General features: G+C 39.8%; 8 protein-coding genes and 2 long non-coding RNA genes across 19 annotated transcripts; 5 read left to right on the top strand and 5 right to left on the bottom strand.

Annotated features, from left to right (window-relative positions):
- Positions 1-60,530: 60,530 nt before the first annotated feature.
- LOC132071877 (uncharacterized) lies at positions 60,531-75,074 on the bottom strand. The gene is made up of 3 exons (XR_009418227.1): positions 75,034-75,074; positions 60,985-61,038; positions 60,531-60,767 (listed from the first exon to the last, which is right to left on the bottom strand). It is a non-coding gene; the product is annotated as an uncharacterized LOC132071877 (long non-coding RNA).
- Positions 75,075-89,694: 14,620 nt separating this feature from the next.
- Positions 89,695-92,191, top strand: LOC132071219 (uncharacterized). Its single transcript, XR_009418081.1, has 4 exons — positions 89,695-89,884; positions 91,459-91,503; positions 91,763-91,846; positions 91,947-92,191. It is a non-coding gene; the product is annotated as an uncharacterized LOC132071219 (long non-coding RNA).
- Positions 91,381-106,087, bottom strand: CEBPZ (CCAAT enhancer binding protein zeta). Its single transcript, XM_059468661.1, has 16 exons — positions 105,933-106,087; positions 104,048-105,570; positions 102,734-102,965; positions 102,243-102,417; positions 101,809-101,897; positions 101,304-101,357; positions 100,523-100,625; positions 99,578-99,646; positions 98,369-98,435; positions 96,993-97,093; positions 95,712-95,769; positions 94,529-94,728; positions 93,469-93,552; positions 92,935-92,996; positions 92,765-92,846; positions 91,381-92,047 (listed from the first exon to the last, which is right to left on the bottom strand). The coding sequence occupies exons 1-16, from the start codon at positions 106,083-106,085 to the stop codon at positions 91,908-91,910; spliced, it is 3,192 nt and encodes a 1,063-aa protein (XP_059324644.1). The 5' UTR covers positions 106,086-106,087; the 3' UTR covers positions 91,381-91,907.
- Positions 106,088-106,149: 62 nt separating this feature from the next.
- NDUFAF7 (NADH:ubiquinone oxidoreductase complex assembly factor 7) lies at positions 106,150-113,108 on the top strand. Of its 2 annotated transcripts, XM_059467713.1 has the most exons (10): positions 106,150-106,259; positions 106,344-106,504; positions 106,587-106,667; positions 107,998-108,108; positions 109,032-109,242; positions 109,733-109,791; positions 110,521-110,634; positions 111,428-111,571; positions 111,879-112,052; positions 112,427-113,108. In XM_059467713.1, exons 1-10 carry the CDS (start codon positions 106,184-106,186, stop codon positions 112,637-112,639), a joined length of 1,344 nt encoding a protein of 447 aa, XP_059323696.1. In that variant the 5' UTR covers positions 106,150-106,183; the 3' UTR covers positions 112,640-113,108. The 2 variants fall into 2 exon arrangements, with proteins under 2 accessions (XP_059323696.1, XP_059323697.1); XM_059467714.1 differs by lacking the exon at positions 106,587-106,667 and having other exon boundaries at positions 112,427-112,935.
- PRKD3 (protein kinase D3) lies at positions 113,102-157,059 on the bottom strand. 2 transcript variants are annotated; one of them, XM_059467711.1, is made up of 19 exons: positions 157,018-157,059; positions 152,791-153,815; positions 143,069-143,207; positions 141,301-141,432; positions 140,459-140,616; positions 138,141-138,330; positions 135,338-135,415; positions 133,208-133,391; positions 131,541-131,664; positions 128,642-128,719; positions 126,739-127,015; positions 123,490-123,542; positions 123,042-123,114; positions 119,963-120,069; positions 119,240-119,401; positions 118,683-118,781; positions 117,606-117,873; positions 116,648-116,733; positions 113,102-116,007 (listed from the first exon to the last, which is right to left on the bottom strand). In XM_059467711.1, exons 2-19 carry the CDS (start codon positions 153,079-153,081, stop codon positions 115,834-115,836), a joined length of 2,673 nt encoding a protein of 890 aa, XP_059323694.1. In that variant the 5' UTR covers positions 153,082-153,815; positions 157,018-157,059; the 3' UTR covers positions 113,102-115,833. The 2 variants fall into 2 exon arrangements, with proteins under 2 accessions (XP_059323694.1, XP_059323695.1); XM_059467712.1 differs by lacking the exon at positions 157,018-157,059 and adding an exon at positions 156,518-156,666.
- Positions 157,060-163,110: 6,051 nt separating this feature from the next.
- Positions 163,111-175,371, top strand: QPCT (glutaminyl-peptide cyclotransferase). Of its 2 annotated transcripts, none has more exons than XM_059468252.1 (7): positions 163,111-163,291; positions 167,036-167,182; positions 169,560-169,841; positions 172,374-172,550; positions 173,396-173,495; positions 173,959-174,075; positions 174,965-175,371. In XM_059468252.1, exons 1-7 carry the CDS (start codon positions 163,190-163,192, stop codon positions 175,108-175,110), a joined length of 1,071 nt encoding a protein of 356 aa, XP_059324235.1. In that variant the 5' UTR covers positions 163,111-163,189; the 3' UTR covers positions 175,111-175,371. The 2 variants fall into 2 exon arrangements, with proteins under 2 accessions (XP_059324235.1, XP_059324234.1); XM_059468251.1 differs by having other exon boundaries at positions 172,371-172,550.
- Positions 175,372-180,462: 5,091 nt separating this feature from the next.
- Positions 180,463-195,865, bottom strand: SLC30A6 (solute carrier family 30 member 6). Of its 2 annotated transcripts, none has more exons than XM_059469323.1 (14): positions 195,823-195,865; positions 193,312-193,398; positions 192,628-192,712; positions 191,541-191,583; positions 189,487-189,552; positions 189,005-189,085; positions 187,734-187,769; positions 186,834-186,928; positions 186,020-186,068; positions 184,071-184,190; positions 183,668-183,770; positions 183,315-183,362; positions 182,680-182,748; positions 180,463-181,669 (listed from the first exon to the last, which is right to left on the bottom strand). In XM_059469323.1, exons 1-14 carry the CDS (start codon positions 195,823-195,825, stop codon positions 181,172-181,174), a joined length of 1,383 nt encoding a protein of 460 aa, XP_059325306.1. In that variant the 5' UTR covers positions 195,826-195,865; the 3' UTR covers positions 180,463-181,171. The 2 variants fall into 2 exon arrangements, with proteins under 2 accessions (XP_059325306.1, XP_059325307.1); XM_059469324.1 differs by lacking the exon at positions 195,823-195,865 and adding an exon at positions 195,454-195,667.
- A 3,586-nt stretch (positions 195,866-199,451) lies between these two features.
- On the bottom strand, positions 199,452-238,105 carry SPAST (spastin). 4 transcript variants are annotated; one of them, XM_059467811.1, is made up of 17 exons: positions 237,638-238,105; positions 233,610-233,696; positions 232,291-232,374; positions 226,734-226,829; positions 220,643-220,827; positions 219,543-219,676; positions 219,150-219,243; positions 215,811-215,885; positions 214,515-214,586; positions 213,924-213,999; positions 213,293-213,384; positions 211,428-211,507; positions 210,583-210,625; positions 209,900-209,979; positions 208,232-208,302; positions 206,367-206,407; positions 199,452-205,116 (listed from the first exon to the last, which is right to left on the bottom strand). In XM_059467811.1, exons 1-17 carry the CDS (start codon positions 238,041-238,043, stop codon positions 204,994-204,996), a joined length of 1,839 nt encoding a protein of 612 aa, XP_059323794.1. In that variant the 5' UTR covers positions 238,044-238,105; the 3' UTR covers positions 199,452-204,993. The 4 variants fall into 4 exon arrangements, with proteins under 4 accessions (XP_059323794.1, XP_059323795.1, XP_059323796.1 ...); XM_059467812.1 differs by having other exon boundaries at positions 233,610-233,693; XM_059467813.1 differs by lacking the exon at positions 226,734-226,829.
- A 3,428-nt stretch (positions 238,106-241,533) lies between these two features.
- DPY30 (dpy-30 histone methyltransferase complex regulatory subunit) lies at positions 241,534-247,156 on the top strand. 2 transcript variants are annotated; one of them, XM_059469580.1, is made up of 5 exons: positions 241,534-241,674; positions 242,111-242,184; positions 242,269-242,316; positions 243,491-243,633; positions 246,864-247,156. In XM_059469580.1, exons 2-5 carry the CDS (start codon positions 242,149-242,151, stop codon positions 246,934-246,936), a joined length of 300 nt encoding a protein of 99 aa, XP_059325563.1. In that variant the 5' UTR covers positions 241,534-241,674; positions 242,111-242,148; the 3' UTR covers positions 246,937-247,156. The 2 variants fall into 2 exon arrangements, with proteins under 2 accessions (XP_059325563.1, XP_059325564.1); XM_059469581.1 differs by lacking the exon at positions 241,534-241,674 and adding an exon at positions 241,826-242,019.
- Positions 247,157-253,550: 6,394 nt separating this feature from the next.
- MEMO1 (mediator of cell motility 1) lies at positions 253,551-281,125 on the top strand. 2 transcript variants are annotated; one of them, XM_059468539.1, is made up of 9 exons: positions 253,551-253,743; positions 265,761-265,842; positions 267,912-267,980; positions 269,860-269,972; positions 271,264-271,375; positions 272,296-272,438; positions 273,577-273,653; positions 279,008-279,112; positions 280,418-281,125. In XM_059468539.1, exons 1-9 carry the CDS (start codon positions 253,683-253,685, stop codon positions 280,547-280,549), a joined length of 894 nt encoding a protein of 297 aa, XP_059324522.1. In that variant the 5' UTR covers positions 253,551-253,682; the 3' UTR covers positions 280,550-281,125. The 2 variants fall into 2 exon arrangements, with proteins under 2 accessions (XP_059324522.1, XP_059324523.1); XM_059468540.1 differs by lacking the exons at positions 253,551-253,743; positions 265,761-265,842; positions 272,296-272,438 and having other exon boundaries at positions 267,914-267,980.
- Positions 281,126-288,358: the final 7,233 nt, after the last annotated feature.

The raw sequence follows: 288,358 nt of genomic DNA, 5'->3' as shown, positions 1-288,358 counted from the left end.
GAAAAAAGTTGCATGAAATACTGACAAAATATTGGCTTGAGTAGTTTCAGAAATGTCTGGGAAACCATATAAATTGTACTTCTCTAACAATTTTTTCCTTTCAGAATACCTACATTGCACTACCATCTTTTCCCCCTATTTTTGGTAGTCACAGCTACATGGAAAGCAACAGCAAAAGATTACTAAACTAACCAAAGGTAAACTCTCATATTTGAATTTAGAAACTAAGAAGACAATGTTTCCCCACATTGTTCCTCTAGAGCACACGCTTCAGCACAAACTACTGGTTTTGTAGTTGTTCACCTCATGAACCCATTGATTCATCTATTCTGTTTGCATTTCAGTGCTACAACGTTGAGATTGGTCTCCTTGGAGAAAATCCTAGCAAAAGGAAACCCCTAACAACTGTAGTAGAGAAGAGTTTATTTCTCGTTGTAGAGAAGTGTCAACTTCTCTATAATGACAGATTCCATTTTCATGCAACACATTTTTCCAGCTTTGCAATTTATTAACAACTAAGTACTCGAATTCCCATTTCTCCAACTAACAGCCAAGTTAGAGATCACAGATACATTTCATTAATATGGCACCATATTTAATAAAAAAATATTTTCACATCAATATTTATGCTTACTTTGCATGGATGTTCTTATATCTTTTCTAGCACAGGATTATATTAAATTTGGAGGTGCAGAGTGAGGAAGGACTTATGTAATGGTGTTCAATGAAAAATAATAAATATCTATGAAATTAATCCCCTACTTTATATGCATATTTAGAAACAACTGTTTAAAACTCTAGTTAGATTGTCATTACTCTTAATGGCCTTTGTTTATGCTTATTATCTCCTGCATATTAGTCCCCACAGTTTGTCATTATCAATACACCATTTTACTATATTAATAAGGGACGTGAAATTCCCCTTCCTCATAACACAGAGCTCTATTTTCCCCTTCGTGTATCAGTTAACTAAACACTCTGTAAACCAGCTGCTAATCTCCTGTGAGAGCGTGGCAGCGTCCCACGAGCTGGGTAGGTGTGCATACAGTATGGCTAATTACACCGCAGCGCTAATGTGATGGAGGGACAGCAAGCAGACTTCAGGGGCTGAGCCCCTCTGAGGCTGATGTGCTATGATTCCTGGAGCCCTGCTGAACACCAAGTACACAGGGCATCAGGCAGACAGACATCAGGCAATCTCCTCGGCCATACAGACACTTATATGAATTCATGATGGGGAAATTGTGATTGCTGCAGTCAGAGCTGCAGCAGTCACACACAGAAATTGCAGACAGCTACAGTGATTTGCATATTGTCAAAGATCATCTTTGAAACTCTCTGGATAGCTTTCCTAGGTCAAGAGTTTCATTACAAAGGACAACTGTGCCAGTCCTCAGTGGCACTGCCTCTGAATGAGCATAGATAAATGCTCTCGGGAAAAGGGCGAGTTGTTTATAATCTCCCATTATTCATGGGTGCTTTACCAGCTGGCAGCAATGGATTAACATGTATGCACTGCAAACCCAGATCTTTAGTATGCACTGAGGTGAAAACAAAGGAATCAGCCATGGATTTCTGACTCCCTGCATCTAAAAGTTAAATATATTAAATAGCAGCTGTGCTAACATACTGAGAGCAGCCACAGCTTCCCTCACTGCACATGATCATGACCAGTCCTTCAGATGCAATAACCGAGAGGTTTAATCGTTAAGAGCAATGGCTAACAAAGGGCTTTAGGTTGTGGCTTGGTTTATCTGTACAACAGATAAAGGTTAAAGCACATGGGAGAAGTAACAAGTAGATCTCTGTATTTTCATACTAAAATCTATTGTTAGAAATGACAGCCACTCTCTACCAGCCCTGACACAGGCCCTGAAACACTGGAAGGAGAGCTACATTTCTTCTTAAACTCTGCCTTGGGCTCAGTGGAGGGGGAAAAAAAAATCCATCACAATCCATCTACACATGCCATTACAGAAAATCAATATTCAAATCCCCATAGGACAGATTCAGACTCAACACAGTCCAGTCACATCCAGGGTGGGGGGCACTCTAATTACTGGGGAAAAATCTAACCAAAAAAGACACAGATTTGATAAAGCAGATCTTTTTGCAACACTTGCAACACTTGACAGAAAAAAAAAAACAGCAAAAGAATCAATCTTTACATGGTACATAAATTAGCCTGTTTTCAAGAAAGAATACAGTAAGCTTTATTCTTCAATTATGTTCTTTGACAAGGCCAATCTCCAAGGGACATTTAGGCAAGGATCTCTGGTTGAAAGACATCATACTGTAGGGGAAGTAAATTAATTAGGATTTCGTTGCTCAATTGCTAATTGACACAGGATAAGAATGGGAGTTGTAATATACTTGACCATAAAGCAGTCTTGCAAAACAACCTCAATGTTTTTAATTGCTAGTTAATTTAGAATAGGGTTTTAAAAATTTACAATAAAGGAAAGTACTACTTTATGCTATTCACATATGAGAGCCTGACCACTAACCCACAGAAAATGGAACTACATCAAAAATCACAGCATAAACAAAGAAAATGTCAGGCACTCACAAAATTGTAAGTAGACCCCAAAATAACAACTACATTAGATTCAAACTCCTGAGACTTTTCACCCTGCCCAACTTGGGATATTTTCCATGGTGTGATGACACAGAGGGACTTTGAAGTTGAGTTTTTAAGTTTTCACTATGAGAAATACTGTTGATGAAAGAAGCCTCAGATCCCCAGCCTTCACCATTAGTTTTTTGCATTGCCCTCATGGGACAAGACTCTGACCTTGCAGTTACATTTGAGCTCCTGTAAGGATGATCAAATTTGCATCCCCAGTGGCCATTTCACTGGCTTCTATTTTGACACTTTCAAAGAACTGACCAGGCAGAGGACTGCCAAGTGCCATTAACCCTGCTGGGCTTCATCAGCAGTCACAGAGCTCTGTGAGCACTTACCCAGCACAGCCCCAGGCATTGCTCCTGCAGTTGGTCACAGCTCTGCCATGAGCTACAGTGACAGCAGAGTCCTGCTCCTACCTCCCAGCTTCTCAGCAGAATCCTTCTTTCCACAGGCAAAATGCAGACATTCATGCTCAGCAGCCTTCATCCCTATCTGAGGCCCTCCAGAGGTACCTCAGCAAGGCCAAAGCTTCAGCTCTCTGCAGTCCATGGATCTGCTGAGGAGCACAATCTCCTAGCCCCCAGGAGCCTCCACTTAGGCTCCAGCACTGGCAAGGTCATTTCAATCCTTTTTCAAAGGCAGCCTTGTTGAAGCTGAATGCAGGGAAACGAGGAACAACAGGGCACTTGTTATCACTGACACCTGTTTTACCTAATGCTCAACCAGGCTCAGCTGACAGAAACACCTGGAGAAGGCAGGTTGACTTGCCACTGAGCCCCTTTGCTAACAGCACTTCAACATAAATGCAATAAAACAAGCCAATGAATGCAGAAAATTCCTAAAATGATACATGGACCACCTACTTTGTCCTCATTTGCTATATATCATCATCTATGGAAAAAATAAGCACTGAGTAAGTGCATGGAAGATTGAAGCACAACAGGGAGCACTGAGCAGCGGAGGGAATGAAAACACTTTCATCTCATGTCAAAGAATTTTTTAACAAAACAGAATATGAAGATCAGTATTCCACAGTTCATAAGAGTACCCTTAACAAAATCTTCATAAATAATAGCATTAACATAATTGCAAACTATTGACAAGAAGAAATTAAGGATTGATCTGGAATGGATAAGGAAGTGCTTCTAATATTCACAGTTTGTAATTCCATTAGGCCACGCTCCCTAAAATATTAATTGGAACATATGATATAAAGGACAAAAGAATATTTCTCCTCCTCTCTACTGTCCATGCAAAATTACTTTCCACATCATATTCTCTGTGGTTTTAAATTAATCTGGCAGTGGTGCCCAGAGCTTCCCAGCCTTCACTGATAAAAAGAAAAATAAAGGAAGAGGACTTAAATTTGCCTTTGTTCAATTTCATCTCCTAGTATCAGCCTTTCCATATCTATAAGTTATCAAGAAGACAGAGCCAAGACTCCTTCCAGAGATGTATTGCAGGAGGATGGCAGGCCAAGGACATATAGTGAAAGAAAAAATGGCCAAAGTACAGATAAGGCTGTGTACTCTGCATCCTTGGAGACAGCTGAACACCCTGGTCTGACTCAGCCTTGAGTGGGGTGACGGGGACTGGAGACCTTCCTCAGTTTCCTCCCCACGTAAATTATCCTATGGTCTCATTACATCTTTTTCCATTTATGGACAGTCTGAACAAGTTCTGTCTACATTCTTTTCTCTTGCATTTGTTAAGTATCCTGTAGGCAGTGGCAGGGTAGTGACAGGGAGAGAGATCTGCATAAATTGGCAAAATTCAGATGGGAGAACCCATCTGAATGACCCATTCCATTTGTCCACCAGCCTGGTTTCTAGTTTCCCCACAGACAGCTTTGCAGCAAGGCTGACTGCTCATCCTGGTAGTCCTCTGTGGCTGAAATGAGTCCTTGTCAGGAATGAATAAGACATGTTCACTGTTCCCAACTCTCACAGCATATTTGAAGCCTGAGCCCCTAAAGGCACTGGAAATTCTTAATGTCTATTCTTTTTTTCCACAGAGCACATATGTAAGCCCACAAAGCTCTAACTTGTTCCAGATATAAAATATCAGCTCAGACCCCTTAACACACATTCAGCATACACTGGATTCATTTGGCATCTTAGGACTTTGGTACCTGGCTCATAAATACCTAGAGTTTGCAGTAATGACATTTGCCATACATTTTGGGCTAGGAGACCCACCTAGCATAATATTTACAGGTAGAAATGTGAAGGGGAACAGACAGAAGGGAAAGAAACCCAGGCAATAAGAACTATGCTTAACTACAGATAGACAAGGGAGGTATAATTCATATGCAAAATGTAACATTATAGCAACTTAATTTGGCTTTGAGTTTATAAGGTAATAAACAAGTCCTAAAAAACTCTTCTGAGAAGCATCACCACTCCCTTGGGGTGAGGTCCTGCCATTTATTTGCCACAGGACTTTATTGTGTCATAAAGCAAAAGCCCAGTGAAGCACAAGCAAAGTATTTCTTGCTCTGTAAAACGGTAATATCACACACAGTTATTTACCGCATAGTAGCCCCATTATTTTTTGTGTCCTCCCAGTGTTAGATGTTGGCATTTGAGGAAAAGAGCGTTGCTGTCCCAATTAAAGAGAAACTGTCCCTTTTCCTTTACAAAAACAAATTATCCATTAGGAGCCTCTGACTGCTGCAGAATTTTAACATTTGGCCACCCCATTTAGGTGCTTCCTGAGTGGGGAATAGAGAAGAAAACATTGCCAGTTTTCAAACTTTGATATTATTAGAAAACAAGCACATTTAATACAATAGATTAATTCAACAGCATGATCAAGTTCAGGAACTGAAGTGCTCTATCTGGGTAGAGAAACCATTTATTAAGTCAAAATCACAGTCTCAGGCAAAGATACTAGGTTATGAAGATTACATAATCAGAACAAAATTTAATTGACTGACTATAGGGCAGGACATGCTTGGCACATAAGCCAAGGATTTGGGGTTTTTTACAAGAGCACCACTGGGTTCATATTTTTATTAGTGTATTAGTACTGGTGTATTAATAAACGCTTTTTATATTCTAGAATCCATAACATGAGATCCATCAGCATTGGCAGATAAGAGGGCTGTCTTTTAGCTTTAATAATGAACATTTTCCCAAGTAAGGAACTATGATTTTAGTTCCACCTTCCTTTCATGCTGTGCTTGTGTGTATGCACACCTTAGAGGGAGGGACAGATAACTGTTCTGTCAACATGCAGTACAAGTTTTCATTTCAAGATAATCTCAGATTTTGGAGGCCATACTATGGAAATAATCAATGTGAAATTAAAGCAGAAACACAGCAAATAAGAGAAATCTGAAGGAGGAATGACTGAAAGAACACAGAAGATAAAGAGTGTGTCAAAGGAACAAACACCATCACTAGGGAAGCCTGTGTTCCAGGCAACAGGCCTTGCAGGAGCCATGAATGACATTTCTGTTCCAAAACAGTTCAACTGAAGCAGCCTGCTGGACCTTTGTTCCCATAACAACAGCAATTCACTTCCCTAAATTCTATGGGCTTGGCACTGTGATGAGAAATACTCTATTCTTTCATTAAAATACTGGGTGAAGCACAGTAAGATACTAAAAACCATCCGATCAATTTACTGTACTTCAGAAATAGCCACTTTCATTTTTCTTTGAGAAATAAAGAGCCTGTCTTGATCAATACCAGTGAATTCTCCTTGGTGCCATTATAAACTCACACAAACAAATCTGCGTAACATGGACTGTAGAAGTTCATTCTTACTAATAGACTCTGGAAGGAGATACTAACAAATAAAGGAAAGAAGGCAGTGTTGTTATCCCCATTTCACAGACAGAAAGCCTCTCCTGAGAGAAGAGTTTCCAAGTTTTCAGTTGTGAGCCCTGAGTTATCTCCCCTGAAAAGTTTGCATTTGGCTTGAGCATTTCAGCTTCCACAGCCATCCTAAATGCAGAATATTAATTTTGAAACTCCAGCTTAACATCTGGTCCTAGCTATACAAATCTTTTCCCTTGCAGTATCCCTGTGCCAGCAGTCTCTCAATAATTTATTCCTTTAGCTCATATCCCATCAACAAAGCCTCTGGCATATTAACTGAGAAACTGTACACCTTTTTTCAATAGGTACATAAATAACCCTTTCATGTGCAGCCATAGCAAAAAGTACATACCCTGTGCTTTATGAGCACAGAACAACTGTAAAATAAAATGGAGAAAATCTTAGTCTCATTGATGCCAGTGCCAAAAGTTCTTACTGACTTCAATATGGCCAGGATTTGATCTAGGTTCTCAAATTTTCACAGGAGAATGCTTGCAGATGAGGGCTTCCAGGCTGTGGTCCCTAACCCACAGAGCCAGGTCTGTGGAGAGGACATGAAGGGAATGTTCTTATTTTGAAAAACTGCTTGAAATTCTTCCACTTTCCTTTTGTGTTCTTCTTTCAGAAACAGAATGAATGACCTTCCTGTCTATACAATGCCATTTACCTTCCTGGGCAGCCAATGCCAGCAACTCTAAAGGAGCAACTTGTCTCAAGAAAGCACAGATTTCATGACTCTTCACAAATGAGATTTTTGCTCTGCAAGTTTTGAGAATAAATAGATCTGCATCTATGTTTCTCTAGTTTTTCCCCAAAAACACTACAAGTTATCAGATTAACCTTTACTTGTGTCAGCAATTTGCATTTTAAGGAGTCAGGGCGTTCTGTGTTTTTGCACTTTGGTATTCAGGACTAGAGAGGGAAGGAGAGAAAAGGACAAAATTAAAAATAAAATAATTCTAGATTTTAACAAGACCTAAAATATGTGAGAATAACTTTTGTCTGCAAACATGGATTTTGAAATAACATTTCATTATAGTAAGTCAAAACAGTTGGAGTAGTTATAATGTCAGGTAAATGGGACCAGATTAGATTCCTCCCCCTTTTCCTCCCAGCAGTTGCTTATGAACATGAGCAAAGAATTAGGCAAAGAGACTTTCCTGTATGAGGCTGCGGAGAGTATTAAAAAATCTTAATCTAAAAAGAGAAAATGCAGAGTAACCTGCTTCTTGAGGTAGCAAGTATGGAATGATTCACACAGAGGATGATTAAGTTCTCACAGAAATACAACACTCAAAAGGACCTCCAGAGTTTCTGAGCCTTTTTTCCTACCATTGTAGATCTTCTACTTGTGAATTTATTAAGATCCATCACAAAGTGTTTTCCATTTTTGCTCCACCACACAGTAGGAAACTCACCATTTGGAAGGTTTGAAATCATTCTCTCTTTCTTTTAGCACCAACAGGGTCTTTGAGGTTAAACCAGGGCAGAGGGAGAACTGTAATATCTGCTAATGTAGTAATGAATTGTTACCACACCACCTCACAGCTTGCATTTTCTGGGCAAGCCAAGATCTTGCAGCCCCTGTTTATAAAACTATACTCCACTTCTCCACCCCTTTCAAGATCTGTCCATACAGTTGGATATGGATGGCCAGCTCCCCAGAAATGTGAAAACATCACTGGTGCCTAAAATCTATTGCAAATCTGGTGCAAACCTATTGCAGCTCCTCCTGAGCTGAGTATACCAGAAATGTGTCCCAGCCTCCCTATTAGGAACTAGATTGTTGTCTCATCAAACAAAAAGATGAGTGAGAAGACAGAAAATCCAGCCCTGAATTTGAACACTGTAAAGAAGCTGAATACATAACAGGCTCACAATACTTGATAGTACCTTTTAACATTTGTATTATGAAAGATTCAAGTGATGCCTCCCAACATCACTGCACTTTTACTAAGAGTTAGTCACAGAAATCTTTGGTAAAACAAACACATTTACTGGTGTCCAGGCAGATAGACACTGAGCTAGATCGTGCACATAAAAAGAAATTCCACATCACAGTTTTAACCAACAAGGAAGGAAAAAAGTCACTTGGAGTCTTGATAACAGTGCATAAATAAGTAGGACACACTACAAAAGCAAAGCACATTTTCATTACTAAAATCTCTTGCAAGACTGATTTGTGTAGTTACGGCAGTAGAAGTACATAAGCAAGGCTAATGCAGAACAGAGGTTGCATCTTCTTTAGACAACTAATACAGTGAAAATTAATAAACCATCAGGTGCCCTTTTTGGGGTCTGAAAACACAATTTACTAAGTAAATAAAAGCCATATAACTTTTATAAGTGGGAAAAAATATGTAAAGACAATCAGACCTACCAATCTTGGTACTACCTCTTCAAAAGTGCAAGTAGTATCAGAAAGCAAATTCCAAACAAGCATCTGTTTGCTATGCAATCTTCTGTAAAGGTTTTCCTCAACAGATCCATGGTGACCATGGAATTCAAAAAGAAATATAGGGACCTGGCAGGCAGCCAAATTTATTTTGTTTCTGGAACAAGGGAAAAAAAGAATAGAAAACAAACACCCTTAGATTTGAACTAGATATAACGAAGTATTATAATCTTATTGCAGGGGTTCCATACTGTTGTCTCCTTATCACAAAAGTTCCATGCCTTCCTTGGTGCTTCTCATGAGCAGCTCCTCAGAGCACTGACTCTTTCTTCACAAAGCAGCCAACTGACTCCAGTCCCTTCTCACGCAGCCACCCCACTCTTTTGTAACACCCCTCTTCTCACTGGTCACAGCTGTGCCCTGGTAAAGTCAGGCCTGTTCCTAATCTTTGATAATTGGCCCAGCTGCAACTCCTTAGGGGTAAGATTGCTCTCTACACTATCTATATTTCTTATACTCTATCCCCATACGAAGAAGTTTTTACAATGATACTGGTGAAACACTGGAACAAGTTGCCCAGAGAAGTCATGGATGCCCCATGCTTGACAAGTTTTCAGAGTCTGGATGGGACTCTGAGCCACCTCACCTACTCTAAGATGTCCCTGCTCATTGCAGGAGAAGTTGGGATATGTAACTTTAAAAGTCCCTTCCAAATCAAAATATTCTGTGAATTTCTCTCTTTTTTTCATCTCAACACCAGTAGGGAAAGGCTCTGGCCTTGGTCTCAATCGTACCTGACGCTGCAGGAAGCAAAGCACAAAATATTTTTTCATGTTATTGCATGAGCTCTACAGCAGCAAGAGGGAGAAGGGATCTTGCAGGAGGCAGTTGATATCTTAAGATTACTTTAACCACACTGTACTGCTTTCTATTCCTGGAAGGCTTTTCCCACCACTGGAAGACAAGTTTCACCATCTCTAGCTCAGGATTTGACTTCAGGTGATAGATTATATTTCTGCCATATTTAAATATATATGTTAACTTTGTACATTTCTCCTTTGCTTATCTGTATGCCTTAACAAACTGCACTTTCTTAGAGAAAAGTACTACATATTAAATCCTAACTTCATAGTTCTATTGCAGACACATTTAGTGAGATCAAGATTCCTATATTCTTGTACATTCCTCTCTATATTCAGAACCATTATCATTTGAACAATGTCCACAGACATACTTTTTTTACTTTTCATTTTATTGCAATTTGGCACCTGATTGTGACACCTGAGATCTATTCAAACTTTTGGTATTATTTTAACCTGAATAAACAACTACCTTAATAGTGCTGGCATCAAAAGCATATTCATCCCATTATACTACACACAGATATAATACAAGCACATCACAAACTACCCTGGGAGAGAAAGAAACAAAGCAGAATAAAACATGGCTGAGTTGATGGATGGATTTTGGACTGGAGTGTGTATCAGTGATAAGAATTATGATTTTACTGCTGTATAAATATTGCAATATGCACTATCAATTAACAATTTCCAATATTTTCTCAGAGAGCTGATAAAAATTATTAAGCTTCAGGCTCATTTCAGCAATGTTTAAATGAAGGTGGAAACCTACAGCATGAATCAATCTACTGGCAGAGTCACCTAGGACTTAGGAATATAACTCAAGTAATTTTTTTCTTATCTTACAGAGACCACTGTAGAAGGTATTTCAATTTATTGTGGATTACAATCTATCAAAATAAACCTGCTCAGGACATACCCTGAATACAAATGAGGCAGCAAGAAAATATAAGGGAAACATGAATTTTTAATTAACCCTGTGACGGCTCACACACTTTGAAGCTCTCAATCTAAAGACAAAGATCTTCTAAAGTTTTTATTCAATTTTTGTGCTTCTATAACATAAAATGTAAGACCTATTAAAACACACCATATGCTGTTTGTAGATTAGGAAAGCACAGAGATGAAACTGTACTGGTATTGTGGAGAGCAACAAATTCCTAGATCAATAACACCAGTTTGGACCAGGTATTGCATCCCTCAAGTCACCAGTCAAGGTACAACTCCAGCTGCCTCTCTACACATCAGGTTTAAATATCCCACTCTGAACATAATATCCTGTCATGAAGCAGCTTGGTTTGTGGCCACTGGAAGTGCTTTGCTTTCAGATCCACAATTCATCTGCTAAAGTGAGACCACCAGCTCTCATAACCTAGAGTGGCAGAGACAGCCTTTCCATATTGCAGCCATCAGTCTTCACATGCAAAATGCTGAAGCCTACAACCAGAGGTCAAGGAAATCAAGAATTTCTCCGTGTCTGTGCTCTGATGAAAGATTTCTGTGAGCCAACCAAATGGATTTATAAAAGCAGGACGGGGGCTTAAGGTTCAAGCAGAAGGCACAAGAAAGGCTGCCAGAAAGTAACTCCCTGCAGAGGGGTACCCTACAGAGCCTTAGAACTACAGGTACAGCCATCATGAATGCACTGCCTCTGTTCTTTACTTCCAAACAGAAACACCTTGGGAAGAGCGCTGAGATCATTTTCCTTCTGGAGGCTTGGCTGCCTGTGCTCAGGGCCAGCCTGGAGACTGCCCCTTCCTCCTGCTGCCTCTGGAGGGGCTCCAGGGAGTGCTGCAGGAAGATGTCATTCCTTCAGGAGCTGGTTTAATTGTGCCTGCCGTGGGCACCATGGGGCCAGACAGGGATCCTGAGCTGTAGCTCAGTGAAAATAACAGTGTTATGCTAGTGTAATAACAACCCTTGGAAGAAAATTTTTCAGAAGTCTTGGTCTGAGGCCACAATCTTCACATCCATGCTGGGCCTGAGCCCAGCAGCACTGCCAGGCAGGTGTCCTGAATCCCTGACTGCCCTGCTCCTGCCGGGACCATGGTACAGTGATGACTTGGCTGCCCAGCCTGGCCCTGACACAGCCCCCAGAGCATCTGGTGCCCCAGCACCCAATCCAGGGAGATACCAACCCTACAGGATCCTGACACTGAGTATTTTGCAAAGACTGGCAGAGAAAGCTGTTCAGAAAACACCAGGTATTTTGCTCTTTTTGTGTGCATTAGCAACAGTAATCCCCTGAAGAATGAAAGGCTTTTAAACAGTAAATTAATTAGCTGGTAAATAGGTGGTTACAAACTATTATTTCTCACTGAAATTAATGTAGCAGTAGTATTTTGATAAATTCTAAGAGGAAAACCATGGAAGCTTCTTCATGGTATTAAATATAAGGAAAATTAAAGGTCTGGCATTTTTATGGGGCTCTAATTAATGAGAATCTAAAGTGGAATTCTCATACAAATACAGCACGTATTGTGTGAAAACCCTATTAATAACAGAGAAGCTAATTATGATAAGTGCTATTACACTGAGTACTAAATGAATTAGCAATAATGAGGCACTCCTAATACTATCATCACATTTGTGCATACATTTTAATGGATAGGTTTCACCCTGATTAGAGGTGATAAGTTATTAGCAGCAAACAAAATTATCTCTTCCATTTATCACTTTTTCTTTGCTCTGTATTCAGAAATCAAAGCTCATTTCTGAGAAGGAAGTGTTGCTCACGAATATCCAATGTTTTTCCAGCCTTTATCAAACTGTTCTCACAATGGTTCATCAAAAGAAACTTCAATCATATGGCACTATTTCTAGTCCTAAACATTCTAACCAGGGAAAGTCAACTTCTTTGAGCTTCTTTACTAGGGTGCCAGGTATCTGCAGCCTTCCTGTAAGTCACTGGGCAAAAGATAAATACATTGCCATCACTTAGGAACCTGAATTGGGAAAAGTAAACCCAAACTTCCTGGAAAACTTGAAAGATGAAAGGGTCAGCTTCAGACACAGTGATGAGCAAGCAAGTCCCAGATTAAGAAGTCACCACAGCAGTCAGAACAGACCGTGGCTGGACCTGAACACTTCAGTCTCCAGTCCCCAGCCAGAAGTGGGTACACACATAATGCAGGCTCTGAGCACAGCAAACCCAACACTGCCAGGGCATTTCTAGTACAGAACATGTCCTCTTTTTGTGCAATAAATCTAATGTGTGAGAAGGGAAAGGGGAGGTGAACAGAAGCAGGATTTCCTGTGCAGGTACAAGCACCCGGGCAGCAGGTACATGGCAAGTGCAGTGCTTCCTGCACATCCTCAGCACACCAACCCGTCTGTGCACAATCCTGTGAGCTCTGAGTGGCTGCTCTGAACAACACACACACTCCGGTCACTTCTGTAAACTCAGCACGTACCAGGAGCAGTACCAGGCTTGGCATTCTCAAGTCTTATACCAGTATAAAATGTCCTCACAATCCACTTGTGCACCACTTCAACTAGAAGATGAGATGCACCCAGGAAAGCCCTGTCAATTGCTATCCTTTGATGAATGAGTTGACTGATGCCATTTCTCACTTTGTCTCAGTTGATTCCTCTACTGATGCCAACTGATGCAGTTCCCCCTTCTAAGAACTGCTTCTGATGCGGATGCACACAAAAAAATAGTAAGGAAAAAAATTACTTTTAGACAAGTAGGAAGGGCTGGTGGGGAAAAAAATCAGGGAACTGTCAGAAGTAGAAGTCTGTACACAAAAGAAAAATAAATCTGAGCATGAGTGGACTGTTTTTATAATGGCAGTTGGATGAAAAGCACTTCCTAGAGAGGACAGCTTTTGTGTAACTTATGTTATGGTACTTCCTGATGTTCATCTCTACTTATTTGTAATTATTTATATTATCCCTGCTTGCAATATGTTGTTTCAATTGCTACCACAAAGCCGGCTAATTTCATGTGATCATGGGATATCCTGTGGATTCTCTCACTTCTGTACTGCTCTCAGAAACTCAATAGCTGGAGTACAACTAAGTGCTTCCTTAAAATCAGTTCACAATCAATATAACCAAGTCTTTTGTGAAAATTTAGTGCATTCGTTTAAGGAAGAAAAAAAAATTGTTTCTTGTGGTGAGCATTTGAAATCTATCCCCTAATGCTCTGGAGCTATAATGCCTCTTTGAGAAGAAGTTCTCTGTCTTCCAAATGCTTTTACAGCATGGCAGTTAGAAAAGCAGTACTTACATAGCAGTACCCAATACATATAAGTTCAGAAAAATTCATGCAGAGTAGTTTTGTTGGGTTTTGGTGTGGGTTTGGTTTTGGGTTTTATTTATACAGAAGGGTTGGGTAGTTTTCTTTCACTGTTTATGTTTCTGATTTATATTGACAAAGGTTATCAGGACACAGAGTTTGCTGTTCACTATGAAATACTGCCCTTGCTGACTTCCATTTTCAGGCATATTCATGCCTTACAAGATAGTGGAATAGAATCTAATTAAAACTTGCAGTGTTTTCATTTGGGAAGGTGTTAAAGGCAATAAATTTTAAAGTGTAATCGGGAAGTAGCAGAGCTGGTTTTCACCTCACTTTTACTGGTAGCTCAGTGAAAATAATAGTGTTATGCTAGTGTAATAACAAGCCTTGGAAGAAAACCTAATTTTTCAGAAGACTTGGTCTGAGGTCACAGTCTTAAATAGTGCCTTTCTTCTTGAATAAACCTGAGCATTTCACTGGCCTTCCCAGTAAAAAAAAAAAAAAAAAAAAAAAAAAACAAAAAAAAAAAAAAAAAACAAAAAAAAAAAAAAAAGAAGCAAAAAAAAAAAAAACCCACAACCAACCACCAAATAAAAACCCACCAAAAAACTCTTTAAAACCTATGTTCTGCATTTAACATGTACCAACCTCTTTCACCATAATGCCCACTTTTAACAGACAGCCAGTTCTGGTTTGAAACACTGGCAAATCATTAAAGAAAGCAGTAAGAATTTGTTCAATAGCTCAACAGTTCATGTTGCAGTTATGGTCACTAATTTAGCATCAAACCTAGCAGCATAGGTTCAGGTAAAACTTAGGGTGTTTCTTGCCTGGGTTCATGACATACTCAGCAACCAGACACATCTTAAGATTAATGCATGATTTTAAAGACAGTAGCCAACAGAAGAAATAAATGTAGAATGTCTGTTTGCAGCACACTTTCACAGGGGAAGAAGAACTGTTACCCTGGAACAAATCCACAGATTTCTGTTTGTCTACAACAGCACCTAACATTAAATACTTGTGAAAACCCTTCCCCAGCACACCCAGCTACTTAAATACCTGTTAGTGCACAATTCCTGTCAGGGATTGATCTGCTTCTCTGCAGGCTGATGTCTGAGGTTCAGCCTTTCTTAAACACTCCTGACACTGTTTCTAGTCTTTTTTCTTCACCTTGTTTCCTGCTAAGTTAAACAGCAATTTGCAAGTACCTCCTACAGTTATTCATTGCTCCTGAATACTTTCCAAATGGAAATACCTTTGATAAAGAAAGGCAGAAGCACAGGTAGCTAGAGGTGTGGGAGAAGCTAAGTAACTTGGGTGCACAGCTTTTAAAAAGTGTTGATATTTTTTTTACTAATCACCAGAAAGATTTAATGTTTCTGCATGGAGAATTCCAGCAACAAAAGATATTATCAATTGATAAGGTCAAGATATTATCATTGACCAATAAAAAGGCACACAGACCACAGAGAAAAAAAATCATGTGCCGTTCAGTCTCTTAAGATGTCTGATTCTTAAGCCTAACCATTTATTAAGTCAATTACAGCATTACTCTTGCTGGTTCAAACAAGTCCATAACGTTGAGGCATTTTGTTCAGTCTGGATTTCCAATTTCGAAGGGAGAGGTTGAAAAAAAGTTTCAGACTCTGGCAAGACACAAAAGAATTATTCAAAGACTGAAAAATCTTGTTTGAAAAGTGAACAATTGGCAGAAATTTTGAATGTTTCATTTTTCTCTAAGAAATTTAGAAGCATGATGAGATCAGAGTCTTGGGTGAAGATACAATATTTGCATAGAGAGAAGTTTAGAGCTGTTAAGAAGAGGGCTTGCTTGAATGTTTTACAAAAAGGCATTGCAGAATGTAGACAGAGGTAACAAATTATTTTAACAGACTGTTAACAAAGCAATCTGACTTATTTTATAGGTCATTTCAATCCTGTGTATCAAGATTCAATGCCTTTCCAAAATATGCTGTTGACAATAGGGATGAAACAACATGCTCTGCTCTATACAGGAAATACATTTCCCAAAGGTTCCTTCCAACGTTCAAAACTAATAGTAAAGTTAATGATTCAGTGGAAACAAGAAAGGCCTCCTTATAATGAAAAATATTATAAAGTCCCAATCCAGCACATCAAATAAATATGCACTTATACAGCAGAATTTCAATTATCTCAGTCAAAATACCACCAAGATGTTCCTCCAGCAGCTCAGTATCTACACACTGGACAATCATATTGTAAGAAAGCAAGAGTTTAGAATTGAAGGAGAGGGGAAAAAAACAGAAAAAGCATTGGAGAAATGAAGCATAAACCCATGTCACACAGCAGGGGGCCCAGAGGGACATGGAAGTCAGAGAGGGACCATGCAGGAAACTGATAAAGAGCTGGTGGTGAAACAGAGCTCCTAAGACATTCCTATTCCTATCACAGTCTCTTTTCCCATTGCACACCTGGTAACTACTGGAGAGAATCCTTAGTGCACACACTGGCAGGGTGGTAATACCCTTGGAGGGAAGAGATTAGTTTAAGCAACACACCTCTCCAAGGATGTTTTATATTCTGAACTTCTTTTGAGAGGGCAAACATTATGAAGGAGAGGAAAAAAAAACTACTGGAGTCATCACAGGGAGTTCCTGTTTCTTATTCAAAATTCACTGATAGTAGTTTGTGCTGGAGACTAACAGTTAGAAGAGGTTTGTTTCACCTAAAAAGAGAAGACAAATTAAAACATAACAATTTGCATGTGGAAGGTGATAGAGTCACCTTTTCTGAAGAACAGAGTGCACAGTACTCATCCAAATCTTTTAGATAAAACTCTCTAGCTAGTGGGCTCCAGTTCTGAGTAATAAGTACAGAGTATTTGAGCAGACAGCAATATAATATCCCCTTCTCCAGTCACATACAGAATATAATCTAACACACCCATAAAGGCCTTTCTGAGTCCTTTGTTCTGCAAGAGGTTCCTTTACATGTACACCTGGTACCAGACACAATACACAACTTTAACTGCACATCACCCAAGCTTCAGCTCACGTTTAGATCATGCTAAGTTTTATTACAACAGACTGTTTCCTACAATGATGATGTCTTATACCACAGTAATAAGATTAATTTTCATCACAGAGTCAATCTAAGTTAGTATTGCCTTCCAGCTCTGCATTTATAAATGTGTGAATCTCAAAACAATGTTGAGGTACCTATTAGACTATACCATTAAGTGGCAGCTGCTAGAAAAGCATATTTAGATTTATTTAGCCTACAGAAATTTTCAGCATGTCATAATTTTACTGCATATAAAATGTGTATTAAGACATTAGGACTCATGGGGGAAAAAAACCAAACCTAATGGCCAGTTGTATGTACACTGGTTCATCTGTAAAGACAGCACAAGTGCTTGCAGTTAGTTCAGTCCTTGTTCAGGCACTTCTTACAAACAGATTGACTTGCAGATTCCCTGCACACCTTTGCTTCCCAAGGAAAGCAGGATGGTTGGTGTCATGCCAAGTGCTACACAGTTCAAGCTGTACGAACCTTTCCTGTTTCCCGAGATGACCAACATAAGCACACAGACACCAAGAGTATATTGACTATTCAATACAGAACTTTCATCTTATACAGTCTTAGAGATGTAAATGTCCAAGAATATTCTTTTCTTAAGGACCAATAGACCATCAGTACTCTTCCCAAGTTTATGGATGCTTTCCAAAACTGACGCTCATGATGGGACAACTTTTCAATTTGTTCACCAGCCTTAACTGACAGATATTAACATGTCTCTCACCATATTCTGCCCAAGCTGCGTATAAGACATTGTTCAGGAAATATCATAACAATTCTCCAGCACTCCAGTGCCCTCAGTTTTAAGATACTTCTTATCCAGGAACTTTTCCTGTGGCAATAAGGAGACACCGTGCAGCTGATTTTCTAGCTGAAGATTTAAGTCCCCTCCTTCATTAAGAGGTAAACACTTCTAGTAGGCTTTAATGGTAGATCAGATTGCCATTCTACTAAAGCTGTGGATAAATCCCAGTGCTGACATAAGTCCTGTAAGGCATCTATCAATTCTTTTTCTCCTAATATATCTGAAGTATTTTATTTGCAAATATATCAGGACATTGATAAAGATTTTTAATGGAAAAAAAAAACTTGCTGGAGACTATAAAAATTAATTATTTTTGTACATTAAAATGCATTAGATTTTATAATAATTGATCTATATTTAAAGATAATTTATTATTTTTCCCATAGCATGTATTAATATCTTGGTAAAAACATTTATTCACTGTTGTGCCTTTCTGGAATGAGTTGGAGTTTCTGCAGCAGCATCAGTATAATCTCATCCCCATCTTTAAAATCAAAGTTCAGGCAATTTCCCTTTTAGCCTTTCAATGACTTATGATATCACATCTGTCTCTGTTGATAATGAGACTCCTTTTAACATATGAAATACAATATGTGTGCAATCCGTTGTTCTGCATTTAAAATCAAGCACATGAAGGTAATTCTGTCTTATTTCAACTTCTGACTTTTATAAAGAACTAGTTCTTTACAAACTCTTAAATTCATTAAAATTTTACCATTAGAAAGCCAATACCAAAATTCATTAGAAGAGTTTCTCATTTTATCCTAATACTATTCATCCAGATTTCTAATTTCATTTTAATAACTCCTCTTTTAAAGACTGTAAGAGCTATGTCGTACATATCTATTACATTAACATTTAAAAAAAACTGAAATGAAAGAGGGTTAGGGGTTTTTCTTATTCTATAAATACACTGGAAGAAAAATACTCTCCTTTTAGTTTAATAAATTCTCCACACTAAACAAGGAATTTTTCTTCCAAACACTTGTTCATCAGTCAGTCTTAGATTGAGATAACTAAAAAGAATCAGAATGTATTATTTGCCTGCACTGCATATACACTTCAAAATGTATAATTTGGGAAATTAAAACTTCCTTTCTTTACAGAGAAGAAAAAAAGGAAAGATAGAACATTGTTGCACATCTTTTTTTGCAGGTATTTAATGAAAAACAAGCAATGACTTTGGAAACACCACTTTAGTGAAGCAACATAGTTATAACTGACTATTTCAAAAGTGCTGTGCCCTTTAAACATATGTCAATTAAAAATTAAATCCACAATTTCTCTTCACAAAAAAGCTATTTTAACCCACTGTCTTTTGTTTTGTTGCTTTGTTTTGTTCTATCACAATACTGTCATCACAAGCACACAAAATCTTTGCAGATATAGTTAGAACTACATTATACTGCAACTTTTCCATGCCAATCCTGAAATCAAGTGATTCTTCCAAGTGTCTGGGAACACATCTCGCTGAACAATGTCAAGCAGTGCCAGTTGTTAGAGAATTGTTTCTTGGAAAGTGTAAATTACACCAAACAACAAAATACTGCATTGCTATGGAAGATGCAGCACTTCACACGGCAAAATTCCCTTGCATAACCACCCCTGAGTGAGAAGTAAAGGACCAGTGAATAAAACTTTAGCTGGACCAGGATCTTGTGATCCTACTGAATTGTTCCAATGATAAGACAGGCTCAGCTCACAGACAACACCACATACACCATGACACACATTATTAAACTGCAGAAACAGATCTTTCCTGTCAGAGACTCAGAATCAGGGTTTTTTTTTTAATTAGGTTTGTTGCAATTGCTGGACTATGATGCATGATATGTTACATAAGATTTGAAAAAATTATACATGAATAAGGAAATATTTTAAACTGTAATATTAACAGACCAGCAGCATGCTTCTTGTTTCTATCACAACTTTATGGTTATAACACTATAGATTCCTATAAATCATTAATGAAAGCTATGATTATTATTTTTCATTTTCTAGTAGCACTACCATGTGGGCAATAATATTACACATTGCTAGCTGCATTTTCCACCTCAGAATTGCTTACCTGGTTTTAGTGGAATATGATAAAGCAATGGACACGGCTGTGTTTGAGTAAGTGCATTTGAAACAAAAAAGTGACTGGACCTCTCAAGTTAAAAAGCAAGCTAACTGACTTGATACATTAAAAACAAAGAGTTCCACTATTTTTTATTTGCAGACTGTTGAAGAAGCATTTTTTACTGCAGTTCAGCTTTAAGCATTTTTGATTTTATTTTATAGAACACAGATTTCTAAAATTGAGTTTGAAGCACAACATGGCCTCAATAGTAGATGACTTTTTTCAGTTGTGCATTGTAAAATCATAGCAAAGAAATGGTAGGATAGCACAGATACACGTATGAGAATTACGTGGTAATGGATTTATAAGCTTCAGCACTGTTTAATGGCTTAGTTCTGCTCAAGGACAGAGTAAAATGAAGTAGCTGGGGGAATAGATAGATCCATCTTCTAACAGAAGTTGGATAATTACTAGAAAAAGACTGTGACAATACAGTATCTCCCATGAAAACATGAAAACTGAGAAAACATTGCAAATTCTCAGACTTCAACTATTCTGCAGCTGATGTTGAGTAACAGATTCAGATGGTCCCTCTGAACACTGTACACCCTCATCAAAACCACTCTCTCTAAAAGGACAAATTAAGCACCAATCAGAGGGAGTAACATAATCTTTCCAGATTACTTCTGCCAATAAATGCTCTGCAGATTCTTCCATCCTTATGTTTAATGCATCCATTACTACAAAAATATGGTAAGAAAGCCCATAGTGAAATGTGCTCTGGGGTCTGCAGTCACAGAAGACCAAAACTCTAGTGGCAGCAGATCTGAGTAAGAAAGTGCTTGCTGTCACAATATCCCAAATTCAACTCAGAGGAAATTGCTCCTTAGAAAATGTTCCTTATCTCTCTGAGACCAACTACTGCTGAGCACATTTTTTGAACCCATTGACTTATTAAAAAAAAAAATTAACCATCTTTGTTTGGTGGGTTTTCTTCAATCATCTTAATAAACCAGTATCTAGAGGTTTTTTGGTCATAATTAGTCTTCAGATTTAAACATCACTGCAGTTCATTTTATTATGCTTTCCGTTTTTTTAATATTACAATATTGTTCTTCAAAGCAATGCAAAAATTTCCTGGAGATAATTTCCATCTGAAGTGCTGAGGAAGGGTAATGTGGTAATGAAGAAGTAGTAAAAAATAAATCTAATCAATTCTTACCATTTCATCTACTAAATTTGACAGTTTGCTCTCTCTGATCACAGTATTTTCTCTTGAGTCCTTGCATATACATGAAAACATCAGAAATGGTTCAAAGGAGAATCACTTGTCAGGTAACTCTAAATGGTCAGAGTTCCATCAATTCTGTGACAGCCAATATCAGTTTAACGATAAATCTTTTGCATTAGGCACTCAGGTCACATAAGCCAGGGTTAACCCCATCACATTCCTCAGGCACTTTATACAAATTAAATTGCTGTTAATTGAGCAAGGGGTGCTCCTGATTTGGCTATTATCATTTAATTGGTTTCAGCAGAGTGAGCACTGTTATTTTCAAAGATACAAATAAGATCAGAACAAAACCTTACTGATTACATAACTTCCCTACCTTGCTTTATTAAGGCATTCCAAATTAATTGTTAGTTAATGAGATTCTAAAATAAACTATTAATGGTAATTGTTTCCACTTTTCTCAAACACTTTTCCAGATTAACCACATTTAGCATTTCTGCTGCTTTTTTATAATCCACTCATCTACTTTTCACAGCTTTTTGGCAAAACTCTGCTATCAATTAACATAAATACTAAGCTTTTTCAGTGTTGACTTGACAAATTAGTGAAAGAGAGAGAGAGAGAAAATCTGTTTTCAATGAAGTCACTACAAAAAGCTTCATAGATTTCAACTGGAGTAGGAACAGTTCCTCCAAAGATGAGATCTTCTGGCCTGAAATTGTTGGATAGGTATTTAGCTGGTTAACAAAGGGAGGCTTGAGCTCTTCACTACAAATTCTGCACAGGTCTCACTGAGCAGTTGTGACTGAATTTTTTTCAGTCCTGGTATTCCAAAGTATTGCACTGCTGTAGCACAAGAGCTTTCTTTTTTGATAAGGCTTATTTATGAAAAGGAAACCAATTTCACCAAGGTCAGATACTCACCTGACGTATGCACTGAGAAAGGACTCAGTAACCATTGCTCTGGCATTTCTAACTGGAAATCAGCCTGTCCACACTGACATTCAGGACATTGCCCCTTTCTCTTCTGTCTCCAGCCCCTTACCTGCTTCTGAACAAGTCTTCATGGTAGGAAGCATTGATTTCATTCGTGCTCTGTATACTACAGGCAGAAATGGTAATTTCCTTCCTTAATTATTTTTAGGACTTTTTCTGCTTGCACTGAAAAATGGATTATGGGCAGCAGGATTCATGAGATAGGTACTTTTGACTGAGAATGCATGACTTCAGTCTGCATTATTGGAAAATAGGAACTGACTTTGTATTAGCTGAGGTAGAAAATATAAAGCCATGATGACCAGATTTATAGGCAGAAAAATTGTTCAAAATTATGAGATTTTTATTTGTTCTTTACCTGAGGTTAAATTGTAATGGTAACAATGTAACCATGATAAAGCATTTACTGCAGATGTGATATAAAGTGAGTCAAAGTTTAATCCACAGAATAGCTTACCCAATGCAATATGAAACAAGCCACTAGGTATGGTTTATAAGAATGTGTAAACTGTATGGCTTGCTTTAAAAAATGGCATGGTCAGTGGAGCTGCTTTCTAAGTTTTTTCTACATGCATTGTCCTATTCAGGTATAAAAAGGAGGTCAAATTTGTCAAAGATACCAAATTGCTGATAGACCTTGCTTGTTTAAGGTGTTTATTTTGATGTTGGGAACAAGTGTGCAGCAGTGTTTTGTTTGGCCTCTGGTCAGGATCCCCAAACACACAGGCACTGGAACAAGGCTGATCCATCCCTACCTTTCTAGGATATCTGGTCTTACAGCCAGTTTGGAGTTGTCAGGTTTAAACACTGTGGGACAAAGATTTCAACCAGATCAAAAATATCATGGTGTGGTGGCTTGACCTGGGCTGGATACCAGGTGCCCACTGCAGCTGCTCCATCACTGCCCTCCTCAGCAGGTCAGGGGAGAAAAAACATAACAACTCACAAGATGAGATAAGGGCAGGGAGAGATCACTCACCAATTTCCCTCACAGACAAAACATAATTGACTTTAGAGAAATTAGTTGAATTTGTTACCAATCAAAATCAGAGCAGACTAATGAGCCATAAAACAAATCTTAAAAACTCATTCGCCACACCCTTTTCTTCTATAGATTAAAAGCATAAAGAATTGTGATCAGTACAGTTCCTCAACCCAGCAAATTTGTTTTCTTTCAGAATGGATTTATAGCATCCTTTTGTCTTCAAATCTTAGTATATTAACAGTGATTATAAGAAGACATGTTCATGTGAAACATACATTAGAATCTCCCTTAGCATATACTCTGTAAGATGAAGGTAGCCTTCATCTCCATGAAATGGAGATGGCTGCTCACAAAACTGTGCTGGACTCATTAATGCATTTGTGAAACCTTTTAGATGCAAGTTGACAAGTATCTTTGATAAACTAACTTTGGAAGTGTTTTTTCCAAAACTAAAAGCCTATTGATCATGTAGAAATCATATTAATTTTAATATGAACATATCTATTTGCATTGGTTTCTTCTGTCCCCCTCACTCTGATTTTAGAGATCAGTGTAAAATGTTGTCAGTGTGGTTTATTTCCAACAGTGAACTTTCAGTCTAATTTTGTCTTGAAGCAGGGACAAGCAATTTCAGAACAGTACTATAGGTAATTCCAATTATTATGGGATACTTCAGACCTGGTGAAGCATTAAGACATAGTGCTCAGATGTGAGAAAGGATTCAGAAATTGAGTTTCGTAGGCTCTTTGTGTGGGGCTCTGGACTACCTGGCTTTTCTCTGTCCATCCACTTCTCTGGATCATTTCTGCAAATTCAGAGAACCTGCAATTTCACTCTACTCTCAGAGCTGGAATCTTGAAAAGCAATGTAATTGAAATAAATGGCTGTCATCTTTCTGAGGAAGTAAAACACTCTCTAACATGCTTTAAACTCTTGAACTTTTGAAGCCAAAGCTCAGTACATGCTGTGCATATTTCCTCCTGCTGATGATGCATACACACAACATGCATGCACATGATACCTACATTACATTTAAGGACATTTCATTTGCAGGGCAAATATTATAGCTGGGTACAATGAGTTACATCAGCAAAGGAATAAAGTAAATTCCTTTGCTGATGTATAAATAAAATAAAGTGAGTAAATTAGCAAAACTAGGTTGTTGCATTGCTAACATCACTTTCACATACAAGCTTGAAAGCATGGAAGATTAAATGCATCAAAATCTAGCTTCAAATTACAAATTGTATTGAAAACTGCTTAGTCATGGCAGTCTAAAATCATTGGTGTCAGATTGAGTAAGCAATAGCAAAAGAGTGATAAGTTAGGGGATGTGGGGCATTGCTCAAACTAGGCAGCCAGACAGGAGATGGGGTAAAGAACTCTATGGAAAATTAAAACAGTGCAAAAATCAAACTATGGGTTCTGCAAACTGCAGCATTGCAAAGAAAATCAGTTTGCTGCTCTAGTCTGCACAGCACATTGGATATGACCCTGGAGATAAAGCAAAGAAATTTGGATATAAACGCAGCAGAAAAATTGAACATTTTGCTGAGTATGGTATGCTGTTTCCTGTAAAAACAGCTAAATAATGTTACTGCTCCTGTGAAGTTGATGCACAAATATTCCAATGTACATTGTGTTGGGAACTTGTAGTTATGCTACATCAGAAGTACAGATACAAGTGATTAATTAATGTGAAACAGCAGTTCTATGGTCTCTGCATCATCTGAATTCACTTACTTGCAAGGCTTTTCAAGGTTTGTCCCTTGCTGACCCTCCATTATATGCAGTGAGTGTCCTGGGGAACCAATTGCTATGCTTGGTTGGCATAAGCATATGATTTTTTCCCAGATAGTGCACTTGCTGTATTTCATATTATGCATAGTTATGGGAAACATGGAAATATCTACTTGCTGTAATATTCTAGCAGCACTTTATGCTACTGTAACAGGCTAATATCAGTGACTGTACTAGAGAAAACATTGCCATGTAAAAGGTTTGTTCACAGAAACAAAATGCAATCTTCTCTGTGATTCATACAATAGAAACATTTATATTTTAAAGAAAAATCAGAAGTCATATTTGCAAACTGCACAAAAACGTCATTTAGCCTGGAATACCGTGTACTGCTACATACTGTGGTGCAAGAACAGACAATTCTACACAGGAGTTAGCTCACTTGGTAGATTTCTCCACTTTAAATGGTATGCTACAGATTTAATTCCATGCCCAAAGCTTTTTAAAGAATGACAGCTATGTTTCCCAATAAGCAGTCTAAAGTCTGACATCAATATAATGGTGTTTAATTGGAAAGATTTCTTAATCTCTGTAGTACAACCTTACCTTTACCTTTGTGCTGCAGTACAGCACCTTCACATGGTGAGGGGGAAACTGTGCTTTGTCACAGTTGGCAGAATTCTCTGGTTTTGTGTTTATTGTCTCCAATAAGAGTAAAATTCAGAATGAACAAATACAATTACATAAGTTTTATCCCCACCACAATCACAAATATGTTCTGGCTTAAATTGTACAACGTGGTGTGTTTTTCCTTAACTGCGCATCTGCTGCACAATTGTTTAGAGCAAAACTTTGTGGAACTGCAAAGACTCGAGGTAGTGAAATGCTGATTTGCAAACAGCAGGTATTTATATTACTGCACATTATTGTGACTGCCACTGCCTCCATCTATGAATGTGGGCTCCTGCAAAACTTGCAAAAATCTACAGGACACTGAAAACACCATTGCATTTAAACCCAGACCACTTGAAGAAACTGAGAAGAGCATTCCCTTTTGGACAGAGAAAAGTACATACTTTAGGATTACAGATTTATGGCTTAGTGCTGTAATTTACAGAGCCATTGAGTATTCCTAGTTTAATAAGGCCACTCCTACAAAAATGACACAGCATCTTGCCCACAAGATCTGTTAGTTCCAAGCCCCCTCATCCACCTCTACCTAGCTACTGTTCCAGCTATTCTGTTACCCTTCCCCACAGAGAGCTATGGTTCAAGTTGTTCAATGATCTGTTATTCTAGAGAATTTACAAATATACAGTGATAATTTCTCCATCTGGATTACAATTCATGTCCAGCGATTCTCAGAACAAAAGAGCAACTCCAGGACCCCTATCATCAGTCTCCTGGCAAAGCAGCAGAGCCCTGGCATCACCAGTGCAGCCTGTCCCTTCACGTGATTCATTGTGGGGAAGGTTTGCTACTGATATCAAAGACCTGTTTGTTCATGCACCATTGACTTCTGCTTTGCCATCATGCTGAGAGATTGCTTCAATAAATGGCCAGAAACAGCATTTGCGTCACAAGGAACACTTGCTACTGTAATTACTTTCCTGTCCACCCTTTCCCGCGGAGTGGAGCCCAGAAGAATTAGTATCCAATAATGGATCACAATTCACACTCATAGAGGCTGAAACTTTTCTGGGGAGGCAAAGCTTCATACACAGAAGATCAAATACTTTAATTAAACTTTGGAAGAAAGGTGTACTGATTGCTGGGCAGAAGACTTCCTACAAACTTACACAGCATGTACTTTCAAAAGTGTAACACAGAAGATGTTTCCCAAATGACTAAATATGAAAGAAGTGAAAAGCTAAATGCTACTGTATTATAGATAAGCTACTCTGAAACAGAAGCATAACTGGATATAAAATAAAACAGCCCAATAGATGAAGTAAAAGCACAAAACAGACTGAAATGATCCTCATGGTGCTAAGAATCTGCAAGCATCTTGCTTGTGAGAATATAAAATCTTTGACTCTTAAGTAGGAGAATCAAAGTCCATGTTGCCTCTCAAGACCATCAGAAAGGAAAAAGAAAAAAAACTTGCACCTCTGAACTACCCAACAAGACAAGTCAAAATGCCCCCTTGACTAACACAGGAAACACAGCTTATCTGCAGACAACAGGGCATACATAACAGTTTCTGAGCAAAAAACACAGAAGGAAAGGAAGATTATTTAACACTCTGCCAAATCCTGATTAACCACCTCCAGGCACTGCAGACCATTAGCTAAATAAGCATAAAAGCTTAGCTTTTAATTTTAATAACCTTGTCACAAATCAGTTTGCCTATTTGCTCCCTGATCATATGACTCCCTTGTAAACGGCTATGTGGCTGCTGAGACAGTAGATAATAAAGGCACTATTTCATTACTATGTGCATGCAACACCTCTCACAACAGGCACACATAGTCTTGCAGTAGAGGCTTGGGAGGTGCTGCTTACAAGTTTGGCAGGCTGCCCTCTCTCTGCAGATGCCCAAAACCGAAAACTTTCTGGCTTGATGCTGCCACTGCTGTGACCCATCAAAATATACATCCTTTTACTGAGGAAAAAACAGACAAACCACTAATAAAGAAATAAAAACTAAGATAAACATTTACATTACTCTCCATGAAAGAAAAGATACAGAAAGAGAGACATGGGGTGAGACATCACAAGAATGCAGTCTTGGATGTCTGGTTTCCAAGAATTTTAGACATTTGTTAGATTTTTGACTAGTGTCTTCCCCCTGATATTTTTCAAGTATGTTTGAGATCAACAAAAACATATCAAAGATTTATAAACTCTTGCAAATCTATGAAAACTGGTAAGTGGGTATAGAAGGGACTGAATGTTCAGGAGGAAAAGAAATGGGTAATTAGGTAGCATTTTTAAATTATGCTCCAACAAATCAACACATGAGAAATCCCATATATGACTCTTCAAATTGAGCTTATAATCAGTTGAAAGGTTCCAATCCAGAGAAATTCCAGTTTCAGCTTCTTATAACACATTATTACTGAAAAGAAGAAAAGTATTGCAAAGAGTACATGGCACACTTCTCAAGTATTGCAGTCATCTCTGAAAAGTCAGTGTTCCAGGAGGATTTGAAAACCTGCATTTGTCACTTTAAAAAAGGAACAGGCAATGCTTTGATAGCCTTACCCCCATGGAGCTGTGAACAAACGCTGATATTAATGGTCTGAGCACAGCTGTTAATATTGCTATCAGAAAACCACAGCCACTCTGTTGGCTACAATGCATTGCCTTCTGCCATTCCTCATTATCTATCATTCAAACTGGCATTAAAACATCAGAAAGCAGAGGTGAGTAATGCTATAATATCCTGGCTAGCAGCAATCATTTTTTGTTATGATGTTCAGTTTATTTTGTCCAACTATGTTAGCAATCACTGATTTGAAATATCCATTAGGCTTAGAGGGGACACACATCTACAAAGAGATAAAGACAACAATTTTGTGCCAGGCATTGATAAGCTATTTACTGCGCCACAAATCAAAGGAAATATTTTCACTGAATAACAGATATACCATTACAGCAATCACCAAACATCTGCCTCATTAAGATCAGAGAGGCATGCAGACACTCAAATGACTTGAATGATCAAGTGTCTGAGCACAAAGTACAAGTTTTAAGAAAAAAAAAACTACTGTGTCAACTACTGTGTTCTTCTGGGATAAGAACTTTCAAAACATAGATTACTTCACCATACTTTCAGTGGCTCATCTGAAATTAAGCAGAAATTGTAGCCTGTTCAGTTCATACAGATCTCATCTCCCACCTCTTTTGGTTGGAAACCATGTTTATAAATACAGAGGGGGTGGGTGAGAAAAGGAGGAGGAGAAGAGTTGTGTTGGAAATCAGGCTTTGGTCATCATTTTTTGACCCAAATCATAGCCTGTCTGACTTTTCATCCTCTTAGGACTTGATTGCCCATCCATTTCTGAGGGTTGCAGTCCTAAAATATTAATTTCATTCTTCACATTGACAAGACATGCCACAGCACTGTGAACAAATACCAAAGTGAACACTTATCAATATAAATTACACTTCAGTCATATTTACAAGGACATATTTCTTTCACAAGTTTTCATTTTGAGTCTTTGCTGGTTTATCCACTTGACCAAAATGACTCTTTACAGAATCAAGCAAAATACTCCATAGTTTCTCTAAATCTGAAATTCCTGCAGAAGTGATGTAATTAGTAAAAAGGTACCCCTGGGAGGAACTGTCTCAGCTGAGGATATTTCTGATAGTGATGGGCCTCTAAGGAGATGGGGTTTTTCCCCTCCTCCTCCTACAGAGGCACACCACTGCGGAGAGCCATAAAAAATTTCCATCTATTTAGATTATTGTGTCCTGTCCTTTATTTGAGCACAGTTACTGTTTGCCATAAATGTCAAATCTCATCCAGCAATGCACTAAATTCTATCTTGTGAGAACAGGTGTTTCTTAGTGTCAAGGAGAAGCTTTCCCCACAGTTTTTAACCTTTCAGCCTGTGCAACAGAAGCTGTGCTAGCATTCTGAAGGTTAAGGTTACATGCTGTGAGATTCAGACATCTTTTCTTAAAATATATTACAGCAGCTTTAATATCACCTCTTTCTCTTGCACAGCATGACAGGGATTTTAACTATCAGCTTAATTAACTGTTAATTAAAACTAAAAAGCTAGATTTTGAAGTACAATTCTTCCACGCTTTCAGGTTTTACGACTTAAGTTTTGATTTAAGCCTGCCCATTTATTGAATACTGTCAACGTTCCCTTCATTTCAGTGTTGGCAGAAACTGCCTTTATCTTAATTATATGGAAAAGGGGGGAAAAAAAATGAGCCTTGGCTTTCTTTCCTTTGCTTTTGTACTGGGCACTTTTGACAGCTTTCTTTAAAAATAAAATTGCAGTTTCTTAAACATTGGTTGAGGTATGGTTTTATGTCATTAAAATAACGGGTCTGCTTCCTCACTGGGAGATTAGCATTTTACCAGCCAGTCAAGTGAGTCTGCCTTCCTTTTTTTTTTTTTTTTTAATGTTGTGATATATAGGGCTGTAAAGCACAGAATACAAATTTCCCTGTCCCTGGCCATGCACACTTTCTTGTAATACATCTGCAATTTAGTTATAAGTTAGAAAGGGAATTAATTGTGGTATCTCCAAGCACAGCTTTTCTTCTCTGGCAGACTGGCAGCTGGTCCTTTTATAGAGTCTCTCATAGGTGCCATTGAGAGGGGAGGCCCAGAAGTCCCTTATGCATGTTTCTGGTTTTATTGCAGTAGCAAAGTTCAGACATCTGTCAGGTATTACCAGTGAAGAGATGTTCAGTGGTCTGTTCAACACAAGTGAATCAGGGACACACAGTTCTTAAATGCACTAAGCAGTAAAACACATGGAGAACCATTTATCGGGAGTACAGTCTGGACACAGCCCTCAGTCATGGATCAGGGACAGACTCCAGGAGATTTCTTTCCTGCAAGGTCTCTCCCATTCAACAGGGCCCACCAGCATTGTGGTCTGCTAGGCTACACCTCAACTCACTTTCAAAAACAAGCTAGAAAATTTCTGCCCTCCCAAAATAGTTGCACTACATCACAATTTTTCCTCATTATTGCCAAATGCCCCATCAAAAAGAAAGATCTCAAGCAAGGAAAAAAATGTCCCCATCATTTTATGCATCATCATGAGACAAATGAGGAGAAATGCCCCCAAGCAATATGCTCAGTCAATATCCCATTCATCTAGTGAGGCTGAAGCATTTCTCAGAGCTGTAAGAAGCAGAGGCTGTAACCAGAAGTGTTTGTGATTATGATACAAAAATCAGCACTGCAGCCCTTCTCTCTCTCTGCCTCTCAGAAGGAGAAGGAAACGGTGATAAGCTGGATCTAAACACACCCTCATGGGCATTTTTGTTGCCTGTTCAGCTTGAAGCTCTTTATCCCTCCCAGCTGGCCTGACTCTCAGCTCTTCTCTGTTCAAGTTTTCTCCCCTCAGCCAGTTCCGAGTCCTCTACATAAACCCTCACGGGGTTCTCAAACTCTCTCTTTGCTCACTTGTCCTGCCTGTTCTCAAGAGATCCAGGACCACTGACTGTATTTTCCAAAACTACTCCAGCAAGCCTTTTATCTATCATTTCATGTAAGAAGCCAAGCAGGTTTAATCATCAAGTTCCTTAAATCATCTATAGCACCTACATTTTGGTCAATATTTTCTCAAGTGTCCTCTGAGATGAACCACCAGAAATTAGAAAATTGTGAAAATTAATCTCACATTAACACAGGAGCATAAGGGAGAAAAAAACACGGTACCAGAGCTCAAAAAGGGCAGTGAGCTTAATTGCCATCTAACCAGCCTAATGTGATCCAACAGAAAGACTTTAGAACTAGGAATCTTAATATGTGCTGAAAGATAACTGAGCAAAATTCCATTTGACATGACTGGAAATAATTAGGGCTTCAGTCCTAGGAAAGGAAATCTCACTGGTTCCTGAGAAAGGTATTTTTTTTTATTACATCCAAAGACAGTAAAAAAGCATCACAAGACCACTGTTAGCTAGAAAATAGGAAGCTCAACCCTGTAAAATTGAAATTACAAATTTATCGCCTAAGCATAGTAAAATAGATATTTTAAGCTAACAAGTAAAGTAAGAACAGTTTCTAAGAGGCATTAAGTGGCTTTTATAGGCATTAATTCACACATTTTGCTATACACCCCTAGTAAACTTCAGTATTGTACCAGTGGGAACTGATGGCTTGACAGGGTGATCACAGTCATTCCTGTGGGCCTCCACAAGTACCAGTACCTAGCACATCAGGAAAGGATTTTGTCCCACATTTGTGCAGGAGCAAGAGCAGAAAATTTTGCCCTTCTGTTTAATGACATAATTTTTTTTCCACTTTCCATCAGGGGAAAAAGAATTGTTCAGATTTCAGAAAAACCGTACTCTAAAGTCAAGAAACCCCATACTTTCAATACCATTGAAAGAAAATTTAAAAGAAAAAAAAAGGGTTCACCCAAGCAGTCGTGTTTACATTTCCATTAAATTTTTATCTTCTGAATTTCCACTCAGGTACCTCCCAATATCATGCCCTTAAACTAGTCCTTATGTAACAAATAATTCCTTGACACTTGTGGCACAGATGGATTATAAACAATTTGTACTTGAAACAGAGGCACTAATACCATCAACAAACCCATTTGGGGGTTTTTTTGCCTTTCCACTACTTCTGAAAAGCACTTACAACAAAACACCTTGTTGTCAATTCTGACCTCTGAGAAATGCAGTGATGGAGTGCTGGGATCATTTAATTGAAAAAGCAGCATCAATATATCTAAAAATGCAGTGACTCTTATATGGAGGCAAGGTACCAAGTCACTTAGCAGAAAATAACAATGCAAAACAAACCAGTCTCTTTCTAAAGAGGATGTTTTAATGGTGGCTCTGTGACTTGGCTTGTTCTAAAAGACCTTCTGATTTTTTCCAGAGGGATGAAAAATACTGTGGCTTGGAATATCAGCGATAGTAGGACTAATTTCCCATACTGTTAATACAGTTTTGTTTATCTGAGACTGCAAAATCAGGACAGGTTGACCTATAAAACCCAAGTACTGATCCCAGTATGATCTGCATGAGCTGATTCATCTCTCCTAACTTGTTTATTTAACAAAACAAAGCTCTAACCCTCACAGGTGTTAAAAATCAGCAATAACTATGAGACTGCCAATAAAATGCAATCCAATTCTTAATTATCTAATATGTAATGAACACTAGCTGCTTTTCAGTTTGGAATCTGAAATGTAACAGCCTATCCCAAGCAGAACTCCAAAGCTCCATATTTCATCATTACCTTTTACCAGAAGAATACAACTCTGGACTTAAAAGTTGGGATGCCAATGCCTCACCATAATCCCAGGACTGACATTCAAATATTTGTTACTGTTTGTACCACTCCAGTGATAAAAGGCAGGCTAATATATTTGCACTGCTCAGTTTCTTTACTGCAGATAGCATCAGTTCTGATCAGTGAATTATCCCATTTATTTTCATAGTCAACAAATCCCTCATTCTCTATATGCAAAGAACAATTAATGCCTGTAGTCATTCTTTACTTATAAAATATAAAGGAATCACGATTTTGTTTCTGACAACTTTTTTAAGATTATTAACCAGGTGACTTCCAAGAGGTTTCTCTGTGCCATTCAGTCTCCCTCTCTTGTTTTTCACTTCTGCTCCTGTCTGACAGCTTTACAGAACAGCAATTATCAGCAGATCCACAGTAGCAGCATTGTGACTATTAAAAATGCTACAGTTCAGAGCAACATTTTTAATTAGTCACCAGAGCAAGGCTTAAACTGGGCATACTACTCAGGTATTCTTACCAACATTTCATTTCAAATGTTTAAATAGATCTTCTAGTCACAGTTCCTACATATTTTGCATCTTGAAATAAAAGGCATTTTCTTTCCACATCCTCTATGTGCTGACTAGTTATTCAAATCTAAACAGTCCTAATCTGTATTCTCTGTTTATAATACTCAGTAGTATCTGCAGTTGCTCCTTGCATTCATCAGAGCACATGAGTACGTGAAATCTATCTCTTAATGGCTACTAAAATCTTTCTTTCTGGAGGGGTTGCACCACTGGCTAATGTGATTCTCTACAAAGTAGCTCCTTCCCATATATTCATGACTACAGATCATCTTGGGTTTGGACAAAAAAACAAATTAAACATTAAATACTAGGACTGTGTTGACCATTTGGAAACTTTGACCAAACTCCCACTAATCTCAAGCTAAAACATGGCAATTCAAAAATTTGTAATTAACACTAACTCACTGAGCACAGTTGGGCGTGTTTTCAAGTCTAAGATCAATGACTAACATCTAAAACCTGCAAAGCTCTAAACCTTTTTTATGTACATTTCTCTATCTGAAGTGGAAGTCCAGCTCTATTTTGAGACAAAGGCTGGGCTAGTTAAAAGTAGCAGTACAATACTAACTGAATCTAATAAGAAACTTTTTGTTTTAGCAGTGAGCTAAAGATATATAACTTTCTTCATGTTTATAACTGTGTCTCTTGGGCACTTTGAGCATGCATTTCAAATGTTCCAGTGGTGAGGGCGGATGAGCAGGAATGATGGATGGTCGACTATCTGATAGATAATGCCGCTCTTTTCCATCTCAAAAACTGAATCCAACATAATTAAAGTTTCTTTTCAATATTCCTTTTTTTCCTCTCTGATGCCCACTGCCTTCCATTTCCCTCACTCTCAAGATTTTTCCTAATATACAATGGGCACTATTTATCAAAAATGACATTCTTAGACAAAAGCGTCTCTGGAAGGTAAGTGCATAGCTTACAGCCTGTAGAGATCACTTCTACTGCCTTGGCCAGGATTTCTGTATAAACAGTGGTTCCCAGTCACTTTTTGAGTCTTTTCCACTGTTGTGTTTCTGTTGCTGAAAATTGATTACCATGAAATATTAAACAAATTCAGCTTTGTCCTGAGAGTTTGTGAACCAGTTAATGGAAAGGGAATAGGATAGAAATTTTCAGCTCCACATTTGGTTACTTTTATCCTTTCTTTGTTTTCTTTATCTTACCCATTTGTCTGTATAAAATATATCACTCAAATGTATGAGGGCTTTTTCCCCAGAATGGTGGGGGGAATAGTCCCATAGAGGCATTTTACCTATGGCTCTATGGGATTATTATTTCAGAATAGAATAGGATTGACTGAGAAGCAAATAAAATTATGATGAGCAATGCTCCCATTAAATGAAGTGTTTTCCTTGCAGTCAACTCAGCTTTTTATATTTCTCACCCTCATTAAGTATTGAGTATAAGAGAACTGAATACTTGATGGTGCACGAAGGGGAAGGGGTAAGCATCCTGTATCACACATACACACATTTTACTTATGAAAGATGTAATAGATATTCCCTTAAAACACGTGTGATCCCCTGGCACCACAAATAGCTCTAAATCTAGCAGTTGGCTCTCAGATGCCTTCCCACATTCTCCAAATAACTACACAGTGATGCCCTCAAGCATATTAAGGGTAATTCTGATGAATAAATATGCAGCAATCACAACTCTTAGCAGTGATGCCTGTAAATAACCTCAGGATTTTCAAATTTTACGCAGTGGTCTTAATTTTCTGAATGCAATTCTTGAAAATTTCTGAAATCTAGACTTCTTAAAGGGGAATGCAAGTGATTCAATGTCCATTTTATGCATCTAGTATCCAACCCTGTAAAATATTGATAACACTGAGATGACCTCACAATTTCCAACTCTCAAAGCCACTTCAAAACCTTGAGAGATTATGCCTTTGGAAAACAGACATCCTGATAAAATGATGGCAGTGTGACAACCTAGAAGAAAATATTGGCTCTTAACAAAACCTTTCTGGAATGTAGGGAGAAAATAGCCTCCTCAAGAGTCATTTTAGAAACTCCTAATCATTCATTATCCTTCTTACAGGCTTACTTTGCCATCTTGTTCAAACATTCAGACAAACTACTTTGCATGACTCTTGTCTGTCTTTTGAGTTCATCTCACTGTAGGTTAGTTAGGATGATAATTGCACATTCACAAAGGGGAGAATCCTCAGTTGCTAAGTGTAGGTGGTGAGTTATTATCACTGCCTTAGACTGCTCTCCATTTGATTAAATATACAAGACCTTCAGTTTTCTAGCTAGAAGGGAGTTATTTCTATAACTCTGCAATTGGGATAAAGCACAAACTTCAACAAGTAGGAACTGCTATAAGCAAACATAATGAGGAGCCATGGGAAGAGTTCAGACACAAAAAAAGTGGAAACTTCAAGATAAAAAACAAAACAAAAAGGTCTAGAATTGTCTGGTCTTTTCCAGCCTAGATGATTTTATGATTCTATAACATGACAGGATTTTTTTAAAGCAGCACGGTTTTCCATCAATACATTTGTTTTGGTTAGACAAGTACTAGGCTGAATCTATAAGAATTTGCACCTGATGAGACCTGGGCCCAAGACTTCAGAAAACACGAACACATCATCATCAGCTAAAGCCGATAGCTTCCTCCTATGAAGGAAATGGAGGCTGAAGTATGTGCTCAATTTGAACAGGCAGAAACTTTGCCCAGAAAATGCCTTTCAACACTGAAACTTCAACAACAAAAAGGGCAGAAAACATTATTTCCAGTAAACTCCTCCAAGCAGAAGCTCAATTTATTATCAAAAATCAAAACTACTTTTTTTTCCCCAGCAAAAATTTGCAGAACCTAATCACTTTGCCTCAGGCCACCTGAGAGGATGAATGAGAAGTGGGTCTCAAAATTAGAACAGTGAGGATTTTGTTATTTCTGATGGAAAGCACTTCAGACAGAACTGTCCTTTAAATGTAAATTAGACCATTCGATATAAACCCAATCTTGTTTTAAGAAGGTATTTTCTTCTTTTATCAGCCAAGCTAGTGCTATAGCAGATACAAGTGTCATACTGTGGACAAGAAGATTATTTCCTGCCTTGCTAGTTTTAAAGCAGCTTTTAGATGCACAGCATGAAAATATCTTCATTAGATTATCTAGAGAAGAAATACAAGCCTATTCACCTGAGTTTTCTACAGACCTCTCTCCACTTTTCAGAAATTTCAGGGCTCTTAAATCCAAGCCCACCAATGACACTTATTGGCTTGTTCTCTTGTCTAAACTATAAAAATTAATAAATTTTAGAGGGCAGGCCTTTTTGGCATAGCTTCCTGTAGTTTTCTACTATACTGACTCCTGGTGGCTAGAGAAGGAACAATTCCTAAAATGTTCCTAAACACATGCATGCCAAAACATGCCTCAAACATAAGTCAAGCAGTGACATTCCAGCAACTAGGAAAGCAGAGCAGACAGCTAAGAGGGTGAAGATTTGCTCCTCAGACAATTAGATATGTAAGAAGCAGCCAGTAGCCACAGCTGGAAAATAAAATTAAAAAAAAAAAAAGCCAAATATGATGCCTCCACATTCAAGAACCTCAGTTTATTCACATACAAATGGGGGCAAGAAGGGAGAGTGGGGGAGTTGCATTAAAATTTCTTTTCCTGCTTTTCTTGTGCAGTGTGGGTTGCTTATTCCAACTGTAAATTATAAAGGACAGGTATCCTGGCTGAACTACAGCATCAGTCCCCACACTCTTTTCTGTTCTCATAATCTTTTTTTAATCATGTTTCTGTGTGTTTGCAATACTTTCCATTCCTTCTCTACCAGTCCTCATTTCTCTTTTCCATCCAAGTCCTGACATTTCTGCCTGCTTATTGTGGAGCCTCTGCAACTTTTTCTTAACAGTCTGTTTCAGCCATCCATTCTTACACAGTCAATTTCTCTGGGGATTACTGCATGTTCAGACCAAAGAAAACCAAATATGATCATAGGATTGGCTGCACAAACAGATTCTGAAAATTTGCAGTTTCTACTAGATTCAATAAGAAGCCTGTTCAATGACACAGGGTTTCAGTTCATCATTACTGTAAAAATTATCCTTATCAGCAGAATCCTTCATGCATACCTAGCAGAGTGTGATCTTTTAAAATCTGAGTATTCTCAGATTAGATATAATTCTTAATATGAAAACAACATCAACAAAAAGGTAGTAGTTTTTTAAAAGCCAATAATCTGAGAATGCTATGTTAAAATTCATCACCTACACTGGTTTCTTTTTTGTGATTCGTAAGGCATGCACATCTCCAGGTGCTGTTTCTGTTTACTGTGCCTCACTTCATTGTTTATCAAGTGCTTACACATCAGATGCTTACACCTGGTGAATTTGTTGTAACCCTGTGCTATTGACTATCTAAACTGTGCTCTCTGCTTCCACAGATTTTCAAGTATTCTTTTCTTCAAATATAAAAATTTTGATCATAAAAAAAGTCTCAATAGTGTGTTTTTAAGATGGAATGTTTACTTTTATATCAATTAAGCAAGGGCAAACTGGCAGCTGCTTGGAAGAAATGGAAATCACACACTGGACCTTTCTAAATGGGAAGTCCTTCCTTCTGCAAAACAGAAATAGCCAGAAGAAAACTGCAGGGCAGCTTCCCTGAGGGAAAAGCACAGAAGAATTTACTTAAGTGTGAGACAGTCCCACAGTTTTCAAAGGTCAAAAATTACTGCATTCCTGCATGATTTTTCCTATATATAGAGAGAGACTGAAAATATTTTAAGAATAACAGCAGTGGGACCAGTGTCCTGGCTTTGTAAGTACCCTTGTCCCTGTTTCTTACCTACTCTTACAAGTTTATCTCGTCATAGTTTCAAATGCTTTCCACAAAAGGAGAGGTAAAGCATATTTTCATTTCATTTCAAATATCCAGCAGGGTCCTGAGGTTTTAAGCTAATTTATCATGCTTACCATTCATCCATCTTCTATCCACTGTGTTTGTTTGAAAAGTAAAAATCATTAGAGCAGAACCCAGCTGCTTCTTGTGTTCATAAAAAGAAAGTTTCTCTGTTTGGTAATGAGATCAAAACTCCAACGAGGACAGAAGAATGCATATGTACAAAATATATTTCAGTATGTCTGACCATCCTTTAAACTCTCTTTTTACTATCCTAAAATTATACATTTACATTCTATTTCAATCAGCCCTGGACCTGCAAAATTTTTGTGTATGCTTATTTTTAAGCACTGTTAGTAGCTTCAGGATTACTGAAATAAGTCAGTCTGCAGTTTTATCAACAAGTAAAACTTCACCGAACCTGGGCCTAAACCTTGAATAATACATGGTTTCCTTCCTTAATGCTTTTATTCTTCCAAATTGTTCTTTAATTCCTCTGTTTTTCCTCTCTCATCAGTATCCTCAGATGACCAGTACAGGGCTGATTAGCACATGAAGAAACATCATTAAAGTCTAGCTTTATGTTCTGCATCTAATCTAAATTCTGCATCTTATAAACCTATGTGTAACTTTTCATCAGATCAATTGTTCTCATTTTAGAGTTCAACAGTTTTATCCCTCCAGAACTAAAAGCAGGAAATATTATCTCTACAAAGCAAATAATAGGTGTGTGCAGGGTCACTATTGTACCTCTTGGCACTTTTGGGGAATTTAACAGTTCTGCTGCGTGCAGATATATACTTTGCACTTAAATTCCTTCTTTGCTGTGAAGTGGGCATTAGACATTGCATTCATGCATACTGCTACTTTGTGCAGGGTAATTGTGGGCTGTTTAATAGCCACAGTGTTTCATTTTGGAGGTGGCTGCACTTCGGGTATGCCACAGTGCATGTCTGTACGTTGTGCTTTGCTGTTTTGCACGAGAAAAGAGATTACAAATGTTACACAGCAATGTATTTGAAGAGAATTATAAATACAATGTAATAATTTTTATCTCAAATGGATTTGCAAGATTAAAAGCTAGTTAGAGAGATAAGATCATGAGCTAAGATACAATCATAGGCTAAAGCGGGAAGAAAGGAGGTGAGAGAGAAAAGATTGAGATGAGGTGGAAACAGATGAGCTAGACTTATGGAAAGACAGCACTGAGTAGATGAAGTTCCAAATAAGAGACAAATTCTTGTTGCTGCACCACTGAAATCATGTGATAATGACACAGTGTGTTGAAGTGCAGAGGAATCCAGAGTCATTTGTACTGACAACGTGTGCAACAAAAGGAAAGCAACATAACCAACCAATACCTTCGAAGGTGAAATCATGAGCACAGAAAGTACCATCAATAAAAAAACAAGTATGTAGAACACCAGATAGGAATCAGAAAAATTACAGGCTCTCCAGAACAGGAACAGGAGATAACAGGAGAGTCAAGACATGCAGGAATTTAGAAAAAAAACATTTAAAAGTGAAAAGCACGATTATTGGAAGCTTTTTTTTTTAAGTAAACTAGAGGAAAAATCAAAATCAGAGAAACTGGAAAGGAATCTTGAAGACATCAGAGGAAAGAGATGTATAGCAGAGGCTCAGAGATGAATGGCACATAGGCAGCAGTTCCGTACATACAACACTACACTTTATGTATATGTATGTAACATTTCTGGGTAGGTAATGTTGCCTTCCTAACACAGTCAGAGGGTGGTCCAGCAGGCAAGCAGATCACGATGTACAGACAACAAGGAAGACTCTGCAGGTAAAAGAAATTAGTCTGTAGAGAAATTAATTAGAGAATTATGACAGTGGTAGGAAAAGTCACAGCTGAAGGGCTTTTTTGATGCAATAAACCAATACTTATCCAAGGGGAATATAGGTAACAGATTTAGGAATGCTGAGAAATTTAGATTTTTATCAAAAGAAGAGAGGCATTCTTCTCTATTCATATTTACATGAATAAAAGGGATCTGGGAATAAGCATCCTAAGAAAAAAATTATGTTTGTGTCTCACACTCTACAAAGAAGTAAATGAATTCTAGAACATACAGAAAAGAAAACCAGACAATGAGGCAGAGCTGGGACAAGAAACACAGAAAAGAAAACCAGACAACGAGGTAGAGCTGGGACAAGAAACATGCAGCAACTAAACCCAGTAGTTAAGTGAAAGCACATGAATGCTTTGCTAAACATCAGTCAGGAAGAATATTCAGACAGATAAATTACTCTAATGTGTTGACAGAAATTCTCATCTGTAATTACAGAAGTTACACCAAGCAGGAATACATGCTGGGAGGAAACTATGCCAGCAAGAGGATTGTTTTTAGTATAGCTAGTTAAATGTTTATATGTCTGAGAGAAGCCAGTTGTGATTCTGCTTTAATCAGCATCTGCTCTATCAGATCAGTCTGAGTTTTAGAAGGTATCTATTGCCTTTCAACCTCATAAAAATGATATATTATTTTATTCACCCATAATATTTTTTGCCTGGGCACTAAGTAGCCCCATATCTAATCCTTACCAATGGTTTGCGCTTCCCAGTGACAAGTGGAGCAACCATCTCTGAAGCTCAATTCTTTTTCTGTACATTATCTGGAGTTTGGCTGAAAATACATTTCCTCCTGATCCATGTTTCTGACTCCTCATTATGGAAATTTGGGGAGTTTTTTCTCTGCAATACTTTATGGTCATGTTCATATCACTGACCATTTGCTAGGCTTCTGTGTTATTCCCATTAACCATTTTTTCTGGTTTTAATGAGTTACCAGAGATAGATTGCTGTAATTTTCCATACTATCACCACAAAGTTAGTGAAGATAAAGCATCCCAAAAACATGACAACAGCTTTTCCATGCCAACATGCCTTCAGATGAGAGAGGTCAAGCTCAGACATAATTTATAGGTTTGGAGAGATATTTCTTCTCACTTTCAGGTGCAAGCTTCAAACTGTCCTGTCTTTCAGGGGAAAAAAAGGCAGAGCATTTCAGGAGTGCTAGGCAGGTGTATCCAGCCAACAAAGGGCTGATCCAGGGAATGAAACATTGTTTACACTGACACTTTGTGAGAGTAACCACACAGGCACGTACACCAAAAGGAAAGTACCCCAATGTGCCCAGCCTGGTTTCTTACCCTGCAGGATGTGCCACATTGACTGCTGAGTCAGTATGGTGTTGATGTCACCTCCTGTCTCCTCCTCCTCAAAATGGGGCAAAAACCCAGGCATGACTTCTCCTTTGTACTTTCCTCTTCCCCTAAACCAATTCCTCCACTTCACACTGTAGTGCCATCTCTCTTCCTCCAAGTGCCAAAAGGAGGCCCAGTTGCCATTTTTATGGAAGGAAGCTTAAATATCACCTAGGTTGGAAGGAAGCTTAAAGATCACCTTGTTCCAGCTGCCCTGCCATGAGCAGGGACACCTTTCACTACATCAGGTTGCACAGAACCCCATGCTGCCTGACCTTGAACACTTTCATGCATGGGGCATCCACAGCTTCCCTGGGCAGCCTGCTCTAGTGCCTCACCACCCTCACAGAGAAGAACTTCTTCCTAAAACTTTTCTCTTCCCTTCACATAAAAGAAGCCTCAAGTTAAACTTTGTACAGAACTTCAGGCTGTGTGTTTTGAAGGCTCATCTCCACAAACACAAACAAGAACAGCAGAACAATGCCAAGCATGGGAACACCAATAACTCGATAAGAGAAAAAGGGAAACCCCTGCCCCCTCTCAAGAGGAGTGATCAGTGCTGCTGCCCAGGTGTTAAACCATCACTTGGAGTCAACAGGTGCAGCTCCTAGTTGAAAAACTGATGGGGTGGGAGTTACTGCCTAAAGGGGTATGGGATTCCTTATGGGACACAGGGAAATAGTACTGGAGGGACAAACCAGTCCAAGCAAATTACTGAAGAGAAAAAGAGCTCTGGACTCAACTGAGACACTCATTTGCATGCTAATCCATATAAAAAGCCTACTATTTTGATATCAAGCATAAAAGTTGTTTAAGGTTCTCCCTTGTATTGTTCATTTCTTGTATTTACTGAAGAACTTGTAAGGTCAAAAATCAAATGTGGATCCTGGGTATGTGCTTTCCGGTCATTTTTTCCAGCAGGTTTAAGAGGTGATTTGAAGACTTGTCATGCAAACTGAGATTAATGGTTTCTAGTGAAAACGGTTTAGCCACAACTCCATTTCATTTCCCATTTTCCAGCTTCAGCAAAATTTCTTCACTCCAAATCTCTCTATGTATCTAAAATTTAGAAAACTTGCTGGCCATTATCCTTTACACTTCCATATGCCCACATTGTGATCCGAACCAGAAAATAAAAGAAACTTTTTTCAAAAGAAGGGCCATTGCAGAAGAGCTCACAATGGTGTGTGATATTGTTTGAAGTTGCCTGCTGAACTCACACATTTCCAGTGCTTCAGACACAGGGGTTAGGCAGGCTTTAAAAAAAAACAAAGAAACACTACTGTTCAGAAGCTTTCTTTAGCTATGATGACAATTCCTCTGCAATTGCTTATTTTTCAGATCAGTGGAGAGTGATACAGAAGGTCTTGGATCATTACAGAACATGAAGATCCTTACACATCTGAGCATATTGCAAGTGACAGCAGAACATAGAGTGAGCCCCCAACAACACTGTCAGCAGCCAGAGTTAAGAAAATAACATTCACTGAAATTTCCCTTACTTAGAGATGTTTTCTGACTTTTTCATTGACCCAACACTGTTGTATGTTTAAAGCAGTCAGAGATGTGTGTTACATCAGCTCAAGTGCCTGGTGCAGAAACACTGGGAAAAGATCATCCAAGGAACCTCACTGATGACCAGGTCAGCAAATCAAGTTGCCTACAAATGCATATGCCACCCATTTTAACAGCAGCACCTTTCCAATCCCTTCATCCAGGAGAAGCCTTCTGAAGGTGTCTGTAGACAAGGAAAAGATGGGAAACAGAAAGAAAGTGTACATTGCAGTCCTCCCACAGAAAAAGGATTGGTTCAAGCTCAAGGCTGCAAGCAGAGCCACACTGTAAGGAGAAAGCTGCCATGCTGGAGCCAGCTCAGAGGCACTGCTCCCACAGGTTTGCTGCTCCCATGCTCCACAGGATGGCTGAGCAGCAGCAAATTCACCTGCTAAAGATCCACCACAGCCAGCACAATGATCCTCATGCTATTCATCTCTCCTTTTTAAACCCAGGTTCTGACATCCACAGGCTTACATGTGAATGATTTGCTCTTCTTTTATTCAAAGTTTCTGAAAATTACCACCAAAAATTCCAAAATTTAAGCTATCAAAGGGATAAGAAATTTTAATTTTTTCTCTTAAAGGCAGTGCGTTAAATATAATATCTTCATTTTTGTGACATTTAGCACATGATTTCTGACTGCAGAATTCATGTGCCACTGAAGTTTCCATGCTAAGCAGATTTGTAGGGTGCCTGCCCAAAATGCTTTTCCTGTGTGAGGAAGTGAACTGCCTCACTGGCAGGCAGTGACCTCAGGACACCAATTAGCAGAGGAGCTGCTCTTCTGTCACTAACACTGACCCACTGCACACCCAAGCAAGTGAAGGCATGTTGCTGTAGTCACATCATCCGCTCCAGAGTGCAAGTCCACTTATTGTACCTTCCCAAATCTTTAGGCAGAAGTTTGCTGTTTCACCCTTGAAATGTCAAGGTGACAAGCTCACCATAGGCTACATGTAAAATAAGGCTACCCATAGCACACAGCACTGTTTCTCCCCCAGTGTGTCCTCTGAGCAGAGCACAGAGCCTGCAGAAGGGCAGACAGGTGTCACATCTGTGCCTCCTTAATTTGTGCAAGCACCTTGAAAACTCTGACCCTCAGCAGGCAGCTGTGACCTGTGAGCAGAGGGGACCCCGTACCTGAATGACACGAAACTGCAGTGAGGATGCTGCAGAGCAGTATAAAACCAGAGGGTGAAAGGCATGGAGTTACTCAGGATACCTTAGTTATGTGTATCAACAGAGCCATTCCTGGCAATATGAACACATTTGGGTGCAATAAAAGAATTTCATTGAATTATTATTGTGATCATCATCTGACCTGACCTCAAGGTGTCGTCTTATATTTTGGTTTAACAGCACCCTCCCACTTTGCTTCTTTCCCTCTAATGACTTGGTTTCAACTTGAGTTAAACTCACAGGTTACAGAATGGGCCATTTACACACCATTATCCTTCCAATTTATTCAAATAACTGGGAAGATTTTAGTAAAGTCTAGACCACACTTTAGCCTCTGGTTTCTCTTTTCCAGAAAAAAGATGGTTGCTGACCCATTTAATCCGCCTTTAACAAAGGGGAGGGACATTTGGGGTTGTTCTCTTTATACTTGTAATCTTTCCCTCCTCAAATTGCTTTCTGGGAAGATGATCAACAGACAAGAGAGAACTGTGTCACCTTGTGATGGATTACAGCTTTTCTCCATGTCACTCTCCTCATCTATTTCATATGACATTTACAAAAGCCAGCATGATGTTATATTCATTAGTTTCTAGAGAAAGAAAATGTCTAGCAATAAGAGATCCATTTGTTTCATCACAAATAATTCTATTTCTTCTCTATCTTGGGAAACATAATGAATACTTTAAAACACTTTCCAAAATATTTCTCAGACATATTTCTTATATCATGTAAGAAATATTTAGTTCTGCTTAGCTATCATCTAGTACTGTTTCTGAGCTTTTATGTCTGTTTTTTCCAAAATCTCTCTTTAACTGACTCCACAGACACCTGCATAGTGCACATACACATTTCCATTTACTGCACAAAGCCACAGAAAAGCGGACCAAAACAACAGTTTATATTTAGGGCTGTGTTGCATCCTTAACAAAAGGGAGTGCAGTTCTGAGCTGCTCCAGAGGCACCACAGGAGGGAATTGCACTGCAGGCTGCTGGTTATTTACTGTAAGCATAGAGGTAAGCTAGCAGTAAATAACCACTCTGCTGCTCAAGTCCAGCAAGCATCAATTGTTCTGGCTCCTACTCCAGCAGAAAACACAAAGTTAAAGAATTATGCTGTAGCTGGCTTCTCCCATCCCTGCCTTGCACTCCTGCAGGGAAAGAAAGAGTGAGCACATGCTCATTTAACTTCTCCAGTGTCCTGGGAAAGCACAGAAGGAAGCACTTAGCAGGAAGCCCCTGCCTTGGAATGAAGCCTTCCTTTGTGTCCAGCTCCTGGAGAGTACTTGGGGCTTCAAAGAACCAGGCATGGCCAGTGCCTGTACCGAAGCCAGGCACAACAACCTGCCCAAAAGCCCCACCTATACCCTCATACACCATCTCAGAACCATTGTAGAACGATAAACATTAGCAGTAAAATATCCTCTCTGCTCTTGCTCTGATCTGTGAATCAGAAAGAGCAATAAAGCATTAATACAAATAGCAAGCATGCATTTGAGTGTCCTTCAGTGCATAGACAGACATTGGCTTTTTGTCTGTAAATTACTGTCCTAGTTATCATAAAAACAGTCTCTACATTCTACAACAGACCAACAGCCCAGTTCATTAATTTGGTCTCATGTCCCTCCCAAAGATCACACAAAAATATGGTGTAGGAATGGCCATTGTGCCTAGTACAGAGCCCCTTTAACTCACCAGGAAAGGTCCTTATTCATTTAATTCTCCTTATTGCCAGTACAAAGATTTAAAAAACTGTTCATTAACAGAGGAACCCAGTAATATTTAGTTCCTATTAAACATTTCAACAAAATGGGCTCTGTTGTGTCAAAGCACACTGTTTCAGCTCAGTGTCTGAAAGGAATACTCACTCTTAAGAACATGAACTGGCAAGCACAAGGCAGGGCCATACCTGGCAGCAGCATGTACCAGTAACAAGCAAACTGGCTAATATCAAGGGCTTGAGAGGCAGATGTGTTTTGCTTGCTTTCCATTGCAAAGTGCTATCTAATTAACATTTCAGTCCTCTCTGAAAGAATGAACAGAGGGGCTGTACAAACTCCCAGTCCCCTCTTTACCCAGAGCCTCCCACGAGGGCAGGAAAATCCTGCAGATCCCAGATAGACCAGTCCAGATACAAAGGTATGCTGGGTGGCAGATGAAAAACATCCACTCTTCAGCTGAAACCATGGGAAATATACAGCCATAAGAAGAAGAGATGAAGTCCAAAGAGAAGACATTCAAAAATGGATGCCTGCTCCTGGCCTTTATTATCCATCTTGCAAGTAACTTCATACACACATGTGATTTCCAGCCAAACCTTATTACTTTCCCTCTTCCTGCTATAATTGTTTTATTTGCCAATTTACCCACTTTGGGGGTGCCCTCACTTATGCCCTCTATTTCCATGTTGGTAACATGGAATGCTTTCCAAGGCCTTTTTTTGTTTTCATTGGCAAGTATCCCTTTTTCCACTAGGTACCTTCCTCTCAGCTTCCCTGCAGTCAGTCACACCTGCAGCTCTGCTCAAGAGCAGGAATACAGACACAGCTTTGTTATGAGGGCTGCCAGCATCTGCTTCTGAATGAATGATACACAGGCTAGCTCACAGCAGCTGCACCTCACAGATCCAGGTTTTCCAGGATGAAGGACTGACTGTCAGGCTGGTAAGAGAAGATTCAAGCACAAACACAGCTCTGAGGAGCCTCTCACAGCAGCTGGGCTCCAGCAGCCTCCTACACAAAGTGCAGACATCAGCCATGACCAAGCAGACTAACTGCAGCAGTTCTGCTGGGGGTCAGAGCACCAACATTGGAGGGACAGTGAGAGCGGGTCAGTCAAGCATATTTCAGGGGGAAAAAAATCCAACTAAAAGATAGAAAAGTATGTGTGTGTTCCTGGCACCTTGCAGCTCACAAAAATCAGTCCCTATCACCCACACTGCAGTGCTAGCCCAGTGCTGCAAGCTTAGAAAAAGCTGTCATTCTGACAGATCCATGCCAGGCACAGAGACTAGGCACACAGGCATCCCTGCTGAGCACGTGAACAGCCCCCAGCCATGCTGTAGCACCTGCTGGGCAAATATGGGTCAGCACAAAACAGAGCAAACACAGTAAAACTGACTGGCCACAGGCTGCAGACACATGAGCACGATGGTTCACATGTGCACAGCAGCAGGCTGGCCTCAGCGAGCCATGACTTGCAGGTATCAGATGTTACCCAAGTGCATCTGAATGATGTTAAAACATGGGACCTCGCCTTGATGTCCTCTTTCAGGATGCCATTTTTACCCAAGATTTTAGAAGCTAAACACAAAATTCTGATACTCACTCTGTGACAACTCAGCAGAGATTCAAATCCAGGTTGAGCATTCCACAAACATCTGCATCTCACTTTAATAGAAATTAGTTTTAAAAAAGCATGCTGCCATTTAATTTCCAATAGTCACAAGCTCTGTATTTTTCTTTTTGTACAAGGGGAAAAGAATAGATGAACATACACTTTGCTCTGTTCTTTTCCTGGATCCATGCCCAGAAATCAGCAATACACACCAGTTTGAATGATTTACAGGGAAAATATAAATTCACATTTTCCAACTGCACAGCTCCCTGTGTCTCCAACACACTCAGCTATCAAACCTTTCAGGTGCAGGCTGTGGCAAATTGGTGCTCCCAGACTGCATCCCTGGAGTTAACAGAAAGCAGAGTACAGCACAGCACACTGCTGGACTGACTCCAAAGCTGGGGGAGGTCAAGGAAAAGATTGTCCCTGACTTTGGTGAGATTCAAAGAGGCTCTGGAAGGTTGTGTGTGAAAATAAATGGTAACGCAAAAAACAAGCTAAGCCTCAGCAACAGAGAAAGAGAAAGAAACCTTGCAAAAGCATTATGCAGCACACTGAACACTCTTACTCTGACTGGAGAGCAAGTTGCAGGCAACACCCAGATTGCAATATACTCAGCAGAGAGCACCAGTCTCAAAAATCCCCAGTCAAATCCACATAAGCTGTTTTTTCAGTAGTTAGCCGACGCATCACCCTGAACATCTGGGAAAAGCACTGGAAAAACTTGCTGCTAACAATTGGTACCCATCCTGCACTGGAGTGAAAGGCCAGCAAAGTGCCTGGGCTCTACAAAACCTGCTCATCTTTTGCACTTTGTACAGTGGCCACCAGAGCTGCTGCAGCTCCCTGCTACCATGAGCAGTCATGGTGCTGCTCAGAGCAGAGACCCTCATCTGCTGTGGCCCAGAGAGGGGCTGTATGACACCCAACTAGAACATCAGCACTGCCTGGCATAACTTGTATTCAGCAGGAGCCATAGTTAGAGAAAATCAGGGACCAAATAAGCATGGCATTCTTAATTTTGCTCCAATCTCCTGTTGGTTTAGCTCAGGGATATGAGCTGCTGTATTTTCTGTGTAGTTAGCAGCCTCCAACACCAACTTTCTCTTATCTAATTTCCATAAAACTAACAAAGTGTTCACAACACCCTTAACAAAAAGTTCCATGCCCAATACCCTCTGCGTGAAGACGCAATTTTTTTTAAAGCTTTTTTCCTATTAACTTTATTTGATGCTCAGCAGTTCTTGAATTGGAACACACAGAGAATATTCAACCCTTCATGTGTCCCTTTATCAGAGACTACTCAGCTGTCTCTTTCCAAACTGAGTCCCAGTTCAGTAACAGCCTCCTACAAAAGACTTCTTGTGCCTTTGATCACCCTTTCTGTCCTTCTCCAAACCTTTCCAGTTATATTGCATCATTTTTAAATACAGAGATCAAAGTTTCACACATTATTCAGAGGCACGAAAACCACATATTTACACACAATGTCATGTTTTGTTCTGTATTCCTTTCCCTATAAACATGAACATTTGATTTGCATTTTTAACCACAAGTGAGTAAATGGACATTTTCACAGACTTATCCACTAAAGCCCCAGGTTCTCACTCCAGATACCCCAATTCTCAGTGTGAGCTCAGCTCACTACTCATCTTTATGCAAACCGGATTGTTTGTTCCCCACATGGATCAATTTATCACCACCTAAACTGAATTTTATCTAACATGTTCTTAGCCAGTCAGTCTTATGAGGTCCTCCAGACAGACTTCACATTTGCCACCCCTGCTATGATGGCATGGTATCTCCAGAAGTTTCTCTCCAAGCCCTGTGTGAGCAGAGCCAAGAGCACACAGAGCACACACATTCCTGTGTGATCTCCTCAGTCCAAGGACTGACCACTGACCTTGTCTTCCAAATTTTGGCCAAATTATCTATCCACACCAGAACTGTTCTTTGGATGTCATAACTGCTTAGGTTTCCTAAAATCCTCTACCAAGGAAGCTGGTTTTCACTAAGGTCTCTGACAAAAGTGACCATACTACACATCATGGTTATCAACAAGCTTGTTGACTCCTACAGAGAACAGCAACACATCTGCAAGGCAGATGCACAACTTGACTCTTACCAAGTATGCAATACTTATCCAGACATCCTCTAATTCTTCATTTTGTTACAGTTTCTACACTGTATCAAGTACTTTTGTCAAACTTCCTGATCATATGTATCACCTCCTGCTGCAAAGGCATCTCCAAGCCAGCAGATACACAGTGCTGCAAAACTGCAGCTCCTCTGAGGATTTTGGATGAGCACAGTCTTGTTGTGGTGATTTGTTACTGTTCATTTTGACTATTTCTTCTACAACTTTTTACAGTCACTGCAGTTTTAGAAAGACTTTCTCAATGGGACCCCACAGAAAGGTTTGTGGCATGGGAAATTTCCCCAGATTATTCCATAGAAAACAATTTACAGAATTAACGAAATTTCCTTTCATTTACCTTAACCAAGTTGGAGTATTCCTGTTACACCTTGATCTCCTATTACTCCTACACATATCCAAGCAGGTTTCATGCTCCTGATGCATTTAAAGAAATATATGATAGTTACTATAAAAGTTTGGATCCCTTTCGGCAGTTGATAGGTAAAACTGAAAAATTTGAGTACATTTCTGGGCTTTATATATAACATACAAGAGTAGGATTTTTTTTTTCCTCTCTTTCTTCAAACATCATTTCAGCTTCTTGGCAGATTCTTCTTACTTCTGATAATCTCTGTTTTGGGCAAAAGAAATCATCATGACTTCCTGCAAATTCTTCTAATAGGTGCAGGGTCCTTAAATAGTCTTCATGACAGCTTATTAATAACACTTCTTCAATTTTACACAATTACCCTTCTCCCCACTGGGGACAGCTGTGATGATTTTTTTGTTTCCCATGTTCTAACAAGAACACTTAACCAAAGTATATTAATAGTCCTTGTAACAGAGTTTGTAGGATTCAGGTCCTACACATCACTTGGCACAAAGCCACCCACCCCCTTGCAGGCCTGCTGATCAACTGCTCCATGAACCAGACACCACCAAGTTCATCAACACTTGGTTTCTTCATCACATCTTATCCCCTTCAACAAGAAGGAAATCAGAGATTGCCATTACTCTTGTTTTCCTTGTCCCTCACAGGCTTTATATTTTCCAAATGCACTGTGCTGGCTGCTATGTCCTTCACTAAAGTTTTTACCCCAGATAAAACTTTTTCCTTGGAGCATTAGCAGCCACAGTGCATTTCTTCTTAGAAGCTGACTGGTTCCCTAGACAATTTATTGTGCTACTGTATGTCATGATGGACAATGTAATGATGGACATCTATTCACACTGTAAACAGAAACAAAGGTAATGGCACACTATGGTAACAGTGAAAAGGCTGTTAACCAAAATTAAGGCTTTGGAGTGGGAGACATGACTATAATACCAGCCAAAGTGGATAAAATTAGTAAAGAGGACGTGGAAAAAGAATAAAGTGGGTGAAATTAATCTAGGACCAGATTTGTCCTATTATCCTACTGCTTCATATAGTCTGCCTGTGCTCACAATTCCAGTCAGTGGAGGGATGATAATAGCATTAGGCAGAAAAACCCAGGAATTCATATGCATAGTTCTGAACAAAGGTCAGAGAGAAACCACTCCCTACAGTCTATTTTGCTGTACAGAACAACAACAAAAAACCCCACAGAGGCTTATTTATAGGAAAAGACCACACACCACAAAGATCTGATGCAATGGGACACCAGCAAGTTTCAGCCCAGCAGGGTTGCTCTCCCTCTCTCTTAAGACCTTCCTAGCTTTTTCTTTTGAAGGACCAGAGCTATAGAGAAGGCTCCATTAGGACATTACCATACCAGGAAAAATAGACCTGCCTGGAATATATAAAGAAGATACTGTAAGGTTGTTTCATGTGCTGCCTAATCTGCATATCATTTCTGGTTTGTGTGCTTCCAGGCTGTTTGAACCCCCTGCTTGTTCTTCCACAGCTGTAGTAGTGCAACATCACTTCTCAAATGGAGCAAAATTCAGCTTCAAGTCACCAGGAATAGGATTGTCTCCAATATTCATAATTTTTAGCAAGATCACTCAAAAATACCAAGTTGTTGTATTGAATAATACAATGCAACAAAGTTCTAATTCTTTTTCCTGATGCACTGGAAAGTGTTGTATAAAAGTACTGCTTTTTGTACCTTGAAAGCAAGAACTATTTTCAAGTAGTTTATCTACATTTAGGATGAATTGAAGGAATAAACACATCTGACGACTCCTCTCATTCAACCATGCTGTACAAATTCTTCCAGGGAAGGGTATAAGCTTCACAGGAGGCAAATACGAGACAAGGAATGCCTTGCACTTTTAAAGTCATAAAAGCAAACTATGTCACCCAGTTCTCTATGATATGCTTCAAATTTTTTTCCCATTAGAGAAGTAGTTTTCATCAACATAAATCAGTTCAGAAAGGTTATGAGTTAATACAGCTGTACATGCATTCATTTACTCTGTAAAGATTTCTAAAAATTCTTTTTTGACTTATTTATTAATGTGTTTCTTGACAGTTCTTCATCTACAGTCTATGGCAAGAGGGCTGCAGAAAAAGTGAATTTGCTTTTATGTAAGTCCCTATTGAAGACAAGTTTTGATGTATTTGCTTTGTTTTACTGCTTTCTGAGCCCTGTTGAACAGTTCACCCTCCATGCATCCAAGAAGTATAACATCCCTAACAGACACACTACAATAACTTTACATATGGCCAGAGAAAAACACAAGGAAAGGAAAACTATCTCTGCAGGTAATCTTTAAATAATATTCCTTAGATGCCCTATCACTTGATAATGCAAAACTTCCTCTAGAAGAGGAAAAAACACCTGACTGCCAAGTGACCAAGACTAAGGCGTGCTGCATTTCCCCACCATCTTCACAAGAATACATGGCAGTTTTTCCAGCTCAGTCTAAAACAGCCTTCATTGTATTCCAACAACATTCTCACTAGAACAGACATGAATAAAAGACTGATATTACCCTATAAAATGCCTGTCTCCAAGTCAAAGCACATACACTGCTTCAGAACATGTTTCTTTTATTACCCAAAAGAATTGTTAGTACCCAACAGGTCTTGAGTTAGACCAGCTTGGCTGACCAGGTTTAAGTCACTTTACAGCAGAAAATGCAGCATAAACAAAAACATATCCCCAACAATTACAATACCAATTTCAGGGCCATTTTGCAGTTTCCATTTATCTCTTTTAGACTGCACTGTCCAATTTTACTTACAAAAAAAATTAGGTTAGACTTAGAGAGATCAAAGAGAACCTTGTGTCTGGACAGATGTAGGCTAATTGGCAATGCCTTGACCCTCACAGGGGTCTGCAGTCAGTGCAGTACATAAAGAGCTATTACAGTTAATGGGTTAGTTCTAATTGCACTTTCTTTCCCTGAACACCACACTAAAAATGTACCCCACAGAGACAGAATGTGCTGCTTGGTCATTCAGACAAGACTCAGGAAAACTTACAGAGTGCTTACAGTAGGGACTAAAGCACACAACTGTGACATGATTTGTTAAAATTGAGAGATAGAAAACATAGCAAAGTAAGTACACTACAAAGGAGCTGACTTAGCTTCTTCTTATAAAGTTTAGACTTCACAGGTGCCACAGATTTCTGGATGAAATGTGCCTCCATAGACAGTTACTTTCCTGTCCTCTCTTTACTATGTTTACTAATGTTCCTATAGAATATTAATTTATAGAAACACTGTATTAACAAAGTCACCAATTCACAGGAAGATTTGAAATACCAACATCCCCACTTACCGAAGTCAATCAAAACCCAGAGGATTAATTAACCACTAACCACATGGGACACAAAAACCAGTGCCCTCCCCATAACAGCAGCCACCACTCTAAGTAGCTCAAAACTTTCTCTGGATCATAAAACACTGATCAGTAGCAGAAACTGGATTTCATGGGATGAACCACTAGATTCCTCTTGATTCCTTTACTCCTTATAAATGGAGATGAAGCACCCCAAGAGTGGAATGGAGAGTCCAGATTTCACCCTAATGCAGCATGAAAGTTATAATGCCACATCTCACACAATTTTCAGCCTGATCAGAGTACCGATCTCCTTGCAGATTGCAGAGAAGGCTTATTTCTGCTGTGACTTTTTCTTGTGCAACTTTATTTTGAACTAGCAAGATCACTGACCACATTTCTGCCATTTCTAAACTAAGACTCAGAAACCAGAGGGTAGAATGTTGTCAAACAATAGGGAATGATCAATTTCGAGTTAGGAACAAGATTTAACCTTAAAAATGAAAATTTTAAGGTTATTGGTGAGATAGAAAAGCACTTTGCACAGATTGCAAGTGCTGTGTTTTCTATGGCAATAAAGCAAGATAAGCACATTTTTTAAAAATGAAAATATCTAGAAACACAAAAAAATTTCCCTCTACCAAGTGCATATTTTCACCTTTAGAGGATGCATACAAACTACTCAATTAGCAGAGCTGAGCGGGAGGTATTGAGATTCAAACAGATTAGCTTCTCCAGTTTGCACTAAAATACACAGGATAGAGTAGAAAGGCTTGGAGCTTGCTTCTAATCTGCTGAAGACAAAACACCACAGAACACAGATTCCCCTGAAAATCTGTTGACCTTCAGTCTGTACTAAAAGTTCTGATGTTTGGATACCCAGCAACTGGATTTTTCCATTGACTTGCTTAAGCAATGAAAAGAACACATCTACTTCTCTTACACTTTCAGGAGCAAAAACATCATATTTCCCTACAACCACAATTTTGAACTTCAAGCTAAAACCTGTTGTAAACAGCTCAAACCCAGAGGCAAAAATTCATACTAAACTTGGAATCTCATAGCTAAGCTCTTGCCATGGGCCCATCCATCTTTCATGATCAAGAGATATTTTCTACCAATTTTCTGTGGGTGTCTCTGAGACAGTATAAGACAGGGACAAAACACACTATTTTTTTTTTTTCCTCAGGCTTATTTCTGTCATGATTTCAAAAGTGAAAAACAATCAACCTGCAGGACTCTTCTTTAGAGGAAAGCTGACATTTATGTCACATTGCAAATGTTACAGGGCTTTCCATACCATCTATGATGAAAATAAGAAGAATCCCTTGAAATTCTGTAATCTGACTTTAGAACTTTTTCTCCCCATAGCAATTTTAAATCACTAGATTGCCTTTAATGAAAGAAAGGAATGATTTATACACATGTTCCTCTGCAGTTTAACACCTACAGGCACACTGCATACCATGGGAAGGCCAGGTTCAAAATTCAGGGCTGTTGAGTGTCTGGGAACAAAAGTAACAACAAACTGATGCTTAAAGAGGCTACCTAGAACAGAGACTAGACAGTGTTAAAGGAATTAAAGTAGGTATTTATTAAAAATATATTCAAACAATACACCTTGGGCAGTACAAGAATCTAGCTGTGGCTATACAAAAGATGGACTTCTGTTCAAGAGTTTTCACACTTTTGTAAGTTTTGGTCCATTTACGTATTTGGGTTATTTGTCTAATTACAGCTGCAGTTTATGAAGTCCCATCCTCCCAGACTGCTCTCCTCAATTCATTGTTGTTTACACTTTTTGGGCCTGAAGCTGCAACGGTGTCCTTGGTTCTCAGGCTGGAAAAGGATTGCTTTGTCTGACAAAAGTGTGAAGAGAACTTGCTAACACTTTATATGAAGTTCAGAGTTATATACTAATGCAGTACAGAATCTGGAAAATAAGAAAGCTAAAACTTAGGGCACCAAAACCATTCAGGGAAGTCCCTTTGAATTTAGATGCTGTTTGCTCTCTAAGAATCATCCCTTGTTACAGTGACACCACAGCCCCAGGACTCCCAGAAAACCAAGTTAATAACCTAAACAGTGACAACCCCCATGGTGTTTCTCCAGTACTTCTGGGAGAGCCAGGACTAATTCCAAAAACCAAGCACAACTCTTGTGCACTGCACATACAAATGTTTCACTAGTACCAGGCTGTCTGTGGAAAGGCAGGTCACTTCCTTCAGCATTTCAATAAATTAAGGTTTAAAAAAATGAGCAGTCCTCTCTAACTTTGTAACTCCAGAACCAGCTTAAGACATAGGAAATATTTTATATTAAAAAAAGGTCATGCATTTAGCCTGACAACCTGGATATTAAGCTTCATCACTGTGGGATTTCAAATGACTGAATATAAATCTCCCAAATTAGGCAACATAGAAGCTGATGTGCCCCATCACTGACAAGCATTAGTAGCTCCAATCCTTGCTGGAGAATAAGGGCACTGAAAGATGGCATGTTTATTGAACAATCTATTTTCTTACTCAGCATGCAAGGCTCTTCTTAACAGGTAAAAAATGAAGCAGAAAGAACTTAATCAGCACAGCATCTGGTCTTCTAAAATATGTGAAATTATAATAGCACTTGTGGCAAATCCTCATGCAAAGCCATTAATTGAACTTTGGTCCTAGGCAGCCTTGCCAACTGATCTGTTTAATACAAACTGCACTTCTTTTCAAGAATGTTCTATTTTGTTTACATATTTAAATCATTAATCAGACAAAGAGTGACTGAAGTGAGGGTGTCTCAGTAGAAAACATTTTGGCATCTTGCTCCAGTTTCTCTCCCATCTGCCTCCTTAGAATAAAAAAATCTCCTGAAAGTAACATTTGTTTTTCTTATATATCAACTGTAATTAGTCAAGAGGATGTTCAGGGAGCTTGACATAAGAAAGCCAAAAAAGTTACCACTTTTTATTTATTTTCTGCTTGTGATTCCTGGTTAAGAGCCATGCAAAACAAACATATGAACTGCTGACCTCCTGGATGGATTTTACCAACATGAAATATCCAGGGTTTTAAATTATTTTCTGGTGCCAAACCATCCTTACAGCTGAGCACATTTAGTGAATGCGTATTGCCTATTTAGATAAGACTACATGCAAAAAAAAAAAAAAAAAAAAACATATACAGATAATACAGACACACAGGATCATGCTAACTGGGAACAAAATTCCAGAATAGTAACATCAATGCTAAATTTAGCCTAAGAGCCTTCACATGCAGTGCTGAATCTTTCTTTCACAAGTAGCTCATTCAAATATTACAAAATTTACCCTTACTGCTGGTATTCAGGGTTCTAAAATCAGTCCTGAATAAGTCTTGTGGGTGGGATAAGTGATCAATAGAAGCAAAAAATTGATCTTGTCTTCAGAGCTACTTTTAGGGGGAATAGGTTGTTGCTGGCCATGCAGGTATTTCACTGAACTGAAGAAATCCTCTGTGTCTGACTTAACAACCTTTTTCACCTTGCAGTTTCAAAGGAACTAATTTGGCACACCATAAAATGTTAATTTTCCAGGTGTTTCCTTAGAGGAAAGACATGACTTCTCTTCATTAAAGAAAAAAAAAATCTCAGGCTCCAAATTGTAACCTTTCTTTTTTTAATTTAAAAGCAAGCTGGGGAAGTGGGGTGTCTCTTACAATTAGGTAGCAAAGCCAAAGTCACAGGTGGGTGACCTTCATTACACCAAAACCCTAACTCTCACACTAAGCAATAAATGATAGGGGCCTTATGAACTCAGGACAGGGAAATCAAACTGAAATACAAAACCACTTTTATCTCAAAGCACCAAGGGTTACAGCACTTCCTTCCAAGCACACAGCAGCTGCAGGTTGGCAGGGGTGAGCTGGCTATAGGACAGCCTGACCCTAGCCCCCTGTCCCCTCTCCCTTCCCAAATGGAAAAAAAAGCACATCTTCCAAAATTCCTTTGAAATAAACACAGAGGTTTCAAACAAACCTCTCCCAAGTGTACTTCAGTTGCCAAAATCTCACATCCCACTAACATGCTTCATGTCAAATGCCCCCCAAGGCAGAAGCAGCCTGTACCCTCAAAAACTGGAGCTGGGACTTGGAGCAGTGTGTCCTTGGCACGTGTAATTCAGTAAGGTTCCCTTGGGTCTGCACCATTTGCCTCAGTAAACAATAAGTTAGGTCCAATTTCTACTGTCAGTCCTTCTCTCTAAAGAAATAATCCCCCCTCGAAAAGCTGGTCTTTAGACTTCAAGGCTGACAGGGCAGGAAGATGCATGCAAGAAAATTAAGTTGGAGAAAAGACAGAGAAATATGCAGGAGGGAGAGAAGACAAGTGAAAAAACATAAGAATCACTACTTGATTATGCCTCTAGAGAAACTGCCCTAGTAAGCACAACAACTCAATGTTACCTATTTGTATCTTATCACATCCATGTCAGCACTGCCTAATTTATTGTATACTTTAATAGCCATATTTGTATTAGTTTCTGCTCCACACTGTCAACATTGCTTGCAAAACGCAGACAACAGCATTTCCCCCGTACATCAGCACCACCACTAGCCAGAAAACAGAAAACAAATTCTGGGTTTGGAGCATACAGTAGTGCTAACAATTTATATACAAAGGCAGCTGGAGCTCATTTTTATTACCTCTCAAGACAAAACTGCAGATCTGGCTTTGTTATTCTTGTGGACAAGATGGCAGGGACGCCACTAAGGAAACATGACAAGAACGCTGCAAGGTGCTATCTCAGCCTGTTGAGTTTTTCCAGAGGGAAACAAAATGAAACGTACTTGCAAAGAGCACAAGCACTTGAAATTGCTAAAAAAGTCTCAGATCCAGAGGAGCTGGTCCCCTGATCTCTGTGCTCATGTCTGGCAGGTGCTACACATGCTATGGCAAAGCAGAATTAAGCCTTAAAATAATCTTAGCACTGGTGAGAGACCAGGGGAAGGGGCAGTGAAGAAGGAAGTTAAACTCATTGCCACATTAGGCATTCAGGTATTAAAGCACAGCATAAATGCTATGCCATCATCACTGCTCAGCTGGTTGCACACCACAGAAGAGAATGGGGGGATCCTTGCTCTCACAAGGTCACAGTGCCCCAGCAGAAACCTCCACAACAGAAACTCCTTATTCATCCTTAAAAGAGCTAGAGTAGCCCCTGAGTAATTTCTTTTCTGTTTCATTTATTTACCAAACAGGGATCTCTGAATCGCTAATTCAGTGTTTAATCTTAGTGGTTCATTTTAAATGCTTCAATTATTGATGTCAACCATTCCCTCAGTTTCTGCACAGGAACAGTGTCTGGTTTTATACAGCACTGTCAGAACGAGGATCCAGGATGCACTTAACAAATACCAGCATGGCTTTTGTGACAGGAAAGGTTGCAAGTGGAGACCTGTTTCAGCAGGTTTTGATCAACTTGAGAGAGAATTAAATTTTGTAACCTTTAGCAAGGCTGTGCTAAGAGGAAACAGGAATGTCCTTTTCTGTAAATTTGAGAAACACAAAGTAGGCTACTTCCTCACTCAGAGGCCAGCCATTTCTGTAAACTTTTGATGCAAAAATAAGTCTCCTTCCTTCCTTCCTCTCAAAGCCATACAGATGTTCCTGCACTCTGTTCTTGGGCTTCCAAGCACTGTTCTCTTCTGGGTGTGCAAAGGTGGAGAGCCTTCCAACCCAGCTCTGCATTTCTTAGACACTCAAAGGTCTCCATAACCCTGAGCCACCAGCTCCCAAGTCCAATCTCTCTTGAAGAACAGGAAGGGATGTGTTTTTTTTCTACTAAACTGAAAAATCTGTTTAGAATAATCCCCCTCCAGAGGCTCACTTGCTGGTGGTCATTATCAGCTTTTAACATCGAGCCTCCTGATGTCCCCAGGCAGCTGCAGAGGCACATTAGCTTAATTCTGTGGATACAGAGCAGAGGCAAAGATGCTTAGCCTAACACAAGCAGGGAGTCCAGCTGAAACAGCCAAGCCACAACACAAATCTCTTGGCACATAGCCTCACACTGCTCCTTTCCATGACCACAACCTAATCCCTCTTCATCACAGAGCCATGGAGGAAACAAAATGTCACAATATATTTGAGCCTCCATAGAGGTAAAGGACAAAGACCCATGTGGCTCACATTGCAATATCAATCAGTGCCATTGTCCACAGTCCACTTGCAAGAAAATACTTCTGCAACTAATGTAATGCCTCAAATTTGCCTCTGCATTTAATCAATCACAGAAGCCCCAGATCATGCTGGGACCATCAGAGAATGTTATCAATTTCACTGCTAATGAGCATGGAGGAGCAGAACAGTTTTCAGGGAGTACAAATGAAAGTGTTAGGTGCTGTTTGCACTCAACAGAGAACAGTTGCATCAGTTGCAGAGAATTTCCCTCAGAGGCAGATACCTGTGCCCAGAAATGACAACAGGTATCGGCAGGTCTTCTGAATGTTATGATTTCTTGGAGCTAGTTCAGCTGTCCCTCTAAACCAGGAGAAGTACCACTGTTAGCAGGGAAGGCACACATAGACAAGATCAAAATGTGGTACTAGAGCTGCCCCAGAATAAAAATTCTGTAAGGTGAGATGAAAATTAGGTTTGTAAGTGAAGTCAACTACCTTGGGGCATTTGATTCAGCAATGTGCAACAGCAAGATAAAAGTAAGAATTTAAGAACACGTTGGTATCCTGCTTTTGAAGTGTATTTGTGCATTCAGCTAGCAAAGGTATTGGTAGGTGATTTTAGAAGGTTGCACTTAAATTCCTACTCACGTTTCAAAGGCAATTCATTATATTAAAAAAAAAAAAAAAATTTAACATGCTCTAAATGCTTATTCCTAGTCCTGTTGAAGTCTGGGGAGATTTTGCTAACTGTGCCACAAGAATAGACAAACCGGAGAGGAGAAGGTACGAAGTTAGATGTCTGAAATCCTGCCACCTTCCCGTGCATTACTGCCCAAGGAAGCACACATGGCAACAGGACAGAGTGCCACAATATTCCCCTCACTAGGAAGGGGGCTGCATCCATCAGCCAGCAGCAGAGAGCCCCAAAGCCATCACTGATCTCTTTCACTAGTAGTTTTGTGGCTATAAACTAAAGATAATCCCCAACTAGAAAATTGAAAAAAGGTTAAAACGTCCTGGAAAATCATCTTAGACAGCCTCTAAGTAACCACACCCTCTCATGTGAGATAGTATCTGAGACCTTACCAGAGAAAGGAATCATCAACAGGAAGCAAGGAGAGCTGTGCTCCTTCTAGAGAGACCTTGACAGGCTTGAGAAGTGGACCAGTGAAAACCTCATGAAGTTCACCAAGAGCAAGTGCATGGTCCTGCACCTGGGTCAAGGTAATCCAAGCACAAATCCAGGCTGGGTGGTGAAGGTGTTGAGTGCAGCTCTGAGGAGAAGGACAAGAAGCTTGACATGAGCCACTGCAGCCCAGAAAGCCAATGGAATCCTGGGCTGCAGCCAAAGCAGTGTGGCCAGCAGGTCCAGGGATTCTGCCCTTCTGCTCCACTCTGGTGTGCTTCTCATGGAGTAATGCATCCAGTTCTGGGGTCAAAGGGCTGGAACACCTCTCCTGAAGACAAGCTGAGAGAGTTGGGGCTGTTCACCTTGGAGAAGGCTCTGGGAAGACCTTACAGCATCTTCCAGTTCCTAAAGGGACCCTACAAGAAAACCGGTGATGGAAATTTTACAAGGGCATGTAGTGATAGAACAAGGGGGAATTGCTTTAAAGTGAAAGAGGGCAGGTTTAGATTAGGTATTAGGGAAAAAGTCTTTACTATGAGTGTGGTGAGGGACTGGAACAGGATACCTAGAGGAGTGGACACCCAATCCCTGGAAGTGTTCATGGCCACGTTGGATGGGGCTTTAAGCAACCTGAACTAATGGAAGGTGTTCCTGCCCATGGCAGCAAGGTTGGACCTAGACAATCTTTAAGATCCTTTCCAACCCAAACCATTCTGTGATTCTCCCAAAAGAAAACAAAGATACAGAGATTAAAAAATCCATCCAATCATACAGCAAGACTATAGAAGATTGCAAAGCTGAAAACACATTTATTTTGCTCCTCCTAATACCTTAACTTAAAAGAAGCTGAGTGGCAGTTTTCAGGAAGGAAGGGATAAAGAGAAAAAAACAGACCTGATGTCCCTATTAATGCCCATTACTCTTGTTTCTGAAGCTACCAGAAGGAAGATCCTGCTTGTAAGAACCTATACTGTCCCCATCCTTCCCAGTGTAAAAGGCTATGTGCTTTCTTGCTCTAAATATGAAAATTTTCCTCTATCCTTGTATGATCCCACAGACTGAAGGGAAATGCACCATTTGATGTAAATCATCAGAAGGAAACAAATGGTCCCTGTGGAGAGATAACCCCTTCTTCTATCTGCATCTGTCAAGTTCGGCTCATGACAGAATTATGACCCCAAAATAACATTTTAATAAGTGTTTACATGCTACCACTCCCCAAAGACTACGCTGATAAAATTCTGCCTCAGAACTAATTATGCTTCAAGACAAGGCTACCCTCAGTGGATGCGGCAATAAAAAACGGGACAGGAACAGGTCTGTCCTTGGCAAGCTCCGGGCTCCTCCTTGTGGATGCCTTTGAAAACTGCGTGCTGTGCACACATTCCTGTGAAAGGAAGGAAGAAAGCAGCTCCGTTTGTGCTTCAACATGTCTGGAATTTCCAGTGCCTTTGTTAGTTACATTAAAAATATGTGAATATATATAGGCATGTGTCCCCTTCTCCTTCCACCCTCCATCCCGATGGGACAAGGAGGGACAGATCAGCTGGCTGTTCACCTTGGAATCTCTCCTTGATGTTGTGTTCAGGATCAGAGCACTGGAAAGGTAACACCACAGCAGCATTTGACAGACCCCTTCCAGCCCTACCAATTCTGTGATTCTGTGATTATCACCTTGTGCTACACAGATTGTGAAGTGGACAAGACCAGACATGACCACTGCAGGTGTACGGGTGAGAAAACACCCAGCAACGCACACCTGAAGACCTGAGGGAGATATGACATCTTGGTGTTCCACATTCCCTCCCATACATTTCAGATCAGTTTCCGTCTGCCCTAGACCATGGGAGCAGCGAGGAAACAGAACAAAAGTGAATGAGGATTTTAACATCTTCCCTTTTTCATCTTAATGCCCAGAAGAAAAAAAAAAAAAAAGGAGGCTTCTACTGCTAACAAAAGATCTTCTGCTCAGCAGAGGTAAAAGGACAAATTAAGTCCATTCCAATACCAGCAGAGGAGCAGATCAGCTTTTGAAATCCCTATATCAAGACTCAGACTGCTGGTACAAGTAAATATTCCCACAGTAGCCCTGTAAACAGGCAGGGCTTAGAGGCACAGTATAGTCCACTGCTGCATGATTATTCACTGGGGCATCAAACATTTCAGTGATGTGTGTGTTCAAGGAATGAAAAGAGCTGAGAAGATGAGTCCTCCCACAGTCAACCAAGACACATAATTCATCAAGAAAAGCATCAGTTGGGTTTCTCTTACCCACATTAGACATCCCTGTTCTGATGGCAAGGCATATTTTCCATCTAGAACAGATAGCTTATGTACATCCACTTGCTATTTTGCTACAATGATCCTTTTGCTTTTTCCTCCCCTTCTCCCCTTGTATTGTCACCCCCAAACAGCTTCTCAACCTTCACTTTGCTTCAAACAAGAAAAAAAGTTGAAGTCTCTTCTTGAACTTTATGGCTGAAGAGACCTGGGGCTGGGGGGGTCTATTCACCTATCCTACTCCAAGTTTATTTTTCTTGAACATAATGCGACCAGAACTATCAGATATATAATATCTGATAGTTATATATATATATATACATATAAAAGAGAGAGAGAGGGGGAGAAGATACAGAGCTATCTCAGGATCAGAGATTAACTTCTCCAGAGCACCAATTCTGCCCTGACTTCAGTGGGAATACCTTAACAGAAACATCCTATGCTTATTTTTGATACTAGGATGCTATGGCTACACACATGCTGACATATACATGTAGTCTTTCCCCAGACTGCAATCTCCAATAGGAAAAAGAAATTCTTGCATGAAATGGTGAATCTAGAGTCTCTGTCCTCAAGAAAGCTATTTTAGAATATTCACCTGCTACTGTATCAGCAGAAAGTTGTTTCTCTTCTGCTGTGAAGTTTGTTATTCTGATTAACCTTCAATGTTCATATTGTATTTAAAGAAATATATTTCCTTAATCCACAAGTGATTAATACCATTTTTATCTGTTTTAATTAAAAAATAGTATTTCCTGACTTCTCTAAGGATTTCTGAACTCCATCTCTCTAATAGTGTATCTGTGCACTCCAGAGATATTCTATATCTGCATCTCTGGAAACAGCTTTGGTAGGAGCTGAAGAAATGTTAGGGACAGACTTTTGGCCCTTTTTGTACAGCCCATGATGTGCACCAGTACCTCTGACCAAAAGCACCCAGAACTTCACCACAAAGAGATGCCAGTGCATACCTGGCCTCCCACCTCCCCATCTCACAACTTTCAGGAAAGCCTTTGCCTTGCCTGCTCTAGCACAAGCCCTGTGTTGTGAGATGTTTACTCATTCTGGCACACACACTGTGTCACATTATCAGGTCAGAGTTTCAGTATCAGCCTGAGGTGCATGCTGCTCATGCTTTATTTTTTTTATTATTTTTTTTTTACCTGTACAGAACCTAGACCACACTTGGCTCTAAAACAGTCACACGAAAAACCACCCATCAACCACAGAACAGACAAAACTGCAGCAGTGCAAAAGGTCAAATCCTTCCGTTTGGGCTTTTCTTTTTTAAAGATCTTTATCCAAAATTTGAGCCACAACACTAAGGAACAGTAAGTATAGAGATGGATTAACAAGAGCTCTAAAAATTGTTATTTATTTTCTGAGATGGCCATGCAATGATAACTTATTTCCTCGTCCTACAGGCTCACGAGACCCTCTACCTTGGCTATGTAATCTGAACGAAAAAGACAGTTTCATCCAGTGATTACAAGAAATAAATTAAAAGCTCGCTACAGGCATACGGGAGGGCCCTTGGGCTGTGTCACGTTGCCATCTAGTGATCGTCTCCAGATGTTACACACGAGCCATCCCACCCGGCTGTGCCTAAATCGCCTGGCCTTACCCCAAATCACCAGGGAATCTCATATCAGCCACTCCATCCTGGCCAGAAAAAGTCAGTTAAACTGATTTGTAACAATTTTGTAGAGCCACCTTTTCTATATTTATTATAAAATAATATAATAGCTTGGATTGGAAAGACCATTAAAGGCCATTAGGTCCAACGCCCCTGCAATGAGCAAGAGTATCTTCAACTAGATGACATTGCTCAGACCCCACGTAACTTGACCTTGAATGTTTCCAGGCATGGACGAGACATTTACCAGCTCTCTGGGAAACCTGTTCCAATGTTTCACTACCCTACCCATCATAAAAAATTACCTTAATCTAAATCAACCTTCTTTTAATTCAAAACCATTGCACCTTCTCCTATTTCAAGAGACCCTGCAAAAACTTTGTCCCCATATATATATATATACACACATACGTCTTCAGGGTAAATAGATACAAACCAAATGTTGCCTCCTAATTCACTGACCAAAACATTTTGTTTACCCTACTTAAGGCTCTAATTTAATGGTGATCTATAAAGAGAGGGGTAATAGAAGAAATTGCCTGGAAGTCAACAGTGAGGCTAACTACTGGAAATGAGCAAACTTGCACCAATGCTTATTCCATATTCAGATTTGAAAATTCACTATTGATTAACCTTGGCTAGGGAGCAGTTTTCCCACAACAGGAATAATACAGATACCCAAGACTTTAAAAAGGGGGATAGGGGAGAGCAGTAGCCAACAATAAAAAAACATCAATTGAAGAAATACAACCCAGAAAAAACCTTTAAGGATGAAAGCACACCCAAATCCATTCAACATGGAGAGCTGTGGCAGTGTCTGCAGCAGGCAGTCTGAGACGCAATATTTGTGTGTACTGGCTGTGCACCAGCATCACAGGATATTTAAAAAAGGTAGATTCTCACAATGATTTTTACCCTCAGGTCTTCCTATGTCTGGCTCAGGTGGTGGCCAATGGGAAAGATCAATGGAGTTAAAGAGGCTCAAGACAGGCCACTCAAAAAATTTACTGTCAATCTACAACTCTTCTGTGCCTGTGCAAACAGCAGATCTGAATAGCTTCACATGGAGAAAACAAAAGGAATCACCAACTTGCCACCCTCAGGCACTGCCCAATGCCAAACCCTGAGTTACTGGCACCATTGCATTCTCCTTCAATAAAAATACTAATAATAAAAATCAGGGGGAAAAATAAAGTGAAGTGAAATAAAGCAGCAAGGTTTTACTTCTTTTCTTAAGACATGGTTCAAAATATGCTGGAAGGAGTCAGAATTAGAAAGGTCAGATTCTCAAAAAAAAAACCCAACCAAATTAGTTGCAAGTCCAAACCATCAAAATAAAAATTACTCAAGACAGAAAGTCATTAAGTGTACACAACAGTACAATGATATAGAGCAAACAATGAAAAGCTGTTCACCTGATGTCTCGTTCTTCTTGACTATTTGACAAGGCAATTACTGTCACATTTAGCACCTTTCTGTGTATTTCAGGAGACAAGGTCTAATTCTTGATCCTTTTGAGGAAGTCTCACACCAAAATGTCATGTATAACTAATGAGCTTTTTGTAAACACTCAGCAGAAAATCCATTTATAGGGTCAATTGTGTGTGCATACAGGTCCTTTTATGAGGCTCCTAATTCACCATCCTCCCCCCTCTCATAATTTGAGCACTTACAGTGAGAGCACAAGTATTCTTAAGAAATAAATCAATACAATTCAAGAGCAAAACAAACTGTGCTCAAAAAAAAACATTGTTTATCTGCCTTTTTAACAAAGATGTACTGAAGAGATCTGTAATTATCACCTGAGAAAACGCACACTGCCCAAGTACTGCCAAGTACTCTGAAGAAGACAGCACAGCAACAGGGGCAGATATTTATGGGTTTTTCTCTCCATTTTCAGTACATATTTGCCATGAAAAATTTTATCCAAACATGGATAATGAGCTGATGATTGTCCACTTCCTTGAGCTGCAGAAATACTTTTATTTAGTAGACTTAATGAATTCACCTCCCTTCACACATTTTTATGCTTCTCTGATTGAATACTGTTCTGTTGATAGGATTTTTAGTTCAACTTTGATGCAGTAAGACAAAGACTCAGAAAACTAATAAGTGCCATCGGCTAAGGGACTAATTCATACACCAGAGATTGACTACAATGTTTCTTACAGTTCTCTGCTCCTGAACGCAGAACGTAGTAGAACTGTTCCTCAATTGCTGTTTTTCATCTGCATTTTAATCATTATTTACTCCCGTCTTTATTCTTACAGCTGAGTGAGCTCTTTCAAGCTGATTTTTCAGACAAACCAAGTCCATATTTTGGATTCAACACTCACCAAAACACAACCAGGAAATAAAGACCAGAACTGAAGCCTGCCTCCTCCCAGCTACACATCTTAACCACCAAACCACAAGCACAGACACTCCAGGCAGAACTTTAAAGCTTGCATACCACATTAAGCAGCAAAATTACCCCTTCTCTATGTGTAATTAAAAAGAAATCAGTCACACAAAACTCTGTTTTGTAAGGTATCTCCTACCATAGACCAATTCCATGAGCACTTGCAGAATCAAGCAGTCAACAAGCCAGAGGCAGAAAAGGACTTTCATTCCTGTGCCTGCAGAGTTCAGACTATGCCAAGAAAATGATAATTCCTAACACGTGCAGAGTGAAGACACTCTGGGAACTTGAGTCAACCAAAGATGCCCTTGCATAAGTTAGAAACCTCTAGGGTCTAAATACTATCTAAACAAAATTCTTTGGGTCATAATTTACAAATCAAGGACCTGAATTTATCCTAAATCCAATGCCAAGCATATAAATTCCAACTTGCAATTGGTCTTGCTCCTACCATCTTTCCATGCAATGAGCCTTGAGCTGCAAGGGAGGCTCCTATACTCTGTGGGACCACTAACATAGTAACCACGGTCAGAAGTTTCAGAAGGAACACACATGGAGAGATGAAACTGGGACAGCCCTGTAGAACAAAAATAAAACCATTCACATGCATCAGGTATTAATCTACAGCCACATCTGCAAAGATGCATGCCTCAAAATTGCTTCTCTTGCACTAACAAGCCTGCTATGGAGATAAACTGACAGAAAACTTGAAAGCCATCTTATTCTGTGTCTGTTGCTGTGCTTGGCACGTTTTATGGCCGTACAACTCTTTTCTTTCTGTAATTGGCTGTGCTCAATACTTCACAACCATTTTTATTCTCTCTCTGGAAAGTTAAAAGGATTTAGACTTTCACTCAGGAGAGAAATTAAACCTCTAATTAGACCAGGTGTGCTTAGAACTGCATTCCCCAGGAAACCTAAACAATTCTGCATTCATTTTGCAAATTCATAAATCATTAGAATGCAAAACGTGTAAACAGGAATTAGTCAGGAGCTTAAAACTGCACTGAAACACCAGGAATAGTGTATGCTTCCCACGCTAAAAACACCCCATGAAGCATTAAATTCCTGCTCCAAAGCTCACTGGAATTAGTGAAAAGAGACCCATAGGGGTTTGGATCAAACCTGAACTCTGCAGGTTTACAGTGCTTAACCAGCTGGAGCTGCCCTGGCTTGACAGAAACAGCTCAGGAACTGCAGGTTAGCTCACCCAATGAGTTACATGAGCTTCCAAAGGCCCGTGTAGAGGCTTTCCATGAAGGATGAAAGCATGAGTAAAGCTGGACCTGTGGTGCCAAGTGCCTCAGAACAAGAAACAATCTGCCTGTGGCTCAGAGAAAATTAAAGTGCAAAAGAAGAAACAATTTGCTTAAGGCCACATAGGAGAATCAGAATGTCCCTACATGTCATCTGAATCCCATTCTTGTACCTCATTCCTCACTCTGAGCTCTGCTTGCTGCATTGGAAGGCTGCACTGGATATCCAGCCTCCCTGGAAAACACTATTGGTGTTGGGAAAAGCAGGTCTTCCTGAGTTAAACAGACATCAAACTCACCCTCTGCAAGGAAGAAAAGGTTACGCTGATAGCTCTGAGCAGACAGATCTGTGGAAGAAAAGGTTATCCTGATAGCTCTCCTGAGCAAATGGATCTGTGGAGAAAGGTTACCCACACATGTACCAAAAAGTGCTCAAAGGGCAGGGCCACTCACATCTCAATGGGAATTTCTTTGCTATTTATTGGACTGCTTGACTGTCCAAGAAAAAAAAAGTGTGGAAACCAAATAAATGACATCCATGTGAATCTAAAAGGATGAACTCAGATTGGTCAGTTAAGCATCCACTAATTTTCTCAATTATGGAACAAGTGCTGGCACATCGGTAATTAAAAAAACCAAAAACAAACAAACAAAAAAACACCAAAAAACTTGCACAAAAACACCTAAATTTGTCTTCCAAAAGGAAGCTAACTTTTCTAGCATTGGTTCTGAGCATATACTATTTTCCTTAAGACCTCTCTCTCCTCAACTCATTTGTAAATCTTCCCCATGGAAAATGAGACATGACAGCTACCAGGCATGGCAAAATGCCAAAGCAAAAAAAAGAAAAAAAATTTTTTTTAAAAAAGGTGACTTCAAGAATCACATGACAACTAAACTAAGGTCAAAACAAGTATGACTTAAAACAACCAAGGAAATACAGTTGATTAAAATTACACTTGGATCCTAGTATTTTGGACAGACTTTGACACATAGAAGAAAGAAAATACTGTTAAAAACAGTTTTCAAAATCGTCCATATTTTACTATTAATTCAAACAAACAGGAAAACAAATCTCTCATTGAAAACAGATTCCATATTTCAAGTCTGCAGCAGCCCTTAGCTCTTCTTCTTGCAGTAATGATACCACATTTGCTCATTTACCCTGTTTTTATTAAATGGCGCTCAGCACAGGGTCCAAGGCTGGAGCCATGACACAATTCTAAAATTTCTTTGTTAGAAAAGTGTAATGACTGGAAAGAGATGAAGGGTTGTTTTTCCAGTTCAATTTTAAAAACAACTCAAAGCAGATATTTTCCTTACTATCCATCATGTTTTGTATTAGCCACTGAGATTAGTGCAGATGAAGTATAGCCTCTAGCCTATCTTTCTAGCTTATTAATCACAGGAGTGATCCTATCTATGTGGAAAATAATGAATTTTTAAACTCTTCATAAAATAAGAGACTGGTCGAGTTGTATCTAATGATTTTTCACTCTCCAAATTACAAGATAAGATTCTGCAATTCAATTCTATCAAGCAGATGGTGCAGAAGTATTCTATAACACCACACAAGTCTTTGTATGATCCTGATTTTCATGTGTAAAAGATTTCACAGAGAGGGGGTTTCAAGATACTTTTTAAAAATACATTGATACATGCATATATGTATGAAGATTTTGCTTTCTAGCAAGAACATGGTTAGAATGTTCCACTGCAATTACAGATACACACATTTGGAAAGTTGAGATAAGCCTTGGGCTGCCTGGCCCCCTGAGCAAAAGGACCATGAGTGTGGGAACTGTGACTTTCCATTTGTGGAGGCTGAAACTGTAAGGGACCAGCTGTATCAGCTGAATGTTCTCAGGTCCTTGGGGCCTGATGGAATTCACCCCAGAGTGCTGAGGAGCTCGTGCAGCTATGGCAGGACCTCTCTTGATCACGTACCAAAGGTCTTGGCAGTCTGGGGAGGTCCCTGCTGACTGAAGCAGGCCAGTGTTATTCCACATCCTCCTACAAAGAACAAGGTGAGGGAAGACCCAATGAACTACAGACTTGTTTGTCAAACCTCAGCACCTGCAACCATTCTGGAGTACCAGAGTCTGCTGGGTACTGCTGAAAGGCATTGAAGAATAATGCACTCATCAGGTACAGTTAACAAGGGAAAGTCTTGTTTAACCCTTTTGACACCCTCCTATGATAAAGTCACCTGCCCAGTGGAGGAAGGGAAAATGATGGATGCAATTTTTCTGGATTCTAGGAAGGCTTTTGATACTTCCCCTCACAGCATCTTTCTGGAAAAGCTGTCCAGCTGTGGGATGAGCAGGTTCAGGGTGCACTGCGTGGAGAACTGGCTGAAGGGCAGAGCTCACAGGGCTGATTTGGGCTACACCTGGCTGGCCACTGCTCACCTGGGGCTGCTGCTGGCAGCAGCTCAGTGTGAGCCAGCAGGGTGTGCCCTGGCAGCCAGGAGGGCAAACTGCACCCTGGGGTGCCTCAAACAGCACCATCAGCTGGGCAAGAAAGCTGATTGTCCACTGAGTTCAGCGTTGGTGCAGCCTCACCTTAAACACCTGGGCAGTTCTGGGCCCCACAATTTAATAAGGATGTGAAAGTCCTTGAGTGCATCCAGAGGACAGCAACAAAACCAGTGAAAGGACCAGAAGGAATGTCCCATGAGGAGCAACTGAGGGCTTTGGGCTTGTCTTGTTTGGAGCAAAGGAGGCTGAGGAGTGACCTCACTGCTCTCCACAGCTTCCTGAGGAGGGGAAGGGGGGAGGGAGGTGCTGAGCTCTTCTCCCTGGTATCCTATGACAGGATGTGTGCGACTGTTTCAAAGCCATGCCAGGAGAGGTCCAGACTAGATATTAGAAAGCATTTCTTTACCAAGAGGGTAGTCAAACTCTGGAAAAGGCTTCCCAGAGAGATGGTCAATGCCACAAGTCTGTCAGTGTTTACAAGGCATTTGGAAAATGCCCTTTATAACATGCTTTAGCTTGGCCAACCCTGAATTGCTCAGGCACCTGGACTAGATAATCACTGCAGGTACCCAGTACCTAGTCTATTCTAAGATGGCTGCAACACAGACATATTATTTTTATTTACAAAATCTATTGATTAGGATCTCTGTGCAAGCCTGATGTTGCCTGAGGTTATGTGGTGTAGGGCTATGGAACTGGCCCTCTATGTGCTGAGCTACATCCCCGCGGCCTCCTGAAGTTCCAGTGCTGGAAATTATCACCAAAAACCTGGTGTGATCTCAACTGAAAGCGTTTCCAATACTAGTGTTACTAAAGGTTTCTAAACAAAATCATGTAGCTATAGAAAGAAATAGATAAAGGGAAAGGAGAGAAGGTCTGTACTGCTTTTTTCTGTTGAAGGCATCTTACAGTGTTATTACTGAAGCCCAGACCCATTTGAAGGTTTCCATAAACACTTCAGACAACAATCGCATTCCATAACCGGCAGCTTCAAAGCCACAATAAAACTGTGCTGGCACAAAGAAAACTCGTTCAAGAACTGACTGGGCATGACTTACAGCTACTCATGCAGTACATGTGCTGTGCTTGCACACCACACAAAGCCTTTGATGAGTGCTGCAAACACAGCACAGCAGGGAAATGCCCAGAGGCTGCCTGGCTGTGCAACTCTTCAGTGCTAGCCAAGAATGTTTTGTTTCAGCACGAAACACGCTGCCTATTTCCTCTGCTGTGACCCATAAGCAGTGATGCACTCTTGCTTGGAGAAGTCCCATGGCACAGATGTAAGCACAACTGAGAAGGGCAGTCCCTGGTTTTAGACCTCTGGCAGCATCCAGTAAGGTGGCTTGTTCACAGAGGGCTGCCAGAAAGTAAACATATCCTCAAGATATGTTCAAGAAAACAGACAGGAAAAAGTGCCGCCAATTACTTGGATCAGGAACACAGCTTAACAAAGTCACAGGGCCTACAAGTTTACAAGGGCCCACTGTGGGTTCTGTGACCCTTCATCTCAGGGCAAGTTTCAAAAACCTTAAAAAGTGTCATTGTGAACTACCTGGAAATGTTAGACTTTAATACGAATCCCTAAAGCCTGACTATCATTTAAGAAGAAAAACAGTCCAAATTTGACCTCCTACACCATTTCACTGTACCATAAATAAAGGTGTTACTCATTTTTGTTGAGTCAGACATCTCTGAGAGCTCAGTCACATAATGCACTGATATAGAAGATACACCACCTACTGCATCTTGCTCAGCTTTGTACACACAGAGAAACAATTCTGAAAGCCCTTCATTGTCTTCAAATTACAGTCCACACTAGAGATAAACAGAGAGGAAAAAGTCAAGGACTGACCCTGCAATCAAAATTAAGCTTGCAGCCTGGCATTAGCACTGAGAGTTCATCATAACCCACAGAATCCATTTAAATGTATATTCATAGGTTTCCCATTTTTAAATGCATAATCAAAACACCTTCTAGTACTCAATACTTCACCTCATGCCAGAAGGCAGGAGTACTTCACAAAGCAATTTGTGGCATTTTGGAAGGGTTTTTTGTGCAGATCAATAAACCCTGGAGTTCAGTTACACATAATTTCAAAAGGTCAGCAAGCCTTTTATATTTTTTCAGAAAATCAACTGTTCTTAGGATCTTTATCTTGTTCAAAAAAAATGTACCTCACTCCATGCCTGTGACAAAACACGTTTTTAGTAATCCTTGACATTTGGCAGTACACATGAGAGCTATGTCAAAACTACATTTGAACCCCAAGAAGCAGCCGAGCCTTTTAACCACAGGAACAGCAAATACTTTTACAAACTTAAAAACCAATTGCATAAGCAATCTGAAGGGAAGAACCACCCATCCTTGACTCAAGGAAGAATAACTGGAATTATATCAACTATAGAAAGAAATATAATTATATCAGAATTTTTTCAGTACCATATATCTGATCTTTAGCTCAATAAACTGTTAGGGGTAAGGCTGAAACTTTTATCAGAATGAATGTTCTCCCATAAGTCTTGTAAATTCCCCAAAACCTGGAGTAACCTGATGCCAGGTGTAACCATATGGGGCAATTCCCCTAGTTCCAAAAGACAGTAAAAAATATCTTCTGAAGATAAACCATGGAAATAGAAGTTTCTGCCACCATAAACATTAAGTCCCATATATTATTAGAGTACAAGGAACAGAAAGAAAATTTTAAGTAGTTTTAAAAAGCTATGCAAGGTCTTCAGTAAAAAAGATCAGTAGAAGGCAAACTTATTTGATGAGTAGCTAATGCAAGGATGACTGAACGTAGGGCATACATTTTTGCTTTCTACTGTGGATATGCATGTATGAAAAACCTCACAGAATGTGAAGAATTTTTACACAGTAAACTGAAGGAAAATGTTTTAGAATAATCCATTTGAGGAAGGAGAAGAGAATGAACCCTTTCCTCCTTTTTAGTAACATTTTAGTTTCACCTAAAGGTCTGAGAAGAAGCCCATGGCTGCTGTGCCAAGCACTCTGCCATTGTGGATTTGCCTCACCCTGTGGAACTGGGTTCTATACCCTCCATTCACCCTCATTAACATCCTGCAATGCTTCACATGAAGGATGCCTGCACTAAAATATGTATTATTTTATTAAATGTCTTCATGTTTATCAGGTAAGAGAAGTCCTCAGCACTGGTACAGCAGCTCTCAATCAACTGATGCCTGAATCTGTATCCTAACTACAAACGCGCTTTTTTTTTTAATGTTAGCATGGTTTAAACTCTGCATCTGCATTTCTCAACTGGTCATATCATTGAAAATAGGACAACCCCGGATATAAGGGTATATAAAGCACTCAGCATTTGTACATTTCCTAATTAAGGATGTGGAGGATTATATTTCAGGTAACATGTAGTGGTCAGTTCCATCCTGAACCTATCTGAACAGCCACAGCCCAAAATGACAAAAGAGCCCAGAGCAAAGGTGAGAAGGAGAAAAGGCAGTCTCAAGCTTCCAAGGGGCAGTCTGTACAACAATCTCCTGAAGGACTTTGGGGCTCACCCACCTTAGAACAGTCATTTGTCTGGAGGGAATATTTCACCACCATTTGAGATAGAGGAGGTTGGTGGATGAAGGATGAGGGGGCCACAACAAATGGACCTAACCCAAACAACGTCATAATAGAAACATTCTTATGCTGCAGGAAGAACACCCATCAGGCCTACAGAGGAGCTGCAACTAAGCCTGTTCTCACATGTTTTTCAGAATAGGGATTGATTTAAACAAGTGTTTTCCTTAAAGCAGGAGCTTAGGCAGTAGAAAAATCAATAGAAGCATTTATCAGGAAAAGACAAAAATCAGTTACTTTTGATTCAAAATGAACACCGTGGGGAAAACTAGGTTCAGAGTACATCCTTCTGTCCAAGCAGAACTAGAATTTTTAGTGGAAAGTCATGTAACATAATTGGCTAACTTTTAGCATGTCTTTCAACATCAACCTAAAATCTCCCTACAAGTAAAATGCTATCAAATTTTATTAGCAGCTACACACAACAACAACAACAAAAAATTAGTAAACTCTGTACTGGAGATAAATGGTATTTAGCTGATCAATAAACAGTAACTACTGCAGTTTCAGCTTTGCTTGGAGATTAATACAACTGATAATGAGAAGTCTACAAGACTGCAAGAATTGCTTTTTAATATATGCTTATATAAAAATAATAGTAACTATATTAGTACATTATTAACCTTGAATGCACATACAGCCTTGGAACAACATGCAACTTACAGTGAGAAGAAATCTTCTGTAGTGTGAACAGACCAGTGAAAAATGCAGATAACCCCAACTTTTTTTTACTACATTTTTAACTTACTGATAAGTCTCATTTCTTTTATCTTGCCTGCTGTCTCCTTTTCCTCATCTCCAGCCTGCTAATCCCTTCAGTTATCTGTCCTGAAGTAACTGGCCTGAGGTGATTAACAAATCTTCAACACCTGCAGGTAACAGGTGTTGAAGATTTGTTAATCACCTCAGGCCAGTTGGGCTCACCTGTTCAGCAAGCCTTCCCAAGAGGATCACAGGTGAGCAGGGTTTGTGCTGTTGAATAGATTCTCTGGGGAAAAAGAAAAAAAAAAAAAAAAGAAAAAAAGTGAGAAAAAAAATGACACTTCAGAAACTTAGAAATTACAGATGTTCCCAGATTCCTATGTAATGCTGGCAAATCTTGGAGTACTTTTATCTCTTCTGTCCTGAAGAGATGTAGAGATAGCACTGACTAGAGATGACACTGCAAACTAGAGAATAACCCACCCATTCTCCATCTGGGCACCAGTGGCAAAGTGCCATCAAAAGCAAACAAACCACTTCTTGTCCACAACACAGGAAGGACATTGACCTGTTAGATGAGTCCAGAGGAGAGCCACCAAGTTCAGATCAGAGGACAGAGCACTTTCCCTGTGAGGAAAGGCTGAGAGAATTGGGATTGGTTATCCTGGAGTAGAGAAGGCCTCAGAGTAACCTAACTGCAGCTTTCCAATCCCTGAAGGGAACTTCCAGGAAAGATGGAGCATGACTATTTACAAGAGCATAAACTGACAGGACAAGGAGGAATGGGTCCAAATTGAAAGAAAGTAGGTTTAGATTAGATATTAGGGGGAAAATTATTTACAGTGCGGGTAATGAGGCACTGGAACAAGTTGCCCAATGAAGTTGTGGATGCACCATCCCTGGAACCATTCAAGGTCAGATTGGATGGGGCTATGAACAGCCTGCTCTTGATGGAAATGTCCCCTGCCCATGGCAGGGGGTTTGGAACTAAATGATCTTCAAGGTCCCTTCCAGCCCAAACATTCCACAATTCTATGATTCCATGATTTTCCTATATTCTCTGTGCTGCTTTGGGTGTGTCCACACTGCCACAGGCGCAGAGAGCAGGTGGCACAAGGCAGTCATAAAAGCCATGCTGGGCTTTCTTGCACATACCAGAATGGATGTTGTCAGACATGGATTAGGATACAACAGAGGTTAAAAGCTACAGGACAGTTGGACAAAGAGGTCCTACCAGAACTGTACAACTGGATTGTATAGATTTTTTTAGCAATCCTCAGAAACCTTTTACCACCATTCATCTGTCAGAAATTGCTTTTTTTTCAAATTTCTCCAGCCTCCTTCTTTACATTTATTTCCCAGCAGTCCTGTTCCTTTTACCCAGCAAGTGTAAGACAAACAGGCAAAGGAGTCTGCCCGGATGAATGTTACTCTGTGAGCAGAAATTTCCACTTGACCTGAGAATCATATTGTTTTCATGCCTACATGTCCATATATTTTCATTTCCCATGCCAGAATAAGCAGAAGGACATTTCCCACTCTCCCTGAGGACCTCTGACCTCACATGCCTGCCTGACATGCACCTGTAGGATTGCTGTCCACACCAGGTACAGCAGCAGCAGCCCCTTCCACTCGAGAAATACAGCACAGTGCAGAGTTCAGTGATTAATGAATGCACTGCTGCAGAGTGCCAGGGACCAGCAAGCTCCTTCCCTCCTCCTCAGGCGCAGTCCCTCAGCTCCCATCTCCCAGCAGCCTGTATGTTGGTCCAGCCAGCCACAGTCACTCTGTCTTGCCTGACTAATTCTTATTGTGCAACAGTTTCCACAGGAGACGGAAATATACCACAGGAGATGGAAATATACCACAGGAGTGGTATATTCCTCTTTATACCACAGGAGTCTACAACTTCTGTCTTACTCTGTCTTGGGAGACACAGGTTTGATTCGTCCCTCTGCAGAAGGAATTAAAGTTAGGAGTAAGATCTCACTATAAGGTCATTCCATAAACACAAGAAGGGGACACTGGACTCATCACTTTGGTTAAACAAAGAGAGAGGACCAGTCCCTGCTAATTTTTTATTTTGTGGGGTGGGGAAGAGCAAAAAAGGGGATGCATCAGTGTCTGACCTCAGGGCATTGAGACGCTGAAATCCCCTGGGGATCTACCTGAAGGAACCTGAGTTTGTATTTTAAGGAAAGCAGTGTAAAGAACAAAACAAAAAGTCCAGTACATTCCTTATATCCTGTAACCACTACCAGTACCTAGATGCTGTGGTTTCATTCTCAGGACCGTTGCCTTGAAAGTATAAGTAATGAATTTACATCCAACTAGAGAGACTTTCCTGTCCCTCAGGATTTTCTCCATAATTCAACATCTCTCTCCTGTAATGCTGCAAAAACACAATGGGCTTTTTTATCTGCACAGAGAAATGGGCTGTCACAATACAAACAGAAATCTGACATTTGCAGGGCAGGATCATGCCATGTTTTGCTGAATGGCATTTTCATGGGTCTTTTCATGTACTACTCTTGACCGAACCTGATAATCAAACAGAGGGAATAAAATGAGCACTTACTGACTAAACCAGTGCTGGCCTTCAGCAACCCAACTGTGTTTGCATGGCACAAAAAAACAGCACAACATTACCTCCCTCCTGTTCCCCTCAACAGAAAGAGGAGCATTTTCCAGCATACAGGGGAGAGCACTTAAGAGGTCAAACTCATCCCCAACAGACTGATGCCAGTACCACAGCAGCAGCTGATTCTAAGGAGAGTATTTACCTGAGAACAGAATGTGGCACTGTTCTCTTCTTCTATTTAATTTCAGGTAACATTTATGGTCCACAGAAAGAAAAATTAAGGGTTTTTTTTTTTGCTGTAACAATCCCCAACATCCAGCTATGTTTTCCAAAGATAAACATAGGTTCAAACTTCCTCCCCCACTTCAAATCAGTTCCTAAATAGAGCATTAATTGTATGCCACAATTGTATAATGCAAAAATAAGGAAAAAATAGCCCCAAAGATACCAAGCACACATCCCTGTAAGAAGGTTCACTCATATTTAAGGGGCCAAAACCAAAAACCAATTTTACTGACTACATGGACAATTATTCACAGCATCAGAATTAACATAATTAATATTATAATGGATTTCTTCAAAAGGGAACTTAGTATAATAATTATACAAGGCGTTCTAAATGGGAAACAAAGCAAACTACAAATTTCAGAGGTTATTTTATGCAAATACTGTAGCTGCAGCATTCTGAGAATTCCATTGTAAGCTGAATTGTACACTTCTGATACTATGAGAAATTGCCTACCCATTTATTTCTAATAACCTATTATTTATGTGCAATTTCTTTTATCCTTTTAAATGCTATGAACCCATTTAGAGAAACCACCTACATGACAACTTACCAATTATCCTTATAAAATGTTGCATTACTTTGGATTAGCTACGCATATAATTAAATGCCAGCTAACTGTTGTGTTGTGTTCATGTAAGTTAGCAGAAGTCCATGAACCCTAGCAATATAACATTGCATTTAATTCTAAACAACTATTTCTAAAATAAGGTAATTTATATTTAATCACCCCAGAACATAACAAAATTGCACTCAGTTTGGCATTAAAAAGATTAGTGAATGCAGGTATCAATATTTAACATGCAAATAACAAGTGCCATTTTCCACACCATCCCCAAACAAATTCATTCACTGCTCCACTCTTCCAGTGCATCAATATTGCAGCCACTCTCCTATGCACACCCATGAGCAGCTCCATGTGCCATGCATTTACTCACCCTGCTCACCTCAGCTGACACTGACATTTTACAAATTGGCTTAGAGTGGGCAAATTGTTGGATTACTCACACTGATTGCATCCATGCTGTGAGACTCTGCTTTCCTCTGGGTCACACTGCTGAGCACCAGTGTTGCTCAGAGGGGCTGGCCCTTGCTGATGTGGGCCCTCAGAACTGCACTTAATCATGACTCCCAGAATGGAGCTGACTCCTGCCTGCTCATGTCCATGTGCAAACTACCCAGCAAACACTCAGTGTGTTTCTTTTCAAGCTCCTTTTGTCTCTTTGAGCTCACTGTAAAACTGCTGTAGCATTCCACCAGCTCCTGCAGCTCCTGTGCCCGAGACACTGTGCCTGGCACTGCCTTGGGGACAGCAGGGCAGCTGTGGGGTGCAGAGGGACCTGCCAGAGGAGGAATATGCTGCCACAAGTGGGGTACACAGGGAGCAAGCAGGATTCAGCCCTGGAAACCTCCACACCTTCTGAAAGCTGTACCTCAGCTATAGATTGTCTTTTCCTCCAATCCTCAATGATTTCATGCTGGACTTGGAACAGTTTTCCTTCTGAAGCAAACTCAGGCTAATTCTGTTATCATTTTTCTGGAGGGTCTGCCATGTCAGCAAACAGTTTTATATCTACAACATTTAATAATGATATTAATTCTACTCATTACATAGTCTTCTTTCTATATTCATGCATTTTTCTTCTCTTTCTGTGTCCTTGGGCTTCCAGCAAACAGTTCATTTGTGGACAAAGCACTTGTATGGCCCTCAAATCATAAACCATTCAAAACATGGACAATGAAAAAGGCAACTGAGGCAAGAGAGACCTGGAGGGCCAGAAACTATGAAATCGCCCATGTATAAAATACACTGTCTGTCTCTTGTGCTTCAGATTGCTGAGTTAAAATGGCAAGTCAAGGCACGGGGGCTGGAGAGGCATAGACTGGCCTGCAAAAGCAATTAAGTGCCACAGAGACATTTGGACTTGATAAGAACAGAAGATTGTTTACAGCTCTGTTTACTGCTGACCATGAATACTGTGCTTTGTGTACAACAAGGACCTGAGCAAGCCCAGCACTCTGACACATTTGCTGCTCTGCTGAGACTCTGGAGGGCACAGACACCTCCCGCTGGCACCATTGTGCAGGTGGCTTTCCCGAGGCTTTCTGCTCCAAATTACGATCTCCAGCCATATGGGGAACACACTCATCAAACACACACAGCCTTCAAAGCCCATCTCCCTCTGAGCCCTCTTGTTTTTATGTGGTCCTGCTCCCCCACATGCCCCCACGCTATGTTTTTTCTCTCTCTGGCAAGAACACAGTCAGGCTTTACTGCTAGAAAAACCCTTAGGAGTCTGGGATTCAGACAGAATGGGGAACCTATTGAGATTTCACCACCAAGAGAGCATTGGTCACCCCAGGTAGGCTGGCACCCTCAGTCACCAGGAGGGGAACAGACTCCCAGCTGTGCTTGCCCCAGCTCCAAGAGTTAAGCTGCATCTTTCCAACATGGAGAACAACTTCTCTCACCTTTAAAAGCCAGGCATGTAGCACCAGACAGCCCAAGAGAGAGGGCTCCTGCAGCAGGAGAGCCCCCCAAGGCAGTGGGCTGTGGCAGCCATGGAGTGTTCCCACTGCTCCCAAGGCAAGGGGAGAGGGGGTTTCCCACTGCAGCCCCCTCTCAGCGTGGCGAGGGCCCTGGGTTCACACCTGGCATGACACTGCCCACCTGGTGCTGCGGGGATGGAGGTGCACGGAAACCCAGCCTCCACGAGGTCTCACCACATCTGCAGAAGTTGTTCCAAGAGCTGTCTGTGAGAAATAAATGACAAAGAAGATTATAAGTGTTCTATTTTTGGTTGCTTGCTGTTTTGGTTTTTTTTTAACATTTATTGGGATGTATGTCTAATGCCTAAGATTAGTATTTCCTTTTTTCCCCTGAATATAAATACATTGCCAATGGATATATCAGAAATACACAATAATGCAACTATGAGTTATTTTCCTGCTGGGGCAATGCTAATGAATATTCTAGCAATGAAAATGGCTTTGCTGGCTTGTAAAATATAAAACAGCAGGGAACTCACTAGAGACCCCACAAGCATATGACAATAAACTTAAATTATTCACAAGTACACAAGCCTCTCAAGAAACCACCTTCCCAGCCCCCTCTCATTTCCTGACTGCTCCTGACTGCCTCACATTTTGAGCAAAGTCAAAGACTAATTTTCTGTCTTCCTCAAGCCCATCAATTTTTTTTGCAGAAGCCAAAAAATCATGTGAAAAACATTTAGTTCAGATACAAACTAAATATTTTATTGGCTAATACTTCATATATCCATTTGACATGCATTGCAAAGTGCTATAGCAATACAGGACAATTGTACAGACCATAAATACCTGGACATAAATGACATTTTACAGAGTGCTCTAGCAATGAGTTCAGACACAGCACTGATACAGTGTGGTCTCATTCAGAACATTGCTGTTCTTTGTTTCTCTCCTCTGCATCAATCCTGACAATATTAACATCTGTAGCAGTCACTAACCACTCTCATTGTGATACAGTGTCAAAGTTCCAAGCTCTGCAGGGTGTTACAAGTAAAACAGAAGGTTCTAATCCCCACCAAAAGTCCTTTAGCCAAAATTCAAATCAATGTTTGGACTTCAACACAACAACCAACAACTAAAAACCAACACATTAGAATATAAGTCCAGGCATCTGATGTCATAAAATGATTGTGATTGTTGTATTTTATCCCTTTTCATTATAAATCCATTTGGCACACTTTATAACAGCCTAGCCTCAGAAATAATTATTTGATGTTGCTGTAGATGTCATATGTGCCCTGTGTTTTTACAGCACTTCTATTGTAATTCAACATTAATTATCTTTCCAATTTATGTACTGCATAAAGCTGCAATATGAAATGCTAACATTTTACAAATGAGAAAATTGAGCTCAGCTCTGTCTGCTTTAATCCCATTTTACTTTTATTATAATTCAATACCAGAATCCTTCTCCTTCTTCACTGAGTTATTGACACTCTGAACACACACAAGGGAACTATCTTCTGCATAGAAAAGATACATTTATTATTTTCTTTTCCAAGAGAAGACCTCCAATTTCTTTTTCAATACCATTTAGATATACTTTCCTGCATTATGATCACTACTGAATAGCTCATAAGGAAAAGTGAGGTGACAGAAATACTAATATAACAGCATTTACCAGTTACCATAAATATCTACAACTGATGGAAAATGGTACATGTGAAGCAGATTAGAAAGTGATACCAAAACTGTGGTCAAAGAATGGAAAATACCCTCTTATTCAGAAGCTGAGTGATCCAACATATTCCTTAAATGTTGTGTGTCAAAAATACCATTCAAAGCTTTACTGCTGAGTACCATAATAAAAAACCATAAAAGCTAAAATATATAGAGAGCATAATGTATAGAAATGGAAAATACATATACAAATTGCTTCCTGCATTTATGATGGAAAGAATATATAGTGAGTTTCCCCAATAAGGAACTTTATTTTATTGCTTGTTTGGTTTAGCTGCTGTCAACAGCTGCAATCTTTGTGAGCTACTGGATTTGACCTGGTGGAAAATGCCACCATCTCAAAGCACCTCACAGTTCTTTTTGATCCTCAATGTGCTAAAGTGCTTGAGGAAGGTACAAATTCTCCCTTTCTCCAGCGACATTAGGTCCAGCTTTCTTCCTTGGTACCCCAGCACATAATTTTTAACAGAATCAAACCTGTGACGCACAGAAAGCTGCAGAAAACAAATCAGCTGACCCTCACACTCATGATTCTTATATTCATTCTTTAATGCCCATCACCAGCTAGGAAATACTGAGTATGTGACTCTGTCCTGGGAAGAATGTGCAGATGAGACAGAAGGAATTTTAGAACATCACCTATAAAATATTCCCTCAGATAGCTAAACAGCCTCATTCTAAATAACATTGCTGGTGTATTTTTCAGAACATGCTTAAGAGCAGCCTATTTAGCATCTTCAGATAGGATTTCCTCTTGACCTGTTTTGGAATACTCCACTGAACTTAAAGTGCACAGGCTGGCTGTTACTGATCTATTAGTAATTCAGACAACAGGAAGTAGTGCTCCTGCTTCAACACCATCCCTGACCAAAGCCTTTTGAACTGTGTGGCTTTTAACTGCAATAGCTTTGTTTGTTGCAATCAGACACTGCTCTAAGCTGCAGTTTATCTTTCATCTAGACTTTGGAGAGCTCACAAGTAGGGATTGTCTGAGGTTCTAGCCTGATCCATGGCTAAAAACCACAGATCAATCTGTGGAGCATCTGGATTCTGTGAGTTGACTGTGGTCCATAGGCAATCCCAAGAAGAAAGATCTGTGGAGGCACTCAGTCTACTGGCCATCCCCAGTAGTCACAGAAGCCAAGATAAATAAAACTCTTCTTTGTTTTAGTTGGTGCTTAGTGCATACCACGATGGAGGTATAGTACTGGTCCTTGGGGTGAAATCAGCCGAGATTCCTGAAGCACAACTGGTGTTTCTTAAACAACACCCAGCCTTGAAAATTACACATAAATATTAACCACCTATTGATCCAAATTCCTGTCTGCCCAAGACAAAGAGCTACTATTCACCATTCTGGCAAAATACAAACAGATTAACCTTCATGGAAAAGAATCAAGTCAACAGCACCATAAGTCTCCTGAGCTTTAACACTCTCTGGCTGGAAAGTGTGCCTTCCTGCAATGGCCTGGATCTGCTCAGCTGTTGGTGAGAATCCAAAGAATGCAGCTATCTGCTTTACACTGGCACTCAGGTTCTGAAAGCAGTACAGTGAAAGCAAGATATGCAATATGCTTCCTCTAAAAAAGGAGTCACCCACTTGGGATGTGCATTGCCATCATCTACTCATTTCATTCATTGTTTTCTGTGTTGCATTTCTGTTTTCTGGAGCTTTGCTTCTGTATAGCCAGACTGAACTTGTCACTAAAATCAACTCGATTTTGCTTTTTCAGAAACCTGTGCAATTTCCTCTTAATTTCAGCAGATTTCAAGGAACGGGCTCAGATGTGTTTTGGCTGTCAGTAAATAGCATCTGCTGCACCCCTTTCAGGTCTTCATATATCATGACCATAATATTCTTATCTTCAACGTGTTTGTTCCAGGTGACTTCAGGTTCAAAACAGGATCCCCAGCTGACTGTAAAGAAGAGAAAAAAAACATTGGTGTGATCTTTCTTTCTAACTGGGTGCGCTTTTTCTGTTCAACTGAAGAACTGCCTTCTGTTGCCTGTTAGTTACATCAATGCAGACAAAAAGAACAGCCTGTCCTTTCCGTGGTACTGTCTGTACAGGAGAAGGACAGAAGCTTCCTCTGAAGGTAAACAGTTTGCACACAAAAACATTAATCTCACCATGTCCTTCTCTTCTGTGACTATACTGTCCTGTAAACATCTTTTAACAGACAAAGCCTGACATCTAAAATATGGGTTGCTAATGATGTATTTGGTCTAATGTGGAGAAACACTAAAGAAACAAACTGCCATTTTATTAACACTTTGAACCTGCAGCATTTCCTCCAATACTAAGTAGCAGAATGTTCACCCAATGCCATTGTCCAGCTGCCATGCAATTCCCTCACCCTTTGCTGGAAGAACACATACCCAGAAGCAAAGCATCTTTTGGACATTTTCCCCTTCTGGCATTCTACGGCTCCCTTACTGTGACATATGGCCATCAGGAAATTAATTATGGCACAGCTGTTTTCCCACTGGCCCCATTCAGTTGTTTTAAAAATACTTTTTCTGTTGCTTTTTCAGATACAATCAGTATCTGTGAAAATACAGATCTGTCATGAATCCTGAGAAGAACTCATCCCTGGAGCTGTAACTGGGGACACTTTGTGTTCCATTGTTATGGAAATGGAGAACTGAAACAGCTGTATCTTAAGGGTTTTGAAACAACACCATTATGTGGAGTGGGAGAAAGAGGACACAATTTTAGATCACTCATCTACCCTGGAAACCACTGTGAGAGAATAACCAAACATTTTGCAAACAATAACATAGTGGGAGTACAAAATATTTTATTAATAAAGGCATGTAGAACAAAATTATAACATAATCATAATAAAGATCTTATCACCACTTCTAAGATTTGTTTATGTCATGAAGCAACTGTACAAAGATGTAACTGAGAGACTGTAATATTGTCATTGAATACTATCCCATAACTACTTGGGAAATATTAAAGAACCATTTGTCAACCTCCTGTCAGGAAAATCTCCTTTATAAAACCACAGCTGTTACAATCATCTCCCATTTTTCAATAATTTTCTTGAAATCCTTAAGAGACTGTAATCCTCAGAGAAGCATAAACATTGCTGAAAACACACTATACACATTAAACATTTTTGCCAAATACATTTTATTTTTTCCTGCCTCATGAAGGAAAAAATTACAATAATACATGGAAAAAATCTCTATCCCTTAACTAATTATTTGTTTCCTCTATGGTGCATCTTGGACGTGCTAAGTATCTGCCACTGCTCAGTGACCAAGTACCAGAAACACTCAAGTTTTAACCTCATGAGTCTTTGCAAGGGGACAGCCAATGTCCCAGAGACACTGCTGCCACATTCATTCCCATCATGACTGTGAACAGTCAACAGAGTTGCATAAAAAAAGAAATCCTGACACTCCAGCAATTTCAGAGCACTGCAACAGCTCTACCTATGTCCCTGCTTATGTCAACTCCAGCACCCCTGAGGCCACTGTAAATTGTAGGGGGTGCTAAGAGAGCCCAAGTTTCATGAGACTCCCACTGTCTCCAAGTTGTTTTCCCTCAGGGCCACCTGCTTGGGTGCAAAAAAAGGATATGGCCTCAGAATTAGTCTTGCACACTGATACTGTCAGAGAGATGAGGCTTGTTCTTGGAAAAATAAAAAACCCACTATAAGTTTGTCCTTGAAAATAGACTTGGGGAGGTGATTATAATTCGGACGTGTTATCAAAATCCTTAGAAATGGCATCTATTTTATCCTCTTCAGAATTAAACAGAAACAGAAGAGAAAACATGTTTTTTACACAGGTGCAGCAATGATTTGTGAGAGTTTCCTGTGTGAAAGATCAAAAGGCATTAGTCATCCAAATTATCTTCTTTCCTATTTTAGGAGAAATAGCCTTACTTACTGCATGACTTCATTTTAACAACTTTTGTGCAGGAGTGCAGGAGAGAGAAAAAAACAGTTTTAAATGGAAAATTTATTTTCATTAAGATTATATTTACCTGGATCTTCACATTTAATACAATCAGTTCTGTGCTTACATGTATTCTCTGGACAGTTGTAAATATCAAATAATTTAGATAAGCCATTTCATACCTGCACTAAGAAACCCAGAGAACAAAATAAAACATGTCTGAGGTTTAAATAAGATGTCAGAGCCTTCTCATTACAAAGCTTAATTCAGTATAACAATCATCAAATGACAACACCAAAGCACTCAAATGTTTATAAACAAAGTAATGTTTTCCATTAATGAGATCCTCAACAGCTTTGTAACTGTGACCTTCCTGAATCACTTCTGGAGGCAAAACTGATTCAACAATGCATTTACTATTTTTTTAATATATTCATAACATAGGCAGTGGTGAAAATGATGAGAGCTTTTCTGCCTTTTACAGAGAGACACATTCTGGGTAGGAGAAGGAAGGAATTAGCAAGAAACTCCACTCATTCTGCTGGGGGAAGTGTCTGCCTCTCTCCACTGCCCTGGGTGAAGGGCAAAGCAGAGTCACCTGTTCACTGCCACTGCCAGTGCATGTCCCCAGCTGTGCCTGTAGCTGTGTCCGTGAAGAACGTGCCAGAACAAGTGCTAGAAGAGCTGTTCCCCCAGACACCTGCGTCCCTCCCCATCCCTGGCCCTCTGGAAGGCATCTTGCAGCAAAGCCTCTCCCATGCTACATGCTCTCCCATGCTGCATCCCATTCCAGCATGAACCTGTGGCCTGTTCCTGGAGCTGCACCTCCGAGCCAGCTTCCCCAAGGCTTCCGTGACTCCCCCTTGCCCAAATGCTGCTCTGCCGACTGCTGGCAGGACAGGGCAAGGGCACAGGGTGTTCCCCTTGACCCACAGCTGTTACAGGGCTTGCAAGGGTCTTCAGGGTGAAGAGAGAGGTGAGAATCTTGACTTCATGTTCAGAAGGCTTGATTTCTTAGTTTATTATATATATACTACATTATAACTATATTAATAAGAATAAAGTTCTCAGAATACTAGCTAAGCTAAGAATAGAAAAAAATTAATAACAAAGCTCTGTGTCCAGGCAGAAAGCAAGAACAGCTCTGCTGTGAGCGGTCAGTAAATCTAAACATCTACCCAAGACCAATCACAAATCCACCTGTTGCATCCTACAGCAGCAGATAACCATTGCTTACATTTTGTTGCTGAAGCCGCAGCTTCTCAGAAAGAAGAAAAATCCTAAAGAAAAGATTTTTATGAAAAGATGTCAGTGACACACAGCCCCCTCCCCGTGTCCTGGTCGGGAAGCGCCCCCCGCAATGGAGTTGTGGAGCTGACACTTCTATTTCTGCCTGGTGGCACTATGGCTTGGCGGGTCCGAGTGTCACATCATGGGGCTAGAGGGAGCCCAGCAATTTCTAGTTTCAGACTGGGGCAGGTAATCTTTCCTTTTCATTCTTTTTCCTCTAGTCTTGCCTTTTTTCACCCGGCATACAGGCTTTCCCACCAGAGTGCCTACCGGGTAACAAGGTGCTGCATTCCTCAGCACACCATGGGGAGCTGTGTGCCTGCTTTCCTACTGAACAACTGGCAGTGGTCTTTAGCAAAACATTCTCCTGCTGAGCTACCACAAACTGCCCAACTTAACAGTGTGAGATCCCTTTTTTTCCTTTATCTACTTATCCTTTGGCCTGAGCAGGAGAGGTTTACTGAGTTACTAAATGTCAGAGACAACCCGTATCATTCTCCACACCTGAACTCTTCCAAACTCTGTGAGAAATAAAAGCTAGTGCCAAGATAGGATAAACAACCTCTGAGTAGGGTCCAGCAGGAGTCTGGACCCAAACCCAAAGGGATTGTGGGCTCCTTAAAACAAAAATGCATATTTTACATTTTGTGCCTGCTTCTGTTTATTTGGCCTCTTACAGTTCAGTGCTCTCACAGCTGCTATAAATTCACCCCAAACACTACAGGCATACTTTTTAAGCCCCTAAATACACTACAGTTTCTTTCCACATCAGAACTTGCAAAACAATGCAAATTCTATATGATAAATGAGACCCTGACCCAGGATCCTCTCTGGTTAGAGCCACAACTGCTACAATGATAATGCAGTGAATTCCTTCCTCGGATCCATGTTTTCTCCAACAACCCTAAGCTTCTGCTGCTTGGGTTCATCCTGTTCACTTAAAACCCTCAGAGCAGGAATTACTTTACTAAGAAATCCCACTGAGTACAAGCAATACTTGCAAACTCAGCCACCAGGGCAAAGAGAATTGGAAAATTAATCACCCTGTAAGAATGAGCAGCAAAAATATTATATCTAATCTTACAAAACACTAGCAGAGGTGGGAGAAAAGCATCTTACATAGAAAATTAAGGCCCTATTAAGGAAAATCTGAAGAGCTTTTATTTTGGCAATAAAGTCAGTCCCATAATATGAGTTAATAGCAATATGAATAACAGAAGACAATGAAAATGCAAGGAATAAGATGACTGTATCTTTACAAACAGACCATGTGAACCTGCTTGTATACGGGGCTAAGAACTTATAGATAGCAACAGAAAAAACTTATAGAAGCAACAGATGAAACTCCTAGTTCTAAAAGATGTTACTATCAACACAGACTTTGCTCAGCCAAGGCCAGGTTAAATTCCTGATCCTAGAGAAAAAGAACAAAGACTTAATAGAATTATGAATAGGTTTTTCTTTCTTTTATATAATGAAAGGGGGGTGCATACTGGAGGGGAGCATAGAGCGGGCGATTCAGGAAGTCTGTGCCTTTCAGGTACCTCAGCCAGTGGGGAAAAGGAAGAGGGAGATGCAGTCAGAAACTTAGGGTAAAAAACGGGGCTGTATCCCCCAACAATCTGAGCGACCTCATGGGAAATGCCCATGGCCTTTATTCGAACGAAGTTACAGAGCTCCTCTGTCTCCTTTTTGGACATAAACCTCTGGCATAATTTATTAATTTTCCTGACACTTGGGAGACACACTGATTATTTATTTCAGAGTTGCACAAACTCAAGTGCTCCAAGGTATTCCACAAACCAAGCACGCCAACTATCAGAAGTTCTTACTATTTATACAATTTAGCAAACTAAGGAATTAGTGTTCATTGGCTGCAAATGACATAGTTCCCTTATTAATTAGTCTTCTATCTTCTGTTAGATAATGATTGGCTCACTTCTCATGCTCATCAGTCAACATGCTTTCTCTTCCTGTGGGTCGGTGGTTCTCTTGGGTCCGTGGCCATGAGTTGGTGGTCACAATCTGCCCCTGACAGAAATTACCTTTTACCCAGTCAAGCTGAGTTTGCTTTGTCAGTTTTTTCCTAATCATGGGGGTTCTGCTGTATGTCTTTGTGCCCACTATCAGTAGTCCATTCTTCTCGCCTGGCTTTATTAAACTCTCCCTACATCTGAGATTACTGAAGCATATGGCGCCCAAGACCTTAACAAGGCAATTCTACCGACAAGTCACTTGTATTTCTAACTCGTGGCCATCACTTAGCGCTCGCCTGTTACGCGCTACCTGCCGCACGGATTAATGTCTTTTCTCGCTGATTAGGCCGGATGTACAACAAAGCCCGCCCTTTCCTAAAAAGATTTTTACACAGCCCACATTTTACACCACTTGCCTCCGGGCGGCCCGAGCGGGGCCGCGGCCATGACGGGCCCGTGAGGCGGCGGACCGGCGGCGCCTGCGCAGCGCTGCGGGCGGCGGAAGGCGCCGAGCCCCGGCCATGGCGCGGCGCGTCCTGAAGGGGCTGCTGCTGCTGGAGGCGGCGGGGCTGCTCGGCGCCCTCCTGCTCTACCGCGCCATGGACCGCAGCCAAGGTGCGGCGGGGCGGGCGGGGGCCGCGCCCCGGCGGGGACGGGGGGCGGGCAGGGGAGGCTCCTCCGCGCGGGGGCCGCCGGCGGTGCCCGCGGAGCACCACGCACAGCCTGGGCTGTGTAAGGAAATGCCGCCGTGTGGGGTCAGGAGCTGGGCTGGCGTGAGTGCAGGCGCACAGGGCTGGCTCGCTGGCACTAGGATTTACCTCTGAAGAACGAGCTGCTGGTGTAGCTTTACAAACCCAAGCCCGCGAGCAAGCAGTCCTTCGGGCGCCAGCACGTCACCACACCCGGAACAAAAAGGAATCCTGCCCGGTGTTATAGTAGCAGCACAGGGCCGGATGAGTATTTGAAAGGAAGACAGGCTGCCCGCAAATGAGGCAGGAATTGATCAGTCCTATTCCAGGCACCTGGCGTTGAGCCCCTGAAGGGATGCCCTGGCTGTGTCTGGGTCTCGTAGCCTTTGCAATTTGACATTTCCCAGGCTGCGGACAGAGCCGGCTGGCAGGAGGCGGCCCCCATTGTCTCCCAGATTGTTTAATTTCAGTCTCTTAGACTCAGGATTCCGTGCCCAGGTAACACAGAATAAGCAAAGCCCCAGTTTGGTTACTACGAGGGGGCTTGCTCTGCAGAGCAGCAGCCTTACTTTGCATGCAGGGCTCTGCAGGGTGCAGCACTGGTTAGATAGACCTGTGTCCCTTTGGAAAAGGAGCTGTCCTGCCTGCAGGGTCACGGTGAGCCAAAAGGCAGCTGCTGCTTTGGCTGGGAGGGCAAAAATCCACCCATTTCAGCAGCGGTGTGGTCTTCATGCTGAGTGCAAGCTGAGCTTTACCTTGGCATCAGTTTGCTTTTGTTTTCCAGGACCCAGATGGTGTCAGGCAGGCTCTTAAATTTCAGCCATCTTTGCATTTTTATTAGAAAATACATGTAACAAAAATATGGAGAACAGATGTTTTCAGCCTACTGTAACTTGATGCTAGGCATTCATATTTGAGATTTTTTTCTCCTCTTTTGCAATTGTTATATCCATTTGCATATTCTCTATAATTGCAGTTCCATAAGGTGCAGTGGGCTAATCTAACAGCTCAGTGAACTCAGAGGCTTTTACTGCTTTTTTTGTGTTAGTACTAGAATGGGTAACATCCTTTTACAAGCTGCTGTAAATAATTAAAATGGCATAAACCTGTTGTGATTTTCTACTGGGTTGTCAAGAGCGGCCCGCGGAATGATTCAGTGAACATCTAAATCTGCACAAGGAAACAAAATTTCCCTGGTTTTATGTGCATGTCAGTCTACGAGAGACATGCAGCTTCCTGTGAGCTGTAGGACTTGGCTATCACAATTGTGAGGAAGCTCAGAAAACACTGCAATGATAGGGCTGCATGTATGAGTAACCTGAATAAAGTCTCTGAAATTATTTTTTAAAAATAAATTCCTATCACATTGTTTAATGGTGGCTGTAACTAGCCAAATTTAAACAAATTTTGATGAAACAACTCTGGTTAGAAAAATAGTGCATTTAATTATTCATCTTAATATACGCTGGGAAAGTAACTGTGATTTATCTTTCTTGTCAGATTTCAGATACACAATGCAGAAGAGGTTTCCATCAATTCTGGAAGGTGAGTTTGTAGTCGCTGGCTTCAGGATGGCTGAAGCTTCTGTTGCATCTCAATATATAGAACAGTATCTTAGGATGGCTTAAAATTTTCCCCAGGAGACACTGCAGAAGTTTTTATTGTTAAGGCATGGCTGGAGTGTCAGACTGTTGGACAGAGACCTCAGAGCTGGAGGGTTATACACTAAATAAAATCAGCCACAAAGGGGCTGCTCATTACATATGTCTAACTTAGAGCTGACATGGATTTTCCTATTTTTCAGTTTATTACAAATCCAATGAGCGGTCTGGAATTCATGGCATAAGGGAGAATGACCAGATGACATGGTTAAGCAGCAAGAACTGAAGTAAGAAAGATTAAATAAAAAACTATTTAAGAATAATTATTTTTAAATGTCCACATCAAGTTCATCGTCTTGATTTCTTGCCTTTGAACTTGTTTTTCAGCCCTCTGTGCCTGAACTGTTTCTTCCTTTTGATGATGCTTTTCACATCCCTGTTGTGAAGCCACTTGTCTCGCTCTATTTCCCACTGGATCTGTTTGACATCTGGAGAAGGAAAGATGAGAATTTAGGAGCCGATGGATACCTCTGACCATGATGTGGCATGCAGATCAATCATGTCCAAGTTAAAACTTGACTACTGTATTTATAAAAGTTAATAAAGTGCAAACTGCCTTTTTTTCTGAGAAAGCTGCGGGTTTTTTTGTTTCACAAAACAAACCTACCATCTCAGAGTTTTAGACACTGCTTTGTATTTTACTAATGCTAGACACGTTTGCATTAGGAGCAGTGTTTATTCAAGCAGCATATACACATATAATTCATTAGAATTACTTTGGGAAAACTGCTTTCTGCTTCACTGACACTGCAAGAAGACAGTCCAGTAGGTAAGTAAAGACAGCAGTACCTTATGCTTTCCCTTCCCAAGGAATCACAGACACTTTACCTTGCAGAATTCACACAAATGCTTGACAAAGAGCATCCTGCCTGTCCCTGTTCAGAGTGAAAGGGCCAAGGACAGCCTCTCCCTCTTTTCTGAAGCCTTATTACTCCACTACTCCCACTTAATATTTAGCACTGGGCATGTCTTGTCACCAGAGAAAACTGTGACATTTTCCTGATGCTGAGCTACTGTCCCTGCTGTGTGTGGTTTCTGACCCTGTATTCCAGTTAAAGGTGGTTCATCTATTCATGTACAGAACCTGAAGGGAAAGAAGTGAATTTCAGCATTACAGCTGCCTGCTACTTGCAGTGTGTACTTACTCGCGTTATCTCTGTTGGCCATGGCGTTCATTCCGATATTGTCGAACTTAGAGCCAGCATTTTCATCCAGCAGATAGCCAAACTTTAAAGAGAGAAAATTCAGTATTCTGTTACAAAGCAACAGGTGAAATGCTTGAAAGTGCTTTTTGTTCAGCACTGATCAAACTCACCTCTTCTGCAGATGCCAGTATACCAGCATCTTGGAGTTTTCTCTTCTTTCCTCGCCTGGATCCTTCAAACAAAGAGTATTGCTCTTATGAGACACAACTTCAAGTTCCCAAAGACACTAAAACAAGTTTTACCATGTTTTAAATGTTTAGAACTTTTTATTAATGAGATTGTCTGCATTAGCTATGCTGTAAATCTTTGTTCCTCACCCCCTCTAAAAAAAGTTTCCAACCAAGAATTAAATAGCACAAATCTGTGCATCAGGTGTAACAGATGCACAGAGCACCAGTACAACTTCATCCTTCTTCAAAATTCGTCCTTCAATTCTCATCTCTTCAACAGCAGACTGTTACTGTGAATTATGCTGGCTGGGGATAACCTCCTTTTCATTTATGGTTTATTCAAATCTGAACCTCGATCCAAAATGTTATAATCTGCTGTAGTAAATCCCTCTATTTGCTGTAGTAAATCCTTCTACTCCAAAGGTTTTTGAACTATTTTATTTCTATTAAGCTTTCATGTCAGTGTTTTCTTACCTTCCAGTGATCCCGCAAAATTCATATCTTTCTTTTTCTTGCCCTTTTTGCTGACAGATTTCAGTTGCTTGTCATTGTTTGAGTCTGATAGGAAAAAAACCCAAATACATCAGTCTCCAATTTTCACACCATGTACATGTATTTAAAGTGCAGCAGAGACTAAAATTCATTTCTAGGCATACTTGTCAAAATGGTCCAAGTCTTTAAAAGGCAGTGCACACAAGCAAATCTAGTATTTCCTCAAGCTGGACCATTAAGAATTGGTCTTTGGTGTGCTGTTCTCTATGTTGTTTCCACAGCACCAGAAGGGAACGATACTATGATACATAGAATACAAAAGCTAAAAGCAGGCATTAGGTAAACCTTGAATGTCTGCATGGCAAGTTTGGTGAAATAATCTCATGAAAGATTGTGTTAACAACTGTATGAGCAGTTTGCCTCCTCTACCCTCAGTCATCTTCCTGTGACATTTAGTTATTAATTGAATACTCCATTAATCTCTGCTTTTCCAGCCACATGCACTGTATTCTGTGTAAACTGTGCTTTTCAGGTGAAAAAATAAAACCATGCAGATACAAGAATCAGTTACTACTACTCCAGTGGTAATAAAAAATTGAGTGCATAGCTCTATTACAAGAGTAAGATGTTAATTGTGAGACAGCCATTTCAATAAAAGTAACTTCATCTAAAAAAACCCAGCATTAACTGTGTCTGAAGAAACACAAAAATTATCAATTACCAGATTTTTTTTCCCCCTTGAGCTCTTTTAATATTTCTGCCTACTGAAGCCAGTTATTCATGTATAAATTTTCAGAATGAAAGAAACATGTCTCATTTGGAAGTTTTTGATGCCTAATTCCCACCCTCATCTAGGAGCTTGTGCCTGGAAATGCTTCTCTTAAAAATTTCATTGTACAGAGAAAGGCTTGTCATTTCTTTGGTTAAAAGCCAAACTTCCCACCTAGATAACTAAAATGGAATTTGCATATGTAATTACATATTATATAACCTATTTTTAAAGCTTTTTCTTCTTGCTTTTCAGTAACAAATGGCACTTTACCTAGGTCATCATCATCTTCAGACACATCCATAAATACACCTCCTTCTTCATCCATATCCTCTTCAAAGTCTTCATCCATACTTCCTAAGGAGACTTCCTCATCGTCCAGATCGCTGAAGTCATCTTCATCATCAGAATCCTCCCAGTCAGCACCAGATCCCTCACCTTTCTTGTGGCCCTTGGGATTTTTTTTTATATTACTAAAAGAAGATGAAACAAGCTTAGCACTTCATCTGGAAAAATGCTGTTTGCATCTAGGTGACTGGCAAAGACTATGTTAGGAAAGTTCAACATCATTGCAAAGTACTGCAAATGTAGGCTGAGACCTAAAATATACATATTATACACTCAGGTATGTTTTCAACATTGGTATAGGCAGTTGTGTTATAAAAGTAAACTATTTTAAGAAGTTCTGGAGAGAATCCTACTCTGAAATTAGCAGAAATGACAGCTTGAGTATTTTATCTCCTCTGGGTGTTTGCTCCTTTTCAGAAAGTCTTTTCTGTAAAACACAAACTGCTCTATTAAACACCAGTCAAGATCACAAAAATGTTTCAAGTTTCACTAGGAGTTTAGACTTTAGTTCTGCTGTTGACTTAAGTGAAAAAGTCTCTGTGCAAATTCAAATGCTGCATTATAGATACTTTGAGTAAAATAGAAGCTGCTTAATCATTTACAATTGGACTCAATGAACCTAAAGGTCCTTTCCCACCTAAATGATGATTAATGGAAATGCTGACTGCAGGAGAACTGAGCTCTGTGACTCTGGATCTCACAAAGCTTGTTAACTGTGTTAGGTCCAGTTACAGCCAGTACTTATGGCAGCAATGCCATTATGCCTCATTCTACTTCCTTTTGTACTTGGTAATTCTCAAACACAAACCCGAGACAATGAAAAACAAGATTTTACACTGCTTACTGGGTCACTCTATTGTATAAAATAAACAATTAATTAATTAATTAAGATAATCCAATACTACAAGTCTCATTTAAGGACTATAAGCATCCCAAAGTCACCACTATGGGACATGCAGAAAACCTGCATTACTCAATGTAAATCTGATATTGCCTTTTTTGCAAGGTGGTATTCTAAATCGTTCTGAAAAAAGTCTATCTCCTTCCACAGAGGAAACTCTATACATGTACTAAGACAAGAGGAGTAAGAACTAATCTGAAGTCTTACCCAGCAAAATCAAGGTCATCCTGGTCAACAACGGCATTATCAGCAGCTTCAAAAGAATCTAGGGAGAAAGAAAAATGTTATTACAACAAAGAAATATGCAAGTCATTGCATCCAGCAGGTACCTTCCAGTACCTAAAGGATGCCACAAGAGAGATGGAGAGGGACTTTTTCCAAGGGCATGTAGTGACAGGATGAGGGGGAATGGCTACACAATGAAAAGAGTTTAGATTAGGTATTAAGAAAAAATTCTTTACTGTGAGGGTAGTAAGGCACTAGAACAGGCTGCCCAGAGAAGCTGTGGATGCCCCATCCCTGAAAGTGTTCAAGGCCAGGCTGGATGGAGCTCTGAGCAACCTGTCTTGTGGAAGCTGTCCCTGCCCATGGCAGGAGGGACGGTATGAGGTGATTTTTAAGGTCCCTTCCAACCCAAGCTATTCTAGGATTCTAGCATTGCAAAATATCTGATTTTCAGATATAGGGCCATTATTTGAAGCTTCTGAATTTATGAAGCAAATTCTCATGGGAGATACTACTAATAAAAGACAAATGCAATTAGTAACAAATTCTTGTTGTAATAAGACCACGTTAATTGAGTCACTAAGAACCTGACAAAAGAATGCAGAATTCTCTGAAAATACTGTACAAAACACTTATGGAGATTTAACTGGATTTTTTTTTAATACATATAAGTAAAATCTGAAATAATAAAATAATGGACATTTTCTGGTACACTAACAAATTTAAATTCTGGAACAAATCACACAGCAATTCCAAAGCAAAGTACATGCTACAGGAAGAGCTAAGGCTACTGCAGAAGTTTGCCAATGACCATCCTGAACTCATAATCTCATGAAAGATGTTAGAAACTATGAGAGAAACTGTAAGCAAGACTGAAAAAGGCTAGGCAGTAAAGAAAAAATAGAGGCAAATGTTACATGCTGTTAGAACAGGTTACTCAGACTTAGGAAGAGAACAAAAGGGCATGCCACTCATGAGTGTAGGTTCAAAATCAGACAATTCCCAGCCACTCAAACAAGCAGACTACTGCAGTGGAGGGAGCAAGGCCCCTTTTCCAAACAGCCACCCAGGCAGCTCACACAGCACATAGCAGGAGCTGCTGTCAGCAGTAGCACAAAGAACACTGGAAAGCCAGTTTTCTCCCACTGCCATATTCCTCTATCTGGCTCCTTTACACAATATGAACTATAAAAAGGATAAATTAGTAATTTGAAAAATCTGGGAATACTGGGATAGTTACTGCAAGGAAGAACACAGCCTTACCCAATGCTCTTTCAAATTCGTCATCATCCACATCTTCCACACTTTCTTCATCATCCAGACGCTTTTGTTTCTCTCTCTTCTTATCAAACTTAGAATAAAATCTGAAACAACAGACACAAAATTACAGGGGATGATGTTTGACTCTTTTATTAAAGAATCTGCAAATTGTTTCCCATGTATGTTGCCAGTGGAAAACTCTAAGTGATGGTTTCAAACACATCAAAAATCAAGAGACTTGTACTTCCTTTGTTTATCAAAAAATCAGCCACAACTGTAATACTTAAAACAATGAAATTTCACTGGCCAAAGGTGGCAGAAGTTATTTTCAATGTAATGAATTTATAAAAAACCACAACAAAGATGTAAAAATCTGCCTTAGATTGAGAAGGAAGAAAGGATCAAAATCAACTTGAATATAATTGGGAAAAAATAAAGAAGACATTCACACATCAAGTTTTATTACATTTTCTCACACAACCCTCTTCTTTTGGGTCTTAGTTTTATCTTCTGTCAGCCATTTTCACCTTCATTTCATGTTAAAGAACCACCAAACACAGAAGGCAATTTTGACCATATACAAAAGAGTACTTTGTACAGAAGACTTCAAATGTGTAATCTCAGTTTTAGCCATCCCCAATGTAACAATAATGTTAACTTTTCACATGGGGGCACATTTTTAAGATGCTTTTCTTTAATCTTGAAACTAACACCGCTATTTTATTTATTTAGTAGTAGTATATTCCTCAATACTACAGTATCAATTAATTTATAATAAATGAAGTTAATTCAAATAATAATTTGCTAAGGAGACACAAGTAATCCGTATTTTGATCCAACAAAAACAAATCTTTGCCAAATGCGTATCACTTCAATTTTAGTACTACAACTGCATTTTTATATTATAATCTCAAAGGAAATTCAAAGAAACAGAAACAACTATGAGTAATAAAAATCTAAATACTCTGAAAGGTAGCTCCTCTTTTTTTTTGCCTTGTTCCATTCTAAAAAGCTTTGATGTTAATAACATAAACAAGCTATATTCCAGCTGTTATTATATATACCTCTAATGTGTAAGAATTACAACCCACAAGATATTCACCATTACCCACTACTTAAGGCTTCTCTATTATAATGTCAGCTAACTTAATTTACTTCAGCTACAAGCCCCAATTGCCTTTGTTCATAGGTGATATTCTTTCCTAAGCACTTTTGACAAATGTAAAAATTGTGTCCAAGAAAAGCACTAAGTCATTCAAATGAATCAAAATTTGCAAAACCTTGAAATACCAGAGAGTACTTACAAAATGCAGTGGGTTTTAATGGCACTGCATTAAAAAAACAACACTTAAAATGAACATTCGCAAGTGTTCCTTTACCTGTGAAAGAACACTTCATCCACTGGGATTTTGCTTTCATCTTTGGCCCGGAATTCCTTACTGTTGACTGCAAAAAGAAAAAATGAACTGATTCAATCCAAGTTGAAATGCTGGTTATTCTTTCCAGAGGTTAAGCAGCACACACAGATAGAAGCAGACACACGGTGTCATCCATTCAATAATGGGGAGCTTATCTGAAAACCTCTTCAGACCAACACAGAAAGCAATTCTGACCATATACAAAAGCGTAATTTTTACAGAAGACTTCAAATGTGTAATCTCACTTTCAGCCATCTCCAATGTAACAATACTGTAAACTTTTCAGACAGGGGCAGGTTTTTAAGATGCTTTTCTTTAATCTTGAAACTAACATCACTATTTTATTTATTTATTAGTAGTATATTCCTCAGGACAGAATTGCTCCTAAATTGCTCCTTAAACTCAGAATAAACTAAAAAATGTGACAAAGTGTATAGGCTAAAATTTCTGTTTTCAGCTTTAAGAGCTGTAAAACCAGCCATAAAAGTACATCAGTACATAACTAAAACCTCTGCAACACAACAGACTCAAAGCTGGTGGAAAAGCACATCCCTGGGAATGCTACAGAGACACTGTACCTCTTCTGTCCTCAAGTGGCATGTTTTACTGATAGTTTGCTCTGGTTTTTTAACTGCTGGTTTTTAAACTACATCCTACTCTTGACTGTTAGAAAGTGGGACTGGACAAAAGGCAGCTTATTTCTGGAGGCAGGAAGACTCTAAGCAAAATAACAGTGCCAAAGAAAAGATACCTTACACTCATCCTTAAGCTGCAGCTGTGGCATTGTATGGAGCAATCCATATAATTTAATGAAAGAACTTAATGTCATTTAAATAATTATATAGATCCTTTTTTTCTGGTATTTAAGCCATTTTTTCAATAATAATAAACAGAATAAAAATGGCTATAGAATAACTGACTTTCTCTACATAATTTTTTCTTGAAATGATTCAACACATCCAAAGTTCCATCTGTGAAGATTCCATACATCCTTACAAGAAGATGAGGTCTGATCCTGAACAGGAGGCATGACCATTGCACTCCTGATGGATGGCACTTTCTTTTATTGCTAAAACAAACAGTATAGACAGTGCAGATAACACATCAACATCAACCAACCAAGGATTTTTTAGTCATCATAATCTTAACTGATTTAAGGGGCAGACTTACCTGCAAGATTCTGCATATCCTTCATAAACTGCTTCTTCTTTGGCTGCATTACCACACTGCTGGTGTTTTCTGTATCAGAATATAAATCAGAGAGAATTTTTATTTTATGACTATTGATACAGAACTGTTAGGAGCAGCTGTCAGACAGTGGGTTGTGCTGCCATCCAAAATGACCTCAAGAGGCTGGAGAAATGGGCTGACAGAAACCTCCCGCAGTTTAACAAGGGGAAGAGCAATGTCCTGCACTGAAGGAGGAACAACCCCAGGTACCAGTACACACTGGGGGCTGCCCAGCTGGAAAGCAGCTTGGCTAAGAACACCCTGGTAGTCCTGGTGGACACCCAGTTGGCTGTGAGCCAACACTGTGTCCCTGCAGCATAGAGGGCTGATGGTTTTCCTGGCATTTGTCAGACCACACTTGGAGCCCCGTGCCCAGGTCTGGGCTCTCCAGTGTAAGGCAGACATGGGCATACTGCAGAAATCAAGGGATGGGTCGTTAAACTGATGAAGGAGACTCCACCTGAACACCTGGAAACACTTTTTCACTGTGAGCACAACTGTGCACTGGCACAGATTGCAGAGAGGCAGTGGAGTCTCCACTCTTGGAAACATTCAAAAGCCATCTGGAGAGTCTGCTCTAGGTGTCTCTGCTTGAGCCCACAACCTCACAGGTCCCTTCTAGCCTCAACCATTCTGTAGTGTTCACATCTCTCCATCCCTTGCTGATTCCTGCAAAGGGAGCAGTTCTGCACTGCAGGTGTGAGGGCCAGCAGGATGTGGCTGTCAGCTGGCTCTGGGTTGCAGACATCTCTCCACAGCCCTGAAGACTGATCCCACTCCTCTGTTCCACCACTTGCACCCCAAATACTCAACAAGGCCAATCTGAGAGAATGACAATTCAGAGAGCACCTACAACCAGGATCACAGGTACAGAGAGGTGCCTACCTTTGCCTTTGCTGAGCTTCGGATTTCTGTACACAAAGCGATCCAAGAACCTCATTAAGGTGAAATCCTGCAAAGGGTCACCGGAGTACTGAATGTGATTTCCCTGAAAGAAGGAAAAAGACAAAAAACATTAAGGTGTCCATTTTAGAAAGACACCATCTAAACACAGAGGACTCAATCAGTTCAAGAACAACATTAAAACATACTTTAAAAAGAGAAAGATTTGGGGATACAATACCACATAACCCTGATCAGATCCTTCTTTTTGCAATTTCACTATTTGCTTAACTAAACCACAACTCCTTTGCTTTGTTTCAGTGATAAACTGCCTGGCAATGTACTGTGCTAACAGCATGTTAATACTCAACATCATTTCACCATATATTCAAATGAAAAACAAATATTTTAAATACATATCTGTGAAAGTTGGAGTGGTTTTTGCATACAACAGTATTTTTAAAATTATTTGTTACTGTAGTAGGGTTTCCCATATTTAAAAAAAAAATTAAATGAAAGGATATTAAAAAACCTCTAATAAAGCTTTAAGCATTATATAATACCTACATTTCTACAAAACTAAAACTTTTGTAAGCAATATCCTTTACATATAACATTGTCATTCCATGAAAAGCTTGGCATTTTAGAGTATGATAAGAGCTCTGCAGAGCTGCTAGTTACCCACAAATTGTAAGGAGACTTGATAATGTATTTTTTCAAATGGCAAAAGATACCGGACATAAAATATCAAACCTCAAAGCAACAAGCTAGCAAAAGCACTTACTTCTAGAATCGTTTTTGCAAACAGGGCCACAGACGGATGAAAATGTTCAGAAAGCTGAAAAACATGAGTCATTAATTTATTTCTAATTAAAAAATACATTGTAAGACCACTCTGTGACTTACTAAATAACAGACATACACATAGCCATGCAAGGCTGATGGAAACACTTTAACAACTGAAGAACTTCAAGTTCTAATCTTTTATTTGCATTAAATACATTTTTATTTACAATTTTATTTAAGTCAACACTAAAAAGCTTTAATGATCAAAGCTAAGATCCAATAGTCAAAAAATATTATTATTGTCCAAATCCCCACTTTAAAAATTTCTATTCCCCACTCAAGAATATCAATATTGTATGGAACATATACAAGCTTAAAGTTAAACAACGTGTCAGCTTTAACCTCTCTCTTCAGCTACTTCAAGAATAACCAAGTTCTTTTCCCTCTCTTCATACAAGGGCCTCACTTTTAAACTCAACAACAACAATTCAAGAATGTCCTACCTTTTTCAGTTCCCAAAGGCTTGTACTTTCAGCACCACAGTACAAAGGACTTCTGTGCAGAGGATCATAGGAAGCTTCACCCTTCCTGCCTGTGGGGTGGAGGGGAGCAAAACAAATTTTCTCAGGTAACTTTACCAGAGTATTATTCTTATTTCCCCCTAACAGTAATGCTGCCCATCACTCCCAGCTGGACAGGCCAGGGTTCATCTGGCAGCAGGACAAGGCTGTATTCAGCTGCCCTTGAAATACACTAGTCAAGAGTCTCATCACTGCTGAGGTAACAGATAAATTGCTCTGAGTGGTTGCTTTCAACCAAACTGCAATTTAAAAACTAAAATAATGTTTTAATCACTGAATCTTACAACAACTCTTAACCAGCATGTCCCTGTTGTGGACTCTTAGCTGTTAAATTATCTATTTTCTTGCCAATTTACCTCCCATATTCAGATGATGAACCCACGAGGCTGATGAATTTGAATTGTTTGTTTTAGCAGAATTTTCCATTGTGCTTTTCTTTTCATCTCCTACTTCTTTGTCAGCATCCACAAATTTTTCCTCATCCTCTTCAGCCTCTTCTTGATCCTTAAAGCACTCCTCATCATCTGACCCCTAAAAAACAAAAACCATTAGCAAACAGCTTTTCCTATCCATATTTACTCTGATTTTTTAGAAAAACATACGTAAATTTCTTGAGCTACTTATAAAAATTCAAACAAATTATGGCTGATGTTTGAAAAATACGGATTTTTGTCCTTGATATAGTACTTAAAATAGAACTTTACTGCTTAGAGCACACAATTATAATGGTCCCTCCCCATCTCAAGAAACATGTTAGCAAATGGTTACTAAAAGACAGGTTAGGAAAATGTGCTTATGAAAACAGCTCTTATTGAAAAAGGAGTGAGATAAAGAAACCATCTTATACCATGTGATCCTGTAACTGGGCCCTTAACTCTGGTTTTACTTTCAGAAGCTCAGACAGAAGGTACAGGGTTCCACAAATGAAGGGAGGCATTTGTCCACAAGTGACTTGGAGCAGCCTCTTCACAAAGGCCTTCACACGCCGCAAAACGACATCTGCCTTCAGAGACTTGTAGACAAGATTTAGAAACATGGATGGTTTGGAGCACGTTGCTAAAGCAGGATCCAGAAGCTTCCTGTAGGACACACAGGAGAAATTTTGCTGATTGTCACAATGCACACAGGAGAACAACTGCTGTTAACAACAATTACCTACATTTTTCAGAGGGCGATCTAAAAACAGTTTGCTCCTCAGTATTCCATACCATTAATTTCAATCCTGAACTGTCAGGAGCTGTGTAATATTTCTGGATATATATGAGACACTGAAGATTAATACAAAAAAAACCAAACTGCCTTGGTAAACAAAATATTGCAAGAAAATAAAAAGAAACTGAGTTCAACTGAAAACAGTTTCAAGATCTGAGTTATTCAGTGTTAAGAAACTAATCTGATTTGTTCATTTTAAAAAAGAAAGCAAATGGTTAAAAATCAGCACACTCCACAATCAGATCAGACACTTGTACTGAACAGACAAGTTCATTTTCTGTTCCAATTTTTTTCCAGGCTGCCAAGCACAGTAAGACCCTTAAATACACTCCACATTCTCAGGGAACTTGAAATTCTTTTTTTTTAAAAATCAATAACTTCCCCTTAGTCGTCTAAACAGAAGGCTGTAAGGATCCTATAAAGAATCTAAACAATCAGCTGGCACAAGAAAAAAAAGCAGTATTTTTATAACACAAGGCTTTCCAGCTACACAAATTAAATAATCTAAAAAAATTAAGATAATATTCCTCCTCCTCAAAATAAGGAAAAAAAAAGAAACTATTTTAGGCTATTTACAGGCCAAACTTATAGGCCTAATTACTTTACAGGCTAGTACCTGTAAACATGATGTCAGAAGGAACAGTTATCAATTAGTTTCAAATAAGATCTGGAAGTAAAGCAAGCCACCAGAAAAGTGGCAAAGGATAAAATGCACATGTGCTCTCAGGACTTATCACTGTCTTTTGTTTTTATCCTTATGTTAAATCAAAGAAATCATCAGCAGCTTCCAGCTTCTACAAAACATCAGGAATTTTAGCCAAAGAAACACGAAACTAGGAAGATCTTAAAAGCAAAGTGTTTCTACAAACTTTAAATTAATGGTGACTACCATAAAAATGAAATTTAAATTAAAATGAAATGAATATAAAAATGCAAACCTGCCACTTACTTGTACAGCGCTGTATAGTACCTGTCCGACACAGTCTGCTGAGAGTCCATCACTTGGAACAGCAGCATCAGGGCCTGGACACTGGTACTGAAGTTCACAAGATGCAGAACTTTGAACAAGGTGTTCATTTGCTCTTTCACTTTCTCATCACCAGTCTCAGCGTAAGGGTAAGCTCTGTTTACCCCACAAAGAAGAGCACTGAGCATTTTGGATTCAACGTCCTTTTTCTTTATGCAGTTCCGGAAAAAGGAGAAGTACAGAGTTATCAGCCTGTTAGCCAGTGCACTTTCCTCATGACTGAGGACTATCTGATTCAGAAAGCAGATAGCATAATATTGAGTTTTCACGTTGATGTTTGAGCGGTACAGCAGCCTCTCCACCTCACTGCACACCACTCCCTTCATGTTTGGATGCTTGTGAAGCAACGTCTCCAAGAGATAGGAGGCTTTGGTGGCGATCTTGTTCTGAGGGTCACCCAGTTTGTTCACCAGCAGAACCAGCAGAGCTTTCTCCTGCTCGGGCTTGTTACAGAGCAGCTCGTGGGACACTGCCAGCGCCCGGGATTTCGTGGCTGTCAGGCAATCATGGCTCAGTGTTTCCAAGGCCTGCACGAACTCTGCTATGTGCAGCTTCAGGTGATGCTCAAAGTACCAGAGGATCAACCTCCTGTCTCTTGAGTCCTTGTTGCCACTCGACATCTGCACTATGCTGTTAAGGGGTCGCTGGGAGAACGACCGCAGTTTCCGATTGTCTGGTAAGATATCTGTAATAAGAAGCTCCTTGAAAGTATCCAAAGCCATAAGGCTCTGCTGCCTGCTGCCCTTTTTCTTTATGAGGTTTATCAAGTTCTCAATGAACTGGAGACTGTGGACAGCACTGTCCTGGATGAGAAGGGTCATTGCTGCCATCCTGTCAGCCAAGGTACCCGAGGACACAACAGTTTTAATCCATGCAGCAGAGGCCCCCTTCTGATACTCTGTCTTATTCTTAAACAGGTCTGTCTCGTGTTCATACAGCTTCTGAGCCAGGGCCTTGTACTTGGACAAAAGTGTGTGATTCTGTGGTTCTGGAGAGAACTCGTTGGTGTATTCCATATCATACCACTTACCTCCTGGTTTGATCAGGATTGCTTGCCTAGCATGAAATTCAAAATCTTCTTCCAGCCTTTCTTTCTTTGCGGAAGGCTGCTGGCCCTGATCACCACCAGCCTGCTTTTTCTTGCTGTCTTTCACACTGCTTGCCTTTTCCTTTCCTTTTTTTTCTTTTTTCCCCTCTAGTGAAGGACGATTTGTTTCCTTTTTGCTTTTCTCTTTCTTTGGAGGCTTCTCTTTCTCCTTGCTGCCGCCATCATCATCATCCTCATCCCCCTCCACCACCAGGCAACTGTTTGCATACTTGTTGAGCCCCAGGGAGCTGACGAACGCCTCCAGCTCCCCTTCCTTCAGGTCATCGATCGTGTCCTTCTTGCCGCCGTCCACCATCTCGCTCTCCTCATCCACAGCACATAGCATGAGGTAATCTTGCTGCAGAGACAGGGCACATCTGTCACTGGCAAGGTTTGCCAAGACTCCCAAGGCTTCCCCACAGAATCCATGAATGGTTTGGGTTAGGAGGGATTTTAAAACCATAAAGTTCCAACCCGCCTGCCATGGGCAGGGACACCTTCTCCTAGGCCAGGATGCTCAGAGTCCCACGCAGCCTGGCCTTGGGCACCTCCAGGGATGGGGCACCCACAAGTTCTCTGTCCCGGTGCCTCACCATCCCCTGAGCACAGAACTTGTTCCCAACACCTGCGTGTGCCCCGCAGACCCCGCGCCCCGCAAGGGCCCGTCCGGGATGGGGGTCCCGGCCGCCACGTGCTCCCGCTCCTCCCGCGCTCCCTCACCTTGGTGCCGCCGAGGCGCAACACCTCTTCCAGCGTGAACTCTCCCGCATCCCCGTCTCCTGCTTCTTCGTCACCATCGTCGTCCTCCTCGCCGCTGTCGCCGCCCGCCTTCCTCCGCTCCCCCAGGCCGAAGTCCCAGAGCGCGGCCGCCATCGCTGCCCGCCGGAAGCGCTGCCGCGCACACGCCTGACGCGCCTCCGGCAGGGACCGGGCGGGGAGGAGGAGGAGGAGGAGGAGCGGGAGCCGCTGCCATGGTGCTGCCGCTCGCTCGCCGCGCTTTCCTGGCGGGCCGCCGGCGGCTGCCCCGTCCCGCCGCCTCTCCCCGCGGTGAGCGCCGCCTGTCCCCGCTTTCCCTCCCAGCCCTTGCGGGGCCGCCCCACTGAGCCCTCCTTTCCCCTTCTCTCCCCACAGCTCCGGCGGCGGCGGCGCGCCTCTCCTCGGGCGCGGAGGGCGAGGCGGCGGCGGCCGGCGGGCCCGGGGCGATGCTGCGGCACCTGACGCGCAAGCTGCGGGCCAGCGGGCCGGTCACGGTGGCCGAGTACATGCGGGAGGTGCTCACCAACCCCGGGCAGGTGCGGCGGGGCCGGGCCGGGCAGGGGGGGCCGTGCCTCGGCCTACGCTCACCGCGGCCCCTGGGCCGCTTCCCCCTCGCAGGGTTACTACACGCGGCGCGGCGGCGTCGGCGAGAGCGGGGACTTCATCACCTCGCCCGAAATAAGCCAGGTGTTCGGAGAGGTAACGCTGCTCCTCGCGTCCTTAGTTACTTGTTGTACTTTAACCACGCGGGCCTGGCTGGAATCCTGGTGGACAACAAGCCATCCATGAGCCAGCAGTGAGCCCTTGTGGCCAAGAAGGCCAATGGAATCCTGGGGTGCATTAGGAAGGGCACTGCCAGCAGGTCAAGGGAGCTGATCCTGCCCCTCTGCCCAGCCCTGGTGAGGCACATCTGCAGTGCTGAGTCCAGTCCTGGCTCCTCAGGACAGGAGAGACATGGAGCCCCCGGAGTGGCTCCGGTGAGGGTAACAAAGATGATTGAGGCTCTGGAGCATCTCTCTAATGAGGAAAGGCTGAGGGAGCTGGGCCTGTTCAGCCTGGAGAAGAGGCCCTGAGAGGGGACCTCATCAATGTCTGTGAGCATCTGAAGGGAGGTGCCAGCAGGATGGAGCCAGGCTCTGCTCCGTGGTGCCAAGCAATAGCACAGGAGGCAATGGGCAGGAACTGATGCACAGGAAGCTCCACCTGAACATGAGGAAGAACTTTACTGTGCACTGGCTCTCAGATTGCCCAGAGAGGTTGTGGAGTTTCCTTCACTGGAGACATTCAGGAACCATCAGCACACAATCCTGTGCCATGTGCTCTAGGATGACTTACTTGAACAGGTCCAGGTGGCCCAATGTGGTCTCTTCCAGTTTCCATTCCAACTGATTTCCAAGCCAGTGTTCAGATACCTTATCAATGTCAAAATACTGGAGTAGCAATGATAAGGTTCAAGTTACTTCCCAAGAGAAAAATTGGTTTTGAGGGAGGAAAGGGGGTTTTGTTTTTCTGAAAGTCCTTTGTCTGAAACACCATCTGTGCTTAGTAACACTTTACTGTAATACAGAACTTGCTTATAAATAAAAAGAGTTATGGTGCTTTTCCAGTGTGAAAACTCTCCTCAAAAATTATCTCCAGAGTTTGATCTGGCTCACTCCGGTGTGATCTGGTTTCACTCTGGTCTCATTTCCAGAAGTGAAGATTGGCTAAATCCTGTTCTCAGTGATGCTTTGGTAAATGCATTGTCAGGAAGAACATTTGTCCAAAGGTACATGGGCAGTGCATTTAGGTGAAAGTTCTTGCTCCAGCCAGAACAGACTCCTCACATTTACTGATGGAGAGTTTCTTCTGCTGGGCTGACAGCAATCAACAACCAATGTTAATACTCAAAGGCATAATTCTTCTTAACTTTGAAATACTGAGACAGAATGTTGCCATGTTATTTAAGTTATGGGACAAAAGGCAGGCATGATTTTCCCCAAGTGCTGAAGTTGTTACTGTAACCCTGTGTGCTGTTTCTCACTGGCAGCTAATAGGAGTATGGTACATCAGTGAATGGATGGCCATGGGCAAACCGAGCACCCTGCAGCTGGTGGAGCTGGGCCCAGGGCGGGGCACCCTCACCGAGGACATCCTGCGGGTAGGTGAGAACATTCCTGTTCTCTGCTTCTGCCTGTATTCCACAGCTACAGTCAAATCTGAAGGGAGGATGTTTTGCTGCCAGGGTTTACCCTTCCCTGGTAGCCAGATCACCTGAGTCAGGGTGGCAGCTCAGGCTCTGATTAGAATGGAGGAGTTTCTGGGCCCAGGGCTCTCAGGGGGAAGGAGACTGGGGCCAGCGTGTGCACACTGCACAGACACATCTGTGACCTTCCAAACACCACTGGATAGAACGGCAGGGCAGGAATACTCCACTGTAAATTATTTCTGTGTAGGGAAACATTATCCAAACTGAGAACCATCTAGGAAGTTGTTGCTGTGTGCAATTGAGATGGAGACCTTAGTGTAAGGAACAGAACAGGGGAGTACAATAACAGAGAATGAAACTGTGTTAATTCCTTTGGGCATTTCAGGGCCATATTTCTTTTTGAGTTAATGCTTTGTGTTCAGCCATGCCTGCATGGCTGTCTTAATTAAAATGCTGCAGATTCATAAACAGATTGCTAATGGGACTTAGCATGACATAAGAACTTTTATTCTATTTACCTATGTTAATAAAAATAGTGAAATGTGGGATATCAAACACTTCTTCAAGGTGGAAGGGAAACTGAACCATTTCTTTTCTAATGGTAGACCTTCTACAGGTCTTAGAGGAGCTCCTACTAGTCTTCCAAATTAGCTTTTCTTGTTGTTATCCTTTATTAAGATTTATGCAGAAACTCACACTTCCTACTGGAGGAGCAAAATGCAGTCTCTCTCACTGAGATTGTTAGTGAAAGCCAACGAAAACCTTCACCTTGAATAGTTAATAGTGAATAGTAAATAGTGAGAAGGAAGGTTAATACTTACCTTTGATGTACACAGCACAAGACTGCACCTAATAGAATTCATCTGCCTTTATAGGTCTTCAAGCAGCTCTCCTCTGTCCTTAGTAAATGTGATGTCTCTGTTCACCTGGTAGAAGTGAGCCCTAAACTCAGTGAGATCCAAGCAGTGCTGCTGACAGGAGGGAAGGTGCAGCCAAGCCCCGAGGATGAGTCTGCTTACATGAAAGGCATTAGCAAGACTGGAATTCCCATTTTTTGGTACAGAGACATTCAAGATGTGCCACCAGGTGAGGAGCTTGAGTGCCTCGTTAAAGTGATGGTGCCCTTCCTTCACTGACAGCTTTTGATAGCAGAGGGCATCTCTGCTAGCCTTCACACTGGACAGAAAAGTAGTTGTATACATATTTGTTCTTACTTGAGTCTGAGACACGATCTTGGTTCATTTTCATCACTGCTGCCTGTTCTGTCTACCTTCATTTGGGCATAGCTACCCAATTTCCTATATTCTGACTTTCTTTTCATGGCGGGGGAAAAGAAACCTCACTTTACTGGCTTTGCCTGAATCTTCTTTCACAAGATAGTGATCTGAAATTCATGGATTGGCAGCTAGAGCTAGCTGTAAAAATGGTATCTTTATTGTGTGCAAGCTGGAAATAATTATAATTTTTTTCACAACCACATTAACTAGCTTAATTCATTAAAAACCATAAAAATATTTTAAACTGGAAGCTGTTAAGTGTTAATAATTTAATGCGTTCTTTTTTTACCTTCCCATAGGTTACAGCTTTTATCTAGCACATGAGTTCTTTGATGCCCTGCCAATACACAAGTTTCAGGTATAGCAAGATTTTTTAATTGTGACCATCTGCTTAAACACTTTTTCTCTTTGAGGAAGAGCAGAATTAAGGTGCCAAACAAGTCACATGCCCTGTCTCTGGTGATGAAATAATTCTAACTGAGTTGGACAGATAAGGCTTAATTCAGCTGAAAACTGAATTATTAAATTCAGTAAAATTAGTTATTATTTTTGAATGGAAAAACTTGAGGAAAGCTAAGGATTTCTCTCTGCTGAGATAACTCTCAAAGTTTCAGGTTTTTTTATTCCTTATGCTACATTAACGCAGCTTTTAATTTCCACATGATTTTCTGTAATACTGCTAACAAAAGACTCAAGGGCTTTCACTTGAACAGTAATGAGAGTAGCAAAATAGAGGCTAGATACAATTCAGAAGTAGGTAATTTATGATAGTCACCAGTAGAATGAAATCTTTTATTTTGATAAGTTAAATGTTGCACTGTCAATAGAAGAGGCAGTGTGTTTCTTCAGAGCATCATTCATTCCTTTTAAGTGTAATTAAACCTGTATTGTTGGCTCTGCACATGAGACTCCACCACAAGCTTTTTCTAAGGCAGTTACTGGAATTAAATAAGAATGAGTAATAGTTGTTAGCAATGTGTTGTTCCTAAAACCTTTGTGGAAAGGCTTGACCTATTATTTCAATGAAATGAGCAAGATACTGTGGTACTGTTGAGTGTAACCTGAGTGCTTTGGGCTCGTTGAACAGCGAACGGAGAAGGGCTGGCGTGAGGTGTTGGTTGATATTGACCCACAAGTTCCTGACCAGCTGCGGTTTGTCCTGTCACCATCCAGGACCCCTGCAACACAAAACTTCATTCAGGTGAGGTTATGCCTCCCAGAGCTCATCCTTACACCTTTATTGACTCTTCCAAGTACATTTAGTGCTTCTCAGTTACTCTGACAGCAAGAAGAGGGCTCTCAGTCTATAAATGAATAGAGCTTAAAATTTCCACCAGCATTTAGTTTTGTATGCTGTGAAACTGCAGCACAAAAATTACCACATGTATGAAACCTCACAAAATAGGAGCTTGAACACAGAAAATGCCTCAGAGAGCAAACTGAGGCAGCAAGGGACAGGCAGAGTTCTCCACTGTGTGTGTGGCATCACCATCTCAAGAGTGGCCCTGCCCCAACCAGGCTCTCAGCCTGCTGCAGGGTACTCAGGGCAGCTGCCTGGCCTTTAATGGAGAGTGGCTGTGGTTTCTTCCTGAAGTGCACTGGATACTCAAAGCCACAAAATTTAGTACTGGAGATTAAACAGAGCTACAGAGTCTCACACAAGAAGGCCTCTCAGAAGGGTGTGCACAGGTGAAGCACTATTTTCCTTAAGTACCACAGTAAGGAAGTTTCACCTGATACAGATATTCTTGGTAGAAAAATTTGCATTTCACTACAGGTTATTGAAGAGAGTACTGAAATCCAGCACTCAGAAAATACTAAATGAGAATGAGTGATAGTATAAACTAGCTCAAGCCAGTGTAGGTAGCCTAGAATGCACCTCCTGTACCTGCGTGTCCTTGCAGAGCAACAGCCCCAAGACACCAGGTGTGAGGGACACTTGCCTTGTGCTTGTCTGCTAATACAGGTGTTCTGGTCTTTGAACTGTGCACTAGCCAGAAGAAACAAGAGACCACGTGGAAGTGTGTCCTGAGGCTGGTGTCATTGTGCAGAGGCTGGCCTCTCGGATAGAGAAGGATGGTGGGGCCGCTCTGGTCGCAGATTACGGCCACGATGGAACCAAAACTGACACGTTCCGGGTAAGGCATTTGCCTACAGCAATAAGCCAAAAGATTCTGTTATCTTTGATCATTAGGTTCTTGTAAGATAAACTTCCTAGTGGGCATAATAGCAAAAACTGCATAGAACTGAGTCATTCCTGTTTAATCAGTACCTAGAAGGGTTTCTATCAGATGGAAAGGCTAATCTGAGCTCTTGCTACATTTATCTCTAATTTTCCCTGTGCAATTTGCTATTGTCACCACTCAAAGGCACAGCTTAATTTTGCTGTCTCCAGCTATGATGGTTGGACTACAGCTGGGTGTAATCTTCCAATTTCATTTTCAGGGTTTCCGGAATCACCAACTTCACGATGTGCTGAGTGCTCCAGGTACAGCAGACCTGACAGCAGATGTTGATTTCAGCTACCTTCGAAAGATGGCCCAGGGAAAAACAGCTACGTTAGGCCCTATAAAACAGAGGGAGTTTTTAAAGAACATGGGCATTGACCTCCGACTGCAGGTACAAGAGTGTTCTGAGCTGCAGAGCTCTCCCAGTCCACAGGCAATACTCTTAAGCAGCACAAGAGCTCTAGTAAAAATCTTTGGTTTTAAAATGAAGTTGTTCAAATTAGCATGTAGGTATGAGATCAGAATGTTGTTTCTGCTAGATGTAAGTTACTCCAGATCCCTGAAAGTAAACTGATTATATTATATTTAGGAGCACTTAACGCAAAACTTGCATCAGTGTATGGGCTGTGGGTCACCACCAGTGATCTCACCAGTTCTACCAACCATCACAGCACTGTTAAGTGAAAAGGATGCAAGAAGGGATTGCAGGTATGCAGCAATTTATAGGAATGCAGGAGGGGCTCTAACCTGCTTTTTTTTTTCCAGGTGCTCTTGCAGAATTCAGGTGACACAGCAACTCGTGAGCAGTTACTTCACAGCTATGACATGCTGATGAATCCCGAGAAGATGGGGGACTGTTTTAATTTCTTTGCCCTGCTGCCTCACCACAGACTTGTACATCCTGACAAGAAAGATAAGCCAGAATCAAAGTCTCCCCTACCACCTGTTGCTGGATTTAATGAACTGTTACTAAAGTAATTTCAAATACTATCACAAAATACATGATGGCTGTTTCAGAATAAGCGTGGTGCAGCCCACCAAACCTCTGGACTGACCTACTCAAAGCAGTACGAGTGGAAATAAAAGACTGCACACACAGAAACAAGAACACAGAGAATGAACAGTGGTTTGGGGGTCTTATGAAAGAACAGAGTGAAATGTTTGCTAGTGGAATCAAAACTTGTCAGTAATAAAGATGCACTAAGGATACTCTAAATGTATTCAAGCTTTGGTACTTGAATAAAATCAAGATGCCTTGATGTCTCTGAAGATATTTTTATAAAGAGAATAGTGACAGGATGCATGTAAAAGGAGTTCCTACTGGCTGAATTTCCACAGCAGGACATATTTAATAAAACTACAAACAAGAAAATATAGAACCATTTACTCCTAAGAACATTTGATAGGAGAGAAAATTCATGTAAATAAAAAGAACAAGTCTGATAGGGAAATAAATTTTATTTTCAAGCTTACCAGAGGATATTTACAAACAATGGGGTGTATAAAAATATAAAAGTACTTGACAGTGTCATTTTGAGGCTATAAATTTTACATGAGCTTTTTTCTAGCATCACCATAGCACTATTGCTTGAATGAATGCAACTTAATTCATCTAGGGGTAAGGGTATTAAACACTGTAACCTACTGCTGTCAAAATCTGCAGTAAAGGTAGAAAAAAGGGAATAAAAAACTCAGCTATTTTTACTACTCTAGGAATTTTACTCATGATGTAAGCCTGATTTTTTTGGTTTCCTGACTACTACCTGCTTGTGGCTTCTCTTGTCTGGCTCCATAAGTCTGCATATGATCAGGCAATCTCCTCCAAAGGCCAACAGCATTATTTTTATTTTAATACAACCTGAAGAATAAATAGTTCATATAATATTTTGAAGCAGAGCAGACTTCATGGGGAGAGACAAAAGCCAGCCCTTCTACTTCATTATTGTCCCCTCCTTCCTCTGTTGCTGTTGTGCTTTTTCAAGTGACTGAGCTGCTTTATTTCCTCCCTTACAACAACACAAACAACAAACCCACAGGTAACCTGAAGTAACAGCTCAAGTAAAAAATCTGAAGTTTAAAACCAAACGGTATCTACATATTAGTTAGGATGGAATATAGCAATGGCTTCACTGAAATTTGGTCACTTGAGCACTGCAAGCTTTTCAACAGCACTGCTTTCCTTGCCAAGAGCAGGCAAATACCAAACTACCAATGTCAGTGGTGACTGCTCTGCTTGCAGATGAAAAGCAGTGCCTCTGTGAACAACAGTCCTGAAACCCTCTCTAAACAGGGTTAAGAATCCAGAGCTCAGCCTTTGCCAACACAGACACCTACAAAATGCAGTGGCACATAGATAAAGGGCAATGGGAAAGAAAGAGTGAGTTACAGACCCAGACCTGCCTGTGGGCACATCCTTCTGCAGCTGCCACTGACCACTGCCAGGTCACTGCTACTGCAAGCAGCTGCCAGCTCTGAGCTAACCATGTAACACTTTAGGTACATCTAACAACTTAGAAATCTGCTCTCCTGTTTCCTTACCTGAATAAAAACAGTAGAAAAAAATACTTATCTACACACAAACAAAAAAAGAAATATCTTTGTAGGAGAGAGGAGATACCCCAAAGCCTCTCACTGCCTTTGCAGTTCAAGCCTGTATCAGTATTTTAGAAATATTTCCAACTAAGCTCCAGTTAAGCAGCTTGGCACATCAGGGATGCATGCAGCCATCCAGCACCCTCCAGGAGCACAACACTGTTACCCACAAAAAAAAAAAGATTTCACCCTTTTAATTTTTTAAAATAAGACCAAAAAACCTCTTCCATTTGCACTTAGCATTACAGCCTCAAACTTCTTTGAAATACCATTAATTTGATCTGTCCAAGGGAATCATTCCAAAGAATACTGCTGCTTCCCCTCTGCTGTGCCACAAGTCCAATTAGTGGTTGGGAATCCTTCAGTTGAGGCATGTGCACAGAAAAAACTGAGTTAGGAGTTGCTTTTGGCCTCTTCATTCAGCTCAAACAGTTCTGAGCACAGTACAGAGGATGGGAGGGGCTGCAGGTTAAGGTGGGAAGGCAAAGTCCTTTCTCCTACAATCCAGCTGCCCTGGCAGAAGCAACAGCTGATGTGCTATCCACTGTTACTTCTAGGTTTTGAGCAGAGTTAACATAAGATGCTAGCAGGCTACAAACTACTCCTGATCTAAGTCCGGGGAACCTTAAAATATTAGAAAAATATTAGAAGAATTTAAAAATCTTATTACTCAAAATGACAGAAGAAAGCTGCATGTATTTTTCCCTATTTTTCCACATCCTTCTGCTAGAAGCTGGTCTTCCAGAGTGAAAGGATATGCTACATCAAGTCTTGTGTGCTCTCTGCATTATTTGTGTAGTTTTAAGGCAAAATGCCTTTGGTGTGTATCAATGATGTGCCAGCCTTGCACAGCAGCACACTGTTGTGGCTTATTGCTTTTTTTAACAGACAAAATAAAAGCCTAGCACAGCTTTGGTTGTTGTCTTTTTAGAATGTCAGCCAGCATTTCAAGAGGAATGTAAGAAGTTATGGCCTTATCTTTTTTTTTTTTTTTGGTTGCTTTCTGTAAAAAGTTCAATTTGGGCCAAGACACACATATTTAACTGTCTAAACAGCAGCAAATTATTCCTTCATGTATGAAGCTGTATTCAACTAAACCACCATGTTTTGCTTTAGCCAAGGTATTCTGTACTGATTTCTTTATGGAGTCTCTTCACCATCCACAGTCTGAGAAACGGGAGATGTATCTAAGTAACAGAAAACAGTCCTCTATGGCCTAGTAAATAGGGATTAGAAAACTATTACAAAACTCTTACTGCGTAGGCTATTAAAAATCAAAAACCCTCAAAAAACACAAACCATTCAGTCTGTACACACTACACCTCTGTAATGGCTTTGTAGTCACCCAGCTGGGTGAAATGCTACCCAACAGGGCTCTGTATCCCACTGTTCAGTAACTACTCCGAGTTAAAGTCAGGGATGGAGAAAAGTTTGCAGACAGCAGTCTATTCCCATGGCAATGGAGGATCCTCTGGGGCTTCACACACCAAACTATGTGTACGGCATTTGGAAAGAGCAATAGCTGTTCCACTTTCTGCCTGGAGCATCCTTCTTTGCTGCAATTTAGCACAATAAACAAATCAAGGGTCTTCTTCCATGTCATCTGGATTGGGAGCCATAATGAAGTGCTGGGGGTACTCGAGGTTGTGCTCGTAAGCGTGTTCTTTCCAGCGTGCATCGTCGCTCTCATGGGTAATGTAGCGCTCTCCAATGCGGGTTTCAAATTCTCTGAGGTCAAGCCAGGTCTGATAATCCTAAGGAGTAAAAGAGATTTAAGGAAGCAGTTTTAAGAAACAGCAGCACTACATTCCCACAGATAAGTTCTGCAGTTTGTGTCCATTTTTAGTGTAAATAGCCACAAGATACAACCAACAAGATCTGTTTAAAAAAAATAAAAAAGCCCCAACATTATCCACAAAGAATAGTTCAGAATTAAATAGGCTAGTATCTGAGGTTGTCAAAGCAGCAGATAAAGTCCATTCCAAACAAATCTTTTCTAAAGGGACTACAAGTTATGGCACACACCAGGCTGTGTGTCCACTTCAGCACTGAACAAATAATGTTTGCCTCCATGCTGACACCACAGAGCTTCATGCACTCATCACTGCCCACAGTCAGGGGGAAGCCAGGAGAATAAACCCATGCTGTTGTCAGACAGAAAGGAAAAGGTGGGAGAAACAGTAAGACAAATTTCCCTTGAAGAAAGAAGGCATTCATAGATGGTCAGAACCCTGGAGCACATCAAATGTAAAGCTAAAACCAGAAATGTTCAAGCATTCATGAATGCTTGTTAACAGAATGTGACACGTGCGGTTTTCATAAGCCTCTGAAGGATTTCAGCCAAAAAAATTATTCACCCATTATAAACATAGAGAAAAAGGCAGATGGGCTTACCTGTAACCATGGGTGACTGAGGGATTTGTCAACGCTGAAACGTTTTCTCATCTTCACTTGAAGTAAATTGTTTATTAAATCAATGGCTGGCAAAGAAGAAGAAAAATTATATTGTTAAAACACAAATCACCTCTACCATCATTCACATGCTGCAGTAGAAATTATTTATGTGTGAGTGTATCCTATACTGAATTCCTTTGTATTTAATCAAGCTCTTGAGTTGTTTATGTTAAATGTGGCTACAAAATAAGTATGGGGTAAGTTCCCCCTACTTTTGATGGAAACACTAAAAGCTTTACTATATTATTTGTTAATCTTTTTCCTTACTGCTTTTAGTGATTTTCAGATATGCTTAAGAAGCTTGAGCATAATCCTGTGTTCCACAATAATAGAGGTACGTCCACTATTGTATACTTTTGTATAGGTCCTTCCACATCTGCCCGTGTATTAATCATGTATTAACCAAACATGGTAACAACACATAACCAAAGCTGGCACTGGAGAGCTCTAGAGAACAGCTTTGTAAACTTCTAGGTTGACACTTAAATTTGTACTTCCTAATGTACAAGCTAAAATTCCAGATTCAACTTTGAACCATTTCTGTGATTATAGCTCAGATAAAATATACCAGCATTCAGCAAATACCCACACATGAATTAACTTTCCTCTGGGACTTTTGGGAAGTGTCAGATTACTCATCCCATTCATCATGCATGAAATTTGTATATCTTGCTAAATCTCCTCTCTCCCCTGCCCTGAAAATTATCTAAAGCACTGTATTCCACAATTTATCTTTCACAAATATATTTATCTCATATTTATCTACTTTGGCATAGTCTACTAAACTCAAGCTATCAATAATTTTCACACTCCTTTCTCAATGAACCTTGAAGTTTAAGCATTTGAAAGCATTACCCACATACACAAACATTCTAACAGAGAAAATTACTTTATTTACCTTCACTAGAAATTTCCTTCCAAGGATTTGGTGGGTACATAAATGCTGCATTTTGAATCTGATCATTGATATCCTCATCTTCATTAAAGGGGAATGTGCCACTGAGGCTGACGTAGACGATCACCCCCACTGACCACATGTCCAGGGAGCGGTTGTAGCCCTTGCTCCGGAGCACTTCGGGGGCCAGGTACGCGGGAGTGCCCACCACAGAGCGCCGGAAGGACTTCTCACCAATGATGCGCGCAAAGCCAAAGTCACACAGCTTCACCTGCAGCAGCAGCACATTTCAGACTCAGAAATCCCTGCCTCACTTCACACCCTTTCTGCCATCCCTTAAACATTGTATGCATGCAAACAGAACAAAACCCCATGGAAACCAGTCCATTAAGTTTTTAGGTTGCTGGGTTTGCAGCACACAGATCAGCCGCGCTTCGGATCAAGAGCTGAACTGGCTCTGCACAGACTCAGGTCTGAGGCAGTTTGTGTATTACACGGCCACAAGTGTGCAAATAAGGATGAAGTACCTTGATTCCAAATCCAGCTCATTTTCAGAAGTGAATCCTCACTCTCAAAAGGCACAGAACCAAAGTTAAAAACACACATGAATCCCAGCCAAATCACATTCCTCTAAATCATATTCCCGAAGTTTTGGCTACACAGAAATCAAACAATGAGTTTTAGCTCAAACTCAGAGCCAGCAAGCTCTTGACAGAGCATCCCAGTAAAATACATTAACACCTGGCACGTGCAACGATGCTCAAATCCTCATGATTCTACAACAGTTGCTCAACTTGAACACAGCAGGAACTTATGGAGATAAAACAATCCAGACCAAGTTCAACATGTAACCCCAAGTCAGTAAGCCCTCCTCAGAGTATAAGAGCAATGCACTAAAGGCACTTAGTGAGACAAGGGGAAAAAAAAAAAAAAGAGATGACTACAATACATGCAGTTCAAGTAATTCTAGAAGTCAGCTGAAAATCCCACAAGAGGTTGCTTTTTAAGCAGCAGTGCCAATACTGCTTTAAAAAAACCCCAATGAATAGTAACGAGAAGTATTGTTTAATCTTCACTCACTTGAGGGAATGGTTCTGCTGATGCTAGTAGTACATTTTCTGGTTTTAAATCACAGTGCACAATATTCTTGAAGTGTAAATTCCTCAAAGCAACAAGTATCTACAAAACAAATGAACGCTTTCAGAATATATTCAAGCAGGTCAGAAGTGTCAAAAGACACACAGACTAACCAATACAGCAATTTCTAGCAACAGAGTCCTCAAGAACTAACCCATATATACTGTGCAAGGACTGTTTTTCCAGCTTACCAATACTTGAAAACAAGGGGGTTTATTTTCCCCAAGCCTTTCCCCCCCCGTTCTGTTTTTTTGAATGCTTACTCTTTTGACATTAATTTTTAGATGTCCATAATGTTATGTCTTGGGAAAGAAGGGCAAAAAATTAACATAAGAAACATTCAAAGTTCTTTTCTTGTTTATTCAGCTTTCTTTAGATGTGTAGCTCTCTCTGCTCTCTTCTGAATAACAATACAGAAAACCCCTTCTCCAAATTCTCATCTTATAATTACAAAACCCAAATCTAGCCTTTCCCCTCAAAGCAGAGGAACTGATGCTCACCTGAGTGACCATGAATTTAGTTATTCGTTCTGGAAGTCGACTTTTCTCACTGGAAAGAATCATCTCTAGCATATCCCCATGCAGCTTTTCCATCACAACAAAGACTCGTTCTGGGGTTTCAAACATACATTCCAGGTTCACAATCCCAGGGTGGTGCAAATTCTAAAACAAAGCAGCATAGGTACATTACTAAAATAAAACAGTATGAAATAGCCTGAATTACACAGAAATGCTGACCACAAATAAAAAAAAAAAAAACAAACAGTTAAAGAGATGCAGGTGAAAATAATACCTGAGGAAAGAAACGAGCTTGAAATAAGTGTCAAAATGAAACATGCCAGCTACTAAGGATAACTTGTTTAATACAACTTAGCTCAAATGATTAATTTTACAGTTGATGCATGTTCTGTATTCAAGTTATTGAGTATAAGAATAATACTCAAAGATTGAGGAGCCAGCAGTGGAGAACAGGAGGGAGTCAACATGGAGCCAAAGTTCATGGCTTTAGTGGGACACCCTACAGTGGGGTAGATATCACCCCCAAGTTATCAACTCCACCAAGTACTCAAGAGTTCCTGCTTTTATAAGATTCTCTCTTCCAAAAGTACTCAGAAATCACAGATGTAAATTTAACAATCAATTCAGAAAACTTAGACACAATACAAAATCTCATTAATGGTCTATTTAAGACAAAACTCCAACACGATTCCGAAACACTTATACCTGGAGAATGGCTACTTCATTACGAAGCTGACTTTCCTGTTTAGTTGGAAACCTCATCTTGTCAATGACTTTGATAGCCACATCTCTTCCAGTCTTCCTATGTTTTCCTAAACAGAAAGTCAGTGTCAGCCACCAAGAGGTAGAAGCAATTTATAGCCATTAAATATTACAGCAGAAATTCCTTTTAGGGGAAACCAGTATATTCTGTCAGGTGTACAATATTACCATATTTATATTTAGAATTGCAAATGGCATATGAGTAAAAGAAGTGATCAACCTCCACAGGAATTCTGTAGTTTAAACTTAAACCAGTTACCACTCTGCTGTCAGGTACACATACACTGACATTAGCTGTATTGGGTGGAGCTTTTGCTTGTGCAAGGGACTTGCACATGAGCAAGTAATAACTGCTCCACAGAATATTGCCTCTCCTGCACAATCAACAACAATTCAAGGCCAAAGTGAAAACAGATCTACACACCCACTGTAGTGGTTTCATACTTTCATGGGCTCCACGTGGACAGGAAATTACACACCTAATACTCTTTGGGAAACATGAGAGCAACTAGGTACCCCAAAGAACAGCAACACATTTAACACCCGAGGCAGTCTGCTGTGATCAAAAAGCTCTAAAAGGTTGTGGTAAGAAAGAAAATGTGGTAAGAAAAACACCACTCTGACAGCACCACATATTATTCCTTGCTGCAACCTGCATCAGCTCCATGAGAAGCATTCTGCAATACACAGTGAGGCTGTTTCCAGGGCTAAGTGAGGAGCTGTTCACGCTTGCCCAGCTTCTTCACAGCTGCACAACTGGTTCCTTTCAGTCACATCAGAGAGCTAATGGGATCACACACTGCAAGGCCTTGGCAATCTGAGGCATTTAGTACTAAACTATGACAGAACAGTAAGTCTGCACCAAAGAAAAGTGTCGCTGTCCACTCAGTGAAGGGTTTGGAAGCCATTTTAGGAGAAGGGGTGACACACACAGCTACAGTGCAAGTGGCACAGAAGGTTCTACCAGCACTGCTGTGGGGAGCCCAGCCACACCTCAGCAGCCAGCCAGCCTCTCCTGCTGCCCCCTGGTCAGCACTGGGGCCAGGGCTTAGGCAGGGCACAGGAACTGCTCCACAGCTGCTCTCTCTGCCAAGGCAGATGTTAAACTACTGCACCTGCCTTTAACATCATCATGAATAAAGGGCTTAACTCCACCAGATAAAGGAAATTATATTGAAATGTAGCACAAATACAACCAATTACAAACTAGATGCAAAACACAGAAGGCAAATGCTAGATTGCTGAAGAATGTAAAGCAAACCAATCCATCTAACAAAACACCTAACTATATAAGCTGGACTACAGCTAAAACCTGCCCATAAAGAGTAACAGACAAGCAGCTTGAAAATTCCTTTTGTTAAACAAAACACAGCCAGCCAGTTTTCAGTGCAAGTTTTACATCAGCAAGAAAATGTCAAGAGTAGTTTTTTCTGTCTCCCTTTTTTCAGATCTTTCAAACTAATTAAAGTTTGAAAGGAAAAGCAGAGGGAAACTGTTCTCACTGATACAGGGAGTTGGATATCTATATCCTATAACTTTTGATTTGCAATTTTGAAAACGTTTGTCAAGAATAGGGGACACAAAAATGCAACAAAAAATAAAAACCCAATCCAAACCCCACAACAATGAAAGCAACCTAATTTTTCCATTAATTGTTACCATTATTTCAGTATGACTACACAGGTGCAGATAAGCCAACATCCAAAGTTACCAGGTCTAGCCTCTCCAAACACCAACAACAATTAAGCAGTGTGTAGAGCCAGAAAAACCATAGTCTTTTATACTGTCCTCTCATACTCTTTCAGCTTGTGATTTTATATTAAGAAGTAAGCATATCTGATATATTTTAAGCCTTTATTCAGTTAAAAAAAAAAAATCAAGGAAAGTTTTTTGTAAGTGTTTACTACACTTATAAGCAATTGTAAGTATTGAATCATGCAAAACATCAAGCTGAGATTTATCTACAAGGCAATTTAGGAAAAATGAAACCCAGTCATTAAAATAACTGTCTGCATTTGTTAATTTCTATTCATAAGAGAGGGAGGATATTTTGATTCACACTATGCTTTAAGAAATGCAGAGGGGGCAAAAAACCTGATCTCTTTCAAGAGTGATGTAAAACCAGACCAAACTGTATTTCCACCAAGCAGTTTAGAAGTAATAAAGTAGCTAACTACACAATTGGCAAACAGAAAAATCAAAGCCACAACACTTCCTGATTAGAAAGAAAATGTGACAGAAGCAGAAAGATTACCACTTGTAAATCATTACTTATGACTTTTTCCAGATTTATGGTCTGTGGTTTTCTCAACACTTGAGATATAACACGAGATTGAAAAAAAAAAAAAAAAAAAAAAGAGATAGAAACAGAGTTCATATGCATTTCTAGTATTTCTCTTTTTTGTGATGACATATTAAAAACAAGTTATATGCTGCAACAGAAGGTTTTAAAAACTAGGTAAACTAGGTGATAATACTAGACTTGAAACCTAGGGCTAACATGCTTGGCAAAGAATACCTCTTTCTACTTTGCCCTGCTGACAGAAATTTGTTTGCATCAAGTATGTCAATAACATGTTTGCATCCATATTGTCAAACCATAAACTATGTGTTTTTCTAATTGCTTTTGGCCACATCTCTCAGGTGTAAATCAAAACAGGTATAACTGACAGCAAATATAAGACTTCTAATACTGTAAAGCACAGTGTTAGAATTTGCAATTTGAAAAAATCATAAAACATGGTCAAATTGGATTGCTTTGTACTTTACTGTGGCCAAAATAAAAATGCATATTCTAAACTGATTAGGATGCCAATGCAAAACTGTAAATGCAAGAATTTATTTGTAAGAAATACTGTACATAGAATTGCAGAACCACGCAGCAAAGTAATCCAAACACAACTTTTAACATGATTAACTTCACCTAGACATTCTAGATACAGCTAAGTAAGTATGAAAAGGATAATATTATCAAGCAGACATTCTACCTTAATAAATGCTAATGGAACATAATGCAATTTACCTCCATATACAATACCAAACTGACCAGAACCCAGCACTTCATCAGCAAATATTTGGTACACAGAGCTGATATCCTAAGGCATGAAAAAAAAGAAATCACAAATATCAGGAGTCATTAAAATGTTCAGGACCACATTAGGTATTACTGGCTAGGCTGTAATTATATCTGGCATTAATCAAAATCTGTAAAAGGTACCATCATTACACTGAGGTGCGAGAAAACACAACAAACTTCTCCTGAAGAGGATCCACTGAGCTGCACCAAAAGCAGGGACACACATTCATAAAAACTAACAGCCGTGGCAGGTGAGTAGGTAACTTCCTGCACAAACATGGACTTCTTTACCTAAGTGCTCTGGTGCTGCTTTCTCATCCAGACACTGCTACTACCAATTACTCTGTAATACTCAGTCAATAAACATCACTGTAATACAATGCACATGACTCACCACATTCTCCTGGACCTGGCAATTTGAAACAGAGATGCTTAGAGACAATTCTTCTGCAATAAAAAAGATAAAGCCAAGTTAGTAAATAAAAAGGGCAGACTTTTTCTAAAAAGAGTGGAAAAATGAGAATCAACCAAAAACCCTTTACTGACTTCTAAACCAGAATCGGTGAAATGATTTTTAGTTGCAGAAACTTCATACTCTGGAACTCATTAGATAAATAACCCTGGAAGTTTTGTTGGGACTATTTGTCTTTTTTTGTCCTATTCCTGATTACAAAAACAGTAGAGCAATACAAGTGTGTACACAATAGACAGCTGGAGAACCAAAAGCAATAGTAATTGTATCATAGTTCATTAAGTGAATAACGATTTCTGGTAACAATAAAGAAAAATACAGGCAAGAGGAGCAGGTAGATCCCTCATAGTCAGATGAATGTGGCTTCTCATCTTCTGTGGCACCAAGATATACAGAATTAATGCATAAGAAAATGAAACAAATCAAAGAAATCAAGTAACAGAATAACTGATAATTAAAAAGGCAATAAAGCTCATAAGATTAAAAAAAATAAAATCTTTGTTTTATCGATAAACTACAGAAGCAAATCAATCATTGGAACATAAGGGCACATTCAGGAAGATTATCTAATTTCCAAGTAAATGTATCAGATAAAAAATTCTTCAGTCTGCAGCAGACATTGATGTCAATTTTTCATTACAATAACACTGATGCACAGGCAAGAAGAGATATGCCAAGGAAGGCAGGAAATACCCTTCTCTTTTGAATTCCAAGGTCAAAGTAAAGCATCTCAGAGTAGCAGACATCTACCACTTGGAGTCTGTTTCTCTGAAGGCATTCCAGACCCAACTGGATGTGTTCATGTGTAACCTGGACCCTGACTTGTCAGTGGGGTTGGACTGGATGATCTCCAGAGGTCCTTCCAACCCTAACAATTCTGTGATATTATGTTAACTTAAAGAACAAAAAGAAGTAATTCATCTACAATGTAGCTAGAAAACACACTATAAACTTACTAGCACTTTGAAAAGAGCCTTTATCATCCTAAAGAGAATTTAGAGAAAAAAGATGTCTGATTTTTGCCACCTCTGCTTCATCTCAAAGAAGAAATTTACAGAGAGAAGACAGGAAAAATTACTAATTGTCAAAGACATACTGAAGTCCGCATCTGAAATATGAACTCTGAGTCTTGCAGATGCCTACTGATTACTGACTAAAACCAAGTCAGTACTGAAGTAACTGTACAGAACACAAGGGAAAACAATAAAGAAGTCAGACAAAAAATTCCTAAGGTGAACAAAAACTGCTTCAAGGTAACTAGCAAATAAAGATACAGTTTTGAAAGTGTTTAACAGAACACACTGAACCCTTCTCCACAGATGGCTACAGAATACGAAATAACTCTGAGGTAAAGAGTGAGTTCTTCCTTCCATTTTTCTAGTGTCTGAAATGTGCAAGAATAAGGGCTAAGAAGCAGTCACTTCTAAAGAAATTAGTAATGCCACAATTCCATACAACTTCTGCAGCAGGTAGATTCTCTGTACAGTAGGCAGGTTTCTTTCTCATTTTAGCTCAGAATCACTCCACAAAGAAACAGCCAACCCCAAACATCAGGTAAAAAGGATGGTGGTTACAAAGGATTCTTTGCCATGGGTGATACTGGAAGAATATCCTCATTTCTAACTACCTCTGGCCACAGTGGGGTATATAAGAATTAGATGATACTTTGCGGACTCTTTGACACTACAAATTCCCTGCTGCTGCAAGTATTTCAAGCACTAGCAATGTCTCCCTCCTACTTTTGGTCTTTTCATTTAAAGGCATGTATTTGAGACTTTTCTAAAATTAAAATCTAAGGGCCCTTGAGATACAGTTCATGATTCACAAAGTGTAGGAAGAAGAGGGATGAAGAGACATTTTGTGGCCTTCTGAGAGTTCAAAAACCAACCTGAGTTGCCTAAAAATATGGAAATACCACTCCTTGACTCACTACAGTTTCTTATACTCCTAAAATACTAAACATATTAAAATACTTCCTCTCAGTATCTACCACTGCAGTTCTATTCCCTACCAATGTCAATGGAATGTTATTATTTATACCTGAAAAACAATTTGTTTTGGAAAAATCAAGTGTCTTGCAAGTCTGTCAGCAACAGTAACCCTTAGATGCTAGACAGCAAGACAATTTTTGTGTATCTACATAGAGATATATACGTACATATATATATGAAACCAAAAATTCCACATCAAAAATGGCATTTTATGTGTGTACAAAGCCAGGTATGAGGTAGCATCTCCCAGGTATGTTTCTTCACTGTAATTACATACCAAAGCCAGTACTGGCATTTCAAATTTTACTATTTTAGACCATTGCTGCATTTGCAGGAAGTGCCATTACCTCAGACTAGCATTTACATGCTCTTAACTGCTGCTGATGCAGAGTAGCCAGATATCAGAAACAGAGAAACTGATCTCAGAATCTACTGCAAAAGAAAATTTTTCTACAAGGAGATTAAAGAGTAGATGGAATTTGGAATGAAACTGAAAAGTAAAAGCATAAATCTCAGTACAGAATGAGAATGAATGTTGTTGCAAGGAACAAGGAGATGTCTTAAAAGCAAGAAAACAATACATAAGTTTAGTGGAGCCTCGATAATGAATATAATCCTATGCCAGATGAAAAAAAGGAGGGAAGGTGCATAAAAAGAAGAACAGGGTACTTTTTATAACTACCCACAGCTTCAAAAAAGTTTTTTACATCACTGATGGTATTAATATAGCAACACTAACTCCTTTCTTCTCCTTAGCTACTGACATCTCATAGAATTTTAAAAATATAAACATATATAGGTACTAACATCAAAAAAACCAAATTTGTTTCTTTCAAAGTGTATGCATGTAATCTGAATATATTTATTTAGTTATGTATGTTAGAAATATGTAATCTGTACTCCCTTTTTACATCTGCATTTGTTATTAGTGGTCCCACAATAAAACTCTGCACTCTGCATTCATATTGTATCTGATTCTTTACTACTTTCTACTACAAAGGATTAAAGGATTTGCCCACCCTCCACAAACCTGAGTCATTTTTAGAGACTCATGGCAAATGACAAACCCAATTCAGCAGTACTTCAACAGACAGTACTTCACTCTAAATAAGCCCCGTTCCCAAAGGAATCACTACCACCAGCAGCTTCAGCACATGAACAAGAGCACCTCACTGCTTACTGTGATCTTTCCCTTGCCCGGCAGCGGTGCAAACGCTAGGCTGAGGGGTGACTGGCATCAAGGCCTGGCGGATGGCTTTCTCCCAGCTCTGAGCTACGTCAAGTCCCACTCCGGAGGCAGCAAGGACCGGACTGTGATGAGCGCTGCCATTGTTCTCGCCAACAAAGTACACCATCGTGTCAGTGATGATCTCAAAACAGTAGGGGTTGCTGCCCTGCACCACATGTGAAAAATCTCGAGGCTGAGTCACCTGGAGAATTTCTGAAAGTGGAATCTCCTGAAGAAAGGTATTAGAAATTAAAAAATGAAAATGCACATAATATTTTAATATACTAACACCCATAACTGCAAGCGTTGCAAAAAACCAAAATTAAGTAAATCAAAAAAACAAAACTGAAACACCAAGCTTCATAAATAAAATTGAACTGTGCATGACTATTGAACACCAGTGTTCTGAATATCTATATGCAAGCCTAGACAGACTTTAAGGCCCACCACAGTTCCCTCCATACAACTAATATTTGCTACTCAAACTACATTAATGTTCATCATGAGACACACCCCCACTGCATGGGTAAGTGATGCACAAATACAGAATGATCATTTTCTCCTTGCAGTTTATACAGCTTAGGCAGAGAAGAGCAGGTGGGGGAGAAAGTGAAACACTAACATTAAGGAGAGGATGCAGCTAATCAATAAGCACTGCTTCGTGCATCAGAATAATTTTGGGTAAACGTAATACAGATATTAGCAGATATTATCTGCATACAGATACTATCCTCTACCTGGTCAGTTTAAGACCATGGTACAAGAGTATTACAGAACAGATCTCATGGAAGAAATGGTTTCATGGTCACGCTAGGTGGAGGAGGACATTCCACATCCATGGGAAGGTGCAGGTGCATGTCACTTGCAAGAGCAGTGAACAGGCAGATGAACACCAGGCAGGCATTAAGAGGATAAGAGACAGCAGCTGATTGAGATGAAGAGCAAATAAATGTAAAGGCAAAAACTATGAATTACTTTAACAGCAAAGACAATCAGATCTAAGCAGTTAAAACAAGGGGTGCAAAGGGGCAAGTGAAAGGACTAAAAGCAGTGACGTAATGGAGCAACAAGCAAGGAACATATTTTACCAGCTGTGTTTTGAATGCACAGGGCAATACAAGTATCAGAGAGGTCTGAGAAGAGACTGCATTGGTCAAGATAGGGATGAAAAGGATCTGGGGGCAAGTTTAGCTGGGTGTACAGAGAAAAGGCTTGATCTTAGAGATGTTATAAAGGAAGAAGCTGCAAGATTTGGACCCCCACCTAAAGGCATAAGACAAGAAAGGGAAAAGTCCTGTTTACACATTCAAATGCATTTTCTGAATATTCCACCACCAAACACAATCCTACATTGACAATACACTACACTTAAATTATATAAACATAAGGCTATACAGTAAATTTTCCTATAAAGCTTGATTGAAACTTTCAGTTGTACGGTAAGGAGTAACTGAATTTGAGGAACGTTGAAATAAAATACATAAGCATGCAAACTTTCAGTCACTACTCAGACAACACAAAAATTCAAGCCTTCATTCAAATGGCGGCCAAAGAAATTCTCTGGTAATTGTGAGGAAAGCTTAATATGCCAGGTAATTCAGGAGAACAGTACATGCAAAAATGTAAGGAGAGACATACTCAAGGGAATTAGAGCAGGAGCTGCAAGCAACTTCTCAGAGTTAGTCTTGATCCTTCTCACTTACAGGCTTTGGGCAACAATTAACCTGGTCACAGTTTTGATTCAAAAAAGAGATGGGAAAATGGAGATAATACGTAAACTGCTCACAGTAGACTTCATATCTATAAAGCATTGAATAAATCAAGTGAAACAAAATTATTACTCATCATTAATTACCTTGTAATATTTTGTTCCAGATTCATTTTGAAATAGTGTGAGGCATTTGCTGTCCAGTCTCCAGTAATGTCTTTTTCTCTACAAAATGCAGAGTACAATTACATAAGGAATAAACCTTTCATATGGCTTTTGCTATCTCATTATTTAAATTAAAAATGCTTTAAACTACTGTGATAATAATTCAAAATTAATCTACAATAATCTTAGACTACAGAAATGAAAAAATAAACTTTGGGAACAAATACTTTGTCTTAATTGAAGAAGCTCAAAAATTATTTCCAAAAACTAGCAAATATCACTTACCTTCCAGCAAAAGCAGTGACAACAGGAGTTACCTCATATAGGAAAAAAGAGTTACTAGACAGGCTTTACTCCAGGTGCATATTCTCACAAAATCTGAGCCATTCAAATTTAGTGACAATTGTAGGAGTCATGCTTTCTCCCTTCATGCCCTCATACCAACATTGCAAGGTTCAAGCACTGAGCAAACCTAACAAGTCCTTAATTCTTCCATCAATATAGAGGCAAAACAGGCATATTATGAGATTCAAATGAAAAAAAAAAACAATTTAGGGAAAAAAAAAAAAAAAAACCAAGACAGACTACATAGCCATTTGTTGGAAGTATCCACCAAAAAGAAATCTCCCTGACCACAAAGTAACGTGGATTAACTGTTGTATATAACTGTCTTATAATTTAAGCAGAAGAATATTCTTCAAAACAAAGAAGCTTTTAGAAAGCTACTATGGTTGTATGAATCAAAGTACCTGTAAGATACTTTCCTTGCACCACGCTGATATAGTTAGAAAACCACTTCCATTTTTCTGGGACAAAAACCAAGACCCTTAACCCTAACTTAGGATGACAAAGTTTGAAATATCATTCAATTACATTTCCATTTTATAAACTTTGTCATATTAAAAGCAAAGCTGTTTTTTTCTTTTCCATATTTAAGCAGAGCTTAAATCACTTTACTCAGGGAGAAGCTAAGTCAACCTATAGGAGTTAGACAGAGAAAACTAGATCAAAAAATGGATTTAACTAAAAGGAGTTCCCAGAGAGCACCGGGACAATGGGTGAAACAAAAGATGTAAACCCCTCATTTCAACATATATGCTCTTTATTAAATTGTGAATCAGGAAAGACTTTGGAGAGAGGAATTAAGGAAAAGGCTGGTAACTTACTCAGGGGTTCAGAATCTGCCCATACCCTACTCTGAGAAAGGATGGGACCAAGGTTAGAAAAAGAGTAAAGATGATGGCATAGAAACTTCTCATTTTAAAGAATGAAACCTCTTGTTATCAGGGAGCAGAAGAAGCACGCAGATCGTGCTGTTAAAATGAACCTGTCTGGAACTGATAGGAAGCTCAGTTGTTTCAGGAATAGGAAACAGTCTGACACTGCTGAGAACAGAACGGCCAAGGGAAATAGCCGATGTTGTAATGCCCAATACGGAAGTCTCCTCCCATTAGGAAGCTCTGTGAGATCTTGTTTGGCTGACTGTCCTTTGGGTCAGGATACTTCATCTGACTGGCCTTTCAGTTGATGTCATTGAGGTAGCAGCCAGACTGACAGATGAAGAAAATCAAACTAAACTAAGTTGTTTCATCAGATCACTGTTCTAAGGGGAGGCTCAAAACAAAAAAAAGTCCATGGGAAAACATACTGGTTGTACTGAAAGTTTAAATCAGAGCTGAATACCAGGTCTGCCCTGAACAGTTCTGCTAGAACTATTCACCTCTGTCTGCTACCTGGCCTTAGTTTTTCCAGAGCCAGCTGATGATAATTGTGACTTTTACGTAGACTTGGCTGTTACCATATCTAAAATACGCTAGATACTTATTTTGGATTGTGATAAATATATCCAGGTACTAAAAAATTGTACCTTAAAGAAATGGTTTTTAAGGTAGTTTCACAAAGACCACTTACAGCAGTCAGTTTAGCTGACAATCACAAAAAGTGAAAACATTATAGTATAGAGCTGCCTATTATCACCTTTCAAATTGATTTCTTCAGAACTTAAATAACTGTGCTTTTTAAAATTCTCTAGGCCTCCTCCAATCAGATGCCACAGAGATAAAGAATGCAAAAGTATTTCTGCTGCCTTTCATGAACAGTCTCAGTATGCTATAATGTTCTCCATGAGATCTGGGAACTTCTTAAATTCCTCGTTTTCATTCATCTACCAAAAAACAAGAGGACTGATTCACTTCCTCCCATCAGACAATACTAAGGAACCCTGTTATTTTGCCTTGTCTTCCTCCTCAATACACAAAAATCAAGTAGCTTGCCTACTCAATTAAGGTAGCATTATTAGTAGCACTGGTAACAAACAACAGTGTCTTTCTGGGGGATGCTTGCTTACCCAAGGACATACAGTCAAGCCACAACTCTTAGAGTGAATTGCTAGAGGAATTAAGGGTTCTCATATCTACACATAACTATTTACACACACCTAGATCATTAGAATAATACTCTCAACCACTTCAGTACACAAAATATTCTTATGAATTCCACCTTTTCACACAGAAAAGAACAGATCAGAAAAGAGACAAGTATTCTGTAGAACAGAAAAAGAGACAAGTGTTTAGTTCAACTACTAAAGAGAAAGATGACACAAACAAATTATTCTAAGTTACTTTCTCAGGAAAGCTGAAATACTGCAAATGCAATTCATTTGAGGCAATGTAGAGATGCTTTTCCTTCTTAAAGAGGAGAAGGAAAAGTACTGTTTAATCACCACATGAAGAATTTTGAATAAATTACACTTTCTGTCTGGAACCAGATTTCTTTATAATGAACATCACAGCTAAATTCTTTCAAATTATACTCTAATCAGAAATAAAACATACTAGTTTAGAGAAATAACTTAATTTAGGAAGAAACTGAAGTAACTGACCAGGTTGTCTCTACTAGTATAGTGGACCATCCATCCTTCTTTCACCATTGTACTGCTCTTCCTCTTTGTGTGTTTGATTGACTGTACAACTCGCATGAGAGGAATGTTATTGCTTGTTGAAGGACTAAAAAGAAGATACAACAGTTTAATATGGAACAAGTTAAAACACAACAGTACTGCAATTATACTTGTTTTACGCATTTAGTCCATCATTTTCAGGAACAGACACCTTTTATGGATTTAGTCCATAATTTTCAGCAACAGACACCTTTTCTCCCCATGCAGATTTAGTTGATGGATGAATTTGATAAGGCATCTGAGCTCCTACTAGGTGTCCTAGGGCAAGTACTGCAGTACTTAAGGAAAAGAGAAGAAACACACTGGATTGAGGACACCTACAGAAATTATCCTCTTTCAAAACAATCTGCTGAGACTGCTAGTCTTTCATGCCATTTTACACCACAGAAATATAATTAGCATCAGCATAACTATAATTTCTTATTGTCTATGTAAGTTGATTATGCTGCTTCATAATATTGTGATTAATGAAGGTCCCTATCAAAGCAAACTTTCAACTTAAGAAAACACAAACCAGGGTGTGTTAAATCACAACTGTACTAGAAAATTCTGTCAATGCTAAGGTATATTAACTGTCCTGCAGACACAGGTTTGATAATCTCTAATATTCTGAAAGAGCCATTAATTAAACATACAGGTTTTAATAGCACTGAAAATGAAGCTAAACATCGAGGTGCCTGCCTATACCAGAGCTCTACATGTGGCACTAACAGACACATCTGTAAACACACATTGTAAGGTAGTTTCAAAACAAAAAAAGTAAGGATGCCTTACTTAACATGGCCTGCTATGCTACAGGATGTAGGACTGGCTACAGGATGCTGTCATGCCAAAAACCTGAATTGCTTCAAATTCAATTAGAAATAAATGGAAAAATGCTACTTGGAGGTAGATGTTGCTTCCCAGTCAGGAGATCCTTGAGCTGTGAATCACTGGAAGTTGGAAGGTATCATTATATGCTCTCCCTCACAAATTTGCTATTAAGCCCTGAGCTACAGTGATGTTTGACCAAGTACAACTGTGCTTATCTTATTAAGAATGACTAAGAAAATCAGGATGACACTACTCAGAATAATAAAGAAATAAAAAGATCAAATTTGATTTAAGGAACTATGTTAACAGTTATTGGATAAAAGACTTCAGAAACATCACTTTCAAGATAAATAAAGCAAATTATTGCATAACATGCATAGACTACGATGCCAATATTAAAATATCCCAACTAATGCTGTTTAAACCCACACATATATAACAGTAACTAAATTAGGCTCAAGTAACAGAGACCTTAACCACACATTAGCTTTGTTAAGCTCTAAGTTTTATCCTGCACTAATAATCTGGTTGCATTTCTTCAATAACTGTCATAGCATAACACTTTTTCCAATTAGAAGAGGCTATATTCTTTTAGTCTATTTATGTCTCAGATTTTCTTGAGATAGGAGAATTTTACAAAGTGTTTTCAAGCTAAAAAAAAACCCACACAAAGGGAAAATACACTTTCAGCAATAAAACTGGGCTAATTGGAAACGTTTTACTCACAATATTGAGCAACACATATCCTGAGCAAAGAAATCCATCCTGGAACTTACCTGATTGTTTTGACAGCTTCCTCATCTTTGTCTGCATCAAGATCAGATGGATCCATAAAAAAGATTTTGTCCTCTGGAGGAGAGGGCTCTTCAGCATCATCTAGAACTCTACTACCATCACTGTTCATTTCACTGCTATCAACTTCCATCGGCATATCCAAGTCCTGCCCTGGGCTAGCAGGTTCTGGAAACAACACAAGTCAGACATTATTTCACACATACAACTAAAAAAAAATAAATAGAATCCTCCAAAACTCAACTTTGTTTTTTTTAGTTAACACTTATGTAAAAAAAAATTACAATCACAATATACAAAATCTTCACACACTTGCTGTAAGATGCAGAGTATGCTAATGAACATTATCAATTTCATTTTGCTAAATGCCAAGGCAAGAGAGACCCAACTAAACACAAACCATTCTGAAAGAAAGAGAGTGAAAAGCTTAAAGTCTACACCTAAATCTCATTAAGTAATTCTGTTCCACAAGTAATCAGGACAAAGTAACCTTTCAATGGCTAGAGATGACCCAGAGAATTATTCCTGTGCAAATGAAATTCTCCATTAACAGCAACCCAGCTCTGCTCTCCCTGGTCTTGTAGTCCATAATAAGAAAAGTAAGAAAGAAAAGGGGAGTTGTGCAATCGCAGGAAAAGAGAAAAGCAGAACAGATCTTATTCACCTGTGATTTTTTGTAGGCAGAAATTTAGTGTTTTCAAAAGCTGTACAACTTGTACTGTGGAAAACTAAGAATTAAGACATAAAAATATGTCTTGTAATATGTCTGTAGCCTTTTTATGGTTGTTTTTTTGTTTGTTTGTTGGCTTGTGGTTTTTGAGTTTGCTTTTTACCTGGGGTGAGTTCAATTAGGAATGGAAGAAAGAACAAAAAATAAATTGCTCTTTATGTCTTCAAAAGAATTACATGAAACCATAGTTCACAAACTCTGTGGCCTTTAGCACCTTAGCATCACAAGGGCAGTAAAACCAGGCTGCATCAACAGCACGTTGCACATTGCTGTTCACAGCCACCAACCTCAAGATCCAGGAAAGAGCCTGGGAGCTGGAGAAGGTTAGCATGAATGGATGGGATCTATGTGCAATGGCAACAGACCCTAGCACAGCTGTTGCCCAAGCCTCTGAATCAAGTTGTACTGTTTGATGCAATCTGCTCCACATCACCAATTTTGTTTCACTAAAAACTGTGTGACAAGGCAACAGAGCCACAGAATGGCTGAAGTTGGAGGAGATTTTTGAAGGTCACCTGGTCCAACAACCCCCTGAGTTCATTTCTCCCATCTGTTGAAGTCCTCAGGATAGCAGCACAAACCCTCTGTCATATCAGCCAGTGCTCCCAGTCACCTACAAAGCTGCTGAGGGTACACTGCCCCATCAAGATCATTAATGAAGATGTTAAATAGGACTGGACCCTTTAATGGCCCCTGGGGTACACCATGAGTTATTTGCCATTGATAATCACTCTCTAGGCCCCCCATTCAATCAGTTTTTAATCCCTATCTGCTCATCTACCTCATATTTCATCAGTTTTACACTGGTTTAAAACTTACAAAAATACTCTAAACATTCTTCCACAAAGTGTTCTGCACATTCCTCTTTCAATTCTGCAATGACTATGCAGAAAACAGTCCTACTTCATTGAGGTTTCCAGAAATTAGGGTGCAGTTCTTTCTTTTGGTTTGGCTTGGGGTTTTTCTTCTTTCTCTTTTATCTCAAACACCTCAGCTAACTCTGGCCAGTAAGATATGAGAAAGTCATACAAAAATTCCACGTCTTCAGATATTAACATGCTAAAGAATGTATTTCATGGTGAAAAATGAGCAGACCAATCACAATAGATCTTCAAATTTTGTACATTGGGGTGGCTTCCAGATTTTTCATTTTCATTAAGCAGTCCCAACAAAAGCATAGTGAACTTGTCAAGACTGACTGAAGTAAAATTTAAGTCACCAGAGTGTAAGTTTTACAGGGAATCTTTTTCATTTTAACTCAAAAAACTGGCAAGATAAATAAAAATATGTCAAATATTCAGAGATGAGAGAACTAAATAATAAGGTATTTAGTTTTCAGCCACAAAAGATCTCTCACTATTGGAAAGCATGTTTCTCATCTTACCTCCATTGAAAACAACCTCTCCAAGACAGTCTCGAGGTACTTTAGGTGCACAGCGTTTGTGACAGTTGAATCTGCAATCTAAAACAGCAGATAAATAAGCCCCTGATATCAGAACCTGACTCCCACCCAGACACTAGCATTTATCATTCACTCCTTCCAACTCTAACTTCAGTTCAGATTCATATATTTGCATGTAGCTGAAGACAGCACCAATGAGGTCACCTCCAGGAGGAAATTAGCAATCTTGTCCTTATGTCACATGTTGATTTGTCCCACCACTATTTATTATGTCAGTACTTCCCCTTCCAGTACAAAATGGCTTGCTACTTCTGTAGCTTCTTCTGCAGCTATTTTTTCCCTCATGATGTAACTTCTCCCATTCTTTCATTTGTTCCACATCCTTTTTTCCATTGCTATATGATTTAACTGTCTCATCTCTAACATTTTTCCCCACCAGCCAACTAAGACTTGCAGCCATCAGAGTCTGATCACACAACATCTATGATCACACAACTACATCAGAGCAAATATGTTCTGCAGTAAATCCTGAAGTCTGGTTCCCCTCTCATTCAGGTTACAGATTTGCCTGACTCCTCAGGCTCCATTTCTTGCTGACACAGGGCAGACAGAATAACATTATGCCCGGATTTGGCCTGACACAGGATGGAATCTCAGCTGGACGTGTGCCATTGCTGCACCCGAGGTATCAATGAAGCCCACTGAACCAAGTCCAGCACACAACATTACTGGTATGAACGGGAATTTCCTTTATTAGTCACATCCCTGTGATTTTCAACTCCATCAATACCATGAATTTCAAAACTCCCTACTGCCCCCACAATTGTTTTCATATTGGTAGTTTAACTTCTTTTTGCTATTCAAAACAAGCTCAATGTGTTTTTCTTTTAAGCCCAGACAAGAGAAAAACCATTATCTCTCCATTTTTGGCAGAGGAGCCAAATTTTGGAGCAGAATACAATATTACTCAGCCTCTGAGTGCCTAAAAAGATGCTTCCTAGGAGGCCCATTAACAGTATTTTACAGCCATGGCTTCAGTTCATATTATGAAATACAATTACTTCACTACTTTAAAGAAGGCTGGAAGAAACAGAGACATTTCAAATCCTGTCATGAAACTAGAAGACTGAATCTATCCTAAAAAATTAAACTATATTCAGAAACATTCCTGGGTACTGCCATGCAATTCTCTAGTCTAGTAAATAGCTACAAACATCCCCTAGCAAGCTTTTGGCCCACAGCATTAGCATAATCTCAAACAGTTCCAAGGTCTAGCTCATAAACCAGAGCATCCTATGAAATTGCTCCAGACAGTCTGCACAAGAGCCACCCAGGCTGGGATGCTAAGAAAATTTGTTCATGAACACGGTCATTCTGTCCCAGCTGACCTCAGTGTCCGGGAATGTTTCTGGGCACATTTAATTTATTACCACAAACACAGCCTTAGCATCTCAAACATCATCCTCAGAGCCCAAATAGCAATGAATTAAATCAAGAAATCCAGGGCTCTTACGGGTAATCAGAAACATAAAACTACTAGAAGACCCCCAAGCTTTGTGAATGTGCACAAAAAAGTTGGTGGGAAACCTTAAGAATCTGTAAGAAAAGTCAGTATGAAAAAATTTGAACTGCTTGATATCAGTTCCTGATATATCAAAAATAAGTATAGGATCCTATTGCATAAATGGAGGCCTACAAAGACACTTATTTCTGTCCTGCACATATACATGGCATTTCTCTAGGCTCATTTTCCATGCATAAATGCTTACAACATGCATACAAATAATATTTTTATCCAGTGCCATTCAATTCCCTGAAACTGATGTGGTAGCCCCATTTGTTCAGCTGGATACAGTCATATGCTGTATATGGCCAGCAGCATCTGTATGTTAAAACCACAAGGCATCTTTTTCAGGCTTCATTATTTCTGTATCATGTGTATCCAAGAGACACACTGACTGGAAAAAATATCAAAACCAGTTCAGGATGCAGACTTCGAACGGACTACAAAGACAGCAAATAACAACAGAAATGAAAAATAAAACTACTTCCTTACTCACATGAGACAGCACTATTACCAGTCAAAAAAAAAAAGGTTAACACAGCTGTAAGCTTACAATAGTTTCTCTCCTCTAATAAAGCAAACTGAAAATGTATTAAGTGACCTCTATCAAAAAGCTGACCTTCGATACTCCTGTTTGACAAATTCACATGAGAGAAATGGAAACTCCTTTCCATATTAATGTTTATGATTCATTACTAGACTTTTGTTTCCTGCAACAAAGCCAACAGATCTGCACTAACTAGTAATAAAAAGCCAGAAGGAGATCACATTAGTTACACCCTAGGAACCATATGGAAGGGTCTGAGAACTGAAGCCATGCATGTTAACATTTGCTACATAAAAACCATGCAAGTTCAGCACAGGCACCTATCTCCAAAAGGTAATAATCAGTATCCTGTACTAAAATACAATGAAAACTCACAGATTCCTTAGTGATCGGTCTAGAATACAGATATTGAAAAAAGGAAGCATTTCCCATTTTTATTAATTCATAATTATCCTCCTAGAATTACAGTGTTTTCAATCTACACAATTAAATCTTATTTTTCAGAAAAATGTACAATGCACAGCTTACAACAATGAAAATGAGGGCTGCTGTGATCTTCTGAAAATTATGCAATTTTTCAAAACTTACATGTTTGCAGTATACAGTCATCAAACAGTTTTAAATACAAGACCTTTACTGAAATGTACTGCTGCAGCAGCAAATGCAAGGTTTACCTTTACACTGCATTCCTTGGCGAAAGAGGCCCTTCAGCAGCCGTTTGCAGTACTGGCAGATGGTGGGACGAGTGTAAGAGTGAACAGCAAAGGTGTGTGGGACCTTCACTCTGCACAGCACCATCTTATCCATCCAGATGGGGCGGCCACTCCAAGAGGGAATCCTCTTACTAGGCTCTGGGCAGCAACGCTGCAATAAAGAAGGAATACATCATTTGCACCAGAACAGCTCTACTGCCATGACTGCTTTGAAAAGTCACAGCAGTCAGGTGAACTGGAAAAAGGCAAAAACTGCACCCATTTTTAAAAAGGGCAGAATGGGCAACCCTCAGAACCACTGACCTTTCAGGCTTCCCTCTGTATCTGGGAAGATCACAGAGATCCTACTAGAAGCTATGCTAAAGCACATGAAGGGAGGAAGTGATTTGGGACAGCCAGCAGCCTTCCATGATGGAGTGACTCCATCCCAGTGGACAATAAAAGGGCTATAGGTGTCATTTATCTGGAATTCTGTAAAGCCTTTGACACAGTCACCACAACATCCTTCACTCTAAAGTGGAGAGATGGATTCAATGGGCAGACCTTTAGAAGAATAAGGAATTGACTAAATGGTCACATCCAGAGGGGAGTGGTCAATGTCTCAGCGTCCTGACAGACATCAGTGACAAGTGGCGTCCCTCAGAGCTGATACTGAGACCACAGCTATTAAATGTCTTCATCAATGACAGACAGTGGGAGTGAGTGCACCCTCAGCATGTTTGTGGATGCCACCCAGCTGGCACACTGGAGGGATGTGATGCCATCCAGCAGGACCTGGATAAGCTTGAGAAGTGGGTCCATGTGAAACTTCTGCGGCTCAACAAGGCCAAGTGCTGGCACTGCGCCTGAGTTGGGTCACCCCCTGTATCAACACAGGCTGGGGGCTGGTGTCAGCCCTGTTGGGAAGGACTTGGGGGTCCTGGTGGATGAAAAAAATGTCAGTGGGGCTGTAAGGGAGGTGTTGGCTCCAAAAGGGACCAGACAAGAAAGCAACCTGGCCAAAAGCTTTAAGAGGACATTCTGGTATTGTAAAACAAAACCATGAAAATACCAGATGGAAAAGTCTTACAGAAAGCAGGAAGTTATGTATGAACCTTTATTTCCACAGAAGATAAAATGCTAGAAATTCACTCACAACATTCATTTTTTGAGCAACCTGACAAGGTGCATACAGCACATACAAGCCTCCATATAGAAGGTAAAACAGAAAGCACTGGAGGCAGGCAGACCAAATTGCAATCACTACCTCAAGCTATTAGTTTTTAGAAGCAAGGTATAGCATGCTGGATAGCTTACTAAATTAGGCAAAACTGCTTAGAAAATTAAAAAATTACTTAGAAAATAAACCCCCTCAAAAAAAATTTTTGAAATTAAGTTAAAAGAAAAACTTCAATTAAAACAGAAGAAGCATTGAGTAAAATTAAGAGGTATCAAAAAAGTACTAAACATGCACACAGAAATCATAAAGTTAAATTATGTGATAAATGCTTACAATTCTATGTTCACTGAGTGAATCTTACCAGTAGTCATAAACATCAAAATAAATATTTTTCATTACTCAAGACTAAGCTTTCATAGCCTCTAGCTAAAAAAAATAATGTTCTTGAAGTAGACTATATGATTTGTAATTTAAATTGTGGTAAGAATAGTTATAGTGTAAAGCAACAGATTACTAGAAAAGCCTAAGGCACAAACAAATGGATCTAATCCTTGCCTCTCCTGCCTCATGATCCCAATATAGTTGGGATATACTTGATAATTGATATTTGTTATGTAATTGATAACCTCTCAGCAATCATCACAACAAGGAACTACTATGGATGTCTGTTTTTACTGTAAGCCTTTCATCTCATACACCCTCCTAGATAGGGTTTGGGGTTTTTTGGATTAACTCTGTGAAAAGCTTAACAGCAGATTGGGAACACTCTTCCCCAGTATAAAAGCTTACAATTTGTACTGCATTGGCCAAGAAACTAATCTATGCTGATACAATAATTACAGAACTAATCTGTATTACTAGAAGCCAAAGTTCTCAGGATTTCATATAACCATGAGTGAAAGGCCAATAACAAATTTATTTCCTGTTGTATCTCTCACAGTAATAATAAGCACTAAGTGTCAAAGTCTAAGAATCACTGTATTTTAAAATTCACTAAAACTGATCATAATGGTTAAGTTTGACTCCCACATACTCATCATGAGCCACTTAAAACACTATCTAGTTCTTCAGAGGTTAAAGAATTTAAACCAGAAATTGTTTCTTCTTTCACATTACATACTTCTTCAGAGGCAGAGGATGTGTGTTCAGCTTGTGCTGGCCTTGGAACTGAAAGCCCTGCTCCTGGCAAAGACACATTAGACAGGCGCCTCTTCCTCACTCCACTGCAGTTGTTCGGAATCTTGAAGGCACATCGCTTATGGTAGTTTAACCCACAACCTGGAAGAGGAGTTTGTTTATTCAAAAAACCTCCCAACATTCAAAGAAAAAAAAAACCACAGTACTAATATTTTGATAAACGAGTTTTAAAAAGATGACCCAGGACAATGGCAAAGGCAGAAATAGATTGTTGTGTCAAATTCTCAGATTTATTGTTCTTGATGTGATTCACAAAAACAGCTTTTTCTCCAGTAAGCCCAGTTCTAGTAACAAGGTCTAACACTTGGAAGCAGCTGATCTCCCAGCACCAAGAGGCTTTCATCACTCCCTCACTTTGGAGCACAAGAAGCAAGAAGAATTCAGTGAGAAGGCAGTGTTAGTACCTGACAGCAGGCTGCAGAGTGCTCCACAGCCAGCTGGAAGAAAGCCATAAGGAAAGGGATTCCCCTTTGGGAGTCTCTCCAAACTACGTGTTCCTTGTGGAAAGAACACAAGGTTGTAAGCTAGCTATTTTATTCAGAGTGGGAAACAACATTTCTTAAGTCATTAGCCCAAGGTCATGCATTAGCCCAAGTTTGCATTAATGCCAAGATCAGAACTTCAGTTTTCCAATGCACAAACCCTTCCAGGTAGGAAATACTGTATTTATCACTTAGTAACATACCAAACACAATACAACTTCTTCTTCCTCATCTCATATAGATATACACACACAAACACACTACATATCACAGACTGACTTACCCTCACATTTTAATCCTTGTCGTACCAAACCCCAAAGCATCTCTCCGCAGTAGTCACAAAAAGTAGGAGCCTTGTAGGAATGCACATAAAGTGCATGAGGACGGATCTGGAAATCTTCAACTGTAGCCAAAGCTTTAAAAAAATTGCAGTAAGTTATAACTCTTGTCACAGGATCAACAAGGATTTATGGAAAGAATATGTTTTTTAAAAGGCTAATTTAAAGAATGCTTACAAGATATTTAGAAATCAGCATTTTACAGTATGTCATTTAAATATGCATTCAGGAGACTACATAGTTCTCAATAAACATTTTTATTGAGGAAAAATATCCCCTGAACTCTGTAGGCTAATGTTCCCAACTAATCAAAAGTATGAATCACTCGGTTGAAAACTTCACTAAGTTGAAGGCAGGTAGAACAAGCTTTGCTAAAAGCAACAATAAATGTTTTAAAGAACAATTTAATTTTCAAGCTGTTCTGTAACCTACAAAATTTTCAAAAAAAGACAGTTCTAAAAATAGATTTTTATCTTCTAAAGTACTTCTGTAGTAAAAGCTTATTAGATTCAACTCAGTGTATCAAAAAAGAACTGTGGATAAAGTTTCCACAGAACACTGAAATATTATTTTCCCTAAATAAGTGTAGATATATTTCAATTTCTTTTGTTTTGTATCTTTGAGGGAAAGAAAAAAAAAAAAAAAAAGGTATTTTACATCAAGATTGCCTTGTCCTGATGGCTACTGGTTTTTTACCAGATACATACTAACACTCCCTATTCAGATCTTATTTTTAAAATCCTACTGAAAGAGATTTACATATCTTCAAAATGCCCCAGTTTCGGGTGGTCTGTCTGTCTGTAAGGAAACTGTCAGAGACTGCCAAGAGTCACACAACAAATTTTCCAAATATGCTATTCATCAGAAGCAATGAAAAGTTCAAAATAAGATGATCAATTACTGAACAGTTCAGACATGCCCTGAAATACTCAGCCTTACTTACAGCTATCAAATTCATACTTTATTGACCAAGCTTACAAATCTAAGCTCATGACAGTCAAGAGGTCTCTCCTAATATATAGTCTCAGTTTGTCACTTTATCCTCAAGGACTTGAAAAACTGCTCAACACTAGTCCAGCTTTTACTTGTAGTTTAACTACAGCTGACTTTTGATTGAATTTGATGAAGTATTGATCAAACACATACAATGACAACCAGGGCTGGGGTTATTTTGTCCTCATTATTGGTTAATAACCACCACTCTAAGGACTATAATGTTCAAAGAAACCATTTTTAAGAACTACAATAACCTGTAAGAGCCTGTTTTTATAGGTATGATTCAGCAACAACATTTATATGAAGTCTTATGACAGCATAAGCCATCAATAGCAAAAACTACAGAACAAAAAGACAGATATAAGCAAAAGAAAACCCACAACTTGGAAGAACAAATTCTGAATCCTACCTGCATTTCACCTTAAACAATCACAAAAATGAAAAACTGGTATTATTATACTTATAAATTCTCATTTGTATAATTCAGATTTATTTTTAATAATAAACCTGAAGAAGATTAAAACAGAACAATGAAAAATAACAAAACTGAGTGCTGAAGCATCAGAGACACTTGGACTTTCTCAGAAACCTCTACCCCAAAGTATATTGCCTAAAGTGAAAAAGCTCAAGGCAGACATGAAAATAATGCTCCATGAAGTCCTAATTTCTTTTAATCTACTGAACAAAGAGTTGTTCCACTGCTACAATAATACCTACCAGAGAGTACAACCTCAACAAGATCTCCCTCATGTATCTCTTCTGCTGATGTAATTCGTTGCAAAATATTATCTGAGTTCAGGTCATGGCGGAACAGGAGAATTTTGTCATACATGCCAAAGAAACCACACTCTGGGAACTGCAATAGAAATCAAACTCTAAATTAATACATGCTCTTTGATAATCCTATACATCAATGTTTTTAATAACAGCTACAGAACTCAAGAGTTGTAAATGTGTCATGACAACAAAATAAATCTGCCTATTTTTGAGGAAACAAAGCATTTTCTGAAAATTTCTAATTTTTTTTCTTTTTTAACCTGAAAAAAAGAAGTGTTAAAGTTTTTGTTTATTGGAGTTTTTAATCTCTCAGACCAGCATAATCAGTCTGGCACATAAAAGCCAATGCAGACTTTTAACTTGGATACCACCACCTATAATCCTCACAGGTATTCTGGTCAGGCAGGTATTTAGCTAGAGCCACTCCAGCAGCACCTGCTGCACTTTTCTTGAGCAGCAAGCCAGTTAAGAAGCTCCATACCATTGTTCTACAACAGTTTAGATCAACAGATATGAGTAATCCTGAGTAATATGCTGCAGAGGAGCATATGCTCAGCAGGCAAGTTGGACTCTATGACCTCCAGTGATCCCTTCTAACATTACTCATTTTCGGTGATTCTGTGAAAAGAAAAACTCAAATCCTCACAAGGACAGGAAAAAAATCCATACAGGAAACAGATACGCTAAATAACATGCCACTTTTCCATGATACATCACTGAAAAAAGCTTTCTCATTCTGTATTTTCCCTACTCATTGAAAGCTTTCTCATTTTTTGTTTTCCTTATCTTCAAAACACTGTTAAGCATGAGTAAAACTTCTTAAAATGAAAACTTGTTAAAATGAAAAGCTTAAAAGTAAACAGTTCATGGGGAAACGAGGAGGAACAGACCCTGGAGAGGAATGAGCAGCATTCAAGCAGCTCCTTTGACCTTTTGGTTTAAACTAGAATTCAAACGTGAGGTGGGAACACACACACAGATCAAAACAGGAAAAGTGTGGGAAAAAATATGGAAAAGCTCAGAAGATACTTTTAATTAATGAGGAAACAAGTTAGTAATCTATGTGTTGCACAGTCAATAGTATCTAAACTGCATGAAGCTTGTGGTATATTAATTGTAATTAACTAAGATTTGTTCTACCAAATCAAATACATAATGAAGGTATCATATCTATTGTGCCCATTGTTTTCACACTTTCTTCTCATTCAGAGAAAAAAATAATGTCTTCTTTACAGCAGCAATTTTATCTGAAATACCAAGTTAGTCTTCTCTGTTTTGGTGTGTATGCACTACATAATTACATGACACTTAACACTGAGGAAGTCCTTGCTCCAGAAAGCAGCTATCTACCTTGGACAGTCACTAAGAGACACAGAATTTGTACAATTTAACCCTTGCAAAAGCAAAAGACAGAGCTGACAAATTTATACTGACACAGAGGTATTCAGTCCACAGCAAGAAGAAACTGATTTACTGGGCCGATGCCAAAGCAGCCAGCTGCTTCCTCTGTCTCTCAACTCACTCTCAGGCTTCCTATGTAAAATAGCAAATATCCAAGAATATACTAAAAATTGCATTTTTCCAATTGCCCAAAGATCATTTGTAATAGGAAAGAACATACAAAGCAAGAATTAGCTGTGCTGCCCAAATATGTATATCAGTATCTCTGCAAGTACGCACAGGACTTGACTTTATATTCTGAACACACAAAGATGCAGTCACTAGTAATTCTTCCAAGGAAACTGACATTTCTTCATAACTGAAACCACATCATAAACTTACTTTAAGCTCTAACCCAAAATCCCACTGTGCCTTGATTGACAGAAAACAAGATATTATAACATAATTAAAATAAGTGCTGTGATGTCTATTCCTTGGTACACTGTTAACTTCTGTTAATTGCATTATACTGCTGAAGAACTTAATTCTAACAAAAGGGATATAAAATCAATATTACAACAGTATATATCTGCCTACAGATACACATGACACATTTTAATAACACCAATAATAATTTCAGCTGCCAGGAGGGACAATTCATGACTCAGGCAATCACGTGAACTATTGTCTCTTCATATTAAGTTCACAGAACCACCTACAAACCACAGATTTTAAGGAAGCCTCCAAGATATTTTACAGGTTTAAGTCTCCTTCTTTTGATAAAGATATGTCTTTCTCTTTAATTTTTTTTCCACTCTTTAAGACCATAACCCTGTTATGCAGCTGCCAGAACATCCCTACACATAATCCTCCACCTCAGTAACCAGAGGTCACATAATCACCTGCCGAGCAGCACTTATCTTAATTGCTATGACAAAATATACTCTGCCTATGTGCCATTTACCCATTCTCATGTACAAATCTTGGATTTATTAAAATGTTTTAAACATACTACACTAATTTTCATTACTGAAAAGCATTAGCTGGCAAAATAAACTAAAGTTACAGATGAACACTGAAGTCCTCTTTGTGACAGCAAGTTTAATAATTAAAAATATGAGACATTACATCCCTTAGAAAGCAGCACCATCATTAATCCAAAGTTTGTAAATAACATTATTATACCCATAACTATGATTTTGCCTTTCAAATAAATTCCAAAGGCAAAATTAATTTCTATGGAGTAGAAATATTAGGAAAAAAAGCAAAATCATCAATTACAGATTGTTAGAACTGTTGATATCAACACCCTCATTTGGTTTTCCATTAATTAAATTGACCTTTTAAGCTGTGTATCATGAATGCTTTTCTTATTGACATCATATGCTTTACTGCCCTTTTCTTCCAAAACCAATATACATACACATAAAAGTGACTGTGAAAAATTGTCTAGTTTTGTAACTCTAACATTTAACCTCCTTAAAAGGTATTTCTTCCACTTCCAAACTTGAGCTTTATCATTGGCTTCTAGACTATGATGCAGAATCACAAGCTCACAACCATCAAGGGAATAATCTATACTAGGATGGAGTACAAGAGTTCTCTCACTAAGCACAGCCTCTGCATAGCATTTCTATAGCATGTGACAAGACTACACCAGGACACATTTTTCTAGGCATTGTGCATGCCTGATGTCCATTTCTGAAATAATAATTACAAAAGCTAAAAGGATGAGAAGAGACCCAGCCTGTTCATTAGCATGGAGCTTCAGTTGCTAGGAGGTTTTCCTGAATCCTTAAGAGGGACAGGCAGTAGTTGAGGAACCTCAGCAGCTCCTTTACCTGTCCTGCTTGTGAGGTGCTTGTCTGCACATCCACAAAGCAGCACAGAGGAAAAATGCAGGTGGGGGCCACCAACACCCTGCCCAGGACCTCCCAGACCCTTCACAGGAACCATCAGGCCCATCTCCACAAGCCAGGGGAGCACAGAGAAAGAAGGGCAGGTAGGAACCCAAATAAAGAACTCCAGGGAAAAGATACCCTGGCCTGCACAGGACATCCTCAGACCCGGTTTCCACACATACACTGATCAGGCAAGTCAACACCAGAACACCTTTTGGCCTGACAGTGGTTGCTGTCCAATGGTATGGTACAGATTGTAAAATGCTGGGAAATTAGGATTGTACAATACCTATAGAATGTTTACAGAAGGCAACAAAGGCAAGGAAAGAGGTGATTCAGGGAGGAATAAACGTGGGAAAAAACTGAGGGATAAGAAGATAAAAGAGGCTGGTCATCTGTAAACAGGGGTTGGTTAGAACAATTGTCTGATCATGCCCTGTGCATCATCAGCACCACCCGTCCTCTATTTTCATTAAATTCAATTTCTAGCTATTTTCCTGAATTATTTTCTCTCATTCTGAGCCCATGTGTGTGTATGGGGGGTCTGACTGCCAGCAATCAGAGCAAGAGGACCCTGCAATCTCAGTGACTGCAGAGATCAGTGAAATCAAGAGTTTGAATATCCAGGTGTCAGCAACTGAAAAGACCAAGATTTAGCAGCTACTGAAGTAGCAGAGAGTGCTTGAAGCCAGCTGCTGGAGACACCCACCTTTGTTTGTTGCTATTTTTTTACTGGTTGGTGAGGGAGTACATGTCTGTACATTTTTCGCCACTACCAGACCTCTATCCTGAACCACCAGAGACTGATACAGCATAGGACCACTGGTGCTGTTTGTGCTTACATGAAGGCTCACAGACACCAACACTGTTGATCTGTTTGGATCTGTGCATACACATGTATGTGCTGTACACCTGCATCCAAATGCTAGTGTCTATCAGGAATACGTGGTCAGTCTTGTTGTCTGTAGCTGCACATAGGGACAGAGCTGCAGCAGCCTCCAAATTCAATCATACCTCACAAAATGTTTGAAGTTCAATGAACTAATCCTGCTCTTTCCTTGCACACTTCCCCCCCCAACCCCACCAAAAAAAAAAAATTCCCACTTACGGGGAAGATGCCTGCCTCCCAACTCCATTCCACACACTGTGGCTCAGATTCCTCTCCTCTGCCCCCACTGCAGCCCCGTGCACCCAAGCCATGGAAGCGCTGGCTGGCTGCCCTGCCCGTGGCCGGCTCTGATGAGCTGCAGGTGGCCCAGCAGAGCCCTGTGTAAGGCACTTGGCCGGGCCTGGATGCAGGGAGCAATCAGCTCCGACCAAGCAGCTTGGCTCCTTCCCGGCATGCGGCGCCTGCTCTCTCTTCCGCTCCCAGCCCACTCGGGAATGCAGCATTCCTCACTAGCACCTTGGCCAGAAGGCTCAGTGCACACTGCTGGCCAAGAATAACCTCATCGATTAACAGGGGTTTCATTTCAAGTGGGATCTTCTAACAGAATTTTTACACAAAGCTTAAACTATGTTCAATAGTTGAACTACATTCAAGTTGTACACTACCAAATTCTTCTCTCTTGTACTGCAGCAAAGTACAGCTTTTATAGCTTTCTTTATGCTCAGTTACACGAAGCTGTTAAGGAAGAACATTACCCAGTTCGTTTGAAGTGTTAAGAGCTCATAATGTAAACTTGAAAACAAACTCAAAGCAGAATTTTTTACAGCCTGTTTTATCTTATGGGATTATACAGCCATTACTTTCCTGCACAAAAGCCTAATGTATCTGCACAGTTACTCAGAACATACAAACTGCTAATCCCAGTATTACTAAGTTTCCTAAAAGCAAAAACATGACTGTTCCCAGTTTTAACAGTTCCAAAAGAGCATCTAGTGACAGGAAATCACTTGTGGGAAGTATACATATGCACTAGACTGTGCCAAAATTAATCTCTGGTACAACAATATCATCAACTTATATCAAGAATATATGTCATTATTAATACTTGGTGATACTAGCACAAATAACACAACTAGTGCAATATTACAATTACACTGAGGAAAAATCATTGGTGTTATCTAGCATACTCATACTGTAAGGATTACAGCATAGCTAGCTTTAATTGAGAGTGCACTACATTGTCTTTTTTTATCCAGAAGAACTCAACCAACATACAGCAGTCAGTACTCTGAGCGAAATACAACTGAGGCTTCTTTCTATCTTGGCAGTAACTGAAAACTCCCTTTACTTCAAGTTCCAGGAGTTACTTTGCAAAGTTCTGGACTAGTCGCCAAAAATTCTCACTAGGGAAAAGTGTAGGCGGATATTGTTTCAAGGTCCAATATCTCATGACCCGTCATAACTCAAAACAAATGCTTCAAACCACTGAAAGTTAATTCCAAAGTCTAATGGTCCAAAACACCATTGGAAAGTCTCTCCATTCACTGAAGTCATCCATTCTATTATCCTGCATCCCTACCCAGCTATTCACTCCCACTCTTTAGAATCATGTGCCAAATGACATTATCACACAGATGATTAGCTTCAAACATGTTGCAGAAGATCCTTCCCTCACCAGATGCCTCAGTACAGACATACTTGGACTACTGCTTGGCTAGGTTTTCAGGCATACAAACTATCACCATGCTGGAAATGCTAATCTGCCCCCCATGTAACACCCTCTGTGCCACCAGTAATTCCCCAGCTCCCACCTTCTCAAAAAGCATGTTTGCTTCTCATGCCTCAACTCTTGCTAATTCTCTGCATTCTTTAGCTCATATGAAGAAAAGAGTTGACAAGTCAAGAAGGCAGAGCAGTAGGAGGAAAACATATTTGAGCACATCTGAACAGAAGAGATGATTTGCATTCATTTTAGAGCCTTTAAAAAAACACCATGAACTATCACAAGCTTAACCTGGAGAAAAACCCAGAACACTGGTTGCAGTTCTGTTACTTATTTATTACGCTCAAGTTGTTACTGCAAGAGCTGTAGAAATCCATCTGTAATACGGATGGATTGCAATATGATCCTTGTAATGTAATGAAAATACAGAAGCAGAATCTAATCAGCAAGACATAAGAAACAGCACTTTGATTTTGCTAAATGGTGACTTTGGATGGGTTCAATAAAAAAACTGTTCTAGAAAAACTAGGCAGGAAGAATAAGAAACAGATTACATAGGTAAAGTATCAGTACTCAATCAAAAAGAATGCAACAGTCAAAGGATCATGAGAATTTCAGGGAAACATTCTAAGGTAGAGGAGCAGTTGGTCTGTTTCAGAGCAAAATATAACAAAGCCATCAGAGGAAATATATACAGAGAAGGAGAATGCCGAGTATGACTGAAAGTGAAAACGATGAAGGACAGGTCCAAAAAAGATAGAGAAGTTGCAGAAACATGAAAGTAAAGACTCATAAATTTACTGAAAAAGTTACAACAAATCTTGCAGGTATTGATACTATACAAGTAATAACTCAAGTTACACTTTTAGCTGCAGTAATCAAATGTTTTTCATTTATAGCTCAAACCAGAATAAAATTAGGTGAACTAGAATACAGCACTTAGAGCATGCTGTCCAACATAACTCTCAGTCTGCAGGCAGTGGAACATCACCACATGTAAGTTTCTAGTTTTAAGTCAGTAATTCCTTTGTTCTACTTCATGTGAGGAATGAAGAGACAGCATTCAAACACAGAACAGGATTAAGAACTTGCCTCTGCAATATCTGACTACTGTGCAAGGACACACACTGTCTACCTGCTACAAGTTTTTCTGCTTCTAAACACTGTCCCTCTGCTCCAGCAGCCATATGTGTCCAGCTTATGCTCCTCCTCAGACTGCCCCTGAGAACTGTATGTCTGATCCTTTAATACAGAGCACCCTAGATAAGGAATGAACAGAGAAGACCATGAATGTACTGGAGACCATAAGCAAGAATTTTTTTAAGCATCCCTATAAAGTCAAAAGTTTGGATTTTCTGAGGAGTTCTATTAACCATTCCAGTACAAAACAACCCTAACACAGTAACCCCCAAACTTAACTTTACCCTTGAAAAAAATTGAAGAAAAACACTTAAAAAGAAAAAACATCTCCTGATGCTCAGAACATCTGTATGAGAGCTAAGAGACACACCAAATATTTGCATTACTCATCTCACTCTCTTTGCAGACACATCTCTAGTTTCAGTTCTGCTGATGCCGCTTCTAATTACCCTTCAGCAAAACCTGAACAAGCTACACTGAACACCAGTGTCTGAAGCAGGAAACACAGAAAAGCAGAGCCCTAACCAACATTTTTGATACTGCAATTGTAGCCTCAAATACAGTAAGGCAGGTGGTTTAAGCTCCCAAGTAAGCAAAGAAGGACTCCTCAGTTTTTTTGTTCCAGATTATGTACAGGAATACAAACCTGAAATGTGACTGTTAAGTAAGGAAACATCTGTTTAACTCTAGTAACAATAACAGTCAAATAAGAAGAAAAGCTATCAATTACTATTCCAAGTAAAAAAAAAGAAAAGGTATTTCTCCTAATTCATTAAAGAAATGTCACAGTAAGTAGATACTGTTAAGTACAGAACTATCACAACAACAAACTATCACAGTACCCTGCAGTCAGGACAAAACACTTTAAGCAAGCTGTGGAATACCAGAGGAAAGGGAAGCTTTAACACTGTTGAATCTCAACAGCATACCCAGCAGGTTCAAAGCTTTTAACTGGAAAAAAGCAGCAACCATTCACACAATTACCGACAAGAATGCAGTTTGCAATTCTCACATCAGGTATCCACTAATCCAAGAACATTGAACAGCCACCAGATCTAAGAGAAAAAAAGTCAAAGCAGGACATACTGCTGTCAAATAGAGTACAGGGAGAATACTGCCACTCGTGCACTAGCTGCAAAACTACTTATGAAAGATGAATCCACCACACATGAGGTTGTTTCCTGATCAGTTTGCTGCCTGTGCTTTCACTGAGCAGTCACTTTCTGGTAGCATCAGCTGCAGGAGAGCAGAAACTGCAGCAAAGCCAGACAAAAAGGAAAACCAATCATGAAATCCTCATCAGTTTTGCAGTAGATTAGGCTTAGCGTGTAAGAATTTAGAGCTATAAGAAGACCTCACGTTAAAATTTTAGCTGAGCCTGCTGAAAAAAACAGAAAGGAAAAAAGAAAAATAAGTGTGAATGTACTTGTTTTCATCTTACTTTAAGATAAAAGACAGGAAATATGCAGATGTAAAGAGAAGGATATAGAGAGAAAAAGCAGCCCCTAAAATGGCTGCATAAAGGTACATCTAACATGCATGGTACAGGGAAAAAAGAAGTTGACCCAAATAACTCATCTCTTCAGAAAGGAACTAAGATGCTGAATTATATTTTGGAAGTTATTATGAAATTGGCTTGTTTGTCGACTAGTTTGTAAAAATACAAAAGATATGAAATATATTATATGAAAAATATGCAGTAAGTTATGAGATGGGGAAAAAAGATAAACAACATATACAAATAACATATCATGCACTTACATTTTTTCAGGCTATTAGGTGAAAAAGAATTATATAATAACACTAATCAATGATAAATATCACCACTATCTCAACAATGAAAGACATGGAGATAATTCCCTGACCTTGATGGAAAACAGCAATTATTTCTTACTTTATGAAATATTGTTAACTTCTATTCAGGCTGCTTCCTAGGATCTAACCTTCCTAACCTAAAGATAAAGATAAAATTTGGATGCAAAACCAACATGATCAGTGTTACTTCCTTCCTAAATAGGCAGCATTTGCAACAGGGTAGCCAAGACACAATGGAAAAGTGTGCCAAGGTTCTTTTATTTATCGGTCAACCCTCTCCTAACAGAAATATATTGACATATAGGAGTAGCACATGTATTCAGTATACAGAAAAACAATAATAGAACATTATTAGCTGTTTGGTGGGATATTTAGTTATTAACCAGAAACAAAAAGAACAGCAAGTATCAAGTCTGTAGCCACAACTGGTCCTGTCACAGCAGCTGGCTATACAGATCCAAGAACACCCTTCAACAGTAGTAAGCATAAGCTAGTAAAAACCTAAGGTATCAGTGGCAATTGTTAAAAGGAAAAAACTGCCCATACTGTGAAAAGTCATTCATGTAGGAAATTTAGAACTACATGTTCTTTTACTAGATTTCACAAGTGAGAAAGTAAGAGGAGGGTTTACTCCTATTGAATTAAAAGCTTCTCCCTTGAGAGCTACCAAAATTTCTTTCTGCATAATTGCAAATAGCTAGCATAGATCTTTGCCACCATACCAAACTCTTGGCATATCTCAGTTGCTATTACTAAACAGCCTGCTAGCAAACAGCTGTTGCCATCAGCACAACACAGTAGCATTATACCATACCTTCTGGTAAACTATTGAGCACACGAGGTCTTTAACAGCAGAGAGGGACAGGTCCTGAGCTTCAATGGTGACAGTCTCCCGAGTGAGACCAATCTGCAGAAGGAAGGAGATGCCATGCATGGAGCCTCGGGAGTTGGTGAGGCTCTGGGTACTGAAACTGCCATTGGAGAGCCGACTGGAGAGCCCCGACTGGGGACTTGAGGACAAAGATGGGGTCTGTGGTGCAGCAGCATGACACGTAGGTGGGGAAAACTTCTGTAAGGATGGGGGAGAAGAGTCGTTTGCTGACATCTGACTTGCTTTAGTCTGCCGAGATCTCCCTAGCAGTCAAATTCTGAGTGAAATGTTATCGGTTCTTGGTTTGAAATGAAAACAAGGATAATGTAAGTTTCCCTTTCTTAGTTCAGTAAAATGCTCCTGACCAGTAAAACTTAAATTTCCCTTTCATTTGGCGCAAGCCAAAGAGTAAAATAATTACAGCTGCAAGTTACTTTAAATTAAAGGTTCTCTTTCTGCAGTTACAATCAGCTGATCAAAAGCAGATTGCTTGTCCTTTAGCACCACATCCAGACACAGAGGATTACATAAAGGCCTCACAGAAACACATCAGCTCTTCTGTTTATACTTGTCCTTCATTTTTTATTAAAAAACAAAAGCCGGAGAAGCAGATTGAAATAGATGTTGATAACTCATTAAAAGGATCCTTGTTCACCTAGTTACACAGATCATATCTCAAATGAAGACTCATCTTCATGCAGATAGCCTTTCACAATGAAAAACAAGTGTATCCTTGAGCAACAACAGAAGTCCACATATGTGATGAATCTATTCCTCCTTCAGAAAGTCTTCTCTGAATTCACAGGACACGGTGAACTTGAAGATCAATGAAGATATCCAATTTCATTTTTATAAAATATTTTAGCTCATGAAATGGAGCAGCAGAATGTCTGAAGATACAATCATATTAAATGTAATCTGTAGCATCACCCAGATAATCTCCAGCATTTTGAAACATTGTACTCTGCCTGTAGGGGAAAAGATAAAGTTGTTATTTCACGTGAAATGCATGAAGTCACATACCCATGTCACAACCACTCTACTTTTACGCAGCAGGACACCAACTCCTTTTACTCAAAGAAGTTAATAATAAATATGGTTTAATAACACTAAATGTGTTACATTAGAAGCATTTTGTATTTGTAAATTAAACTTTACTGCTTTCCCATGGTATGATACACAAGAAAAATCAGATCTAGCAATGATCAATATGTTACTACAACTTCTAATTAACGACGGCTTAACAGAGCAAAGCCCTTAGCACTTAGGAGGAAAACAACAAAAACGTGGGGAGGGAGCAGTAGAACACAGCTCTGCTCTGCACATCTATATTGCGAAGCTGGTGGGTAGGGAATTCATTAAATGCACAGAAATGTCAAAAAAAAATACAAGATGAAAACTCAAACTCTATGTGGCAGCACGTACTCACAGGGTATCATTTTAATAGTGTTATTCAAGCAAACTGAAGAATGAGTTGCACAAACTCTTAACTATAGGAAGATATGCAGAGCCTACAATTGTGCATCGGTTGGTTCCTTTGGGAAAAAAATCATTTAATAATATTCACATGTCTGATTAAAAAAGCAAGTCAGCTACAACCTTTGAAAATAAATAATTTCACAAGCATGGGCTTGAGATGCTTGTTACAAGATGCTATGCTACCTGGTTCAGTATTTCAAGTATTTAATGAGCAGCTGAAATGCTCGAAAAGAATAATTTCAAAATTCCCCATGCAACTTCTGCCACAGGAAAAGTTTTCCATGGATGCAAAAGTGGTCCAAATACATAGATACTACATATTGCTAACAGTTTTTAAGGAGCATTGATCCATACAGGATACCAAAATCAGTAAGCTCACATATTTTTTCCTTCCCTTATGTAGTTAAAAAAAAAAAAAAACTCAGAAAGTGTATTACTCTTGCAATGAAATTTCAGAAGAGAAATGCCACATCTTATTGCACACAATGGAAGCTGTCCTTCCCAGATATAAGGCTGAGACTAGCTAAAACAGTCCAATTAATACACTATGCACTCCTGGTATTTACCAGTCAAATAGGTGAAAACCCCACTGCCATTGCATTCTGAAAGGTAGATAAGGAAAGAGAGATACACAGTTTGCAGTACTGGCAGGAAAATAAGCTCTCGGTACTGTGACAAAATTCCTAACAGGGGCACTGTAAGAGAACAAATTGATACATTTGGATTTTCAGCACAGTTATCTAGAAACTCTTGCCTTCAAATACAGAAGACTTGTTGGACCTGTAGCAACGACATCTGAAAAGAAACTTCGGCCTTAAAGAACACGCTAAACACGATACAGATGAAAGCAATAAATAGGAAAAGCAAGGACAGCAACAGTAACATTTAAAGACTTTTCTCAAGAAAGCAGCTTCACAGTGCCTTCAAGTTTGCTTGCACATGACTTGTTCTTGTTTTCTACCTACTGCTTTCCTCTCCCTCACCTCTCACAGATACCAGAGACAGCAAATATGAAGCCTTAGGGGTGGATTTGAATTACAAAACAACTAACCAACAAAATAGAGAACAGAAAAGCCTTATGATGTGAAAGAATTAATGAGTCTGCTAGGCAAGTTTAATTAAGACAGTGAAAGCACCCTGTGAAAGCTCACCTAAAACTGCCTAATTAGAACGTTAATTATGTTTGTCAAAGGCACGATGCATTTGCATTGACAAAGCCTTGATACCATATGTATCAAAAGGCATGTGTGCATATGCATTTGCACACAAGCCTTTGAAAAAGTTTATTTTTGTTGCTTAATAGGAAAGAATGGATCTTTCTATGAAAGGAAAGTCATAGAAACTGTTCACTTTTTAGTGAGGATACAGTTCTTCCGAACACCAAATCAATAAGCGTATGCTGAAACTGACATGCAGACTACAATACTGCATTTTGTTTACGCAAAGAAATCCCTCTACCTCACAAAGCAGAGAGGAGCAGGGGCAATGAAGGAGTCCCTCTGCCTCCTTCTCCCGCAGCCCGGCTCGCAGCCTGCGCCCGCCCAGAAGCGCTGTCCCTCCCGTTCCCGCTGTCCCCAAACCAAGCGTCTCCCGGGCAGCTTCTCCATCACCTGGCCCTCCACCCGCCCTGCCGTCCCGATCCGAGGCGAGGCGCGGACGCCGAGTCCCGCTCCAGGCGGTTCCACTCGCGGTTCTTACGCAGCAGGGCCGTTCGCACCGGGAGGGACGGCACTCCCCGCCACGGCTGCCGGGCGGGACCGGCGGGACGCGTCCTGCCTGCCGCGGGTCACGCAGCTCCGTCCGGGCTGGCGCTGGCAGCCGCCCGTCCGTCCCTCCCTCCCAGGTTTAAATCCCCGCTGCGCGACCCGCCCCCGCCGGCACCATCTCCGGAGATGATGTGGCCTCGGCCCGTCACCCCCACCCCGGGGCACCCAGGGCGGAGCTGCCGCCGCGACGCTTTCCCCCCGCGGGGCCGGCGGGCGCTCCCCCGGGGCACGGCCCGTGCCGGGCTCGGCGCCGCTCCCGCCGCCGCGCCAGGAACTTTTCGAGTCCGCCCCCGCCCTTCCCCGGCGCGGTGGCGGCGGCGGCCCCCACCCCCGTACACACACACCCACATCCCCACACACCGCGACCCCGCGGCGGTTCCCGCCCACAGCGGCGGCGGCGGCGCCCCCGGTCCCGCCGCGCTCACCTGCGGCGCCGCTGCCCCGGGCCGGAGCGGCCACTCGCGCATCTCCAGCCCCGCGGCTCCCCGCACACACACCAGAGCCGCCCGGGACGGGACGGGACCGCGCCGCGGGGGCTGCCGGGAGCTGTAGTCCCGCCACCGCGTCCTGCCGCTGGCCGCTTGGCCTGTGCGAACCACGAGACCCGGCGTGCCCCGCGCGGGCCGGGGGCTCAGCGCGCGCGGCGGCGCACGCGCAGGGTTCCCTGAAAGAGTTTCCGTTAGTTTTCCTCGGCCGTGGCGGGCGCTGCCCCGAGCCGCTATTGCGGGACGGGACGGGACGGACTAGAACAGGACGGCCCCGGCTGCGGGGCCCTGCGCTCCCAGCTGCAGCTGCCGCCCCGCCGCCGCCCTGGCCTCGTCTCTCCAGCCCTGCTAAAGCCCCGTGTCCGCGCCAGCTCGCACCCGCCGGCTGCGGTGCCAGCGCCGGCCGCGGGTTCGGGCAGCCCCCGCCCTGCCCGCCTCACCTGGCGGTACCGCGGCTCCTTCCCCCGCTCCGCCCCGGCCGGCCGGGCAGCCACAGCCCATGTGTCGGTCCGCGCCGCTCCCGGTTCACCTTGCCGGGACGGGGATGTCCCCTGGGCCGGGCAGGCCCTCCATCGCTGCACAGGAAATACTTGACCTAGTGTGTCACAGCCCCGCGCTGGTCTTGGCCGTGGCCGCGCTGACCTGGGAGCTGGAAGTGGCTGTCAGCGTGTCCCGCTGGCCCCCACGGATGTCCAGGCCCTTTGCACTGCCCGTCTCCTGCTGCGTTTCAGCCCCCGCTTCTGATACTCTGATTCACCCAAATCACATTTTCTGCCCTGCGTAAATGATGCCGCTCTTGGCGTCAGCGGCAGATTTCTGCAGGCAAGATGCTTGGGAAAAACAGTGAGCTGAAGTACCAAATAAAACTGGTGCGAGGCAAAACTGCCTCTGTGACCTCCCTTCAGCCCGACAGCTCCCTGTTAAGAGACAACCTGTAATCTTCCCTCTTGAATTGGTCTCAATTTCTGTGTGCAAGTCTTAAACTAAAATCCACTACCATAGGGAGCTGCTGAATTTAAGTTATATACCAGACCGAAAATGCCTTGAAAAGGCAAACTGTCAAATTCAAAGGCTTCTAATGCTCAGCTCAGCGAGACACAGATGGAGAAGCAGATTAGTGCCTTGTCATTTATAGCTCTGTTTGTAAGGCACGTTTCTCATTTCCTTCACCTTGTGCTCCTGAGGCCTGGCCCAAAACCCAGTGAAGCTGAGGGGAGCCCTTCCGCTTTTTGCACCCTATTTTGCATCAGATCTTTACACAGTGCAGCTGACAGAGAGTGTGACCAGCTCTCTGCGCTGACTGGCGCCATTTTATTTGATAAATAATATGCCTGCAGCTTCTTGTCAAAATCTGGAAGTACTTTAAAGTAAAAACGTAGCAGTTAATGGTTGATTCTGCCTTTAACTGGTTTTGAATGCCAAAAACCACCCTGGGACTTTTTAATGAAGGCTATTCCATGAATAGAGGATGTTCTTGCCAAAGCTCTGCAGCAGATAGCTGAGCAATCTTCGTTTCCTTTTTCCTCTGAAGTGGGACTCCCACATGCCACCACTGTAAACACAGAGCTTGCCTCCATAAACATGATTTCTGATGCTTAGCACAGCAAAGAGACACACTCTGCTGTATTTAAAGTGCAGCAAGCTTCTCACATTTTGAGTAGCAGCCCTAAAAATATCTGTTTAGGGACAGCACCAGATGGATATTAGGTATTACCACAGCCACTGGGCAACAATTATATTTCTTTGTAAAGAAGATCAGCTTTATACCATCCAATAGGGTTGGTGCCATTTAATTTGCTGTCCTAAGCTGCAATAGCTGCTTTTTCATAAATCAGAAGATGGATTAGTTAAAATCAATTTATTACAGAATACAGGGCAGCATCAGCCAAAATAAACCAAAGTGCTGTAAGTACTTCTTTGGTGTTACTTTCTATTAAACAAATATCGCTGAAGCACCCAAACCCTGTTCTGTTTGTAGAGATCTCTGTTGTAAAGATGTGTAAAACACATCTGAAAGCAGCTCTGCATTCAGTATCTGTGTTTGGAGCAGCACACCCATCTGTGCACATGCACAGCTGACTCTGTGATTGCAGCATCATGACAGCATTAGCCCTGGCTGCAGTAATTGACAGGGCAAGCATTCTGGTTTGTTATTTTTATGACTACCATAATTAGTGATTTCCTGTGGATTTCATCAGTGTTCTTATTTTTTTTTCTGAGCCCACATCATTCCCTCAGATGGTTAGTTTACTTTCACAGCTCAGCTTTCCCTGCTGAAGCCAGCTGTGCTTTACAAATCGCTCTCTTACATTTACAAGATACTAGGAAATGGGTGACTTTCATTGTATTTACTTGCTTTTATAAACAAAAAACTGGTTTTCTGTATGGACCACAAGGGCTATATAAACAAACTGCGTTTGGAACTGTTTTATAACTCTAAAAATGCATGAAGTTTTTCCAGTTTGAAAATAATACCTCTAGCATTTGGTTATTTCATATCTGAAAGTGGATACATCATGTATTCATTTCCATTCACCAATCTAATGTTTTGAATATTTTCATATTCAAGGCAACATCTTGGGAGAGTTTACTGGGGCATTTGCCTGAGAAATTCCATAAGCACACGCTGCCATGATTATTTTTCACTGTTTTTACCCTGATGTTGCATAGCAAAGGCCCTTATTTAGGATCTGCAAGATCTGCAACAAATGTCTGCAAAAAGAGGAAGTAATATCTCTATAGACAGAATATAGAAGTGCTTTTCCTTTTTTTTTTCTTTATTCTTTTTCCTGTTCATTGTCTCTTTTCTCTCTCACTCTCTCAACTCAACCTCTCCCATAAGGGAACTGAAAAAAAAGCTAGGAGTTCACGTTTGGTTTGGATAAAATTCTGAAATCTGGGTATGTCTATGAATTACCTCATCATCTTGGTTTGAGCCCTTAGCTGAACTTTGTCCCAACATCTACCTCCACACCAACCAGTGAAAAGTTTCATATAGACTTACAAAACATAGAATCAAAATTTACCTTGGTATAAACATCCATTTTGGACATATTTTTTTTATTAAACAAAATCCATATTCGTATTCAAAATTCTAGGTAATTGAGTTTTGGAATTCACTTAACCCCCCGCCCCCAAGTTTAAGGAATGATCTCATGGATCCTTTAATCTATAGGTAGCTTCATTCATATCATATATAGAATTCAACTGTATCGGCTCCAAAATAAAGTTATTTTCCTAAATAAGGCTTTGGGGTAAACCTAACACATTTCACACTTCCCACTTATTAAAGCTTTGTCTGAGAAGCCATGGAAACAGGCTCTCTGTAACCTGAATCACCAAGCAGGTTGCTTGCACAGCTTGATAAAGGAGAGGAGCAGCGGATGAGCTAACCGGGATGAGCAGCAGCAGCTGAAGCCCACAGGATGCACACGAGCAGCGGGCACCTGCAGGCCCCTGTGCTCCCCTGTGACCGTCCCCCCACCAAGGGCCCACCATCAGCCCTTCCCTCTGGGCTGGCAGAGCTGCCTGTGCATTTCTGAGGCTGCAGCAGCCCAGGCTGTTGGGCTCTGGAAATCTCAGGCTGTTTCTGCTGCCTCACTGCTGCTGGCAAATCAGCCGCAGCTGAGGCTCAAAATTATTGAATCAGGAGTGGCTTGGGTTCCAAGGGACCTTAAAAACCATCTGGTTCCACCCTCCCTGCTGTGGGCAGGGACACCTTCCACTAGACTGGGTTGCTTGGAGCTCCATCCAGCCTTTTGGATTGGAAATGACCTTTTATTATGTGGATTCAAACCGCAGCAAACCAGACTTCCTCTGCTCTCCCTGCCACGGGGGAGGCAGGCATTCAAACTGTATTTGTGACGGTGGAAGGTGCGGGAGTTCCCCCTCGGGAGAGAACTGCGTGCATTAAACCGCATTAACCCCGCATTAAACCGCATTAAACTGCGTTAAACCGCATTGAACCCGCAGCAGCGCCGGGCAGTGCATCTCTCCAGGGCTGGTAGGCACGGCAGTGACGGAGCCCGCGGCCTCAGCTGCCTTCCCAGGGCGGTTTGGCTGAAATGCTGGTGTGCTGGAGGGTGAGCAGAAGGAAAAGGCTTCGCCAGAGGTGCCTGCATCCACTGTCCATCGGGACTTCAGTAGATGGCACTGTCACACCAGCTGTCGCTTGCTGGGCACAGGAAGGGACGATGTACAGATCATACTGTCACACATTCTCTGTGCTATCTTCAATTAAAGTACCCTTTTCCCCCCCCCTCTACATGGTATCTGATTACATCTATTTGATTTTTCATAGTAATAACACAACTATTTAAAATGTATGTAATAGAACAGCTGGCCACTGAGAAATTTGTTGACACATTTCCTATTAGGTGGTATGGAGCGGGATTAAACAACACATTTTTTTCCTTCATAAATCCCTGGAAAAACAAAATGCCCCTCACTTCTGATTTTTATTTTAAAGTTTGCATATTTAAATAGTTATGTAATTCTGTTTTCAGCTGTGAAGTTTTCAGCTGATTTCTGTTGCATGTACTTTTTTGCTGTTGTTCTTCCCTCAGTCTTCTTTGTAGACACAGAACTTTATGGGGTGGTTATGAGAAGGGACTTCCCCACTCCAAATTTTGAAAGTAATGCCCTTAAAAAAATCCTGTTTGATCTCTCTAGATCACATCTGGTCCAGCACTTACATTTTTATGTGTGTTTCCCATGTAGGTGATATTAACACTGCCTTAATCTGACTTTACACTAGCCAAATGTGTAATCTATCAAATAATTGTAACCCTCAGAGCAACCACAATCCCTTAGGGAAAAGCAGTGTTAGCTAGTCCTGACTCATATTCTTGTCAGATTTCTCCTGTAGCTATAGTATTTATTTTCTTTTCTGCTAAATTGTATGAGAACCCTGGCACATCACCCAGGAATTCTGTCCAGCATCTGGATTGTATAGCCAACCACAGGAAATCTCATGGAGGGGCAACAGATTTTTGTTCTGTAGTGTAGTTCTGCTGGGATCGCCATCATCTTGGTAGTGGGATTTAGACTAATTGCCCGTGACTTGATCTCTGACATGCTGGGGCTTTTGTCTAAAAATCTGTCAACCATGCTGATTTTTCTTGGTAATCAAAAAATTGCCCATTTCTTTCTGTTAACCAGTGATTCAGCTGTGAATTTGGAACAATTTCCTAACAAAGCACTGTGTGGACTTTCACGATGGAAAAAAAAAAAAAAAGGCACCAATTTAAATTAACTCTTTGTTTTCCCATATATGAAAAAAAGGGACAGAGCCACATTCTGAGTATCAGCTAGAAGGATCTGTAGTAAAGCTATCACCACCAGAGATGTCATCTGTACGCTGGGTGGCAGACCCACCAGCTTTTCTAGGAACCCTGTGAAATCTGGGTCAACAATCTGCAAATCACAAATCACTCCATTTCTCCAACATCACTGTTACTCGCAAAGCTGTAGTTACTAGGATGAGGCTTTCCAGTACAAGGCTGACAAGCAGCAAAATTATTACCCCTGCTGCTTCCCTCCTTCACCTCTTCTTTTTCTTCTTTTGTTTTGAGATTGAGCCTGAACTTTAAGAAATATATAAAAGTCGGAGACTTTAAATATAATATCTGTGATGCAGAATAGACAGATGTTTTCTACAACATTCTAGAGCAAGAACGGTGATGTCAAATCACCTAAAGAAGAGGACAAAAACTCAGACACTTGTATCTTTGGTTAATTAAGTTAAATGGGTGTACTGCAAAATACCACCTCACCACAGATTTTGCTTTGTTCTTGGTTGATAATAAAAGTACATAAATTAAAACCTGAAAAAAAATTTACATAAATTAAAGCCTGAAGAGTGGGTTTTCATTTTAGCAGGTATTGTTGTTTTAGGCCTAAAAAAGATCATAAGAAGAACTTGTAAATTAATGAATTAAACCCCTTCGCATTTCCGTGGTCTCTGCTGTCCCACCCTTCATAAGGAATACCGGCTCCGAGCTTCCATCAGCGCGGCCCTCCCCCATGGCAGCGCCCGCAGCTCCCACCGGTGCCTGGAGGCCGAGGGATCACGAGCTGCCCCTCGGAACATAGAACCAGCTTTCAGGGAAAAGCCGCAGGCTCCGGCTTTTCCCACGGCGGGAATCACGAGTGCCTGCCCGCGCTGGCTGCCCGGCGGCCGGGGCAGGGGGGAGCGGAGGGGGCCGGGTCGCAGGCAGCCCCTGGCGCTGCTGACGGGCCGGGCTCGGGGGAACGCGGGCTGCCCGAGAGGCTGGCACGGCTGCGGCTCCTGCGGCCAGCGCCGCTCCTGCCGCTGCCTCCTCCCGCCGTGCCTCCTTCCCTCCCTCTCTCCGTGCCTCCTTCCCTCCTTCCCTCCCTCCGTGCCTCCTTCCCTCCCTCCTTCCCTCCGTGCCTCCTTCCCTCCCTCCGTGCCTCCTTCCCTCCGTGCCTCCCTCCCTCCCTCCGTCCCTCCTTCCTTCCCTCCCTCCCTCCCTCCGTGCCTCCTTCCTTCCCTCCCTCCCTCCGTGCCTCCTTCCCTCAGCGCCGCCTCCGTCGGCACAGCCGCCGCTCTCTCCTTCACTCCCCCGGCACTCGGCGAGGCGGAGGGAAGGGATGGCGGGGGTCGCCGCCCGGCTGCTCGGGGCGCTGTGCCTGGCCGCCTGCCTGCCCCCGGCGCTCGGCAGGGACGCCGGAGCGCAGTGGACCCAGGAGAAGGTGGGTCGCGTTCGCCTTTCCCGGCGCTTCTCGCCTCTCCCTCGGTGCGGGGGCAGCGCCTTCCCGGCGGGCAGGGGTGAGCGGCTGGGCGCGGGGACGGCCCCATCCCTCCTGCCCCGGCCTCCAACGTGAATCTGGGCTGGGCTCGCCCTTGGCGCCGTCCCGCAGGTGAGGGTGGGTGCCATGGCTTCCCTCCTAAGCCTTACGAGCAGATCTTCCTCACACGTTTGGCTTTGTCATCTCCCACCGCCCGGGACCGGGCATCAAGAGCGATAAGCTTTGTCACGGTCTGAAATGTTACTGAATTTAAGGGGAAACCCAAAATCTGAAATTGTATTCCTTATAACATTCTACTATACTCCAACTTTCATTGTGACCATGTTGATTCAGAGGACAGTGACTTAGTTTGAGAAGACAGATAGCTTTCAGCAGCAATGCACATGTATCTAGGAAAAGCAAGTAGGCATGTGCTGATAGCCGGTACAAAATTGTTTTGAAAAGATACAATGCTCTAATATGCTGTAGACTTGTACCATATTGTGTCTAATTTAGACTGCTGTGTGAACTAGTGAAAAAAGGAATCTTGAGATACGGTTTAATTAAACAGTGGTGAGCTTTAAACCATAGATTTCTCAATGTAGCAGGTCTTAGTGTTTCATTATGAAACTAAACCACGTGAAACGTAGGAAAGCTTAAAACTGCAAACCACATTCAACTAAACCCTTCAGGAATTTCCAAACAGAAAATATACTTTTAGGGCCATTCCCCAAGTGTTTGTAGAAGAAGTCAAAGTTCAGCAAGAAGCGACTGAATTCCTCAAGTCGGAATAGACAAGCTGATAAAATGAGGCTTCCCTCACACCCTTCCATGCTTCCCCTTAGTAACTCCCTTTCTCCTTGTTTTAACTCATCCCCCCCTCCCCATTCAAGGAAATCTTGGCTTGTTGCTTTGTTAATGAGATACTGTTTCATTCTGTTCTATTAATTGTACCTTACACTACATACATATATATGTGTATAGCTCATATAGTGTATATATATAGCTCATGTATAGATTGTATATCTGTAATTATGCACAATACATGTATATGTACATATATAGTATATACATGCAGGGGTGAATCTTTAGTCATGCTGGTCAATGAACAATCACACAGCCCCAGTGCTCCTTTTTGCAGCACCCTTGAGCCCCATCCCCTCATTCTTTAGCTGGCTGCATTCTGACCAGCCAGTCTCCCCAGCAGTGCTGTCAGTAGTGCCACAGAACCATATCACCTCAGCTCCTCCACCTGTGCACACACTGAGCAAGAACAACCTCCTCTTTCTCATCAAATTCTTGTCCTTCAACAACTTTTGTTCTTTGTCCCTGGAGGGACATGTGAGCCAGAAATTCAAAGTCCTACAGGTAAGCCTGGGCTACTTGTAGAACTCGAAGTTTTGCAGTTTTGTACAGCTTAGTAGAGCAGGATTAGTGACAACCCTGTCATGAAGATACTGTTCTGCCTCCCTGTTGTGGCTAAGTAGGGATTGACCAACACTGTAAAGAATGAGTCACTTACAAATCTTATTTTGCTTCTCTTTTATTTCATAACCACTTTTGTAACTCCTCTCACTTCCCAAATTTGAAGATATCTCCATCATTAGAAATGGAAATTGATTCCTCTCCTCTGAAGTATTTTCATGTATTTGTACTTTAATAATGTTTCTTTACCGAGTGATTTGATGACCCCAATTACCAGGCATGCTCTTCTCTTGTTCAACTGCAGATTTTCTGAACTTCCTCAAGTAAATTGTCCTCCTACACTCTTCCAAAGTACAAAGCTTTTGTTTTTCACTCTCCCCTTACAGCCCGCTCCTCCTAAACTGAACAGCTCCCTGTCATTTTCTCTTCTCTGTGCCTCTTCTACACTGGTTTAAGTTGCACCTTATTATACTTCTAGTATTTCAAAAGACTGCTTTACAACTTCCATGGTATAATTTCCAAACTTTCAAAAGTTCATCTTCATATCAGATGAAATGATATAATTTTTCTTTTTTCTTTAATCTATGTATAAATTTGCTAGCCATAAAAATGCTAACTGCCCATCTTAAATTTTGGTGTCCTTACAGTCTTAAAATTCAGCCTTAAACACTGTATTAAAATTGGCACAACTAGATTCAGCGTCTTTGTGTCAGCCCTCTGCTTAATTTCACTGCTAAACCTAAGTGGAAATAGAGGAAAGGTTCACACAGAGATAAACACCTAGGAAACAAGAGAAGGGTAGAATTAAATGTTTGCAGTGAAGTCTAAAAAATACTTGTGCTCATACTTGCTTGTACAAACACAAACAAAGTAGAAAAAAGTCAAATAGTGAGGCAACCCCTGTTTTTAAACAATATTCATCACCTAGGGTAATAAGATAATTGGTAATAAGATACCTGACTTTCGAGGTCAGTTCACATTCTGGCCAGGTAATGGGTTTTAGGTGTTGTGTCAGACACATGTGAAATGACACACACGAGTAGAAAAGGAGTGAATTATTCCTTGCTAACACATACAATGATAGGGTTAGACTACAGATATGTATGAAAATGTCATTTTGATGCAGGAGCATCCCAAAAGCAAGTCAGCTGTTGAACAGTTTGAAGAAAGAAAAAGAATAAAATAAAAAATAACATTGTCCTACAGTATAAACTATGATTTGCCCATGTTCCATTTTCACTCCTTTTGCTCATCTTAGAAAGGATGACACAGACAAGGTACATGGAAGGACAGCAAGTCTGATCAGTCATGTAAGGCAGTTCTGATCAAAGAAGAAATAAACAAAGCAGTATTTTTCATTAGAAAGACAGGAGTAGAGGGAAGACCCTGTGATATAAATGAGGAATGGAATGATAGTGCCTGAAACAGGAATCTGTAAAAACAGTAGTGGCACAGGAAGTTTCTGAGGAGACAACTGCTAGAGATTGGATAGGTTCAAACCCGGTGTCTAAAGGGGCATTTGAGATGTCCTTGGGAATCCCACCTGGCATTCGGCTACCACTGCAGAGCTCTATGGAGCTCTTGCACATCTAAGATGTGCCTTTGCCAGCTGCATAAGGATGTCTCAAGCATTTTGGGTCACCTGATACAGCCCCAAAGGCCTGTGCTTGGGCGACAGAAAGGAAGTCACTTGGGAGGTGGGTCACATACTAGGGGCTGCCACAGGAGACAAACTGTCGGATCTGAGGTTAACCCATGTGTCACCAAGCTGACAAATGCCCCAGCTAGCCCCAGAGGAGCCGCAGCATTCTGTGCAGTCACACTCATTCTGCCACTGTGGGCAGAGACCACAATGACACAGCTAGCTCCCCCTGGGCGTGACTTACCTTAGGCATTTCTTCACAGCACACAGCATAAAGCTAAATACTACTACTGGAAACAAAGCTTCTGGTGTTTGTCTCAATAGAAACCTCGGTTGAAGGTGGCGTGGTTGGACATGACATATATAATTTAGATATTAGGAAACAGAGAACCCATTCATAGGTTCAGGTTTTACAGCTAGCTGGTAGGTAAAACTTTCTCCCATACTTTAAATACTAGCAAATTTTGTATGGAAATGAAAGAGAAGCTAGTAATTTCTGAGTGAAAAGGGTTTAATAATTATGTTTTGTTTGGAATAAATTAAAGTAGCACAATATATCATTTTTATTGTAATTATGAAGAAAACTGGTTAAAAAGGCCTAGTAATAGTTATAGCACTCTTCTTCTCTCTACCTTCTGCAGTATTCTCACCAACCAAGAATTTTAAGTTCTGATGCTATTCAAAAAGTTGTGGCCAACACAGATATTTCTGAAATGTGGGAGAATGATTTGCGCCCTATCCTGATAGAAAGATACCCGGGATCACAAGGAAGTTACATTGTGCGACAGGTAAGACAACACTTCCTGACAAGCTCTAACATCTTTACTATATATTATTATTATTATTATTATTATTTATATTCTGGTAACATCTTTGGTGACCCCTACCAAAGAGACAGTGCCACAGAAATTCCTTTAATTCAGTAGGATGAACTCTATCATTGTTCAAGTCTAGACCGCATAGTGCCAACATGACACAGCTTGCACATCAGCTGACATTATTTCCCAGGGCTGCATAGCATGATGGAAAATAAGTTATTTTTTTTTTTTAATAATGTTTTAAATTAACAAGTTTGCCCCAGGTTTGGTACCCAAAGTACAACACAGTGGTTGTCCTTTCCCTCACATGAGCAGGTTTTTGGTCACTGGTTCAAACCCGAGACCATGCATGGGATGAAATAAATGACACTTTTTCTGGAGAGGCCCTGTCCTGTGCTGTTACAGTGCTCTGGAGTGTTGCCTCAGATGGGTGTATCAACACAAAAGGGGGTCAGAGGGGCCCAAAGGGGCAGGCAGATGAAATGGTCAGCACAACAAAGTGCAGCCCTGATCCACGAACCACAGCAGCTCCACTGGCCCAAGCACAGCAGCGTCCTGATGCTGGGCTAACAAACCAGGCTGCAGCTGGCCCCAAGGCAGGAAAGACTCCAGCACGTTGTCTTTGAGCCACAAGAAGCTGTCACACAATGGCGTTGCTGCTCTGCCAGCCCCTCTGCTCTGCACTCACAGCGTGCGCAAATTCAGGACAGTGTCCATGTTGGCTCCGGACCCCATCAGCCAAGCAGGAGGCAGACAATGGTACAGCTGAGTTTACTAAAGACATTCACAGCATCCCACTAGCTTGCATCTGCCCTTTGGGCACTGACTCAACAGCTCTAAGACAGCCCCAGCTACAATACATTTATTTGCTACTCAGGAATTGGTAGATTGGAAAAATGCAGCCTTTTTATGCATTGTGTGTGTGTGTGTGTGTGTGTGTATGTGCACATCTCTGTAGATTTAGCTTTGTGGTTTCTTTAGCAGTACTCTGGAAGGCAGCCAAGTGAAAGGGGGAAAAGGAAGAAAAGCAAAAAAACAGCTGAGCCTAGGCTAGAAAACCACAGATTATGTTCAAAATAGAATGGATCATCCTGTTACAAGGTAACAGCATGTATTAAATTAAAAAAAAAATTAAGAGTCCTCTATTGTCAAAACACAGCAATGGAGTTTGAAATGGATTATACTTCTTTGTTGACACAAAATCATCAGAATAGGGAAAAAGGCTACTGGGAGCTCCATCCAGGCTTATATAGTGCCCTCAGTCCTTAACAGACATCCTTCACTCTGCCTACTGATAGCTGATAGACCATACATGTTGTAAAAGCTTTTAGTGGGTGACCACAAACAAAATGGAAGTTTGTTCTAGCACTAATATCTATGGCAATATTGTTGTTTTTTATCATTCCCACTGACTTCCCTAAGAGCAGAACAAGTCTTCAAAGTCTATTTCCCCCTCAGAGGCTTTTCCTAATGTTTACTTAAAGAGAGAGGAATCTGCCTCAAAGAAGCTCTCTAGGGACCCACAAAAATAAGTTGCTCAACAGAGAAGCAGAGATGTCCCTCTAATATGAGTTAGCCAGAACTCTGGTTGAAGTATAGCTGGGGTTGTTAGAGGTATTCTCTTCAGGCAGAAAGATAGCTAAAATTAATGATTTGCCTTATGGATTGTCTCAATTCTTATCTTTATATGAGCTACACTTATAGAATTTCATTTTTGAAACGCTCTTCTGAAATGTGTCATTCTTTCTTTAATTAAAATAATCTACCTATCTGTTATGGCCTTGTAAACCATTTATGTCACTTGAAAGGCAGATTTTTCACAGAAGCTTAGAAGTCCAGCCACCTCACACCAACCAACCAACACAAAGAGCTTTTTTTTTTTTTTCCCCTTATACTTCTGTGGCATCTTTGTGTGGTAATTGTCTAAACAGCCACAACAAGGTCTCCGCAGCCAACTCTGACTTTCAATTTAAAGGCACATCTGGGTCAAGCTCTGAAAATATTAACATTAAATCTGCTCTAGTTACACCTGTAAAAGACACTGGCCTGAAAACTTTAGAGATCAAGATCTTAATGTGTCATAATAACCAGCAATAATTCAAAACATCTTCACACTCACAAAAAGAAAGGTCAAAGGGAAGAAATAAAAAGCAAATGAGGCAGTCAGAGGCTCAGGTAGCAAAGTTATACAGTGATATTACATTTTTTGCTATAAAGTTTATTCTTTAAAACACCATGAACTTACAGAAATAAGCTTAGGAGCCACTATTAATTAGCTAATAACAATTTGTCTGCAACATCTTTCTGAAGCAAGAAATATTAACCTGATTGTTTTTTATAATTGCAGCATATCAAGGACCGTCTTCAAGCATTAAAGGCTGGTTGGGAAATTGAAGAAGATACATTTCAGAGATACACACCATATGGCTATAAAACCTTTTCAAATGTTATTGGCACTCTGGAGCCCTCTGCAAAACGCCATCTCGTGCTTGCTTGCCACTACGACTCAAAATTCTTTGGACAACAGTGGCAGGGCAGAGTGTTTGTGGGAGCCACTGATTCAGCTGTGCCTTGTGCCATGATGTTGGAGCTGGCACGGGCCCTGGATAACGAGCTGCAGTTAATCAAGGTAGTTCTTTTGTTTCATTTTCATTTGCCTTGCCAACAGCAACAGGCCTCAGGGCATTTCCACATTCTTTTCCATAGCCTGCATGCTGGGTTCTCTGATTGCTGTGCTTGTAATAAATCTCCCATTGACTCCAAGAACAAACAGAGATCAGTATCTACTACTCTAAATTATATTGTCACATTAAAATTTCTTATAAAAAGGGTGGATATCTAAAAGTTATATACCATTTAAAAAGAACAAATTATATATAAACATATACCATTTAAAAAGAACAAATGATACATGAATAATAGATGTTTCGTAGACTTGGAAAGGTGTAATGCTACTTTCTATCTAAAAGGCACAGAACCTGACTCACAAGTTCCTGTCCTATCCAGTAACATCTAGGGCCATTGAAAATCTTTGCTGCTTTCTGAATCCTGCAGAAATCTCTCGGTTGCATTCTGCTTTGAGACAGAGATGAACTAATTGTTCTGCAGATGAGTCACACTCGGGTCCCCTCATCCCACAAAGATTTTCTTCTTAATTTTTTTTTACAAATTTGAATAGTTTTTTTTATGGAAGAAGTATAATGTCATCAGTCTGTGTTACCTATGCTATGAAAATCTGTTTCAAAGGGCTGCAATTGCTAGGCACAAAAATCTGTTGAGCCTACAAACTCTTAAAGCTTGTAGCATTACAGATTTGTAGGATTTTGGATTCATGAGTGCCATCTACTGGTTCAGTATTCAGTATTTACAGAAAAATAATTCTCATAAGTTTGCAGAGGTGTTACAGGAAAAGGTCTCTCAAATGTGAGAGACACTCTACAAAAGTGTCAGGAGTACACTCAGCTCAGGTTTTAGAATTATTTGTTGACAGGAGTTCCAGAAACTGATTTGGTGCCTTCTGATATGTGAATATTTAAGAATGAGAACATTAAGAATATGCCAATATTTTTAATCATAAAACAAACCAAAAAAAGTCCTGTAATACATAGGCTTTCATTTATAATAAATTTGCCCGGTGAGTATTTATGAAACAACTTGCACACTGACTTTAAAGACTGACATTTTTCACTATGAATACACTATTTTACAGTGAAAATTATTTTTTATCATCTAAGATGACAGCATTTGACAAAAAGGCAACTAATGACTTTTCACAGGCTATCACTTGTACAGTCTGTTAACAAAATATACTTTGGGATCCATCTGCTTAATACATTAGTTATGATGTTTTTGCTCTGCTTATGGTAGCACAACAGACTTTGCTATGTTTTCAGCCAAATCTATTTATACTTTGACTTGAAACTGTGATTTTTGTTTTGATGCTTCTCCAGTTATAACATACTTCTCCAGAGTTAGTTTAAAATTATTGGGCAAAGACTCTCTTCGTTATTAAAATGTGTTAAGCAGCAATAGTAATAATAACACAAGTACTACTTTCTAAAACTCAAATAGCACTGATACAGTTTCCTGCAGAATGTAATGCAAAATGACTGCTGCCCACAGAGCGCTGTCATGTGCAAAGGACAAAGGGCAGCAAGCCATTGCCATTAGAGAAATCAATATACCACTGTGAGCACAATCAATACCATCTTGCCTGCATGACTGACATTTTATAGAAGCTTCTGTTCAGATGGCATCAGCTCCAGCTATTTGGGAGTTGTAGCCCATACAGGACATGACTGCTGCCAGTGACCCCACCTTTTTAACCACATCATGCAATTTTACTTGAAGCAGTGTTAATTCATAGAGGGCTTAAAGACTGTCAAGCGACTGTCAAGACTACAGTTCTCAAACTGTTCATTTATTGGAACCAGACGGGGATTTTCTGGGCTATGGATTATTAGGAAATTCTGACAATTGAAATGAGGATTCAGATAGTAGATTCCCTCTACACTAGGAAGAAATTTCATACAAATGTCTTTTTTATGACATTAAACACATTTGTCATATATATTCTCAGGTTTGAGTGCTGTTATATTTTGGTTATTGAAAGGAAAAGACATATCTGACATATCCACTCTCTTTGCTCTGGTTTAGCACAGAATTACCTCCGTGACTTCCAATTCCCCTGAATGAAAAGAAGGGGCTGAAAGAACCATCAACTTGTCAAATACATAATTCACCTCCACTGATGCACAGCTGTAGCAATTACATTAATCCTTGTGATGCAATCAAATGACGATATTTGCACTCCCATCAGTTGTTGTTACTGACATGTCCCCTCATTATTTGAGATAATGTTGCTGCTACCTGGTTTTGCAGGTCTCAACACTCAGGTCATGTCCTCCTAAGTCAGAAATGAAACTTTTATCCAGAACCAAAATTGTATGAGACTGGAGAATGTGTCACTGTGTTAGATAAATAGCAATTACCTTGACTGATGACTACCACTATTACACCATAATAACATCCAAAGGAAGGTCTGCATAAGGAACCTTGAAAATACATCCTTATCTGTGTTACTTACATAACTACAGTATTTGCCCTTTATTTACTGTTCTGGCCAGAATCACTTAGTTTTACTTTTAACTTCCTCCAGCAGGCCAGCTCAACATCAAGACCAGACCTTTCCCTTCAGCTGATCTTTTTTGATGGTGAAGAAGCCTTTGTTCGGTGGTCCCCTTCCGACTCCCTCTATGGATCTCAACACTTAGCTCAAAAAATGGCATCGACCCCACACCCACCTGGTTCAACAACCACAAACCAGCTGCAGGGCATAGTAAGTGGCTCTTCCCTTCCTAAGGACTTTCCTCCTTAAGGAACAATAGTAAATGGCATTTATAAAAATATTTAATTAATAGGTAACTGGCCAAATTCCCAAGAAACCACGACCCCACTGAAGTTAAAGGAAGAAGCAGGCTTCTGGAAACATTGTGAAATATGTTAGAGAATTGGGAAGAGCTTTTCATGGGATTAGACCTGCTGCATGCAAGTATGAGGAGGAGCCATAGAAATATCAAAATACACAGTTTATTAGAATATAAACTAGGATACCCACCTTCTTCAGGAAAAGATTATTCAAAGTGATAAGGAAAGAGCACAAACAGCATTGGCCTATGAACAAATCTCCCCTAGCTCAGTACTAAGCTACAGCAACCTCTGTATCCCTCTGATTCCTACTAACATTCTGGTTGTCTGTTGCCTTCTACTTTCCCTGTTTACTGCTGAGGCACTTGTGTCACTGCTTCTTGTGACTCATAAAATGTCTTTCCCTTGACAGACTTTGTTGTTCTCAGGGGAAAAAGCAATTTCCTCTTCTTTCTCCCCACCTACCGCTGTTTTAAAGAGATATAACACACAAATTGCAGGCTAGGCTATGCAGCCTGCTTCAGCTTGAGGAACAGAGGAATAGCCTAACCTTGCTCTCCTTGGGAAGACAGCAGAATGTATCAGATTGGAATCAGGTTCTGCTAGTGAATTCTCCTCAGTACCATGCTGGAAAGGCAGATCTTTGGCCAGGGCTAGCGAAGACCTGCTCATGAGCTGTACAGGACACCAAGAGTTTCATTACTGCTGATGATGTTATAGGAAAGAGTTCTGCACTAAAGAGTCTTTCTTGTCTAGGACCTGTTTGTACTACTGGATTTAATTGGTGCACGAAACCCGGTCTTTCCCAATTATTTTCCAAACACTCTTCGATGGTTTCAGAGGCTTCAAGCAATTGGTAAGCCAAAGGATATGGGTTTTGAATTAATTTCAAAACCAAGTGAGTAGCTGCTGAATATATTAAGCCCTGTGAATCAGATTTTTAGATTAATTTTCTGGTTTACAGTAAGAATCTTTGATAATGTAAATGTGAAATATTAAACCTTTATGAAGATTTTGATACTTAGTTAATAAAACAACTGAGGAAGACTCTCAGACATTTGAAAGCAACAAAACATTATATTGCTGATTGTCATTCTGTGACACTTGGCAACTGCTTCACTTCTGTGTTTTTGTTCTCACTTCTGTAAAATTATGGTAACAGCACCAGTTCTGAAGTCTTCCAAATATTAAACAAATGCAAAAGACAGTCTCTACTGTGCCATGGAAAATGCTTCCATGTGTGAGGAAAAATAATTCAAACCTGCCAACGTTCCTCATTGTCCAAAAATTGTAATAATCACTTTCATTGTGCATTACAGAGCAAAAGCTACACAACATGAATCTGCTGAAGAATCACCCTGTTCCAAGTCAATATTTCCGCAGTAATTTACATCGAGGCTTGGTTGAAGATGATCATGTTCCATTTTTGTTAAGAGGTACCAGAAATTCTTATATTCAGTAAGAAATGCTTAATTTAGTAAATGAGCAAGTGCATATGCTCTCATTTTTCAAGCTTATTTGTCCCAACTTGAGGCTTCTGAATCCAGCTTTAGAGCTTTAATGTATTACCTAATGAAAAAAATTAATTCCTTAGAGGTGTGCAGCTGAAAAATCAGAGAGAAAAAGAAGTGAAACAGGAAAGAGGCTGAGAAAAAAATGCTCCTCCCCAAAAGCAATTGGGAAGCAGAAGACTGATTTCATTCCTCTTTTACCTACCTACAAAGCTGCAGTACATATAGGTGGCTTAATGTGTGTGTGTGTATGTATATATATATGTATATATACACATACATGCAGTGATACAGTTCCTTTATCTGAGGGCAACACTGTCTCTATTTTACAGAGTAAAAATAAGAAACCCTATTTTACCATTTATGTAGAGAACTAGAAAAATGCTTCAAAAATATTCAGTCTTAACAGTATCCCAAAAACATGGTAATCAGTTTTCATTTTGAGGAGCTGCAGTGATTTCTCTGTCCTACTGTAGCTCCTAAACACAAAACCTAAAGAATCTTGGAAAAAAAAAAAAAAAAAAACGCCAATAAATAGCTACAGATTATTTTAAAAAGAAAAAGAAAAAAGTAGGAGGAGGGAAAAGTACTTAAAGGAAAGGAAGGTGGCAGCTTTACACAATACACTCTTTAATGATGGGATGCAGTCACAAGCATCAAAACAAGAGAAGGAAAAAGGAAGCTGCAGGGACACACCCTATAAAGCAAGCTTATTGAGTAGTTACCTGACTCTGTTGCTAAATGGTGAAGTATCAGTTGGCTTAACAGAACTTCTAAAACATTTCTTCTCCAAATTTCACTTTCCTTTTTATAGGGGTTCCAGTCCTGCATCTGATTCCATCCCCTTTTCCTGCAGTATGGCATACCATGAAGGACACAGAAGAAAACCTTGACAAAGCCACTATTGACAATCTCAACAAAATCCTGCAAGTGTTTGTACTGGAATATCTCAACCTCTGAAAGACAAAACATCAACAAATTGTATTCCATTCACACTACTGTTTGCCCACCTTCACACTTGCTATTTAATTGCATTGGAGAGTATCAAGGTGAAGAAAAATGTGATAGCTCTTGCTAGACTGATTATTGATTGAGCTGTTCACGGCCCATTGATCCAGTAGCCAAATAAGATACCATTAAATAAGACCTAGCTCAGCCTGGAAAGAATTTGATCTTTCCATGTTTTGTGTCTAAATAAAAAACCTCCAGAATCTTTCCAAATTGTTATCACTGTTTTTTGTCAGGTATTGTGATCCCAGGAGGGAATGCCTCATGACTTAATTGTATGATACATTTTTACAAGGTGGGACCAACTTTTGCAGTGTTCAGCTACAGAAATTTACACCATGTTATCAAAAGAGGCAAAAATCACATCATAGCAGACTTCTACTTTGGGCTGAACAAAACCACCTCATGCTGAAATGAGTTGCCAGAACTCCTGACACACAGGTGTGATTTTTAATCCTCTCTGGTCCCTCTCCTCCTTCCCCTACAAAGGTGGCTGCAAGGCTTTATCTCTGCAGAGAGCTGACCCCCAGAACACAGACCAATAACCCAAACTCAGCCTTGCCCCTATCATTTGTTGGATACTTGTTGATGGAGAGTGGTGGGGGTGATCCTAACAGGAAGGTTTGTGGGGGTTTCCCTGTGCTTTGACTGCGACACAGGAAATATAAACAAAAGATCAGGTGGTGTGTGGGAGCAATGACCCAGTACACGCCATTCAGTCACATGAGAATCATTCATAATTTGACCCAAAAAACCTCCAAACCACCACCCATCTGCTGTTTTTAATACAGACCACAACAAAAATACTCATATCAGGAAAGTGATCACTTTAGAAACTATAGTTTATCTAAATACAATTTTAAAGGCTAAGTGCTATCAAAAATAAAATGTTATTAAAAGCAAGACAGCAGTTTAGGCACCAAAAAGATACAAATTTAACAACCCTGTGCTTTTACATTCCTTACTGGAATTGTTCAACAGATAAATCTGTTGTAACACTTGCAAAAAGAAGGCCTGGAACGAGATCAATGAAAGACAGAAGAACAATATTCAAAAGCTACTGACAGAATTGTGGTTTCCACTGGTGAGAAAAGGATGAGAGCATTTTACAGGGGAAAAAAAATCAAGCTGATAGGAGATGAACTGAGGAAAAAAAGTCAGTATTTTACTGCTCCAAACTTCTTCCCGGCGAAGTTCTACCCTGAGCAAAGAGAATTAAAAATGAGGTAAGCAATGGAGTTTTAGGCATGTCAGATTTGACCTGTATTTTATCATTTGCCTAAGACAAATATTTTGGAGCCTAAGACTATATTTATATCTATATTATAAAGTCGTTACAGAAACAGGTATTTACAGCAGTGGAAATTTGTAAAATTTTTCTATTACAATAGGATCATTTTCAGGATAGCCTGAAAATTAAATTTGATCTGATTTTAAATTTAATTCTGATTTGGTAGCTCAAAGATGAAACAAAAGCATTTTGTGTTTTCCTATCACTTTAACATTGGTGAGAAACATTTGTCTTACCTGCAACTTCTGAAATAGAACACTATGAAAATTCTAAAAAATCAGTCAGATGTCTTTCAGGTGTTACTGTACATCTGTGTAAATATATCAAAGTTTCTTGAACTCTTCATAATCATATTCTCTTCTACTTCAGCCCATGAGAAAATAGTCTAGAAAATGACATTAAATCTTCTGAAGTTTGAATACTTTGAGCACTATAAGGCACCTTCATACCCTCCCAAGTGGTGAAGAAAGGTAACAGAATGGCTAAATATAGAAATATTAAACATGAATTTGTGTGGCTGATTTGTTTTGGCAAACTCTTGTGGTATTTCATATTTTGCAGGACCTCTTAAAATGCAGTACATGTTTGCAGTGTGGACTGCAAATTTTGCAGTGTGGACTGCTTCAAATTCTCAAATCCTCTTTGAGAATTTGAAAGTTAACTTAAAACATGCTTCATTGTGAAATACTGGTTCAGAGGGTTGTTATAACTGGGAAAAGCCTGGGTTTTTTAAATCTCTATGAAGACTTAGCTGAAGCCATAATTTAACCATGTGGTACTCCAAATCATGTCAATTTTGTCACTAAATTTTTACTGCCTGAGCATGCAGTAAAAGTTATGTTTATCTCGAGTTATGTTTACTCAATCCAAGGCAATGAGACACAGGTTGCTGTAATATGATTCAATATTTCTCAAAATATGAAGAAAACATGAAAATGTTCGGGGTTTTTTTCTTCCCTTCCTGGATTTCATTTGGGGTTTTTTTGGTACAGGAAAAAAAGGCCATCTCCTAACTGGATGCTAGCCCTGGAAAAGTTTAGTTACAGAGTGATGGGTCATCATCTTAGCAATTTCTATGACCCATCATTCATTTAAAAAATAATTGCTGGAAGGAAAACTTACATCAAGCTAGTAACCATGTGAATCCAAGAATCTAAGTTCCTAAAAGCACAAGAAGTAGCCAGCAAGGCAGACATGGCACAAGGTTGATTTTCATTGCTACCAAGGCAGTGGAGAACAAGCAGGTAGGACAAAGTCAAAGTTATTTCATAAAATGCCCAGAAAACAAAAAATAAAGTGAAGAGACCAGGACTGGTATCTCTTCTACTCTCAGTTTCAACACTGCATATGACTAAATATCCAGATCCATTGGGTCTGGACAAGCACAGGACAGATAATCAGTCCAGAATTCAGAGGGAGGCTTTGTGTTGAAAAACCTATGGCTGGATAGTTTCTCCTCCCCTGCTGTATGGTGGCAGCAAGGGTTAGAAATCAATAGAAGACTTCAGTTAATCTAATCAGAGGAATTGCTGCACAGGTTCTCACCTTGAAAAGGATTTGTCACATCTCAGTCAAGGGGAAGGGAATAAAAATCAGTTTACCAGCCACAAAAGGCTGTCACTGGCTTTGTGTGCCAAAGGTGTCTGTGGTTATCACCAGGGTTAAGGGAATGCAGAACGGAATGAACTCAAGAGCCGTCACTCAACACGTAAAGCTGAAAAACCCCCATATTATGGTAGTTATTTGTCTTGTGATAGGAGCTCTGGCTCCTTCTGTATCAGGACAAGGCAGTTTCTCACAAGACTCTGAAGGCAGATAACGGTACATGCCCCTCAAACTCTCTAAAGCTGGATGCATTTACCTACAAGTGATGTGGTCCTGTGCAATCACAGCTGGAACAACTTAAGGGGGTAACAATGCCACATCCTCTGGCAGACAGAAATGACAGCAAGAACCAGTCTTCTTTTCTCTCTAGCTGAGACAGCACTCCTAGCATTAGGAGTGAAGATGATATAATTTATCAATTCTTATTCACTATGTATCAAATAAATATTTAGATTTTGACCACCTAACAGCATTACACAGAAAAGGCAAAATGTACAAAAAACCACTTTCTATAGAATTATTGCAAGGACCCAGTCAACCCTGGTAGTAGACCCAGCAAAACAGATCTGAAGTTTCATATACCTGCTCATTGAGACTGAAGTATCACCCGAGAGCATCACTTAAACAAATATAGGGAAAGGTAACTGTAAAATCTTGTACACAAATTACCACTTTTCCCTTGTCGTTTACAAATTACACTGATTTTATTTTCCTCATATAAAAGGAGACATTTTACTCTGTGCTGATTTAACAAATGTTCTAATATACTCATAACAATAAAGCAGCTAAAAAGCTGTTCTAAAATCTAAAAGAATCTTTATCATCTGCACATATGATATATGCTGTAAACAATCACTCAAAAAAGTATTTTTGTTAAAGTGATTATATTGCACTCAGAATTCTGGGATTCTCACCCTCCCTTCTCATTTTAAATCAGAGATCAGCTTCATTTTTTAATAAAATGGATATTTAATTTTCTACTGAAAACAAGTAAGCATGCATTCAATATAATACAATGTATTGAAAATATCAGAAAAAGTGATATCAAGTGATTATGAAACTGGAGTAAGGAACAATTGTTAACCAGGCCACACAAGAGTAGTGTATTGTAAACATTCTGCTGGCTCTAAGGTGTTGCAGATGCTGTAGAAAGTGCAGTCTAATTCACCACTCAAGAGGTACAGAGAATCTGTTCAAGTGTTCTGTACTTCAGTGAATTTCCATGCAGCAACGGCACATGTAATAGGCTCACAGAAAGACAGGATAATGGACCACAGTTAATACTGAGTTAATACTGACCTCACAGAAACAGAGCCAATCATTGTAACTTCATTGCAATCTTTAAATGGAACTTTGCCAGGTCATTACATTTCCTAACAGAGCAATGAAATTTTCACTCTCGCTGCAAATGAAGTACAGAACTCGATTCCCTACTTGTACTTACATGGACAGCATCCCAGTGGCAGCCTGGGCACCACCCTCAGCCTGAAACATCCCCAAAAGATACATCTCCATCATGCAGAATGTCACCTCGCTTTTGCAAGAATGACTCCCTCCTCCCAGCACTGGCTGAAGAAACACAGGTCATGGAGAGGGGGAAAAAATACAAATATTCTTACACAAAAAAAGAAAAATAAGTCCTCAGCCAGTGAAGAGGCCACACATCTTTAAAATTAAAATGAACGTTGTTTTCTCCACTCAGATCTACATAAGAAAGATTTCTTCATCAAAGCAATTATCTTCAGGTAACATAGTATCTTTGGAATCCCTGAGATACTACAGCTCCATGTAACCACCTCACAGAAGTGGAGTCACTGACTTAGCACACAGATGAACAAGGTGGAAGCCAATACATAGCACCCTGAGTTGCAAGTGGAACAACAGGAATGAGCAACCCATTCCTAGACAGCCAAGAAATGCAGAAGAATGTGCAGAGGGGCAATTGTAATGTAGATACTGCACACAGGAACAGAAAAAAAACCTGAAGTATTTCTAAAAGGCCTTTCCCTGTTCTCAGAGCAGAGAAGGAAAAGACAGCAATGAGAGGGAGGGAAGAGCTCTCTGAGAAAGGCCCTGGAGAAATGCAGACAGCTCAATGTACAGTAGAACAGTAATGCAAAAGCACATTTTTTTTCTTGTGGTCTTGTTCCAAATGTGCCCCAAAGGTTAAGCACTCCAGCAGTGACTATGAACTCTCAGTGATCCTGTACTCTGGATTTAAACCAGGAATATAAATAAATTACTTTTCCCCCTGGAACTATTAAAAAATACAAAGAGGAAAATACAAAGTCACAATCAAATCACAGAATACTCCCCATAGTCAAAAATTAAATACTGGTTTCAGAAACAACAGTCATCTGTTCTGTATCCTTAATAGGGTAAAAAAGAGGTGCTTGTAAAATCTTAAGTTTTAAGTATTTTATTTCCCAGTATATTGCTAAATAATTTTGCAGTTAAACCAAAAAGTAAGAAATATCAGAGATGAGTATGGAATACTTACAACTAGAAAATGGTTGCTGAACCATCTGAATTTCTATAAAAGCATCAATAAAAATGTAAAAACACGGTATCGCAAAATCAATTACAATCTGAAATGCCAGATTGCCTTCGCAATGGCCACAACATGAATATTTGATGGATTTTTGCAACCAAAAACTAATTGTGATTTGGCCCAAACATGGCTTAATACAGCAATCAAACATGTCTGAAAATTGGGACTTGTATTTCTGCCATTTCCTACACTCTGCTATTCAGCATCCAGTAATTTTCATTAGGAAAAAAAAAATGCTACCTGGTCACAATTTTATTCTCTTATGGCGTTGTGCTGCATCTCAATACATTCTTGGATAAATGAAGAAAAGCAGATAAAAAAGATGAGTAGAAATAGACACCCTATAAAAACTACTTGTAAAGTATTGTAAATCTGCAAAATATCTGTGGCATTACACAGGCTACTGCTGATGCGAAGGAAAAAACTGCTTTTTAACCACTTCATGAATATGAACAATGCACTTGTTCCCAGCCATTCAGAATGATGTGACATTCCAAATGTTCATAAAAATTGGGTAATAAAAGAATTAAGTCAATACCCTTAAGTATAATAAATAATGGTGTTTATTACGGTCGGGGCTGACCACGAGTGTTTGTTCCATATCTGCCTGGGACATTTGCAAAACCAGTTCTGAATCCTTGAGCTGCTCCAATTCCTGGTATTCCAAGTCCTTGACTGAGTACACTGCTGTAGGGTGCAGATCCATGATTAAAGCCCAATCCATAGGGCTTTGTCTGAGTATTTAGAAGGATGACTGGACTCACATTTTTGCCTGGTGTGTTAAAAGAAAATTCTGGTGGTGGGCTGCTGGGCTTAGCGGGAGTGGAGGTAACAGGGCTCAAATTGTCAGCAGCTTTCAAAGACGGCATTGGAATAACGTGATGATCCGAAAGGTTCAGAATGTTGTTTGCAATAGGCACAGATGATAAGGTAGGTCTGATCCAGTCATCTTTGAAAATCTGAACAGTCAAGGTAGAGACCAATGTGTATAATCTGTTAGTGACATGGGCAAGGACCATTTGCTCATTTGCATCTCTCCGAATTCGGACATGGACCGATCCAGCCTAGAAAGTGATAAAAACAAGATGGCTGTTAATTATGACTCCAATAAAGATTCCCCACATGCATTCAAGAAAAGGCAAATAATCCTGTAGAGAATTACACAAAGACCTTTTGCAGTGGAAACTACTGACTAAATTAAGAACCTTATTGCAGGATACATTTTGATCTTTGCTAATGTGCTGGTCTCTTATGAACACAGCAAGATCCTCACTCAGGAAAAGTGAGTCTTAGAACCAACCTATACACTACAACATGTGTTGGCAGGAAAGGCAACAACTGGGGGAGAAAAATGGCTCAAAAGAACAAAATGCAAATTTAGGCATAAGTGACAGAAAGTAAACTGAAAGCTGTTTTTACATCAGAAATAGAGAACAAATGCCTTTATTGCTGTTTTAAGAAGGGCAGCATACTGGAAGAAAGCAGTGAAGAAATATTCTAAGACTCTTAATTTTCCAGCTGTCACAAAATACTTGCATCAGCTTAGGAATAACCAAGTTCTGTGTGATCACTCTGTATCACAAAAAATATCCCTTCATTTCTTTAAGCTTACAGAATTATTGGTACACAACTGTAATTATTTTGCTCTACCTTCTCCCCTAGAAATGCTGAAAACATATGATTCTACTGTCTATTGTAGAGCTTTGGTGCTTGAAGGGTAACAGTTCTTTCTCTCTTCCTAGACAATTTACACTAACAAACCACTTCAAAAAATGTTTTTTCCATTGTTTGTCATTTTCTTCACTCCAAAATATGAAAGAAATTCTACGGTTGCCAAAATGTATGCATTAAGCCAGAACTGCAGTATACATTAATAACATTAATCAACAACAAAGCTTTAAAAAATGTAAAGGACAGAGGAAGAGAAGTTTTGCAATAAAGCAAACAGACTGAGTATTGACTCCATCAAATTTTTTTACAGTTAGTATTTCAGAAGAAATATCTTTATGTAAATTAAAAAATTTAAGTAGTATCTCACAACAAAGGCTAGGAAGATAATAAAGGCATAACTTACCAAAGTGCCAAAACCTAATGTCCAGAAATGCTCATTTCGAACTTCCAACACACCATCCAAAGTTGAAACCTAATTTTACACAAACATCCACAAATATGAAAAGAAATTAGAAGCTTCAAATCCCTTTAGAAATGTATTTTTATGCATAACTGAATAACAAATAATTTTCACTAGTGAAATAAAAGCTCCATACAGAGAACAAATGACGTCTGTTAATGTCACTAATGCTTATCTATCACACTTTTGCTACCCTTAAACATCCAAATCCATCAAAAAAGTTTTAAGGAACCTATTTCAAGTAATTCTTGCTGCCAAACTGAAGTATGTTCTCAACTTGATATGCTGTAATTCAACAGCTGCCTGTACTCCTTTTCCTCCTTCAACTCACATTTGTCAACCACTTCAAATAGTAGCTAAAATTTAAATAAAAACAGTCTGCACTACTTAGACAGATTTGTTCCAGATACCTAAAAGACACTATTCATCTTGGAAAACAAGATTCCTATTTTCTACATGCAGCTAAAAAAATATTAAAAAATATTTTTAGCAAACTTCTTGGACTAGTCAGAAGAATTCTTCACATTCCTGAATGCTCATTAGCTGTACACACTGTGCTGTGTATTATACTGACTTACCTCTCTAAGAAGTTTATCTAACTGGCCAATCACATGAGGTGGGGTTGTCTTCAAATAGAAGAAGAAAAGAAAACACAGTTAAAATAAAGATTAACTGGCCCTGTTCAAGTAAGAGAGCCTTTAAGTCTGGTCTACCCACACAATGGCATTTTCATCAAATTCTTATGACTTTGTGATGCATATTTGCACAGCCTTTAATATTCCTGTACCACATCACAAATTCCCATGGGAACACTTCCTATCTACAAACTTAAAACTGATTTCAAGGGTTTTATTTGTTTGGTTTTTTTTTTAATAAGGCCATTTAACAAAACCAAAACCACAAAATCTGTTGATTTGTGAGGCTGCCTTACCTGGAGTAGAACTTTCCCACTGTAGACACTCATGGGATACATGGTACCAAATGTCATCAAAGCAATTGCTATAGCAGAGGCTGTGTCCACAGCAAAATAGTTGCTAGGGAGAAAGAGCCATTTTAAAGAAACGCTGGTATTTATGTTTTTGAGAGGCAGAACAACTTACTTATGATTCTTTTTTCATTCTTTTAAATTATATACACTTACAAACTTTTACACATGCTAATCTCATTTCAACTCTCATTCATCTTGGACAGCAGACAGATGCATTCACAGAGTTGCAATGCCATTCATACAAAATGCAGCTCTACATCAGATCATTCCTCTCATGCAAAAAATGTATTTTCCCACAGACTGGATACAAAAAGAGCTACTGTTTTAAAACAACAACTGCACATACTTGATTTCAATGAGCATGTATGTAATGCAAAGAGCCAGAGCTCCAGCAATATCAATCAAGACAAAAGGGTTCATCCGTGGCAGAAAGATGCTACTCAATCCTGGGATGATTCCACAAATACTGCAACAAAACAGAAAAAGCAGCTGTCAGCCAGCTCTTCATCACTACTTTGAAATTCCAAAAGTACACCCATCATTTAGCATTTAACTTCTAACACACCCGGCAGTCATAGCACATGATGAGCACTGAAAAGGCCCCACTAAATCAGCTCAAAGGCTGCTGTCAGCAGAAATTAACCAAGTGGTTTTTTGTGGGAACACAACTCTATGATATAGCTCTATCAGCTGTCTGCAACACAAGTGCCTCATGGGTTCAATACTGGTATTACAGAGATGTACACAGTGAGAGATTTGAGTATCACCTGTCTTCAATCCATCTGCCACCTTGGTGTGGCAAAGTGTCCTAAAGTCAAAGCTAACTAATTCATGGAGTCTGAAAAGAGGAAGAAGACCAGCTAGTTGAATAGAGGAGACCAAAAAAATGCATGAGGGAATGCTGCGAAAATTACTTATTTATAGCTATTTCCTGTCAACAGGAGTATGAAGAGAGAAATGAGTTTCTGTACTTTCCAGTGAATGTAAGTGCATGTCACGTCCTGGAAAATTTCAAGGCAAAGACAACATGAAATATTTTGTTGCTATGGTTAAAGCCAACTTATGTTTAGACATCATGTGCTGGCCTGCTTCTGTAAGAATTTTAATTAACATAATTATATACAGGTGCAGATATTTTTAAATCAGCACTGCTTCACATAGCACATCTGAAATAGCTGTATACATACTAATTCAATGGGGCTTCACTCATATTGGCTTAACTCTATACAGGTGATCTCAAAACCCAGTAGAAATAATACTACTCTTGATCTGGGACTCCTTCAAGTTATCCATCAGTGTCCTTCCCCTTAAAACTGTGTTTCTACACTGATAAAAGGGAAGCTGTGGAACTATCTGTGATTGGTATCCACCTTTTATCTTTTTTTTTTTTTTAATAAAACTTGGAAACCTAATTATTAGTCTTCCAAAACTATTTCACAGATTTTGGTTCTGATGATGTAACATCTCACACCCATATAAAATCAATTCTTCTGTTACCAAGTCAGCATTCTCTGCTCTCCTTAACTGTGAAAAAGATCACAAGATGCAGAAACAGATGGGTTTTGAAGCATACTTAACACGTTTCACGACTTGGTTTAACATTTTTCTTTTGATACTGACAGATAGTTGGAAAAAACATGTATGGATTAAAATAAACTTCCCTAACATCTGACAAAACTATTTGCAAACAATGTTATCTTGCATTCAGATATCCAATACAAACAAGACAGTTAACAGACAAGATGAATGAACAACACTGCTTATATCCCTGGAAGACACAGACTTTTCAGTTTCCTGCTGGACAGGTGAGGGATTTTCATAGCTATGGTTCAGTGAGTAACCAGTTTCATATATCATATTTAAACTCAACCATCTGAAACATTTGTTCAGCCCACAAAGTAAATAAACATAAATTATTACAAAATATATCACTTGGTAATGCATGTTGTGAAATGCAGTTCGAGTATGTACAGGACAATGCTAGTTTTCCTATTCTCACCCAAAGAGAATCACATACAATGTACTGAACATACATATTCAAAAGAAAAGATACCCAGAAATATGTATTTCTGTTAGATTGATGTATCTGGGAAATATGGGAGACAATGTTTGCTCCAGAGTTCATACATGAGACCTGCAGTAGGTAAAGCTATTTTAAAAGCTCTAATACAAGTTTATGCCTCAATATCCCTCCAAAACGTTATTATACAAACAAAACCAACACTGCCTTCCAGAAGCTAATGATTTTGAAAACAATATAAAGCTAATGATTTTGAAAACAATATAAAGCTTCACCTTCTACTAAGATCTGCAACATGTTCCTGAAGCCAACTTGTGCTGGCAGCTGCAAAAGAAAGAAGGTAATAAAGTTACAATTTTAATTACCACTTTAAAATTACTACATTTTAAAGTACACACAAGTTTTATTTTAAGGGAAGAATTCAATAAATACAGTGTGAATGAATAAATATATCTCAACAGATACCCTGGCACTTGAAAACAGACCCAAATCTGTGTTTTCCAGGCAGCAAGTACAAAATCCATCTCTTATAATAATCTGAACTGATTAAATACAAATATAATTGCAGCCTATAACCATTATCTTTTATATAATATAGTGTAAAACAGATATTTATAACTATGGACAATTTACAGGACAATTACAACAGAACAATTTACAGTTGCAGGAATGAGTGCAAATCTACTTACTGAAAAAGGTAAAAGAGCTTTTCATTTACCAATGAAAAGGAAAAAAGAACTATTGCATTAACTTATATTTTAATCCATTAATACATCAATAAAATGTGTTGAAAGTTCTGGTATCTGTCACATGACCTTCACTGGTTTCATTGAAAAAATTGAAAATAAAGGATAGGATACTGCAGCATTAAAATAATATCACCTTAATTACCTCAGACTATTCAGAGCCTTATAAGCAAAGTGGAGTTGAAAATCAGATGGCAATTCTACTGCACAAAGTTACATTAACAGAGGTAACAGTAATATACAACCACTAGTTAAGGAGGTTACCAGACAAGTTATACCTTGATAAAAATAGGAACATTAACATTTTTTCTCAATTATTGTTACAGTCTAATTTATCACATACCTTCAGAGACATAAGCAAAAGGCTTATTCTTAATGGAAAGCATTGTAAATAAGTTGAAAAAGAGAGCCACGAAAGTACCAACCAGCAGTCGTCCCCTAGGGAGGGGAAAAAAGGTGTCTTAATTTCTCATCATCACAGAACATCATCAAGCTGTAACTACCAGTAACACTATCAAAATATTTTGTTTGGTGTTCACTGAGGCTGAAAGCCAGCAGGATAAACTAGTGTAACACTTAATAATCAGCAGTGTATAATCATTGTAAGGGTTATACCAGATCACTGAACTTGGTACTTTATTGTTATCACACAACGCTCATAATGTTGAGTAACAGCTCTTAACCAACTGCATATTTGCACACACACACACACACATATATATATATTTGCCCTCTGAAGATACAAACACATTGTCCCCTCAGCAGCACAGCCAAGCAGCTTAGCTTTCTATGGAATTATGCCATATACCCCCAGCCTTCTTCTAGAACTACTTCATCATACATGCCACATCCCCTTCCTTTGCCCCATAACACTTTCTTTTCCTCTCCCTGTGGTCTTCATAGTCTGAACCCTCTTTGCAAAACATTCAGTTCCCTGTTGACCACAGCATCCTTCCCCTCCACATACCAGGCCTTCCAAGAGGCCACAAGAAAAAAAAGGAACTGAACTATGAAAAGCAGCAATGTGTAGTTAGATCACTATTTGATATAACATGAGCATTAAATTTCAATTGTACCTTGAAAAGAACTGTTTGCAGTATAGCCTGCACATGGTTTGAAACAAATGCCAAGGTACCAAAAGCAATTTGGTACTGAAAGAACTTGCATAAACAATATATGCTAGATATGAATTAGAAACATAAAAGGACAACAACACATGTGACATGCCAAAATAATTTCTTACGTGTGTATCTCAGGCTGCTCCAGAAACCGCTCTGCACTACAAGAATAATTGAAAATCTGAGTTATACTCATACAGTAAAGCCTTGACACCCGAAGCATGTTTTACAGTTCCTTAGCATTAGCTGCCATTCATAAACAAAAACTGATAAAGTACTGCAAAAAATGGATTGCTAAAATAAACACAGCAACTCTTGTAAGCAAAGAAAGCATTTAACACTGAATCAAAGCAGATGTGATTTAGACTTCCCAAATATTTCCAAAATGTGCCAGTTACCATGAATGCTGCCTGTATGATAAAAATATGCTTGTAAATGAACATGCAAAAAAATATTGCTACTGGCACCACCACCCGTGTTGGTGACCACAACAAACTAAGTCTGAAATTCCTGACTTACAGCCTCACACTATGCAAGGTCAAATCAGGTAGGCATTGGATACTGGGATGGAGATATAGATCTTTTTTCACCCATCAGTGAGTTAACAAATGAGCTTCAGCTATAACAGAAAAACCTGCTAAGTTTGTGGAATTTCCTAAAATTGATGCTGGAAAACTTGGAAGTTTTGACAAAGGGTGATTCATTCCAGTGGACTGTCACTTCAATACATTTATCTTATAGTATAAAGTTGCTAAGTTGTTAATAGAGCCCTTTACACAGAAAATAGAGCACTTGAATAAAATAAGGGAAGGTATACTGTTGCAGTTTTAAATTCCAGATGTTAACAAAAGCCTCTTCATCTTTAAAAACAAGAATAATGTTTTAGGCTAACCTCCTGAAATAGAAATGCTCCCAAGCATACATGGTATGGCAAATTAATACTTGAGCAAAATTTGAGGGAGTGAAGAAGTTGATGCTTCAAACATTCAGCTCCTTGATATATTATGAAGCTACTTTGACTTCAAAAAGCAACACAAGTAAAACAAAAAAACTTTTATTTGTTCATGAGCTTATGAAAGTCAAGATGCATACGGAAATGCATTAAATTAATGACACAACCTTTGGAAAAAGTATTCTTAAAACCATTAAATCTTTCCCTAGAAAAGCTTTTTAAAAACATTTATCAATTCCCATCTTTACATCTAAAGCCTACATGTAGTGTAGTAAATGTAAAGCAAGCAGTAAGGTTTAGCAGTATTTTTTTAATATCTTTTAAGTTTTTTCTAAAGTATCTCTTTAAATACAGCACTCATAGAATACACGTGCTTTTAGTTGATCTATAGTTGGACTATATCTTCATATATTATAAAATGAAAGAAAACATACATAACCCTACCTTTCTTTCAGTATAAAAAGAGCACCAAGCTGTGCCAGAACTGTAGATGCAAATACAGCTAGAACTTCAAACCTTTCAAACCTGAAATTTGAGAATTAAGTTTAGAAACACTGAACATTGAACAATGCATCCAATAGAATCTTTTCTGTGCAAGAACCAGCAGGATACACCTACTTTTTCCAATTAATTCAACAGCAGACAGATGGGAAGAAACTGAAAGTCTTATGGAATAGTCATTATTTTCAGTTTCTTTTAACACTCCACTCATCAGAGACACCTTAAAATTCAGCATTTCTTAATTTTTCTTCCTGTCCATCCCCTACTCTTTAATTGTTCTTTACAGTAAGCCTTGGCCCTCCTCACTTTTAGGTTCTTTCACACACAGAGTATTACTGATGGCTGTTCAGGGATCCAGGCAATGACAGTGAGCAATGTATGAAATGCTCTATTATCAAACACTGTATCTTGTTATTAGTACTTACCCAAATGAATAGATTGGGCTGGGTTTCTTCATCATTACCCAGTAGCTTATTAGACATGTTATCAAACTGAAAAAAAGGGGAGAATTACACTGTGATCAATAACAGCAGCCTTTACAAACTGCAAAATCTACAAATACACACTTGAGCCACCAGAACTCAACATACAAATACAGCAACATCTTGTCATGAACTCAACCTCCATCACTGTCCCAGTGATGTTCTAAATGCTCCTCGTGTGCTTTCTGAACTTGCCTAGAAATGTTGTAACCTGAGAAATGCTGCTTACATGAGAAGAAGCTGATAAGCAAGACAGAAGAGTGAAAGAAAAAGCCAAGAAATATCTCCATTAAAGTCTTCCTTTAGAGTTATACCATGAATTAGATTTGGTACTCCAGAGTAAATCTCAGGCCTCACTGAGTACTGCCTTTCTTTTCCACAGTGTAATTTCTCTATGTAATTTGTCCACAGCCAAAACAGATGAACTTTCTTTGGCTGCATTCACCTACACGAGCTCTAATCTAGCTGGCCATTCACTGACAGCCACAGGTCTCTCTTGATATGTTCTGTCCAAATTTTTCTCCCATACTGAACATCTAGAATTCCAATTATTTTGGAATCTCCATGGTAGTAGTCAGAATGTTTCAAGGATGAGTACAGTTTCCTCTGCCTATTTTTCCTCTATTGAACAATTTTTTCTCTACAGAATAATTTTTTCAACTGGAATCCACATAGATTCAGTGCCATCTGTGCTTTCATGCAGTCCTTTTGTAATTAATAACAATGTTAAATCAGACTGGATCAAGAACTCATCCCTACAACTGATGAACAATCACATCCTCACAACTTGATTCTTATACAAAGCCATAAACTCATATTCTCAGTGAGACTATTATACGCAACCAGGCAATGACAGAAAGAAAAGAAGCAGAAAATTATTTTTGCAGCAGAATTACTGAGCATTGTTCTCCCTTACAGCAAATCAAAATTCTTGAAAGAGATTGCTGTGACTTAGGATAATCTTCTAGTCCAGCCCCTAATTAACCAAAGACAGGTTGTTCCACCTTCTTCCAAAACTAAAAGAAAAAAGAATTCCATACAAGTGGGAAGTACAATATCAACACTTTCCCCAATTTCCCCAATGTGAAAAAGGTATTTTGAGCAAGATGACAAAAATTCAGTAGATACAAAATTCTCAAAGACAAAATTCATTAGAGTTAAACTTAATGCCAATGCAGTCACAGATAATTTTTTTTGTGCCTATCCCAACAAGTCATTTTTGTTTCTGCATGTTTGGTGATGTAATTTATGAATGTTTTACTGTAAGTCAGATAAGTTATAGTAGGTAATGGATATATGTATGACTCAGAAATGGATATATGTATGACTCTTTTATAAGATAGTGAGATAGCAAGGAAGGTATTGTAGGCTAATATTTTTAAAATACCTACATTTTATTTCTCAACCACAGCTACCATTCTGTATCTTAGAACTGAATATATTTCATGTCTGTATTATCAATATTAGCAAGTGTTCAGAACTATCATACTAAAAGTTGTTTTAATATAATTTTCTTAGAATACAAGAAAAACACTGTAAATATCTAATGACCTTATGTGCAGAATACTTGGTATCTAGCTTGTGAAATATTTTTGAAATAGAATGACATGCTTCTTGTTTCCTGATGTTAAAACTGAGGGTTGCTTCACAATCAGTGACCATGGCATTAGGAAAATGTTCTGAGAGAACAACCAGACAACAGTTTTGTGCTATATTGTTTTATGTTGTCACACATCTGCACAGAGAAATCCATGACTGAACTGATCAGTTACTAGTCATTCTCAATATAGCTATGGTCATTCTCAATACATCTAATAAACAGACAAATACAATATATTTATTGTGTGCAATTTTATACTCATTTAAGCTATATTTAAAGCAATGACTGTTTCTATACTGAAGAATAAGTTACATGTCTTTGAACCTGTAAGTAAATTTTAAATGTATAGAAATATACAGACAAAATGAACAGTATGACAAAATGGGAAAAAACTCACCTGAAAAGGTCAAAGATTGTCAAATATGTGTAAGCAGTTAAAGCTGTAAAGAAAAGTAAATATTAAAATTTAATACTTAATTTTTCAATGCAAAAAACACTTGTATTCCAAGTCCCTTTTGTGCAGCTCTTTCCAGTCTTCTACCTACATAAACTGCCCCTACTGACAGAGCAAGTCTCTGTTATTCTAAAGACACCAATATATTTAATGTCATAAGCAGGCTCATTATGGCAATCCTAATTCAACTAAAGCACCCAGACACACAGTTACCACATTTGTGACTAAGTTGTGACAAGGAATTTAGGTACTGGAAAGTCAGGAGATCTTCCAGAAACACATCACTTACCAAAGTAAGAGATCTCTTGTGTGTGTTATTGCAGTGATAACTAGGTTGAACTGAATATTTTACTTGTTTTGCATCTCTAACCTATCTTGAAACTGCAAGAAAACCTGCACCAAAAATTAAAAACTAAACCAGCACTCTATTCCCAGTGCAGGTGATGGGAAGCACATTGAAGCCCCTGTCCAAAAGCAGAAGGCACACAGAACTGCACTGGGTCTGGCTGATCTGGAGCTCATTTCCCCAGCAGCCCTCACAGCGCTGTGCTTTGCAGCAGCAGCTACAGAGGTGCTGGAAACACTCGTGTTTTGGCTACTGCTGAGCATTCCTTGGAAGCAAAGAAGTCTTAAGCCTTTTCCACACTACAAACATCCTCATTCAACTGCAAGCAAGGGACTCTGCATGTCACTGGTGCTACTTATACATGGAACAGGTCTGAGGACTAGTAACTCAAAAGCCTACTTGTTTTCAGGCTTAAAGATGAAGAAGCTACTGCAGGAAGCAAATGACCAGCAGGACTGAAAAACTGCAAACTTTGAAGGACTTCCACCCCTCCAAACTTGTCTGTGAAAATTGCTGATTTTCTAAGCTGACTGTGGCAAATCAAAAGGAAGCACTTTCTGAACCTGGCTGTGCAAACCCCTAACTCCATTAAGCACTGGATTTGGCTTTTCAGTCAGCTGGAACTCCACAAGCTAAGAAACACACAGTAGTTTGTTGTAGTTTCAGTACGTGAGAGCCACCTACCTATGCTGTTTGTAGAGCTGCACCACATGAGCAGGAAGCCAATACATATTAAATTTATAGCACCAAACAGTAAAATCTTCCAGGACTGTTGATGAGAATAAATATGTATTTATACCTTCAAAAATTTACAAGACAGAAATCTATCTATCTGGTCTTAAAAAACAATATTGCTGTACTTGGTCATGCAAACAGAACTGGCTTCTCCTCCCTCCCAAAAATTCACCACTCATTTCAGAACAGCAAGCCCTTAGTCTTTTAAACTTTACAGATTATTTTAAAACTCATTTATAAATGCCACCATACTTAAAATACCTTTTTGGTCTAAAAAACACCCCACCCATCTATAATATTTGCATTTCATTACAGCACACAGCATCTGTGTGCTGTAATGACTTTTGAATATGAACTCATGCAACTTTATATTACTGGGTTCCTTTATTTGTGCTGAAATTTTGGTCCCAAAAACATCTAAACACACTCAGTTTACAGTTCCACTGAACCCATCAGATATAAATATATAAGTTCTGGAGAAACACTAATTCACAGAGACAACGCACAGAAGCACTACAACTTTAAAATTATTTTTTAAGCACAGCTAGAAAAATTCAAAGAAAAAATTTCATAATATACTTAAGTTAATAGTGTATTTTTATAATAATTATGATTGTTTTAAGCAATACTTACCCTTCTGTCTGCTGCAACCAACCTAAATTCATGTGTTAACTTTCCAACCAATGATCTCTGTGATTTGCGGAACAGGTGTATTGTCCCCTTAAAAAAAACCAACAGTTTAATTAAAAACTTTACTTACAGCATAATTAAATTAGCAAAAAGGAAATCTTCATTTTTGAACTATTTTCACAATTGTATCAAAGACTCAGGTGAACTTTTTGTTAATCAGAACTATCACAAACTTTAAACTCAATATTTTGGTGACCATTTCATATGGTTTATTATATTAGAAAATGACAAATTACTTAGAATCAAGCTTCATTTAGACATAATCCAGAACTCAGTTTTACTGGAAGAGACACTAAAGTATCACTTAAAGAGGGGGTTTTAACTTTTATTTACATGAAACTACTACAAGACAGTTTTAAAACACAAATATTTTTCTTCATCAAAACACACTTCCCACCCAAAGGCAACAGATTTATTAAACAGGGAAATATTGTTTACAGACCTATAAATGAGAACCCACCACAGAAGTAAAAACAATGCTGGTGATGTGGTGAACACAAAGCCAGTAACAAAATGAAACATACCAACAATCCTGGCTGTGACTTAACCTAAAGCTACATGGCTCTTCTGCCAGCGAGACAGGGAGCAGACCACCAGAGAAACTCATCTGCCATGACACTTGTCTCCCTTTCCTCGGAGGGTCCAAGCTTCTGGTTATCATCTGCTCTGCTCTGACCACACAGAAGTAAGCTTTCCACGTGAAAAACCCTTCTGATTTGCAATAGAAATTTGTGGCCTTGTAATGACAGACCACTGTCATCTGCACCAATTTGGGGCCAGATTAAATAAGGCTTGATTTTAAGCTATCACACCTTAGCTGCCAGCAGAAGGCAAAAGAATATAGTAACGGGCTCTTCACCGAAATAAATTCAATTAACTTTCAGACTTTGTCAACAAAGCTGCATTTCATATTATCTGAGAAATACACGTGTGCCATGAATTAAACTTTAAGCACTACTACATATCCCAAGTTTAGCTCATCTGGGCTAAAACATGGGCACTTACTCTTTTCTTTATTAGCAAATCATTACATGATAATTTTAATTCTTAACAGATACATGAAGGATGCCAGAACACCTCAGAAAGCTTTTCTAACAGGCAGTGGACAGCCTGCTTATGAAAGCTGCTGTGTTACAGAATCACAAAGAATCACAGAATATCCTGAGTGGGAAGGGACCCACAAAGATCACAGAAGTCCAACTCCCAAGAGTCACACCACGTACCCGAGAGCATTGTTCAAACATTTCTTGAGCTCTGTCAGGCTGTGCTGTGACCACTTCCCAGGGGAGCTGTTCCAGTGCCCAACCACCCTCTGGGTGAGGAAACTTTTCCTGATACCCAACCTAAACTTCCCTGACACAACTCCAAGTCATTCTCTCATGTCACTGGTGACCACAGAGCAGAGATCAGTGCCTGTCCCTCCTGTTACTCCCGTGAGGAAGGTGTAACTGCAGTGAGGGCTCCCCTCAGTCTCCTGAGGCCGAACAGCCCAAGTCACCTCAGCCACTCCTCACACGGCTTCCCCTCCCGACCTTTCACATGCCCGTAGCCCTCCTTGTCACCTTCACATCCATTGCTTTCCCACACTGCTGGCACTGTGTGCGCTGCCCAGCCACACTGCGCCACACACCCCTGTCCACAAAGGACGCCGTGCCTCAGGGCTGTGCACTCTGTGCCTCAGGGGACCTGTGCAAACTCAGGCGGGCCCCAGCCCACTCGGGACAAGCTCCAGCTCAGCAGATGTAGTACCTCGGCATGAAGGCATCCCTGGATCCCACAGCTCTGCCCAGAGCTTACACACAGAGCTTCTGCCCCACACCTCAGCCAGCCCCTGAGGTGCCAGAAGAGCTCCACAAGGCGTGTTCCTGCAGCCAGCGGCGCTGTCTGCCCCATCAGGTGACAGCACCTGTCATGGATACCCATGTCACTCCAGTCACTCCAGCGGGGCTCAGCACGACAAGGGAACATTTCACCACCCAGATGAACGCGCACACGCGGCGGTCATGCCCAAAAGATCGGGTTTTCGTCTTAGGGAAGCGAGCCATAGAGTGACAGCCCCGACACCTGGAGCAAGCGCACTATAACCTGTTTGTCCTGCGGCGAGTCCCAGCTCCCTGACCGACGTGCCCTGAAGGAGAACTCCGAGGCTCACACCGCAGCCCGGTGTTCCAGAGGCAGCTCTGGCACAGGAGCCCCCACGGCCCCGGCTCCCGGCCGGGCCCTGCCCGCGGTGCCGGCGCCCGAGGGGCGGGCGGAGAGCCCCGGGGAGCAAACACCGCACGGGCAGCGACACCCGCGCTGCCCCCGGGCCCGCTCCGGGCCGCGCCTGCCCGGGCGCCCCGCGGCGCCACCGCCCCGGCGAGGGAGCGGGCGCTTCCAGCAGCCTCCGCACGCCGTGTTCCACACACGACTTTGCTTCCCCTTCCCTCCTTGCCCCCAGCAGGGGCCACTCACCATATTACTCCCCGCAGCGGAAGAGACGGCGCCATGCGAGGCCGGAAGGGGCGGGAGAGGTTCCCGTCGCCGCGGCAACCAGCGGGCCCGGCGGGACACGTGGCGGAAGCGGCGCCCGCCGGGAGCCGGCTGCGGCTCCGTCCCGATCCCAATCCCGATCCCGCGGGATGTGGGGCCCGGGCCGCCCCTGCCTCGCTCCTCCCCGGCGGGCTGAGGTGGAGGTCCGCCTCGGGACATGAACGTCTTGTCGGCCGCCTCCCTGCACTTGTGCCGTTGATCTGCCCGCTGCCTGCGAGAGCCCAAGGAAAGGGCTCCCACCGGTGGTGCCATCACAGACCTATGATCATCACAGTCCAGCCTGTGATCAAACAGCACCATGTCAACTAGACCATAGCATTAGGTGCCACGTCCAATCTTTCCTTTAAACACCTCCAGGGATGGTGACGCCACCATTTCCCGGGCAGCCATTCCAATATCTAACCACCCTTTCTGTGAAGAAATTCTTCCTAGTTATTCAACCTAAACCTCCCGTGGCACAGCGTATGGGTGTCGTAGTCCTAGGTCTGTCATAGTCTGTCACGATACTCCACGACAGCAATTCCACGAGGATGGGTTTGCGTCCCCACCGCCAGCCGCGGTACCGGCGTTAAGGGCCCTCAGGACACAGCCTGCAAAAGGCATTTCTTTTCCACAGCAAAACCCCCGAAGGACAGCAGCTCTCCAAACTACAGGAGTTATGTTGAAAATTTAGTCACTTTGTTGTGTGCTGAGATCCTCAGACGTGCTCTCGTTTCTGTGAATATGATGAACATTGGAAGCACGGCAGCGCAGAGCAGGGATCCGCACGCAGCCCAGCCCATCCCAGAGCCAGCAGCTATCCAAAGCGGCCTGTGAGACAGGATTCTGCCACTGTACCGCTGCCGAGGCTCTGGAACGCCGGGACACAAGGGGACAGCCATCCCCCGGGCTGGGTGGCCAGCAGATGGCTGCACTGCGCCCAGAAGTTCCTGTCAGAAGGGATGTGTACGGCAGGAACGCTTTGCACGGAAAGTACAACGAATTCCAGAACAGAAGTCATCGTGGAAGTTCGGAGAGATTTTAAGAAAAATTGTGTTGCAAAGCACCTGCATGGGATTGAATGTACTTAAAGATTTATTCACAAAACAGCTTATTTATTATTATTATTATTATTTGCAAAGTAAGTGAGAAAGAGAGGAATAAAAATCGAAGTGAGATATTTTATTAAGACAGATTATTGTGCCTAGGAAGAAACTTGAAACAACCTTTGGTAACACTGCCTTAATTTTTGTTCTTTTAAAGAGTCCATTCAGTTCTCCAGAACCCGTAGTTAAAAATGTTATTTGCATCTCACCTGTTCTGTAAAACCTACCAAAATACTTACCTGACTGTGGGTGAGAGATAGGCCTGTACATCAAATTAAACCAGGAACAAGCCAGTCTTTAATCTGCTTCACAGTTAAGTGTGCTTCACAATTGTGTGTATTGTCTCCAGGATATGTGATTTTATTATTGAAAAAAAAAGATAAAATCATTTTTACTTTCTAGATTTTGAGTATATGTGGTCCTTAGAGGTATCATTAATTAAGAAAAACTATCAGACTTATCAGGTAGTTGTACTCCTTAAGATATATTTAATATCTCAGACCTCATTCTAAGCTCTTGGCTGTAATCAGTAAGCTTTTTTTCCAGTGTATGGAAGAAGTATTAGAAACTATTTGCAGAAAATAGATTTGTGCTTTATAGAATCTGGATGACAGGCAAGGAATTCAAACTGCAGCTGCTGCCTCCATTCAAATTTAATGAGGAAATCAGAACTCTGATGAACCACTGTATAATTTGCTCCACAAAGTTGTTTGGTTCCTTCATTATTGACATAGTATTGAGCTTTTTGATTTATCTGATGTCACAGGGTATTTCTTCCCAGAAGAGGCCAATAGTTAGTTATTAGAAACTGCACTTGAGGAAGTGTCTTCACAGAAGAAAAGTTCTACAATAGCACAGCTGATACTAGCATTCTGCATATAACAAAACTAAGAGTCTTCAAGAATGTCTTACTGAGGCAAGTTTGAGGCCTTTTAGAAATTACTAAAATGAGATTTGAAAATAACAGAAGTTCCAGACTTAGAACATATTGTTCTTACAGTATACACTTCCCAAAAAGTGGAATTTTCAAAACTGTGTGGTAAAAAACGCCACACTTTGCTCAATAGGTTCCTTGTAGGCTGATATTCTGAAAAACGTGGGTTTTTAAAATATAGCTGCAACACAGCACCTGGAATAATCCCACTGGTGTTGAGAGATGGATTCTAGTTAAATTGTATTTTTCTGCCTTCACCAGTACATCTATTTTCTGTTTTATCATGATACATAGAATAAAAATTAACTTAGGGAATGTTGCATAACTGTCTTCTCCAGAGCCATATGAACCCTTGCAGGAAACAGGCTGGATTTCACAAGTTCACAATATATTTGGAAATTTGCAGAAAGATGGCATGATGAGGGGAAAAAAAAAAACCAACAACAAAACCCCCCCAACAAAATGAACTCCACCCAAACAAACAAACTAGCAAAAAACCCCCCAAAACCAAAAAACAACAAAAAATCCCAAACCAAAACAAACAAAAAAACCCCCAAAAAAACAAACCCCCACCACCCAACAAGTTTTAACATACCTTTTTTCTCACTTTTCTCTAGCCAACTTGGAGCACTCAAATACAGAAATAAACATCTGAGATACACCAGCATCTAACGTTAGGCATGCAGCCTTGTCTCCCCTCCTTCCTTGGCTGGAATGGGAACAATTTGTTGAGTCCAAGATAAACTTCAGTCCAGAGTATGCTGCCAAAACCAAAATCTCTGTAGATTTCAAAATAGCAAATGGTGAGATATGTTTTCTCATGCTCTTCTTTCTTCACTGATTTTAATTTATCTGATTATCTCCTCTACAACAATAAAATATTTGAATGTCTGTAAACTATATGCAAAATTACCAATAGAAATCATTTTAGTGGTTCAAAATCTACCTTCAAGCAGCAGTATTTCAGCCAAAGAGAGATACCTTCAATAGACACCAGTGATGTCTTTCTGCCCTAAGGAATTATTCCTTGACAGAGGCAGGAATAGCTCACATGTCTCTGTCCAAAACACTGGGGTTTTTTTCCTCCTTCCTGTATTGATTTTTATTTGGTTGGTTTGTTTTAGCAGTGATTGACATGATGATGTGTGGAAGGCAGTGGTCATGGCTGTTTTTTGGAGACCCCTAATGCTGCCAGATATGTAATATTAAAATGAATCTTAAAAAAATAAAGTTTGATTAATTTTATCTTCAGGATGTAACTGTAATAACAGAAATAGCTGTAAGCAGTCCAGATGCAGCCTCAAGACAGAATTACAAAGGGTAAGGCAGTGGGGATAAGTAAAGAAATTATATTGTTAACTCAGAATTAACAGCAGCAATCTCCCCCAGGCAAAATTAAAAAAAGAAAAGCCATATTGAGGCCAAGCAAATTTGCTCCAAAATTTTCAGGACTTCTCCATGACCACCAGAATTAGTTATGTGAAAACTCCTGGTTTTCACCATGATCTAGCAAGACTAGGATAAGCACACACTTTCAGTTTAAGCACATTTATTTAGGAAGTAGCACTTCTGTTTACATTAGTTTTAAGAACTTGAGTTATGTTCTTTAGAAACTGATTTATTTACATATTTATTATTCCATCATCTGGTATACAACACCTGATGTTTTTAAATGTTTTTTTTAAAACCAGCAGCAATTTAATAGGCTTCAAGTTTAATGAAAAGGCTTTTAGTTTTGGACATTTTATCTGATAAACAGACAAGAAAACAGTAATAACAGGACAAACGAAACATTTTATTGTAAGCTAAAGCTATGTGACTGCTCGTCATGCTTTTTTACATTGCTATTAGTAAAATGGTGTTTAACATTTTAAAAAACATTCTTAAAAGAACAATGAAACAAAAGTGCTTCTAAACAACAAAATACAAAAATGAATCCCATCCCAGACTGGAGTTGTCCAATATATTTTACAGGGGTGGGGTATGGTGTTTAGTCTCCACCTTTGGTTTTCATCACTTTAATACAAATTTCTGAAAAATACTGACTAGCCCTTCAGATGACTAAAAATGGGAATCATGTGGCAAGACCAGCTTCTGTGTTTGCAGTCCCTTTGACAGGTGTGTGACTATTAGACAAAATGCTTTCTTCCCCACTTCCAATGGGAGAGAACCTGCACAAGTGAGAGCCACACCCCGGCATCTCTGAGCACCACACCTGCGTTAACCAGCTACAAAGAGCACCGACCTTTAATCCTCAAAGCCACTTCTCTGAAGAAAGGGTTTTTTAAGAAGTGTGTCTTATGAAGGCAAGGAAAGTCTTACAGCAAAACAAGGTTCATCACCATAGTTTCCAGAAGTAAGGTCAAGCATTTTGAAATCAAACCATCAGACTCTGAAGAATCTGCAGTGTTGAGCCAGTATGTTGTATCCACCGGAGGAGTGTGTACCTTGCCAATTATTGCTGAACTCAGGAGGTAGTTATTGACAAGGTAAGAAGTTTCCACTCTATGACAGTTAATGATTTACACAAGAAGCAGGAAAAACAGAATACACATTTCCCCATACTTTACAAGATGATTTTGTATTTGCAGGAAGTGACAGCTTAACTTCCTCATCCTGTGGAATTCTAATTACCGTAATTAAAAGAAAAGACACTGAAAGTTATAATTAAATAAGAAATTCTAAAAGAAAATAGGTGATCAATTGGTCATCTCTTAGGATGTCTGCAGATCATCCTAAGCATGAAAATTCACATAGGTCAGTAAAACAACATTCTTCAACACTAAACAGCAGCTCAAGAGAAACTAATAGTAAAACTGTCTCTAATTAGCACAATGACTGAGATAACTAGTTGCATTGACTACTTGCTTGCTACTCTTCATTCCATTTTTGATATCTGGTAGAAACCCCAACGACTTAAAGCATCACAAAAGCTTGGGGGCAGCACAGAAAAAGAATGTTTTCAGGTACAGTAGCACTGGCCCCCTCCCAAAGCTGCCACATGCAGAAGCATCACTAAAGCACTGGAGAAGCACATCCTAGGCACAGCTATGCATCATCCACGTCTTGGGCAGGAAAGCACTATGGAAATCTAGGGCACCAAGTCTCACCACAGGTGATGAAGGAAACCCTAAGGAGAACGCTGCTTTCCAGTTCAGAACAGATGTCTCAGTTCCATTTGCCAGCATATCTGACTTCAGTATTCCCAGTACAAAGTACTTAAATTTCACAAGAGGGACATGACAGCAATGCAAAGCAGTGCTAAGCCCCAGTTGTCTAGAATAGAAAAAATACTATTTATCCTACACCAGAAGGTAAGGTTAATTGAGTTATATGTATAAAAACGGTCATTTTAAAAACACTTCACAGAAAGGAACAGAAAAAACAGCAATAGTCTCTAATTAGTGCAGTGACAACACACCTTCTCAGTTCAGAGATCCCATTCTTGCTCTTATTTTAAAGTGTTATTATCACATTTGTTACCTACATAAAGTTGCAGGGCCATATTCAACAGAACTGTACCTAGCAACTGGCTTTGAGTCAGCAATACATCTCAGGGGCACAGTGCCTATTTCTGATACTCTAAAAGCTGTAAAGTCTAAGAAACTAACAGGACAGATTTATTTGTGCATAAATATCCTAGTTTAAGGCTTATCTTTAGTATTCTGTGTTGATTTTGTCTTTGCATACGCAGAGAACCTGTACAGGTTTGCTGTAGTCCACAGAAAAGTCAACATTAGCAAAGGGAGCATCATAACAGAGAAAATATTCTCTTTTTAAGGAGAAAGAGCAATCTACATACTATTATTCCAGTATGTTGAAAGACAAAAGATGTGGCTGCTGCTTAATAAAAGCAGAAAGATATATGAAGAAGGTTGTTAGAAAAACACAAGGGGTTTGGGTTGGTTTTATTTTCTCCCTCCAGTAACTGCTACACTTGAAAGTCAGTAAAACACACTGGCAGAGAGCCAGACAAGCTGCTTACTAATCATGTCAAAAAAGTGGGTCAAGTTGCTCATTCACTAGCAGTGGGCAGATTCACAGAAAATAAAAGGGGAAAAAAAAAAAAAGAAAAAAAGAAAGGAAAAAATCAGTCCAGAGAGCTAATGGACTCGTAGTTTTCACAAAAGTTAAAAGCACCCAAGCTGCTGTCCCGTTTATCCTGATTTGAGACATTGTTTTAGAACATAACCTGATTTTATGGAAAATACAACTGGTAAAGTTCTGTCTAAGTACTACAGCCTTGGGAAATACAGGTAATTTGTGGTTATTTGGGGTGGTTTTTTGTTTTGTTTTTTTTGGGGGGGAGGGGTTGGAAGGTTTGGTGGTTTCTTTCCGTTGTTGTGGTTGTTTTTCCCCAGGTCTGCTCTTATACACAGTTAATCCAACATATAGATGGAATCACTGAGCTGGGACTTAGTACATTTAAAATGAGGAGTAAGATGCAAGATAATGCCTTAAGCAGAACAGAATTACTCTTAGAAGACACTATTCAGAAAATAGCATAAGACAAGACATTTAAAGGAGATTTATGAACCAAACAGCACCTGGCCATGGGCTAAGAGTCCAGCAGCTGTGGGGCAAACTGATGTTGCAGAACAAAATTTTCTTTTTACTGTGTTCCAGCAATAATTTATAGGGCTGTAGTTCATCCACTAAGCAGAAAACAATCAGGCATAATGAAAGACCAAAAAGCAGCTGTACCAGTCACACAGATTCTCTTGAGCTGAACTGGTTGTACAAACTAGTGAAAGAGCTGGTCTCTTTATGTAGCAGCTGGTGATTCTGACTCCTTGTGCTGCATACTGGTGCTACTTTAGGGGATGAGGACTTCTAGCTCAACATTTCAGGTACCTATCCCAGGCCAGTGAGTATGCATTTGAAATAAATAACCAGTATGTTCCTCAAAATTAAGTGGACAAAACCAGCAGTTTTGTAACAATCATTTAGGAACACTCAAAACCAGAAGCATTATCTCCAAAGTTCTCATTTGCAAAGGATCTCAAGGAATGTCTACCAGAGCTTTATGAATAAAACCAAGGCCCTTTTTTAGCTGTAGCTATTTGACAGATGCTAATACAACAGTAATATTCATGCTCAGCAATATGAAGAGTATTACAAATATGGATCAAGTCAGCCAGGAATCTCCAACAACCGAGATGGTCTACTGAAGGCAGAGCTAAGGCAAAACAAGACATGAGACTTAAGAATCTGAAGTCTTTTAGCATTTCTCCAGAAAAGTGAGTCAGAGGAACCAAAGTCACGTTTCATTTACATAAGACATAGAAATTTGAGAGAGTCCTATCCTTAGAAGGCTACAAGTGGTTTGGTTAGACTATTTCAAAAGGCATAGTAGTGGAACACAATCTTCTCTTATTTGATTGCTTTTAATCTTAAGATCAGTTAAAAGCATCTCTGGTTGGAAAAAAAAAAACAAACAAAAGAATCCCAAACATATTGCATATGTGCATCTCAAAGGTATGACAGAGTTTCTGCTACTTAGTACTCAATACCACACAGTGAGCACAGTCCTCTCAGAGTATTACTATACCTACAACTGCATCTCTCAGCTAGGGTTGGTTTTTTTTCATATATACATATAATATATTATTTATAATCAACTTTCAGGTAAGTAGTTCAAAAAATAAGTTAAATGAAAAATTAAAACAAATTTTCTGTTAAGACCAAAAGCAAACAACACATTTTCATTAAAACAACAATAAACAATATGCATTTTCGCAGTAGCGCTAAGTTGGGAGAGGTGTAAAAAAAAACCAAACCAACCAAAAAAACAAAGAACCCAACAACCCACAAATCTGCTTTAACAAGGAACTAGTGTTCTGCCTTGCAAACATCTGTGTTTAATCTGTGTAGAATTTGTAAACAAGATGTTGGGCCTTTAGAAGTAAAGGCAAAAATGCTTTCCTTTATTATGGTATTTAAAGGCTATCATTTAAGAGTTTGTTTTTTTAATAGCTTGTCATTTATATAATAAAAACAAGTATTTGTACAAAGATGCAGTTTCTTTTTAAAAAAGCAGATCAGTTGAGTGTTTCATACTTTAATATATAAACTGAAACATATGAAAGCTATAAAAACATTAATGTGTGCCATGTATTAAACATGTAGCCTCATATTTAAATGCTTACATGTGGAGATTAAAAAAATTATCACAATGGAAATTTTACTTTCAATTATCATAAACAGACAAAAATACAGAGTAGAAACACGTCATTCCTGAAACTCAACAATTAGCATCACCTACTCTCTCAAACATCAGCTGGGCTCAAGTTGTACACTGTAAGCATAAGCTAACATTCTACCAATGGAAGCGTTACAAAATGCATTAAGAGAAAATACTGCCACTAATGAGTATCTCAGTCTATTCTTTTATTTAGTAGTTTTTCTTTTAAAAGGCAGTTTGAATTGGTTTTATAAGGTTGGGGTTTTTTGCTGTTCTGCTATCAAAGGTCTTCTTTAAACCTATCCTGTGAACAACTCTGTCACATTACAACAAAACAAAAAGACAAATAATAACAGACCAGCTACTTTTAACATTTTAATAATCATAAGTCCCCAATGCTGTTCTTCCACTCTGCACAGGGAAATTGTTTTATTTGGCACATTAAGGATAAAAAAGTCAAAAAAAATGAACTGCAGTTTACAAACCTCAAATTGAACATCATTGTTCCAAGTCCATTGTTCATCAATGTCATGGCAAAATTAAAAACAAAAAAAACCACACACACAACATAGGGAAAGGTTCTCCAATGATCAATATCATCAGAGCCTTGTAGCAGAAACAATATACATATATTAATGTTCAAACCAGGATCAGATTGCTAGCAATCTTACTTCTCTCAAGTCCTGTTGTGCTCTTACTTACAGTGTGTAAATCCTCACTAAATGGCAAGGAGGCTTTGATGAACACATTTCATATTGTATAATTTTCTCTTAATCTCAAGTTTTAATGCAGATACTTAAATATCTGTAAAGTCCTGTAAACTCTGGCTGCTTCCCAGTTGTCTGCACCAACTGCTCCCCAGGCAGGAGTGTTTCACTTCAAGTAGCGTCTCACACTGTGGTATCTCCAAAGTCCTTGTTCCAGCGGATGTACGCCTCCAGGGTCTGAGGGCTCAAACTGCGCTTGATCTTCTTCAGAGACTCCATGAAATCTGACAGCTTGATGTTTCTCATCTAAAAGGAAAATGAAAGACATCAGGGTCACAAGTGGTTTATGTACTTTGGTTTATTCAGGAAGTACTTGAGTATTCACTTTTAACAAAACATATTCTATGAGTGCTGCATCTTAATGTAAGAATGAATTTTTTTTGCAGAGTAGACATTCACTGCAACGACCCCCCAAGAATGTGGTAGAGTCTCCATTGCTGGAGGTTTTGAAAGTATGAGTGGGCAGGGTGCTAAATAATCTCATCTAAGTTCCCCTTCTCACAAAAGGATGGATCAGGTGATCTTTCAAGGTCCCTTCCAAACCAGAGTGTTCTATTATTCTATGACCTGATGCAAGAATCTTGTAATTTAAGACTACCAGTAGGTACCATTTTAATAAAATAACTTGGCAATAGTAAGATCTGCCTTGTTACTTAACAGCTCATTAGACTGTGTCATTTCTTCCTGTTTCAGTAGGTGGTGTGAGCTGGTACATATGAGGACATCACAACAAATTATCACAGATGCTGTTATCCTCCTGCAGCAAATCCTTCCAGTTTATATCTTTGGCCATGACCTCAAGCTAAACACAAAAAGCAACTGAGAAATGAAGCTTTGCTTCATTTTCTCCTGTGTAACCGTGCTTTGCACACACCTGAACAGAAACTTCTGAACTTCTGTACACACAACCGATCGCTTCCTTTTTTTTCCATATTTACAGTACAGTTGCAGTTTGTGGTCAGGAGCTTAATCTTTCTCTTCATGATGGCACATGTCAATGAATGCAAGTATTATACATACACATGCACAAATCTGTTTTAGGTTCTCCCCAAGTTAACCTCCTTTGTGTAAAGATGGGGTGGAGGGGGTAGAAGTAATTTCACATAATACTTCTGGGAATGTTCTTGGGAAGTAACACTGAGTAAATAATAGCCAGGGCTCTGACATCATCAGCTAGGTAACAAATACTGCAGTTCAGTGTGAAGGAAAAGACAGGACAGTCAGATGAAATTAAGAACAGACTTACTAACAGAAAAAGAAGTGCTCTGAAGCCTGAAAGCCAACAAACTACCCATGAACCTCTGACATCTGAGGACAGATCTTCTCAATCTCTATTTCTACAGAATTTTCTTTAAGGATGCAGCTATTAAAAAGGATGATACCCCCCAAAATTATCCTATCTTGTATGATACTACACATAAAAAAGGGACTTAAATAGTTTCTAGTGAGAAAACCTTCTATTGAAAGGGGAATATACAGCTGCTAAAACAGCTTACCTCACTGGCAGACATGTTCTTCACCTGTTCTGGTTTTAATTCTGTAAAAATAAAAATAGATGGGTGAGTTTAATAAGAAAACTTTCATCACTTCTGACAAAAAAACATGCTAAAAGCACTTATATTCTGGAAAAAACTCCTGCAGCTAAAAATTATACCTTTCTGCCTCAACACAGTCTCCTATAAAGAAAGGTACATGGTGGTTTTGCCTCCTCCTTCCCCATTTATCAGCTCCTTAACCAGGCTGCTCCCACACTCAGTTACTGCAGGTGCAGCACAAAGTGATAGCAGAATTATTCCTTCTTCCTAAAGTATGGAAAACACACAAGCCAACAGAGCTACCTCCCCCATATTAATTGTGGTATCCACAGCCTCCCTACTGCATTTCAGGAAACAGAAGGTACAGTCAGCCAAGAACACTGAAACAAAATCAGGCAGGGCACATCAGAGTGCTTCTTGCCCTATGCTGCACCCATGGGATCTGAACATTCTTGCATCATTCACCAATTTTTTTTTCCTTGGAACTTGCAATAATCTCATTATATCAACACGTAACAGCAAACATTTTGCTAGGAGAGTACAAGAAAAAACCTAGACAGGATTGGCAAGGATAATATCACAAAACATTTTCCAAAATGTACTGTTTTATATGGAAAACAAGTGAAGGAGCAAGTGAAAGAAATGTGTTGCACAATGTTACAGGGTCTCTTGAAATGGACTTGCGTGTGAAGTGAGCTGTCAGCAAAGTAAAGCCTGCATACCTAAATGCATACATTATTAATTCCACCACTCTAAATAAATATATTCAATGCTTAGGAGACATGATGTCTCTTATGAGAGCCATTTAATGCAGTTCTGTTTCCCAGTTATTATGCAGGATTGTGAAAGATGTGCTTTACCAATTCAGCAGCTGAAAGAAAATGTATAAAAACATTACATTCCAATAGCTGCTTTCAAAAGAGAGAGTGCACTGGCAAAAATGCATGCTACAGGATTTAAAAAAAAATAAACACACCCACAAAACGTGAACAGACCTCTCCTCCCCGTAAATAATGTAAGAGAGTTGCAACAATTTTTATTTACACATAATAGGCTGATATTACAGAACACTTCTGCTCTGCCTGCCTTTAGTACCTTTCTGTAAAGTAGGACAATATGTCTACAAACAGAAAACTAACACCAAACCTTCACAATCTTTTCTACACAAAAATCCTGCTACTGATCTCCACTAAACCAGATCAGTTCCCTCAGATGTGGCTACTGGACACATAATTAGCTAGTTAAAGAGAACAAAGAGAAGAGGTGTTGGAAAAAAGTATTCACATTAAAACTGGGTTTTTCCTAGCTGAACATGTCAGAGAAAGAACAAATATAAGCAAAACTCTAGATCATTCACAGTTGTCATCTGGATCACAATTCACCATTAAGAGTTAAAAATATAAAAAGCTCTGCCATTCAAACTGTATCTAGAAAAATCCCATAAAATAGCTTGTTTCAGTTTTCTTTCCCTTAGACTTCAAAGACATTTGACTCTTTTATAAAGGCAAGTAATGCAAGTAGCAATTGCTATTCAAGTAGTAATTTAGCTACAACAGAACTGACACCAGCCTCAGAAAGACACTAGTTAAAAACCCTACAAATCAGCAAGAAACACTTCACACTGCTTTTCTCCTATGACACAAAAACTTTGTTTCACATGCTGAGATGCTGAAGGGTTTTGTGTAAGTAAATCTTATAAAGATGCTATTATGACAAACAGACTAAAATCCAATGAAAAAGTTAAATTTCAGAGGTTTGAGAATTATAAAGATGCAAGAAAATGTAACTCTAATGTCAAAACCTCAATAAAAATCTCTGCAGCTTACCTCGAATGGGGCCAAGTGCTGCATCCTTCGCTAATGCAGTGAGGTCACTTCCAGAGTATCCATCGGTCATTCTTTGGCAAAGGAAAAAGTGGGGTCAAGGAGGAAGCAAAAAAACCAAAAAGCTGCTTCAAATCAATTTAATTGCAGATAATCAAAGTGTTAGTTAATCAGAAGAAGTATTACTTTGATGTTATTTTTCAAGTTTAAAAAATCAGAAGTGTGTTCAGTATAAGCGATCTTTCACAGATTAAAGTACAGATATTCAAGTCCCAAATAACATTCTAGAAAAAAAAAAGGCAGCACCTAGGATTTGTAGATGAAAACTGATTCCAATCACATTTACTATTTCTGTAGGAGAATTCTGTACCAGTAGTTTATCAACATTTGTCAATTACTGTAAAACCAAAACTTCAATTGTCCTGTACACTCTGTCAGAGCTGTTCCAGAATTAGACTTAATATCCAAGTTAACCACTGAAACACTCTGGAGAATAGAGGCCTCCACTGAACCAGGAAGCCAAATACCAAATGCCAGCATAAGTGAAAATCAGTAGTTCAGGTTACCTAAAGGAAAATTTAAAAACAAAACCAGCACCCTTGTAAGAACTGTGGCTAGCTGCAGCAACATGAGCTTAGTCTTCTGGAGATCATAAAGTCTGTTACAGCTCGTAGAAAAAGTTGCAGAGGGGCAAAGGAACACAAAATCATAATGGAAGTTAAATACTTCTCTCTTTCAAAACAAAGAAAGACGGAAAAAGAGGCAGGCAGGATGCTCAACTTTTACATTTCCTCTAAACCCTTTAAAAAAGGTTGCTCAAGTTGCATTTGTAATTTGGTTCTTACATTTGCAGTTAGAGTACAGGACACTGACTGTGTTTTTCCTCCATTTAGCTATTATGCAGCCTAAACATGGTCTAAGCTAACAACCTTCAAGCACAGAGGGAATATATTCAGTTGATGACACATCAACTTCTGCAGCATTACTAAGAGGCTGACTAAATGCTACATCCAAGACTGTACTAACCTCTGTTGTCCTACCACAAGGAGAAACAGACTGAAGTACATCCACCTGTCCATCTTTGCTACCTCACAGAATGTCTTCACTCCTTCCTGCCCTACCTGCTTTTTAGTCCAATCTCCTTCACACAAATTATTAGATTTAGGTGACTAACAGCAGTACTGTGTCAATCTCAAAGATGAAGAACATGAAACAACTCTATTTCATAAGAGGAGGGAAAAATTAACCCACATTTTCCCAATCAAATTTGAAAGTGAAAAGAACCTAAAATTATCCAGTGCTAGCAAGGCACCAGCAAAGAGAACTTGCCTTTTATTTGAAATGAATGCCAAGTGTAAAACTGGTGCTATCTTTTTGCATCAGGGAGGAGAGCTGGACTCCTTGAGGGAAGGGTGGAAAGAAGCATCCTCCTCCTCAAAGGAAAGAGCTGATGAGCATGTTTCAACAACAGAAACCTGACTGGGTGTATCTTATATATGCATATATAAAACCACTTTCATACAGCCTGACAGGGAACCATCTTCCCCAAATAAATGAATTAATGTTCTTTCTGTTGGATGATTTACATGAGTTACATTTTGAATGAATTAAACAGTCTGAATGAATGCAGTAGAGGAACATATTTATTTAGTATGGTTACAAAATACTTACCTAGCTAGTTGAGCCAACTCTTTCTGGGTTAATGGACTTCCTTGCTTGCTTAGAAGATTTTTAAGCAAAATCAATCTTGTCTGAAAAGAAGATAAAATTATCAGATGCAAAACTCGTTTTCACGGAACACTTAAAATTGTGTTGCAAGAACAGAACTACGCTTTTGTCAGTTTTGCTTTTGTGCTTCACCAGTTTAAACTTGCCCATAGTGCTTGTGCAATTAGACTGTACAGTATCATTCCTTCAGGAGCAGAGATAAGGACTAGGTAAAATCAAGACCAAGAGCCTAACTATTAGTATCAAGAAGAATTAGAATCTTCATCAAAATTCCTGATCTCCTGTTGAACTGACAAACATTAGGAAAATTACTTCTGTCTTTAGCAATAAAACACTCCTTCAGCCAAACAAACATGCTCCTCTAAGTCCTACTTCAGACTTGCCCACGTCTGCCAGTCTGTCAGCAACACCTCACTAGTCAAGAAGTACTGAGCAGCTACCACCATATTTGCTACTAGTATGAGTGAAAAAACCCCACAAATCTTAAAATACTTCTCAGAATTAATGCACTGTGTATATGGTCAAGGTGAGCCAGAAATTAGTTCACAGAACTGTAACCATCCACAAGGGCAGGTTAAGAACTGCCTAGAAGTGTCTTAAAAATTTGAGTAGAAAACAATACTTACCTCCTCATTTGGTAAAGACACATATACCCGTTTGGTGAAGCGTCTGAAAAAAACCCAAACATGTATACATTGTTCACACTATTATGTAACTATTTATCTCATACAAATCTAACATTTGGTTTGGTTAAGTGACAAAATTTCACTTTCAGCATCAAATTCTAGGAAGCAGAACTGGAGATTTTGAAAAAACCAACAACAACCAAACAAAAAATATGTAGAAACTACTGGTGCCACCTTACTCTTATCTGAATTTATAAGACTCCTCCCAGAGGGGAAACATTCTAAAGGCAGAAATACCACTGACTACCAGCAACAAAATGAAGCCTCTCTTAATTTTTACACAAAAAAAGTCTTTGGAATAATTTCTTCAGGCAGTGCTGACATATCTATTTTCCTCAATCAAGAATGAAAAGAGAATAAAGTATGAGTACCTTTAACAAAAAAAGCCCTAAGGCAAATCTACAGCAAATCTGTAATTGCATGGGATGTCAGAAGACAATATTCACAGAGAAGAAATACTAGATTTCTGGTCAATCTGGAATACGGATCAAATTTTCTCCTTTATTTTGCCATTAAGATCCAAATAACAAAAAAGTAAAATATTAAATTAATTTAAAAACCACTGACGTGACCTCAACAGGTACTACTGTTTCAGACTATTCCAAGACCACCGTGATTGTGCAGATGCATCTCAAAAGAAAAGAGCCCCTCTTTGAGAGGTTAAATAATTTAGCCTTGCTGAACAGCTTTTACATATTACAAAACTTCACTGAGACACTAGGCAAAACCTGTTCTTCATAATGAGTATCACCTTACTGTATATTCTGAAAAAGATGTTTTGATACCTGAGAACAGCATCATCAAGCTCCTGAGGCCTGTTTGTTGCTCCCATCACAAGTATTCTGTCCTCTCCAGAAGACTGCACCTATATAATGTGGGAAGGCAAGCCAGCTCAGTTTACACACTCTATATTAGGCAGAAATACAACAAAACCAGTTAGAGACTTGCCATGGATTCAGCACATTGATGGGATCTTTATATATATATATATACATATACACACATATGTATGTATGTATGTATATGTTTTGGGTTTTTTCCCATTAAAGTAGGTTTAAAATATTCCTTAGATAATTGTAAAGTCAAACCAGGAAAAGGTAAAAAAAAACCAAAAAACCAACAAAACCAAAATAAAAAAAAGGCTTTCTGAAAAAATCTGAGACCATAAAGCTATAAAAGGCACTCATAAGTTTAGTTACCAGGAGATAATTATGTTGAAAAAAAAGAGAGACATTCTGCTGTTCTGGAGTTTTTACACCAAACATTGTTTTGAAGCCGATAGGGTGAGAATCAAAACTTTAAACTGAAGTATAGCCAGAACCACAAAATCAGAACAGAGATCCATCTAACACAGGTCTCACACAAATCCAGTAATCAAAACAGGCCATAAAATAACCATAATAGCAGAAAGGCACAGCAAATTCCTTCCCAATTCACTCATTTTATACCCCAGAATATGGAGACTTACTTATGGAGACCTTCCAAACTTTAGAGGAAACTTTATAGATTTATGTTCACTGCTACCATACCATGTTCAAAAGGTTCACCAAAAATACTCTATGACATAGATACACTTCAAATATTAAGTCAGCAGACTTTACATTATGCTTATTTTTCTCTTTTCATTTTAAGGGAAAACTCTGCATGTGTGTGTAAATAATCTTTGCATATTGCTCTCACATTGCATCACTTGTCCTGATTCATCCATTTTGGAGTTTTTCCCAACCTTGCTGCCTCTCCATGTTGTTACCGGCTCCTCCTGTACCTCATTACTATTGCTTCACCACTGCAGCAATATTCCATTGTGCTAATGGAACACAAACTAAAATTATTCACTACAAGAACAGTGCTGTAACAGAAAAATACTCTGATATCATTTGTGTCTGTGTCCCACTATGAAATCCAGTTCCTCTTCCTGGGTATTGCATTCATGCCATTAAATACTTCTTACTGAATTCTGTCTTCTCTAGCTTAGGATACCAAAAAAAAAGTTATATAAAGTTGTAACAAAAGGTGTACTAACACAGAAATTAATCCTTCTGATGTGTCAGAACTGTGTATACGTGAGATATATACGTGTATATATATATGTTTTTATACATGTGTATATATGTTTATATAATACCTGAACTGGTCTCTTGGAAATCCTCTCACCCCTTGACAGTACACGTTTGTGACACACATTCCTTTGAAAGCAAAAACTATTTAAATGGCTTTTAATCTTGTTTTGCTCTGCCAGAATAAAAAGAAGTGACTCATGAAGCCATACAATTGCAAACATGGATTCAGCTCTCTGTGACCCTCAAATGTCCCTCTTGCCCTGTAAGAACAGCTGTCCTCACAGCTCCTTTGCTACTGCCATCTGTTATCCTTTCTTCTCTGTCCATAATCTTCCAAGACATTATTACAGCTCATCTCCAGATCACTACCTTTCAGTCCATCAGTGCATATTCCAGAATATCACAGTAAGCAGGTAGAAAATTAAAAACAACCAAAAAAATCTGTTTAAGCTGTTTTATGGTGGGGTGGGAGGGAGGCTGACCTAAGCCTCAGCAGCCAAACCCTTTGTAATTCACCTATAGGTTTTACTGGCACCCATCACAATTACCCAATTTAGCTAAATCAAACAATACCAAAATTAAATACTTACACCATCAAATTCTATTAAAAACTCTGTTTTTAGACGCCTGCTAGCATCATGTTCACCTTCTCGTCTCTCACACAAAAGGCTATCAACTTCATCTAAAAAACAAAAATACATCTTAACTAAGCATACAACATCAAAGTTTTTGTATTTGACTAAGTTCCTTTGCTAATATAAAGCTCCTTTAAGGAAGACCAGATCTTCATTCTTTAGGAGACAGACAGATCTTAGGAAAGTTTTAAAACCTGCGTGATGTGTTGGCCTTTGAACAGGTAATACCAAGCACAAATGAGAGGGGGGGAATAAAAATATCTTTCTGATGATAAACTACTACTCAGGACAAGCAAAATATATTTTCATGTTTGAAGTTTAATGGACTCAATCTGTAAAGGCAGTACTTTTCTTTTAGAGGGCACCTCTTCCCACTATTACCACCAACTAAATAACATAACAGCAATCTAACATGCTTTATATGAACCAGTGATTGCCCAGCAGGTGATATCTGAGACAGCTGTCCTGAGCTGCAGAATTACCCAAAAGAAGTTTACCCAACTATTCCAATAGTTAAATACTTACTAATCTTTGGTAAGTAAGATTATTTAAGAAAGTAAATAGAAGTTAAAATTTAAGGTCTTACCAATAAAAATTATAGAAGGTTGAAGTTCTCTCGCTACTGCAAATAGAGCACGCACCAGTTTCTCCCCTTCACCCACCTAAAATAACAATAAACTGGTTTTTAGGGGGTTAAAAATTTTTACTACAAGACAGCTAACAGAAGGACCTACAGAAAATCTTGCTACTAACCTACACTCAGTCCATTTATACATATTCAGATTATCACTGGTTCAGTACATACAATGGAACTGTTTACATCTTAAAAGAAACACTACAACTTCTCTTATGATCACAACTGAGTTAACTGTCAACAGATTTTCGTGCCTAAATTACCAGAGTGAAAAAGAGCTGGGACCAAACTAATTCACTTTTTAAGGATGGAAAATCCCACAACGACTCATCTGCATTACTGCCATTGCCAAGCTGAAAAAACTTTTGACACTGCTTTATCACAAGCACAAACCAAAATTTTTTTACTTCACTAGTCACTTTAAAAAATATGTTCATTATAGGCTAACAGTTCACCAAGGACTCATCGGAAGTCTCTGGGTTTCTTAAGCCTAATTAAAGCATGAGTGTTTTCAAATCAATATATTTTACAGCCACTACTTACGTATTTTGAAGTCAGACTCGCTGCACTGATGCTGAAGAAAGTAGCATTTGATTCTGCAGCAACTGCTTTGGCCTAGGAAAGGAGGGGAAAAAAAAACACTTTTAAAAGCTATCATATTGAAGACAGTTCTCTGCATCTGCAGTGACCACTCATGGCCTGATGGACAGTTTTGAAAACCACTATTTCTTCAAAGGGAGCACCTTGTAAATGGAACACAAAACTTCTGTCCAGATCACTTATAAATGAGAATGGCTATGCAGTCAAACCAACAGAGAAATTTCCAGACTCCCATAGACTTTTCCAATCCCCTTAGCTCCATAGCCAACTACAATTAGCTATGGAAGAATAAAAGCCTCCAGTTCCTTTCAATTTATCCTGAATAGAGATCTAAGCCAGTTTTTACTAATTTAGGGTGGCAATTTAAGGCATCGGTTGGATCAAATCACATAAAAAAATATGGTGTTTTTTCTCCTTCTCTATATATGCAAAAGCTGTTTTCAGAGGAAAGCTAGGGAAAATAATCAATTGGAATGCTCATTCTCCTTTAACAGTTTCACCATATTCAAGAAATTATGATTCCCTGCTTATAGAATCTAATTTTAGTGATTAGCAATTATGTTCCAGTATGTCAAACATAACAGATGAGCCTACACGAGCTGCTCTACATTGACACTCCTGCACTTGAGAGCTGCTCCAGCTCCAGTGTCAGCAGGAGTGCAGCTGCAGCCACACCATGTGATCAGGACGATGTGCCCGGCTCAGCCGCATCAGGACACTCGATGCTCCCTGCCTGATGCACAGCCATGGAGCTCCAGCTCCCTGCAGCTAGCACAGCAGGCTGAGGAAAAAAGCTCTGGCTAGGCACTTCCACAGCTCTTACACTCTTTGCACAGCAGTGTGCAAGTGAGACAATCCCCTTTTTTTGCTACTGTGCTCCCTTCTCATTTCCAAAATGTACTTCTGGTATGTTTCAGCAGAGAGCAGATAACTTCTGATCAATCACTGCTATACAAAACAATGAACCCACTTCCTTTTGCTCTCTCTGAAAATGAAACCTGGACTTGCTGGTTTAAAATATTACTTGTCATAATGAAAATAATTAAAGAGAGAACAGTTTAGCGACTCCCTCTGTAAAGTCCACGGTTAAGAACAATTTTGCCCTTTTATGTATGAAATGACACCATAATATATATTCTGTAAGAATGTACAGTTTACTAGTCCAAGCCCCAAACTGAAAGCCATCCCTTGTGGTTACATTTTAAGCCCACCAACTCATGCAGGAAGTGATTTTCTCACCAACATTGTCTTCCCATTTCCTGGTGGGCCAAACAGCAATAAACCACGTGCAGGAGCTCTCAGACCTGTAAATAACTGAAAAGGACATCATCATAAGTTATCATCAAAGACTTGAATATAATGTTACTTTACCTTTGCAAGAAAATGGTTTAAGACTGAGGACACTGGCTAGTACTGATAGCAACAGCAGCAGTGAGTGCCACAACAGTGCAGGCTTTGAGAGAACCACACTCTGCTACTAACTTGACCTAATGCACACCACTATTGTTTCCCAAGCAGCAGCTAAATTACGTTGTAATTGTTCTGTGCCTGGATGCACTGTGCAAGCAGTTTAAAACACTTTCCACAAGACAGACTAGCCTATCAAGTTTAAAGCATCAATTCCAGTTAAAAAGGGACTAATGAAGGTGTACAGTAGGAGAGTTAGTGTTCTTACTAATTCCATATGGAAGAGCTCCTTAATCTTTCCTTATTAAATGAAACTTGAGAAGACAAGCTTTCAACAAAATTACTTAAAATATTACTTAACAACCACCTACTCTCTCTATGCTACTGACAGTCATCTCTCTCACTTTGCACTAGATTCATCTTCCCTACTCTATAAAATTGTTCCCACCACACCTAGTGCAAGCAAGTCTACAAATTCTCACAGAATACATAACTTCCAGTTATTACTCTTGCCTATTTTCTCTAGCACTTTGTCTTTACCCCTTCCCTCAAAAGTTTCAGAGTTTCTCTTTTGGTCTCATACTCACCCCTCCCTTCCAGCTTCCAATAATTCCAATAAACAAGCAAAAGCAATAGGAGGGTATCTCATATACATCCCATCTGTAAACAGCTCTGTCTGCAGGCATTTCTTTCCACAATATCCATGACTACAAATAGCTCCATTTCTAGTGTTATATTTCTGATCTGACTGACCAACATGTGTTTTCTCTTATCATTTCATCATCCACAGCATTTTGTTTGTGCTTGACTCTGATCCCTAAAAGTAGTTACCCAGCTATTCACTAAGTGAACACTCCATGGCTTACCACCATGTACATTTTTTGTCTGACTTCTTTTGTTTGAAATAATTCTTGGGAAGTTCCACCATTTTCACACAGCCCAGATCAGATCTGTAACTTTTTCTCACCTTGACCATTACCTACAGTTCAGCTGCACTGACATTTATTACTGAGAGACACAAAGCTTTTCAAGTTTTTGTTAACAAGGTAATTATCCTTAACATGGTCTGAACTGCTAGCATTTCATTAGCATCTAACCACTGAAATGGTTTCAACCAATGTTTCCTGCTTATGTACCCCAACTTTTGCTCTCCTATAAAAATACCACTGGCTTGTTAAATATGAATTTGAGTTCAAAACTCATTAAGACCAAAACTGAACTAGTGTTAATTTACTAAGTATCCTCCTACAGTTGCCACATCTACTGTGCTCATTTATAAGGAATAAAACCAACCCTCTCTACTTCCAAGGAAAGTTTAAAAATTCATGGGATTCTCTGTCCTTACTATATCTCACCCTACACCAAGGTCAGGCCCAGTGCAATATGAGACAACCTCATTGAAAATACCATGTTACTGGAAAAGCCACTCTAAGCCTCCCATCTCCAAGTCCTTCCCACCCAGCTCACAGTGTTGGTGTCACTGAACAACACACTTGACATGCTATTGCACTGTAGTAACAGAGATGCTGTAATGACATCTTCCTTTTGCATAACATCTGAGCACACACATTTGTTGCCAAAGCTTTTTTCTCCTTACAGCTCATATTTCTGTGATGCTATGCCAGGTTTAAGGTTTCTTCCCTATGCTGCTTCAAAACCAGTAGCTGCATTAAGGGGAAAACCACAGGGCAACTCCAGTCACCTGTCCATGTAACAAATGAGACACACAAGCAAACAAAAAATACAAACAGCATTTTTTTCTTCAATAATCACAGAATCACAAAGTGGGACTGGGTTGGAAAGAACTTTGAAGATCTGCTTCCAGCTTCCCTGTCATGGACAGGAACATTTTCCACTAAAGCACACTGCTCAAAGCCCCTTCCAATCTGGCTTTAGACAACTCCAGGATGGGGCATCCACAACTTCTCTGGGCAACCTGTTCTAGCGTCTCATCATCCTCACAGTGAATAATTTCTTCATAATATCCAAATCTAATCCTACTTTCAGTTTGAAGTAATTTTCCCTTATTCTGTCACTACCTGCCCTTGTAAACAGCTCCTCACCGCTTTTCTTTTAGGTCTCCTTCAGGTACTGAAATAATGCAATAAGGTCAGCCTGGAGCCCTTCTCTTCTCCACACTTAACAACCCCAATTCTCAGCCTTTCCTTACAGGAGAGGTGCTCCAGTCCCCTGATCATCTAGTTGTTCCTCCTCTGGACTTGCTCCAACAGGTCCATGCCCTTCCTGTGCTAGGGAGCCCAGAACTGACACAGCAATCCAGGTGGGGTCTCATGAGAGCATTGCAGGAAATCATTGCATGCAATTTCCTCAAAAGTACTGCAACTTTTAGTAAGTTCAGCTTTAGAAAATGACCAATTTTTTTTTCCTTAAAAGTAGCTCAGAATATTCCAGCAGTATGCAGACTAGGCCTGAATTTAAACAGTCACAGTAGTTGAGATACCATCTATGATAAATAAAAGTCTAAATGATCAACTTCCATACAGCCAAGTAAAGAGGAAATCTGCCCTCAAATGTTATATATCTCAGTGTATTTGGTTGTTCACTACACTTCTTTGTATCCCTTCCATCTGTGAATAAAATATTCAGTGTTTGACCAACATTCTCACAGTGAGGATGACCACAATAAGAGTAACATATTTCCAACAGAGAGTGTCACAAGCTAATTTACCTACACAAACCTCTCCCATTTCACCCTTCCAGTTTGGGGCTTTGTCCCTTACATGGCCATACAGGGTTGGAGACACAGCTATAGCTATCTGGAACAGTCAGCCTGACAAACAGTGAGAATTTTTGTTTGTTTGCTTTTGCTGTTTGTTTTTTTTTATGGGGTTGTGGGGGTGTTGTGGTTTTGGTTTCTTTTAGGGGTTTGTGGTTTGCTGATTTGATTTGGGCATGGGTTTTTTGAGGGTTTCTGGTTTTTTTTCTTGCCCTAGTCACCTTCTGCAACATCGATTAACCAGAAGACAAGGAATTTCATGGCAGTATTTTACACATAAATCCTATATTTCCCTTTTGCAAGATGGCTAGGACCCCACAGCTACTCATAGCTGCATAATCAGTAAAAACAGGATTCAAGAATCATCATTTCATGTGTGAAGCACAGCACATCTATTTCATCCTGTCACATATTGACAATACCCAGTTGCTTACCTCAGGTCTAAGAGAAGGAAGGATAACAATTTCTTGCAAAGCTTGTTTAGCCAGTTCCTGCCCTGCGATATCATCAAATTTGACAGCTGGCCCACTAACAAAGAAATGGAATACTGATTAGTCTAACAATGAGATACTCTTTTTCAGCTGCAGCTGACTAATTTAATGCATTTGACTATTTATACAGAACCCTTTTGAGAAAATCCACAATTTATATTGTTAAGTATTTCAAAACATTCTTTTGCCAAAGTAACAATAATAAAAACCCAACCAAAAAATCCCCAAGAAAACCCAACAAAGTAGAAATACTAATTTCATTCCAATTGGACCAAGATTGTACTGAATGCAAAACTGATTTACTGGATTGAAAAGCCTTCTTTTCTTCATACTTACCTATCAACGACTTCATTTAGCATAAGATCAGCCAGACTGCTGTCCACATTTTTAAATATCTTAGTGTCTTTCTTTTTTCGAGGAGCAGTAGTAGGAGTAGAAGGCTTATTTGCTCTGCTATTTTTAGGAGCAGCCTGGACAGGGGGGAAGAAAAAAAACCCAAAACCCCCAGATTAATACTTTGAAAGCGTAGTGTTAAACAAAGTAAGATCTACATCTTATTTGCTCCAGTAAAAAGCATGTTCACAAATACCCAATATTCTACTGCTGCATTTTGCTACGAATCATACTGTCATATTAATTAGCCATAAGTAGGCTATCTTAGAGTCCAGTGGTTAAGCATCTTTGGTTTGAGGTTTTTTTGTTTGATAATTCATTTATTTAACTACAGTATTTTCCCCCAGCATACTCTGGAAATAAGCATGACAAAGCATTTCAGGTTCTCAATACCTATAAGCAAGAATTCCTACTACTGTTGTACTTTGTAACAGGCCACTTTTAAGTCTTCATATTATAGCAGCAATAATGCTTTAGCAGAACACTTAGGTTCAGTCCATTCTGCTCTTTATTCCACTTTACTGGGTAACAAGGATGGAAGGGAAAAAGATAGGTCAAAAGAAATGCTGTAATTTTCTGTATCCTTACTGTAGGACTTCTGTGCTTCAGCTCCAGCCTAAGTATAATTTGCTTTTCAATGTGGTTGCAAAACAACCTGTGTGTGCATGCATGCTTTGGAAGAGAAGAACATGTAGGGGGAAAAACCTTGTAATTCTGGAATAAGAGGTTTTCCCCTCTAATCTTTTACATACTAGAAGTAACATTTATTTTTCTTCTAGGTAACTTTCATTCACTTCCCATGCAATTTTAAAAACAAGTAGTATTTATTACTGTGATTATACTTAAAATCCTTTTTCCCATGCACCCACCTGATGCCCTCCTGCAGCATACCTCAAGAGGCCTGGCTAAAAATTTGGAGTTTCAGTTTTTTCAAAAACTTTCTGCTGCTACAATACTGCAATTAAGGCATTAAATCCAAAGCTTCTTCAGGAATTTACACTTGATTTTTCAAGTGTATACTTGCATATTTATCCTCACTATACCTTGTGAGCTGAAGGTGTAGGATTAGGTGCTGGTCTAGACACAGATGATGATACCCCACTGTAGCTGGGCGTTCTGTGGTGACCTGAAAGGCCTGTGGATCCAGTTTTTGCAACAGTCTTTGAACGAGGAAGGGAATTACTCGTGTGGGTTAGGGGGTCCTTCTTTTTTGGAACTGCTCCACTTTCTATAAAGAAAACCAGTGTTGTAAGAACATTTGCAGCAGTCATACTTTACCATCAACTGCAAGTAGAAGATAGAATTGTTGAAACATGTAATATGGCATTATAGAAAAACAACACACATTTCTAAAGAGATTTAGTGTTTTTAAGGGGATATTGACTGCTGTTTTCACCTACAGATAAAATTCTAATTTTTAGTTCTCAAAATTAACCCTAGTTAGCCGTCTTAGAAAAGTCAGATAACTTAGTCCCGTTATCAAGGGAAGAACACCACCTACTCCTTATGATGCAAAGTCCTCTGCTGTTTTCTTTCCCAAGAACTCTTAAAAATAATCATCACACTATCCCCCAAATTTCAAGCCTTTAGATTCTGAGTATTGATTCTTTAAGTGATGTTAGCAGGCTAGTTAATTGGATGCCAGTTAACAATTATCTAGCACCTTCCACTCAGAAGCTTCACCAAGGCATTTTAATCTGGAAAAATTACAGTAGTAGTTATACTTGCAAGTGACTGTCAGGTGTTTTTTCTTTCAACTTGCTTCCACTTTAGCAATCTTGTGGTGTAAGTAAATTCTGAATGGACCAGTCTGAAGCAGCTTACTTTCCTACATTAAAAATTAAGTCTTAAACTACATTTAAACATCACCAGACATTCCACTCACACTACTTATTCACCTCCATGATGAAGCAGAAAAGTCTCAAATTAGGTGACAGATAAACGTGAAATATTTGCCACAGGCCATCAAACTAGAAAGAGTCATTCTGGTTCAGGGTAAACAAAATAGCACTTGATGTCTACATTCTCCATATGGGATACATGGTAAAATAAAGTTCCTTGGCACAGAAATGACAAGTGTAAAACATCAAATCAGAGATTAAGAGGTAAGAAGGTGATACAGCAAGCAGGCAGGTTGGTCAGGCTGGTTAATGATTAGAGCATAGCTTCAGATTTGGGTACTTTTTGTGGTGGGAATACACTACTGGAAGCTGTCTAGTACAGTACTGTTGTTTGCAATGGAAACTATAAACACTGTCTTATTTCATATCCTTTTAAAAGGATTAAGGAGTCTTTTGATTAGGTAAGAGAAATAGGGCATCAGAGGTAAGGAAGCTCAAAATAGATTTCAGCTATTTCAATGTCTTCACTAGGACTGTAGAAATTTGCAACTCAATTTGACCTGCTAGTCTTAAGGAACAGGCCAAAGAACTCTGATTTTTAAGGAAATTAGTGACTCTAAGAAGAATTTTTAACTTAAAACATTGCAGTTAAATGAAAAATACTTTAAGTAATAAACCTCATAATTTTAAAGGTTGTGTTTAAAAAACTCAAAGAATACTTCAGTCAAACAGTATTATGGAAGGATCAACTAATTACTGCTATGTTCTCAGCCTCTTTAAACATACTACAGGACCTAATCTCTACACGGCCTGCAGATAGCCTTAACAATTCAGTGAAAAATTTCTAAAGCCCTTCTTTAGTCACAAATCTATCCCTTTTTAGAGTTACAGAAACTCTGCTGGGGTCACAATAAACAGTGCAGATGTATCAAGAAATATGCAAGAAACAAGGCAACTTGACTAATATAATTAAGTATATTTACCTGTAATATGTTTCTTCTTAAAAACAAATGAACAAACAATAAACAAGAAAAATCACCAAAACTGGCTACTGTGACTAAACCACACACAGCTCCAAAGCTGGATCCAATTATTTAGACATTCCTGCACAGGAATTTCCAAGTCAAAAATGAGGTATACTTACTAACTTCCAAGTTCAAAGAGCAGTATATGAATCTGCTAACATATCTAGCTACTCAGCACTTTGACTGGTCCAATTTAATCAAAAGGTGGCATTCAGTTTGGTTGGGTTTTTTTTTAGCCCACCTCAACTTCATTTGCACAGCTGGCTTGAAGTCAACATGGGAAGGCTTCAAAAACCAAAATTAGTTTTTCTCCAGGTCCTTCACCCTAACATGCTGCTCAATTACCCCATTCTCCCAGAACCACTCCCACACATTGAGAACAACACACAGATACTGCAATTTTGAAGGTCATAAAATTGCACAGGTAAGGAGTATTTCAGGAAGCTGGAAACAGATGGGAGGAAAGAAGGGAAAAGAGACAAGGTTTAAATTATTCAAATTATTATTTACTCTAACTGCACCTCCAGGACCCAAGACCTGTAGGTTTACATGTTTTGTTGTCAGTCCTCAAGGGTAGCACATAAAGAAGCACTGATGAACAGCTCCAGAACAGAGCTGTTTGCTGAATGTCAATTCCAGAGGGAAGCTTCATTTGATATACGAATTTTCATTGAAATAACAAATAAAAATATTATCAAATCGTTCAGAATTACAGTTTCTATAAAGCTTATCTATTTCTAAAGCATGAGGTGTTTAAGGGAACATCACACATCAGACAGCTCCTACTGTTCCACTATGCAAGACACATATTTTGCTGAAAAAACCCCCCAAACACATTTCTTACCCATTTTTATTTGTTATCTACTGAAAGTCTGGAAATACACAGCAAGTGACTTTAATGGCTTCATACTATCTCCAGCAGCATTTTGGCAAATGTTTCACTGTTCTGCATAAAACAATAAGGAAGTACCTAAAATATGTTCTAATCATAAAGAGACACCAAGGAATTGTTTCAAGTGTATTTGAAACACTGAACAGTTCAACTGTCTGCTTCATACATACTTATAGAATGGTAATAGATGTTTAATCAGTTTGATTTTAATCTCTAATTCAGGACAGAATAATTTACTTCATAGCTCCAGGCCAACACCACTGGATTACACAGACATAATAGCTGTCTGGTCCTGAAAGCATCCCTGCAATTTTCATCTGCCATCCAAATACACACACAACACAAATTACAAACAAGCAAGTAGAAAAATTTTGTCTGAAGTTTTCTATTGGCTAAATTGTGATAAGATGCAGACACAGGTGCCCAATTTCAGACTCCCTTACAGAAAGAAATGTTATAAGTTATTACATAATATAGATACTTATTATGTTAAACTGGCTTTAAAGATAAAGTACAAATATGTTTGAAAAAATTTAAGAGAAGCTTGATTATATTAAATACCTGGAAATACAAAAAAAAATCTTAAAATTATTCAACTGTAGCTCATTTATTTAATCTAACAACATCCTTTATATTTCCAAAAAAGCAAACCCATTGGTTTTTTTTCTTCACTTAAAGCAAATTAAAGCACATGTCAATAAACAAGTTTCTACTAGTCTCTAATTTCTTAAGCATCCAAAATAAAAGTTTAAATTCAAATTAACAGCAGCAATTCCAGCACCGCAGAACAATTTCCAGCCTTCAGTTGTGACATCTTAAAAATCATCAGGGAATATTCCTCAGAAATTCCCTACATATGCCTATTGAGAAGTAAGATAAAGGGACTAAGACAAGTTATTGTACATGGTCTATGGACACTAAGTTGGAAGAAAAAAATCTACCAGTCTAAAAGTATCTGTAACTTTATGTATGTCATTTCATTTAAAAAAAACAACAAAACCAAAAAACTTGAAATTGCTGCTTTAAACTTTCAGCAATTGCAAGACTGATTGTTATTCAGGATCAGCATTCACAACAGCCCCCAAAATCGCAATTCTTCAAAAATTCAATTCAGATTTTTCAAATAGGTAGATGCAAGTAATAAAAGCTGTTTAACAGAAAGCTCCAGGAACTAAGAAGGACATGCTGCCTGTTTTCAGTGGTAGCACAGCTACACAAGCCAGGAGTTGCAGCTACTTTCCTTTCTGAACTGACAGATCCAAATTAGTCAAAGATCTGCTTCTGTCAAATTATGCTGTTAAAAACAATATTATCACTACTTGTTCTTTCACTCAGGGAACTCCTTTGAAAACTTCAGTATTAAAAATAGAACTTCTGCACCATGACAAACACTGCCAGTATATGCCTACTATTAAAGACATGCCAGCAACTCCTTCCATGTGAAAAATGAGATAAAATACTAGCGAGCTGCACAGTATTCATGTTGAGGTAATAGAAATGTAATGCTCTGTCTGGCCATCCTTCATGCTGGCATTTACACATCAAATGGTATACACTGGAATTACTGTAACACTAAGTATTGTATGACAAGTAAATGAGTTCATAAAACTCAAACTCTGCCTTTGGCAAGACTGGCATAATCTCTTTCCCTAGCTTGTTTAAGAAAAAGAAAACAACAATCCACAATGAAAAGGAAAACAACCACATTTTAGGGGAGAAAATACAGGTAAATTGTTTAACATCTAATTTAAAACTGCTATGAGAAGAAGGATGATGAAAAATAAATTAATATTATTTCCAAGTACAGGTTGGGTTCAAGGCTACTTGTTATTACTCTTTATACAAGTTACTGCATAGCCCTCTGCAACTGAAGGGGAGGTGATACTACTGCCATGAGGTCTTGAAAAACCTCAGCATAAAACTGGAAGATGAACTTCCAAGAAAAATCTCTACCTATTCATGTAAGTTTGGGAACCACAAATGCTGAAGACAGGGATGGGCAATCATTTGTGTTAGAATCAAGTAAATTGGGCAGGAAGGCTGACACAAATAGTATCTTGAGAGAAGGAAGAATCTCAAATCAGTAACACTTTGGAAATAGAAAAAATGTGCAACATAGCTGTGAGAATAGTACCTTACTCAAAATTATGAAGCAAAAACATCTGTAAAGACTTTGGCCTTTAAAGGCAAATAAATTAAAGGAATGTAATTTTAGACCAAATTATAGGGAAAAAGGTACTTCATTTATGTTAAAACTAAGAATGACCATGTATCATACTTCATAAAATCCTTAACTTTTAAAAAGCCCAACCTGATTAGGCAACAGGGCAGGTTAACACTTGCCACAGATAGAAAACTAAGCTTATGCCAGAGCCCTGTGGCTCAATACCTCAGAAGTACCTCTACCTTCTCAGATAGAGACAACAGCCCTCTTATCTGAAGTAGCCTGCAAACTGATTTTGTAGTTTTCTAAGAAACCCTGCCATCTACTTTGTGTTTTTAAATTATTAGAGCTGTCCATATGAAAATATTGTTTTACATGTATAAAGGAAAAACAACAGCAAGATGATTAACAGATTAAATCATAACCACCTATTTGCATTGCTTTTAAGAAAAAAAGTGTATTCCTTATAGAAATCACTCCCTCATCCCACACCCCAAAAAGACAGAAAAAGCAAACACAAGAGCACAGGCACCAACCATTTAAGAAATCCAGATGCCTGCTAATAACCAGACTGGTACTATATCAGGGATCCCACAGCTGCAAACATTCCATACTTTGGGTAACCCTTGGACAACTTTACACCTTGTTTATGGACACAAAAAGTTCATTTCTGCTATATTAGTAAGCTTGGTTCAGTCTTCTGGGAAAGGATTAAAACAATGTTCTTCAACAAAATGCAAGAGCTGCTGTCATTCTCCCCTCATTTCAATTGCATCTCACTTTCTTGATGTAAGAACCCCAAAATTTTTAAGTTGCTCAATGCATATTCACAATATGATAAAGGAAAAGCTAATTATTGTAGGCACAACATATAACCTATATATCCAACACTGACACTTTCTACAACAGGTTTAATGTAATTCCTTGAGGAATATTACATGAGAATTATTTTCCAAAATCTTGCCTTAGTAAATAGATTTGAATTCTAGGACAGTCATTTAAGAGAAAACCAAATACTACAAAATAAAACAGTGTTGTCAAAGCCATGGAAAGGATGGAATGTATTTTACACAAAGCTTTTAAAAACAGAAACATAAATAATTTTATTTTAAAGCTGGTGGGGCCAGAATACAGCATTGCATTATTTTGCCTTGTAACACACCAGGAACTGAGAGACATCCCCTCAAGAGGTGCTGGTAAAACCAAACCCACCTGACTGGAGATGTCCATTGCGGCATGCCAGGTTAGTACTGTCATTATAGACCTCCATTTGCGGCTTGGAAATTTGCAAAACTGCCTGCAGCTTCTCTACATAGTAGAACAGAGGGGAAGGGAGGAAAAAGGACAAAATAAACAAACAAAAACCAAAAATGAACCAAGAAAATTTATGTATGTTGAACACAGAAATGTCAAGTTTGGCTTTGTTATAGTTAAAGATAAAAGGAATATTTCTATCTATTCTACACATTCAGCAAATGTGTAAGAAAACACTGTTAGTATGAGCATGACTGAAAACAGCTTTAAAACTCATCCTCTGTGGCTGAGTTAATTACAATAATCTTTCCAGTCTAGTGATTGCAGTTACTTCTAAACACAATGTTCAGGATTAACTCAATTTAATTTAATAAATATTCATGTAGATAACACATTTCTGAATGTCCTTCTCAAGGTGTTACTTTTGACCAGGTGCAAGGAGTCCTCACTTCTCTGCATAATAAATGTTCCACTTAAGTAGTAACAGCTAGTCAACATTTTACAGAAACCTTCAAACTTCAAGCAGAACACCATATACACATTACAACGATGCCATTTGACACCTCTGTTTAGATATTTAATTGCCTTGAAATTAAGTCAATAAAATTGTCATGCAAATTGTGTTCTTTAGGAAGATTAACAGAAACATCTGAATACAGTATTTATAAAGCCAAAGATTAAGGAGAAAGTAATGAGAGAAGTAATGAGAAACAGCCAAACCACAAGTCAAAGAGGTGTAAGGCTGCAAACACCAAGGAAAAGTTAAGGACCTCTCATTCTCTGCAGTCCAGCTACCACTCCTGCTTTTCCCACTGCAGTTAAAAACCTCTAGGCCATACCTTTGGGTACCTCTCCCATCTTTATTCCACACACACCCCTCTTGTTTTAAAAACCAACCATGGTCTGCAAGGATGTAAGGCATACACTGTCAAGCTCTCTCATTCCCTCCTGCTTTTTTTCCCTTCTGCTCACCCCACAAGACATAACACTACCAAGAAACTGCAAGAGAAGAGATGCCAAGTAGAAAAGCAAAAGCAATGTTCTCTGGTACTATGAAAGCATATATTGCAAAAGCAGACAAATTCTACTGAAAATGTACACAATTAAGGTCATAAATAACCTAACTGGAGGAAGAAGTGCCATTCAGAGCCTGCAGATGGTACAACCAACAAGCATGAACATCTCCTTCCTTAGGCTTCTTTACCTGTTACAGATCTCCCCCTAATCTTTGTGTTTTGTTCCTTTCTTCTTCCTGCTCTTCATCACTCACTGCTTAGCTTTCCTGAACAGTATCCTTACACTTCATAGTTAAAGTGATGCCTTAATAACATTTAGGTTCAACAAGATGTAATTTGGAATGAAAACTTTTTAGTTACAGGCATTTATGAAAAGCTAAAACTCAAGATTAGAATGTGTACACAAAGTTTACTTCATTTTAAATTGAAGGCTTTGAAGAGACAGAGTAAAACAAAAAAATGTCAGTCACACAATAACAGCCTACAAACAACCACAAACCCTGCAACTTCCAAGAAGTTACCCTCATAAGCCTTCCTCTCCAGACAGGTAAGGAAAATCCCTTTGGCAGGACTGACTGCAGACAGTGCACTACTTTAGTGAACACAGCAGTAGCAAAGGAGGAGCAGAATGGTCTACTCCCTGCCCAGTGCATGCAAAGAACATCCAGAAAACTTAGGAAACAAAATTAGTATTCATAGACTTTGAAGATATTAGATAATCAGCTGAGTTTTGGAAAACATTTCTGAGCTTAACAAAAAAAAAAAAGAACAACTTCCTAGTGAGCAACCATAATAACATCAATTGGCTGGTGCAGGAGTTCAGGAAATGCTACTTGCTTCAATGCCACAATCTGACACCAGGGTTGTACTACAATTATCAATGCTTAGCTAGTTCCATATATTCAGGAACTCCAGCCAAAGAAAAAATGTAATCTAACTGTTGCCCAGCTTCAATTCAGAGTTCTCTCATCACATTACCTATCAACATTTCATTTTAGTATTGCACATGAAATTTCAAAAGGCAAATATAGATCACCTTTCTTTAGGGACAGTATAGCTGTAGATATCTGGGATATCAAAAATAAATTGAGCTTTTAAATATTATTCCAGGGAATTACAGGATACCATCATCTTCCATTTAAATATTTTCTCCCTATTTTTCCAGACACTGACAGAAAGTTCACTGATTCTCATTCATTATTTCCCTTTCATGACACAACACTAACATAAACCTACCAAACAAACAGCACTGCAGCCACTGCCTTATTTAGGCACTAGAGCTTGAGTTCAAAAACACTAATTTCTACTAAAAAAATGCTACCCTGTAACATAAGCCTGAAGCAAAAAGCACCATTTCCCCCAAGAAGTTAAATATTCCAAAAGGTGTCCATTGAAGACTGTACCTACACAGGCAGAATAGAGGAATATCAATACCCTCCAAAGAGGATAATGAAGACAGATATTTGAATTATGTGTCACATAACACTCTTCAACCAAAATACTAGAGCTACACTAAATACACAGGAAGGCACTTGTGACAGAAATCTGTGCCCCTACAGAAAGTCTCTCTGAAATGAGACAACACAGATTGGTAAAAAACATAAATAGCATTAGAATTGAATAGTGCTGCACTGGCCATTACAGCCATCTATCTTTAGGAACAACAAGCTGCCAAGCTCTGTGTGTCAACTGTAGAAAACAAATATCCTCCTGTCATTCTAAATATATAAAATTTAATGACTCTAACATGGGTGATCAGTCATCCAGTGGAGACCAGGTGTGTGAAGACCATCAAAGCAAGATTTAACCACACAACTAACACACCCTAAACCATCTGAAAAACAGGGAGCCACCACCAAATCAAATGGAAGAAATTACAAGTCCCCTGACAGCTTGCACAACCCAGTATTGTCAATGGACTGTCAAAGCCATCAAGTCCCCTTGGGTTGACCTGAAACATACCAGCAGTCACTTTAGCTTTCAGACTGTGTTACAGGACAGCTTCAAACAGAGTAAGAGACATAATTTAGACCCAGGACGAAAACAAGGCTCAAAGTAGAAAACCCATCATCCACATTGGGTAGCTCCACCCTCTTCCAACATTGGAAGGCATCAGGGGCGTGATGACAGAGTGGTAACACATGGGTGTGATCAGACATCACACTCTCACCAGCAGTGTCCAACACCCCCATCAGTGGGGTCATGCAAATTAAAGGTATGTGTGATGTAACACAAGTGATGTACCAACACCTCAAAAAAAGCAAACCCTAAAAACCAACAGCTCTGAGCACTTTCAAGGGACAGCTGTAATCAGCATGATTTAATTTTCGTTTTCTATGTACTGTCAATGTAACCTGCTAGACTGGATGGCATTTGAGTTAGATAGTCTGCAATGTCATCTCCCTCTAGCAAGCAGGATGAAATATTTGGCACTATTGTCTGGTTTGCTTTATCCTTTCAGCTAATGTAATAAAGGACTTGCCTATTCTGACTTAAGGAAGGGAGAAATTCCACAAAGCAGACAACACTTATGAGTTCAATTAATAGAAAAAAATTACTTCATTAAACTGTAATAGCTTCAAGAGCCTCATGCTTAATTCAACTACAAAAGGATCTTTACATCACTCAAAAACTTCCAAATATCTGTTACTATAAGTAACAGGCTAAAAGTGTGTTTAGAATGGCACACGGAATTCAACTCTATATTACCTTAAATTTCTACAAAATCCATGAAAAATTACAGACAAAAATAATAAAAAATATGCTGTCAATACTTCAAAGTTGGTTAGATGGCATAGAATATTACTCAAATAGAACCCTAATGATGAAACCTGTAGGGATTTAAAACCATTGAAATATCCCTCCAAACCACATCTTTTGTCTTCTTAAAGGGCACATGACTTCACTTGGTCCTTTCTATCCAAATTTTGCTTTTAGGTACATTGTATGAAGCACATCCTCAGTAAAAATTAACTAGAACCTAGGCAAACCAAATTGTTAGACTGATAATTTAAAAATAAAAATAAAACATGATTTTACATCAACTAACATAATAAACACTATTCTATCTGTTTACCTTACCATCTGCACTCTGAATTAAGCAAACAAATATCATGTGATCACACATTCTGGCAGTGAAGATGAATATACTTCAACTTCAGGGTTTTTTGTGAGTTTTACCCTTTGTTTCTGTCCAATCAGATCACAGCAAACAAGCAACTTAGCAACACTGCAAGCACTACTAAAGTTATACAAGCAAGGATGAAGCACTACCCACAAAATACAAACACTGTTGCTTCAAGCCATACCTTACCAAAGACTGTTACATGTAATCCATGTTTCACTCCATTGCTCCCTAGTTCATATTACCTCTAGAAATCAGCCTTTAACCCTAGTAAGTGGAAAATATCTTTTCTCCATATACTAAAACTGCATGAAGATACTAAAGCATAGAAGACAGATGTCTCTTTCACCTCCTATCCCCTTAATTTTTTTTCAAAAAATATTAAAGACATTAGGAACTCAAGGGGGACAAAAGGGGCTCACTTCCTTGGGGTTGTCACAACTGCCCTGTCAATCACCAACTAGGACCACAGAACTATGAAGTGTAAGAGGAGAAAAAAGCCCAAGTTTTCCCATCTGTGCTATATGCTCCTAGAAGAATGAGTTAATAGGACTGAACATGGGAGAGCATAAGATTAAAACTGAGATATGCAAGTTAAAATCAAGTACATTTGTTAGTGTATGATGAGGAACCATTTAAAAAATATCCCTTATTTTACTTTTACTGACTGAACTGAAAGCATTTTCAAAGTTTTAAATTTATAAGATGCACTACACAGAGCAACGGGTCTGTTGTTTGATGGGAGGATTTTTACTCTGCTAAGAACTTATATACAACATTTTAATAAAGCTAAAGCTACACAACAGTATGTTTCTGAAAAATATGACTGTACCTTCTAATTTTAAAATAGAACACTACTAGAAAATAATCAAGAAAATTAGAATTTCACAACCTTATGGTCTACATGATATTAAAGAATTATTATTATCATAATAATTATTATTATTTACCAATAATAAGGAAAATTGTTAATATAAGTGACAGCAAAATCAACAGAACATGAAGTAGTTACACTTACAAGAAGCACACTTGGCACTCATGATCAGCAATATATCATAAATTTCACTACAGTACTAACAGAAAAATCCTGAACAACCTCCATTAGGAGTTAATCAAGACTTCCTCATTTTATGAGTCAAGTGTGCTATGATATAAAGATTTCTCAGTTACTTTTATACCTGAAAGTGAGTCATGAAATTCCATTTTCAAAATCCATCAACAGCACTTACTCCCAACTGAAAATTAAACTAAAGAGACCCTACAAACATAATGACTCCTTCACTTTAAAAATCAAAGTAATATTTTAGAAGAATACATTAAATGAAGTTTTGCAAATAATGACAAACTTTCCAAAGTCATGAATTGTAACTGGTACCTAAAAGCTGCAAGCGATCCTTGGCCATTGCCAAATTTGTCATCATTTTAGATTGGAGACGTCGAGCCCGTTCACACTGATCACCTTACAAAGAAAAATCCACGTTAAAACACAATCTGGTAAATTAAGTGCTAAAATACTAATATCCAGCCTTCCCTCCTCCTCCTTCTCCCACCCTTATCTATTCCCTCCACTATGGAACTTCATTACAAAACTAATAAAAAAAACTCTAAAGCTTCTGTTTACTCAAGAATTTAAAGTTAGTTGACACTCTGTGCTTCACAACAGTGCTTATAGAGTGACAGGAACCCAAACACTGCTTTGCATATTGTCTAACATTTCATGCTGACCTAAAAAGTCCCTTGTCTCTGCATGTCTCTGAACAGAAATCAAATAAAATATTTTTGAAAAGCTTGAAAAGTGACTGAGAGGCAAGTACAATTTGAAAGAATTCATTTTGGCAAAATTAACAGATTTAAATTCAGTTGACTGTGTCCCTTTACATTTCAAAACACGTGGAATTAGACATTAACAGCACTTTCTAAGAAATATTGTCTGTTCAAGTCAAGGTTTTTTTTTTACACTGTGCAATTTATACAGGTTATACCAAAATGCCTAAGTAAGATCACCACATAATTTTTAACACAGATGAAAGAATAAATAAAAGCCTGCAAAACCACTTAGAGGTTTAGGTTTGGGGCAGGTGATTTGGGTTGTTATTATTACAATATTATTTTGAGGACAGAAATTTTCAGCCAGTCCTTCACTACACCTGTATTTCTATGGTACATACCTGCTTCTAAACTAAAGGTTAAAATGTTTCCAAATAGAGAGATGGCTTTCTTCCTTTGTTGGAAATGTTCAGTTATTTGGCCCTAAGTTATTCAGAAACACAATGTCAGGCCATTCCAAATTGGGGGTTTCTTTTTAGATTATACTGAAGGGAATAAAAAATTCTGCATAAGTGAGAACATGAACTGTCAACTTCAGCAAATCAAATCCAAACTCAGTATTTTGGCACTCCCATTATATAAGAAATCACATGTTTTACTTAACAGTGTTCATGAACTCCTTATGATTTCGTAGAGTCTGAAAATATTTGGAGCAAGATTTGCATGTCAAATAGACCAGAATATTAAGGTGGAACAGAGAAAAGGACCAGTGTTCACCTACAGCTAAAACAGGAATAAGAAAGATCCTTATGAAATAATTCATACAGCAGGCTGCTCCTAGCCCCTACCATATTTAGTAATATTGATTTCTCACTTTAAAGAAGCCATAAACCAAAATTAGTTCCACAAAACTCAAAACTGGCTTACCTTGACCAATTACTAAGACAGCTATTCCTTTTTCCAGTTCTTCAATTCCTTTCTTATACCATTCAACAGCTTGTTCCTTTTGTCCTGCTTAAAAAGGAAGTGAGCCCATTATTTTCTTGAACGAATTAAAGCTTAAGAATGGTTCTAAATAATGCTACATAAAACAAGTAAGAGAGAGGAAGAGATATTTGAGCAAAATCCAGTGATTTAAAGGAAGTCTTAAAGGGACACTGTCAACTTTATAGCTATTTAAATATCAAATAAGCTTTTCTATTAAAAACAGGTGGTACACCAGCCTCAAATCACTTTTGCCTGTTTCAAGAATAATTCTTCATCTGCCTTAAAGAAATAAATCCACCCTTTCCCCCCCCCCCGCCCCCCAAAAAAGACATGAAAGCTCACCTACACATATTCACTCCCAACATAAAAAGTGAAATTAGCAGTTTTTACTTCTGGAACATCAACTAGTTGTTGATGTTCCAGAAGTGCCTCTTAACCTTCCAGCGACAGCCTAATAATAACACTAATAATACCCAAAATAACACTAGAAGCACAGAAACTCAAGAAGAAAAGCAACAAGTCTAAAACACTACATGAGACAGATGAGAGACACTTCTCCTCTGGTTACCTTTGTCAGTGCAGCTCATTTGTCATGAGGGCATTTCTTTGTTTATGTTATTATGAAAGTGCTGTATTACAGATGTGTGCCAGCTTTCACATGAAGCAGAACACAACAGAGTGAGAGCTCACCTCTGCACCACCCATGTCCTGAGTGGATATTGCAGCAAACACAGCCCTGACCATGCCTGTGCCTGCCCTAAGCCATGTGACACCATGCCTGCAAGTCAACCACTGAACACCCATTAATATCTACTTCATATTGCTATCTTTCCATAAATACTCTGCATTAAAAATTAATATGCCTGCATACTGAAAAATAATTTTGCAACATAATTATATCACACTAAGCATGCATTTCCACAGAGGAATATAACAAATTAGGTATTAGGACATAAAACCTGATCAGCATTAACAAGCTACTAGTGGTAGGAAAAACTAAAAATGCCTACAATGAAACTTCAGATATGATTACCTTATTTTAAGATAATAATGTTTCACAAAACTATTCCTAAGTGCCAGTTACCAGTGGTTGTGTGCTTCTACACTCAAATGTTTTGAATCTTTTGAAAACTTCAGTACCAAACCTATTTTCTAGCAAATTTCAGTGTTACTAAAATTATTTCAAAGCATTTTTAGAATACTCTTCAGATTACAAAAAAATCCCTTAATAATAACATTTGGCAAGTTCCCCTGTGCAGGTAATTTCATGCCTTGTTCCTCTTACCAACACAAACCACAGACCACCTGCCTATAGTCATGAACACCACACACTTTGGGAGTTAAATCATTACTGCCCTTTCTCACCAGCCTCATATGTCCTGACTGTTGAGGACAAAGCTAGATAAATTAAATCACCCAAGGTGAGTGACTTCAATCCTCTCTTTACACTTTTTCTTTAAGCTTCTTCTCTCTACCACCCACACAAACAGTTTCAACTGCAGTGTAAATCATAAATCTAATACTGATTATAGCTAAATAAAAATCTGATTTGAGATGATTCCAGCCACCTGTGCTAAGAAAGCCTGAACAGCTTTGTTATTCTTATGGGCAGCTGCAAACATGCCAAGGTCATCATTAAAATTTCACTTCCAGCTTTTAACTGGAGAAAGTTTCCAAAGCACAATACCACACCAAACTGTTTGCAAAGGTTGTGCTCCAACTCCATACAGAATGGTTGACTAGTTCTCAGTGATTATGACATTAAAAATAAAATAAATGTCATGGTCCTTGGAAGTTGCTGACTTGCTCTATTGGCTCTGGCAGAATGGAGCTCATTTTCCTCAAACAGCCCCAATGGCACTGTGTTTTGGATTTGTGACTAAAACAGTTGATAACACAGAAATATTTTGGGTACTGCTGAACAGCAAAACCTCAAGGTTTTCTTTTTCCCATCTAGATCCCCAGTGAGTAGGCTGAGGGAGCACAGGAAGTTGGGAGAGGACACTGGCAGGATGACTGACCCAAACCGGCCTATGGAATATTCTGCATCATACAATATAATGCTCATCAATAAAAACCTGGCTGGATGAATAACTGAATGGGGGCTGTCTTCCAAGGTAATCATTGCTTGGAAAAATTTCTCATCTATTTTTTTCCCTCACTTTTGCTCTTCCTATGCTCTCCCCTGTCCCACTGAGAAGAGTAAACAAGCAGCTGTGTGGATGCTGAACTGCTTGCAGAGGTCAACACACCACATGTGCCTTCTCAGGAAGAGATATTAAGCTTAATTGTGAAAATACCAAAACAAGAATAACTGCCCCACTAATTCAGAAACATAAAAAATTACCAGAAGTGCTATCAAAATTACTGAAGCATGCAGAGCTCCCACAACAGCAAAAAAATGCCACACAACTAACAGGCTATTAGACAATTCAGAAATTCCAACCATTTCACATACTATGTCTAACATACAGTTTTCTCTTTGAAGATATAAAAAGCTTGTTTACAGATAAAAAAAAATTCAAAGTATTCTGGAAAAATCAGATAAGCAAATAACAAATCTATGTATTAAAGGGAGTTCTTTCTTAGGGGAATGTATATTGCAGTTGCAGGGCTGTAACAGTTGTGTAACTGCTCACATTAGCAGCAAAGATCATCTTACTAAATGTATGGCCTGTGCAGCTAATTAATGTATCATCACCCTAAAGAAACCTACAGAGCAAGTCCATTATTAATATTTATATTTAAGGGCTTACCCTCCAAACCACCAACAGTTAGAGGTCACAGCAGTGGAACAGGTCCCTGATAATGTAAGATTTTGCCACTCACAGAGCAATCACCAACAACACCGAAGCTTTCAGCTACCTCACCTTCTTTCGTGCTTTGTTCCTGAGACCCTCAGCGCTCCCTCGCTGTACATCTGTGCTGAACTAACCCTGCTGCACATGGTGCAGGTTTTTTTTTCTCTCCCAGAACACACCACTGCCACTCCCAAACTGTCAAGGCAAAGGAGGACACATCCCATGCTTTTATGGTGCTGTCAGCATGCAGCCTCTGTTGAAGGCCTGCTCCTGTATGCTTAATCTCCTCCTCTTGGATAGCAGTTTCATTAGAGCACAACTGAAAGTTTAGAATAAAGCATTCTGACTTTTCCTGAGAATTTTAAACACCAGCACAGCATGCCCCCAAAGCCTACCTTTTGCATGCTGACACAATCATGCTGCTGCATTTAGAATAAATGATTAAATTTAATTCAGTATCAAGTATTTTGTAAAAAATCCTCACTCCTCTGTTTGATTTCATTGAACCTTAAATGCTCTCCTTAAGGTCTTCTCATCACACAGTGGTAGGTTTTTAGGCTTTTAAGAGTATGCATGTCAAACAGTTTAAGAAAAACACATTTTAAGAAACTGCCTAAATACTTAAAATAAGTATTTATTTCTTTAAAAGTCACACCACTCCAAATGGGCATTCTGAGGGCCAAGTAACCTGCAGCCTCGCTTGAGCGCTCACATCATTTGCCAGGCAGTGCACTGTAGGACACATCCTTATTATTGTCCTTGCTGCTTTTGTGGTCCAGCTGGCTTGGCGAAGGCTAGTTACAGTCACACACCGGCCCACAATTTTTAACCACCTCACCCAGAAAAAATTGAGTTTTTGGGGAGAAATACAAGCACTTGTCTCGCGAGGGGAACGAGCCCGGGCCGCAGCTTTGAGATCCGACCCGCACCTACGGGCTGCGGCAGGGACGGACCGGGCCGGGGACCAAAGCACCGCCACCGCCTGCGGGCACAGCCCGGCTCACCCACGGGCACAGCGTCCGCAGCCCCCCGCACACAGCCCGGCTCACCCCCCGCATTTCTCCCACGAGCGGGTTTTGTTTGCTCTCAGCCGAAAGCGGTTCCACGGCCCAGGGCCTTGCCGGCCTCCCCCACACCCCGGGGCAGCCGCGGGCGCTCCCTCCCTACCTGTCTCGTCCTCGTCGATGCGCAGAGCCATGGAGATGCACTCGAAGGCCCGCTTGTGGCACGCCCGCACCGTCTCGGGCGCCCCGCCGGGCTCGGGCGCCTCGCCGGCCCCGGCCCTGCTGCCCTTGGCGGCCATGAGGGCGCCGCGGGAGAGGCGCTCGCAGAGCCAGGCGAAGAGCAGCCCGAGCTGGAAGGCGACGAAGCGGAGCAGGGCGAAGGCGGCGAAGAGCGGGTACGAGAAGTAGTACAGGTTCCGCTTGTGCGGGGACGCCGCCGCCGCCGCCCCCGCCGGCGGCACGGGGGGCGCCGGCCCGGGCGGCGAGGAGGGAGAGGCGCCGGCGGTCGGAGGCGCGGAACTGGAGCCGGCTGAGCCCTTCTTCTTCCCTCGGCCGCCCGGAGAATTCATTCACCGCCGTCGCCATAACCCGCTGCCAGGGACTGACAACAACCGGCCATGGCGATGGCGGCGGCGGCGACGCCCCTTTCGGCCGGCCCAGGGGGAGGGACGGGGGGCGGGATGCGGCCGGCCCCGGCGGGGCGGGGAGAGGCGGCACCGCCGCTGCCACCATGGGAGGCGAGGGTACGGCACCTACAGCGCCCGGCCTGCCGTTCCCACGGCCCGAGTGGAGGGCTCTCAGGGGCTCTCAGCGCTGGGCCTGGAAAGCACAGAATGACAGAATCAGTGTGGTCGGAAAAGGCCTGTGAGATCAGCGAGTCTAGCCTTTGACCGATGTGAAACTGGACCGTAGCACTAAATACGGCGTCCGGACCGGTCTTGAACGTGATCAGGGACGGTGACTGTACCACCTCCTCGGGCAGTCCATTCCCTAGTTAAACAACCCTCTCTGTGAAGAAATTCCTCCTAGTGTCCAGCCTGGACCGCCGCTGGCACAGCCTAGGGAAATGTCCCCTTGTCCTTTCGCTGGTCGCCGGGAGAAGAGGCCGCCCCCCAGCTGGCCCAGCCTCCTTTCGGGGATGTGCAGGAGCGCAGACCGACAGCGGCAGCTCCAGCCCCGGCCGAGGCCGCCCAGTGCCGGCCCATGGCCTCACCGAGCGGACGGGCGATGAATAATTTACCAGGATTAGTTATTCTGGCCGGGATTGTGAGCCGCCCTTAGGCACAATGCAGCGCGGGCTCCTGGCGCCGCTCCCGCCTGCAGCCACTGCTGGCAGAGCCCGGGGAATTCCCTCGCTCGGAGAGGCGTGGAGCAGCCAGTCCCCGACGGTGTCCCTGCCCCCGGGAGGGTGCTGCGGTGCTTTGTCTGCTCCGCAGCTCTGTAATGGCAATGACAGGCTGGCTCCTCACATGCAGGGAGCTAATGGAATTCACTATACATTATAGATACAGCGCTCTGGAAGAAAAAAAAAAATTAATCTTAACTCTACTCCACTCTCCTTACCCAAAGTGAACATGGAGTTGTCGAAGCTCTTGACAATTATTCGCCCAGCCATAATATTTATTTGTGTTTCACCAAAGAGATAGATCCTCCAGCTCCCTACTCCTTTGGTTATTGCAAACCTTAAAAACGCTTTGGTACCTTTGGTCTAGCAATCTAGGGGAGGGCGGCATCCATACACCAGCACTTCTGTGCCTGCCGCAATGAGCGAGCGCCTCCCTCTCTGCTCCAACCTTCCCACCTTTGTGGGTGCGTTGTCTGATCTTTTTCATCTTTGTTTTGCTTTGTCACACACACTCTGTTCTACAAATAAAATACTGAGTAATACTTATTACAGCGGCCTGAGTGGGTCGCTGCTGGTGAGAGAGAGACGGTGAATCTTGTATCTTGATCAGAAGGCTTATTTATTAATATATGATATATAATACATTATAGTTATACTGAAAAGAATATAGAGAGAGGTTTGCAGAGCTGCTAGCTAAGCTAAGAATAGACAGAAAAGAAATCCACAACAAAGTTGTGTCCAGGGACTCAGTCCCCTGGCTTGCACTGATGATTGGCCCTTAATTATAAACATAGAAAATGAGCCAATCAAGGTGAATCCTATTGCATTCCACAGCAGCTGATAATAATTGTTTACCTTCTCTTCGGGGGCCTCTGGCTCCCGAAGACACAGAAATATGAAAGAAAGGATTTCTGTGGAGAAATGTCTGCGACAAATACTAGATTATGATAGATCAGCTCTGTGCTGCACCCCTGAACTGCGCACTGTCGCCCTGATTTGTAAATAATTTATTGTTTTGCTTTCTTTTATGGAGAAGGAGAAAATTGATAGACTTGGTTTGTCCAGTGTCATTGGTGAAGTGGCACTTTCACCCTCCAATCCAGTGTCACTTTTGGAAATCTATAAATGTTGAAGTCAGAAAATAAACTTCCCTTTTTTCACCTTGAGAACAATAGTGTGAGCGTGTCGTGTTGTTTCATGTCCTACAGTGACAGCACACCGGAGCTGAGACAGTCCCCAAACTGCAGACAGGTAATTCAGTGCCCAAGCAAGTTTCCCCCAGCTTATAGCAAGAAAGGGCAGTTGGTGGGGCATGTTAATTAAAAGGATGCACCAAACTAAAATCACTACTGTCTGCAGTATTTTATTCATTCTTCCAAAATTACTATAAAACTACTGGGTTTTTTTTCTTGTTTGTTTATGCCTCATTAAGTTACTTCCAGTTGCCCCTGGTGATGTGTATTTATTTTCTTAAACGACAGAGTGGAGTGGTTTTCTTTTAGTGACAGAACAGTACACAGTTTTCTTACTGTATGAAATACAGAATGTTATCACATATAAAATAACATACAAACATATAGCAACTATTCATGACCTAGACCATTATTAGACAGACAGTGAACCTATTAGTACTGAAAAAATGCAGTGATGTACATCAAGTCCTTTTTCACTGTGTTTTGTAAGAATGATTATGTACTTTTATTATGAAAATATTATCAAGTGTGAAAAACGCCAATCACTTTTTTTTTAGAATTTTAAAAGTTCAATAGTAATAAAATGGTTATAAAAATAGTAATATAATTAGAGTAATAATAATTTGGACAGTTTGGATTAGGACAATATGAGACAATAAAAACAAAGAGTTATGGACGTCCGGGTACCTTTTTCTGCACAACATAAGCCTGAAAAGGGGCACAGGTTAACAGAGGATTAACCCTTAAAAGCAATAGCTTGTTGCATATTTATACATCTCATACATGATGCATAAATTCCATTCAAATACAGGATTCGGGCAGGTCAGTGTCAACTTCTTCCTCTTAATCCTGACAGCATCTTCAGGACTGAGCGAGGCAGGAAGAAGTTCATTTCTTCTGCTAATGGAGCAATAAATTCTTTTTCTCTGAAAGATTCAGGTGTCCTGTGGCTCCTATCTCGGTGCGAGTCCTCTCTTTAAAAAAAGTATATTACATAGCATAATTTCTATTTTAACATTATGTTATAACCTAAAACTATATTTAACACATTACTTAAGAAAATTATACAGCATAACTTTCTAGAATAACACATATAATATTAATTTTAATATTTGTGAAAAGCCAATCATAAAATACACATTTTTCACATCAAGTATGTTCCAGCCCACTCATGAATTTTCTTTTAGTATATATAACTGTCCTTTAAAAGATCTCTTATTTACTGATATAAAGTTTTAACAGATTTTATAATACCAAAGAACTTCCAGAAGCCTCAAGCAGTGTTAACACTAAGTTATTTCACTAACAAAAACCCACTTTCAGCTTCAGCAATGTTATTTTCCGTGAACACCACAGTGACCTCCTCAGACAGCAAGCCGCACTGACTTACGAGCATATTTCTGCAGGCAAACCGCCGGGCTGACTTGGAAGCGAGCACATCCCGCGAGTTTTATCCCGACGGGAGACAGAACTCTCCCGCACACGGCCCCGCCCCGCGGGCCGCGGGTGGCGCCCGCGCAGGCGCACTGCGCCCGGGGCCGGCCGCGCGACCGCTTCACTGACGTCAAAACACTCCGCGACGGCGGCCGCGGTTGCTGCGGAGCGGCTCCCGGTGTGCGTCCCGCCGATCCCGCTGTCCCGCCCGTCCCGGACCCACCGGCGGTGAGAGCCCTGCGGCGGGGCCGCCCCTCCCCCGCGGGGTGCCCGGGGCACGGCCGGGGGCGGTGCCCGCACGTGGCCGCGGTTGCGGCGCGGCCCCAGCCCGGCCCTGCCCGCGGCGGCTCTCGGGGCGCCGTGGCGGGCACGGGAGGGAAGAAAGGAAGCGGGGAAAGGGATGTCTCCGGCGTCCCGGGAGATGAGTGCTGTATTCTCTAATCGCAGTACTGCTCCCTTCAGCGGACGTAACTTCAAGGCACTTCTCGGTTCTGCGTGCGGGAGAAACCAGTTCAAGTTTGGCGCGGGGGGAGCACGGAGCGACTCCCTGTGCTTTCTAGTAATTGTGCCTTGGTAACCATTAGTAACCAAGTGATGCAATATCGCTCAGCTCACATGGGCTTCATCTCAGCCTGCTGACCGGATTTTTTTATTGCTTTCCTAGATCTTCTTGGACGTCAATCAAATTTCACTTCTTGAATCATGGAGGGAGAACAGATTATGGAGGGACAGCCACAGGTATTATAAGAAATGTTTTATGTGCATTATGTTACATGTGTAAAAGGAGAATTTTAGCTTTGCTAACCATGTGTTATTTTACAGGTTCCGGAAAATCCTCATTCCGAATACGGCCTCACTGAAAATGTAGAGGTAACAAAGATTTTGTTGCAGTGGAAGTCACATTTGTGGTTTGGGGAAAGAAGTTGACTCCTGAGTCTAACTTCAGAAAATGTAATATTCTCAATGGAGCTAAGCAATACCTGTCCCTGGTGGAAATAGCTGTACATATATTTTCTGTTGTGCTACTTCCATTGTTCTAAATGATACTGAAGTAGATAATGAGCCTTTTAATGAGTTGGGGTTTTTTTTAAGTATCTTATGATTATTATCTGTTCTGTTGCTGTCTGTGAGAGATACAGATATATATTATGGCACAAAAAAAGCTACCCACATTAGGCTCAACCTATGGTGAGTAGACTGGGAGAATCACTTCCTAACTCTATGACATTTATTTACTCTTCTTATCAAAGACAAGCTTTCAGCCTCCCTTTATTATAAGTTCCTACTCTGTGCTAAGCTTTTGCACAAACTACTTTAAAACATTTTCTGGGGCTCATCTCTCTGGTAACTGCTTGTGTCTATGCCTCAGCTTCCATGGTTCCTACAGGCCCATAACACACCAGTCCTGTGCCAGTAGATTCATGTACATTGCACTGAATACTTTTGGTTTACTGGCAGTGGGACGGTATCACTCTTCAACTACAGTTAATGGTGTAAGGTGATGCAGCACTTTTTGAGCAAAAAGTACCTGGAGGCATTTTGCATATGTTTTCTTTAAAGTGTCCATCTATACTTGAGTAGAGCACAGTCTCAAAGTACTTGACTTTACTAGAGTCCCCTTTGTCTGACTTCACCTGAATTCCTTGTGCTTTTACCATTTTGTGTTAGAAGCACATGTGTACAGGAACCATCTAACTGAGACTCTTGTTGATATTCCTGTCTTAGTGGTGTAGAGTTCAAATCAGTGAATTTGAAGTGAAATTTAAAAAAATGGCAGAAATAAAAATTCCTGGGATTGGATGTCTTCTCTTGTAGAAAACTTACAACTTCTTAATGTTGTTTCCCCAAAACATAGGAATTTAACAGAAGGTTCCTCTGAATTAGGTTTTTTTGCAAGGAAAAATATGCACTTAATATTCTTTAAAGATGTAAAGAAATTATTGCCATCAAATTGCAGAGATGGGTACTTTGCACACACACTTCAAAGTAGATGTGGCTGCTATTACCAATGTTCATTCATGTTTTTGGTTTTTTTTTACTTCAGAGGATAGTAGAAAATGAGAAACTAAATGCTGAGAAAACATCAAAGCAGAAGGTGGATCTTCAGTCATTACCCACACGTGCCTACTTGGATCAGACAGTTGTACCTATCTTGCTACAGGGACTTGCTGTTCTTGCAAAAGAGAGGTAAGATGCTTCTGTGTTCCTTCTGTTCCTAGGAAATGCAGGTCTCAAACTCGGGCAGTGCAGCACCTTTCAGGCCTCCCACACCAAATATGGTATTGCTCTTTGTAAGGTCCTCATTATAACAGGTTTATGAACCCATGAATTGCTGTGATTGACCATGCAGGGTGGGTTCCTCACTTAGGCACATATGGCATGACAGGAGTAATTTATTGAAATCATCATCTCCCAATAAGGTACACTATTGTGAAAGTTTTAGAGGGAAAAATGGGAGAGGTTTTGTTATTAATTTTATCATGTAATTCACCTTAGAGAAGCAAGGCAAGAGGATGTTCTGGTTCTGAAGATTTTTGTTGTGTGGAATTATAAACAGTTCTGCTTGATATTTAAGAGAAGGAAAGACAAATCAGGCATGACATGCATCTTTGTCAGAGATTAAGATACTTCCCAAAGGGTGTGGCTGAGCCTGCACTGTAAACACAGTCTGCTTCTGTAAGAAGCAGACTGATGGTTTATCTTCTGAATAAAGATTTTACTGTTGAGGTGCCCCAGCTCTCTTTACCAGTCAATGTAGACAGTATCATTCAACAACAGCAAACATTTGTTCATCTTAACAAAACTAATTTCTAGCCTCTTGGTGTGTCCTCACTAGTGGCAAATCGTACTTTGTGAGCCATCTCTCAAACTGAAATAATACAATCAAAAGCTGATATAGATGACCGTAATTGCATCATGGCACCTACACTCAGAAGAACCATCAACAGTGTATGAACTTCAAAAGCAGTTGAGAATTTAAACTGTAGTGTACAGACAGCTAATTAAGCAAAATTAGGCACCTAGGAAGGTCCACCCATGTGCACACCTGAGGGATGTGCAGATCTTCAGCTGATATCTGTGGGAGTTCTGCTGCAGACTCAATGTAAAACACAGCCCAAGGTTAATACTCCACCCTTGCACTCTGAATACCTGTGTGACAGGCAAACTTTTTCCTCCCTTTCCCTTTCTCTTTCCCTTCCCTTTGCCTTCCCTTGTCTTGCCTTGCCTTTTTTCTATCTTCATTATGGGGTCTCATCACAGAAGTGAAATTGGATCATTGATAGGAGGGGTTAGGAAACATACAGGTAGTATGAACCTACCAGGACAAACTGTCTGTTCAGCTGAGCATAGTAAACCCTCAGGAGTGAGAAAGCTGAACTCTCAGCTCTGCTGTATAATCTACTGCTTAAAATTGAACAGGAAAATAACTAGTGGATGCTAAGTTATTTTTCAAAGGAATATAGAAATGTTCAGGGAACAGCCCAGTACATCTGATAATCATGCCTGGAATTCAGTAGAAATTACCATCCAGGATAGTGAGCATATGGATAAATGACATATTTGGGAGGAGGTCAACACAATTTGTGTTAGGTCTTTTAAGTGTATTGGAGTTAATTGAAGGAGTTAGTAAGCATACATAAAGAGGAATGCAGATGATGCACTCTGTTTAAATTTCCAAAAAGATTTTCACATTGTTGTTCAGTAACAGCTTTTAAAATTAGTTAGTTGCTGTTGGGATTAAAGGAAGTGCCTTTATATGGATGAGGAACTGATAGGAAGATATGAGATAAAGGGTAGAAATAAATGTTGAATTTTCACAGTGAAATGAGCTCAACACTAGAATCATGGAAAAGATCACTTACAACAATTTGAAGAAGTGGCGGACAGAAGTTGTTAATGAGACTGAGTTTTACAGAATAGATTTTAAGTTGATTAATTGTAAATAATTGCACGGGAACTTCATAAAACTGTGAAGACTGGCATGAAAAATTTAAACTGATATAAAGTGACATTGAATCCAAATAAACATAAAGTTGTGGACCTCAGAGGGTAGTGAAAAACTCCACTGACAAAATGTTAGATTCTGAGCTGAAAATTACTCTTGTGGAAAAATGATGTTAAACTGTTACATATATATGTCAATGCACTGCTTTAATCAAAAATAAATTCTGAATGGTAGCACTTAGAAATTGAAGGGGTAAAACCAACCTAAAATTAAAGAGGTAAAAAACAAGCATAATGTCACTATTTAAATTAAAAAGTGATGTTCTTATATTTTATTGTTATGTATAATTTCCCTGTATTCTGGTAGAATGTGAAAAAGTGAGAGTGACAAGGTGGTCATAAGTATGGAATACTATCTCTATATGGAATGACTGACTAGATGATATCTAGAGAAGAGGCTTCTGTGGATGAACATATTAGGAGCCTGTTAAATCACAACAGCACAGAGATGATGGATTGGGATGGACTGTTTATTATCTCTCCTGATTCAGTAATCAAATTAAATGAAGCAGGTAGCAAATTCATAATGAACAAAGGGCTGATCCTTCACAGGTCACATAATTAAGCTATTTTTGTGCTTTCAGTTGAGGACATTAACATTTTATTTGTGTTCAAGAGGCAACTGGTCAAAGCTGTAGAGGAATCCACCCCAGACTATTAAGGGTACTAGCTCAGGAATTGGTACATGCTTGGATGCCAAAAGGATGGTCCCGAGAAGTGTCTCTGCATATTTTTGTTGTTGTTTTTGTGCTCTTTATAGGCAACTTGCTCACTGCCAGACCTTTGGTTTGACATGCTCTGGAATAAGTATGTCATTCTGTGGACAGAATCCAGATTAGCAGGATTCACATGGTATAGCTGGAGGAGTTCTTTTAAAAAAACCTACAGACTAAGGCCAGTGATCAGAAGTGTTTATTATTGACTACTTGCAAGTTACAGCACTTCTCAAACTTGAAGATTTGTTGTGTTTTGTTTCAGTTGCCAGAAACCATGAAAACAACTCTTAATACACTAAGCTACACAATAACCACTTGAAAAAAAAAGAAAAAAGAAAAAAAGCAGAGATTCAGTTTAAATAACATGAGTAAAGAAAGAGGCAAATGCATGTCATATTCAATGATGTACATACAGTATTTATGCTTGCAGACTGTGATTTTATGTATGTCAGTTCTGTTCTAGCAATTTAGTAACATTGAACCCACTTTGTGACTAAGACCCCTTTTTAAAAACTTTCTCATTAGACATAAACTGGAAATTTACAGTCACTCTAGGTAGTTGGTCATCCCTAAATCAATGCTTAGAAGTGTTTGGGACGAGCTGTGTTGCTTTTAAGGGAAGGTGATTGGTTCTTCAGCTACCTTATTCCATATAATAACAAATAATTACTTTTGATTTACTTTTTTTTTTTTCAGACCGCCCAATCCCATTGAATTTCTAGCAGCATATCTTTTAAAAAACAAGTCACAATTTGAGGACCGAAATTAACTCCATAAAAATGAGGACAGTTGGGCTGCTAGACTGAAATGCTCATTTGCCGCAATTTGTTTTCTGCTGTAAAAATCCTTTAGCCACGTTGTTGTCTTTCTTAACTGCACAATTTGCTTTATCTTTTGAGTTTATTTAATAAAGAACACTTTACATTTAATTGTTCTCTTGTTTTAAACTAGCTATTAAGAGATTTTGAAAATAAAATACTGAAACTCCACTACTGGATGAAAGTCTGAATAATTCCATCGCATGGCTGATAATTTATATAACTTAATTGGGTTTTATATAGCACCCTCCAGTGCAACATGCCTAAACAGAAAGCAAACAAATGCAGAACAATTAAAATTTAATTGAGAACTTGCTTCAGAACACCGGGAATGGGTTTAGTTAAAACAAACAATGAGATCCAGCAGCTGAACAGATCACCTAGAGACAGCATCCAGTGTCTCACATAGGTACATTAATGAGGTGTGCTGTTCAGCATTTGTCATTGCTCTCCTAGGGCTGGATTCAGCTGAAACACAGAATGAATTTGGAAGTGACATATAAGAGTTCTGTAATTCAGGTCTCTGTACTGCTACCCTTAGTTGAATTGTCTAAAAACTTGCAGGGACTGAGGTCTTGCTGTTAGTCTTAGTAGGAAGGTTCTCACTATTTTACATACATCTTATTTTCTTAAAACAGAAACATTGAATTAGTGCAGTCTAAGAGCAGTAAGAGGGGGGAACAAAAATTGAAAGAAGCCTGCAAACCCCAAATCAAGTGTAAAAGCTGTTTTCTTTTGGAAAATGTACCAAAATTTGGAAGGAGATTGCTAATTCTATTGCATTGTGGTGAATACAGTCTCCATCAAACAGTGACACTAAAAAGATACTGAAAGGATTTTAACAAGAGTGTTTTGACTTTCTGGAATGACTAATAACATTTAAGTGAAGACAAGGAAGCACCATAAAGACTTGGTACTGCTATTTTTACTGCTAAAATGGCATTCCAACATTTCATAAGAAACAACTTTGCAAGACTGTAAGAACTGTTAAATGCAAAGGGAATCTATGCTGCTCCCCAGCTTCTGTGTTGAGAATTTGTGTAAGACCAAACAAAAAGAAGCAGTTTCACTTTTAATCCTCCCCAGACAGAGCAATTTTCTTAGATTTTTGTATCTGAATTCAGAATTTCAGATTTCTTACCTGACAGTAATACCTGTCAAGCAGCTGCACAGAACTTGAAACACTCTGGCTTTCTGCACAGCTCTTGCATCAACCTGGAATCTCAAAGCATCAGTCCCAGTACCAAGGGAAGCTGTTCCTGCTAGCAGTGTGCCATCCACTCAGCTGCTGGTGTCACTGGTACATGGTGTCATCTGCTATTATTTTCCCATCTAGGCTAGAGATTTAATTCAAGAGAATGAAAAAGCCATGTTCACACAGTGATGGTGTTAGAAGATTTACTACAGCAGCTTTTCTGGGCAGCCTCTTCTAAGAAATAAATTGTTATGTGACTAGCAGCAGTGAACTCACCACTCTAAAAATTAAATCTTAGTGATTACTGTGAAGGTATGACAAGTCAATAAGATAAACACAACCATTTTCCTTACTTGTTAAATTCGCTTCACCCATTGAGAGCTTCTGCATGGAAGATACTCTGTAACAGGAATAAGTATCAAGTTAATACCTGTATTATCTAGTTCTCAGTTACAAAAGTAATGATAAAGTCTAAATTTTAAAAGCATTTACTTGTTTTAAACTCTGCATTACAAAACCATGAAAATTCTGTGAAGAGACGCGACACATGCTTGTGATCCCAATTTAATCTAGAAAGTGGTAGTGTTTTTCCACAGGAAATAACAGTTCTGAAAGCTTCAAGACAAATTGTATTAAATTTTGAAATACAAATACTTTTAGAGTAAAAGCTTGAAGAAGTACTTAAAAATGGCAACTTTAGATGTATGACAGGCCACTGCTAAGTATCTGAAAGCCATTATATCTTTTTTTAAATTATTTTTTAGTGTTAACTACCCCAGGTAACTGAGTATATGCTCCAAATGGCAGTAAAATTGAGTAGAAAATAAAATGGAATACCTAGTTTACTTGACAACATACCTTTCAAGATTACTATTTTAGATCTCCAGTATCCAGAAGTCACTATTCAGTAACTGTGAAAGTATTATATATGTGTCATATGTAGTATATTAAAGTGTGCTTTTTTAACTGCTTCTACTGAGAACATTGTCATTTACCTGGAGGAGAACAAAGACAGAAGAAACGATTTCCCACTAAAAGCAATTCTGATCAAAGGATTCTACATCCTTCTATTCTGAAGCCAGTTACCACCTAAAATTACAGTTTGACTTGCCAAATTCCTTTTTTTTTGGTTTTTTTTGCTCCTCTGATTTATCAAGGACTTTCTCCAAAATCAATACGTGTCTTTGAGCAATCTGTTTTATTTTCTGAGGCACTGTCACCATTGTAAAAGCAGTGTGATCAAAGGAACTTTTCTCTCCCCATCAGACTTTCTAGAAATAAAAGACCTGCTTTTAAACATATGAAAAATCTGAAAAATTCTGAAAGGTACAAGCAGTTGAAACCCGTAGGTTGGAAAGGAAACATGAGAAAAATTCCTATGCCTACCACACTTCATAGAGTGGAGGTTTTGATATATTACCATTGTACTAATTACATAACAAATTATTCTTAGCCAAGCCTTAGCTTGTGTTCCCTATGCCATTTCATAGTCAGGATTCATTTTAAGAGTGACTACATAGCCTAGATCACAGAAATACAGAATGCCAGCTGTTATAGAAAGAGACATTTTACCATGATGAAAAGTCTGTCAGCACTGTTTCTGCCTGTGTTACCATTCAAATACAGTTTTATGCAAGGATTTCAAATGTAAATGTACCATGAATAATTATGGGGCAGTTTACATCAGTGCTAGTGCAGCACTGACTAGGAAAATGTCACATTCCCATTCCAAATGTGCTTTCAGCTCTCTTCTAGAAGTTTGCTTTGCAGTAGTGTGTAACAGACCCGTTTTCCAAAAGGAGCCTAAATTGATGAAAGACTGCTGGGTGGTTGAGCGGTATTTACAAGATGGGTAATTACCCACTGATATAATCTCAGATGCTCTTATGTTGCACAGGAAGTGGAGAGATTTCCCTTGTAAGGACTGTGAAGCTGGGGGTGAGGCGGGGGTGTCTGCTTTTAACAGCAGAAGGAAGGACTGGTAGGAACAGCAGGTTCCTCAGATGCAGAACAACAGTTTGTAAATAGAAAAACCTCAAGTAACAGTGAACAGCTTCCTGAGAAGGGAGGGGACAGGAAGAGGGCATTGTGAAAAACACCATAGGAAAGAACCACGTGCAAGAGGACAATGGGAGCAAAAACGGAGAGCAACAGACCATGAAAGCAGGGCCAGCTGAAATCCTCCCATCCCAGCTGATCACAGGGTGTTACTGGAGGAAAACCCTGCATGCTAAGGACACTTGCCAGTGCCTTCACCCCATTTTCCAGGGAAGGAAGAACCTGCCAACAGACACACATGTGCAGCAGAGGTCTGTGCTTTAAGGGTGTGCAAACCTGGGGGATTGTCCATGCATCATGTCAGAGAAAAATGACTGGAATAACAGCTTGGAACTGTTAAGTTACTGTTCCAATACAGCTTGGAATGTTAAGTCCTGTTACTGTTCCCCATACAAAAAGTGCTTGGAAGAACTGTAGATGAAGAAGGAGTATTTCCCAACCAAACCCATGCTTCACATCATTCCACTGAAAGCTCAGCCTAGTTTCTCAGGTTTTGGCTAGAACATTTTGATACATTGTGTCCTGAGTACCAGGAAGCCCAGCACTGCCATCGGTGGGATGGACAGTTCCCTGTGGAAGGGGACCCACAAGGATAAAGTCCAACTCCTGGCCCTGCACAGGACACCCAAGACTCACACCATGTGCCTGACAGTATTTCCCAAACAGTTCTTGAAGAGCTGAGTGCTTTTGTGTTTCTGCCTCTTCCATGTACAGGTGGTGCAGAGGGAGCACATCACCAGTCCTTACACAAAGAGCTGATGGTAGGAGAGGACAGTTACCAACAGGAACCCACAAATCACTAAACACTGCTCAATGGTATGAGGACCACTTATGACAGGGTACAAATTAATATCCTACTGTCACCCTTAGCAGTGGAACTGGCAGAAGTTCCTTTTGTAGTGTTCTGGCTGACAAGCTTTGTCAGGAGCAAGCAAAAACTGGAGGATGTTCTTCAGCTTCCATGGGCTCTGGACTGACAGTGCCAATTGATAACAGAGAAGGGCAGAGAATCACCTGGCTGTCACAGTGCTTGTGGCACACACCACAGGTTAAGGATTAGCAAGAAGAAAGCCTGTGCTTTCTGTGACCTCCAACACTGAGCTGTAGTGTTCCTCTGCATCTATGGGGATGCTGTGTCCATGTTACACCCAGCAAAAACTTAATCCTAATCTAGGAGAGGTAAAACTACACACAAGGAAAGAAAGGGCAATGAGGAAAGCAAGGGAGAAGGAAGCTTAAAAAAGAAGCATAAGGAGAAAAGGAATCCAGCCTGTTATATAGCAACAAGAAGAAATATATTTAAGAAATTTTAAAAGGCAAGCTGAAGAGGAAAAAACCACTAATAAAGAAAGGTAGTATACCCAGAAGAAAATACTTGTAAAATGTTTTTACTTACTAAACCACCTGGTTTACTACTCAGTTCTTATATTTTAATTTAATTGAAAGGAAATGCTTAGAGAAAATGAAAGCTTTTCCTCTAAGTTATAGAAAATAATAGCAGATAATTAAAATTATGTTTTATAATAAAACGTTCCTGCTAGCAGCCTCTTCTAACTGTTGGTGATGGACTGTGAAACAATGGTGTACCAAATAACTTGAATATACCCTGATGTGACCCATTTTTAAAGTATATAATCACAACATGTACTTTTCTCCATGCAGTAAACTTTAGCCTCTGCTGCATTTGTTAACTTTATTGAAGAATTAGTTTATTGAAGGATCACTCCAGAAACCAGTCTTACTACTGAAGTTTATGTAAATGATTTGAGAGGTACAAATGGGTATCAATATAGTTAATGGTCAATATAACTACCAATATGGTTTCATGTTAAAACAGTCAGGCAGGGTATTTTTTCCGGTCTATGCAGCAGTTATAATCTGCATTAACCTTTTTGAACCCACTGTTTGTAAAATAACAATAGAATAATGTAAGGCTTTGTAGAGCAGTGAAGGCTTCGTAGAACATTAGACATTTGCTGGGATAATCGAGGCCCATTTCCTCATGGCTACCTATTAGAAATATTATTAATGGGAGACCCCAGTCCTTACCGCCCCTCAGCTGCACTGCCAAGGCAGTGTCATGGGTGCAGAGGGGGATCCTCACTGATATAATGCCTTTGTCCCTACACTTCCTTTGTTTTACTGTAAAAAAATCAAAACCAAATCAAAACCAAGCAAACAAACAGTCCCCCAAACCTCCGTATTTCGCACGCATTAATAACCGCCTGGAGGTTTTTTCGAAGAACTAGATGACAAAGGGGGAGGAGGAGAGCGTGTTCGCGGGCCGGGCCGGGCCGAGCCGGGCTCCCCCTCACAAAGGCCCAGTCTGCCTTCAAGGCCTCAATGGCCGCAGCCCCTCATCTCCGCTGTGGTTTCGTCTCTGCATCTCTCGCGTCAGCGGCCCAAATTGCTTTTTCCCTTCCCCCTTTGTACCGGCCCTTCTCCCCTTTTCAGTTCTGCCTCGTTAGCTATTTTGAGCCACGCTTGATGTCTCCATGGCAGCGGTCCATTCACCAGATAATAAAAAAAAAAATAAAACTTGAAGGGGTGGGGAACTATTAAGCTGAGAAGAAGCGGAGACTTCCACACAGTTACACTCCCACGGCCCTCGCTCCGTGCCACGCTGCCGCGGGCGTCACCGCACGGGCAGGGAGGTGCAGGGAAGGCTCCCAGCTCGGAAACACGGAGGACCAGCGCAGCAAAATCCACGCTTCCAAAGATGCCTTTGGGAACCGGTGCTCCGTCCCTGGAGCCCTCGCCATCCCAGCTGCTACCGGGGCCATGCAGGGCGCGGGGGGCGGCGGGGACGGCGGGGGCAGCGCAGACCGGGGCGCTCCCCGGGGTCTCCCGGCCCCCCCGCGCCGCTCCCCTCACCTGACCCGCGCCCGGAATCTGCCCCGCCACCACGGAGACACGGCCCGGCCAATCAGCGCGCACGGCACCCATCACCACGGCAACGCGCCGGCCAATCCGCGGCGGGCTCCCCCGCCTGGCCCCGCCCCCTACCCCTTCCCCCGCGGGGCGGTGCTACACTTGTCAAAGGAGTGGGCGGGGCCGGCGGAGAGCGAGCGGCCAATCACGGTGAGGCTTTTGCTTTGGTGCCCAATGGGGGCGCGGCGCCCGCGCGGTCCTTAGTCCACGGGAGCCGAGTGGGGCCAAACCCAGCTGCGGCCGCGGCCTCCTTCTCTCCGTGCCCCCCCACCCGCCGGCGCGGAGTTGGCGGCGGCGGCTTCGAGCTCTGTCTCCGCGTCCCCCTCCCGCGACCCCGCCCGGCCCCGCGCCCCCGGCCCGCGCCGCCCCGGCAGCGCCGCCTCCGCCCGCGGGGCCCGGGCCGTGCCGGGGGAGGAGGAGGGGGAGCAGCGCCGCCGCCGCCGCCGCCGCCGCCGCGGGCGGGCCCGTCCCCCAGCGCCCCCCCCGAACACCATAGGCGGCTCCGGCTCCAAGATGTCCAACCGGGTGCTCTGCCGGGAGGCCAGCCACGCCGGCAGCTGGTACACGGCCTCAGGTACCGCCGCCGGGAGCGGGGAGCGGGCGGCGGGGGCTGAATCAGCACTTTGGGGCCGCCGGGGCCGGTACCGGGCGCGGGGAGGGGCCGCCGGCTCCGCCCCCGCCGGCACATGGCGAGCGGGGGTTGGGGTGCCGGGCCCGGCGGCGGCGGGGAGCGGGCTGGGCTGGGCACGGCTGTGCCGCCGAGCCCCGAACGCACCTGCCCGCCGCCGTGCCCCTCTTCTGCCGCCCCGGTGCCTGCAGCGGCGCCGCTCGGCGGAGCCCGGCGTTTGGCCGTCGCTGGGGATGGATCGGGGCCCCGGCTGCGCCTCGTGTGCCCGCCCTGCCCGGCAGCCGCGCCTCGCCGCTGCTCCGCCGGTGTCACGGCAGCGCGGCTGGAGCCTGCCCGGGGCTGTGCTTCGCACCGAGTGCTGCTCTCCGTCACAGCACACGGGCGGATTTCAGTGTTCCCAGCTGCTCCTGGGGTTTATTGGTTTTGTTTTGTTAATTCCATGAGAAAATACCGCCCGTCTGGGGTTAGAAGGCAGGGGGGAAGGTGTGAAAATAGGGTGTTTTATTTTACTTCTTGTCGAGGTATGAAAATAGGGAGATCTATTTCCCTTTTTGCAGTCCAAGGAAACCTTCTATTTTTCCTTCCCTAGCGCTTTCTTTAGAAGAAGTAAAAAGTTACTAAGCAATAGCGCGGAGTGGCTCTGTCCATTTAAACATGTGGCACTTGCAGAAGAAGAATAGAAGAAAAACGTGGTGCATTGGAGGGCGAGCTGCTGCTCCCCTCGCCCGCGCCAAAAAAAAGGGCAGAAACACGTAATAATGGCTTGATAGCACATGTGTTTGGAGATAAGTTTTGTTCGGTTTGGGGGCAGAACCGCTTTTGTGAAAAGGATGCACGTTTGTCTCTTCAGAGCTGTTAATAAGATTTGTAAGGGATGTTCTTTTACTGGCCCCGGGAGTAAAGATGATTACAGAACTGCAGGTGAACGAGCTTAGATGAACAAGAGGCTGTCGAGATGAGCAGTTCAGAGGGATGGGGGGGTACAATTGAAAATAAACCAAACCAAACAATGAAATATTGCATTCAGGATCCTAAATTAACGTCTAAGAAGAATTGGATGTGACAAGTCATACACTTCTCTTGGCTAAAATAGATGTGGTTTCCCTTCTCCTCCATAAATTGATGAACAAAGTATGAGGCAAAAAAAATGAAAGGGAAGAAAGAAATACAGAGAAGAGGGAAACACAGGAAGAGGTGGATTGTGTGATAAGTAGCTGGGCTTCAAATGGTTGGGTAGGCATTTTCGAGACAACAATAGAGGATGATTGTTTTCCTTGTGAGCTTAATATTCTAAACATAATTCTTGTGTCCATGACAAAACTGGCCTCAAATCTTTGTGCAGCTTGCAACTACGTTTATTTCTGATGATCTAGAAAGACAGATAGTACTCCATTTACAGAAAATATACAAAATCGTGTCATAAATATAGATTTAACCAAAGACATCAAAACATCAGAGCTTTGTGGTAATCAAATTGCTCCTGCAATTTATATTTTCATTTATGAGTAAGGCAGAAAACTGATGTGTGATATGGAATGGCTACATAACCTTACACACAAATTTTGTCGTTTGCTTGGCATTGGACTTCCTGTCAAGTTATTACTGGATACCAGGAAATAAGAATTTTAATTTTTTAAAAATAAATTAAGAGGCATGGATTCTGTGTTTGACTGTTTTCTTCTCAGTGAAAATGCAGTGCATAATTTAGTTAGGCTACGCTGTGCGTGTGACTAGTTTGGCCAGTACTAGTTGTTTGTAGTCGGACATCCAAAAGCATGTTACTCCCCTTGCTTTTGGGCAGCCCTCTGGCAGTTGCTTATGAGGAGATGTGGGATGGTTGCCCAGACACACTGCATGAAAAAAAAAAACCCAAACTGAATCATGTTGTAATAATGAATTATGACAGCTGTGCTTGTGACAACTTAAATTGTTACAGTGTGTATGGTGGGGGTAAGTGGTTGATGTTGCATAATCTGGGGATTTTGGAAATGTTTTTCCTTAAATGAGCAAGGAGTATTTTGTGTCTTGCTATAGAACTCTTTTCTGCTGTTTGCACTGGGTATGTGAGAGCAGGAATTGTGCCTGTTCAGCAAGACAAGGACTACCTATTATTTATTGCTCGAAAGCAATAAATAATAAATAAATAATTTTGTGTGCCATTTAGGAAGGTCCATCAAAACTCGAGAGAAAACAAATGGGGACCAAGAGGCTGTGCGTTCATTGTAGATTTAACTTAAAATCTTCCTGTATTTCAGGCCAGACTCACATGTCAGCTGCTACCTCAAACTTGTAACGTGGTCTCCTCAATTGTACTGCTTGAAGAAAGTGGATTTTACCATGTGTTTTCAGCCTGCATACCTTCAAGGCTGGAGCTGAGGCAGGGATTAGTTTGAATTGTGATAGTTCTTCAGCGTGTTCCCATGGTTCTCTGGGGATTGTCTTTTCAAGTCCTCCTCCCTCCTCTGTTCTTGGTGCTCCTGTCTCGGCCCAGAAACGATTTGTTGTGTTTTGTATAAACTGGTTAGTGTTTGAGCTTCCCCTTTCCTCCAAACTGCTCTCCTTCCACAGAGCTGAGTTTGACTACACAGGGTGAGTGGGTGCCCTGCCCCTCATCCTGCTCTGTAGTTAAGATGATCCATCTGAAAGGGTAATGAGAAATGTGATTTTTTTACAGATATGTTCAAAATCTTTTCTGAAAGCATTTTTAAAAGGGTTGAGTGAGGATAAGGTTTTTAAGTGGTAGTTTATCCTGAGGTGCCTGGTACCTAGGGGTAAAATGTCAACACACCATCCAGGATGATGCATGGCATCCTGTGCTTGGGAGGGGGTTTACTGCAAAAGTGAAGCACCCATTGATATTAAAAATAAAAAATCTCTGAAATCTGGCTGTAGAAGTCAGCTCTGGGAAAGAAGGACCAAAGCCAGCTGAGGGGGAAGACAAAGAATGGATACAGAATGCAGTCTTTTTTTTTTTTTTTTTTTTTTTTTTTTTTTTTTTTTTTTTTGTTTTTGGGTGAGCGGGGGGAGGTCAGAGGATATTCTTAAACTGGCTTAGCTGTCTCCTGCACTCCAGGAATGGCAGCAATATCACAAGTGAAGCCACAACCAAGAGGAAGCTGCTACTCTTCGTGGATGGTCAGTCAATGCAACGTGTGTAAGAGGGTTTGGAAGAAATGCCACTTCTTGTCTTTAGAGCTGCTCATTTCCATGGGGCAGCAATTGTTTCAGCTGAAAATAGACCATTGCTCCATCATTTTCTCCAGCCATGGGATGTGCACTGCTTAGGTTCTGCCTTGGAAAATATAAACATGCCCTCCATTCTAGTATGAATACACCACCTACTTGTATGATGCTAATGAATGCTGTAGAGCAGGTGGGACTGGCTGGGCAATTATGCACATTCAGATATGTTCACATGTTAGAATGTTTCATCTTAGTAAACAACTTTGTATTAGAGAGAAAGTTAGGTCCCAGGGAGAAAGCTCACTGCTTCCTACTCAGTAAAGCTGAGAAGGGGGCAAGAAGTGGAAGATCAACTTCACCATGATGTAGCATTTTTCTTCCCATGTGTTCTTCATTGTGTGCTGTTGTGACAACAAAAAAAATCTAAAAATTAAGGTCTTTAAGGAGTTTCAGTCCGTGAGTTCAGTATGACAGTTCAAACCAAAATGTTTGTCATCTCTTTCCCCACACCAAGAATTCTAGAGGAAAGATAAGGTTCATTCCACATCAGTCAATGCAGGACCTTAATGAACTTGAGGTGTATACCTCTGGAGCATTTGATTGGCAGCAGACAGAACAGTGAAGTCTGGTCAGTTGTTCCTCCTCCTCCTTAGCAGCACCACTGAGCATGGAAAGCTTTACAACTGAGCTTCCAGACTGAAACTGTGCTGTGCCCATTGCTGATAGTAGGTCACTGGTCTAACAACCTTGTTCTTTACTTGCAGAGCTTGATCTGCATGTCTGCTATTAAATAAAGTTAATGTTATATGACATGCCATTGCTTTTGTGGAATAGCAGCTTGGTGTGTACTGGCCACTGAAAACATTTGCAGAATTTAGATAAAAGCATACAATGTAAATAAAGGCAACACACAGCACTGCTGTCATGTAGATTGTTAAAAAAAAAGAAAATATCACTCTTATGTGGTGAAAAATAGTACACTCACATTTATTTTTGGAAGGAAGTCCCAGTCCTGCTGTGTTAATTCAACCACCTAGTATCCAGACGTCTTGAGAAATTGATTTTTAACCAGCAGGTGGAAGAGGAAGATTAAGGACAACTTGAAACAAAAATGGCATAATTTTCAGTGGCTTTGAATGCTGCCAGACACATTCCTAGATACAAAAGAGCAGATGAAATGCAATGGAAATGACATGCTATCCTGAGCATGGTGCTGGGCAGTTATTGCTGTGGGAAATCAATCCCTACGCTTCTGAAATGGAAATAAACATTAACTATGTGTGTCCTTTTTTCCTCTGCTGCTTGTCATGACAAGTGGGATATCACATTATGGTGCTGAACATGGCTTATGGGCTCACAGCTGGCCTCCCTTGTCTGGCCCCTGGAAGTGCTGACTGAATACTGTGCTACTCCTTATTAATGTGTGCGATAAGAGTTCTTGTTTCAGCTTTTCCCCAGTCAGTGGCATGGTGATACAGGTAAAACATGAAGGGTTTTAGTAGGCTCTTCCAGGTCACAGGAGTAAAAATCAAATTGAGAGTGTACGAGAATAACAATACTCCATGATGTGAAACTTGCCCTGCAAAACAAGTTTGTTGTTGTATTAGTTAGGGTTTATTTCTCTGCTTTTCCTGACCAAACCATAATGGCCAGAGGTGTGCTGTTAGCCTGTGCCAACTTGTTTGAACTAGGAGAACCTTAATTTCCATAAGCTTATTAATGCAAATGCGAGTTGGCAGAGTAATTGCTGCATCGACTTGAAACACCATTGCACTCATTGTCTTGAATGCTCTTTTTTTTTTTTTTTTTTTTAAATGATGAGCCAAGTAAATGGCCAGTAAATATTTGAGGAGACTTTAAGCTTAATGGTGCACTTGTGTTTCTGCTGCCCTAGCTTGTCAGCAAAAGAACCCCGAAGGAGGTAGGCACTGACATCTTGTTGCTACTGTCTGTAAGGATTAAGCTTCTAACTTGTTTGGACAAGAAATGCCAGAACTCTCTAATAACTGGCTGTTGTACTGCCAGCAATGTTTCAACCTCGTCTTTTGGACAGAAGTCTGCATGATGGTGTCTAGATCAGCAGGAAAGTATAATGCTTTGAAGAACTTCAGCAGACCAGAAAATAAATGAAAAGGCAATTGTGTGCCATGAATGATCAGTTCAGAGGTTGCATTTCCCTCAAAGTTGGCTACTATTTTCTCACATTTGCAACCCCTTCTATTCCTTTGTAATCCCCAGTAAGATCAGAATTAAGGCTTTTTTACTGCCTTTTTACTAAATACTGTTTTTTCTGGTGTCAAAACCCACTTACTCTGTGAGGTAGGCAACTTCAAGGTGCAATAGCAGTGTGATTCTGAGATAGCAAAACTGTTCTCATTTGTGCCTTCTGGGGCTTGGGGGCCCTGAGGAGTGATGGGAGGATGACTCTTCATTTTAACAAACAGTGCTGTAATCCAGCATTTGTATGCTTGTTGGCACGAGCTGGAACTTCTCATCAGCATTAGAGAAAGTGTGTACATCAGTTACAGCTGTTCCTGCATTGCTGTGGCGTTGCTGAGTGTGTGTAATCCATTCCCCAGGCCTGCTGCCCACAGTCTGTGAGGGCAATTTCTGCTGCTGGGTTCACTGACCCTGAGAGGCTGCATCCACCTTAACTTAGGGCAGAATCTCTTCTCTGTACTGTGCTGGATATGGGTCTCTGCAGCCGCTGAAGTGGTCAGAAGGGAATCACATGTGACTCTGTGTGGTTCAGACTAGGAATGCTGACGAGGGGTTGAGAAAGATGTTCTCTATGCCGTAGAAGAGTCCATAAAAGTGGTTTACTGTGGCATGCCAAGAACCCTGGCATACTCCTCAAAATTGGAATAACTCATCACAGTTTGTTCATAAATGTAATGTAGAAGTAGTGAATCATCATGTTGTTTGTAGATGGTCATAGACAAATGGATCCAGGAAAACATGGAAAAAGCATGTGGGGGTCACTGAAATGAGATGTGGTTTAGTGGTGAGCTTGACAGTGTTAGACTTATGGTTGAACTCTATGATCTCAAAGGTCTTTTCCAGCTTGAATAATTCTATGATCTCTTGTAGTGAAGGGAGCTTTCTGCAGTAGCAGGATAATTAATGTACCGATCATGAAATCTTAATGTTGTGACATTAGCTGAAGGATTACAAATACAGCTGTTAACTTAAGTTCTTACCTTGCAATCTGTGAACAACTAATCATAGTGTCTTACGAATTCATTAAGTGTTTGCTTTGCAATGTTAAATACCAAATGTAATATCTCTCTCCCTTTGGTAGTTTATCTTTTTTTAGGCTTTTTAGGGGGAAACTGGATGTGTCATTACTGACTCTTTTATGAATTAAACATGGAACCCAGCATTAATATGCAGACTGTATTATTTAGCATTGTATACTGAAAAAGCGTACTGGAATAATTTGAAATACAATTTCTAGGCTATTATTTCTAGCTGAATCACTTAAATACTGTCAAAATCAACATACTTCAAAAGAAAGAATGTAGATTCAACTTTCACTGTACAGTTGGAATTGAAAAAGAGTTTTATATTTGGTGTAGTTCTGGTATCATTAAAATAGGCCTGCAAGTATCACTTAGTGCACACTTTCACAGATCTCATTTACATTTAGTGTGTGTTAGAGCTAAAATAATTTAAAGAGGTTTGGAACAGAATGTCATTTGTTTGGATCTCTGAATGACCTGGGTACTGAGGTTTTTTTAAGGAGGCTAGGTAGGTACATGTTGGTTGATGTTCTTAATGAGTGGCGTTATAGTTTGATTTTTTTTTTTTTTAATTTCTGCCAACTTTCAGTAAAGGAAAATCAGTAACTAGTTGAGTACTGGAGAACTGGGGCATACAAGTAAGAACTGCCACCAAAGCAGATTTTGATATCTGTTTCAGTGTTTCTGTTGTGGCTTCAGTTTTATTTTCCCCCGTTCAAGCACTACTTGCAGTTTTAGTTCCATCTTACAATGTATATAAATAGGAATTAATGTGGCATTGGTGTAATCTCTAATTGTGTCTTAATTTTCCCCCAGGTTCTTGTTTGCATTAGTAAATTTCTGCGTTGCCTATAGTCTGATTTCGCCATTTTATCAACATTGGATGAGAGTATATGCTAGCAGTGGAGAATGTGCCCATTAACATGAGTTGTTGGAGATCACCTTCTATTCCTGACAAATCCTAGTCTTTGCATAGCTAAAACTTATTCTTTATTCGAGGATATGCCTTTTGTTGCATTGAGAAACAGGTTTGTTGTTTTTTTTTTTTTTTTTTTTTTTTTCCCAAGTGCAGTCTGTGTTTTTTGAAAAATCTTTACACTTTTTGCAATTTTAACTGTTAGTCCTCTGTCACATTTCAGGTTTCAGTTTGCCTAACAATTTATTTGGTGTTTCAGATTCACCTTCAGAATTGTGAAGAAAGGAATTCCCTTAGTTCCAGTTACTAACATAATTGTCTGCCAGCCCCCAGGGTTTCACTATTACTTTGATTTTTCTAACACTCTACAAGAGTAAAAGCTTACTCACTTCTTACTACACATGTTGTAATATTTATTAGAAGCATTTTTAAGGTGTAGACTTTTCTCATCAATGGGAAAAGGTAGTTAAAAAGTGAAAGACTCAAAGGAGGGTGGTGGCTCCTATAGGTAGGAGACATTGTTGGACATGTGAAAGCTGTCATTGCTGGGGACTGCAGTGTTACTGTCACTGTGCTCCAGCATTACTTGCCTTGCTGCGAGTGCTGTACACCGCAGCCAAGGGGGACCTGAGCAGTTTTCCCTGGCACTGCTCTAAATTTTGATTGAGGTTTATGCTCTTCAGTGAAAAAAAGTGTTCACTGAGACTGAGGATTCAGAGCAAACTCTGAGTCTTCCCTGCCAGTCTGAAGAAGTATGTTTTGTGTGTGTAATGTTGGCTGCCGGAAAAGGAGCAAAATGCAATAACATTGTGTTGACACTTGGCATATAAGCACTTCAGCCTCACCGACAAGGTGAGGTTGGCTGTGGAAAGAATGTGCTGGTTTGGCTTAACCTATAGAGTCTGGATCATCACAGCTGTAAATTGGGGTGATGAACTTATCTGAGTCACTACCAGATGTCTTTGTGTTATTATTCCCTGGGTGACAATGGCATGCGAGCAATGTGGAAGGATTCTTTCTTACTTACTCTAGAGCTTTGTGATGGGATAATGTGTATTGTTAAAATAAGCTGTCCTTTTAGGCAAGATAATTGAATAAATGCTGCCCTGTTTCCCTAGATTTGCCTAGTGGAGACTTGGTCTGTGCTTGCAATTATTTTGAACCTTGGCATAACTTCTACTGGTTTTCAAAACAAAACAGGATGTGAAATATCCATGGATAATGTCAGAAATCTTTAGTTACACACCTATGTTTATACCTGAATTCACAGGATTGAAATGCAGATCCTAATGTTACATACTTCAGTGAAGCTCATATTTTGCTGCTTAACCTTTTGATCAATGAAAGGTCTGATCTTACACTACTAATGCTAAAGTATACTGATTGTTGCATCCAGAAATTGCATCCCTAAGGTTTTCTGCCCTTCTGTCTGGGTTAGCCTTAAAATCCCTGTTGCTCTCATCCTGCCAGCTTTCTCAAGATGAGCTTTCCACCTGAGGTTCAAGGAGCCAGGACCTATTTTACTTCCAACCACAACAGCAAGGGGATACATGGGTGGCAGTGCTGTTCACTGCCCGTGCTGGTCAGCTACACATTCACTGGATTGTCTTGATGACTGTTTTTCCAGTTAAGCTTCATTTAAATACGAACAAAACTTCTTTATGAGGAAGTTACTCATGTACTATAATATAATTCCATATGGCAGAGCACAGCTACTGTGATAGTGTGGGTTTATTTATATTTTGTAAAACAAATTCAAGTATTTTGACTTTAGCTTTAAGCATCCTCATGTTTGAAAAATTGGGAGAAAAACTTCTCTGAACAGTTCAAGAAAAAGTTGGTGCTAATTTGGTAACAAGAAAATTACAGTTCTAGGGTATGCCCCTTAAAGTATTTGTAAGCATAAAAAGCTGCAGGTAGGCCATACCTTTCTGAGTTCACCCGAGTGCTGTTTGATTTTTTTCCCCCCTTTTTTCTTTCTTTTCTTTAGCTAAAAGGTCATGGATATGTTGTACTCTACATTCTCTGTCTGTTAGTCCTCTGGAGAGAGAAATTTGATTGCATATTTTATTAAAGTAGTGCAGATAAGTATAAGTTGAAATGAAAGTTTACATTAGGTCAAAATTAATTATTTAAACAGGCACCTTATACTTGGCATTAGAGGGAAAAATCTGAAAGCAGATGTGTTACTTGGTCCTTAAGTAAACACTTACAAAGTTTCATCCCTTGGGTCTTACAGATCTGTTATTTTACTGCCTCTTGGAAGAAAATGTTATTTTGTTAGAGTGTGTGTCTGTAGTAGCAGACTAAGCAAACCTGGGCATCTTACTCCACTTCCACACTGTAAGATTCGAAATTTTAGTCAGATTCGACCAATCATGAAATTTTAAGATATTACCAGGTGTTCTGACCTTTGTCTTTAAACTGTCCAGCAGGTTACCTGATTTATCTCAACTGAGGGCAAATTGCCTTCACCACATCCTTAAAAAAAAACAAACTCTTGCTAAAGAAGGGATGGAGGAGGGCTGAGCACAGTGTCTTGCAGGGGAAGAGTTCCCCTTGGCTTAAATTCTGTCACTTTTGCAGTTTTGTTGCCGATGGATCCTCTTCTTTGAGGAGAACAGGTCAGGTGGGGCAAAGTAATATTTAAGTCTGGGTAGTCAGTGTTGGGAAAAAAAGTGTCCTCCTAAAGAGCTTCATTCAAAAAGTATTTTATCTTTCTACATTTTTTGGGAGAATTAGGAAGTAAAAACATTTTTTAGGTGATTTGTTTCTTCACTGAAGTATGTAACAAATAAAAGTGGTAGTACTGTAAAAGTGTACTGTTTTGTTAGTCTCTTATTATCTTAGAAGGAGGGTGAAAATAGAGACCCTCTATTTTCACCCTCCTTCTAATATTTGTACTTAACTTCCCCAATAGCCTCCATTTTCTAACATGTCATTATGCTTATCTCTATTGCACGTCAGCTGCTTGTAATTTCTCCAAACAACACAAGCAGCAGAACAAAATTGGTATGTGGTGAAATTTTTATAACAATTTCATCATTTCACAAAATCACTGCATTATGTGAGTGACAGCAGCTACTCTGTCACTCTTTCACCTTGTTAGAGTTCCAGACAGTAACTAAGGCTTTCAAGGTGTAATAGAAAATTTAGGAAAATGGTGCTGCACTTGTTCTCTTCCTTCATGTAAGAAGGTAGGGCTCTTCACAACTAAGAAGTTGTCCTTTTTCAAGGAGACATGGATTTAAGTTCTGTATAAAAACTAATGCCTTCAACACCTCCACCCTTCACGTCTGCATTTTCTAGGGAAAGTTTTTTGACTATCCCTGGTCAGGGACTGATTGGATTCTGCAAAAGTTGACACCTTTTCTCTCGTTCTCTGTGGTTCTTGTCAGCCCTTTGGAGAGCTGTCAGCCCTTGTCAGGGCTGTTTGGAATGTATCTGTGGAATGGCTTCAGGTAGTTTAATTTGGTTTTGACTTCCACTGGCAGTTGGCAGTTCAACACCTGCATGGGGAAGATACAAAGATCTACAACGTGCATGGAAGAAGAAAAGCAGCTTGCTGCACCATACTTTACAGATAAACTCTGCTGGCATAGAGTTCTGTCAAAAGCATAGTATCAGCTGAAAAAAGTGCATCTATTTTCTCTGTTAATCCTATGTTACTTGTAACAATAGCAGCTGAATGAATTTTTCTTAAAAGTTTTAGTGTTCTTTAATAAGAAAGAATGTTGTACTTTATTTGCCAGACTTGCTTCCTGAAGGATAGCTTAACATTAGAAAGCTTTCTTGTGATGGGAAATAATCAAAATGTGGTTGGTTTGGTTTGGTTTTTTTAATGTTGCATTTCTAGAAGGCTTTTTTTTTCATGTGTCAGGTGATTGAATTAAGAATATTTGCTACTTGTTGAGGTACAGAACTTAGTTTAAAAAAATTAAATTCTGGATTGGCCAATTATCAAAGTTAATGTCAACTAAGTGATTATGTACTTGTAATATATGTTGAATGACCAGAAGTTGTTAAGGTGTTAGGATAAGCATAATGTCTTCTAATTTTTAGCTTTTTCCTGTGCATTTGCACATTTTCAAGGTTACAATGTTTTGTATTATGCTCATGTACTTGTTTAATAAAGGATTTATTACCATAGTCATTTGCCATCATGCAAGTGTGAGGCCTTTGTATTCTGTCATCTTCTCATATTGGGCTCTCTTGATCAAGATCATAACTTTTTACTTCTGAATTCTGCAAATCCAGTTATGAGAGGAAACAATCATCTGTCAGCGATTCTTTTGAAATTCTCTCAAATGGTGAAGTGGTGTGTTCAGTAGTCCTCACAGAGCAGGAAACAATAAGTCTGTGTTTGGAATGTGCAGTAAATGAACTTTCCAGACCAGGTTTTCTATGGTAACCTTCAACATTACAGGGTTGGGGTTTCTTTTTGTTGTTGCATTGGGTATTTTGGGGGAATAGTTTTTTCTGTTTGTTTGTTTTTAGGTTTAAACCCACCTTTGAATGTTTAAGATAACTTTTAAATCTGCCGGACTTTCAAGCTTTATTTGTAAATTTTTGAGATGTATTAGGTTCTTTTATGGCTTCAGTATTTCCATGTCTCTTCACAGGACCCCAGCTGAATGCACAGCTAGAAGGTTGGCTTTCTCAAGTACAGTCCACAAAAAGACCTGCAAGAGCCATTATTGCACCGTAAGTTTGAAACAGAAGTTCAGTATATCTAATACTTGTTTAAATGCTCCTTCTTTTTCTGGTGATTTTGAAAACTATTTAAAGCTAGTATTTAGCTGAAAGAAGGGCTGTATGGTTTCTAAATAAGTGTTTTGGATATAGCATAGAATGACAGAAATCTGTGCACATTTGGGTGTATGATTAGCTTGCCTTTGCTGATGGACTGCACACATAATATTTGTTTGTGACACAGTAAGATGGGTCAGAGTTATATAAATGAGAAAAACAAAACCCCTCCAATAACAGAAAAAAAACCCACCTCAAAACAAAATAAGCAAAACTGGTGCATCCCTCACACCTCCTAAATAAAATTTAACAGAGCTTAAAAGCAAAAAGCAATTAAACACTATTCAACTCTCCAAAATGGTTTATTTTTTTTAATTTTAGTTTGGTTTTGTTTGAGCTGTTTGTCCACAGGTAAAATAGGGATCATCTGAACTATTTAGGGAGAATTCAATTTCTTGAAGATAGCTGAGATGTGTAATGACAAAAGTATGTTGGTCATTCCAAATAATTATGAGGTGGAAGGAAGCACTGGAAAAAGCACCTTAAATATGATGCTTGTCCTGTGCTAACATAGCATTGTCCTAATGTTTGAAGTATTGCATAATAGTATTGAGTGTGCAGAAGAAATGTCCCACATCTGCCTTAGTCTTTCTTGCAGGAATGTCAAGAGACCTTTCAGCTGCAGATTATGTAGTTTGGTTCTTTTTCCAGAATTGCTGGGGGTCTTCCTATGATCTCACCACATTTTTATGTTAACTGTGCCCTTTTTTTACCACCTGTGAAATGGGATATACTTAATATTTTTGTGGAAGCTGGAAGAAGCCTGTAGCAGAGGGAACGTTTCAGCAGACTCTTTTGACATTGTCTGATAACATAGCTTGCCCATTTGTGAGGTTTTGGTCTTGTGTTTCCCCCCTTAGCATGTATGTTAGTACCTTTCTGAGCTCTTTAGAATCAGTGGGACAAGTGATGAAGTGAAATCCCAGGGTCATTTTGAAGGTAATTTGCTCCAGGTATCAGTCTGTGGATGAATATAAATGTATCTGAGCATACCTACATATAAATACGTGTAAAATCCTTCAGTGCTGTCAATGGGAACTTGTGTCTTCAAGCATCCTGTAAATCTCAGGGCTTGCAGCATGCATCATTGTGTCATTGTGTAAAGCTGTGCTGTGGGCATACTGCTGAGTGACCAGGAGCCATTTTCTGCCCCTTTACCTGAGATTGTAGGAATGAATGTTCTATGAAATTAATGCTTTTAGCAGTGTAATGTGAATTTTCACTCATTTTAATGGGCTTGAAGAGAATAGTTTTTCAGATTTGAAGACAATATTTGAAACAACTAGTCAAAATAATTATAAATTGTTTTGGACCACACACAAGAGCAGAGGTTGAGGAAGGACCATGCCAGACTGATAGGAAATGGTGAAGCATGTAGCTTATTCCCTGCAGTAAAAGATAGCATGCTGCCTTCCACTCCTTTCCATGTGCTTGTTCATTCTGTTGCTAAGTTATTCTTCAATGACAGAGCATTTTTATTCTCTCTTTATCTGCTGTGACATGTAGTTCTCTCTTTGCCAAGACCCCTCTACTGTCATTATGTTCAGTTACTGGAGAGTGTTAGGAGTGGTTAGAAGAGCTTTCTCCAGTAGTTTGCCAGTTTGCAACTCCCTAGTTCACTGGCTGCACTGTTAGCGTTGTCATGAGCTTCTGATAACAGGCAGTTGTGCAGTGTGCATGTGTCCTTTACAGGTAAGGGAAGGTGCTTTCATCTGGGGGTTTCCTGACTGATAGTTTTTTTTACTGATCAATAAATGGTCATTGCCAGTTCTTCAACAAATACATGTCTTGTGTGATCAATACTGCAGCAGCACTTTCCTGCTCTTTCAGGAGTTTTGGATCACTCTAAAAATTTCTGGTTCACTGGGGACAAAAAAATCCTGAGAGATTAACACTGAATATCAACATATTTAAGATGTTAAGCAATATGTAAATCCTATCATTTTGCGTACTTTGGTTTGCAGCCATGCAGGATATACCTACTGTGGATCTTGTGCAGCCCATGCTTACAAACAAGTGGATCCCAATATCACGTGAGTGTTGCAGCTTTCTTTACAAAGCCTAAGACCCTGAGGTTGCAATTCTCTGATAAGTGGAATGTTCTTGTTACATTCTTACATCTTGAAGTACTCACATTTTAATTTTGTATTCTTCTTAGCCTTCTGTGCATCACTTCTCTTTTAACTTCACAAATGTTCAAATTGGATGTTACAAAAGGGGTAAAAAAGGAATATTGTTAAAATAATTGGTAACTATTTACAAGGGAGGGATTAAAGACTTTTCAGTTTATTACTGATTTTCCACTGCCTTTATAAAAGCCCAAGCTGGTTTTGTTGGGTTTTTTTGGATTTTGTTTTGGTTTTTTGTTGTTGTTGTTTTTGTTGGGAGGTTTTGTTTGTTTTATTAAGTAGATTAAAATATTTCACCATAATTCTGCATTGGTTTTTTAGTGCAGGATTATGGGCTGAATACTGCCAGGATCCTCCTCTGCTGTGGAGGAAGTGACCAGTGTATTTATTAAAGTTAATTGTGCCAATAATTTAAAATGGACTTCTGTTTCTAAGAAGTTTAAAAAAAGAAAAAGTAAAAAAATACCCAACCAACATGCTGTTGTAGTCTGTGTCTGCCTCTGAAAATTTGAATCCAGTTATTTTTGGGTAAAGGAATATAATTTTTTATGCTCTGCTGACTGTAACATTTTTTTTAATGACAAAAATTTAAAATGTCTCCAGTATTTACTCAAAGTATGCATTTTGCAATCCTAAATAAAAACTGGCTAGGCTTACCAGTTGTTCATAAGATAACATGCTGTAATACTCTTCAAAGACAATGGTTTTAGTTCTTTCTAATCTATTGCAAATGATGTGAAAATAGCTCATGGTATGACAGATAACTAGTTCCTGTAAAATTTCTGGAACAAGCTGTTCCCTGATAAGGAGTTGGTTGAACTTGCTGGATCATTTGTTTTTTACTGCATGGGATATTTAGAATTCATCTTTGAGCTGAACTGCTAAATTGCATATTTGAATATTTGTTTTTTATTAGCTTTGCAGGAAGTTTGCGTTTTAGTGTACCTTGTTATAGCACTCCCTGTGTAAGGGATTAAAAAAACCCAAACCCTCAGAACTTTACATATCTCCCACCCCTTTAATTCAGTGCCAGAAACAAGACTATATAATCCTGGATATGAAAAGCTGAATTGCCTATATTTTTTTTCCCTTTTTCTTTTAAGACCTGTGGCAGGAGACGCTTAATATCTAACCAAGAGCCAGGAACTGAGGACCTGATGAAATAATGATGTCATGATGACATGTAAAAGGTTGCAGTATCAGCTAAAGCTATGAATGTTCTGGTCCAAGTCTCTTGTTGTTGATGCAACAGCAAAAAAACCATAACATGTAAGAACATAAACCCAGCATTTGAGAAGGACTTAAAATTTAATTTAGTGAAACTCAAGTAAGGCTAATCAAGTAAATAAGTGGAAAAACTCCGAGTGGATGATAAACTCATAATTGTTATTTGATCCTCTATTTATTGAAGGTGGTGAGTAGCTGAAGGTTGTGTTGATTCAAGGAGAGAGTTCAAAAATCCATTCGAAGTGGCTGTAACACATCATTCAGCCTCCAAATGAATGAAGTCCGACAAATTTCTAGCTGATGAGTGCCCTCTGATATATAACCTGCTTAAGAGATTTAAGGGTAGAGCATAATTGAACTGATCTCATGATAATGCCTGACATACCAAGCAAGATTGGGCCATGGATTGATGTGGGGGTCTTCCTGACAACACAGTAAAACTGTTGTAGCCATGAGAAAGTACTACTTGGTATGCTTCTCTTAAACTTGTTACTCTGAGCTGAGTTGCTGTACAATTACAGTTGTCTAAATTGTGGCCTTCTGTTAATTGTTGCAGCCGAAAAATTTTCATTCTTGGGCCTTCCCATCACGTGCCCCTCTCCCGATGTGCACTTTCCAGTGTGGACATTTACAGAACACCTCTGTATGACCTTCGAATTGACCAAAAGAGTAAGTGCATGACGGAGCTTGGACTTCTCTGAGGCTTGGGTATGATAGACTGTGGTACTGCAGTGCTGGGGACTTCCTTCTTGTTGGGCACTTCCTTGCTCTAAGTGGCATACAAGTGCAAATCTGGTTTTAGTGCAACAAAAAATGAACTTCTGAATGAGCCTGGTTGTTTCAGACATGGTCACGTCATAACCGTAGAGTTTCTCTTCCTTCTGGCAAGAATTCAAAATTTTTGCTTATCTTTTCAATTTTGAGTGTGTGCTTCAGGGTTTTAAAACTACAAAAGTATTACATCAAATAGTAACTCACTGAACATCTTTTCCATTCTCCTGTTAAGTGTTCTGGCTGGAAATAAAGGTTCTTTAGTTGATTTGAGTTTGATTCCTGATAAATGAATAACAGAGAAACAAAAAATTGCTTTTATTTGGATTGCATGTGACTTTCTCACTTGCAAACTTAAAAACTGTGAGTCCATGAAATGCCAGTCTTTTGAACTAAGTGCAATGAAGTTTAATTTGATATTTTGCGTTTTATGTATTTTGAGGTATACCTAAGTGATACAGTATCTTTTTTCAGAAAGGCTAGCACAGATGTGCTGTGTTTCATTGTAACTGTGATTCAAAAAGCTAATTCAGGCTTTCTACATAGTGCCTGCAGAATTTCCTTAGGTAAGAATTGTTTTGCTTTCTGTAGAGCTCCTTTATGGAGTTGAGAAGGAGGCACAGCCCTCCATCAAATTCATTATCCAGTGGAGAATTTTCAGAATGTGGAGATGACTCTCTATACTCTCAAGTACATTTGAGAGTAGAAAAGATAACTTTAAAATGTGAATTACTTAATCAGTTGTGGCTGTCTCTACGTTTCATGATTCAGTCAATAATAAATTCAATTAAATAGTAACAAATCAAGCAATAGCTCATCTGATTAGTTTTTTTTAACATTTAATGGGCAGTTTATGAAAATAAAAATTCAGTGACTGGGCAAATGCATGTATGTTTTCAAATGTTTTATTTGTGAATTAAATTTTGTATCATATCAAAATCTTTTTCAATATACTAACACATTTTGTAAACTGAATCAATTATGTTTATATTTTAATGCCTTGAACATAATTTTATTTCTGAATTTATTTAGAAACAAGTGGTTTTTGATGACAGCCCTTGGAGGCAAGTAATTTTTTATAGTGGCTATGTTCTAATGAAGGTACACTATAGCTTGCTTTTTGCACTTGAAATAGTTTGCAAAAATAAGCGAAAAAAAGTACTAAAACCTGCTGTTTAATTCATTTCAGTTTATGCAGAATTGTGGAAGACTGGAATGTTTGAGCGCATGTCCCTACAGACAGACGAAGATGAGCACAGTATTGAAATGCATTTGCCTTACACTGCTAAAGCCATGGAAAGGTACTGGGGCTAATTACTTCTGCAACAATGAACATTATGTGCATTAAATGTTGGAGCTGCTGTGAAGTGCAGTAGGAAATAATGATACATTTTATGGCATAGAAGACCTTATGGTGTATATAGTGCTCATACTTCCCTGTCCCCTGATAAAAATTTTGGTAAGGAGAGGGTCAAAGACTAGGATAAGTTGCTGTAATTGAAACTGTGAGCAAAACAAACACCTAAACAATGAAGTTATAGCACCTCTTATAAACAGGTTTATTTAATAGAATTAATATTAGATATGCTTTCATGAACTTTTTTCAGTAGCTGATTTTTCCCCCCACTTTTCAAGGCATCTCTGAAAGAAGTTCAAATAGTTTTCTGTGGGATTTTAAGTTTGTTTGGAGCCTTAATACTAATTTTGAAATCAGGCATATGTTTATAGCTACTGTTTCAGATGTTTTCTTTAAATAAAAATTTTCAGTCTGTGTTGGGGTTTCTTCCCTAAGATGTGCCCCATCCCTTTTTGTTTGGTTTAAATTTCCATTGTGTTTTGAATTTTACCTAGAGTGTCAGTATATACCTGGGTACTGTGTTGAGCATTTTCATATAAGTTTCATTTACTTTGGAGAATTCCCAACATGCAGCATCTATACAGGGAACATTGAATTCTTACTTCATTGCTGATTTCACTGTCTTTTCTTTTTGTTTGTCTGGTATTTTTACTTTGCAGCAGAGTGAAGTACTGGTTTTGGGGGTGTATGTTTTCTGAAATTGAAGTACTTTGAAGTTCTAAAACAACATCCTAGTATGACCTTTGCAAAATGCTATCTTCAAATAATAGCAACCTTTTAAACCATTCTGCAGTTTCAGTTAGCAAGCCCTGAGAAATCTTCAGATGTTACTTGAATTACAACCTTTTTTCTTTTGCTTATAAGCCATAAGGATGAGTTTACTATTATTCCTGTGTTGGTCGGAGCACTGAGTGAGTCAAAAGAGCAGGAATTTGGAAAACTCTTCAGTAAATACCTAGCTGATCCTAGTAATCTCTTTGTGGTTTCTTCTGACTTTTGCCATTGGGGTAAGTTCCATATCTCATTATAAGAGTATATTGAATATTTTGTAGTTGTTTTCAAATAATGTATTTTATTAAACATTGAACATTTGAACTTCCAGTAAATTCATTTTTGCAACTTAAATGCCTTCATAAAGTTAAAAAGTCTTTAAAATCTGGAATAATAGGTAAAAAATATTGATGTGGTAATGTGTTTTCAGTGTAGTGGAGGAAATAAATGGTGATTTATATATGTCTCTCTACTGTTGCAATGAAATAATTGTCTGAAGTTGCTTGCTCTTTTTACTCTTCTTTTAAGCACATTAAAACAACTTTCAAAACGAATTAGCTAAAAATTCACTGGGCATGGCCGCATTCCTCTGACAGAAATAAATTTTGTATGTTTTACTGCTGGGTAAGATAGCAGATGGATTATTTATTCCAATTCACCAGTGCTACCCCAGTTCATCTTGGTGACAGAGCTACAAAGACTCCAGAAGCCTTGACTTCTGCCCTGCTTTATAATTTTATTTTTCTTTGAAGTGTAATAGTAGCTGGAAAAGGGACTGCTTCAGAAAGATACATGACACAACAGACCTTCTTCCTTTTTTTCCATTGTCATCTTTGCTCAGCTTAATTAAGTGCATGTTTCACTCATCTTTGAAGTGGAGTAGGTGGAAGGTGTATGTAAGAATGACCTGGTCCTGTTGTGGCTAATGACCCATCTAGAACTGCTCATTGAATTATCATGATTTTTTTCTTTTAATCTTCATTTACTGTGGGTATTGTTGTGCAAGCAGAAGTAGCCTGACTTCATATCTGGCTTTGTCAAGAGGGATAGCAAAATGAATGTTGCTTTACTTCTTAATTTATATAATCAGATTCTAAGGCAATAAGAGGCAATAGTGAGTGATACTTCAGTGTCAGTTCTGCATAGTAGATTTCTCTTTAGGAATATAGCCACCCATCATGTATTTTTTTTACTTTACTTCTGGGCTGCTACTTTATGATTGCCCTAGAATTTCCTCAATGGAGCTAAAAAGTATAAAATAAATGAGGATTACTACTTTATAAGTATTATACTTTCAAATATTTAGTAGGTATTAGGGAGTGGTTTAGCTACAATTTTTCCCTTTTTTATTTTATACGTGATTTTTGTTTCAAGGTCAGAGGTTCCGTTACAGTTACTATGATGAATCCCAAGGAGAAATTTATAGATCCATTGAGCACCTAGATAAAATGGTAAGTTTTCAGATTTGGTGGAACTAACTAACAAATTTCTCCTGTACATTCCATTTCTTTGAGCACTTGAGAAATTTTTCTAACAAGATATTATAGATTAGCTATTTTATTGAATGTATAATTTTCCTTTGTTTACCAAAATAAGAATTTAGCTGTTGGTTTTAGCTGGTATCCTTCATTTTGCTGACTGCACACAATCATATTGTGGGTATAAATTAGTAAGCATAATTAATGAAGAAAAAAAAGCATGTTCACCTACCTAAAATGCCCTGATGTAATGTAATTTCTGTCTACATACCCTCTTCTGTTTTTGAAAAGCAATAAGAATTATGCATGGGAAATTGTGGTACTTCCAGCTTGATTGCTGTGATACCTGCAATGGGAACAGCATTGTGATTATGCAAAGGTTTCAGCAACGTCCATTTGGAAGAGGAAAGGCTGTAGGGCTTTGCACTGGTCAGGGAAATGAAAGCCCCTGTTTCCTTGGGAGTAGCCTTCCCCCTGCCCCTTACTCTGTAGTAGGTGGTGGGGAAAAGCAGTACACCAGGCTTCATTTGGGGTTTGGCCAAAGGCTGAAAGGAATGTTAAATCCATAAGGGTCCAATGCCAGTTATGTTGCATTTTCTTTGCAGTCACAGGAGCCAAGGATTTTTTTAATATAAGAAAACCCCAACAACTTAATCTTCAAGTCTATACTTAAGGCACAGTAATTCTTCTGGAAATACGTAACCATAAAATTTGTTTTACAACTGTTTGCATCATTTATGTAACTTCTGTAGAATCTGTTAGAACAGAGAGCTGTTCTTATTCATGGTATGTTAATTTTTTCCTTATCTTGAAGGAATAAATCCTATCTGTTGGAGACATCTGTAGACTTTCTTGCCTTGTGTATACAAATTAACCTCTTTGTTTTGCTACTATTCATCACTGGAATAGAAATAATAATAGTAAATAATTTACCTTCATTCTGTTTATCCCATTTTTAATAATTCTTGTGGTCAGTTGAGAGGCTTCTCTATCAAGAAAAGCGTTTTTCTACAGAATCCCAGCATCAGTAGCTTTGAGTGTTTTTGCAGGAGAGCTGATTATGGTGCATTAGCAAACATTAGCTTCCCCTTGTTAATTTCTGTGGTGAAAGCTTGAAGAAAGACTGGACTTTGGCATTTAATTACTCTTAGGGAATACATTGCTGCCCCAGCTCTTCCTTTTAGTCGTTATTCAGCTAAATGGAAGTGACATTTTTTGTAACATGGAAAATCATGTCTACTGTTTAATAACTATGAAAATACTTTTTCAATCTGAAGTTTAACTGGAAAACTAAACATGCTGCTGTATAGCAGCCATACTATGGTTATTTTTTGCTTGTTTGTATCATGCCATATCTGACCACATGATTCCATATTCAGATGCTATATGGAGGAGCTTTTGTTTTGGGTGATTTTCAGAGATGTCTTATTAGCAATATCACAATGATCTCCCTGTCACATTTTTCCAGTTTTTGGAAGTTTGTTCAATTTTATGTCTCACTTGGCTACTTCTTATTTCCTTAGAGATAAGTATTGGATTTTTTCATGTGATTTGACATACTAAACAAACTTGTACTGTTGTAAGCAGTAGGCCTCTACACAGACAAAACAGAGTTAAGATAGAGACAAAGCTCTGCTAAAACTGGCTTCATTTTATTGGTCCTAACTAGGAAAGCAGTCAGCTGAGCACATTGTAGGCAGGAAGGTATTCTGGGGCAAGATGAAATCAATTTTCCTTAGAAATGCCTTTGTGAGAGGATGATGGCCTCTTCCTTAATTGGACTGGACCTTACCTATAGGTGCATTTTCTCACCTAGTGCATAAAAACTGCTGAATACTTTGGACATTGACGTTTAGAGCCATTAGGCTCCAGCATAAAACAAATACAGAGTAGTAAATATTGCTGGGCAGACATCAGTTTCTCCATGGTAATTGTTGATCTGACCACTGTCACTACAACCTACTTTGTGATGTAATGGCAAAAGGAGGAAATAGCCTTGTGGTTAGAAGGGTACCTTAGGGGATAATCCTCAAATTTGGAGCTGTAACTGAGCAGCTGATGTGCAATAGTTTGTATACCATAACCTGAAACACACTATCTTTTTACATATAAGTGGGGGAAGTATTTTGTAAGATATTGTTGAAGAGTAATTGTTTTTGATTGACTAGACAGAAAATGCTCACTTTAATCTTCAGTGCTACATTGCTAGTTTTATAGGAGCATAAATTTGGTATGGGATACTTTATGCCTCAGTTGAGTCAATGTGAGGATTGTGGTGCCCTGAATGCTGATGGGGGAAAATGCAGGCTCTGACAAGTGCTGTGCAAGAATAGCCAGTACTTGGTCCAGGAAAATGCTCAGCACCCATGGCTTCTCAGGCACCTCTAATGACCTGCTGAATTCTGGTGGCTTCTGCAGTGGTGCTGCAGTGAGCCAGGACCTTCCACAGTGCTCCAGCCTGGGAAGGCTTCTTAGGCTGGGCATAATGTAAGATTGAGTCTCTGCCTGGATGCCCAAGTCCCTGTTCTCTTCTCTGTGCCTCGGCAGTGATTTTCCTGGTGGTTATTTGTCATGTAGGCTGAGTGACTCACACATGCAAAGATAGTTGGGCTGGATAGTACTAAGACCAAGTTTGTTTCCACTTCCATTAGAGTGCTATTAGTTTAGATATTGAAGTGTGAAGAAACAGCTGAAATAACTGATAACAGACTTTACTTGACCAGCCAAACAAAGCATTATTGGCATATAGTATAAAAGGAGCCTGTTGGTTGTTGGATTGAGTTTTTGTTTGTCTATTTTGGGATATGTGTGTGGGGTTATTATTTTTTAAAGTTTTTTTGTAGGCTTGTAGATACTTGATTGTATTAAGGGATATTGTTTGAAAATGTAACTTTGTAATCATGTTAAGTGCACTGTGCTGGGATATTGTAGATGCCATTAACAGTATGTGGGTAACTGAGGTATGCAATTTCTACCTGATGCCATAATGACCATGTAATAAACTGTGAAACTGTGCTTACACTTGTACCATGTGGGCTTTGTGTTTTACCTCTGTTCTAAGCCATGCCTAGCTGAGTTGTTTCAAATACTGAAAATTATTATCTTCATATACCTCTGCTTTTTGTAAAACACAACCTGGCAAAAATGTTTCCTTTGTTCCTCCACGCCATATTAGACTGAGAAACAAGGTTGATAGTCTTTGTTCCTCTGCCACAATGATTTTTAAATCCAAAAGATTGAAGAGTTCAGTACAACCTAATGCTTATAGGACATCTGTTCGTACCAATTCCCTATAGATTTTCTCCAGTCTCTGATGTATGGAACTCTGTTAGCATTTTCTGGGATGAGCTGCATAGCTGTAAATGTTTTGCAGTGCTGAACTGTGCATTGAAATAAGCTTACTTGGCATTCTCATAAATCCATGTCCATTCATTTGAGACAAATGCTCAAATGCCTCTGCCCAGTATGTTCCAGTGATTTACAGCTGTAAAGCGAGTCTCTCAATGGAGCAGCCATTTTCATGTTTTTAGAAAGTCATGAAAGGGTTTTACAGACAGGTAAAATATATTCTCATGAGCTGTTCAGTATCTAAGTAAGTGCCTTCTGCCTCTTTAGTTTCACTTGAGTATTTAGTCAAGTTTAGTTCTGCTTTCTTTAGCTGTGTATTGACATGTACAATCTGCAAGGAAATGGATGGTTGAGAGATATTCTTTGGAAACTTTGGAAATGCAATGGTGTCTATGTAATCACTGTTAGTTAGAGAATAGCTACCATTATTTTTTTGGCACTTATTTAGGCTCTGTAGATCTGGAGTGATTAACAGCTGAAATTACTGGCCAGGGCTCCAAACACACTCTCCATGACTCCAGAAAAACTGAGTTCTTACCACCAATTGGCCAACTTAGCTTGGTTTTGTTTTTCCACAAAACGTGTTTCTTTATGAATTCATCATATGTCTGTTTCTGTTTAAAAGTACACAAGGGTAGTGGTTATTGTTGCTGTTTGTAATTCTCCCAGCTCTCCTGGGAATCTTCTGCTCCTCCATTGTAAGCTGGGATCCAGCCTGAATAATTAGCTGATATGTGCCAGATCAGCCAACGCCCTTGCAGAGTGTTGTGGAAAATTCACTCTTGAGGTGGAGATTTCAGACTGACTCCTTCCTGCATTGTGGCTTCTCCTTTTATCACCCAAAAGTAGGGGAAAGAGCTGGGACAAATGCAGGAATCTTAGAAGAAATTGTCTCCTTTCCTGGTATCAACCTCCAGTTATTCCCATGCAAAGTATATTTTTTTTCCTAGTCTCTAAGAAAGAACTTAGTGTTTCACCAACAGGAGCAGCATAACTATGTATTTTATTGAGTTAGTGAGTGTCTGGAGCTCATTTCCCTGATGAAGGGAATAATTTTCAGAGAAAGGAGAAAAATATGAGGATGGAGTCTAATACAGGCAAAAGAGCAAACCCATTATAAAACTGAGACAATAAGTGATTTAGACTTGTTTCTATACTAGTTTCATGGTGTTTGATCTGCTTTATGGGATGGGATAAGAGTAGACTGTATCTGGAGTTGTAGGATTCTTTTTGCTTTTAAGAATGCAAATGTTTGTATATGAGTAAGATTTTGTTTTCCACATGTGTGCTGGTATTCTTAGCATGACTCCATGAGATCATGGGTCACTCTCCTTGGAGGAAAGGATGTGTACATGTGACTATCTCCTGTGAAGTGGAAGCACCATCTCCTGTTGTGCACCGACTTGATAGATTTTCTGGATCTGGTTTTTATACTCTGAGCAAAGGGCCAAGCCATGCCCAGATCAACTGTCTTGCATGCCTTTTATGTCCAGGATGCATCACACTTGTTAAGCATGTGAATTGCACATGGATAGTGTTTGTTTTGTCTAGGGTTTTTTGATATCTGGAAGTCCCAGATAAGTGCTTGGCCCTGAACTTTGTTACCAGGGAGAACAGATGGCGGCACAGCTTCTTCCTGCTTTGCCCTTTTAGTAAATTTGTCTGGTTATAGCTGTACCAAATCTTATGGAAGTAAAGCAGTCTTGGATGGTGGGGATCAACTAGTCTTCAGAGCCTTTTTAATGTGAACTTCACAGATCTGTGGATTAATGACAACTCTGGAAGAGCTCCTGCACTTTTAGTTTGGCAAGGAATGGAAACAAGATGACTACAAGCTAGAGCTCACATGCTGAGATTCCTTTGATATCCTTGGTACAAAGTAGAGGGATTTTCCTCCTGCTCTGTTGTAACAAATAGATGATGTATGAACACCTTCTTGTGAATGTGTAATGTAATTATTGCTATCAATTCTTTTTCAGGGTATGAGCATTATAGAGCAGCTAGATCCTGTATCTTTTAGCAATTACTTGAAGAAATACCATAATACAATATGTGGAAGACATCCTATTGGAGTGCTATTAAATGTAAGTAACTGTTGATTTATTGAAGAATGCAACTTCTGGGAAAATGCTTGCATTTGTAAAACACAATACTGCTGCAGTATTCCTTAGTTCTAAAATGTCAAGCCTTGAATTAATTTATTTTTTTAAGTGTTCTCAATTTGGTCTCTGATTTTCGTGTCTTGCATGTAGACAAATGTAAGCTCTTGAAAGGGCTGAGGGTTTTCAGTTCCCTAAGGGAGATGAGATATCACATTCCTTTTGAATTTCAATGAAATGCAATCATCCACTTTCTCTTGGCCCTAAATAAATGAACAAATAAATCCATCTCCCTGAAGAAGTATGTACTTTTTTGAATCAGTACTTATGAACATGAATTTATTTTCTCTATATTGCTATTAGCTAGCTATTGTGGGTGCCTTGTGATGTCTGGCAGTGGTTTTGAGTTTTGAAAATATGGTGAGAGATATACTTACAGAGGCTTAGTGCAGAGCACCATTAACTCACAAATTAACAGCAGTTAGAATTCAGATTCCTTTCTGCTTACCATATTCTGCTTTGCTGATGCAGTGCAAACATAAACCTGGCTTAACTTAGTTGTCTAAATGTGGTTGCAGCTGCTTTACAGCACTGGTGGAGGGCTGCAGATTTGTCATATTGCTTGAGTGAATCTCACTGTATTTTTACTGTAATTCAATGAAACAGGAAGCATGTTATTTTTTTTTAATAGGGAAAACTTAATTCACTGGGAATGTAGTCTGAATGGAGAATGTAGAAAGGAACCTTTTAAAGTGGAGTCCATAAAAGTTTGTATGAGCATTATCAATACTAGTGATGCATGTAGCAAAGTTCAGTACTATGACAACTCTGCAAATATACCCAACTCTTATCCTCAGATAATTATTAGTTTTGCAGTGAATCACAGCCAAGTTCTGTTCATTCACTTTTGCCAATTGTCATGCTTTAATAAATTATCTTTGTACCTCCTTTCTCCTTGATGGAAGAAATAGAATCTGGAAAGTGTTAATAGTGTTAGACTTTTTTCTGTTGCATCTGTGTTTCTGTATAAATTCCCCATGGAACTGAAAGCATTGTTTCTAAAAGAGGTATCATGGAAGGTTCAGTGTTGCTTTAGAGAACTGCACGGATGTACACTGTGCAGTGGGGGAAGCGTCAGTGAATGAAACAGCACAGGAATAGGCTACATCCACTAGCTACTGGGAAGTGCTTAGATAATGAGCTTGTGAGAGATGGTGCAAGCACCTTTGAGACCTAGGAAATGTAATTTCACTGATGCCGTTTTTTAAACAGCTCTTTTTCTCTCCTCAGGCTATCAACGAGCTCCAGAAGAACGGAATGAATATGAGCTTTTCATTTTTGAATTACGCTCAGTCGAGCCAGTGTCGAAACTGGCAAGATAGCTCCGTGAGTTATGCAGCTGGAGCACTTATGGTCCACTGAACTGCTGAACGCTCAGGGATGGCACCTGCACACACTCTGTATTCGGGGTCCCAGCCTAGCCCCCTAGCCCTTACAAAGATACAGCCCCTGGTCTTTGGGTATACTGAAACCTCAAACTAATAGAACTCTGTTCTTTTCTAGTAGGTGTAGTCCTTCCTTAGTTTCAACTCATTTAAAAATGCTTTCTTGTTTAGGACAATGGAAGGAAGACTGGTATCTGAGCTTTTTGTGAGAGTTGTTTTTTTCTTTGGAAAAGATAATGGCTATGAAGGCATGGTGGTAGACTGTCCTTAAAAATACAACATGTAAAGCATTTATCATATCCTAAATTTGCACTCTTTGCAGACCTGTGCACATATACTCAGCTTTCAGAATAGTTTTGCAAGTTGTAAACGGAAAAAGGGGGAAAAAGGGGGTGGAAGCTTTTTAATAAAAGAAAAAAAAAAGGAAAACAACGCATTTATAAATGATTCTGTATTAGAATATAATAAAACTCCAGTATAGTCAGTTACTACCCGTGATGTACAACAGATATCTTCTATTTTAGTTGCTAATAAAGGGCTACACAAACCAAAATAGTCTGATTTAAACTTATTGCTTTGTGTTCTGTATGTGGCTGCTTATCATTAACATTCTTTATCCTCAGTTCTTATGCTTGGTAATTCAGCCATTCTGTAAAATATTTCACAATATATTTTGTATTCAACATCTTTTGACTACATCATTTACAGATTTTTTTTTTTAAATCTTAAACCTGCACTATGAGTTCAGCTGTGCAAAAGAATTTGGAAAACTTTTTGTATAGTCTAATCCTTTCTGTTTCACAAACAATCTATGAAATAGTATCTTTTAGTATGTGATACAAATTTGTATCAGCAATGCACTTTTACTGATTTTTATGCTCAGTTTGATTATTCAAGTGAAATAGACAAAGTACTTTTGTTTGAAGTTACTAAAAATTGAAAACAAGAAGTAGCTTGAAAATGATAATTTTTAGAGTATCTATCTGGCATTTATAGGCCACAGAAGCCATACAGTGCTAATCTCAAGCCATTATTCCTCAGAGGTGATTTGGAAGGGGAAGGTAAGGCTCTCTCTTTTTTCCCCATTTTTATTTTTTATTCTTTGACTGTGGGTAGAACTGTTTTTTAAACATCCCATGTTAAAAGTTCTTGAACTTTCTTGCAACCAAAATAATGATGTAATTATTTCAGTTGTCATTCCCAAAGACTTCCTTTTATTCTAATAAGAAATGCAAAGTAGGATGCAGTATTGGCTCATTATCTAAATGGAGATTTCATTCCTTGGTATTTCACTTGCTATCAAGAAACCTCCTGGTACATTCAGCTTTTCTAAGTGGCAGAGGGGAATTTCGGAATTAAATTTAAATTATCTCTGAAAGTTGTGGGAATTGCTGCATGCAAAGTCTTAGCTGAAAGCATACCAGACATCTTGTTAATTTCTATTGAAATACCCTCTGCTTGCATCACTTCTATTTATCTTATCACAGTTGGGCACCATTTCAATAATAGCAGGTGAATGCTCCATTTATAAAATGAACTACTTTGCAGATGTTCAAAATCCATCCCAAACGCCAAACTCCTGTGCATGCCTGTTCTTTAAGTTGCCTTACTGCTCTGCCTTGTTCTTGGAAAGTCTCAGCAGCAGACAGGGAAAACAACTTTCAGATTACTGTTGACAGACCAGCAAGAGGGCTGTGCAGGTAAAACTGAATTGGTAGCCAGTCTTTGTAAATACTTGTCTGACTGTGCCTTATGAACAAAGAAGTTTGATCATGAAGGTTGTTTAAAAAATCCTTGGTGAATACAAGTTTAATTAGGGCTTGGGTTTCTTTCAGTCTTATGCCAAATGCTTAACATCATTATTGAAACATACAGTTAATTGGAACATTTAAGTATATACTTTCTCCCTAAGGTAAACATAGCAATTAGCTTCTGAATACAAATGCCTAAGTTGCTCTTAGTTCTGTAAGATAGTTGTAATGGAAAAAGCCCATAACTGGAAGAGCTTTGAGGAAATTGGTCAGCCATTTTGCTCAGCATAATGTTATTAAATATCTTATCTTGAAAACACTTCACATGTAAATTGTACAATGTATTTCAAAATAAAGTTTCTAATTAAAATGGGAATTTCTGTGCCTACTAGTAATAACCAGCAATGACAGTTCAGAAATCCACTCAGAGAGAATTTAAAGCTTTGTGAAACCTGTTGTAACTCAAAAAGCCCTTGTAAAAGCTTTTTTTTTTTTTTTTAAACAGGAAATACCTGATTTCAAAAGAACTCAGCTTTTTTTTTTTCCCTTTTGCTGGGCTTGGAAGGAGTTGGTTTCAGTGCTCTGTTTCATGGTGTGTTTAAGATGTGTCAGGAGGAAAAGCAGAATCTTCTGAAAAATCTTCACTCAAGACAGTTAATTCATTGCTTTAGCTTTACCACACATTTTATTCTAATTTAAATATATATTTGTATATAGCATGTTGGGACAAAAAGTTCTGATTTAGACAATAGTGAATATTGAGTCCTATTCACTTTTCTGGAGATTACTTCTATGCATAGGATGCCTGAGCTTTCACCACTCTTTTGGTGCAGGAAATCCAGCCAGGGACATGATTCTCATTTTAAAATTCTGGCATTTTAGAGAAATGTTCACTGTGTGAAATAGTTTATTAAAATACTCCTCTGTTTTTCTGTTCTCATGTTGTTCACAAAGGAGCTTTATGTATTTTCTTCCCCTTAAATACTGCCTAAAAATTTTTTTTCAATACTGTCTACTGAGTTTACAGTTCTTCAGTTCAATGTTTTTCACACTGAAGTGGCACAGTAGGTCTGCCACTGCTTTGTGCTTAGATGGGCAGAAGCAGGAGGAAGCAGAGGCAGAGGCAGCACCGTTCTGTGGGGCAGTGAATGCCTCTGGGGACATGGGGAGCACCTCCTGCTTTGAAACCCTCATGGCCTGGGGTGGGTTGGGTGTAGCTGCTCCAACTCTCAGCCTTTGTCAAGTTGTAGTGACAGTTTGGATGGATTTATTTTAAAGGTCACTACTTGAGTGGCTTTGATTCAGTGTTCTCATTTAAGCTGGACTTCTACTCCAGTGCAGTTCTACTTTCTCAATGCCCTGAGAAATGTTGAGTTTGCCCTCAATTTTTTTAGACAGCTCTTGCTCAGTGCTTCCCAGTCAGGGGCTTGTTGCTGTGTCTGAAGAGTCTTGCATATTCCTTTAGGCTTTACTTGGGAATTTTGGATTGACATGTCAAGTAGTGAAATGGGGGAAGGGAGAGGAGGTGTTTGACACCTGCACACAGTCTCACAGTACTTCACCTTGTTTCTTTACCATAGGGTTTTCCCATTTCCTGTTTCTAATTTTCCCTTTATTCCCTCAGGAAAAATCAAAAGCTGCATCAAAGGAAGCTTGGCTCTGAAATGGTCACCATGATTTGCAGTTGCTATTTCCTCAGGCTGAGTTGTGCTAACTAACATCTGATCCACTCTCAAAAAGTTGCCAGAACTATTGTGTTTCTGGAGAAATGTTTACAATCCCTTTGCCTTCCTACATCAGTGGCAAAACTTCCTGAAAGTTAGCCTTGAAAAGATCTTTAGTGTGACCAAGTAGGAATTTGGGGGTCCAGTGCATGTCAAAGCTGAGATGTTTTGGGTTAGGATCCACAGTGTAGCCAGATGGCCTTTTCAATAGATGGTTGCAAAACATGACTTGGAATTAGTCTGTAGGGGTGAAATTACTTTATTCTCTCAGTAATGCACAGTCTATTGTCTCTAAAGTTGTTTTATTTCATTTTTTTTTTCCTTATTTGATTTTGCCTAATTCTGTAAACAATTTCTCCCTACAGACAACTTCCAGATACCTGATGTCATTTGGGGATCATCTTATGCCAGGATTAGGTGAAAACAGTGTTTGTTTCTTCATGTCTTTTCTGGGCCTCTTTAGTATGTGCATTCCCTACTGCCAGGGTCTGAGGCATCTCTCCCATTGCTTATGCCCCAGGAATGAAATGCTGTGGTACTGATATATCCAAATTAAGGAAGCAATTATGTCAGTTTGTTTTCTTGCAGGTTGCAGGAGGGTGTGTTGGTTGGATCTCTTTGGAAGGGGCAGGGAAATGAGAAGAAGATGGGGAAGAAAATGGTTGCTTTTAAAGTTTGATGTCAGGAGCTGTTCTGCTACCCTGTTTGGGAGCTGACCTGCTGCCAAGCACTGTCCAGGGCAGCTGTCAGTCAGGTGCTCTGGTGGGCAGCCTGGTACTACTACATCAAAGAGAAGACATGCTGGAGGTGTCTTGTCAAGTGGAGCTCAGTTTGTTGAAATTCAGGGGTGAGAATCCTATGCTGAAATGTTTAAGTTAAAAAGGTAAATAGAGGCACATCTGCCTTTTCTCAAAGGTGACAGATGGACCTCCCTACCCCCAGGTTTCTAAGGTGATGTGTTTGGTTCTTGGTGGATTTAAGAGAAGATAATTTAAATAATTTTCTCAATGCTGTCATTTTGATTGATATAAAAATGTATTCTCTATAAACACTTTGAGATACCTTTTTCAAAGCTTGTGGAGCCCAAGTTATTTTATTATAAATGTCAAACAAAAATATATTCTAATTCTAGTAGTTGTGTTTAAATCTCATTAAAAGAATTAGCCAGGGCCTCAAATTCTGCAGTGAGTGAAGCCAGTAATGAAACTTTAGACTTGAGTGATCTAATATCTGCTCTGTATATGACAAAGACCTAAATGACAGAAAGAATAAAGCATTGTGTTAAACATCAAACTAAGAACTTTACAAACCTAAACTTTTCATATTTCTTTTTTCCTCTAGTGAGTTTTTAAAAAGGGAGAAATTACTTTCCTGGTCCTGTGACTGTAACTTCACAAGACTGAAAACTGCAGTGCTATGAGGTCCCTTTTTTGGTAAAAGGTCTTTATTTTTCTGCTGAACTCTTGCAGCAGAAAGTGGAGTTTTGGCATCTTAGTGCCTGGGCCACAGAGTCTTGTCTGGGCTCCTGATCTGTGTGGGCAGGGAAAACTATCCCCTGGGATTTGTTGGCTGAGACTTCAACTACTTTTCATTTGTCTCCAGAACTGTTATAAGATTTTGAAGAGTGAGCCCTTTAGCTCTGATGTGATGAGTAAGTATTGAACTCATGCATATTTTTTACTGGTAAAATTTATTTTTCTTTATGATCACAGTCCAAAGAGCTGGTGTTTCAAAGAATCTGTCAGTAAGATATCTGCTGTTAATGGGTGGTCTGGAAATGCAGTCTAACCTCACAACTGCTTTCAGGGAGAAAGCACATTTCTGCATTGTAGGGAATGGTTTTCTGTTTGCAGAGCTGCTGTGTAACCAAATGCTGCTTTCAAGCTGTTCTAAAATGAACTGACTTGGTTGTTGTCTGTAAGCACATAGCTCTGGAATGGGCTCAGGGTTCTGTCCATCAGACAGGCAGCAGGGCAGTGGGATGCATTATTTCCAAGTCAGCTGCAAAGTACTGGGCTGATGGGGATAAAATAATTCTATTTAAGTGGAAAGCAGTTGTGTTGTGGCAGGTGTAAATCTACTTTATGGAGACTACACGAGCAGTCTCATGTTCATTTAAAGAAAAAACGAATCCAAACTGCAGGAACCCAAACAGCTGCCCAAGGCTTAGAGAAAGCCATCCCGAGTGTGAGTGCGAGGAGCAGGAGCCGGGCAGGGCAGGGCTGGCTGGCGCTAGGTGTCAGTGTAGGAGCGCGGCCGCGCCACCGACCGCAGCAGCAGCAGCTCTGATGTGAGAAACATCGCGCACAGCCCTGCCTTTTCTGGTCGGTCCTGAGCTCCTTGCCCATATCCAAAAGCCCCTTTTGTAACAGCCTCTGTTTTAAATGCAAATCGTTATTTGTAAGCCAGTTTGGAGATCACCTATCGCTGGCCAGGGGCTGTGTACAAATTACAAGCGGGATGGAACTGCTAGGAACATGCCTTCAGCTCTTTTATTTTCCAGCATCAGTCTCAGTACATGGTTGTAACAATGGGAAGATGCCATCAGCTCATATCTCAGGCAGCAGACTAAGAACTTAATGTTACAACTTACTTTATAAGTTTTATGACCAATCACAGCTGCCTTTTGCAGCTCTCCCAAAACCCTTTAATTTTATGGATTCCCACAGTCACCTACTGAGTTACCTCTGTCACAAACTACAGGAAAAATGGTAACAGCATCTGTTATGTACAAATGTTTCAGTTGACAAAGCTCATAACCAAACACTCGAGGAGAAGCAATGGCCCAGCTCCCACTGTGCCTCTGCCAGGTTTTGTGAGTCCTGCACAAATTGCTGCCCTTGCTCTGTGGGGTGTTTCAGGAAGGCTGTTCTTCAGTTCAAGACAACATGGCAGCCTGGGTTCCAAGCTGTGGGGGAAGGATTCCTCCCAAGCTCTGCTGTAAGTGGCACTGCAGTTGGAAAGTGTTGAACACGTGCTCCTGCTGCTGTAAAAGGTGGTGGCTGAGGTCTGATGGGCTTTGGCAACATGGGCTCATGGGGCAGCTGGAGCTGTTGTCCTGCCCGAGCTGGGGACAGCAGGAGGGATGTGAGCATCCTCTGCCATCTCCCACCCTTGCACCCAAGACCTGGTGTGTGTGTTTGGTGTAGCCTGGCAAGTGGAGGGTTCCCCCATGGAGATGAGGGATGCCCGCTGAGCCGTGTATCTTTGAGCATCCTACCTCTGCACAGATATTTATTTTTTCAAAGCTTGCAAAAATACCTCTGCATCTGACCGAGCTCTCACTGAAGTCAATGGGAGATGGATCAAACTTCACATTATTAAGGAGACATGGAACTACTCAAAAAAGTGGTGAGGGAGGCAGGTCTCAGCTGTTGTAACCTGGGGAGAGACTGTGGGAGGAGGGTGCTGGCAGCCCGTGCAGTGGAACAAAAGCAGAGATGAAGAAGATGCACTCAAATTGTATCTGGAGATAAATGTGTATGCTGTGTAGCCCTAAGCAGAAGTTTTGTTTATCTGATCTTCAGTTAAATTTATAAGATTATTCTGTTCACTAAAAAAAGGAATAGGAGTCAAGCTGCTGGGTTTTAAAATTTTTTTTTAAAAACACATCTTGATTTTCTTGACATGAGTTTTTCCATGACTAGAGTTTTTTAGCTAACCTCATCTTTATCTGAGAGAGAAATCTCAGGCCAGATGCAGCTTAATTTATACTTAAGCGGCATTTCAAAATGAAGTCAGAAGGTGAGGGTCTTAAAAAGTCATGCTGGAAAAGACAAAAATAGAAAAGAAAAAAAGAGAACATCCACTTTTTTTTTTCCCCTAACTGTCTCTAACTGGAACAGTGAAGACATTTTGAAATTTATATATTTTTTATATTTATATTTTATATGACCTTTCCATGCTGGGTTGTTTTTGTCACTGGAGAGCATCTGGGCCCTGGCAGCTCCTGATGTGCCAGAGTGTGCCATCACTAGTCCTTACCAAGGAATGCAGACCTAGCCCTGCTGTTGCTGTCTGTCCAGGAGCAGGAAGGTGTGTGGTGAAATGGGCACTGTAGCTACTGTGTCTGTGTTTATGGTTTTTTTGCAAGGGTGTAGCTGACAGGATGCTAAAGATGCCCTTTTGATGCTGGCTATTGCTAGTGCAGAGCTGTACCTCATAGGAGGAGAGGTAAAATAGGGGTAAGAGACAGTGTGCCTTGGGCTCTCCAGCATCTTGCTATGCTGAGAGAAACAAAAACTCAGGTGGGGGGGAAAGCCCAGCTTGACCAGAGCCAGAAAGTGTGGTTGGACCTGTGTGAGTGGGAAG

The sequence above is a fragment of the Ammospiza nelsoni genome, chromosome 3 (assembly GCF_027579445.1).
Source record: "Ammospiza nelsoni isolate bAmmNel1 chromosome 3, bAmmNel1.pri, whole genome shotgun sequence".
NCBI classification, from domain to species: Eukaryota; Metazoa; Chordata; class Aves; order Passeriformes; family Passerellidae; genus Ammospiza; species Ammospiza nelsoni.
This window is presented reverse-complemented; position numbering and strand designations above follow the sequence as displayed.

Coding starts and splice junctions, on each gene's coding strand:
- CEBPZ (XM_059468661.1), bottom strand. CDS start 106,085: ATGGCGGCCGCGCTCTGGGACTTCGGCCTGGGGGAGCGGAGGAAGGCG. Junction 98,436..99,577: donor GGATATGCAGAATCTTGCAG/GTAAGTCTGCCC, acceptor TTCTTTTTGCAG/TCAACAGTAAGGAATTCCGG. Junction 92,997..93,468: donor TTTTGCGGGATCACTGGAAG/GTAAGAAAACAC, acceptor CTTTGTTTGAAG/GATCCAGGCGAGGAAAGAAG.
- NDUFAF7 (XM_059467713.1), top strand. CDS start 106,184: ATGGTGCTGCCGCTCGCTCGCCGCGCTTTCCTGGCGGGCCGCCGGCGG. Junction 110,635..111,427: donor CAACACAAAACTTCATTCAG/GTGAGGTTATGC, acceptor ACTGTGCACTAG/CCAGAAGAAACAAGAGACCA. Junction 111,572..111,878: donor CCAAAACTGACACGTTCCGG/GTAAGGCATTTG, acceptor TTTCATTTTCAG/GGTTTCCGGAATCACCAACT.
- PRKD3 (XM_059467711.1), bottom strand. CDS start 153,081: ATGTCAGCAAACGACTCTTCTCCCCCATCCTTACAGAAGTTTTCCCCA. Junction 133,392..135,337: donor AGAGGTTGTTTTCAATGGAG/GTAAGATGAGAA, acceptor TGTTGTTTCCAG/AACCTGCTAGCCCAGGGCAG. Junction 116,008..116,647: donor TCAGTCACCCATGGTTACAG/GTAAGCCCATCT, acceptor TTTACTCCTTAG/GATTATCAGACCTGGCTTGA.
- QPCT (XM_059468251.1), top strand. CDS start 163,190: ATGGCGGGGGTCGCCGCCCGGCTGCTCGGGGCGCTGTGCCTGGCCGCC. Junction 169,842..172,370: donor ACGAGCTGCAGTTAATCAAG/GTAGTTCTTTTG, acceptor AACTTCCTCCAG/CAGGCCAGCTCAACATCAAG. Junction 172,551..173,395: donor CAAACCAGCTGCAGGGCATA/GTAAGTGGCTCT, acceptor TTTCTTGTCTAG/GACCTGTTTGTACTACTGGA.
- SLC30A6 (XM_059469323.1), bottom strand. Junction 192,713..193,311: donor TGGTTGCAGCAGACAGAAGG/GTAAGTATTGCT, acceptor TCTCATCAACAG/TCCTGGAAGATTTTACTGTT. Junction 187,770..189,004: donor CTTTTTATACTGAAAGAAAG/GTAGGGTTATGT, acceptor TTATTCTTGTAG/TGCAGAGCGGTTTCTGGAGC.
- SPAST (XM_059467811.1), bottom strand. CDS start 238,043: ATGAATTCTCCGGGCGGCCGAGGGAAGAAGAAGGGCTCAGCCGGCTCC. Junction 226,830..232,290: donor GGATCGCTTGCAGCTTTTAG/GTACCAGTTACA, acceptor TCTACTATGTAG/AGAAGCTGCAGGCAGTTTTG. Junction 219,677..220,642: donor CTACACCTTCAGCTCACAAG/GTATAGTGAGGA, acceptor CCCCCTGTCCAG/GCTGCTCCTAAAAATAGCAG.
- DPY30 (XM_059469580.1), top strand. CDS start 242,149: ATGGAGGGAGAACAGATTATGGAGGGACAGCCACAG. Junction 242,317..243,490: donor GCCTCACTGAAAATGTAGAG/GTAACAAAGATT, acceptor TTTTTACTTCAG/AGGATAGTAGAAAATGAGAA. Junction 243,634..246,863: donor GCTGTTCTTGCAAAAGAGAG/GTAAGATGCTTC, acceptor TTTTTTTTTCAG/ACCGCCCAATCCCATTGAAT.
- MEMO1 (XM_059468539.1), top strand. CDS start 253,683: ATGTCCAACCGGGTGCTCTGCCGGGAGGCCAGCCACGCCGGCAGCTGG. Junction 253,744..265,760: donor CAGCTGGTACACGGCCTCAG/GTACCGCCGCCG, acceptor GTCTCTTCACAG/GACCCCAGCTGAATGCACAG. Junction 271,376..272,295: donor ACTGCTAAAGCCATGGAAAG/GTACTGGGGCTA, acceptor TTTGCTTATAAG/CCATAAGGATGAGTTTACTA.